General features: G+C 35.0%; 1 protein-coding gene across 2 annotated transcripts; it reads right to left on the reverse strand.

The window, feature by feature from the left end:
- Window positions 1–73,936: 73,936 nt before the first annotated feature.
- CDH18 (cadherin 18) lies at window positions 73,937–233,778 on the reverse strand. 2 transcript variants are annotated; one of them, XM_066186460.1, is made up of 11 exons: window positions 233,471–233,778; window positions 199,359–199,653; window positions 192,869–192,988; window positions 134,861–135,028; window positions 122,991–123,178; window positions 120,177–120,430; window positions 106,960–107,096; window positions 93,808–93,929; window positions 87,061–87,178; window positions 76,271–76,522; window positions 73,937–74,738 (listed from the first exon to the last, which is right to left on the reverse strand). In XM_066186460.1, the coding sequence occupies exons 1-11, from the start codon at window positions 233,696–233,698 to the stop codon at window positions 74,248–74,250; spliced, it is 2,373 nt and encodes a 790-aa protein (XP_066042557.1). In that variant the 5' UTR covers window positions 233,699–233,778; the 3' UTR covers window positions 73,937–74,247. The 2 variants fall into 2 exon arrangements, with proteins under 2 accessions (XP_066042557.1, XP_066042549.1); XM_066186452.1 differs by having other exon boundaries at window positions 73,937–74,750.
- Window positions 233,779–288,358: the final 54,580 nt, after the last annotated feature.

Below are 288,358 nucleotides of genomic sequence, written 5' to 3' on the forward strand. Positions count from 1 at the left end.
AGAGTAGGCAAGGGTATGCTCTTGAACAGAGGCAAAGCTTGCTCCTTGCCTCTGGAGACTAAAGAAGGCAGCTGTAAAATAAAAGTGTGATTGATGAAATATGTTGAGCAGCTGGCATGGACTAAAGCCTGCTCAGTGCCAAAAATATTTCTGTTATTAATAGTGCATTTCAGTGATGTGTGCGTTTACCAATGCCCTGACAAATTCTACTACCAGTGTTGACAAATGGAAAACATACTTAATATTTTCAGAAAAAAATTAAGATATTTTAAAGTTTGGAAATGTGTAGGAAATACCAAGTAAGTGTTGCTCTAATGTATTGTTTGATTTGTCTTTTTAACACTTTTTTACAGCGGACTTTGGCCTGACTACAAATACTGATAACAGTTGATTTTATGGTTGCAACTTCAGCAGCTGGAATATGAACCCTACACCATAGTGTGTGCTTTCAAAGAAAGGTTTCAGAGCTAATAAATTGACAAGCAGGTGAGAACAATCATGAGACTGTCAAAAGGTGTAATGTTCCCTATCATACCCCTAAACAATCTACCAAGCAGTAACATGTCTGACATTAAATCACCATTAATGTCAGTATTATTAGGTTTAAATCTATTCCCCTGGAAGATCTCTCTTTAAATGACTTTCATACTAATATGCATCCTGATTAAGTGGAGTCTCTCCCTCCAGAGACTGAGTCTGAATTTCTGTCTTTTTGATGATAGGATCTGGTGATCCTATCCTTATAGCAGTTTAACTGCAGCTAAGCATTAAGGTAGGACATCACATCTTATGCTCTTATTTCTCTCTCTGTTGGGAATAAAACTGACTTGTTTCACCCAAGTGTTTAACTACTTTTGTACATTTGTTTGTGTGCATAATTTGCTGCTTCATAGGCAACTTAAAATTTAAAGCAATAGTAGATAAATCCCAAGAAAACACCGCCCACTGTACAGTATATATGTTCATATGTTCTATATATATTATACTCAAATATTTGCAATAAAATCTTGATGTTTAACCATTTTCAAAAACATAATGGTAACTGTACCAAAGAGACAGAAAGAATAAAAGAACCTGCTATAATGTTACATATTATTTCCTTGAATTTTGTTGTTACCATAGCATTTAAGAGAAATGAGGTCAAATAATATCTGCAGTGGAGCACTTGCAACAGAAGGAAGAATCCTTAAGAAATTTAATTCTACATTACTTAGAGGAACTATTATCAGTTAGACTTCACAATTGCTAGAGAGATTAGGAACCCCTAATACAGATGCAACACATGATCTTACTGTCTTAAGTGGGTCTGCATCAATATATTAAATAAACCACCACTAAAAAGAAATTATGTAGTGATAAAAACATGACAGGTTGCAAGACTTTTCTGCATGCTTCCTGGATTGCATTAAGCAAGTCATCAGGCCTGCCTTTCAAAAGAAAAGTACTGTGAACTTTTGGAAACTATAACATCTCCAAAAGTTAGGAAGATTTGTATATAGACAACTGTTTAATAAAAAAAAAAAAAAGAAAAAAATTAAATTAAAAAAAAATCCTACTGCTGAATCCATGAGCCATTAGGATGTGCCATTTTAGTCCAGAAAAATATTCCTTCTCAATCTATTTGCCCAATAAACTAAGTTGGTATTCTGTTTAAATGGACTCTGAGTGTTTAACCTCTTAGTAAATGTACTTTTTTATTAATTATAAATTTACACAGACACTTTGGATTGGATTAATTACAATAACAATATTAATGATTATTATGAAGGTGATGTGATTTTCATGTTATTTGAGGTTCTCTTTTGTTTTTGTTAAAATTAATTGGTTTTGGAGAGAACCTGACATAGCTTCTATTTCTCCATTTTTAATATTCAATGGAAGATTATTTGTTCACACTTCTTAGAGATATATGGCATAGTTTAATAGTATCAGCATTCCTGATGTTTCCAGTGTGTGAATGCTACATTGATGTTTATGAAAAAACCTGCATGATACTTGCTTGACAGCATGGGTCAACCTTCCGTGACACTTTTGACAAAAAAGTCTTTCTAAGGCTTTTATTTTGGAAATATCACCAGAGTGTATCTCATGAAATTCAATATAATTGAAATAGCACACACATTGCTCCACGCATTCTCTAAGCCAATGAGAAATGTTCTGACAAAGTAAGATTGGCATTAACAAAGTTAGTCAATTCACTACATTGTCCTTGGGGAGTAGTATTGATCCAAGCATAGGCAAGTGGATTGAGAGAGAAAGTAGTTACAGCAGTAGGCAGAGACTTCCTGAGGTCTCAAGACAAGGAATATTCTTGCAGCAATGTTTGTCCAACATAAAGTTCTTCACTTCTGCTCACATTTCAATCATTATTCTTCTGACTGGTTCTTTTCCTCTGTCTGTGTGTTCTACTGGCTCAAATATTGTGTAGATAATACATTAGTGTGAATCTGGGCAAATGTCACACTTCACACAGGACTGTCCACTGTAGACCCATTACTGTAGGGAGCAGAAGCACAATTTGTATAAGAATAGAATTGGTATAGGACCAGTTCCTCACTGAGTGATCTGCCGCAGTCCCACAGTACATGAACAGAGTGGACAGAACCAGTCTGCTCATAGCAGTCAGGTTTATCCAAGAGTCTGTGTCACCAGGTGTGTCCCTCCCAATGGGGCAGCTTTGAGGTCAAGTCAGGAACCTGAGTCAGCAAGTCAAGATCAGGATGTGCAGATCTAGAGAAGCAAAACTTATTTTGTGGGTAGTGGTGAAGCATTGCTCTTCAACTTTGTTTTTCTTTGCCTCTTTTGAACATCAAGACTGTAACTCTGGACTGAAAGTAGAAGGAAGAGCCATGGGAAATAAAATGGAATAGTCTTGCATCTATATTACCTTTTGGCAGCCTTCTCTAAGGGTGCACTTGCACTGTCTTCTGCCTAGGTACAAACTCTTTATTTTCAAGACCCTGAGCAGCAATCCAAAAACCCTGCCATTGAAAAGTAGAAAAAAAATCTTGTGAATACTCATCTAGTGAGATAGTCTCCAGTCTGGCATCTTCACAGGACCTGTTTATGCTACAATCTTGTATTATTCTGCTCTTAAGCCCACAGGATGGCAGAAACACGTTTTGGCCATGCAGTGAGTGCATTAAAAACCTCTGCATCTCCTGCTGTCAGCTTACACTTGACAGAACTGAGCTCTTTGCTAGTTAGTGGGAAACCTGTCTTCAGCTTCTATTATTAGGGAAACCTGAAACCTGAACAACCTGAACCACTACTGCCTTGCCACCATGAACACATGAATGAGCAGCATACATAACATCTAGGTGGCCAGTTTGTACACATGCATATGTCTGACATAATTTTATGCTTCAGCACTCACTGCTCACAGTTCTTGCTCTGCATGACTTCCTCCTCTCTGCCTCCATGATCCTTATGACCCCTTCAATCAGAGAAACTGTCTCAACTAGCTGTGCTGGTTTTGGACAGGAAAATGTACAACTAACATATATACAAACAAGCAGAAAACACAGGCAGAACTTGTTCTCTGCTTAAAAAGCATTTCCCAGACTGTATTACCTTATTTTTGTTACTAGTATCCAAACAAACTCCATCAAATTCCAAAGAGACAATGGATGGAGCTTATGACATGTATGTACTTGAACTTTTACAGTGTAAGGGAGAGGTAGCCTGTTCTGCTTTCTATTTAGTTGGATCAAGTCTTTGTATCCCAGTGAAATCAGCTCCAACATATGGGGCCTGATAATCCCTCAAGCAAAGAGGTCTCTCAGCTCAGTATTGAGACTTTTCTTTAAGTTGGTTCCCAGTAAAAATTGCCTCTTTTTGTCTGCCTTTTGCTGTAGCATTCTGGGAGATAGCAGCATGAGTCACACAGTGTCCTGTGTGTAGTACTGAGTGTGGCATCAACAGGGTTGGGCTCAGTGATGGGCAGGTTTTACTGCAAGCAGGGAAATATGGTAAAGGCCTATTTTGGAAAAGGTGTCGTAATCTTCCAGTGCACCTCAACCTGAAAGACTCTGGAGGGTACCAAAGACTCAAACATTCAATGGGAAGGCCAAGTTCAGATTTGACTTTTAAAGCACTTTTCTCAGGCCAGAACCACTTCATTACATGCAGATTCTGTTACCAGATACACGAATTTGCAATCTGAAAGAAATGTATTCTAAGAGTGATTAGATAAATCATGCACTACTCTTGGATGTTGCGCCTTTAGCAACTCTGTGAACTGCTCAGTCTAGTTTTCAGACTTCTGATATTGAAGTAATGGAATAAATAATGCACTAGCTGTTTATCTGTGGAATACCAAATCCTTAAAAGTTCACTGACATCTGATGCATGATTTTATCCCTGATTGCAAATACATTGTAGTCTCAAAAAGAGAAGATTGAGAGAGGCTTTTAACAACATTTAGAAATATCTTAAAGCAGGTATTAAGAGGATGGGGCAAGACTCATTTCTGTGGTGCCCAGTGACAGGAAAAGGGGCAATGGGCACAAAGTGAAACACAGGAAGTTCCACCTCAGTGTGATGAAAAAACTTCTTTACTGTGAGGTGACAGAGGATTGCAACAGGCTTCTCAAAGGGGTTGGGGAGTCTTCTCTGGAGATATTTAAAACCTGCCAGGATGTGATCCTGTGCAGCCTGTTCTGGGTGAACCCCCTTCAGCAGAGACTTTGCACTAGATGATGTCCAGACATCCTTTTCAATCCCAACCATTCCGTCATTATGTGGAATCAGTGAGTATTATTGCAATCTATTTCAGAGGAACTAGGACCTAGTAATTTATAGGCTGTGATTAGTACACAAGATTCATTACTGCTGCTGAGAAGGAAAAACTGTGGTTTAAAATCCAGCAATACAAAAAACAGAGCAAATGAAAGCATTTTATCAAAAGTGCATGATTACAAGATAAACATACCTTGAGATTGAAATCATGCAGAGTAATCTAAAACTTAATTAAGTGAAAATCCAACTGGTAGAAGAAAACCCGAGTGGATAAATGATCTTTGTTTTGGACCCTGCAGTGTTAGCATACAGTTTCTTAAATATTAGCATTCAGTGTGGTTTGTGTGCTGAAGAGGTGAAAGTAGAGACAAACTTCAACAAATATGCCTTTACTTCTGCAAGTTAACTATATAAAACTTCAATAAAATCAGCTGATTTTTCTGTGTGACCACTACTTTTCTGTCATGATTTATTTCTTTAAAAAAAATAGCTACTATTCTATCTTCCCCATATGGTTTATTTAAATAATGAGAACTGTACAAAAGAGGTAAGAAAAATAATAAAACAAAGGAAAATTACTTCTGCCTTAAAGTTCTAGGGGTGCCTAGGGTTTGCATTTCAATCTCCAACATTAAGAATTGACTTCCTATTCCTAAGGGAAAAAAGAAAGTCCATTATCTTTGCTAGGAAAATGGAATAGTTTAATCTTTTTCAATTTTAGCCAAGTGGTTCATTCTGATTGTTAACCAGGACATTGTACAGCCCATAGTTCTTTCTTGAAACTTTCTATTGAGCCTACAGTTTTGATATTTTATATTCTGTCCGATTAATACTAGTGACAGAGTGTGTATTTTCTCATTTTCATGTCAAAATGTGCAAATGCTAAATAAAAGGGTAGTAGTCACAACTCTGATGATGTGTCTGGCTGGCTACTGGTTTGGACACCGCTAATTTTGAAATCCTTGTAATTATGCAGGCGTCTTCATGTACATTATGTTTCTATGACTTTATTTCTCTCTGTAGCTTTTTCTTCTGTTCCCCTTTTTCATTTAAGTATCAGCCACTGCATCATCCTGTGTTTTTATTTTACATTGAATAAAATTCTAATTTTAAAAGCCTTTTAAAAATACATACACCTGTAAGTAACCCGTGGTTGCCTTTGTTCCTTCTGTACAATTTGTGGCATTGAATCAATCACCCATGAGGTTCCTTCTAAGATGCAGACGTTCTCTTTCATGCACATACCTACAGTACCCATACAGATATCTTTCAGATCTGGTAGCTTCAAAATGAAGGAAATTGAAGAAATTTTTGAGGTGAAGAAAGAACTCCAAGAAAATATTGGTCAGCTATAACAGGTCAGGAGCAACAGCAGGAGTAACAGGCTCCATTATAAAAGGTTTCTATCCAGTGAAATTAGAAGTGGGGAAGAACATGAAATATAGGATTCTCATATTCTTATTACAGATAATTCTTTTATATTGATTTTAGGCATAAGAGGTAAATAATTTGCTGTATCTCTAATATGTCCTTGACATGGGTGTGCAAATCCACACCACTTTTCTACTTTTGTCCAGTACTTTTCTTATATCATATTAGCTAGATTTATGAGGACTAGAGGAAGAGCATATAATTATTTATGCAGCACAGATGAAATAAATATTTGCCTTAGAACTCGCTGAGAACATTCTTCATTTTCTTTTCCTAAAACTTAAAAAACCTGCTTATTTTTTTCCGTCCCTTCAGCGGCTTAACTTCCTAACAAATCTCACCCTTTTGTATAGTTTATCTTTTCTTCTTCATCTTTTTGTTCTCTGTTTTATATCTAACACCTATTGCTGACCTTCATTTAAAGTCTGTACTGTGTTGAGTCTTTCCCTCACAAATAGTGCTGAGAAGTGGATTTTAACAAAGTAAAGGATTTCCTTTGCAGTAATCCATTAACTTTACAAAGGACACAAAAAGCTGCTTACCCTAATGAATGAGATAAAAAGAAAAAGCACTTTTTTCTTCCAATTCAGAACATATGTGTAGCTTTATCATCTTGAGGCCACTAATCAAGTTTCTGTCAGAGATACAAAAAAAAGGAAATTGTTTCAAAATGAAAGTTGACAGGAAAAACACACTTTTTTAAAAGGTGATCTCTCTAAGAATTGGTAAAAGAATTATCTACATGACAATTATTTTGCTAATGAGGTGGTATGTTTTAGTATCAAAGGATTCACAGACTCATAGAACCATTTAGGTGTAGGAGATGAGCTGTACTTGAATCATCCAGACTGAGCAATATGCCAGGCCTCTAGGCCGTGGCACTGAGGCCTGTCTAGGTTGTGGCGCAGACAGAAATTAGTGCCAAGAGTGTGTCGTATTAGAAATTTTCACTTGAGGTGTTGCAAGGGTCAAAGGATTTCATAGTAGTTAGCAAGTATAGTAATTGGTGTGGACATAGTAGCTACCTTAAACAGTTTATTAAACAATGAGTGTTTGCATTCTTCCCTGTGCCTTGTACCAATGAGAATGTATCTGGAAGTGTAAACTATAGAGAGTGTATAAAACCTGCCATCTTACACAGAATAAAGGAGAAACATAGCAGTAATCATCAGTAATCATATTGGTCGGACCTACCTTTGCTCTGCCGACTCCTTTCATTATTTCAGGGTTCCCCTGCAGCTTCGTTTAGGTTAGTAAACACTTCTACAAGCACCAAGTCTACTGTTAATCCAGCACGGCTAAGTCTGCCGCTAAGCCATATCCCTAACCACTACATCTACGGTCTTGTCTTTTAAATACCTTCACAGACGGTGACTCAACCACTTCACTGGACTGTTCATTCTGAAGATTAACATTTTTGTTAAATTTTTTCCTAGTATCCAACCTAAACCTCCACTGGCACTATTAGCATCTGTTTCTTCTTGTCCTATTGCTTTTTTTTTTGGAAGAAACTGACACCTACCTCACTACAATCTTGTTTCAGGTAGTTGTAGAGTCCTATAAGATCTCTTTCAAATATGAAAAATATACATTAAATTGTGCTCTTCTTTTCTGTCCAACTTGATCTGAGGAAAATTACCAGAAGTTACACAGTCAAAATATATATAATTTCGATTCATATTTTCAATTCACTATAGTTAATAGACAGCTTACAATATAGTACGGTAAATTATATGTGGTATACATTACCAAAAGTACTACAAGCAGTATTTATTATTTTATTTTTACGTATGCAAGCAAAAAAAATATTTTTGAGGGAAAAAATAACAAAATTAAAAATGTAGTTACTTTGGAAAACAAACCCTTATTCCTACTACAGCTGAAATTTAGTCCTCTAGATCTTAATGACCTACTACTAAATGGGTATTAGTACATTAAAAAATGATAATGAGACAAAAATAAAAAACTCAATAAAGGACTTAAAGCAAACTTTTCAAGTAAATCTTATGTCCTCAGTCACTGAGAGCATTTTGTTTTAAGTTGTTCTGATGACTTCAGTTTTCAGACAAACTTGTGTTATCTTCTGGAGTCTTCACTCCTGATAAGGATGAAAACAAGGAATCATTTTTTGGCTATGAAGGACATAGAAGACAATGAAGGACATTGTGATCACATTATAGGCATGCTTTTCCATAATCAAAAATCTACATCTGTGTCAAGCAGTTCCTAAATTTCTTACCATCATATAAAAACTGAGCATATTATAGTGTATGCTGCAATTCTTTTTGATGCACTGAACTCCTAAAATTGCCCTAGGAAAGCCTGTGTTGATTCACACTCCAGGATTCTCAGCTTAATATCATCAGTGTTTAAATGTTCAAAACTACTGTCAGAGGACTCCATATGGATAACATAATGTTTTGTCGAAGGGAACAGGATCCCTAGGAAAATGGCCAAAGCACTAAGCCTGGCTTCAGGAAACGTTTGGTCAATTCTTTGAGACACATGGTGTGATTTTTGGGATATCCTGCACTAGGTCAGTAGCTGAACTCAGTGATCTTGATGGGTCCCTTCCATCTCAGCATATTTTATGATTCTATGATTCTCTGAAATATTTTTCCAATGTTTACTGGTTAAAGTAAGTGAGAAATTATTTGTGCTTAAAATATCCACCCAATAGATAAAATAGCACATAATTTGATTAGTGTTTAGCAGAGAAAGGAAGATGGAAGCTGAATCTACAATAAAAATCATTACTAGCAGAAGCATAGGACAGTGCTTTCTGACTCTCAGCTTTACAAGAAAACCACATTCAACACTTTTCAGACATGCTTTAGTTCTGGCTTTTTTCTGAAATCTTTTTGAATTGTGAACCAGACGGTGAGATGTAACTTGATCCTCATAGAAGAGACGCATCAGAGTGAATAGCAAAAACTGAATCTAGATAAAGCACCTCCTTATCTAAGGACATAATTTAAAAATGCTTTTAAAAAGCAGCAGGATCTTTGCAGGAAGGGAGGAAGGGAGGCTTTGGTTCATTCTGATGCTGGACTTGATTGGTTGTATGGCAGTTTCATCTCCTCTTCTACACACTGTTCTGTCAGGCTGTGTCTCAGTCTTTCAGTGTCCAAAACTGTCAGAAAAAGAAGAAGAAGAAGAAGCAGATGCTCTTTCAACTCTGACTGTTACTCGAGTGGTTCCCAGTGATCATCTTAACTGGATGTGAGAAAAAGATTTTGAAACTTGCAGGGCATTCCCTTCCTTCTCTACTAGATCCTTAATTTGGTTGGTAAGTACCCATAATAAACTGTATATCATAAACCAGGTGTCCATTCAGGTACTGAGTGGCAAATCAAGGTACTTTTCTGAAGGTGGTCAGAAAGAAGTGGAATGCATTTCCCTATCATTTCCTAAATGCAGGCAAAATTGCCTCTGTTTCCATAAGACATTAAAAATGCTCCAGTATGTTATTTAGGTCATCCAGAAAAGGTTTAATTTTGGTTAGGATTGAAATAAAATGCATTTGACCTCTTGAAGATATAAATAGACCTGAAATGTGGAACTAAAGAAGGATGGTTCTAAAGAACTTCCTAAAGCATCTATCCTACCATTCAGATTTAGTTCAGGTGGAATCGCTGGAACTGACAGTGGAGATGCTATTTCCCTACTCTTCTCCTCTATCCCTTTGTCTTAAAGCTCATAGAAGGTTTCCATAAGTCCCTAGAATCTATAAACTATTTCCAATCAGTGTCTGTAAAGAATGAATAGCACCTAGAAACAGAGTGAGAGAGAATAAGCAACATCTTTGTACTCCTCCCTTACAGAGAAGTAAAGACTGAAGTTCCTCCTTAGGTTCTGACTTCAAGAATTAAGAATAAAATCTCACACTTTAGAGGTCCGGGTACTTTTCTAGAAAGATTGGGGGGGAAAAAAAATAGTGTTTCATCCACAGAACCTTAACTGAACAGGTAAAGAGAGAGTGGCTTTTCACCTTCTCTTGAAGTATCAGATGGAAGTCTAGAGTTAGAGGCAGGACACTGAGGAAGGCTGAACCACTGTTCTCATGAAGTTCATTTAGTGCTATTTCTTCATGACCCAAAATTTTGTCAAATGGATACAAAGAATACTAAAGCATTGAGAACAAAACCTACCTTGTTTTCCCTTGGAAATAAAACTATTTTTGAGGGTACAAATAAAGAAAGAAATTTGCTGAAAAGTAGCTTTATATGGGGTCATGCTGTCAGAATCCCTATACAGTAAGTGCCATTGCAGCATCTTTAAAGAAGCATGAAGAAAGGTATCAAAGACACCAGGTACATGTCCATATCCTGAAACCTCCTTGGCGATGTGGATAAATGAGAGGGTTTGTGGAGACCAGATGATGTGTCCTGAAAACTGAGCCATAGTCCTGACTAAGTTTCTGTGATCAGGCATGCTGTATTCAAGATTGTAAGAAGCAATTCTATCAGCAGCTGTTTGCTGAGTTCCAATAAAACCTTAAATGTCAACAGATTCTGAAAGATTATAAAAAAATAATTTGCATCATGCTAGGCATCTCAGTCAAAATAATGAATAAGCCATCATCTGACATCAGAGGCATCAGTGTTCATATTTGTCATCTGCAAATGCAGTTCTAACACAGGGCTTCTGTATTTCAAAATCTTAGGCAGTCCAATAGAAACTAATATTTTTTCTGGTATTTTTTGTTCCTTCTGTGGTAAGAAATACTGCAACACACTCAAACAGGGATCTATACAGGTTGTTTATTTCCACAGAGAAAGAAAGAGAAAACCTCATAGATTTTAATTTTCCCCAAAATGCTTTTATTCAATTAGTTTTGGTTTGCTGTCTGTTTTCCTTGTTTATACAACAAAAGAGCATTACTGCTTCTCTTATCCAGTGATAACTTCATTCTTTGACTAAAATATGGATTTTTTTTTAAAGAAATTATTCATTAGAATTTATTTTTTTTCAAAGACAGAATATGAGACTTTTTTGTCTCTCATAATCCACTCTAGAGGTAATAAATTAATTTTGTAAGAGGAGCCCAAACTGTTCACACTCAAAAGAAATTGAATTTCATGCCCATTTACAAATATATACAAATATATATACAAAATATACAAATATACAAATATACAAATATATATATACAAATATACATATATATATGTACACACTTCTGGCATTTATTGAATGTATAAGCCGAGTTTCCCTTGCTGAACATCCACCTGTTTCCTACATTTTCTTCACCTTTTCCTTTCTAAATTATTATGTAATTTCTCAAATAAGAATACCAGAAAAAATATAATAATTATCCTATTTATATTAAATGGCAGATGTTCCAAATGGTCAGTCCTCAACTGCAGGGGTTGGATCTATGAAAATGCAATGCAACTGCAGTTAGGCAGCAAAAATGATGTAAAGAAATAAAAGTAGAAAGCAGAAATCTAGCTTCAATTTCTATATTTTTATTTTAATACAAGTGGTTTTTGCAGGACTTGTTTTATCAGTATAAACAGGTATTTCAGTTGGAACTGTTGGGTGTTAGTTATACTTGTTCTAAGATAGGATACTTTTAAAAAAATAGTTTTGTTCATTTTTCCAGGAAAACATTATTTCAGTGTTTGAGGTAAACAGTAGTGCCTACAGTTCATGAGAGGTGAGTTATTTGCTTATATTCTGTGACTCCCCACTAGCAGTGTCATGTCATTATTTCAACTCTAGTCACAAAAAGTGCAGAGGAAATCACTCTACTTCAAAAAAAGATTCTGCCAGCTTTGTCACAGAGAATTTTGCTTACCGCTTCGTACCCTCAGGGAGAGACAAGATTCCTTTAAAGGTCTGATGAATCCCACGTGGTCTTTCCCAGCAGAACAAAATTCATTTATGCTTATTTCCTGCTACTTTTGCAGTGGGAACACAGACCAATCACCAAGGGTCTCATAGACCTGCAACAATTCATCGCCATGATCCATGAGCCTAAAAGAAAATTCTCACACTTGGATTTGAAAAGATACCATATAAAGTGGCTCAACTCACTACAGGGAAAAGTACTCTGGGATAAAGCCACACAGTTGCAGCAACAGCTTTGTCTCCCAGCTCAAAAAAACCATAGATTTCAATATTAATACTTGTATCCAGGGTAAATAAACTTAGTTACCAGAACTGTACATCAATCACCATGTGTAGATTTGTAAAATATTAAGTGGATACTGGAGCTATGAGGAAAATTGGCTCAACTAGCTCAACTAGTACTGGCTCAAAATGTTTTAAGATCATTATGGCTGGTATTCATCAGGTGTTGATACTGGGACTGTTACTGTTTACCATCTCTATTAATGATCTGATGGAGAAGAAAGCCACCTCAGGAAATACGAAGGTAAATCAAAGTTGAGGGTAGTGAATGATATACTGAAAAATAGGGCTGTTGTACTGAATGCCCTTAGAAGCTGAAGGTTGAATGTACGTCACACAAACAAACCAACCTTCCAGAGCACAAGAAAATATGTCATTCACAAAGATATTTTTAGTTTCATTAATTACCAATTTGATTTTTTTAGTAAAATAAAATTCTGAAAACTATTGTTCTTTGTGTCCTAATCATAATTATCCTCATAAAGAACCCATTTTATTTGTGAGATATAGATTATGTGATCTGCTAATACTTTCCCTAATAATTTTGAAATGTTTGTCCAATTTCTACCGCAATTAACACAGAAGTAGAGAGCTCACAGCTATTAAGTTCCAACAAGTCTCGTGAAAACAGGCGCAGGAATATAAAGATTATTACCCCTACTACAAGAAAAAAAAGTTCAGTTTCAGCTCAGCAGTGTTGCCAGGCACACAGAACATAAAAGCTTTGATGGAGGAGAAAAAAAGTAAGGACAAAAGATAAGGTACTAGAAGGCAACACTGGAGACAAAGTATTAACAATTTAAGAAACAGCTAAAAAGCACATGAAATTGGACTTAATCAGTTCTGATCCTCATGAAATATCTTGGAGCTGAAAGTTTGAAAACTTGTAGCACAAAGTGAGGATCAGAAAAGACACAGACTAAGCTTACAGAAAATGTAAGTAATTGACAAAGCAGAAACAAAGTGTTCTCACCTGTCCACAAAGGGAAAAGTACAAAGACATTGTCATAAATTGGGGTATGCATCCTGATATTTCACTGAATCACGGAATATGATGCATTGGAACGGATCCTCAAGGATCATCAGTCCAACTCTTGGCCTTGCACAGAGCACCCCAAGAGTCACACCGTGTGTCTGAGAGCATTGTCCGATCACTTCTTGAACTCTGCCAAGCTTGGTAGAGTTCTCTTCTAGTGCCCAACCACCCTGGGGGCAAACTTGCCATGTGTGATGACTGAAGAATCCCAACACTTGGAAACTTATTGGAAGAAGAAAGAATTGACATTACTACAGGGGCTCAGTATGATAAAATTTTGTGAAATAAAAGTGGCAACACTTATACAGTTAAAATGTCAGTATCTTCGAGAAGTTGTTACTGGCCTTTAAATCAGCCAATATCACTTCTGCCAACCCCTTATAATGGAAATCTTCAGAACTGAAGAGCGTTTGATTTAAATACAGTATTTCTCCTCTTAAAAGAGTGAAATGATAATCTGTGAAAGGAGTAGAATGCATAACTGTTGTTTGGGATTCTATCTTTTAGGAGATGTCACCCTCAAAAAAAGAAAAAAAAGAAAAAAAGAAAGAGGCTGTTCTGAAATCTGAAATCCCTTGTTATTTTTCCAGTACACAGCAGGATAGACTTTTTGCCCTTTACACATATTGTTTTCCTTTGCTTGTTTCAGTACTTTACTCTGATGAGAGCAAACTTTCCTCTCTGTGGTCTACTGGATATGACATAGCACCCATGAAAATGTACTGCGAGTATCAGACACCTTTTCTGATTAAATGAAACTACAGCTTGATTCAAGAATATCACTGAAGTTTTATAGCTCTGCCAATTCTCCTTAGTTCCTGGTAATTTAATTATTTTTAATGAGGAGATTCATCTGGGGGTGTTTTTGTTTTTGGTTTTGGTTTTTTGTTTTTGTTTTGGTTTTTTGGTTGTTTTGTTTTGGTTTGGTTTGGTTTGGTTTGGTTTTTTTGCATTCCTGATTCAGTGGGCAATTGCAGGGTTAAAGCTGCAACTGCATCTTCATTCTGGCAAATGCCTATCCTTTTTGTGCACCCGTAATGAAGCATGCTTATTATTCCATGTTAGAAACACTGCAGCTATCAAGATGGGAGAAGCAGATGTTTTCAGAAAGGCCTGGGGACCAGTAAAATGAGCAAAATGGAATTAGAGACTTTGAAGGAGGAACCCTGAATGAAGATTCTCAATTCCTTAAGGCTTTGTTTAAAAAAAAAAAAAAAAAAAAAAAATCAAGGCTGCTTCTTAATTTAATACTACAGGTTTTGAGCCACCACCATTCTCCCAAGATATTTAGTACCATCTTAGCTGATGAGGTCACCACAGCCTGTGATAAGAAAATGTTCACAATGAAGTAACAGATGAGAATATGATCGGACATAACAGAATGCTTGATTGCCTCTCATTAAAACATTTTTAGCTTTCTCCAATCTCAAAATTTAACTTTTACTGGTTTGAATTAGTTCTCAAAACTGTTTGAGGCAGTCTATATGAAAGGGTAAGAGATGTATGTCGTTCAAATAACGTAGTGGACCACATGATTTAATTTAAAGCTTCTCTGCACTGGACTGGTTTGGATTATCAATGTCTAAAATTTCAGGGGAGGTTCCCTAATAAGTATCTGCCTTAGACACATACTTGTCATATTCTCAAGCATTCCTTAGCCAGCCTACCAGGAATGTTTTTGTGCTGAATTCAAACATCATCATCATTAGTAAGTTCATGCTGATGCAATTTACTTCTTGTTGTTCCCTAGTGAACCTACACTGATTCATTTGAAGAATGCTTACCTAAGGCTTTCAGTATTAACTCCCTCAGAACAATATCAAAGCAGATTGCTTTAAGATAGTAAAAATAAATGTTCTGCCAGCCTAAGCAGAATAAAATAACAGCTAGGGAAAAAAAATATCCTTGACAAAACCCAAACTAAACCAGATGTTCACTGAATGAGATAATTATGAGCATGCTCATAATTCTGTCTTTGTTTCCAACACACTATGGCAACCCCAGTATCCTGTAAAGGAATGTGTTGTCACTGTTCAGCAAATGCTCTGATTTTAGATGCCCTCAGTGCTCTCTTTGCAAAGTGCATATAGTCACATCGCAAAGAAAAGTCAAGGGTGAATGTGGACAGCTCCCGTGGTCTGTTCTATAGGCATTCTAGCCATGACCATGAGGCAGGTACTGTACTAAGTACAAGTCTAGAAGAGGGAGAAAAATGAACTGCCTGGACACAAACTTCTATGAATCATTCAGTGTGTGGGCTACTCATGGACTCAGATGAGTGTCTTTCCAAACACGGACATAATGTATTTCTTTCATGTATTTCAGATGTCTTTTGAGGATGAGATAGCTAACTCAATATTGCTTTTCATGAAATATGCTTGAAAACGCAGAATAGGGATTTTTTTTTTCCTGGATTTGTCTAGATGAAGAAAATATCAGCTGACATGAAAACATTGAAGAAGACACTGACTTTATGGAGATAAAGTCAGATATGTTTCTAATAGTGTTGCACATCAAGGTAATTATTGCAACATAAATAAATCAGCCATTTTTCCAATTGATATCACATACTGGGGGTTTTTATTAAAGTTGTGATTCTGAATGACTAAAGAATAGAACAGAAACTCCCTAGACAAAAAGATATCAGAAAGGGAAGCTGTGGTGGAGCAGTACAATCCAATACTTGCTTGAAATCTTACGGATGAAGCCCATTAGGCAGTGTCAGACAAGTGAGCCCTCACCTAGAGATATATGACCTCTGAGCAATTTTAGTGTCTATCCTAAATTCTAAATATTAACTTCCAAGTTTGTTGTAAAGATAATTGAATTAGTAGAACAAAACTGTAACCTCTTCACCATGTATGCCAAGTGTGAATGAGGAAAAGGTTAATTAGCGTTTACATCAATACTGACAAATGAGAAATGTTTCTAAGTTATGTGACTGACTTTCTGCCCTTCCATTAAGTGGCAAATTATAATTGTGTTAAAATATGTTATGATGCATTAACATGTTTGTATGATTTTTCAAGGTTTCTAAATAGAATGTGAGAGACTGGGTCCCAAGTAACAGTATTTCTTCTGTTCAGCCTTGCAGTGACAGAAATGGAAGGAAAGTGCAATCAGCACTGAAGGAATCATAAGGCTTTCAAAGACCTAGAGCAAACAGACTAAGGAAACAGTCCTATACCTTTTAATAGTAGTTTTGTTTTTCTTTTAATTTAGTAATAAGCAATTATTTACTAGGAAATCCCACTGCAGGCTGAAAATTTGAAAGTAGAGTTGCTAATGTTAGGCTGGTTTTTTCTACACAAAAAAGAGTAGCATTTCTTGGGCCATTAAAAAAAAAAAAACAAAAAAAAAACAAACAAACAAAAAAACCACCCTTCTCATTTTCACATGCTTCTTCCCTTTTCTCTGGACAGTCTTGTTCCTGACTTGCAGGCGTCAGTTTTCCCAAGGTCTAGTTTCTACACATAGGAATGACTTGCACTGATAGTCCCTGACAAGACAGTACAGATTCAAGATTCCTGCTTCAGTGAGTGGTAACCTAGTGTAGCTTTGGCAACAGATGGAAGAATGCTTCTTGGACAGCTGCCTACCTGCTATGCCATGCTTCTGTGCACATTACACAGATGTAGAGAATCATTTTATCAGGACTTTTCTTCAAGTGTTCTTTCATGGTGTGAAATCATGTTCATTTGATCTGGTCTCACTGAGATTTGTTTGGCTGATTGTTGTACTCATCCAAAGTCCATACCTGTGTGACACTGTTACGCAATTCCAGACCAAATACACTCTGTTGAAGCCATTGAAAGATTGTGAATGTACTTGTCAGCCTAAGATATTAGTGTGAGAAAAGAAAAAAAAATGACAAATAAACAAACCAAAAAATACCATTTTTTACAACACAGGTGTTTAAAGCATTTACTAAGGGGAGCAAAATGTGAAAAAATGAGACAGTAAAAGTCACTGATATGAACTATAATGAGGGCTCAATCAAGGCTCAGTAGTTGTAAATCATTGAAAACATCTAGTAGTTTAATTTTGATAGGTACATTAAAGCAAGTATAAATGGATTTTAAGGTATTTAATGTGATCATCCTTCTTCTGAAGTTGCAGGCAGAAAATTGTCTTGCAGGTCATTCCATATCAGGTGGTTTTACTTTTGTTTCTAAGAAATTATGTCATCCTTCCTAAAAAGTGTAGTTTGGGTCTATTTTTGATTTTTCCTATGTGGGTGGTACTCTCCAAGTAAGGGCTTCCAACAGAATGTGATCTGAAATTGCATGTTTCAGTTGTTTCATTTTTGTTTGCTCTCGGTTTGAATTTTAGTTTAATATTTGTGGGAAATAGAAAAAGCAGAAAGCTTTCATAGCAGTGTGGATGTAAGGCCTAGAGTCAAAAAGATACCAGAATGAGGACATGGAACAATCAGACTGTGTTTTTGTGCTGTGTAGAGTTAGGCCATAGCAAGTCAAGAAATATATTAAGCAAGATAATAGTAAAGTTTAATAATGAGGCTCTGTGCTTTGTTTATAGAAGAGTATAAAAAGTTCCCGAATAGCAAAAAATACAAAATAAGCACCTATTGTTAGATATAAGGTATAGGTGTAGTTTTAATGATTGGTTTATGCAGATGCCTGTAAGCATTTAACAATTTGCTATTGATTAGAAAACTTAAAAGGCCTTGTAACACAGAGAATTTTGGCTGCTGTTGGCAAAACATGAGCTGTTGCCACCTTTCAATTGTCTCAACCTGTACTGAGACTGACGTCATAGTAAAGCTCGAGGAAAGTCTCCCGGCAGTCCCACCCTGTTATTTGGAAACAAAGTTCCAACAAATATTTATATATTTTCCATTAAAAATATTTATATCCACTTGCACTTGGATTTGGGGGGAATGTTAAGAAATAGGCTTTTTCAACTATAGCAAACACTGTACAAAATATAAAATCAAATATATAAAAAAAATCCCAAAAAAGTACAAGTAAAATGAATTGTAGACCTTTTAAAGTAGGTAAGCTTGGAATTAAATTGTATACTTTTAAACATACCAACAGAAGGAATCTAGGACATACTTACCTATTTTTGAGTCATACATAAATAGTCTTGATGTACTTCTTGAAGTTCTGACAAAATGGCATGAAAAAAGACTATATATATTCCACATCACGTGAATTAAGAAAAGTTGCAAGGGCTGTTACTTTTGCTGCAGAAACACATGGCATTCAAGTTCATCACCATGGCCATTGTCATTGTAAGGAGAATGTCTTTGTCCAGCGCATAACCTTCCGAAAACCTCTGAAAGATTGTCCCATAAGCACTGATTAGTTATATCCCTTATCAGAAGTTACTGTAAAAAAAACCTCCAAACAAGCAAACAAACAAACAGAAAACAGTAGAAAAGCAAAAACCACCCTCAGATACTAGTGTATAGATATCACATTTTAGGTACCAGCACATGTTGCTCCTTATCAAAGGAGTTCTTTCCAGAGCAGCTGGTATGCATTATCCTGTCATGACAGCTATTGGCGACTATTGGTATCTGCCAATATGGATTAAAAACCTGCTGCAAATGATGCTTAGGAGTGTGGACATCCAGCAGGAAAAGGATAGCAAACCTGGGACTGAGGTGATTTGTCTCATGTTCCTATGCAAAGCACTGCATATATGACGTTACCTACTTCGCAGCAAAGAACAATGTTTTGTCCACTCTGGCTGGTAGTAGTTTAAAATGGACTCACTCGGCCAAAACAAGAGAAATGACAGGATATTTGGGAAAGAGAACCTCGGTGCTTGACCTCTGGTGCTAGAATTGCTCTTGCTTCCAGCTGGCTCTCATTTTTATCACAAAATGTGAGGCAAGAAAAATCCCACAGTGAATGGAACTGGAGTTGTGGCAAGGAAGATAAAATAACTGCCCAGGAAGCTCATCAAAAGAAAATCTTGCTGTGATTTTGAGAGCAGTGGGAGATGGATGTAGGAATGAGTACATTTATGGCTCATTTATCAAGTAATAAACCATCATACAATGTGATGAAGCTCCTTCTTCCCATCAACTCTACACAAATTGAAGAAGCTCTGTAACAGGTCTTGTTTCCCAATGCTTTTTCTACTTGTCTAAACTTTCTTTACTTTGAAACATTGCCTACTAAGCAGCACAAGCATCTCCAATGTTAAACATGATTACACTATTCATAAAATGAACCTTTCACAGACGGCTGCCATAGAAATCATATATTCAGATTTGAAATTGCTGCAATCAGACTGTACTGCAGTTTTAAATCCAACGGAAGATGGATGCATTTTCCTCCTACTCCTGAAAAACAGAATTCAGCACAGAAAGAGCTATGTCTGTGAATGGCCACAATTCTAAGTGCACAGAACAAGTAAGGTTTTGTATATAACACACTTGATTTCCCTTCAAAAAACAACTGCAAATGTTACTTTGTGTGATGGGTGGTATCTGATCTGCTCACAGTTAGTCTTTTCTATTAAAGAGCATGGCTGGGCAGAAGAACTGTTTTTCTTGTTCTGCCTTCTAACCTCTGGATCCATTAAAACCCTCTAGAGAGCAAGGGCTAGTAATACCTCTGCAGAGCATGCATGACACTGCTCAGCTTGGTGACTTTCCTATACACACAGGGTGCAAGCAGCAACAGAAAAGTAGCAGAAGAAAATCTATCACCGAAAGAAAGACTTTGGAGAACAATGGAACAAATAAATAGAGAAACGTCAGAAGTGACAAGATAAAAAAACTGTTGGAGCACTAGACAAAGGGTATGATTTTTGCTGAAACTCAGAAAATTTGACTAACTGAATATAGGACTAGTTAAAAGGACCTTCCTATAAAGAATGCACTAAGGAGACTGACTAGCTATTCTCAACTAATTTGATTGTTTTCCCACTAATTGGTCTAAGTCTCTGTGTTTAGAAAAGTGAAACCCTTTGTTGCAATAAATATTTATCTCTGGAGATGCAGAGCTGTAGTACATTCAATTTCTGGAAATTTGTATGAAAATTTTCTTCAGAATTCTGGCATAGTTGAAAACCATGAATTTCAAAAGGATATGTTTAGAAGATTAAACAACAAGAATTTAAAAATCACTTCCTCTTCAAAGAAAAGAGTTAGTTTAAATGCTAATCTTGTTTCTCTCTCATAAATGTACCAGGAATAATTAATTATGTCATGCTGCAGCAGTCTCCCTCTCTGTCAGAAAAGACAAATATCCAAGTCATTGCTCAAAATTCATTATCCAAACAAACAAGGTGTCTGACAGAAATTTATAACACGTGACTGTAGTACTGTGGTTTGGCAGCACATTCACCTTAAGAGTTTCCCTTGCTTCCTCTGCTTGTATGTGCTTACCTTTTAAGTGCCTCTCAGTTTGTTAAAATAACTGTAATCCAGAAACCTGAATTGATCTTGGTTAAAAAAAAACAAACTCTGAAGAGCCAAGGATTGAGGAGGGTTAGTGTTACTGTGGTATTCACTAAAATATTAACATTCCCTAGGTATCCATTTGGCTTCTGCCAAGAAAGAGTAAAGGGATGCAAACTACAGGGCAGAGTCAGCACTGAGAAGTGGTAAAAATTTTTTTATTTGGTGCTGCTGTTGAGTCCCTTGGCTCATGGAACTGCACATTGAGGTGAGAGTCATGAGAAATTCGTTTTGCACTTTGTGAAGTCATGATCCAGGGCAACAAGCTGGAATTCAGTATCATTCACAGTATGGTTGTGTAACACACCTCTTCATCCCATCCTGCAGTGACTGATGGCACAAACTGGAGATGGAAGGGGGATTATACACAAAACATTTTGAAAAATTTGAATTTTATGAGAGAAAAAGAATGCTTCATTTCCTTCATTCCATCTTAAACAACCCTCAGCTAAATAGCTTAATAGTTTTAAGAAGAGCTTCTTCAATCTGATCTGTGATTTCTTTTCAAACATCTGCACTAATAAACCCCCATATGTATTCAGTAAGGCTGTGCAATCATGATGAACAGTGATTTTTTTTTTTTTTTTTTTTTTTTTTTTGTGCAGAATAGAAATACCAGTAAAAAGGAGGTTTTTTTTATATCACCATATTCCTTCAGGGAAAGGAAGAATATATTGCTTGTAACACAATTCTGTTCAGCTTTCCCACAACAAATCCAACAGTCCTTTCATCTTTCTCTCAGCTAATTTTTTGTACCCTCATGGTTAGCAAAGATGTGCTTCAGAGTGGCTATCTTTACCCCCCTGTTCTTTTTAATTTAAAACAAAGTTTGGTGCAACTGGTCTTGGCTATTTGCCTTCTGTCCTTTGTCCTTTTACAGGCAAATCAGGCTCCAAGTGCTCTGCCAGCTGTTCCACAAGGGAAGGTGAAAATATTGGCATTTTACCTGCCTTGGAAGAGGTTATGAGCAGTTAATTGTTCAAGATCCCATGCACGGAAGGCACAGTACAGATATAAATTATTAGTCTAGTTGCAGCAACAGAATGATAAAAGACAACGGCAAGGAAGGAGCTGCTGCGCAGATGTCTAATTGCTTGTATGCAACAGCTGTTGTAATTGAATTTGTGACAAGACCCTGGCATTAATGCAATGATTCTAATAACTGGACACAGCAATGGAACATAAATGAGGAGTTCCCTTTGGCAGCACGAACTGAAACAAAAATTGCAGTTAAATAACACACCAAACAAAAGAGAAATACCACATGCATGGCACAAAAAAAAAAAAAGTTTGTGCTAGTGGCATCATAAAATATTTGAATTTTCTTCAGTTTCCTGAGATTTAGAGCACTGCCCCATCTTTTTGAATGAGTGTTATATCTCTTTCAAAATCCAAAAAATCATAAGTAGAACTCCTCTATGTTCTGTAACTGTTCTCAGAAGGGGACAAGTGAAGTGCTAGTTATGTGGTTTCACCAAATCTCGCCTATCTTAATGGAGAAGTAATCAATAGCTCCTTGCTAAAAATGTACATTGTAGATAACTCAGAACACTCTTCATTATCGATTTTCTTGACAGCTTTGTTATAATGATGATGCCTTGGAAGGCTGACCTGAAACAGAGACTGGACAAAGCTAGAGAATAAAGTAGGTCGGACAAGAGCCTACAGGGCAACACCCAGAGTGGACCAAGAATGGTCACAAAATGGCTGACTGGTTATGAGATCTTACATTTTTATAAGTTTTGGTCAATTTGCATATTGGGGTTTAATTGTCCAATTACAGGTTGAAGCTGTGAGGTCTCATCCTTCTTGTTTTCTCTCTTCAGTCCACTGTTGTTTATGCTTTTGGGCCTGGAAGTTGTCCTTGATCCTCAGCAATAAAAGGATTTGTTTTGTCCACTGACTCTGTGAAGAGAGCTGTTATAAATGATTAAGAGCCAATCCAAAATCAAAGAATTTATTTAGCAATTTCCAAAATCAATTTGAGAAAACTGCAATAAAATTGGACGACATCAATCGAATGTTGGTGGACAGTGGAACAGCAACAAGGGTGCCTCCCAACCTTGCCAACAAATGCTGGGTCTCAGTGTACGGTTTTTATGCAGTTTTTCTGCCCGGAGGCAATGTCCATTGAAAGTCCAAATATTCATGTATTCCTTTATTTCCAAGTGGAGTTTGAAAGGATTTCTTGATGGTATGAAAAGATGTCCCAAAAATCCTGCCTTTGGGGCGCTGATTCAATCATCTTTCAGATCCTCCACCAAGACTGATTGCAGATCTTGAGTAGCCGTGAAGTGGGGTCCACCCTTGATGAATGGACCATCTCCAGTCCAGCCTTATCGTTTCTTTTGCAAATTTTGTGGTTTTCACAGCTTGCACAATGGACCTTAGAACTTTGGAGATGCCCTCGAGTTGATTCTGAGTCCAGATTTTAGTGACAATTTATAAATTTACCACATACAATATTTTATACGTGAATTTATGCACTACATCTATTACAGAGCATACTAGCACTTAATATGAGGCTGAAAACTACATCCCTAGGCAGCACAGAATGTGGAAATATGAAAGCTAAAGCTTAGGGCATCAGTGACAGTTAAGGTTTATTTTGAAAAAAAAATTCTGGAAGTAGTAACTGAAATAAAAGAAAAATTAACTAAATACACTGTTTATAAAGATACATTGTCTGATTTTCAGATTTCGTTTCTAACTGAACACGTTTTTTTAATTTGATCATAATTAGAACTGTATTTTTTTTATATAAAAGAGGGATTCATTATAATGCAAATAAAGAGGGATTCAATGCAATGCCAACAAAAAAGTATCAGTGAAAATGAATGGGCTGGAGTGTCCCTCCAGAGATAACATCTAGGATGTACCTAATTCATAATGTTAATTATTATTAGTCATGAATTTCCTAGTAAAAAATTGTAATATTCAACTATAATTTTACTTTCATGCTTGATTTTGCTTCACTGTAAAACTTTACTTCATTTTCAACCTGTACTGATGCCAGAAGCTACATCTTATGCACTTAAAAGAAAACAGGAAATTATCTCCTTAAAAAATAAAATCTAAGAATTATACTTTAATAGTAGTTTTAATATAATATTTTTTCTAATTTTTAGGAAGTAATATCTATTATTTTATCATTTTTCTGTGCAAATGTTTTATTAGTTATTTTATAATAATGTCGTTTCCTCTAGTAGGAGAGTGCAGCCGAAGCCCAATGTTCAGTGATTTTGATGTGCTGCAATCAATTTACCATATGGCAGTACTGCTACTATACCTCGAGAGAGAGGAGCCTGAGTTTGCCCAGATTCCTTCTCCAAAATGCTGTGTCTGGCACCTATTTTCTCATGACGATACAAATCTCATTGCAGAAAATACATTTTTGATTACCTAGGCTGTTTGCCTGCCAATGAGTAATTAATGCTGTTATCACCTAATCAGCTTTTGTTTAAATGCAGAATGCAAACTATGTCCTTGGCTTTGTTCTTTTCACTCTGAACACTGATAAAAACAATAGAGTCTTCGATAAAATTTCCCATGGCACAGACTCTTGAAGTGTCAGTACACAGAGATTAGAAAGAAGGTGTATTGTGAGAATTTACTTGCTGTACCTAAAGAATTAAATACTTAAGTACTTTGGTGTATGAATTTCCAAAGCTGTTTTTTCAAGAATATTTTTATTTGCAAGAATATTTTACTTACTGTTAAAGACTCCTTATAACACAAAATTATTTCAATAGACAATTCAAGGAACGTTCAGCTCATGCCAGGAGACTGAATTTCTTCTGACGTCATGTAGTTAAATTTTAGTTTATGCTGCAGTCTTCTCACTTATTTCACAGCACTTCAAAGAGGTCCTGATGGATTAGCCATTCCTGTGCCTTTTCTAGAGTAAAACCCAGTGCTAACAAAGCTGTAGTCGTGAGGTCAGGGTTAACTGACAGCAGCAGCAGCAGCAGCAGCACTGAGGCAGCACATCCCAGACTGGGCTCTCACAACATCCTCAAAGTATTTCCTTTGCAGCCTAAAACACTGCCTGTCAGCTGTCTGCCCAGTTTGTGCCAACACTGGCCTATTTTTTCACTATGGATCATCCTCTTGTACTCCAAGAAGCTTTTTCCACAGACCTGATCAAATAATTGATAGACAACACTAAGCTGCTCTTCTTCCTTTTTTTTTTCTATTTTTTTTTTTTTTTTTTTATTTTTTAAAATTTTTTTTATTCTTCTAGAAGTAGAAAGACAATATCTGTACAACAAGGAATCCTAGTGGGCAATGTGGAAGGCCCTGAGGGAAAATCACATTTTGAAGTTGTCTCACATCTTGTCTTTTATCTATTGATCAATCAGAATTAGGTCATTCTCAATCTCTCATTCTAAAAAAAAAAAATAAAAAAGGCAAAAAAACCCCCAACAAAATAATGAAAGTAACCTCTGCCATCTGAGAAGATCTGAGGCATAACTTAGGTCTTCAGTAACCACAATGACTAACAATTCTGAAAGCCCTAAAGACAGTCTGTGTCTCTCATCTCATCAATTTATTCGGCACATTCGAATAAATGTATTCTTACATAGCTTGGATTTATTTATTAATTTATTTACTTGTTTCGTTTTTTGCTGTATGTTGGTGGGTTTTTGTTTGTTTGTTGCTTTTGGGGGTTTGGATTGGTTTGGTTTTTTTTACAGAATTCTTGATTATCTCCAACCAAGTTTTTTCCAGAGGGATACAAGCCAGGAGCCTTTTCATCATCAAGCATACAGACAGTTACTGCTGGGAGCCTCAGATCAGATCTGTCTGGATTCCTGTGCTACAGAGGTCTTTGACAGCTCTTCACAGTAAGATGCACATCACCTCCTGTTTAAAACCCTACTATGTGCTTCAGTGCAGGTGACTCAGAAGGTCAGCCACCAGCAACAGGGTGAATTTTCATTATGCCTGGCCATACGAGGTGACAGTAAGAGCTGGAAGATAAGAGTACCAAAGCTGAGATTTAACTGCTTAATTTTATGTAAATCAGATACTTAAACCAGGTTTTTACACACAGGAGTACATTTCTGTTTCACTTCATTACTTATGTTAAGAGTTTACAGAAAAAAAAGAGTTTTAATTTAGATATACAAGTTAAATATCTAAAATCAGAAATATAATCCCCATATCTCACTGCTGCTCTGCACGATGCTTTTACTTTACCCTCTTCATTTAAGTTATGAGTAAATTTCAAAATATTAAAAAAATCAGAACAATTCAACCACTGCAGACTCCCAGAGCTTAAACAAAGCTCTTAGAATGGCATTGACCAAAAGATCAGCCTGTGAATCTTTCTGGGACCCAAGCTGATATAATTTTCAGTTTTATCATCAGATTCACTATTGGAAGAGCTCTTGGTGGTTTATTATTTTGAGTTACAAAAGAAATCAAAATTTAAAAAACACTAATTTCCCTATGCATGTAAAAAAATATATATCAAGTTTCAGTTAAAACACTGGTAATGTTTCTGACATTTTGCTTTTCTTGAAGGGTTGGTAAATGTTTAGAATTATGTTTCCACCCTTACAACATTGGAAATTGAAAGTTATTCTTGATGGTTTGAGTTATATTTGGAGGTGTTAACAAGAACCAAAGGTTTTTCAGTCTTGAAATTCACCATGCTATTGGTTGTTTCACATCAGATCTAGTTTTACATAATTTACATTCTTTCTAGATACATGTTTGAAGCCGGGTATGTAACACTGGGAGTTCCTGATTTCCAAAACTGGTAAAAAAAATGAAAGCATAAAGATAGGAGTGTAAAAGCATGAACCACCTGTCTACACACACAAGATCAGCTGTAAGAAAAGTTTCCACTCTTTCAAATCCCTTCAGGAAATTCCAGCAGTACTATGTACAACTAGCACTGTTTGTAGCATAAAACAACCTTTTTTTTTTTTTCAGTCAAAAGACCAAGAGAGACAGAATTGTTTCAACAGTTCAAGATACAATCAATTAAAATAATATATGCTGCAAAAGACATCACACATTGTAATATGGAGGCCAGACTAGGCACTATTGTCTTCTCTTTCACCACGTATTTCCTGAGTGTAAATCAGGAAATTTGCTTTTATTACCATAAAATGGGTGCAGGAAATGAAGATATGGCGTTTTAGCAGAAAGGGTCACATCTTTATTGGGGTTTGAATCTGTTCTGCAAGCATACATAAATCGTGGTTTAGTAATGATAATATTTGTCCAAATTACTCTTAAATAGGATCTGGCCTAATGTCAATGGGCTCAGACAGAGTTGCATAATTTGAAGAAAGTGTCATGTCAGAGTTCAACTTCCTGACTTTTAAATTTTTCTCCAGGGAAGAAATTATGTATGCCAGACTCTTATCAGGCTTGATAGATAAGAATCCCTTGGTCAGTGTACTGGGATATTTTTGCTGGCACATTTTCCAGTGGTTATGCAAACAAGCATTTCTATGAAAAGCAGGACAAATGAAGCCTGACTTGATTTAAATTTATGGTTCACAGGATTTTCTTACACTTACAACAAGTCTGTTCTATGGAGTCTCTACTGTGTGTCACAAAATGTCCTTATGCACAAACATGACTCTTTGCTGAGTTGGGATGGATTATTTTCAGAACAGGGAGAGCTTAGTTCTAGTTAGGTTACCCTCTTGTATCCAGGCATAGAGTTTGATAAACGGATTTCTAACTCCACTTTTTCACTTGTCAAATCTGGGTAAAAATCATCATCTCAGATCTCTGATACCTGGCATGAAAGTTGTTGTGAGACGGAAATATGCACAAACATATATCTCAGCAAGGGATACAGTCTTGCTAGACTTGCTTTCTTAGCGACTGCAGCTTTAACCACCTAGCAGTGACAAAGCACCTAATAGGATGCAGAAAAATTAATTTTCTAGAATAGCTTTCAAACGTTTTCCCAACATTAAACTGAATTTTTAAAAATATATAATGCTTCATTTTTTAAAATTTTCTTTTGAGGTCTTATTCAAAGCTTTCCTGGAGCTGAACAAAGGAATAATAAATCCTCCAGATCCCAGAGTCAAAGTTTTTTTCAATGTTAAAAGGATCAAGCAAGTAACTCCTTAAGCTAAAATTAATACTAAGCCTCATATCTAACAATCTAAAATGTAATTTCCTTATTGTTATATTCAGAGAAAAAAGCAAACGTTGAGTCTCTTGTACCTGATTTCTATTATGCTGCAAAATACTGATTTTCAGTTCAATAACAATATAGAACACATAGATACAGTTGTCAGGTTTCTCTAACTAAATTACAAATTTAACTAGAAATTTTACAGTGTATACATCCTTAAGATTTCATCTGCAAGACCCCCTCAGAGAAAGAAAAAATAAGGAAATGCCAATTTTTTAACCAAATGTTCAGAGCTAGCTGTTGTTAGCTGTTTAGGATGTTCTTCGTTGTCAGTATGCCAGATCTCAGCTGTCAGTTTTTGTCCAAGCCAAACAGATATCTTTCTATGAAAAACACAGAATCTGGTACCCTATGGAGAATATTGCATTATGTCATAATTCCCATTCATTTCACCGCAAATCTTTATAATCCAGCTACTATTTGATGTAAATGAATCCACTCCAATCCTTTATCCCCAGCTTCTCATCTTGTCCAAGAAAGAAAATTTGCAAGTAAAAAAAAGTTGCATCAACCATTTTCAGAAACATGTCTGACTAGACAGCATGAATTGCTCTGACAGTTTCTGTCCCTAAATTACAAACAAAACAAAACAAAAGAAACAAAAAACCCCCCGCACAATCCCAACAGATTTTGAAACAAAAGATAAAAACTTAGAACTAGATATTCTAATTCCAATACAGAAGTATTCAAATATATTCCAATATTTCCAACATTCCTTTAACTAACTTGCTTGGAATGTTGTTATAATTCAATAGTTCTCTGCAGAAGAAGTAATCCATTTAAAGCCTTATTTCTTTAATTTGTTTTCCTTATTTTCTGTTCTTGGGTTCTGCATTTTACTTTCCTTATAAGCAGTTGTCTGCATGAATGTCAGCAATTATCCTTATTTTTTTTAAATAATACATTTTACAACAGTAGACACAATTCCACTTCTTCAGCTTGCTTTTTTTGCAAAAGCTTCTCAGGCTTTCATCAGAGGAGAGTGTGCAGACATATTTTTTGAAGTAATTGAATTTAGCATTTTATAAAAAATACTACATCCAAAAAGAAATGTTGCAAAACACAATCTTAAGTTTTATTGTGACAAATCATAATAAAAAACATTAGATTAGGGAATAAGAGGTTCACACCACTGTATGTGCTCTACAGACACAGTATAAGAAAACTGATTTTTGAAACGCTAAGCTATTTGGCCAACTAATATTTTTGGCAATACTCTTTTGCATATGCATAAAAGCTCTGCTTCCCATTTCATCCAATAAGTAGTCAAGAGCAGGAATATATAGCGCATTTAAATTTAAAATGTAGTCACTATATCTCCATGTCCCTTTACCACTTTTGCCTCATAACACAGGCTGTAAGTTCAGGAATATAAATGTATCCTGAAATGGATTAACCACACTCATGAGGAAAAATCAGTAAATTACCATGCCTTTAAGATGGAGGGTGTAGATTTGTTATGTGGGAAGAAGGTTACACAGGGGAGAAACAACGATTGGGTGGAGTTTCCTACAACTTTTATTTCCTTTTTCACATGATGCCCTAATAAAGTGGGCTAAGTGCATCAGAATTATTCTTCTAATTGGAAACATTATTATTACTACAAATACCAATGCAGAATTTTTTGAATGCTCGAATTCTTTTTCAGCCATTTTTAAGCATTTGCTTATAATATATTATGAAACTTACACTTCATTTCCCAAAAACATCTGACATAAAACTTAAGAATTATTTCATTTTTTATATATTATGTCTGTAATATGTATGTCTGTAATATGTATGTCTGTAATATATATGTAATATATAATTATGTCTGTAATATGTATGTCTATGTTTCCTCAAGAGGGCTTAGAAAGTCAAATTCAACAAGACCCTGTTATTTTATTTCAGTAATTGTAAACTGCTGAGTAAATATTACTCTCTACCATCCAGTTACCCAACTAACAGAATGCATGCTTACAAAATTCTAAAATCCTCCAGTTTCATTCCAACATAAAATTTGGGATTATTTTAGCAAAAATTTCAGATTAGTGGAAATAGTTTGTTAACTGTACCTGAAATAACTTCTCTGCTTGTTTAACCTCAATCTTTTCTATCAGTGACACTGTAAATAGAATGAAAGTGCTAAAATATAAAAGAAGAAAACAAGTATGTTTTCCCAGGGGTTTTTTGACTTTATGTTTTCTGATTATGTATTATGTAAGACAAGTTATTTGGTCTCACCGGAATAAACAGTATGTGACAGATGAAAAGGCTGCATGATGAGACTAAATGTTGCATCTTATCCAATTTTATACATGTGAGAATAAACAACTACAGATAGTTAAGGAAAAATCGTTCCCCTGCTTTATCTTTCTAATGTCTAGTTTGGGGTCTCCTAGAGCTTTGAATTTTACCTTGAGTTTTATTTGCAAAAGTCACTATTTGGGCTGTCCTCCATGTATGTGTTTAGTACTTTTCCAAATAAGTTTAGACTAAGCTGCTTAGTGTGGAAAGAATCTTACAGATTTCTTTAATATGCTCATAAAGTATTCCTTACTAGTCTTCTCTATGATGTTGCCTTTTTTAAAATTTAACAAATACTCCACATGCACCTTTTATGCTGAAGACACTTAGCCACTGCAGGCTTTTCTTAAGGAAATGTTCATAAAAATTTTATAAATTTTGTTGCTACTTCATTTTTCCATGCAGAATTGCAATGAATACATATGAGCAGGGAATTGACATGCACATCATCAGTAAGATAGAATCACAGAATCATTAGGGTTGGGAGGAACCTCTGGAGATCATCTGATCCAATCCTCCTGCCACACCAAAATCACTTAGGGTAGGCTACACCAGAATGCGTTCAGGTTGGTTTTGCATGTCTGTAGAGAGCGAGACTCCACAACCTGCCTGGGCAGCCTGTTCCAGTGCTCTGACACCCTCAAAGTAAAGAAGATTTTCCTTGTGTTGAGGTGAAACTTGTGTTTTAGTTTATGACCATTACCTCTTGTCTTGTTACTGGGCACCACAGAAAGGGATCCGGCACCATTCTCTTGGCACCTGCCTTTGACATATTTTTATGTTCTCAGTCTCCTCCAGACTAAACAGGCCCAGTTCTCTCAGTCTCTCCTTGTCAGAGAAAGTCTCAGATTCCTTTGTGGCCCTTCACCCTCTCCAGCAGCTCCTTGTCTTTCTAATATTGAGGAGATCAGAACTGGACACAGCACTGCAGGTGTGGCCTCAATAGGGCTGAGAGTGTTAGGATCACCTCCCTTGACCTGCTAGTCACACTCTTCCCAATACACCCTAGGATATTATTGGCTCTCCTGGCCACAAGGACTTCCAACTGGATTTTACTCTGCTGATCATGACCCTCTGAACTCTGTATGCTATTAGTACTTGATCCACCTCACTGTTCATTCTTGCAACCCACATTTCCTGGCCTTACCTATGAGGATGTTATGGGAGAGAGTGCCAAAAGCCTTGCTGAAGTCAAGGCAGACAGCATTCACTGCTCTCCTCTCGCTGACCCATCCTGACATGACAGCCAGCTCAGCAGGCTGGACCTGGTTCCCATGGCCGGGCCCAGTGATTTAAAACCTTGTCAAAACCCATTGTCGTTTGAACAAAGAGAAGTTAAATTAAATGGGTGCTGAAATGAACCAGAACTGAAGAGGACCTGTGGACAAACTAAGACATTATTACTGGAGCCATGTACGTGCTGGACCCGAAACGAATCAGAGCAGAAACATGGAAGCTGTGAATGAGCTGGAGGCAAAATCAAACTGAAGCTGAAATGAGCTGGAGCCATCTACAAACTGAAGCCATCCATTACCTGGACCCAAAACAAATGGGCTGAAAAAACTGACCCAAAGCTAACAACACCCTGATGCTCTAGTTAAATCCACCCTGAAGTAACTGTGATCACCATAAAGGAATACTAGAAGTCAATTGTTCGTTAAATGCTTTTTTTCTGTTCAGTGAACATCACATCAATAGAAAGGTGTACTAGTGAGCAAATGGATGAAGACAAGAAACACAGACACTTGTGTCTCACAGTCTGAGTTTCTTCTTGTGTAGTGGATGATGTGAAGGCAAGTTCAATAGTGCTTATAGAAGTAAATATTGAAACATATAATGAATTGTCTTAAAGAGGCTGTAACCTTGTGTAGCTGATGATTCTTGTGTTTGTTCTCTAGGGTCAGAATAAGCTACAGTCTCATAAGTTTTACCTTTTGTATAACATCTACTTGTGACCTTATTGATATTGCTTCAATAAATAGAAATACTTCATGAGACTGTGCATTAAGGGTTGTCTCATTTTCTCACTAGGAAGTTTCTAAGGGGTTGTTAAATGTTTGCTCAACTTTAAAGCTGACCTCGCTTTGAATGGGATTTGGAACACAAATGAAGGTAAATTGTTTTGCAACACCATGGGAGAAAATAACTGTTCTGCCAAACCTCCATTTACAAAATTGGTATTCTAGCAATTCCCAAATAAGACAGGAAGCTGTTAGTTTAGTTAAATGTTTCCCACAGCTCATCGACTGAATTAGAGTGCATACATATAGGAGACAGCATCTGCATAGCTGTATATGAGATAGAGAGGACTATCATATGTTCTCTGTTCACTAAAAGTTTTCTCTTGAAACTAGGTTGTTTCCATGGAGAAATAACCCAGAAGATATAGGGTACAGAGTCTCGGCACCAGTGGATTGGGAGACAAATCAATCTACACAAATCAAATAACTTTGGGAAAGATCTTTTGGGTCCAGCGTTAGTATAAAGGGTTCAAAGCATGATTTTCTTTCGTTTCAGTTTACAACTGTGTTTTTGGAGTATAACATTTATACTCAGCTGTCAAATAAAAGCTAAAATGCCAGACACTCTTGAAGTTGTTCAGCACATTCTAGCTGCTGCTTCAGCCTGTGACAAAACCTTTAAGGGGCATACAGGGTATCATCAGACCAACATTATGTGTAAAAACCACAATAAACTAAGACTGTCAAATACCGTATGCAGACTGATAGTGTTGCCTAGAAGGCTGACCTGAAACGGAGACTGGACAAAGCTAGAGAATAAAACAGGTATTTACTGAAAGGCCTCCAGGATCCACCTTGAACAGGACCGAAGCCCAACCAAGGCTGCACCCCGAGTCTACTACAAAACACTACACCAAAAGAACCCGCCCGATCACGAGGTCTTACATTTTTATCAGTTTTGGTCCATTTGCATATTGGGGTTTAATTGTCCAATTACAGCTTCAGGTTGTGAGGTCCCGTCCTTGTTCCTCCCTTCAGTCCACCATTGTTTATGTTTTTTGGGCCTGAGAGTTGTCCTTGGTGTTCAGCAAAAAGGAATTTGTTTTGTCTACCTACCCTGTGAAGAAAGCTTACTAACACTTAATATGAGGCTCAAAGTTACATCCCTAGGTAACATAGAATCTGCAAATACGAAAGCTAAAGCTAAAGCTTAAAGCATCAATAGTATGGCATAGTGAGAATAGCAACTATCTCAGGACAAAAGTTGCTGGAGGCTTTTTATTAGACAAAAAAAATAAGAAAAAGATTTTAAAAATCAAGAAAAACTGCCAGTACAGATTGAGAATGGAATTGCTGTTAAATGTAATATTATCAACAATGACTACATCTTTCACAGGCTACAGTAGAAATATATCAGTTCAATATACTGCAGGCAACTTGAACTCTTTTTGTTCACATTGAAAATGATGGGACACAAAACATTCAGTTTTTGAATATGATAAGACACTCATGCTAACATACCTTGCTTCTCAGCAAGATTGTCCCAGATTTAATGCCACTCTATATGGCTTTTGTAACTCACACAAAATTTGTTCAGGCATTTTTGTAATACAGCATTTGGACATGTCCTTAATGCCTTTCTTGTGAGTAGTCTTCCAAGGAAAAAAAGACCAGTCAAAGCAAGGAGATGGCTATGGCAAAATAACCAAAAGGAAAAAATGAGTAAGGAAGGTAACATTCTTGGTAAGTGGCAAGAAAATATCAGACATAAAACAGAGAAGACTGAGATTCAGTTTACAGGAGGGGAGAGAAACAATGGCACAGAGGAAAGTAGATAGGTAGACACTATAGGTAGGCAAAAGGAGGAACGCTTGCCCATTTGTTGATGGTCAAGTGTCAGTTTACAAGGTCTGTGTGAATATTTTCAATAATATTTGCAAATTTCTTTAAAAATAATATTATATATGGTGAAATCACACGTTCCTGAAAGCAATTTCTGTCAGGAGGGGAGAAACAAAGAGGATCTTCCCTTGGAATGTAAAACCTTGCTCTTATCTGTTGGTCCTGGTATAGATCTGTGTCAAGAGATGAGCAGTGCACATCTTATATGTATTCTTGCTCCTGCATAAGCCTTTTCCTCGTCCTCTCAATGTGTTAGTTGTTCAGTGTTTCTGCTGTGCACACAGTAGGCCAGATATGATCTGGGAACAAGCCTGATAGTGGTACTTTGGGACACCATGTTTCTTGAGGTGAAGGAATGAGTGCTGCAGTCAGGTGGAAAAAAAAAGCCCAAAAAGATTGGCAAAAAAATTGGAGAATGTGATATAAATGTTAGTAATAGTAGGAAAGGCCATTAAAGTCTGTTTGCCCTGCATGAAATTGATGGGTACCAAAAGCATGTCAGAACACAGCAGTTTGCTTGCTTTTGGAAATCTGTCAAAGGTCCTATCGGCCAGAGAACACCAAAGCAGAGATTTTAGAAGTTTCCAGTAAAAGAGCTCAACTAGTCATTCAGGATGCAACATGATGAGTGGAACTTAATTTGAAATTGGTGCTTTGCTACTATGCTGCAATATAAAGGTTGTAAGATTTAGAAGACATTGCAAGCTTATCTATTTTTTTTTGGTTTCTTCTTTCCAAAACATACAAAGTAGTTTAGTAAATATGAAATTTTTGAATTTTCCCTGCTTTTCTCAATTTAATATATTTGAGAGTGTTTTCTCACTCTTGTCTTCTTACTTGTTCTATGCTGTACAATATATAACATGAAGTCATTCTCCTATTCCACCACATTATTTTTATTAGATCCTGCACCTATATCCTTTCTAAAAATTTGGATTATAAGAAAATTTATAGATTTTTGAATGAAAATAACACAGAAGGATCCTAATTGCATCTTAGCTCTTCCTACAAAATTATAAATAGCTTCATTGCACCAGCCAAAATATATCATGCAGTTGGAAATTGAACTATGTGGAGTTTTATAAACTTTATGAAGAAAAATATTGAAAAAACAGGAAAGAAAGAAGATACTCAGAACATCTCTGAACTCTTGGTTCCCCAGATGGAGTGAGGAAAATTAGTTTAAATTTGCAGCTTATGAGGGAACACAGGGGTAATTGAAAACATTGCCTTCAGACAAAGGAACAAAGAGCTACTGACAAAAGAATAGGCAAACTTACATTTGTAGCGCCAATACTGCGTTGCCGGCCACACATTGATTTAAGAATAGCTAATCCATGCTTTAGAAATTTTACTCTCTACCCAATAAATAGAGAGGATCAGTGAACCCATATTTACTCTGTTGTTGCCAAATCTTTTGAAAAAAACTAGGTTTTAAATGAGACTTCCTTTTTTCTTTTCCAGTTTAAATTGCATCACAACATTAAGCCTCCATCTACTGGTTCATTATTATATAAATATAAGTGTACCATAAAAATTTAGCAAAGCCTTTAAAAATGGTGTTTCAACAGGACATTGTAGTTTAACTACTTAGTTGTAACTGCTTGGTGTAAAATTTTTCATTCTGTTATGCATCTATCTTTTCTGCATCTACTAGTGTTATACCTGTGCCTCTAAGCACTGCAAGACAAGGAAATTAATGATATTAATTACTTAATGATAGTAATGATAGTATCCTTTTTTCTTATTTTTCCCCAATCTTAACATTATGACCAAATATTCCAAATTTGTCTCTTTCTAGCTAATTTTTCTTCACTGATATTCACCTTTAAAAAGCATAATCATCACAAGAAAGAAGCATCCTTTCTGCTTTCATTAGGTACATCTGAGAGCACCTCTCTTTGAAATCCTAGGAGGAAAATCAACAGTGTTGCAAGGCAAAAAAAGCATCTGACCTTCTAGAGAAGGTTTCTTTCACCAATCGTTCTTGTTCCAGATTAATATGAAGAATAAATGAATGAGCATGCAATTTTTAAATTCTGTAAAATATAGGCTTGTATATATTTATATATATCATGAAACCCTACATATTTTTGTTAATATGTTTCATATACTGCTTAATATTTTCCCAATAAAAATTACCCAAACCCTCACTTTTTCTATGGACCGAAAAATTTTTCATTCTTAAGATCCAATATTAGGATTTTCTGCAGTTTTTGAGGATTTTATTGAGTGATGCATGACAGTAATTTGGTATTCTGTGCTAATATCATCGAACATTAAATAAAACCTTGGCCTTCCTAGTAAATTAACTGAGAAATATGATTATGTACATGTGTAATCTCTTCAATTAAAAAATTCTCAGTCTTCCCATTTTCCTCTGCAACTTCTTTCTCATGACATCCTCAGACATCCAGCCTTAGCAGTGGAAGTATACAAATAACCTCTTTTTTTGACAAAACTTAATCCTCTTGATCTTGCAATGATCACATGATTTACAAGGTTAAAAAAGAAAACAACCAAAACCAAAAAGACAAAAACCAAGACAATAGCACCACTTTATATGTACAGTACTAGTAGTATAAGGACATTCAATAATAAAGGGTCCTTTTTTATTAATATACAATATCAAAGAACAACCAGAAATTCTGCACAGTTAGTTTAAAAACCCATAAGCACAGAATTTCTGTCTGTAATTTCAGATTACATTTTAAAACACAACAGGTTTGACATAAATACATTATTTCTTTCTGCTCCAGACATGTCATCCTCAGCTACCGCGTTCACTTTTGAAGACAATAAATAGAAGAGAAAAAATATTATTTTTGGTTGTTGTTTTGTCACCGATTTCAGGTCTCAACAATTATCTTTTAAGCAATGACTAGTTGAGACAGAAGGCAGCTTTAATGTATTCCCACTAGAGCATTAAGTTCTGACTACTCTGTGATCCACCTCAGTTAAAGGAGACATCCTTACTCTCTTTCTTCTCACTCACAAATCAGCTGCCAAGACTTCATGACACATGTATGTGAAGACATCTTTTTTCAGAACTTACATAAGTATTACAAATGGATTATTTGCCTTCTTGTACCACTTTTTTAAAAATTGCCATTAGTCTCTCTCTCTTGAACTCAGAAGACTAATGATAAGATAAAAACACAAAATTGGGAGTTCTGACTAATTGCTTGTAAAAATTATTTGTAGCAGAAGGACAGCTCTTGATTGTATAGTTTCAATTTAAAAGATGAATTGTCTGACTTTCCCCTAGTGTTTTTATGGAGAAATGTTTTACAAGCAAGATCATGTAGCACAACAAAGTTAAAACAGGAATTACAGATGAAGAATAGATTTGTCATGGTCCCAGGAGGTTAATTTAGTTCTGTATTAGAACGTGAAACTAGCATAAGAAAGTACTTTCATTTTATGAAGCCTTTTTTTAATTTTAGTTTCCTGAATTATGCCCTTATTTATCCAATGAGATATGACAGACTCAAAATGCATCACCTACTCATATCAACTTTTTTGCAGTCAAGCCATTGGTTTCCAAATTCCAATGGAAATTGCAAAATAGTGAGCTGTCTTTTCTAGACAATTTGGAAAATTAAGATTTAGACTCATCAGAGAAATCTGACTGACTGATGTATATAGTCATTGACTGGCAAACAAATTCTGTTTTTCCCCTGGTTGACAGTAATTGCTGCAGCAGACAAGAATGATATGCAATCACCCATGAAAACATGCTGTATATTTTATTAGTTACAAAAATAATATGGAAAAAAATAGCTTCTCAATAATTTTACTTTCCATTAACTATCTCATGCATGGTCGCTGTTTTCTATTCCATACTCCCAGGCAGTAGACCCTTAATCACTTCAGAGACTTCAATTTGGAGTCTTTGTCACCAAAGTGAGTGTTCAGCAAGCCACTCAGTAAGGACCTGCAATACATCTGCTGATAGGCTACCTCTGCTCCTCACAGGCTGTGCAAAATGCCATTTGACAGGAACATCCTAAAAGATCAATAAAGGAAAATACAAGCAGAGCAAAGGGCTATATTTGTATTAAACTGGAGATTTTTCTTTGCAGCCTTTAAATATCTTTGCCATCTTTAAATATCTTCTGAATATATAATAAATCAACTTTCTTGGAGAAAGAGAGCTCCTTTTGTGACAGAACTACATAGCATTTTCTCAGCAGACTAAGAAATTTGCTGCATGAAGGGTAGAATTGCAGGATCTAGGGGATGAATAAAACAATGCACCATGATGCAAAAAAATGTAAAGAATAATATTTTCCCCACACACACAAAAAAAAATAAAATTTCATCAAGCTGATTTTTGTTTGATTGCTTTGAAAATACTTTCTTCTGCCTTATGCCCTTGTCAGACATTCCTTCTGACTGTATAAGTCAGCCTAGAATGATTGAGAAAAAGAGAAGAAATGTTAATGTAGGAAAAGGTAAAATGGTCACAATCAAGTTTCTTAAATTAATTTTATTTGCTTTAACCTATCTTCCCAAACACAATGCAGATGTTTCTGGAGATTTCACATTGAGCAAGCTATGCCACATAAAATAATTCTAAATCTTTTTAGATCCCAGAGGAAAGATTTCTTCATTTATGTGACTCCAAGTGGTGTGGTAGAGCTCTGAATCTTCCTCTCCATCCAGTTGTATTAAAAGGTAAGTTTTTGCTGCCTTATTGTTTGAGATACTGTATGTCCCAAGGCAGTCATATATACAGTTCTAAAAATCTAGAGTCCTCAGTTCTATTCGGCTGCCATGCACAGACTTGCCTTGTTCCTTATGCCTGGTCATGATTCCTGCATAGTGGCAAATGAAACCTGAATTGCAGTTACTCAGCCACCTGTAGGTGTTCAGGTGGAAACAAAAAAAACCTACACTACTACACAGCATAGAGTACAGTTGCCTTTGAGTAAAGAAGAATTCAATATGTGGAATTGAATAGTAAAAGGGTCAAGTTCTTGAATCAAAAATTATTAAAAAACTCAAAACAAACTCCACCATAAAAATCCATTTATTTCAATTAGAAACACTAGCAATGTTAAGAATATCTGCTAGGGTTTGGTTAGAGTTTTTTCTCTGTTCATTCACTGGTGCAGTGAACCTGCTCCCTTTATCTTTGTATTCATGTATTTTCTGTTTTCTTTCTATCAGTAGCTCATCCTACCTCATAAATAAAGGCATCAGAGAAGCATAAAAACCCAACCAATTAATATGCCTAGTGGCTAGTCTGTCTAGGACCTATGTATAAATAAGAGAAAGAGCATCATCTAGTGAATGATTTGGGACACATAACTTCATCTCCTATCTAAAATTACTCCATAGGGGAGCCTCTCTGCCTTTCAGCAGTATCTGTGCATGTCAGGCTCCAATCTCACAGTGATTAAAGCGAGCTGATACAAAACTCCCCCATGTTTTAAAGCAAGGCATGAAGGAAAAATCTTCTGCAATCTTAACTCTGCATTTCAGTTTCAAAGCTGTGTTTTCTGATTTTTGATTAGTGGCTTTCTAGGTTTCAGTATGCGACAGGGGAGTTACTTTTGGGGAATTTTGCCCAACAGCTGCTGAAGTATGACATGGTGGTTGTCTAATGCTGCTAGGCCAAGGGTAACCAAATGGCATCAGTATATTACCTCCACGTGATATGTTGTAAAAACCCACTAGAAGCATACCCAACACTTCTGCTGTCAATATCTAAAGAACCGATTTTGAAGGAGAATTGCACTTTGACCTGTTTTTGTGCAGTTCTCACTCAAGCACAGACATCTAACCTATCACTGCTGTAGTTACTTCTAAGACCCCAAATGCCTGATGAGCTTCAGATCACAGATATTTAATTATTGAAGAAATATTTTGTACATTGGCAGAGAAATGCTGCCTTTTTCCTTGATGTACTAGGGTCATACTGTGGCCTCATACAGAAAATGTGAAGGTGCATAGGAGTTTTTACACAAGCCATGAAAAATCATTATGCAGACACAGTACTGATCTTTTATTCTTTTACCCGTCTCCATTTCTTGCTGTTTCTGTCATTGTTTTATGTCTATGCTTTTGGCTCAACCTCTTGTTTCTTCTGAATAATTGTTTTTATGGTATCAAATAATTCCAATGTGTCTTCATTTCCTGCTTTTCAGTTTAGATGCTCTTATTTTTATTGTTTTTTTCAAAATACTATAAAATCTTTTGCACTTTTTTCTTTTCTTTTTTTTTTTCTTTTTCCTACTGCATTTCCTAATGTTAGTACTAACCTAACAGTATCAAAAAGTACTGCTCAGGGATGCTGGGAATAACAGGAAGGACAGGAAAAGAAAGCTGGGGAGAAAGGAGATAAATGCATTTTAATTTCCTGGGCCCTGTAAAGTTTCACTTCTGCTCACATTTAATGCTCCACAGGAAACTGTGTTTCATTCCTAGAATCTCTACAAGTCCCTCCACACACACTGAAGCTTCTGTCAAACATTCTTAGTGTCTGGCCTTTCAAACTAGTATGTAAATGACACTTTCAAAAATTAAGGTCCTTGTCAGCCTACTTGTTTCTTAAACATGTTTTGTTTGACTGCAATAAAGTATTATTCCATCTCTGCCACTGACTGTGGATATGATTTATTTTGGATGCAAGTGTTTTGCTCTTATCAAAAATAGGTAAAGAAAACCAAGACAGTGCAGTGTATTTGTGGGTTGGATCAGTTGTTTCTACATGTAGTCTTATCACATGAGAATAATTTTAACGCCTGAGTGCCTCCAACAGTGCATTAGCAATGCATAAATGTTTGTCATGTTCACCCTCTCAGCTTCAAGAGTCTGTACATAGAAATGTTGCATAATGGGGAAAATAATAGGTTTGAATTTTTTATGTGAGTGATAGGTATTGAGGATTTGTTTGTTTTCTAGTTTGCATTTTTAAGAGAAAATAAAGGATCTTAAAATTTAAGATTTACAATCTTTTAGACTGACTGGATCTGCCAGCCTAAATTTAATTTATAATTTTTTTTTTAATTTAAATTATTAATTTATATATGTTGTCTTTCTCCTTGCAAAAGTCCATGTGTTTATTCAAGCAAAACTGTTGGGCATCTGTGTCATCTAGTTTTGCTGAATAACATCAGGTCAGATCAAAAACAATCTAGCAAGAACTGCATATAAAAGTAGTTTGCAAGAAATACATTCTGAGATTGTTAATACTGTTGGTCTTTTAAGAAGGGAAATTAAAATTTTTGTGTCTTTTCACTGCTCTAAGGCAGAAAGCTCACAGAAAAATTTTAAAGTGGGATGATATCTCTCCAGGAACATGACATGCAGCTCAATTGAATCCCTTATGCTCTGCATATCTTATCATGAATAGTCCAAGAGATTAATTAGTAAACATGTCACAGGTCAACATTTGCAATTCCGGATAGGCCAAATCTGAATATTTAGGTGCTCTCAGCTACTTAGGCATTTGAAAATGACACTCAGACTCCTGTGTCAATTACATGTTGCTGTTTAATTTGCCCTAAATACTTTTAATCCTTTGCCTAGAAACAGTGAGCAACTCTTAAAAAGTATATTTTTTACCTTCTTCATTGGTATTTCAATATATTTATACAGACATGCTCAAGGAATAATGAATTTCTTTAAAATATAAACAGTTTGTTAGATTCTATGTATTCATGACATTACATAGAAGGAATATGTAGTTTAATCAATAATTGCTGATATTTTCCATATTTCATATCTGCCGCTGTACTAACATAGTTTCTTATATCATTACTTTTTGTTATGTCTGCTGACTACATGCGGACAAGCATGAATGTAATTTACTCATTAAAATTAAGAAAAAATAATATAGTAATGTAATGTCCCCTATCATTATTTCAATTTTCACATGGAGTTTTTAGGGACTCTCCTAAATGGAAGAGTTTTTTTGGTGTAATAAAAGGCACACTTTTTTTTCTTTTTTCCTGTTCAAAATATCAATTTTTCCTTCTTTGGGAAAAGCAATGGAATACACAGATATGACACATGTAGTCTTTTATATTTAATGAACGATCCCACAACATTACTATGAAACATATATAAAAACCAGATGAAAACAACAAATGGAGCTGCCAAAAACAAAAGAAGAAAATTGTAGTAGAGTTTTTCTATTTGGAAATATTTTCAAAAAGTCTATATAATGCATCAAATTTCTGAGATGGAACTGAGTTACATAATAAAAGGTACAACTGAATTCTGGGACACAGAAATGCCAGTGTTCATAGGTACAGCTCTAGAGAGATTTTTTTGAAGGTTTATGTAGTAGTTGATTTTTCAGGAGCTTCTTGCCACATCATAGTATTGGAACACTCTGTATGAATTTAGATGTAGTATGACACCTTAAAAATTTAGTTTCCCAAATCTAGTACTTTCATAAGAAGCCATATGTCTATAAAGAAAAGAAATGTTCATTTTCTGTACCTGGTAATCATGACAAAATTGAAACATAGAAGTATTTTAGGGTCAGACTATTTCATAAGCATATTTTTTTCTTTTTTCCTGTTTGATCTACCCCTATTAGTACATTAATTTGCAGGTGGTTATATCATGCAGATGTAGCAGTTAAGAATTTTGTGTTGGTTTCTATCTTTAAAACAGTGAACCTATGACTGAAATCAAGGGAAGGAGTTTTCTTTCATCTTTCTATCTTACTTAAAACTTAGGGCTTGCGAGTCTATTAGAAGTACACAGTAGGTGCATATGGATAATGATGGGAATTTCACTGCTTTCACTTCCAATATGCCCACAAACCAAAGGCTGTGCTCTGGTGGAAAGTCAGTCCAGAAGGAAAGGCAAGATAAAACTCCCACTTCCAGCCAGGAAAAAGGTGAGGCAATCCTATTAAATTATAGTGCAGGAACATTAGGCTAGAACAATATTACTGACTTAAATGATGCAGTCACCTCTGAAGTTCCCGTGCTCAAATAACAACTCAAGTGACAACTGAGTGAAAATAAATTCTGAACCGCATTTGTACCTGCCCCTTCATTTTTCAATTGTCAGACACAGCGTATGACTATGTCTCATTTTCGGTGACCTTTGTCTAGAAGCATTTGTGATTTTCTGCATATATATATGTATATACATGTATATATGTGTGTGTGTATACATGTATAATATATATCTTGTGTGTATGCAAGTGTGTAGTAGAATAATCTGAAAAAGTAAAAGTCTATTTGTAAAAGCTGGGAAGACTAATGTAAGAAGCAGCACATGGAAGAATTTTTAATAATTAGAGAAAGTAGGGGAGACTAGGGCTTGTTCAGATGAGTCCTAGTACAGTAAAGAATTGATAAAAGACAATAAAAAATAAAACAGAGAAAAGAGAAAGAAGCAAATGAGTAATCATCCTCCAGCTCTATTTACACAGACTTAGAACCAGTGCATAAACCTTGGATGAGATGACTTTTAGGACAAAAGCTAAACAGTGAAACCTTGGCCTCAAGGAAGCTATAATTCTAATAACATTATTGTTATTAAAAATCTTGAAGAGAACATTCCCAGATATTGTATGTTTCTTTATGTGGAAAAAAAATCAATTTTGCAAATATATTGGGTTGTGGGGAGTGTCGAACTTTGGATCTTTCCCTCAGCAAGATAAGAACAGTAAGATCAAAATTAGATTGTTGCACATTAGCACTGATAGGTAAAAATATGTAACGACATAATGATGTATTCATTTCTGACTTCTGAAAGTTCAGATAGTTAAGGGGGTTAAGGTCAATTCTGCCATGTAGCTTAGAGAAAACATCTCACCTCCTCGTCCTCATCCTAGTCCTCTAAGGCATTCCAGACCTTCAAAACACTAGGTGCCTCCTCCAAGCTTCCTGGATTTATTCTCAAAAGTGTGTTATGAGCAAAAACAAAGCAAATCTCATACAGAATTACAGATTTACCAGTGATACCTGTGGCATTATTATGGCTCATATTGACATATGCCAGAAGTCATTACTCTTCCAGGCAAAGTTATACCCACACAACACACCAGTAAGCAAAATTGCTCAACCAAAATAAGAGGGGAAATTAGTCACAAAGTTAAATTATTAGTAGTGTACTTTTCAGATGTCACTACTACCTGAACTTCTTCCTCACTGTTTGGTTACAAATTGTTTCATGATCCCTTAGGCAAGTGCAGGTGAATGGAATCCATAATGGTCTGTTAACTCCATGTTTGAGGTGGAAACTTCTTCAGGTCATCTTCAAACTTTTCGGGTTTTTTCCTCTTTTTTTTTATGTTGGTGTTTGTCAATATGAGTCTTTTCCATTTGGTCTGAAATTCTATACTGTAAAAATGCTTTTCTTATCAGTGTTTGCTTGGCCTTTGATAGAAATGGTACAGGAAAGTACTGTCATATATGCTATTGGTAAGCATTAGTTCAAACAATTAAGCATTAGATAAAACCTTTTAATAAAACAAGTTTGAGTTAGTGCATAGATTAATGACAGTGAGCAAGGTCTGTAGTTTAACAACAACCACCATTTTATTTTTCTAGTCAACTTTAGCCGCCCAAGTGTTTCATAGTTAGTGCAATAAATTATTAAAACAAATCAAGACAATTCCAGACATCAAGTTTACTTGAATATGTTTGGCACCTTCCCATGAGAGTATAGAGTTTCAGGGAATAGATTTCATTTGAATTCATTCAGACTTGTGTTCTACTAGTAATACATTATATTCTGTCCTAAAAATTAAAAACAAGTGGATGAAACTGTCTAAAGAAATCAAGATTTACCCATAGTTTTTTTTTTTTTTTTTGTGGGAATTACCATTATAGGGGAAGCATTAATGTTTGGAAAAGTTTCTGCAAATATTTCATTTGAGTGTGATATATTGTATCATGATCTGGACTTTAGTAATAATATAATCAAATAAACAGGTTTTTTAAAAGGCCACTTCCTTCTGGTGATTAATGCCTGTTAAAAGCATAGTTATATTTCTAGTCAAGTGAGTCTTTTCTAAATCAATATCACTTAAGAAAGCCCATCTATTATAAATAACAGCCTTTTACTTATTCAGTGTTTTCATTCCATTGAGTTTGTTGCAACTTTACTTAGCATTTTAGCAAAGCTGGTCTGACGTTCCTAACATCCTTGCTAGTGCATGCATAATTAATGGTAAGCAAACAAGTTCAGGAAAATTAATAGTGACAACCAAAGTGCCAAGACCATTTGTTCATCTCTTTTGCCTGTATATATCCAGAATTTTTTCTTAGAGACTAATGTAGACATGGTATGTGAGAATCTCATAAAAAACAGATCTCTCTCCAAGAGAAGAAAAGTTTGGAAGGACTAAATGGAAAGTTTTCCTATGCCTTGGGTTTATCTATACATATTTCAGCTCTGGAATAATTTAAGTATGAAGTCTCTAAGTATGTTCTTTCTTTGTCTTTCTGGCTCCTAGAAAGCAGCCATTGTTGGCATATACATTTCTTAATTTGTTAAATTTCTTAAATGTGAAAATATATGGAATTTCCACAGGGTTTGTTTTGTTGTTGTTGTTGTTGTTTATTTTTTCTGACTTGTTTGTTTGTTTGTCTGTTTTATTTTGATTTTTTTTTATTTGTTTAGAAATATTGACAGTTGTATCTTTGATTCAAAAAGCAGTGAACAGATGGAAGATAAAATAAGAACATGAAACATTTCCAAAAATCATAAGTTATTGCTTAACTGCTTTGTGCGTTTATTAGAGTTTTGTAAAAACAGTTAATGTGACAAAATGGGTTTTTGGAAAACAATTTTGTGAAATACAAGATGACAGACAACTAATAAGGCATGAAGCACCAGGCATCAAGGCAGATCAGTGAGCAAGTACACTGGAGGCAGAGAATTTGTGAAGGTGTGAGTAATGAAGAATCAGTAGAGTGAGAACTACAGAAGGGTTAAGTCCCTTTTCTATGACCAAACCCTTCTCATATATTTTTACACTGAAATGAGTTATTAAGGAATGGTGCCCGCAACGTCTGAAGTTCTAAATGTAGATTCTCTTTGCCCACAGGTTCAGGTCATTACTCCAGTTAATAATACCAACACTTGCATCGTCTCATAGATTAGAACACTAATCTCTAGTGAATGTGTGTAAATTGGTGGATTTATTTCTATTTTATTATGACTTCTGGGCTTTGGCAAAGTATTTAAGCTAATATATTTCACCCAGAAGTGTATTCCTAGAAAAGGACAGATGACTGGCAAATTAGGAACTTTAACCCCTGCTTTTGTGTATAAAATCACAAGTGTATAAAATTACAATGTTTTTATTCACTTTCAGTTCTTTAAGTGAAAAGAATTACATGCCAGGATAGCCTGTATACATATATATGTGCATGTATTTCACGTGTGATATTTGTACCTTTAGATAACAGTATGAAAAGCACTTTACTATCATGAAGAAGAACAAACAGCAAAACATTCACAAATATCAACTTTAAAGAGAGCTTCTTGGATTACATATTTGCTTTGAAATAGCTGTCTATTCAGCTGGCTTGTTTGTTCCTCACTTTTGAAAAAAGCAACCAATTTCAGACTTGATTTGGATAGCCAAGTAAACACTTTATGAATTTCCAGGAAAACACTGCTTTCTATAGTGCTTCACAAAGTTTTTAAAGTACCATGCATTTATTTTCTGATAAATCTTTACATAATTTTTAGCATAATGCAATGTCTACATCATCTGTAAACCAACCTTATGAGGCATTTTTTAAACTTCCATCATTAATTTGACCTTATTCCAGGGAAACATCTCTGATCAATGCTGTATATCCATCATACATACAGTTTCACTTCACCTGATATTTTAATAAATGCTCTTAGCATAATATACAAAACCTTGACATGGTGTTCATGTTGCAGAATAGCATTCATTAGAAATCAGTGCAAACTTCTAGAGCTTAGAAAAAAAGGCATGTATAATAATAAATTTTATCTGAGTAAAACTGCTCAGCTTTCATCCCTGACACAGACTCTAGGTTTGATCAGATGCCTGTCCTGCAGAAGTAAGCCAGTGGCTCCTTAGGAAGAGATTCAGTTTGCTATGTTAAGTAAGAAAAAGAAAACATGGCAGCTCTGGCAGGTAGAGTTGGTCTTAGTATAGAACCATGCTTACTATTTACCAGTAATTTTGAGAAAATAGACAACAGCAGACCAATACATGCCCAGTGACAACTGAAGCAACAGATATGTCCAGAAGATGTGTCAAACTGTTTGTGGTAGTCCAAAAATAAAAAAGGGAAACTAGATGGTAGAACACAATGCAGGGTGAGAACCAAGAGGGGAGAATTCTTTATCTAAGGGAGAAGAGATTTGCTTTATCTTTCCTGTTCAGTTCATCAGCTCCCCTTTCTTCCTACTAGAGGAGTCTTCATCACCCTTGGGTGACAGACATACTGTTGCAGATTTTATGTCTTCATATTGTTTTATCCTCTCCATTACTATCACACACTGTCCATTTAAATTAATTTAAATTAATGTCTCCATTGAATGTGTTGGAGATTTAATAATTCTTCACATTACAAAAGATGCTTATAAAAATTTTTTTTACTCCTTTTTCTTTAACTAGCTGTGCTGGAAGCTGAATAAAAGCATGGTTCAATTGATCAATTTTTAAAAATTATCTTGTCGCCTGGTTTTGAATTGCAAATCACTGCAGAAGAAATAGTACATATAGTAATGGTAGACAGTCCTAAAGCAAGTATTTTAGATAATCCAGGCAAAACTTAATCAGTAACAGTTTAGAAACTGAAGTTTACCAAAATGTGGGCATGTAATCCTATTTATCCAGATAATATACTGATCTCTTTATGATTTGATTAGGTATAAGATATAGGGAGCTTCTTTAAAGGAATATGCTACTGATTTCGTTGTACTATCTAAGAAATTAAAGCCTAATGATCATCCTCTGTTGACTCTCTGTACTAATTTGTTTCAGGTAGCCTCTGAACCCAAGCAAAAAATTCCATATAGGTGTGTTCCTGAGGGGACAGAAAACTGAGATGTAGGAGGGTTAGGTGGGGTGTTTTTTGGTTTTCTTTTGTCTTTACAGCTTGTTCAGTCATAATTATGGACAAAATTTTATACAATACTTTATTCATTCCTTTACAGATAAGGCCAAAGGAATAATTACTGTGCTACTTAATGTCTGTGTCTCTTTTTTCTAATCCTACTCTTTTAGACATAAATATAAATTAAATACGGAAACAGTGGATGCTTTATATATTACCCTTGCATCTTATATATTTAATTATTGGATAACAGATTTTGATGATGTTTATCTGCAAACTATGTTTTTTTATGAATTAATTATAATGATCTTCTGAAAAGAGATGATTGTCATCAATATTTCTACAGACTTTTAACCTAATGCCAAACTTATATCCTTTCTATTCAAATTAATTTACAGAAAGCATTTCTGTTTCATTTTGCTTTACCTTCTCTTGCAATAAGGGTATAGAGATTTGGCAGAAACTATACGTGCTCGCCTTACAGAAGGGTTGGGTGTGGCTGGGCTTAATTTCTGATTATAGCCAATTCACCACTACCAGCCTGGATGAGTTTAATAAAATTTGCACAATCACTGATTCATGAATCATGCAGTTTACCAATCCAATCCATAAGGTCTGGCCAAGTTCCATGAGAGCTTACACAATCCAGATTCATGAATAGTGCAGTTCATTGAAGCAACTGAGCAGCAAGTGTTTCTAAAAATTATGCAGCAGTCAAATTGATTTCCATTGAAAATTCTATATATTTGGTATTCTCCTTCCTTTTGTTAAAATGGTATTTCCCACCAAGTTTCAAAACAGTTAATTTGCACCTCCATGTCCAAGGCTATGTAGTGTTCTTTAAATGTCACTGTATTATCCTGGCTCTCACCCACTGATGAAGAATTTGCTTTAGGTAGATATCAAATACTTCAACCAATCTTATAAAATTTAATAAAAATATTTAAACCTAATTTTTAATAACATTCTTAAATTACTCTGGAAGGATTTTCCCCACAATGTAGGCAGTTTCTTTCTTGTGACCTGGAGCTCCAATTTCGCATTGCAGATCTGGAGGTGTGGTGGGGGAATACAGAAGCTGCGAGCTTTTGATGGAACATACATAAAGGATAAGAGTTATTTTCTACAAACCAACCAATTTTTTTTTTTTATGCAACAAACCTTTCAAGATCAGCTGGCCACTCAGGAGGTTAAATGAATTAATTGTCTAGCTGTGAGGGAAATGAGAGTTATCTATGTCTTTCCCTCACGACCTCCCACTCCATCGAAAGGTCTGTTTTAAAGAACAGCAAGCAGGGGTTTGGTTAGGTGTTTGCTCATCCACTGAGGCTTCTGTCTTATTTGTTTTTGACTGTTTTGAACAATATCACTTGCACATCTATCTTTTTTCTCTTTAGTTGATAGTCAAAATAGAAATTATCACGATAAATAGGATTTATAGAGACTGATATAGTGTCCTGCTGTTTTACCTAGATTTGGTTTAATATGAATTCCAAATATGAAGATACATTAAATCACAGAAGTTTATATCAAAGAAGAACTCTTGAATTTTGATTATTTTTTTTTTTGGTGACACAAAATGAACAGATGACTATCATTACCAGCAGAAAAAAAGGAGAAAAAAACCCTTTTGCAATTAATTTCATAAAACAAACAAACAAAAAAAGATTGTAGGATTAATGAGTTATTATAATACTGTCAATCACAAGCATTTTTTGGTTGCACTACATTTATGTAAGTTTCAAATTATTCAGGCTGTGCAACATAAACTATTTCAAGTACACTCAAAACAAGTTAGTCCAGTCCTACAAGTAATTTGCTTAGCCATGCATTATAGCTTACTAAATGTAAGACCTAAGTTTCTATAAAATATATAAATCACTTTATATATTATATTATTTATTCATCCATGCTTAACTGCAAATGGCCACAGGTTTTGCATTTACCAAAAAAGTGGCCTATTATTTTTTCAGCATGAAAGGTGAAATGAGAATTCTCACTGCCTGCAAAGATCTGCATGAAAAATTCTGTCTTCAGATAAAAATCTAATCTGCAGAAGTCTGACTGCTTTTATGGAAGAGTTCTGTTAGACACAACTTGGTACTGTGATGCTACACAGTTTGCTCTTTTGGATGCAAACAAAAGTGCCAGCTATGCAGTGGTGGTGAGACTGGATCAATCAGAAGTTTGCCTGTGTTCAATGGAGTTCATAGTTTTCTGAACTTACATTACTTTCCTCATCCTGAGAAATAAAACAGCACTAATATTTTTGATAGATATATGACGGCATAATGCTTTTACACAGATGCTTAATCTGTTATAGGAAGGTACCCTCTAATAGAATAGACACGTTCATATTTTTTTAAACAGCAAATGATAGAAATAGCTAAACAAAACCAGTCATGTATCAGAGATATACTTGGCAATCAGCAGAGGCTTTGAACATTATTCTTGACTTTATAACTCAGAGAGTTACAGAATGAATAATTCAAGATTTAAACATTTGACTTACAATATGAAAACTAATTTGTTAACTGTTTTGAGTTTATCAAGTAAATATCAGCTTTTCATTTTAATCAATTCTTGAATTCTAAAGAAGCACTATAATTTGTCTTGAAATCAACCATGGTTACGGTTTCAGTACTGATATTTTTTAGATTTTGTGTCCCATATTAAGTTTCTGAGGAAGCATGGACTTTACATCATTCTAAATGTCCTCTCTATGGAAAGACATTACAGCCTTGGAAATTCCCTCTCGTGCTGATCTGGGCCAAAACCAGTACAGGATACAAGGTTTTATCGTTAAAAAGTAAGGTTGGAAGCAGGCCATGAGCTTTGAAAAATGCAGGGAAAAAAAAAAAAAAGACATTTAAATTACAAAAAGAGTGAACAGTGCTGGAACAGATGTCTCATGCCCTTACAATGGTGTTTCTTTCCAAGACACCTTGTATTTTAATCTGAATCTTAATAAAATTAAAGAATGTATCCCCATTCCACTAAGTTAATGACAAAAAATTCAACTGAAATTCAGCTTTTTATGGTGAAATTAGAGATCATATCCTGTTGTTAGTGTGATCTAAATGTGTTATCACATTTTGTATTGGGAATTCAGGGGTAATAAAAATAATAACTTACCTAGTAATTTAATTAGTGTTTTCTTTTAAAAAGTATTCCAAATTTAAGAAAAAAAAATAAAAGTAATACTCTGACTTTCTTTCCAATGGTCTATAACAATAAACAGTAGCTCTTCAGCTGCAGAATGGGATCTAATGCCATGCTCAAGATGCTAGCTTACAAAAGTATAACATAATAGAAAATGACACATCTTAGGTTTTTGCTGGCTTGCTGGCTCAAAGAAAGAAAGAGGGGATGTTAATTAAAACCAGTGGTGGTTTAGACAGGAGAGCTGTGCGGGGAGGGAGAAGTATATAGATAGATAATGTCCAGAAGAGATTTAACATTGAAATGTTAGATTCCCTTCTGCCTCTAACGAGAAAATTTGGTCTGTGACAAGAACAGTCCATAAACTGATGTGACCTGATTGGGCTCCTTAATGCTTCTAGCTATATTATTAAGACACATGAGAGGCAGAGAAGGTATGACTGCATAGGCAAGCAGACCACACCTGTGTGCATGTGCCAGACTAATACTTTTCACACTGCGTGGCTAAAACAATGGTCAAAGTTCAAGAAAGTCCATCAAGCAAATGATGGGGTTATAGCTCAGGATGAAAAGATGGGGGAGAACAGGGAGGTATGATGAATGCTCTTTTACCAGAGGAATTATAAACAAATGTATTCTTTTTTGATAAAGTACTTAATTTTCCATCTTGTCTCAGGTCATTTAACAAATGAAAAAAAAAAAAAAAAAAAGGAAGTATGTTTCAAAATTACACTTCTTACCTAATAGTTTAAGGTATGTGTCAAAGCGATTTCCCTCAATACATGAAAAAGAATTTATTTTTTGAAATGAGTTAGAGAAATGACTGGAGAAAAATAAAATCTATATAGGAATGATAGGAAAGAAAAACAGAATTACAGCAGAGAAAAACTGTAACTATTAAAACTTTTTCATTATTGATTCCAAATTAAAATCACATTTATAGCATAATGCAAATAATACATGAATTCTTGTGAAAATCAAATGAAAAAATTGCTTTCTCCCATTTAGAGATGGAAACTTTAAACCAGAAAAACAAAAGCACAGAGAACATTGTTGTCACCTTATTCATCAAAAGCAACTGACAGGAATCAGTATTTTTCTTGTGTTGCAAGGTTTTTGTAGCTGAAGAGGTGGTAGTTAGAGCTGCTAAGGAATACATCCTTTTGCATGAAAGTCCAGAATAAAAAAGGAAAGTTTTGAAAGGTTAATCGGAATAAATACAACTACTCTAGAGGGAAAAATTATCAGAAACAACCAAGAACTTCTTAAAGAAATTGTATTAAAAGCACAGCTTCAAAGTACCCCTTTTGAAAGAAGTATGGGAATCCTAATGAGAGATATTTTTTTCATGAACTTCAGATGACTGTAAACAACATACAAAGTAGATAATCACACCTACTAGAAAAAAAAATTCTGCAGGATAGCATGCATATTAGGACCAAAAATCAAAGTAACCTCTTTGTTCACTTCATTTGCCAGAAAATTCACTAGGAAATTCGCTGACTACTTTTATGAGATAAAGCTTCTCCACAACTAATGGTTCTAAACAGTAATTTCTATTTTGAGATGAATGGAAGATAAGTAATATCTCAGAAAACTAGAAATAGTCCAACTGGAGGATGAACAAATTCACAGCAGTCCTGTTGAGAGGGACTTGGGGGTGCTGGTGGATGAAAGAATGGACAGAGTCAATAATTTCTTTTTTGCCATCCAGAAAGCCATTGGTGTCCTGGGCTGCATCCAAAGCAGCATGCCCAGCATGGCAAGGAAGGGAATTCTGCCCCTCTGCTCCTTTCTGGTGTGACCTCACCTGGAACATTGCATCCAGCTCTGGGGTCCTCAGCACAAGGGAAAACAAAGACGTGTTGTGGCAGGTCTAGAGGAAAGTGACAAAAATGATCAAGGAAACGGAAAACTTTTCCTCTGAGGAAAGGCTGGGACAGTAGGGGTTTCTCACTCTGGAGAAGGCAAGGCACCTGGGAGAGCTTATTATGCCCTTTCAGATCTGAGAGTGGGTTTTAAGAAGCACACAGACAAAATTTTAGCAGGGCTTGCTGTGACAGGATAAGAGGTTGCGGTTTTAAACTGAAATAGGGTCAATTTAAATTAGATATTGAGGGTGGTGAGACACTGGTATATGTTGTCCATAAATGTAGTACATGCCATATCCCTGGAAGTGTTCATGGGCAGGCTAGACTGGGCTCTGAGCAGCCTCATCCAGTGGAAGATGTCCCTGCCCATCGGGAGAGCACTGGAACTAGATGACTTCTAAAGGTCCCTCCCAACCCAAACCATTCTATGATTCTATGATTTTGCCTGTCTGAAACAATAAAAAAAAAAAAATACTGTGAATCAATCAGCTGATGTACAATTCACAGCAGAACTTTGAAGAAAATAGTCCTACAACTTATTTATATCAGCCAAAACTCATTTGGTGAATATACTTCTCTGTCTATCCAATATTACGCCTTCTGCAATGCATTGACTCTTATGAAAAATGAAAATGTGCCACATATGTAGACACAAGTAAAGACTGGGATGCTCTTTCATGTGATATTCATGGGCAGGTTAGGGGAACATAACCTGATGGCAGCCGCAATGAAATGTATGCAGAACCTGTCAGGAAACTGTTCTGAGAATAGCCAGCTGACCATCACAGTCAAAAGTACAAATAATGGGTTGAGTGCTTTTATATGGAAATTGGACCATAATCCTTTACTATCCACTATTTCCAAGCTCCATAATGATGGAATAGCAGATACACTTGCCAAGTATGCAAACTGCACTGAAATAGGAGGTATTGAAAGTTGTGTTGGAAAGTATCCATTTTATTCTGTTGTTTACACTGTTAAATGCTCTGCTCCCAATGCCTTCTTCAGTCAATGCCTTACGCACAGACATGCTACAGCCACCGACCTGCAGACTGTAACACTTCTTTCCCTCTGCACTTTATTCACTGAATGTTCTTTCCATAAAATTACTGTACAGAAAACCTGTCATTCTGCTTCTGTTTCCAGAAGGGAGTGATATCACATGCTGCAAATCGCTTTATGAGCTTTTACTTTAGTAATATCTTGTTTGGCTTTTTCCATCTGGTGTCTTATTAGTTTGTTTTGACATTGTTTGTTTGTTTCATTAAAAGCTTTTAATATGGATTAACCTTTAACTGAAATCCATACAGCCTCACCATTTATTTTTTCACTTGCATTCCTATATTTTAACAGTCAATAAAAATTCTAGAATAAGCACATAAGCATGTAAAATATATTAAAGTACTAGTATATACGTAAAACTTCTGTAACTATATAAAGGAAAAAGAAGCACTGAAACCTTTTAAATGAGAAGAGCTTTGGTTCTGATTTGGTTTTGGATTTAGTTGTTCAAATTGGGTAATGGCCAACAATACAGAAAGAAAAAATGTACCCTGGTGTAGTGGTTTGAAAGCTTAACAAATGAGAGGCTCGAAGTCAGAGATACAATTTAATAGGAAGAAAGGAAAGAAAGTAAAATAAAATAGATGCAATAATACAAAAGACCACTGACAGAGTCGGAATACAACCTGAGCAGAGTGATGGAAGCAGTCCAGATGAGGTGGTCTTCCTGAGGTAGTGATCCTGTAGAAAGGTCTGGTAGCTCAGGTCCTCTGGGAATCCAGTGGGTAAGGCCCCTCTGATGTTCAGAGTCTCAGCTTATATCCAGGCTGGAATGTTTGGTTGCTCCCTCTGAGTGGAGCATCTCACAATGGGATGGTGAGTCATGTGATAAGGCCTGATGGGCCCATTAGAGGAGCTAGTCCAGGAAGGGGTTATCTGTGAGCTGTGTGGCAACGGTGCTGATGGGCCCATTAACAGAAGATAAGCCAGAGTGGAGGAGGCAGGGAGCACTGCCTCACCTGGTTTCAACAGTTCATGAAGATGGTGATAGAATATACTTTAACCCAAGACACCTGGTGACCTGCTAACAAACTCCAGATCCTGAAATTAATGACAAGCAAAGGGTCAGTGTCTAATCAAGCCAACTAAAGGATTTTAAAGCTTTCAGCTACTTTACATGAGAGGCCACCAACTGCACAGAAATAGAGTTCTAACTCTATTGACATAATGAGCAAAACCACTGTGTCTCTCTTTGCTAAACACATTAGTAAAATAGCAAGGAAATAACCTATTGTTTCAGCAGAGAAAAATACTTAAGGAGCTGTAACTTTTCATGAGTGTTCTGAGTGTCTACCTGACATGTCAGTACCAAAGATAGATATAGCAGGAAAGAGGTTTTATTCAATTTGATCTGTGCAAATCTGTACAATAAATTATTTCAAAAGATACATTAGACATATTTGTACTCATTACATCAGTTAATTTATGAAAGTGGCTATATTTTCTGGAATATGAAGTTTGACTTTTCTTCGGAAAATTGTCTAAGAAATATAAAGCAAGTTTTGAACTTTTACGGCAAGTTATTTTTAATTTTTTTTAACAGGCCTACATGCATAACCAAGACAATTCTTTCTAATCTACTTTTGCTTTCAAGTTTAGTTTTATTATAGTAGTCTTTTCAACAGTGATGGACAAAGTAGAAGAAAATCCAGCTAAATTGACACAAAACTCATTACACTTTAAGAATCCAACTTAAAAATAAACTTGCTCTCCTTCAAACAGTAAGTGCCTATTTAAAGCATTTAAATACTGAGTTTTAAATCAGTATGGCACTTGAACACTAGATCAGTAAAGAATTTCAGTTGTCCCAGCTGGATACACATAGTTATCCTAATAATGCAAATGAACAGCCTTAGATACCTATGACCCAGAGACACTGTTCATGCACCAAGAATGAGCACTGAGTATGGACACCTTCCTCAAAATGCCTAACGGATGTGAACTGAATGTGTACAATACTCAGTATTTTTTTCAAGGGAACTAACAGAACTACCAGTCCTTGGAAATACCATATTCTGAACAACTACATTCCTTTGACAGCTGCAGGTATAAATGTGTTTTGACAGCATTCCACTGATCATTTTTATGAGAGCCCAAAGATTGGTAACAGTTTTCACTTCTTTATCACCGACAGTCAGCTGAGTGCACGAGGATGAAGTAGTATACAACCTGCTGAATGAACTTTAGAGTTAGAGGGAGGAAAAGTGTGTGTCTGATAAATGGATGAATCTAGATGTCACCTAACACTGTCTCAGATATAATGTTCTGAAAGTCATTTACTCTAGGGTGGTGGGTCAACCCTATGATTGATGATTTAAAGTACAGAAAGGCAGCCTGTATGTCTGAGGCTTTAATTTAGCATATGTGCATAATAAAATTAAACTGATCCTGACAGAAATCCTAAAAAATTGATTGAACTCTAACATTTTTTTAAAATGAAAATTAGAGAATTTAACTTGAAATCTGAATTTCATCACTCACGGAGCCATTTTACTATGCATCGTTGACTCTTGACAGTGTTAACATATAAAGCCTTTTCCCCTCAGTGCAATACCTGAATTTTATTCAGAGAAGATATTTTTTATTTATGAATCCTGTTCAGGGGGAAAAAATGGACTTTTAATTCAAGCTTCAAATGTGTTGCATGACTACTTTGCTAACACAACACATGGGAATAGTAATCTCCATCAAGTGAAGCAAAAATGACTGAAACTATCTGACAAGTGTTGCAAGAGCTTCTTTGAGCCTTGATCACTGCTGTGGAAAATAAGAGGTAAAGGAAGCAATATTTAAAATAGACTAAAGAAAGAATTTCTTGATGTCCTTTTCTCTGCACAAAACTACACAGAATTTTATCCAATATTCTAAGCAAATAAATTTAAAGACACAAGAAAATAGTACCTCTTTCTATACCTGAAATAAAGTTTGTATTTTCTTATGGTAAACACCAGTACAAATGGTAAGGTACAGTAACAACTTACTCAGAAATTACACCATGTGTTATGTTCCAAATACATATTATGTAATTTTTTTTTTTTCTTCCTGCACATACTGTGGCAGTACTGTACAAAGGTTGGGGAGAACTTTTTCAATATGAAAAGGTTTATCTTGTGGGTCATACTTTTTATCATGTTAAGTTATGTTTTAGAGGCTCCTCTATCTTCATTCACACCAAGAAATTGATCACACTTCTGTTTCTGCTACTTCAAATTCAGTTTGAGGTTTATAGGAGTGGCAAAATCTAATGGCAAGAAGAGAATGACTTTTCCTCTCTGCAGTTCTGTTTGGTAACTAGACTTTGCTGCCAAGCAGAAAACCATCAAATATATTCTCTGAGCTAGATGTATTAAATCACATCAGCTGCCCTCAAGCTATGAAAAGCAACAAAATAAGAATAGCTAGGTATTGGCTGCCAGACACCCACCAAAGCATCTCCATCACTCCCCTCTGTATCTGGACAGGGGAGAGAAAATACAATGAAAAATTCATAAGTTGAAATAAGGACAGAGAAAAATCACTCATCATATACTCTCACAGAAAACAACAGACTTGAATTAGAGATATTAATTGAATTTATTACTAGCAATAATCAGGATAATTAGAAGCAAAATCAGACCTTAAAACACTTTCCCCCCACCCCAGTCCCTTTCTCAGTGGCACAGGGAGATGGGGAATAGGGATTACAGTAGTTCATTGCATGTTGTCTCTTTCTCCTGCTGATGGAGAGGAGTCTTTCCTCTGCTCTGGAAGTTCTCTCAGGCCTTCCCCTGCTCTGGCCTGGGTTTCCTATATGGACTGCAGGTGAATCTCTGCATCCATGTGCTCTTCCATGGGCTGCAGAGGGACAATAGCTTTATCATGGTCTGTACCACAAACTGCAGGGGAACCTCAGCCCTGGCACCTGCAGCACCTCCTCTCTCTCCTTCTCCACTGACTTTGGTGGCTGCAGAGTTATTCATTTTACATGTTTTCATTCTGCTCTGCTCCTCCTGCAATTATTTATCTTGTTCTTTAGAAGACCACAGAGAGCTTACTACCATTTCTAATTATCCGAGCTTTGGTTGGAAGTAAGTCTGTCCTGGAACCATCTGGCATTGGCTCTGTTGGACATGGAGGAAGTTTCTAGAAGCTTCTCACTGAAGCCACTACTGTAGTCCCCCTGCTACGAAAACCTACCCATGAAACCCAGGACACTGGGCAAAGGTTGCATCATCTGAGGCTATTTTTTGTCTAACCAGTAAACAGCAGGGGGTACCCTTAAATTTATGGAATGCACGTTATAGGCACAGTTAATTCAAAGGGCAGTCCAAAGGCCAGCAACATTCTTAATGGCTTTTATAGAAATTAGCCCGGACCACATATGGATGAGATGAGACAGTCTTTTGGAAATCACTTAGGAGTCTCTGAAAAAGGAATGCCACGTATATTAAAATCATGGACGAATCTTGGCTGCGTTGTGTCCAGATGTCCAGACTTCGACAGCAAGGGTGGGCTGCAGGGGTGTTCCCTGGGTGGAGCGGCCAGGATTTAGGCCTGAGAGTGGATGCTTAGTGGTGCCTATGGACAGGAAGTGTAGGGCTGTGGGGAGATGGAAACCAGTACTGCTGCAGCATTGCTGGGACAGGGTGGCCCCAGCTGGTGGTTGTCAAGTTAAATGCACAAGAACACATTGGCATAAATCATTATAGAGCTGTCTGCCCAAACTTGATAGCAAAAATTAATCATTAAATTTTTGAAAGCTTTTGAGTTGCTAATTATTTATTTTCCATTAATTGAAGAATGTAAGAAAAACAGAGAAGTACAAGAAGAGTTTTTCTGCTCTAGATTTCTTATTTGATTGTATTTCTGACATGCCTGAGAGTCAAATCATACACTAAGTTAAAATCAATTCTACTTACAAATAAAAAAGAAAAACTAGACAGTGGAATTGTATTAGGGAAGTCTGGACCTTGTCCACCCAGTCTTGAGGCTAAAAAATGAAATCAAGACTTCTATTAGACAGAGGTCTAAGTGCCAAGCAACATAAACAAATACTTCATCTCCCAGGAGCATAGGAAAGCAGAGCTTTTTATTCCCTCATGCTTCTATTCCATGATAAGACATCAACAGCTATGACTCCTAAGTGCTGAACTGTGTGACTTCTCCATACAGAAATCTCTTTCTCAGTGTTTCGTCTCTGACAACAGTGTGGATATACTGCAGCTGGATGTGTGACTTACAGCAAAAATTCATTCAGAAAGCCTGCCCTACTGGGATGCAGTTTCACTCCATCTAACAGTATACAAAAGATAGCTCATCATGCCCCGCTGCACAAAATTTAGACTTCAGGAGAACTATTCTGATGTAGGTCAGCCTACTACTGTGCTTCTGGTGGACAGAAGGACAAAACTGATCATTACCTCTTTTAACAGCCTTGATGTATAGGCAGTTATCTACATTTTGTCTCATACAGAGTGGTTAAAATAGAAAATTTTTGAATAAAAATGTTTGGATCTCACACATCAGTCAGATTTTTACTATACGTAATATGTTTTTTTTTTGCTCTATAGGGCTCTTAGGTAATATAGAGGCATCAGTCATGACTAAAATATAGATCAGAACTGTGGCCACCTCAGTTATTTTGAAACAGAAAATTAAATGTCTCTAAGCACATACCACCCACTGCCATTTCTAACTTAGTATGACCCCAACATCTTTTAATGTGAAACAATTTTCCCCCAGGAAGGCTATCAGGATAGCATTTTTAAACAAAACAAAAACAAACAAACAAACACCCCCCCAAAACAACAACAACAACAACAACAACAAACTTGAGTCTATGTCAAATGGAAGCAGCAGAGCAAGAGAGCCACCCCAGAACTAAGTGGTCCCTTCAGTCATGAGTTTCATCCTAAAAACCAGACACATAAATAAATGCATCATACAGAAATATTTAGCTCAAATGTTATCCCAAATAAATAAGAAAGAATATCCCAGTCAGTTACAATATAAAGTCAGAAAGACTTTTTCTCCAAAAAACCCCCTTGCTTCTATGAAATAAACACAATAGTAAAAGATGATGCATTGAAACTTTTTAGTACAAGAATAAAATATGTCTAGTTTGACATGAGTGCATGAAATTTGTTGCTCTGCCATGACTCTGCTTCTCTCCTTAGGCCACTGTTTCTTTATTCAAACCATGTTTGTAATTTTGCATATATTTAACATGTTTTAAATGAAATAGTATATCGGGAATGTATGTGTGGTGTGACTCTGTGGGAGGGGGGTATCTGATTTACTGAGTAAAATTGGATCTGTAAGTAGGACTTTGTAATATAAGGCTGCTGCCTTAGAATATTCAAACTATTCTAAATTAAATAGGCAGAGTTATTTATTTATATGATCAATATTTTCACTTGCATTTTGTGCAAAGCACATTAAATGCCTTATGCCTAACTGAGTTTTATGGCTATTTTGGCCAGTATATTCGTGTGATTTTTGTATAAATAAATAACCAGTTTACCATGGGTGATAGCTGTCACATTTGCAAACAACATTTTCAGGGCTAATAAAGTGCTGTAAGCTGAATACAAGCCTGGATAGAAAGATGAATTTTAAAGACAAGAAACAAATAAATGTTTGACAGATCAAGAAGGAAGGAAGAAATAGTTCATGGCAAAACAATTAATACTCCACAGAATTTTTGTGTATTAGCAGTAAAATTTAGTAAGAAAAGAATTTGATCTTCATTCTGCAAGAGGAAGTAAGAATTGTAAGTTTTAATGTATTTACTTGATATGTTTACACACAGAAAGGCCTTCATGAACTCATTTATTGTCCCAGTCCCATACATCTATTTTGCCATAATCAATATGATTATGCTGTATTTTGTTAAATTAAATGCACTGGGTTTTTTTTTCTCAGTAAGTAACTGTTGGATTTTTCTTCTACCAAGGAGTCTATTTTTTCATAGAAAGTATAAAATTTTATCAGCGAAAATAACTAAGAGTGATTTCTTTAAAAAGTTTAGGCACTGGAAAGAAGACAAGTAACTGTAATAAAATCACTCACTAATTTGCAGGTAAGAAGTAAATGTGTTTTGGCCACACGTTTCTTTTCCTTCTGCATAATATAAATAATTTATTTGCTTATTACATGGGCAATGTAAAATTTATGACTTTGTGTGCTTCAAATATTAATTTCCTTTCTTTCAATTTGTCATATTTGAAGAAAAAAAAAAGGGATAGTTCAAAGTATTCTTCTAAATTACCACTTTCAGCAGCGGATGGATTTAGACAGTGAGTTGGGTTTACACTGAATTTCCCAAGTTTTAACATATATAATTGGAATTATTAATTTCAAAGTTGGCATTGAGGTGTCCTAATACTGAATAAAACACATAGCTGAGTTATTTTCTCAACACATATTTTTGTCAGCCATGGTGTCATGCATAAAATGAAAGAACCCTGAGTGTCACAGGTGATGTGATTAATAGTTGAGAAACATAGTGGTTCGTATTTCCATTTCTCTTTAAACCTGATTCTCTGAATATTTCATGTAATTTCTCTGTAATCTCAGCTCTCAGCAATTTAATTAAGTAATGATTCACTTCAGAGCATTTTGTACGGTCTAATACAAGCCCGTGGACAGTACAGGATGAGTAGACGTGACCAGTTCTTTGACTTCATTTCATAATTCATTGGACTTTAAATAAACTTGTGGGTTAATTTTCCTGACTCGTATTATCTATGGATGAGCCAAGTCAGCTGAAAAAGGTTCATGAACTACTTCTTTAGCTGGGTGACTGGCAGGTTTAAAAGATGCAGAGGAGCATGGAGGTAAGTATTACAGGGCTGGAAATCAGTTGATGGCTTCTTTGTGTTCCAAACTGCCTGGCATGAAACACTGGAACCAGTTTTAATGCTGTTGATATTTGGTTTCATTTTTAGTAGCTCTTCTCTTTGCCAGAAGCCAGATTTTTTTTTTCCATTGTTGCCAGGTAAAAAACCAAGACAATAGTGCAGTTGAACCACACCATAGCTAAAGAAAAAATTACAGCTGTGTGACTTTCAAAGCCACATCTGTTGTGGAAAAAAAGCTGCATCATCTCTTGACTTTTACCACTTAGCTGTATGCCATGCAAAAAAATATCCTGTATACCATGCAAAAAAAAAAAAAAAAATCACATTTTGTTTATTTCAAATCTGTTAACTAAATGCTTACAGTTCCTAGTTTTTTTTCTTTTCACTTTTCTCTTGTAAAAAATAATTACAGTAGTTTTCTATATTTTTTTCCCACGTGTCAGTTGCAATTTTGAAATTTTTGACTTATCAGATATAATTCCCATCACTCATTTCTTTTCCATATTGAAAAATCCTAACTTTTAAAAACTCCTGATATGCATACTGTTTCATAACTATTAACCATTTTCTTGATTTCTGTGTGCTTTCTCTCATTTTTTGAATGGGACCAGACTGTTTTACTGAGGAGCTGAAATGTGGAATCCCTCTGAATTTTTGAAAGCATAATGACATTTTTTATTGTTTTTTTCTCTTATGACTTAATACATTTTAATACCAGATTTGTTTGTGTTGGTTTTGGCCACTACCTAGCAGATATTTAGTTAGAAACAGCAACTCAAAATATTTTCCCTGAGTAATAAATTTATTCTGAGTTCATGGAGCAGGTGCCTTTTGGGTAGGTTTTGCTTTTGCTCATTACCTTCTATTTTTTTTTCAGTTTCAACTACAGCTTCGGTTCGTGCAGTAATGATCCACTGATTGCTTTGCAAGTAGTCACAGTTTGGTTTTCTAGATTATCTTTGGCTGTGTCAATTCCAAACCTGAAACAATGTCTAACAGTACTCTTTACACTGAGAAGCCTTACAAAGTACCCCTGTACTTATTTTCCTGTCCTTAAATCTGTCTTTAAGATCATGTAATTCCATTACAAGTTTGATGAAAGACTTTATCAAAATCTTATTAGAAAACCAAGTGACTAAATCACATTACTTTTATTCAAAGGCTTATTGAGTACTTCAAGAAAACCTAGAAGATTAGGTTTCTATATAAACCAGGTTTACTCTTAACTTGCAAATCCTAGGAATTGCTGTGTCCACTTGATTTTGCTGTTTATGGCTGTTTCTAGAAAATTTCAAAGAATAGTTTCAGAATAGAATGTGTAGGTTTTGGACTTTTCCAACACTTTGATCCCAGGTTCTTAAAGTACCTAACAAAAAGGGATTTTCAAAGCTGAACATCAAAGTTGAGATTCTAAATTACTTATGTTTAAGGTTCCAGGTTATTAGTAGAAATTATGACTTGGAAACTGCACGTTTTGTTTTAGCATCTTCTGTTTAGAATACATTTATTTATGGAGAGGATTGATTTCAAGAAAGCATAGCTGAACTGTGAGGTCTAATTAATTCTGGACTGGAAAAAACATTCAGTGCCTTGCTAATAGGCATATATTAACATATTTTCTTAAGGACAGATAGGGAATCAATGACAGAGACAGGAAAAGTATATTTGTTTATGGATGCAGCACAATCTCTTTTTCATGGAACAAAATTTTGCTTTCAGTTATGCTGAACTCAAGAAACAAGTTTTCTTCTACTGTACTTTATGCAAAATATTTGACCTTGATTCTATATCACTTCATATACAAAGAGCTTTCTTATCACTAAATGAACTGCAGTTTCATGTCCATTATTACTGGATCCCATGTGGGTATTCATCTTTCATGTGTGCATTGTGTAGTTACCCTTTATCGATTTCAAAAAGGTGTAAGAAGGACTTTTGTTCATCCGTAAATTGTCTGTTGTAAATTACCAGATATATCAAGTCAAGCAGAAGCATCCAAGTTATTCATTCCATTTCTCTCAGAAATGTTTCAATCTTATCTTTTCCTTAGTTCATCTTTCTCTTGGACTTCAATTACAAAACATCATCGATTTTATTTTTATTCATGTTTTTTCTGTCAGCATTTGGATGAGAGCATTTATTAGCCTCTTGTACATGTTAAGGTTCCTGAGGTAGCAAATCTCAGCTGGTGTTTATTCAGCAGCAAGAAGTTCAGATCCTTATCATCCATAAATTCTTTAGTTCAGCTGCAGTCTGAGAGCAACAGCAGTGATGTAGCAAGGGTGGAAGCTGAAGATGGAATGTTGAGCTGATTCCAGACATAATACTTTACCTAAAATTTGGATGTGTCTGTTACAGGATTACTCCTCAAATCCCCGTAGTCAAACAAGAGATTCAGAATACAATTAGGAGCAGATGGGCATATGGTGATCATGCTGAGTGACTATTTCTTTGGCACTGCCATCATGGGGGTTTTCTGTACCAACACTGAAGTGAGATTAGAAACAAATTTCCTGTAAAGAAGTAGTAATTTACTCAAGTTTGTATTTCATATTTCCATGTCAAATATGAACTTGTGACCTTGAACTGAAATGCTCAGAGTTTCATGCTATTTTTTTGAACCAAGTACATTTATCACCATACTCTTATTAAAAAATATGTCAAGAATAGGATGCTCCCAAGCAGTAGCAGGGACCATGCAGACTGCACCATCAACGGGAACAGTCCAAGGAGCAAAAAGACAGATTGACCATTACAACCTCTCACATTCAGGATAAATCCTTCAAGGTGTGTCATAAAATGCCTCAAAAACAAGGAAAGTCTTTTCACTTTCAGAGGCCAAAAGTTTTCTTTTGCACAGTAACACATCATAGCAGCATTTTCCTTGCTGTCAGAATTATGCAATACTTAATAAGACGCCAAGTACTCTTTCCACTCACTTGAATTATGAAGTTTCTAACATCTGACCCATTTTATCAAAAGGTGTTCTTCCTTCCTAAAATATAATTTGGGAAGAGACAGTCTGAATTCATGTGTAAACTGCTGTCCAAAGTCACTTACTTTTCAATTGACACACTGTGTCTTTGCATGCACACATTTAAACTATTATTTCATTGACCTGACAGGTGAGATTCCAGTGTGGATGTTGAATGTCCAAGATAGCTTAAAATTTTGCCCCTTTTCACTTTGTCCTTTTAAGGATAAAGCTTGGATAATACGCTAAATATAGCATAAGGTGCATTTATTTTCAGTGCTTCATGTAATATCTATATTTTTTGTGGTTTTTTTTTTTTTTTTTTTAAACAAGCTAAACAAAATGTGACCAGTGAAGTAATTTTGGACTCACCTAACCTGAAATTTGGTTGGATGTGAAAGAAATAGAACAGAGTCAGAAAAGGTTTTCTTATGTACATCGTGACCACTGCTTTCTCCAATGCTTTCTGAGCTCTGACAATATTTTCTGTGGATACAAATCTGTTGAAAAAAGTAATAGATTCCTGTAAGTAGGTACATAACTATTTTCACCTGCAGCAATTTGGGTAGCTTTTGTCATTGTTCCTGCAATCTATAATTAAAAAAAAAAAAAAAATCAAAATTCTGCTCCACAAATGAGGAAGTTGTAACAGTTTTTCATTAGAAAAGTACAGCCCAAAACTTCCTGCAAAACAAACAAAATACTTTCAAAATCCATGTCAAATTAGCAAGACAAAAACCTAGGCATACTGCTGGGAATCTGTGTGTATATGATTGATCCAGAAGGGTTATTCACAACACAACAATAGAAATTAGCATAACCTGAATTATATAAAGAAACACAATAAGAAACAGATAAGTAACTTTTAATTATGTTAATTTTCCACTGGATTTTTTTTCTGGGCTTCATAAACTGTCCCCATTATATATCACATATCACTTATGCTTTTAGTAACGTGAAGGGGACATAAAATATTGCAATTTTATTTCATAAAATTTAGAATAAGTATTGTAATGCCTCACTGAAAAATCTGTCCTATATCATTATGTACTTTATTTTGTGATGCATTTCTCATGATTTCTGTGTAATCACATCTGTCCTGTGATGTTTGTTGTCTACTCTACTAGCCTTCCATTGCTCTTCATGTTTCCTATTTCCGACTTCTCCTTCCTCCCTTATAAGTCTTTACTTTGTAACTATGAAATTGGAAATCTTGCCTTTAAAGTAATTACTGTAGGCAAATAATAAAATTTTCTCTGTGACCTCAGACACTAGGGTCTTGGACAATATAAATGCTAAAACCCAGCAAGATCTTTTAAATTATAATGAAAAGTGATTTGAATTTTGGAACACCATGCAGGGAAAAAAACAACAACAACAACAAAAAAACCAAAACAACAAAACAACAAAAAACCAACCAACCAAACAAACAAACAAAAAAACCCAATAAAGCAAGATACAAAGTAAAAAATGTGTAAGTCATGTTTTCAGGATCCCTTATCCTCACAGATCTTGACAGAAATCAAGAATGTTGTTTTACTCAAAAATAATAATTTAACGATCAGTAAAAATCATTGAAACTTCTAATGTGGGATTATGATAAAGAAATAATTGAATTGGGAGATCCCCATGTAGCATCCTGCTCTGAGGTCCATCTTGCACATCCATGATAAAGTCCTTTGACCAGTTAGTTATTGATTAAGCCTTGCAGATTTTGGGTGAGAAGTCCCATCCTGGACTTGTCAAAGAACTGTCCTTCTGACAAGGTTTCCATCAAATTCAACAGAAATAATTTCATAATGTTCTGAGGAAATCAAAAGAAGAAATTTTGTCCTAAAAATGACGTGAGACTTACTGAAAAAGTTAAAAAAAAAAAAAAAACAACCTATTGATAAATATACATTAAAAGGTTATTTGGAGAGGACACAACATCAAGTGAGCATTGGAGGACTTTTTTGTTTTTTCTTTTAATAGCACTACATGGGATAGAATATGTTTATGAGGTGGTGGTTTCTGATACACTTGAAGAGTCTCAGTTTCTGTTTCACTTACAAGATTTGAGAGCTTTACATTTAATTTCCTTCTCTCAGAAAATCGCATGCCATACTCTCAGTTATATAACTCATTTAGTCAACACTAAAGGCATACTTTGGCATCCTGCGTTAAAAAAGATGCTTAAAACAAGAAAGAAGAGTAACATAATTATTTTTATTGCTACCAACATCATATGCAAGAGACTTGTTTTTCAGAGCTGATGATTAAATTTTTATCATAAAGAAACATATCTTCAAATTTTCTCCTTTTTAATAGTTGGAGCAGATAGAGATTAAAAAGATTTTGATCTCTCAATTACTCTTTTCCATGTTACCACTTCTCAGATGAAAATTTCTGCAGCACAATGCATTGAAACTATCCGGAAAATGCAAGTTTGATTTAAAAAAAAAGTTAATATAGTTTGTAAGTAGTACAGATTATGAGCCATGTTTACTTCTTTCTGAGAAATCCAAATGTGGTTTATATGACATAACCAGGATGTGTGTACTTTCATACACTTTTTCCCTTCAAGCAGTTTTTAATCAATAGACCTACACTAGGAGGGAAAAAATAGTTTTCTTAGTAAGAGTGAGCTTTACTTTTCATACACAAGCAGTGTTTGATTTTTGCCCAGCCCAAATCCAGTAATGAAACTGGCTGTTAGATGTGTGTGCTGAAGGCTTCAAAACAGGGCTGAATTTTAATTATAGGTGCTTACTACCAGATCAGTTCTAGAAGATAAAGGGAAGAATTACTCTTAATTCTTTAAATTCAGATTTAAAGAAGCAATGCATAATCTTAAGAATAAGGTCGGGAGCAATCCAATTTGTTTCAAGACAGTTAATATGGTAGGTAAATTTTTGTGTAACAACTGCAGAATGTCTTAGAATTGTGTTGACATTGTTAGCCTGACAAATGTATTAAGACAGACCCATTCCTGCCCAGAACTCTAGCAGAAGATCTGGCAGTTCTCATATCTGAGCAGTTCACTTATTTACATGTATTTACTGTACTTAGCTTTTCATTGAGCTCACGAGGTATTTGGACATTGAACATGTGTGATGACAACATCCACTATGGTGGAAGTTCCTGATTTTATTCAGCTTTGGCTAGGAATTTATCACCTTCCAAGGTCTTTGTGTCCTATGATCCTCTAGAGTGCTAATCCCAATGTCCACTTTTTGCTTTGAGGGTATCTCTGCTGGATGAGAATATTTCTACAGATACTGACTTGCCTATCAGCTCTGTTGCATATACTTCCAGAACAAACCAGATTAAGAGACAGTTACTGTGGAAATTCTGTTGTATCTTTGGGACTTCCTTGATGGGCTTGTGAGGAGTTGCAAGAACACAAAAATGCTATGTGGAATCATGAAGCCCACAGAGAAAGTCTGCTAAACTCACAAGCAAAATGTTCCACCTTTCAAAGACACTCTGTACCTAAGTAAAAAAATTACATTTGTAACATATATAGAAGTAGTATGGACTCCAGACAAACTAAAAATAAATTTCAGGATAGTATAAGATAATGGTAAGTTTTGCTAAGCCTGTCACATTTATAGAAGTAGTATGGACTCCAAACAAACTAAAAATAAATTTCAGGATAGTATAAGGTAATGGTAAGTTTTGCTAAGCCAAAAAAAAAAAAAAAAAAAAAAAAAAAAAAAAAAAAAGAAAGAAAAAAACCCAAGATCAATCTTAAATATAAAAGAATTATTTTAAACATTTCTAAAAATACTTTTGAAAGTTTGAATACTTCAACTGAGGACTAAAACAAATACCACAAAACCTCTTTGAACTTGCATTCAGATTCAGGCTGACAATATTTATCTTGCAAATATTATCTTACCATAATAATTTTTTTTGGGTCTGTGGTGAGGCACATGGGAAAATTGCATAGCATGATGGTACACAATCTAAACTGACCCATGGACAATAAAGTAGAGTAAGTAGGGTTCAGAAAGAAAATTCTACTTTTGTTTCCTGTCCACCCTAGCTTTATGTTTGAATTTTATGACAGTCTGGGAAAGACAGTCTTGCATACAACAAGGTTGTTGTGAGCTATGGTATCATTATTAACTAAGATGTCATTAGTTGAAAAAGCCTGTTAATTCCTTTGAGTAAGAATGAGTGATTCCTGTGCACTTTCATTACAGGTACCTGACCTTGATCATTGTAAATATCCTTGTCTGCTTTTGTCTTCTGTGTCAACTTAGGACAATAACCATGGCTTTTACCACCAATCTGGATTCATGGATGTGCAATTCCCCAATTCACTCACCTGGATAATGTATTCATCCTATAACACTGTATATCAGTTTCAGGACAGTGATGGTTGGAGAGGAACAGTTGCCACAAGTAAAAGTAATGAACCATTGAACAGCTATACTGCAGTCTGTTGAAAAGTATCTTATGGTGTCTCTCTCCAACCCTATCCATCTATAGGAATAATCATGTGAGACAGTCTTTGAAACAGTGGCACAACGCAGGGCCTATACCAGGCATTACAGATCCAGTTCAAGTTCCCATGCCATTTCTGATACTGGCCTCATTAATACAACTGTGTCACACCTGAGTCATAAAGACACGGAGCACTTTTAGATGTTCTGGTTCCTTGGTGTGTATAGAATACAGGAGTGAAGACAAACTAACATGTTCTGGTTGTGATGAGGAATACAATAGCCCATCACCATAGCAAAGAGCACATTTTATTTGAAAAATACGAATAAAAGATTTTGTCCCTTTTGTTTATTAAAAGAAAATGTAACAATTTCTATTAGTAACACTTGCATAAGGAGGTATACTTTACATTACTCATTTGTTAAAAAATATATATATATATTTTTGGAGACTTTGGAAAAATAAGAATGGCCCAAAACTTGCAACACACTTCTAATGTTCCTTAGAATGCACTGTGCCATTTATATGTACTGCAAGTACAAGGTCTTAGAACTTTATAATCCACAAAGTAATGTTAGACAGCATAATTTCATATCCTTCTTTGCATTCAGAATATTCCCTTTGTTACTCTTGTGTGAGCTTATGAGTTTGGTTAATTCCAGACTGGTCCAATACTTATATTTTCTAAAGGATGATTTAAAAAATCTTAAACCACCAACATTTTGCAATTCCTTTTAAATACCACAAATAATACTTTCCCATAGACATTTTCTTTCAGTATTCACAATTTAAACAACTGCATCAATTAGAATTAAAACTCAAAAATGTTAGCAGTTATTTTAGTTTTCCAAGAAGAATGCAGAAAAATAAAGTGCCAAATAGAGTGAAGTTACTTTCAACTTTTACAGTATTCTATGTGCATGTAATGAAAGGTAACACCGATAAACAATCTGAATCTTAACCTAATACCAGCTGAATTGAAGCTCTTCCTTGTCTTTAAAGTGCATTAAACTACATTTTGACAGGTTTTAGTTTGAAAATACAGTTTAATATTTTTCAATTCTTATACTAACCATTTTTTCACCTTTTTCCACTTGTCAAGATTACAGCATACTGAGTGCCCTCACCCCTACAAGAAAGAGGGTTTATTTGAAGGAATGCAACTAATTATTTTGGTGGAAATGTACTATTAGTTGAATGGTTATTGTAGAAATCAAACTGTAAATAAAAAAGCCCTTAAGTATCACTTTGCATGTGCCATTTAACTCGGAATTTCCAGTTTAAGTCAAATTGGCAGTTTTCAGCATTTAGTTGTTAAGCAGGAACAGGAATACTATTTAGGCTAATTGGAAAATATTTGAGAATATGAGTACACAAAAGATCCATGAAAGCTTTAAGCACAGTCTATATAATCAGACTTAACCATAAACTGAGGAAAAGTTTCCCACAATATTTTCACTCAATATATACTTTGTTTAAATCATCAATGCTACAAAATGATTGTGTCATCCAGAGTTAATTTTCTTTCACTTCAATCTAGGCCAACATAGAATTTCTCAAACATAGTTTGAATTTGTTTTTAGGACACAAAGGACCAAAGGGAAAAAAAAAAAAAAAGTGAGATTGGGATAATAATGCTGTAAAGCTCTTATTTCCGCACTGTGAGGCCTTCTTCTGTGGCCCTGAAGATTTAATATTCTGTTATTTGTCATGCAAACAACACGACACTGTGATGTGTATTTGAATAAAACACGGTAAGCATAGCAAGCATGCAGACACATCATGGTAGAAAAACACATCTGGCAATCACTGTGGGAAGGACGTACCAAACAGGACACACCGCAGCATCACAGAAGCAGTGTCTCAATAACCCTGCAGAGTTTTAAGGGATTCAGGTTTCCTGGGGTACATGTGTTTCCTGGGATGCATGTGGTGTATAGCAGCAAAGAGAGCACCAGGAATGGTGAAAGGGGGATTATTATTTCTCTGAGATAATAACTTAAACTGACCATTAGTGTAAGGAGTGACTAGTTGCTTGTGTCACTGCACTTCTGTTGCCTTTAAGCCTGAACGTTCCGTGATGTAAATAGTAAAAGAAAAAAAAAAACAACAAAAAAACCCCAAACAAAACAAAACAAAACAAAACAAAACACCAGAAACAATGGCACAAACGCTGTTTAAAACACACAATACAATTGATTTTCCCTGCTTTGGTGTAGGGCCAGAGGGAACAGACATAAAGATAACTAATACCTAGTTCTCAAAACTATAATACAACAATGAATGCAATTTTCATGCAGCTGTGATACAAAGTATTATGGTAGTACTTATGCTGAAACATTTTGTTTTTAACACGCTACTCATACAGTATAAAAATTTAGATGTTGGCATAAAACAAGTGTGACATAAATAAAAAGAAAATTTCTCTTAATAAAATCGCATCCTACTAGTTGCTTTATTTGGGACAAAACTGAAACATATCCTAGTTCTACCCCCAAAAAAGACAATAAAAGACAGCCATTCTCAGCTTGTGTGTAACTCTCACTGCATCTAACTTTACACTACAGGAAGAATGCCTTCTTAAATGCTTTTCTAAAAGATTCTGTATTTCATAAAAAGTATATTAAAAATTAACACAAATCATTAAACTACTTTCAAGTCATCAGCAGAGTATCTTAGGGTTCAGGTGTTTTTCCCTATTAAATTTTCCTGTGGGTTCAGATTCTGAAAGACAGAAGAAGCATTACAAATTTTAAACAAAACAGTGTACTAAAATTCTGGAACTACAGTGCAACTGATACTTTTTAGATTTTAAAAGTTGCTTACAAAGCTACTTGCTATTTTTTTCCAGAAGGCTGTTTAAATCAAAAGCAGTCAACTATATCTCAGGGAAAAAAAAAAATCTCCTTAAAGTAAACTGATCAGAAATTTCAGTCATGTCTAGGACCTATCTAACCACAGAGTAAAGAAAAGAAGGCTTAAAGATCTAGTTTACCTATGTGGCTCACAGTAGATCAACAATAAATATAGACCCTTCTTTACTAAGCTGAGTGTAAGTGGCATCTAAAATGCAGAGGGAGGAATCTAGTGCATCATACAAATCTGTATCACTCTGCACTGGAGAGTAAGAAAAAATACACAGCTTCTACTCTGGACAATTTTCCAATCAAATGCATACTGGAAGAAGTCCATTTCCCTAAAGTGGAGCTACAATTAGAAGCAGAGGACTGTTAATAGTGATTGTGAGTATTATAGGTCATAATCTCTCATGGGATGAGTTCCTGGTCCTTCACAGTATTATTACCAGAAAGACAAAGAAAAGGTTAAAATTTCAAACAAAGGAAAGGAAAAATCAGAATCTGCTAGATGAGGTGCTAAGTAGGCTGCTATGTTAAGCAGAACTGTTTAGCAGTTCTGCTGCAAAGCTGAAAAAAGGAAAAAAAATGCTGGATTAGGTGTTAAGCAGCCTGCTATGTTAAGAAGAACTATCATTTCTGCAATGCTACAAAGTTACTAATGTAAGAAATCAATTTACTTAATCCATAGGAACCACAGTAATGGTATATTTCCTTCACTGACATAAAATGCTTCTGTTTCGATGAAGCTTGAAATAGGGAAAAACCATCTTGTTCTGCTGAGGTGGCAATTATTCTAAGAGAAATAAATATCAGTAGATTGAACTTAAAAAAGCATCATCATCTTATTCTCCTTGCTTGAATTTTCACTATACTAGTGTCTTACCAGCAGCTCTATTTTGCCTTTAGTCACACACAGAAATAGAAAAACATTACGAACTCTGGGTTTTAAACAGATTGTTGTAGCTTCTGGATTCTGATTAGCAAAAGATTTAAAAGGCTTCAGCTCTTGACATAAGTGAAGCACAGTAAGCCAAACAACTGCATAGTTTAATGGTGCTGCCATTGTTGTTATTATTGAAAAAGCCTATGCTTCTTCTGCTTCTCTGCATAAAGAGTACTTTGGGCCTATTCCATTTAGATTAATGATGTTCCTATGAAAAGACAAAAAGAAAGAGCACAACACTGTAAACAACAGTTCCTCTAGCACACAGAGCAGGTCTGGGGTTGGGGGCTAGAACTGTGTTTGAGCTACAGTAATGATGCCCTCCATCTGTTAGTTCGTTATGGATGACAAGATTATGAAGGACATAATGATATGACAACTTCTCAATGCAACCTGCTAAATCAATAAGATTAAATCATCAAAGGACCATTTATTTTAGAGGACAGGTGTGGCTTTTCGCCTCTGGAAAGGAAACAGACTGGTAGCACTTCTCACACTGATAGTAAACCTCATTGTCTACCTCACATTGGGATCACAAGGCCTAGAGCACAGCTAGAAATGCAACATCACAACCACCTGCAAGAGGTTTGATCCTCTGTTAGTTCTCATCTTAAACAGACATGACCATAAACTTACTGCAGCTTGGAGCTGTTACGAATATTGCAATAAAAATGTCATTTCTTGGCTTTACTTTAGGTATTGTTGCAGATAAGGTACCAGAGACTGTAATGAGCAATTAAAAAAAAAAGTACACAAGGGACAATAGATTCTTTTTTTCTGTATTTTCCAAAATTTGACTTTCTTCCAATTGGAGAACCCAGTTTCAGATATGAAAAGGGCACTTGTTCTACAGTAACTGCATACAACTTACTCAGTTCCAAGTACTGTATTCACTTTTTTTGTTACCACTGTTGTCATTATCTGTCCAGTTGTTTAGGAATTTCTCTGTTCTGGGAATTACAACTAAGTTGTTCTTTCTGGTTCTATTTCCCCGTAGAGTTCAGCTAACTTCTTGAACTCAGGTCCCCAGTCTCCAAGGTAATTATAATCCTGGTCAGAGTGTGTTGTTGCTGAATCCAGGGAGCTGATAGACCCAGCCTCTGATCTATGACCCTCATAGGCATATGTCTGCAGGGAGTCATAGGGGGGCACGCTGGGGTCCAGATCAGCCTCTGCCAGTCTTTGTTTAATGAACTCCTGAACATCTATACTGTCCAGGCTTGAGGAGGGATGATGCCTGGACAAAGGCTTCACTTCAGGACGAACATCCCTCCGGTATTTTAGCTCTTCAGCAGCAGATGGGTTCCGCAGTGCTGTGATGTCAAATGCTTCTGTGTCTTCCTCTCCACCGCCCTCATCATCGTATGTTACAACATTTTCCCGGACATCTTCTTCTGAAATGATCAAAGGCTCCTTCTTGCTACGTCTTAGGGTGATGAAAAGGACCACAATTGCTAAAGAGAAAACTGCAGATATTAGAGTAGGTTTAAAGTTGACATCTGAATATGTTACAGAAATAGTAGACGCTAAGTCAAAAACACAGAGGTGTAATTTTTTTCAGGCTGGTATTTTCAGTACTGGTATTTGGGATCATCTGCTACTTAGTTTTTTGGGGATCTGATAAAGGAGATAAATGAAGATAACATTCTTTCAGGTAAATGGAAAACCAGTAACTAAAGTTGTCATTTTTCAGAAGCTTAATCCAGGGTTTTCAATGTTTCATTAAAACCAAATATTTTTAGTTTATATGCTAAACATATAAATTGAATTACTATGTAAAAGGTTTATTTTTTTCTAATGAATATTCACTTTTTGGTAATCAAATACAAAATTACAAGATAAATGTAAAACTACATATTTTAAAACAGCCTTATGACAAGAAAATACTGAAGCTCTAAGGAAAGTAGGTCTTAGAAAATGTGGTCTTTGGGAAGAAATCCTCAAAATATCCTCTCAGTTACACTGCAATTACTATTATTTCTTACCATCACTATAAAAATGCAGAAAATCCCATGAGTAGCACAGAGTCATGTATGCAGCAAGTTGTGTCTCTGACAGGAAAAAAAACCCAAACCAAAAACAACCACAGTATTAACTAATGCATAACACTGGAATTGGCCTGGGAAAATAAAAAAAACCTAAAAGGAGTCAAGAGGAAACGCACTTGCAATGACATTAATCTTATGAGTCTCCTTATAATCTCCTATGTCCCTTCTCCCTGTGGATTATGTTGTGCATTGCTATCAGTTTATTACACAAAGGTAATTAAGAAATGGCTTTTGTAGAGTGCTAATGATGCTTCTTACAGCACAATGCATTTCAAAAAGCATTGCCCATCTATTTTCTATAATTTTTCACACTGTTCAAGACACGGAATTAGAGTCAGTCTCTTTTTAAAATCTTTCCAAATTACAGAAATAAAGATCTGCAGTGCTAATTACTTGATAACCTCTGGAAAAAAAAAATTCTACTGGATTCCAGATAGCCACAAATGTACTTTAAAGGCATTTTTTTTTCCCTATTAACTTTAGCTAAACCTTTCCCCTCTAATCACAATTCTGTGTTTCTTATTTCCTCCTACTACCAGGCAACCACTGGTTCACAAAACATACCACACTGAAACGTAGTGCCCTGACAGATTCCGAGAGGCATTGGAAGGATAACACCATGCAGTGTGGACCCGATATTTTCTGAGCTAGCTCTTCCCAAGGGAAACTTTTCAACAATTTTCTTTTTCCCAAAACTGCCTTGTGTAAACAATATTCCTTTCCCATAACAACAGGTGCTGTTTGCTATTTCTATTATTTAGCCCATGGGAGAGGTGTCAGTCCTATGGACCAATAACGTGTCTTCTTAGTGCAGCATGTTATAAAACGGCTGAATGAGTTGTAAATAAAGCCTTCTGATTTCTACTGCCTTCTGACTGGAGTCAAGCATCTTTATCTCGTGTCCTATTGCGACAACTCAGTATTGCAAAATGGCTTACCAAGGAGAATGACAATGCAGAGCAGGATGGCGATTAAAGCTCCTGTGCTCAAGCCAGCCGAGGAGAGGAAGGCTTCAGCGTGGCAGGTTCTCACCCGCCCGTCCCTCTCACAGGCACAGACGCGGATGGTGAGGGTGCTGCTGCTGCTGAGAGGGGGCACACCATCATCAGAAATCAGGACTGGGAGGTAATAGATATCTTGGGTGGTTCGGCTGTATCTCCTTCGTCTTGTCAGGATACTGGCTGTATTATCTACAATATCAAAACCAGTGTAACATTTCAGTGAAGTAAAAAATGAAAGAAAAAATCAAAAGTTATTTAATGCTTGTTTCCCATCAAATGGAAGCATCAGGCATTTTAAAACTCACCAGTCCTAATCTGTGAAAATGCACAATCTAGAATTAAAATTTGTCAGAAAGACTTTCTGGCCAATAAAGGAAAAAGGGGAGGAGGTGGAAAGTAACTAACATTATATAAACAAGAGTATTTAAAATTCTTGCATTTTTGTTGGAATCTAAGTGAACTTTCACAAACATTTTGGGCTCAATTTGCAAGTGTTTTCATCCCATGTTATGCCGTTGGTAGCATACAGACACTTGTCAGTTTGAATACCGGGAATTATGAGGGTATCTATTGTACAATTTTTGCACAGCACAAAATCCTCTTAATTCTCAAAAGAATATTAACATTTCTTTAGTAAAAGCAAAAATAAGGCTTTCATGTTTTAGTGTTTGCAAAAGGTTTGAAAGTTTATGTGAGATTTCAGAAAACATCTGAAAGGACAGTGACCAAAGATATATGCTTTGGAGAGCTCTGGAGGAAGAGGGGAAGCAAGGGAAGGCAAAGGAAGGGAAAAAGAGTAGATATTACATGTTCTAAACTAGTAGAGTTCGAAGATAAATAAGAAAGGGGGAGATAGCTACATAAGACTTTGTCACCCTTCTGTTACCTACAGGTTCATCTGGCATAGACATACAAGGAACATCTACTGCTTATTACACACATATTGCAAGAGCCTTTGTAGGCACTAAGGAGGATAGGAAGTTGCCACACATATCCCTTAAAGTCCAAGAAATTAAGAGGCAGAATGCAGGGGAAGAAACGCTTCAACATCACATAGCTATAGCTAATATTCATATGTGTAAAATTTATTTTCATTTTGTCACCACTATGAAATTACTAGCCTCTGAATAAATTCCAAAGTAAATCAAAAAAAAAGAAAAATTGGAGACAGTGAGAGTTTGAAACACAAGCAGTTATGGAGAGAGAGAGAGAGGGGGACTGATAAATGGAAAGAGACATTAAAAGAAAAGAGCTTTCTTCTTGTATTGCTTGTCACATGGTTTCCAAATTGTGGGGTTATGAGTTTGGAATTTTTAGCAAACAACAGAAGGGTGATAAACACAAAATACATCTGCCAGGTTTCTCTTCCTATTACAAACAAACAAACAAACAAACAAACAAACAAACAAACAAACAAACAAGAAATGTTCTTATTTTTCCATACCACTGTAACTACAGTATTAAATGGCTTTATCAATCTAAGTAAAAATGAAATCCATGTCACTCTGAAAATCTAGTGCAACAATATAGCCAGTGTGGCATATATATATTTGTCCAATGGAGAGATGCACGCACATTTGAGTGAAAAAGTTACATTTTTGTTTAAACTGGATAGAAGGCCTGTTTCAGGTGATTACTCTTCATGCTACACTTTCTATCAAACTCTGGAAATTTTTAAAACATTCATTTTAACCTGCTTTTGTCAATATTTTATTTTGCGTACCATCTTACAGTGATATTTAGAAAAACTGATAATATCATCCCACATCAGCGTAGTATCACAAGATAATATATTTGGTAACAGGTTTTACACAAGAAATAAATATTTGATCTGGGAAGTGATACCATTGCTGCTAAGCCAAAAACTAAGCACTGAAGTCCTTTAGCTCTACATCCTCACGTAAGCAACACCCACAACACCACCCTTCAGCCCTCCACACTCCCCGCATTTTGGAAATATCAAATATCCAGCATGGTGTGTTTGTTATAAATTCATTAAGTGTTGTTCTTTTCACTTGGAGTGTACACAATATAAGGTATTTATTTGTTTGTTTGTTTGCTTGCTGTAGACCTTGGAGTCCTTTTACTTGTTTACATCAAGTTTACTTCTGCAAGGTTATGTTTTGATGACCGATGACACCAGTCACTTATTATGCTGTTTATATTCATTCAAGTAACAGAACTTTAATCGAACCAGAATGAGGTGATCATATAATTCTTTAATCTGCAAAATTGTGACAGAACATCATATTGTAGAAATCATATTTTCATAAAGATTATAAAATGTCCATGATATAACTTATTTTGCGAAGTTATTTGTTACACATATATCCTGCCCTCAAAATATTATGTATTTTGTTGTTCTGGGCCAACTAGGACTCTCACATAACACCCAAGCACAGTCACTATTATTAACATACACCAGTGACCCTTCTCAGGCAGTATGGATAAGAGTGCACGAGGTTTGTTTCCTGCCTCAGTATTATTCCAACAGTCTGCAGATCCCTAAATAGCCTCATGCATGCACCATGACACACTAAGGCATGTAAATTTCTTTTGCAATATGGTAACAGTATGCTGTTGAGCTGCAATACAACTTTCACATTATTTTGTAAATCAAAAGAGAAAAACCCCTTGATAGTGAAATATGGGTCCCATTGGGTTCTACACAGAGCCAAGAGGAGGTACAAGGCTGAAGGCAGTGCTTGTTGCCTGTGACATAAATTTAAAAAAGACTGAATGATCCAGATCACAGCTCCAGTAGCAGTGATAAAAATGCTGGCTGACAACAAAAGCATCAGAGACTTAACATAATGAAGAAAAACTGCAGACTTCTGATCAGGGATCTTGCAGTAATGACAGAATCTTAGCACAGAGACTACAGGCAAAGACATAAAGGAAAGAATATTGAGATGTGAGAATGTATGCTATGAGGGTAAACGTGGACAGATTGGAGGAAAATTGTGAGGAAAAAATATTAAAGTTAAGAGAAAAAAGAAAAGAAGAAAAAAATGGGAATGTTGAAGTGAAAAAAAGTGGAAAAACTATAATTAAACCATGCTTCTCTGGGAGGAAGGCCTTGCCAAACTAAGAACTGATATTTTTATACTGTGCAGAATAAATATAAATTTTAAAAAATAAACACTTTTTTTCTTTCAATGTTGTATTTTCTCATTCAATGTTTAATTGTTATTCTTGTACGGTTAACATTTCACAACTAAATATAAGATACAATAAAATATTGGTATAAGACACAATTAAAGGAGAAAGGAGACCAGTACAACCTTTTTAATTTCAAATAGCTACCATGGCGATTTTTTGTTGTTTGTATTCTTTTGAGTAGTAAGTCGATTTCTGTTGGAACAGATGTTACATGACGTGCCCAGAAGTTTCTGTAATAACATACCCAGTGATAAGGATTCTCAAAGAAACAGTGTAAAGCTTTTCCTTCAATGAAATTTCACAAATTTTAACACAAATAAAAAGTATGATCTTTCAGACACTGGCTTGGAAATTTTCTGTTCCCAATATCATCAGAGGTATTAATTCTCATTATTACTGAGAATTATCAGAATTATCAGAATTATCACAGATTTAGATATGGTAATTTAGTGTATTGTGTAACAGTAAAATATAGTATAGGTAAAATACTGGAAAGTATCTGAACTCTCACATACTATTTTTTTTCTCATTAAATTTCTTAAAATATTTTACAAATAAGATATCTGACATTTTTTTCAAAAAAGGAAATGGTGTCTGGTTTTCCAAAGGTCAGTGAGAATCAAACAAAGCAGAAAATTTTCAGCGCCAATACACTGCCATAACAGAGAAATTATGTCTCTGATGCTCCAGTCAGAGCTCTGCTCCTGAGGACAATTATATGCAAAGGTATGCCAAAACAATAATGGATAGAAAAAAATTAGTCAAACTGCAATATTGAATGCATCCTGACAACTATTTTGGTGTTCTGCGCTTTCAAATTTTAATTGCTTCTGTTTCTTATCAAAAACCATTATAGGAACATGTTGAGAGAAGAGCTTGAAAGACAAAAACTTCTAAGAGCTTTGCACAGAACAAAACAAAAAAAGAAAAAAAAAATCTCACAATCTGTAAAAGCTATAGGAAGCCAACTATAAAGTCTGACACTGATGATCTAGAAGGGAGTTTATTGAAAAGGGGAAAAAAAAGTTATATCAACAGTAGTAGTTTGAAAGGGAGCCAGGGGTTTATGTAGTGAGAAATTTCTTTGGTATCTGAAAAAAAAGATACAGCAAATAGTCAGGGAAGGCAAGCATATAGGATAGCAGCAATAGGATGATGGGAACTACAGATCTCATTCTTCTAGGCCTGGAAGGAAAGACTTTTTTTATCTCAATAGATTTAAATGGTGAACTTCACCCCTGAGGAGTATGAAAAAATCCAGGACTCACTGGAGATTACAGGACTGACTGCTAAGGAATATTAACAACTCCGACATAGGGAAAGAATGATATTTTGTGTTGTACATTGCTCCATTTAATGATCTAAACTTTCTAATGATCTAAACTCACTCCTGCTTGGGCTGTTCTCTGCAAATATGTCAGCTAGAAGTTAAGATTCATCTTAAGTGAGTTTGAGGTTACCCATGGGAAGTGCTGCATGGCTGTAACACACCAACTCTTAACACTCTGAAGATGTCATAGTTTACTAAGCCAGGCTGTACACTGTATACAAGGCTGTCATCATTGTCTTTTTTCCATCATCTCTGCCTTTTTACATTGAGCTTCTGAGCTAAATAAAGAAAGGAGGGCATAAGAAAATCAAGGAAGCAGAGATACATTGAGAACACCATGGAAGGTGACTGCTGGAGCACACTGGAGGATGCTCATTTATTATTCACAATTTGAGAATTCCTTTGACACATTATGCATTGAAAACAGAGACAAGAGAAATGGAAGTAAAAAAAAAAAAAAAATCCTGTTTATATCTTCAGGCATGTTTCAATTTTCAGTTCTGCTTGTATCAGCAGTTCAACTACTAGAAATTCTCTGAGACGTTATAAACTAATTAACACCAAAGAAGATACATTGGAATGATTTGCATTTCTTACATTTCTAAAGTTGGAGCTGTTAATTTGTTTATGTGGACTACATGATAGGCATTTCTGTTTCATTTCTTTATTGATAACTCTTGTAAATATTTTTTTTTTTTTTTGCTGGCTTCAAAGCTATTGCCAATGGGCAAAAAGCTATTATAAGGTTCTAGTTCAGTGGGTAGCAAAAATGAAAAGTAACATAGAACATATTTTTGGCCTGAAATATAGTCATTTGCTTATGGTTGATTTGTGAATCATCAACACGTTGCAGTCCAGAAAAAAAAAATGAAAGAAAATCTACATTATGCACTTAACTAACTTTACGATCAATCTTAGAATCAATTTTTTTAAATCAAAAAAATTTCAAAGACGTTCAGAGGCATTCAGAAGGCTGAAGAAGGAAAATGTCTTCCCTCTAGGGTAGCTGGCTCTGGTTTTCTGTTATACTCATGGCAGAATTCCTTTTTAACTTCCATGTGTTGATTCTGTGATAATACCTACGCAGACATTCAATTCATCTGCACTAACAGTACTTCTGTGGACTGTACTTACAGTCATCACGGGTGATGTTTACTTTGCACTTTCTCAGATATCACTTCTCTCCAGTTACAACTTGTTTTGTTTGCAGGATGATTTTTTACAGAAGGTCAGCAGTAACTCAGAGTAGCACATAACCAGAACAAGCAGGACTCTGATGTAAATGAAAGTGGGAGCTATGTGGGTGTTTTCCCCTTGTGATGGGTTGCAAAGTGGGGGCTTCAGTCCAACCATTTTAAATGCCACTTTAGATGTTCTAGAACAGCTAAGACATGTTCTATTATCTGGCATACTCATTTGCAGCTTGAAAGCTCTGAAGTTAATTCACAGACACATTGTCCAATATGGTAGGAAATAAGAAGGGCAGAGTGATTAACAGAAAGTTCTGTAAGAAATTCACACTGGGATGGGATCAATTACTCTCCGGAGGCTGCTTTCTTTCTAAATAACAGCAATGATGAGTAAAATTGGTCTTTTTTACTAGTTTTTGATCTGTGACACAGGGAAAAAGGTTAATATATATCACAGGCATGGGTGGAAGAATACGTTAAAAATTTCATTTTATACAGATGCCATTAAACTCGTTGTGCTCTAGATTTTGCAGAAAAACACGTCTCCACTTCTGTGGGTGTTAATGGATCTTCTGACACAAAATTTTAAAAAAATAGAATTTCCAGAATTATAGTATCAGAAAAATGGCATACCTTTATTCCAATTCCAGAATATTCTCCACCGCTGGGCAATAATCAAAGGGCCAGATCTTTGAGATAAGGGGGCAGAGGGGAAAAATAAATTGCAAATACTTTTTTGATATTAAACCTTTGTCCTGAAGAAATAAAAGGAGAACAAATGCTAAGCATTCTCCAGGGAGTTGTTCTTCATTGAAAGTAAGCTAAACTTAGTCTGCTATCAGAAGTCAGCAATCTCAATTCATTGAAATAAGAGAATGCACAGCTCTTACTGGCAGTGTTGGGTGAATGTGTCCATTATCTTCATAAACCCTTCTTGTCCAGGAAATTTACAATACCACTAAGCATCTATGGTAAATTGTATATCTTGTGATAAAAATAGACCCAGCAAAACAGTGCTTTACACTGCAGAAATTTTTTAAATGTTCTAAGTGAACTGTTTTCTGAGGGTTCAATTTTTTTCATCTCTTGAAAAGTATTATGTAAGCTGTGAAAGAGAAGTGTCTACATATTAAGGCTTGGAAATATGATAATAATGACACGTTCAGATGCATTTTCCATCAAACTAAAACATTTTGACAAAGATATCCACAATTCTATAAGCATCTGGAAAAATATTATTATTTTTTGGGTAAGAAAAAAAAAAGTACAAATCTAGAATTCAATACATAGAAACAGACTGATTGGGAAGAACTTCTGTCGTCTGTATTCTGATTTCCCAACAGAAGATGGCTTTAGTCCCATCTTGTTCTGGGAAGGTTTTAATGGGATATGCAAAAGTAGATAATTCTGATTAGGCAAAAAGTGTAAGTTTATGACACTAGAAAAAGGATTACAAAATTATCTATAAAAATATCCTAAAAAGGAAAGTGAAGAGAACACAGACGATAATGAAATGAGTTATGTAGAATCTGATCTATATAAAAGCACAGCAGAAAAAAATAGTTGGCTTCTCAGGTTTTAATAAAAATTTTAACAATTTTCTAGGCAGAATAAATTGTAAACAATTCTGTTTTCATTGAAAGACCTTCATAAGTACAATTCTCAAGCAAAAAAAGAAATGTTTCTTTGGGTTTGCTCTCTAAAGCTGCAGAAAATTATTACAACTTAATGCATTTTCTTTGTATAAGAAAAAAATTCTTTTCTAGCTCTTGTTCTGTCTAGTTTACATGAGCACAGATACTGCATCATTTTGTTTTCTGTCCTCTTGCTCATACTTGTAAGCCTTTATTCTCTCTGAACAGTACTTTTAAAATATGTAATAAAGCTCAAATAGCAACAAAGAATCTCTTGTACCTTAAGAATACAGTAGAGAAAAACTATCATATTCTGTATTTTCCTTTTTTTTTCCTTCAAATGAAAATTGTAGCATAAACAGACTACAGAGGGGAATCCAAGGAATTTTGTTGGATATTATATTTGGTATAGCCCTGTGACTCTATCCTGACCTAAATTTCCCAGAGGGTTTTAAGCTCTTCATTTTCAGGGTGAATATTCCACAAATGGAGATTTAATATTGTATTTTAGAAAATGCACAACTTCAGGCCCAAGAGATAAAAGTTTAACTGGCCAAATGACCAATTATATGAAATGAGGCTTTAATACCTATCAAAGTATACCTATTGCTGAAGCCATAGAATATATTTAAGCTGAATCATACACACATTGGGATTGTATATTGCTGCAATCTATGTAGGTAGATAGGAACAAACTACAGAATCTTATGCTTGTACAAGCCTTAGATTTCAGCCAAAGTGCATAGATACAAACATAAATATTTTAAGATCCAGTGTGCTGCTGTGGAGTATACTGATAATAAAGGAATAGGGGTACATTAATGCAAAAGTATGTTTGGGGCCCAAGAACAAAACTCCGTTGTTTTGGGTTATGAAAACAAGGGGAAAAATGCCTGCTGATATTTTAATGAAAAGGAACAGTTCTACTGAAGAAATAAAAAGGAGAGGATGATTGAATTAGAAAGTGACTGCAAGAGAAATATAGTTTTGTAGAGACAGATACAGCTACTAATAACAACCATTTTCTATGTGAAATCAAGAATTTGGGTTTATTATTATTCTGCAAAACATTATAAAATTCTCTTAAGGCAATTTTTGTAGGTTTTTACTTCAAAAACATAACAAACAAACAAACAAATAAAACCCTACAGGAATGGCAGCCTTTATAGAATTTGGAAATCCAGAGTTAAAAATAACAGCTGTCTACTGTTCAGAGCATTCTGATTGTTTTTAATGCCTGATGCTCAAAAACATGGGTTTTCAGAAATGAAAACTTGTCACAGACAAAAGAAAAACCTTTTCTGCCCACTTTCTTTCTGCTATTTCCTAGAATAGAAAGCAACAAAAAATCTGTTTCTGAATAGAAGTAGATGAGAAATATGAAAATTTTAAATGCTTGATAGCTGCATATTGTGCATATACTTCATAAGTGTTTCACTAATATTTTGTGTATAGACTATGTCACAAAGAAAAGGTTCCAATAAAGGACAATGTTTAAACAACAGATTCAAAGTGTCTTGTACCAAGTAAAATCATAACTATGCATTTGCTTTTAAGATAAAATTCTTGTTATGATTTGAGTTAAGCAGTCATTTTTTAATTATATGGCTAGTTTGGAAGTTGCATTTTTGGAGCCTCTGTATGCATGAGAAGACTTATGCAAGATGCTGTAAGAAGTGCAGAATTTTGTACTTCCTTAGGTGAAATAAAAACATAATGCACAATAGGCTTTTACCTTAGAAGACACCTTTTCAGTTCCTTCCTCTATTTCCCCCCTTAAAATCCAATCTAGGGTAGTCCAAACACTGCTTTCAGCTGTTGATTACAAAGTCATTGCTCTCTGATCTTGGGAAAGTAAAAAAAAAAGCAGCAAATGGTTCCATCCAAAGTTGAACATTTCTATCCAAAACATGACATTGCCGCATTAAAGGTTTGTTAGAACTTCATTCCCTCTTGTAAATCTATGTAGTTAAATAACTTATGTAGCAATGAACACACATAATACAGATCCAGCTTTAAATTTATACAAAACCATAAAATATCAACTGTATCACAAACCACAATTTTAGCAGAACTATTCAAAAAACTTCTTGATATAAACGTATTGAAACGAACATGCATATGGTCTTTTTCATGAGATCACAGTCAATGAGCTTATTGGAAAGACAGACTAAAGTACAGAAATATGTAACGGTACCCCTCCATTTCAGGAACAGTCTGGCTTTTTCTATAATGTTCCACCACAATCTGAGTGGGATTGATATATTAATCTCAGAAAGTACTCACTTAGGGAATATTTTTAATATATGAATTAGCTCTTCAATATATATGATTATTTATTAATATTGGTATATATATATATATACCTCTTCTGGAACTTAAATGTGAAATCCATTTATGTATTCTAAATAAATAGCACGACTTTTTTTCTGCTGTAAGTATAGGTAAGCACTGGGACAGACTCTTTAGGAAGATTATACAACTTCCTTCTCTGATCGATTTTACAAACAGATAAAAAAGTCTGTAAAGAATTGTTTCAATATCACTGTATTTACCAAATATACCAATGATGGAGCTAAGGCATTGCATAGGTCTAGTGATCTGTAAGATCTTAAAATGCATTTCACATCAGGACTACAAATATATAACTGTAAAATAAAGCAAATCCCACACACTTCCACACAGGCAGGCAAAGAAAGCCCCACAATATACACATACACAAAATCTCAAGAGGAAAATTTAGACAAACATTTAAAGTTTACTCTTATTTTCATCAGGTTGCAAAAAGGAGACCACAAGGTAATAATTGATCAAGAGCAAGGCTGATTTAGGTTTGGGTTTTAGAAAGGTTAGACAGATTTTTCACTCAAGAAATGTTTAAAAACATTTGTTTGAAAGACTCTGAGGGCTGTTTTCCTTCTGGGTCTATCTGTTATAAATTTTTGGTTGTAATATTTAGGCACACTTTACTAGGAATGTCATGAAGCAATAGACTATCATCTAGGAACCAGAGAAAGACCTGTAAAAGTAAGCATGAATTAAAATTTTTATGCCCCTTAATTTTTTTTTCTTTAAGGAATAATTGGTAATAACCTTGATAGTACCCAATCATTGCTATTCACCTAAAAGTAGGTAAAAAATTACATATTTCTCATTAATCCACTTTTCAAAAACATTCCTGAAAGTATGATGTATAAATGCTAAAATAAAGTGGAATACAAATCCAAAATCCAACTTCCGATTCATAGTTTGCAATATATTGTGTACACATACCCTTGATATCCAACAGTTCAGTGATGGTATATTACTTTTCCGTTTCTGTCAGGAAATGCATGGAAATTGCTCTGTTCAATCGAGACATCCCAGACAAAACAGAAGCCCATTTCTTTGAGATTTAGGTATTTGATTTACCTTCATTGTTCCTTAGAGTAAAGTTGGGATTCAAAGAAAGCCCTTCATCAAGAGAAAAATGGAATCTTGCACCATTTGCAGAGTTATCTTTGTCAGTAGCAGCAATAGTCTGAATTACCTGAAATAAAAATTGAGTATGTTGAAATTTGAACTTGACCCATATAGTACCTGACCTCAGCAGGATGCTTAAGTTTACCTTATTTTAATTTTCTACTTGACTGCTGCTGAATACAACATATAAAATGATTCGGTCATTAACTGTATTTCTCTAGCAGGAAATATTTTAAGAACCACGCTTCAGAGCCAGGTAAAAGCATCTAAAGGATCTTTATTTTCGATGTTTTGATACGGTCAGGACCTGGTGTAGTTATTTTCACCATCTGCATTTTATCCTGCTGACTTCTTGAATTTTACTTTTAGCTAAATATCTGTTTATATGGAGCCAAAAGACAGGCAGAACCAGGATGGTCTATGTGAAGGGTCATCTGCCTGCTGTCCTAGTAATTAAATGTACTTCAGTACTGATAAGGAAAAACAATTGACTAAAATATTTCTGTTAACTATATTTCTGCTAAAAATTTCCTGTTAAGAATCAGTTTTAAATTGCCAGAGAACAGAACAGGAAGAACAGCAGCCACTCCTGGTTTTAGTTTAGTTTGCCCAAAAGCAGCACAACAGGATGTAGCCAGAACCATGTCTGAGATAGGTATTTTTGAAAGGTAGGACCTTTGCTTTCAAAAGCCCTGGTGGTTTTTAAAATTTACTTTCAACTAAAATTGATCTAAGCTGTTGGAATGTGTGACCAAACAGTATTTCTACCTCTGCCTTCATTTTCGTGCTGGGTCTTGAAACTCAAGTGCTAAAGTGGAATCCAATAAAAGTTGTTCCTGTGATATAGGCAGCGAAGCCCACACACAGACTGCTGCACAGAGCTGATAGATATCCTGAGGGAAACATAAAAGGGGGAGGGCAAGTGCTCTTTTCATAAGAGTTTTTCTGTTCAGTGTTCAGCTACAGTCTGTCTGGACTGAACCTGATACATGAACTGTACAGACTCCTGTGGCTTGGTCTGTTTTAGAACTGAAAGACACCACGTAGTTTTCTACCTCCATTCACATAAGAGAAGCAAAATAAATACATTTTTTAAACCATGTTTGGGCTAGGTTAGAGCAAATTTTCTTCACAGTAGCTGGTAGGAGGCTGTGATTTTGATTTGTGCCGTAAAACGTTTTGGTAACATAGATATTTCTGTCATTGATGAGCAGACCTTGCACAGTGTCAAGGTCTTTTCTGTTTTTTGCACCACCCCACCTGCAAGGGGCTAGAGGTGTAGGAAAAGCTGCGAGGGGACACAGCCAGGGCAATTGACCCCAACTGACCAAAAGGGTTTTCCATACCATATGATGTCACGCTTCCTTACAAAGCTGGGGAAGAAGAAGGAAGGAGGGGATATTTGAAGTCAGCGTTGCTACATGTGATTATGTTCTGCTCTTCTGGAGATGGCTGAACACCTGTCTGCCTGTGGGAAGTGGTGATTTCCTTGCTTTTCTTTGCCTGCATGTGCAGCTTTGGCCATACCTATTACACTGTTTTTGTCTCAACCCACAAGCTTTCTTATTTTCCAGATTCTCTTCCCTATCCTACTGGTGGGAGAGCGAGCAAGTGGATGTGTGGGGATGAGTTTCCAGCTGGGGTTAAAACATGACAACTTAATAGGGTATGATGCTTAACCCATTTACTATATACAGTAAAGTATATTGCATGGACTATATACATCTGAGAAAACTAACAGTACTTATGATGGTTGCCAATAATATTTTACTAGTTTATCATAATACCTTTTGGTGAAGTGAAGCAGAATAAGATCAATCTGAAAATATCTGAAATATCTATATTTTAGATTGCAAAGTCATGGCAATACTAGTTGAGAATTTTGGCAAAAGCTAATTTTTCGCTACTAAATTTTGCGAGGTGACACAACTGTTAGTGAAACTACCATGTCAAACCAGAAATATAGGATTTTCTTAGCTATATATATTTAGTTCAAAATGTTGAAATGGTATTTGGCACAGCAGGACAAAAAAAAAGGTGATAGAAGAATATGTTCAAAAGAATAAATTTCTGTTATTGTTCAAATACTAAAAATGACATTAAATACCATACACATCTGTAAAAACTCCAGTTAAGACCATAAGAAAAAGATACTATTTTATTAAATATTTTTTTGTAAATTCTCAGTGTTGTTTCTCAGGGAAATATAAGTCAATTTGCCATGCAGCTTCAGCTTTTATTTGACAGCATGGTGGATAAATTTTGTTCCTGTTGCCCTATGCTACATAAAACATTCAGCGGCATTTTACAGAATGCTGCTCCAAGAGCTTGCCATTCTGCAACAAAAATACCTTTGATCAAGGCCTCAGTTACACATGACTAGTGTAAAAAGTATTTGGCTGTAAGACTAAATTTATAACTCAAAATATACTGTCTTTATTCCCTGATTTCACACATGTCAATTCAAGTATTCCCTGAATTCATGAATGTATGTAAAAAGTACAGCACCACATGGTACAAAAATTATGCTTTTTCACATAGAAAATAAATATTGTATGCTTACTAGGATAGGTCAAAACATTAGAGGCCTGATTTGAAACAGAAAGTTCACACATTTTCAGAAAAGATTTTTAAGACATTCATTCAGCAGTGAGAAACAAAAGTATGTGTCATCTTGACACCCAAATGTACTATTAACTCTTTTCTAATTAATTGGCCAAGTACTTAATAGCCTATTAGCAGACATTAGCATGTACCTTGCCAAGCCTGATTAAAATAAAAATGTAGACACATAATCTCAACTTCGGCAAAGCCCAGCTGACACTCTGATAGGAGGAAACTGAAGGGTCATGATATTTTTTTAAAGGCAAGACATGATGAGGAAAGAGAATTTCAAGAACTGAGGAAAACTAATTGACGAGGACAGAGAGCAGGTGCTAAATTCTACTCAGAATCATTTTAGAATTGAATCAATAAACGAGCAAATATACACATGAAAAACACATAGCAGAGTCATTCCTTGCCAGCTAACATTGATTTCCTTTTTGGAAGATGGCAAAATGCCATTTTTCTATATTGGCTAAATTTCATAGTCATTCACAAAATCAGTATATGTCGAGAAGACAGTATTCTCCAAGTCTGAATGTCATCTAAGACCAAATCATGGCTACTTCATCTACTTTAATATATAATATCAACCAGGCTTCACTTGGAATCTGTTGCAGATACTTAGTCTACCTTCTCAACCATATGATTACTAAGTGACTAAAGATATCATGTCAGCATGGAAATGATTGTCTCCTCATAAGCATTTTCTTTTTGACGTGCCTTAGGTTTGGTCATTTAAAGTTAAGGCTTAAGCATTAAACACTCAAAGCTTTTTTCTTTTTTTTTTTTTTTTTTTTTTTTTTTTTTTTTTTTTTTTTTTTTTTTTTTTTTTTCCCCCTCTTTCTTTCCCTTCCCAAAAATAGAACACTGGAGGGAAAAAAAGCAGGAGACAGGCTCTGCAATTAGATGATACTGTGATTTCAGTCAAAAGAAGGGTCTCCTGATAATAAACAAGTAAACACAAGAAGTCTTTCAGTAACTATCTACTGGTTAGTTTATCCCACACATAAAAAATTCAAAATAGATGTGCTAAGGAGAAAAGGAATCTTACAGGACAGTGCAATGTGGAAGCCCAAGTCAGGAAGATGTCCCCAGCAGTACAGAATTTGTAATTTAGGCACAAATCTTATGAAACATTCTCACAGAATGTTGGATAACTCAAAGTTATACTGTCTTTTCAGTGAACCACCCAGCTGGAAACAGTTTTTAGCATATAGAACATTTGTCCTTTCCTGCAATCAGTTTTTTTTCACCTCCCTAATATTTGTTGAACACAATTAATTTTCTTCTTTCCTTAGACTAGATGGAAATATCTGAACAAAAGATGTGTACTTATGTGTTTTGTTTTGACTTTTGCTGAAAATTGTGTTATAATCTTTCTGAAATCTTGTTCTGAAATGCAAATAAAAAATGGTTCATAACACATATATAAAAAAAGCCCTATTAGTTGAAGTATACAGCATCAAGCTGGTCCATCTTTTTCTATTAAACTACAGCTTGTAGAGTCCCTCATGGTGACACTAATCACGGGTGTCAAACTGCAGTGTTGCCAAGGTCAGGAGTCATTCACACGTGCAACAGTAGCTCAGGGAGAAGTACAAGGTCGACCCAAACAGTGACCAAATGCTATTGTACCCCTAAAAGATCTTGCCCATAAATTTTCTTTTGTAAAACTACTATTAGAGAATTAAAAATTTGCTACAAAATATTAGCTACTTAACAGCAACAATGGCCCCAGCAAATAACATTTCTGACCTAGCTTCACTGCATACTTTACCTTATTATTGGTTATAAGAATTTAACATTTATTGTTAAATTATATAATTTTAAAAATATCAGAAGAAGTTGAAATCGGTTGCAACTAATGCTTAAAAGAGGCTTTTTCCCCCACATTAGTTTTTTACAAGTTCTAATTCTTCTATATTTGCCTTTATTTGAGCTTTTCAGAACATTATTTTTACTTTAATAAGAATTTAATAAGAGGTATTCAGCTCACAGACAGACCTACTTGGATTTTCTAGTGTCTCAATAAGAGCACTGAAGAACACTATACAGTCATTAGCTTAGAAGGAACATCTTTGCACACTGCTCTAAAGACAGGAAATAGGATCTCTTCTGTAAATTGCATATTACAGAAGGAGAGAAAGCCACAGTGGTTTCCTGATTATGCTAGGCCACTTGTTGATCAGTGTAATAATAAATGTCTTATAAAGAGTATGATTATCAGCTCACCAAATCTATTTATCATTTTGAGTTGTTCAAAGTAGAAAAGAGGAATGGCTGACATTAAAGACCTTCCAATACTCAGTAGCCAGGCAATACAAAGATAAGTGAAATTCATTATAAATAGACATAAAGTCTTAACTTCACGCACCTGATGATGATCTCTGATCTGACTATTGCCTTTAATGATATTGGTGTTATGGCAGGCATAGTTTTTTTACTACTGGTTTAAAAGCACAGTCATTCCTAGAAATTGCTATGGAAGTACTGAAGATCAAAGCAGAGATTATCATGTATTATGAAGCCTGAACTATTTTAAGGATTATAAACCACTGCATACCTGCATCTTGAATCTTGATTCTATCTCAAGGTGAGTAGAGAGGAATTGGAGAAAGTTTAAAGGAGGAAAAGATGAGTGATCAAGAGTCTGTAAGGGCTTTATCATTGATCACCCCTGTTAAATAGGACTGACTCAGTCTGGACAAAAGACAGCTAAGGGACAATATGCTAAAGATTTATGCATGTCACAGTGATAGTAAATAGAGATCAACTGCACTCCCTGTCTCCCAAAAGAACAGGTAAATATTGATTGAAGACCACATGGAAAGATTATATATATATCTATATCTATATATATCTATATATATCTATATCTATATATCTATATCTATATCTATATCTATATCCATATCTATATCTATATCTATATCTATATCTATATCTATATCTATATCTATATCTATATCTATATCTATATATATCTATATCTATATCTATATCTCTTACTGAAGCATGCAATTAAACTACAAAATTTCCTGGTGCAGGAGATAGCAGATATCAAAAATTTATGCTTGTTGTAGGAAAAGTTAGACAGGTTCATATGAGATGGTTGTTAAAGGATTATTTAAAAATACGCAAACCACATTTAGATCCGGAAATTACACGCAAATGTTATTATACCAGGGAAGTATTTGTGGTGAGTATCATACACAATTGACGTGTTCTTACACTGTGCTTTAGGTGCCAGTTTTTGGCTACTGATGGAGTGAAGATAACTTTGATCCAGCTACAGTAAGAGGACACATGGCATTTTTATAGTCTCAGGTTTAAAAACAGAAATATGTCACTATACATTTGTGTACACTCTTTTTAAGGATTTGATGAAAATAATGTTATTGCTAGTAATATATTCCTCAGGAAAGATATGAGCTCATAGTACAACCAGTACAATAAGGCAAAACAAGAACAGTGTTGTGAGTAAAACTCAATCTATGCAGAAAAGCAAAAGAAGTTTGCAAAATTGTCAAACCCTGGGCTGCAATGACATGCATTATTCAGAGGAGCAGTGGCTGGAATATGATTCAGCTATTCAGTCACAGTTCTGGCCCTCCCCATGCTCACAGTTCTGAAAAACCCATTCAAGATCTTTTGTGTAATGACACTTTATAGACAAGGGCAACCAATAAGCAAAGAGTGAGGATGTGAGCCATGTTCACCAGCCATTTCAGTGAGTTGCACTTGAAACACGGCTATGTGGCACTCAGATGAGAGATGTTAAATCTGCTTCATTCACTTTGTTCAGGTTAGTGGCTAGTCAAATTCTTTCGCTTATCTGACAGGATTAAAGCCTTACCTGTCTTTACAGAAGATAGATTGAGTATTTTTTTTTTGCAGCAACAAGAAAGAGATATTGAAAAAATGCCAAAATTTTCTCCCTTTTGCCTAATACAATTAAATTTTCAATCAAATGCAAAATGCTAAAATGAAATCAGAAAGAGTTATGATATATTCCAAACTTCTAATTTACGTGACATTAACAAAGTAATTGTTTTTTATCACTGGAAGAAATATAGCTAAGAGAGTTACCTGACCAGGCTTTGTATTTTCACAGACGACTACATCATAATCTCTGGCAAGCTCAGGAGGATTGTCATTGACATCCAGGATTCTAACACCAACTGGAACATGGCTCACTTGCCCAGGATTGTCTGAAAAACACACAGGATGGTATTAAGCCGTTTGAAATACTCAATATTGCATGTCATCTGCAATTTAAAAGTGGTTTATTAACACAATGACTAGATGAAAACTGGATGCAGCTTGAGAAATTTAGGTAACAACATACTAAATAGAGTTTTGTTGTGCTTCATTAACTGTTTTGAAAAAAATAGCAATTAATATGAGTGAGAAGTATGTGAGTCTTAAGTCATTTAAATCAAATACAAGCTATTCTGGAAATGAAGTTGGAGGAAGCTGCTGGACTTATACTGCCACACTGTATGATAAGAAATGATCAATTTCTTGGTAATGAATTTTAAACTCTCATCACAGTATTGAATTAAATCTAATACCAAAAAATATTAAAGCATTTTTCTTTTTCACAGTTCCTTAAAGAGTTTAGAAAATAAAATGCAAATATAATAATAAAATGCATAGGTTTATATAAACTTTTCCCAAGCTTGAGTTCTGGTTTCTCACAAGTTACTACATCATTTCACACAATAGTTATTGAGTGTGGCTTTAGCAGAAGAAAAGAAAGAAAGTTTAGCAGAAGTGAGTCTGGTTTTTGCACAAAGAAAACAATGTTTAAGTACCGATGCCTTAGGCTGTGATCTGCACATTCATGAGAGCTCACCCTCAGAATGATTACACCCTCAAAATGAACAATAAATAGAATCCTTTCAATAAGAATACAGTTTCCATGATAAAATGGAAAAAAAAACCCCAACACAGTTCCTTTCAGTCTGTTACACCCGTGTTCTTACTTCTAGGATGAATGAATGTAATTTCATTTCGTTGAAAGAATTATGTATTTAAACGTTTTATAATTATCTGATAGATTCTTACTGGAGTCTGTACAAGTATCAGTTAGATGACAAACTTCATCTTACATTCACCAACTGAATGAGATTATCAGAAGACAGTAAAGTCAATCTTTCAAATGGAATAAAATGGAAGAATGGAGTATTATAGACTGACATTTCAAAAGGCATGTCTCCATGTGTGTTCATGAGAACAAAAAAAAACCAAAAAAAGCAACAAAAAACCCCCAAAAGAACCCCTCCAAAACCCCCCCCAAAACACCAAAAAACCAAACACCAAAAACAACAAAACAAAAAAACCCAAAAAATTAGTATTCCAAGCTTCATTCATGGTGAAACTTCATTCCCCATGGTTATTTTGATCATAAATAATCCCTACCATGTTTCTGTTAAAAAGGGTAATTTGTAAAATGTCTTATATTTGTCACACCTTTAATCACCTCTGCTCAGAATTCTGGGAAGAATTCACTAGACACATACTTGGCTTTAAAACCACCAGTGACGTAGGCTCACAATGAAAGAATATTTGAGAATGTTGAAGTTTATTTGACAAATGGAGAGATCTCTCCATTTCTGTTTTCTCATGGGATATTAGCAAAAGCACCTAGGTCTTAGAAGTTCCTTCAGATTTTTCACATTCTAACTAACATATGTATGTTCACATGATGATTTTAATTCACTTTTGAAACTTAGTCAATCATCCCCATAAAATATTAATAAAAAGGAGTTTAAAAAGTCAACAGGTGACTTAACTAAGAGAGGAATGCTATTCTCAATTACCATTAGCATTAGAAGTTATAAGAACATGCTCAGAAGACATTTATAGTCTTGAAAATTCCATTATCTTGCTAAAATTTTCCTTGATTTTTTTTTTCATCTTTACCCCAAATCTATGAATATCTTTGTAAGATGTGAACTAAAAGATTAAACTGGACAAGAATGAGGCTTTCTATTGCCATCTAAAAACACTGTTAGTAGAAGACTTTGAGGAAAGTTAAAGTGCTAGGGATATATAAGTGAGGGAAGAATGACACTTGGCTGTCCACTAAGTATTTGGGAGAAGGGAGCCATTTGTGTATCTTTGCTGTTTTTTCTGAAGGAAGCAATCTTCTCTCCAGGAGAAAATTTGCAGTATGAGTATTAGTAGAAAAAGATGTTTGTTCCTTTCCTTAAAGTAGGTCAAAAGATTGTGCAGAACACCACAGTCGGTATAGATTTAACTTTTCTTACTGCTCACTCAAATGTAACTTACAACTCATTTAAGTAACATCCTCTGTCAGTGTAATCAGAAAATGAAAAAAAAAAAATCCTGTAATTATAATTACAGAATATGATATCTATGGGTCAAAGCAACTTTGGTTTTGAGGCTTTATTGGGGAGGTTCGTGAACATAATTTATGAGTTTGTGAACTAGAAAGTGGTATAAATGAAAGGAAGGACAATGCACATAAAGAGAGAGTACATAAAGCATAATAATGAGCTAGAAAACAGGGATTACTGTAAAGGGTTAAAAATTAATAAATTAATTTTTGAGGAGATTCATAAATTACAACAAAGAATTTGAACATCTTAATACCACAGAAAACCTGGAAGAGCTTTAGCAAGAAAGCAACAGAAGTTGTGATTATCAGATAATCATAGGATCACTGAAAAATCTTAGTTGGAAGGACTTCTAGAGGTCATTGGTCCAGTTTCCAGCTCAAAGCAGGGCCATCTTCAAAGGTCTAAGGGGCCATAATACATCTAAGAGGAAGGGAGCGAAAAAGCAGAGAGAGCACAGGGAAGTGGGTACCACAGATAAAGGACTGCTCTGTAGGCCTGGCATGACCAAAAGAGTTAAATACTTTTGCTTCAGTACAGTGCTGCAGACCTCTTTGCCCCACCTTGAATGTGTCCTCTTGTATGCCTGTCACTACTGCCCTGAGCAATCTTACTCAGTCTGTTAGATTTGCAGTAGTTTTACAGAGAGATTTTATGGAGATCCAGAAAGTTTAGTTTTATTTCCTTTGCAGCTGTTGTGCAGTACAAAGAATGTATAAACACCTCATCAGTTTGAAAGAGCTCTTTATGCACGAGGTAATATTAGTAACTCTCTGGAAGTCAGTACCTCATGGGATCACTGACATTTGCAGGCAAATTTCCATACTTACAGGCACTCACTATAAAATGCTAATGCTACAGTATTAACACTGCTTACCAAAACAGTCTTGAGCAGTGTGCACACAACATAAATTTGCATGCAAGGCGACAGAACAGTTTATAATGGGGGAAGAGTATGAGAAGGAATTGAAGGAAATACAAGATTTTTTTTCTTTTTTTTTTTTTTTTTTTTTTTTTTTTTTTTTTAGTTTTGATTTTCATAATCAACGTATACTCCAATCTTTTTCAAGAATAAAATTCACCTGCAATCCAAACCAATCTAACAACTGGCACATTTGATAGCACATTTTTCTTAATTAGACAAATTTCTTGCAGCAGTTTGGCAGATTTCCAGTTTTAAGATAATTGATGCTGACATACATTTCAGGCCTGTGCATTACAGAATATTCTGTGTCCTATTAGCATTATGCCTCAATAATGTATTTTCCAAAGTGAATGCTCTCTGTTTTAAGAGGCAACTGAAGCAGAAATATTGCTCTGATTCACCTATGCTAGGGGCTTACTTCCTTATACTTGAGACTTTTCATAGAATAAATATTTTTTATTCCAGAGTATTACATATCTATAAAGTAAATCAATTTCATTATCAGATCTTCCATTGGCAAGTCCACTCTGAATATACAGAAGTCCCAATTTAAAGCCAATGTGAACCCATGAATCTTCTATTAGTTTCTGTGGGCAAAAGAAAGAGTTTAGAGTTTCCTATTTAAGAAGAAAGAGTTTTAATACTGTTTAATACTGTTTAATACTACTACTGATGTCTGAGAGACTTTCTTTTCACACTAAAAATTCCCACAGAGTTTATGAAAAAATTCTATCTGAATGACTTTCATAATAGAAGTGTTGACATCAACAATCTTTTGTGGGTTTGTTTATTTGCTTTTTCCTTGTTTTTGTTTTTGGATTTTTTTTTTTTTTAAGTTAGCTAACTGTAGACTGGTTCATACCTGTTCACTATATGAGCCCATTTTGACATCTTTTAAAGACTTCGCAATTCAAACCAATACTTAGGAAATTCAACTAGCTCTCTATACCATTACTTTTTAAAGGAAAGTAAAAAGGACTCATCACATTTCTCAAATAAAGATTTGTTTTAACTCATTAGAAGAAAAAACATAGATCCCAGAAGGATAAAATACACTACTGAAACAAAGCTAAAGTGATGAAAGAATGTCCAACATGCAAATGAGAGTAGCACTATTAATAAAATACTGTGTTTAATTCAGGATGGTAAAAATGTGATAAACTAAATTTTCTGGCAAGGAGAAGATTATGCAGAATCAAAGAATAAATGTAATGTTCCAGTCTTCTTTTTTTAAGGAAGTGAGTACTTCTAAATAATGTTACCTGAAGATGGCTAGCAAATGTTTTTAATTTTCTCTTGCAGCAAAATTTAACTTTTTACTGATGAACAAAGCTGAAGGCACTGCTCACTTTTCTTGTATCACAGTAATAGTGATAGCAGCAACAACTACAGAAGCAATAGTAATAACCATAACACTACAGTAGACTGAAAACATTTAGACTTTTCAAGCTGGAAATCATCTCTTGCCTTAATGCAAGCAAAATTCCCACAGATGATGTTGGTGTTGACTGCCTGATTAGAACAGGGCACCACAAAACATACTGGTTCTGTGTCTGGAAATGCCCATTTTGAGATTTCTGTCACAAAGCTTCAAATGAGGAAATAAATGCCATATGATTCCAAATTCTATCCCTTCTCTGGGGCCCCACCTTGGTAGGTAAGAAGAGCCATACCCTACCCCATTTTCATATGAAAAAATAGGAATATTTTCATCACAACTCTTCCCAAAAAAAACCAACAGAAGAAAATCCAGCTTGCCTAGAATCCAATGACTAAACCAATATAAACAGGGAATAAGCATTGAAATTGGAATTTGAAGCATCATTTCTTGAACACAATGGAGAACTAACTGCCTCTCAACAATTGTTGGAATTTTTAAATAGTTTTTTTTTCTGTAGGTTTTTCCATATTGCATTGATAAGCACATTTAAAATTACAGCAGATGCTACTACATCCGTGTGATTTTTGAACACTTCCAGGAATTTTTATTCCACCACTTCTCTGGACAGCTTGTTCCAATGCCTGACCACCCTGCCAATGAAGAAATTTTTCCTAATATCAAGATGAAATCTCCCCTGGTACAACTTTAAACCATTTTCTCTTGTCGTTTCACGTGTTACTTGATAGAAGATGCTAAGTCCCACCTTGCTGCAATCTCCTCTCAGGTGGTGGTAGAGAGCAGTAACATCTTCCCTGAGCTTCCTTTTCTCCTGGCTAAATGGTTGGATTCAATGATCCTAGAAGTCTTTCCCAACCTTGATGATTATATGATGCTATAAATTCATATTGCTGTGATGCATTAGTAGGCAGCTTGCCAAAGCTGAAAGTAAACTTTGTATCCTTGGTAAGTCTGGACAGGGTACTAGTACTGTGTCCTGCTTTCACCAGTAAAAAGATAGCAGATATCCAGGTCCTCGTCACTACACCATCACCAACACAGTCTCAAAACTCAGACCCTGTAGTTTTGTTTTTACAATCTCCTTCAATCTCTGTCAGAATTAGGGAAATTCTTTTGTGGCAGGTTCTGTTTCTTGGAAAAATAAAGTAAATGTCACCTATACCAAAAGTCTTTTTGAAACTGAGCTAGCAGGCAGATTGCAAGTGAGGTCAAATATAAAGAATGAATGAGATTTTTTTTTTTTTTTCCCCTGGTGAAGGCAGGGTTTCTGGTAACAGTTTTATTTCTGTTTTTGCAATCTATCTATAGAGGTAATCATAAATATAGAAAACAATACAAAAGACAATATTTCCCTCTAATGATATTAAAATTTAAAAAGTAGTGGATTTCATTGTTTAATTCTATTCTCTATTGCTACAAAAAATGATTAGTTTTGAAAAAACCCAGAGACCAAAAATCACTGTGAGTACATTTTATATTTATTTTAAGAAAGAAATAATTTCAAAGAAATACTGAGGCACAAATCCGGCAACAAACTTACTGGTATTAAACAATTTTCCTGCTGTCCACCAGATGGAAATGATTAAGAGTTTATAAAACTGCAACAGCATTTTGTTCTGATTTAGATTCCTAAAAATATTGTAAAGAAAATATTGTCTAAAAACTAATTATTTGAAAAAAGCTATTAGAGTTATTCTTGGTTGTGTGGAAAATTTTAAAATAAGAAAATAAATTGACACAAATTCTTGTTCTTTTCTTTTAGTGTTGTATGCCAAGAAGTTATTCCTCCAAAGACTTATTTTCTTCAGCCAATGCATATGTTTCCTTCATGTATTTCACAATAAACATAAATTAATTGTGTCTTTTTGTCTTTTGATTTCACTTTTTGTAAAATAAATCAGCTTGTCTCTTAATAGCATTAACAGAAATACTATGTATACTTTATATCCCCCTCTAGCTTCAGTTATCCTTCTCCATATGACAGCCTCGTGTAGTGCTGTCAGGAGTAATATATTTTAATAACCTACCCAAATCTTAGTAATTTCTTTCCTGCAAACATAAAATGTGAAAAAAGAACTGTCAAATTCTTCTCATAACTTGCTGTTTAATGAAGGTAATACGGGGAGCAATATCCTTGTGAGTCTAAAGAACAGATACAACCACACCTCACTATAACAATACACTTTATCTGTTTATTTGAGGTAACTATAGGGCTTTCATTATTCAGCATCTCATGAGGTTTTATATTTCACTGCTACATATTATTAGTTGTCTCTGTGAATCCTTTTTTTTCTCTGAATTATGTAACTGTATCTTTCTGTTATTGTTTTTTACCAAGACTTATTAAAAACTACTTATAACTAGAAAAGGCTTTTAACTCTAAGTCTCTTAAAATAAGTGTTCCAAACTTTTATTCTTGTGAGTTATCCTGACTTTTCACATATTTAAATTCTGAGCAGGGTTTGTTGGCACTCTATTAAAATGTGCCTGAAAGTTATTTCTTTGAGTAATTTTTTGCAATGACTTTTTCCTGGTATCCTTTCCTTACCATACAGTACCCTGGGGCATAGGGTACTATAGTTGCATAGGTTGTCAATGAAGTACTGTTCTAACTCAACACTGTGGTATTTCTTACCCTGAAGTTCATATAAGGAATACATATGGCAAAGTAAATACAGAAGATGTATAAACAAATATATTTGTTTTGTTGGGTCTTTTCCCCAATATCTGATTTTTTTAATGGCTTGGAGATTTCTGGGGTTTTTTATTGGGTTTGGTTTTTTTTTTTTTTTTTTTTTTTTTTTTTTTTTTTTTTCAGTAAAATCAACTGCATAATGATGTCTCTTCAGTATTTTGATTTCTAATCCATTATGACTTCAAAGTTCTGTATATACAGTATCCTTTCATGTGGTCATTTTTTGCTGTCTCTTGATAGGATTTCATTAAGTCTAGGGGAACTGACAGAAGCTGACATGAAACACTATTATATCAGTTCTCCTGTTCTATACAGTCTCTCCACATCTTTACAAATTAGGAACACTTTATTCACCCTTCAAGCACAAGTTTTTTCACCTATTGTATTCAAGTTGGTCTTTTTAGAAAATTGTGGAAAATGGCCTGATCTTGCATTTGCAGCCACTGCAGAGCATTTTGGAGACACTCAGGAGTGCCACAACTCAATCCCCAAACTGCTGATGATCTAATAAATCCAAAAATCCATTCTACACACTGATATGATAACCAGCTGCAGAAGAGAAATATGTGAAAACTTCCCAGTAGATGGTATCTTTAAAATATAAGCACTTATCTTGCTTCTAAAAATCACATTTCTTATTAGAAGCACAGTTATTATCCATCTAAATGTCCAGTATGTTTTGAAGTCCAATAATCTTATAACATTAACGTCACCTGAAAAATGTATCAAGATGCTGTTTTGCTCTGTTTTCTTCTTTTATTTTCTCTTCCACAATAAAAAAAAGAAAAAAACCCAACAGTTCCCAGTATCAAAAAAATCACAGAATCATTGATTTTGAAGGTGCCTCCATAGATCTGCAAGTCCAAGTCATCTGCTCAAAGCTGGATCTACAGTGTACATTGCTCTGGGCCATGTCCAGTTTGGCTCTGAATGTCTCCAAGACAGAGAATCCACAACCTCTTAATGTGACCTGTTCCAATTTTTGATCAATCTCACAGTAAAACCATTTTTATTATTTGGTTTAAATGGAATTTTCTGTACTTCAGTTTGCGCACATTGCCCCCTGTCATTTTACTGGATACTATGCAGAAAAGTCTTTCCTCATGCTGATCATCTTTAATCATCTCTTAGGCTCCCCCTAACAGTTACTTAAACACACTGATAAGCTCCTTCTGAGCCTTCACATCTCCAGGCTGACCAATCCCAGCTTTTTCAGCCTCTCCTCATATGAGAGATACTCCAGTCTTAATGATTTCATGCCCCTTCATTGCACTTAGTCCAGTATGTCCATGTCTCTTTTGTACTCAGGAGCCCAGATCTGGGACCATTCTCTGTGTGGCCTGACCAGGGCTGTAAAGAGGGGAAGGATCACCTCCCTCAGCCCGCTGACAACAGGTTTTCTCACCCAGTGCAGAATGGCATTGACCACCTTTGCCACAATGGCACATCACTGGCTCATGTCCAGCTTTCATCCAGCAGGATCTCTACCACACCCTTCTTTCAAAAACTGCTCACCTGCCTGTTGTCCCTGCATGTGAACTGGTGCACAGGATTATTCCACTGCAAGTGCTGGACTTTGTATTTCCTGGTATTAAATCTTTATTCACCATTTAATTTTCCTGTTATTAAATCTCTTTTCATTTCTTGTTCACCCATTTCTCTGGCCTGTTTAGATCCTTCTGGTTGTTAATATGACAGTCTGATGTATCAGCCATTACTCCAGATTTGTGTCATTTGCAAACAGAGTGAGAGTGGCTGAGACAGCACTCTGTTCCATGTACCACATCATTAATTAAGCGATGAGAGTATTGTATCCTGCATAAGCCACCAGGAGTACTTCCTAGTGACTGGACTCCAGCTACAATTTGGGCTGCTGGTTACAGCCCTTTGAACCTGCCATTCCAGACAATTTGCAATTCACTTCACCCTTCATTTATCTAGCTCATTCTTCTACGTGTCTTGTTTTTACATGAATCTCTCTCAATCTTCCTTAATTCTTACCTACTAGGAAGGTAATTTTGGAATTTAAATCACTTCCTATCATTGAGTCCTATCATTATAATGAATTCTAATTGGAAGATTCTATGCTATTCCTTAAAATAGTTCAGCCTTAAGTTTTTCCACTTCCAAAGGGACAGACTGTATTCTCAGTATTATTATGACTGCATTTCTTTTCTCTAAATTAGTCTTTCATCCGTTCTAAAACATTGTGCATTTGCTCTGTACTTTCCTATTCTCATTACTCCTGTCAAGGCTTGTACAAAAAACCTTCACTAGAGTTAAGCAAATGTGTATTCTCCCTCTTTCAAACAGACGTTTTAATTTTTTTTCAAAAAATTCTGAGAAGTTAATCAAATGGTGATAATTCCACGTGAATCTGTATTTTAAAGTATTACTACTACTAAAGTACTACTACTTCTTCCCTCTGCCCCAGATTTACTCTCTAGATCCTTCAATACAAACTATAGTACTACTTATCATCTTATTCCCTAATATCACAAAGATATTTCAGGAAGAAACAGCACTGAAACAATCAAAGTAGACGCTTATAGACATGAAAATTCCACTCTTCCTCCCTGTATGCTGCTGTTTAAGAACAATGTATGTTAAAGAAAGATTTCCTATCCACTCTTATAATAATGGTGTGCTTTAAGAAGTAAGAGCACAAACAGAAAAAAAAAACCAAAAAACCCTGTTGATTATTACATCAGCATTACTCCCACAGAGCAAAGTGGTAGAACTTCCTCAAATTTCAGAGAGGACATTTGACCAGTGCAGACAGTATATACCACACAGACAGATGAAAAGTGAAAGTAAATGTCTTATGAAAGGTTCAGAAAGAGTAAGGCTGAAGCATGAAGATATCATACATTTGGGGGTAGAAATATAATGTCAATTCTAAATTTTATTTATGTAAAATAGTGGCCAGTTACAAATAGTAGCCAAAAGGATTATGGGTAGAAACTGAATTCTATCAGTGAAATGTAGCATAAAGTCAAGAGAGGAAAACCCTTCAAGAAACTAACTATAATCAACACTTCATGCCCCCAGAGCATCTCTTGTTGAAGGAATTCGATCTTTATGAGCCTTACACGTTCTGCGGGTTTCTTGGTCAAGCAAATGGTGCCAGAAACTGCAAATGTCTTCTACTATGTGGTAAATTTGAGGAATAACCACCCCCACAGCTAAATAACACTTTGGTCATAGCCTTTGACTGATATTTCAGCTTTAATCTGAGTTCTGCTATACCTTGTGCTAGAACTTGAAAGCAAAAGCCATATAACTAGATATGGGATAGATAGCACTAAAAGGAAGAGCTTTGGCAATATACAACATATGCTTCTTGCTCTACCATAAATTCAATTATTAAGTTCACAATGGATTTGGAAGAGAACAACAGTGTTGTAATTTCCAAATTACTGCAGATAAGAAAATGGTTGAGAAAGTAGACTCAAGGAAAGGCTGTCTGTCATTTAGGCCTGTCATTCTGTCTATCATCCATCTCTTCTTCACTACTGTCTCTTCCTTTTTTCATAAATGAATTGTTTTTCCAATTGACACTACAGATTTACTTTTTTTTCCAACCCCAGCTTTAATAGTAATAAAGGCAGTGTATGGGACAAAAAAAATCAGATCTCTGTTTTCCTGTAACAAATTAGACCTGAAAAGGATAATTCTAAGCAGAGTATCTAAAAAAAAAAAACCAAACCAAACACTAAGAAAAAAAAAGAATAATTCTTATATCTGTTATATTATTATATATATGAATGTATTTTATTAAATCTGTTTTAAAACTAAAACAGATTTCCATTCTGTTTTAGTTATAAAGATAATCCTCCATCTTCACACTATTCTCAGCATGATAAATGTTCTAGTACTCTTTTGATTATGTGAAACAAATAATGTGGAGAAAGCTACGTTTAAGTTTTATGCTATTGGGGTTTCTTTCTGTAAAATAATTATATTTCAGTGGTTTCCAAAAAAGGACTCATTACTACTCCTTTTTTCAGCGTCCCAATGTAGCTTTTAAATCTTTTATTTTTTTGAATTACAATATTCACTTGTTTATGATTAGGATTACTTATATTTTATTTCATGCTGAATTGAAATAGCACACTTTATATATGACAACACTATCACGCACACAGGATTGTTAATATTTACTTTTTCAAAGAGCTAATCATAAAATTCTAGATCTTATTTTTTACTATAGAAAAGTACTTAGCCCAAAATGTCAATTTAGTTGTGAATGTAGGTACAATAATAAGAAACAATTTGTTGTTTTTATGAAATACATTCATGTTGAAGTGCACCTCCACACCTGAGTAGGTGTTTCCATATTAGGAAAAGAGTTTAAGTTACCCCCCTGGAACTTCTAAGGAAGAAGAACCAGAACCTTCCATGCTCTTCTCACGGTAATCGGCTCAGTGCCAGGACAAAGACGTCAGTTGGATCCTTGAGTTCTTCCTCAAGGAATGTAGCTGTTTTCTCTTGGGCAGCAGGCAAAAAAAAACCCCTAAATTGTTGAGTACTTAAAGAGAGAATACGGAGATTCTTGGGGCTTTTTTGGCGTGTCTTAACAGGTGCAAGGAACATCTCTGCACCTTGCACTGCTTTTACTCTTTTGTTCTGTGTGGTTTGTTATTTTTTTCTTTAATGAAAACCTTTTTGCTTTTTCAAAACACCTCTGATCAAGCCGTCTTGCTAATTATTGTTAAGCCATTTCTGGGAAGTTTCTGGTCCACCCTCAGAGCTTGATACACCTTTGTGGGGCTAAAAACATACTGGCCTCATGCAGCCTGTATCACATTCATGCTGTTTATATTGTATCATGTGCTAGTGCTGTAGTGGCAGAAAAGATTAAGTTTCAACCTAGAGATGAAACTGATGGAAGCAGACCAGGCTCAACAATGTCAGTGGAACCTGTTAGAGGTAAAACCTGTGCTTTATCATAAAAAAAAAAAAAAAAAAAAAAAAAAAAAAAAAAAAAAAAAAGGAAAATGAATATACATAAAAGCATTTCACAGTTTTGATCAAAATCACTGCCACTGAAAAATGGTATCATGAAAATGCTTAGTAGGACTGAATCTAACAATCCAAGATAGGACTTTTTCTTTCTTCATTTGCCTTGTTGAGTTTTTAAAGTTAAAAGCTTTTACTGTGGAAAAAATAAAGACCCTGTAGTAAAAAGGTTGACCGAAAAGTTCTTTAAATTCTCCTTCCTCAAGTAGAAATATTTGTCTCAGACGACTCAGCCAGATGGTTTTTGGTCTTTGCAGGGCTTATCTGAGGCAACAGAAACTCATCAAAGTTAGAGGACTTAAAAATGCACAGGTAAGTATTTATTGTATCTTTACTTGGCAATTTACCTATTAAACGGCCAGAGAGATAATCAGAAACTACAAAGCATCTGTGAAGTATAAATTAACATGGGAATACACTAAAATAGTTGATAGTAGATACACGAAGGAAAGATTAATTTCTCAGACAGCACTAAATAGTCTTAACTTCTAAGGCATATGAATTGTGAAACACAAGTGGGACAAGATGTTGATTTTAGGACATTGCATGCTTAGAAATGTTGCTGGGTAAGTTGGCAGCCTTCTGTCCCATGCAGAGAAATGTGGCAAATTTATACAGGTAGAATCACATAGGCATGTGGCATTTTGTTTAATTGTTACATGGAGTTAGAGTATTCACACACAGAGAGAAAACTCTCCTTTATCCAGACTAGCTAAAAACCCACTGGTGTTGAAAGGAACATACCACATTAAGGTCATCTTTCTTAAAATCTGAGAGTGATTATTTTCCTTTCTAATTTTTATTTTTCATACTATGTGCCAAATAAATTATTTACCTATCTCAGAAGCAGCCACTGTGATGTTGTACCAAGGTGTCTCCTCTCTGTCAAAGATCTTGGCAGTCTTAATGGTCCCAGTACTAGCATCAATGGTGAAATACCTATCTTCTTCTGTGTTATGATCAATGAAATATCTATGGAGAAATATAACAATAAATATATATTCATTGTAGTATATGTAATCCAAAGTAACAGAAAGTTATATAATAATATTATTTTCAAGCTTTTAAAATCATAGACATTTAAAAAACAAAATCTGTAATTTGTAGAAACCCAAAGTAACACCATATTTCATTACTTTCATAATGTTTTATTTCTTTTGATACATAACAATATTTCCACTGTGAGTCACAAAGATATAAATTGCTAACAGGTAGCATTTTGCACAGCAGTATACAACCCTGTCAAAGGTAAGATACACATGTATTTTGACTAAAAATCAGGAAATGGAAAAGCAGAAAAGAAAGCAGATACTAAGATATTATTCAGCTTCTTTGCCTGTCACTGCAAACCAATGTGATTAGCCTCAGTTCCTGCATTGAAGCATGCCTCTCTGACATGTGGTCGATGACGAGATGACACATAAGTCATTTGGAACACAACCATTACAAAGTACAGAACCAGAAGCATCTGGTTCCCAGAGCAGCCACTGACAGTACCCTAGAAGCAAAACTAAACTTCCCTGCTTTACTCCCTTGGCTTCCAGGCACTTTGCCTAGCAAGAAAAGTAAAAGCCTTGAAGTGGGTAATAGAAGCAGAGGGAAAGAACACAAAAGAAGTGATTGACAAGACTTTTTTTTTTTTTTTTTTTTTTTTTTTTTTTTTTTTTTCAGAAAGCTGGAATAATCTACAATGGCTTTAAAAAAATGAAGCAATTACAGAACCCTTCCAAGCCTTCTTAACTAACACCAGAAAATACAAGAAAAAAAGAAAAACAAGTATTTTATATACCATAATGAATTTCCCTGATAATTTGTCATCCCTGCTTGCTTTCTTTCTGTGAAATTCCATATACATTTAATATATGGAAGGCATATAAAAGTCAAAAATTATTTATTTGTCCCATCAAATTGCTCTTATTTTTACATCACCAGAAGTGTAATTCCTAGCTAGTGAAAAGAGTGGCACACATAAAAATTGCCAAGCGCAAAACATTTAAAAATAAGTTTTATTTATCTCACCATGAACTTATTTATACCAGCTGTGTAAGCAAAAAGCAAACAAACAACATTTAATTGGATAATATATTAAAGGCACAGATGATATAAAAAGGTAGAAGAAAGCAAGCAGAAGTAGAAGGGAAAGCAGAAATCTGAGTGAGTCACCTTAACTGGTGAAAGGATTGTACACTCAGTGGAAAAGCCAGATAGGATTTGGTTACTTAGAGTAGATCTTCCTTACCGAACCCACCTCTCCCACCTGAAGAAGTATTTACATCTGCTTTACATGTACTATCTTGTCTTGTGGAACTCCAGATTTTCTTACTGTGCCTCAAGTCTTTTCAGCAGCTAAAGAACCATAGTTCAGTCACTGAAAATCAAAGCAGTCAAAGCTAGGATAGAATATCTTTCTTTTTGCCTGTTGTCCATCTTACCTTTCAACATCATGAAGAGTGAAAGCCCTGCTCTATGACTGTGGGAGTAGTTGGAGAGACTGCAGACCTTAGTTCCTACTCATTTTATGTTTCTATGGCACAAGGATTGTCCTAGCTGTTCCCCACAAGCTAATTCAGAACCTATTGTGCAGTTAATTATTACCAACACCTGAGAATACTTCATTTCAAAATACACCAGAAGTACTCAATAATGACATTTCGGATGTGCAAGATGGCAGCTCAAGTTGCTTCAAACAAGTGAACTAACAAGATCTTGATTATGTAGGTGATGGGGCAATTTTTAAGAGTTTAAATCAGGAATTTTTTTTTCAGAGGACATTGTGCAGTGTATTGCTAACTGAATGAAAATAAAAAAAAACCACCAAAACAAAACAGTGATGTTGACAGAAAAAGAACAAAAAAGTAAGTGAATCTGTGCACAGAAGTCATTGCAGACACACTTCTGAAAGTTGGTAGAGTTCTCCATGCTTGGTAAACTCAGGAGAGGAATGAAAAGAAAACTGATGAACTTTCATCAGTCATTGACCATGAAATGCTGGATAGTGCAGACATCCAAAGAAATTTAATTTGTTTTGAGGAATATTGGAATCCTCTAAGGACACATCACAAAAAAAAAAAAAAAAAAAAAAAAAAAAAAAAAAAAAAAAAAAAAAAGAACAAAAATGGACCACACAATTATTTTCTTGGCATTATTTTATGTGGCCCCACTTGTACAAGCTGTATGCACTTCCTTGAGACTGTGCTAGTCTCAGTTGGAGAAGTTGTATCTCCCACATCCATGACCTGTAACTATTTACAAAAACTTGGAGACAGAGTGGTATCAACCTCTAAAAATCCATAAAGCTGCCATATTTGCTACAGAGTCATGTTGACATCTGAACTTTGTCCAGAAGATACTTGCTTCAGGTGTAGAAAAGCCCCCATGCTTTATACCTTATGCTTGGAAGCCAAGGAAAACTGAGCTAGGAAAAAAAGTTGGAATGTTTTGATCATACTAGTATTAACACAGAAATAATGAACGTTTGGTTGTGTTGGGCAAGATACAGCTAAGATGCCCAAACATCTTTTACATGATGAACTAGGAAGTTAAGAGAGAAATTATGGGAAGCATAATTGTCCTTCAGCTTTCTTGGAGACCTTTTACTGGTAGAGCTTACAATCAGTTACATGATGATAAAACTTAACTACTTCTCTCCTAGTATAGCTTTGTTTTCCTTGACTCTAGGAGTCTCCTGAAAACAAGAATTATTTTCTGAAAAAAAGAAATCAAATATTCTTTCCTGACCTGTTCTTATGGAATATGTACTGCAAACCCAAATCGGTTTATAGTACAAGTCTCGTCCCTGCAAACATTCATTACTCTGGACACTGTTTGCATATTATCAACATCAGGCACAGTGACTGTTCTGTTAGTCACTATTGTGCTGACCACAGAGCCATAAAAATAGGGCTATGTATTATTTGTAGACAGTAGCTTAAAAATACACAGAATTTCATATTGGGTTTCAATGAGGAAAAAAACCTTAAAGCAATATGAATACCTAGCTGCTTTTGTGTGTATGAGACTTATAACAAAACCTTTGCGCTTCCTCTGAGCAAAGTACTGAACAAAAAGAAAAATATCTGTCCCAAAAATGAAGCTTGTATATAAAAACTGATGTTTGGTTTTCTGATGAATTGTGATAATTTAATGATTCATTTTCATAAACATATTGTAAAAGATGGCATTTTTTCTTTTTTAATATGATCACTTTTTTTCTAAGTCAGTTTTTTAAGTGTGTTCCACAGAAGCTCAAATATCTGTCTAAAGAACTTTGGATTGGGTGAATAACTTCCATTGTATTTTCTGTGTCATTAATGAAAACCAAAATAATCCTGTGGTAACTTGTTGTACTAACACTTTTGCTTCCAATGATGCTAGAATAATGATTATCCACATTAGCACTTCCCTTTCATATGCTAACTTTTGCATACAGTTTGAAATATTCCCAGATTGACAATTCTTTTCTTCATCAATTAATAAATAATAGGGTGGTACTTTCTTAGGTTTTCCCATTATTAAAATGTTCAGTTCTCCTCCATTACTCTAGATTCTTCCTTAAAATTGTTTTGTGCATCATATCAAAAGCAGCCATTTGCACTTCTCTGTTCCCCAACCTTCATGAATGTGTCAGTAAAACAAGTTACCAGTTACAGTCCTTCCCACATGGTAGAAACCCTAGTAATGGTAGTTCTGCTTCCAACTGCTTTAAAGATAATTTGTACAAGAGCTCTCTTGGTAAGGCAGCTCATTTTCGTCATATAAGAGGACATTTAGAACAAGTTTCATTGCTTTTACAAAATGCTGAAAAATTTAGACCCTCATAAATTCTAGTCACTCATTTATTGACATGCTGAGAATAGAGACCAGATATGTTCATAAGTAGAGCACATTCTAGAGCAAATGATGCTTTACTTACGCTTCTGAATTCATCTAATCTGATTTTAAAAAATTGCTTTCATCTGGATAATAGTGGCAACAGGCACAGTCATTCCCTTCTGCTCCTACCCTTCCCTCCACACGTACTGGATCTGCTTTTTGATGCTTTTTCTAGACCACAAAAAGATATAGTGCAAGTTTTGAATTTCAAAAAATGATTTCAAAAGACATTTTTCACCTTAACTCATTTGATGGTTTCTGCTCACTTAGAATGCATTAATTCAAAAATTAATTTAAAACATCCATTTGAGATATTTATTTATAGACATTTACTCATGACAATGCCATGTGACTTAGCATGCTCATAACCACTGCACATTAAATCAGCACATCAGAGCTGCATGGCACATGCTGATAAAAAGACTTAATAACAAGTCATGCCTAGATAAACAGCTCTCCAAAAACTGTTTACATGCAAACTAGCAACAGAAACCAATCTGAAAGAAACTTCATTAAAAAGTATCATGAATATAAAAAACTTAATAGTCATAGTATCTGAAGATAATCTGAAGGAAGTTAAATACCAAAACTGAATCCTGCTACCACTGAGAAATGCAACACATGCCACCTTTTTATTAGGCAGTGTCAGTGAATGCAAGTGCATTCCCAGCTTCATCCATACCCTTCTGACCAAAGCAAGCCACTGACTCCTCTGGCTTCATCTCTTACTTTCTGCCTTTTAGTGAAGCAATGGGTCAGTGATGACAGATATTCCCCCCATTTTTGCCAAAAACTAAAAGCATTTGAGTCAATTAGGAAATAAAGAGAAATATATATGAATGATGGCCCTTGGGCAGAAGGTCACTATGGAAGATATAAATCTGCTTTTAGTATCAAACCTGAAAGACTCTACTAATGCAAAGACTACTTAAAATGGAGAAAAAATTCAAAGGTGCTAAAGTAGTTTATAAATCCAAACCTTTTAAGAGGGGTTCTGAAGCTAAAAGGCATAAACATCTTCAGAATCTCTCTACCTACTTTATTGTCTGAATATTAACACCAGTTTATCACAGGATAGACAACTGGTTTAGTCTGTTACTGTTCTGGTATGGCTCCCTTTAGTTACTGTGTTTTAAGGATGAACCTTGAGTTTGAACTTTTAAAATAGTTTCAAGATTTTAAGTTGTCTCTTTCTGCTTTTAATCAAATCTTTTACTTATCTTTTCATGATGCTATTTTTCATTTATTACCATATTTATCAACGGCAAAAATGAACTCTGTTACATATTTCTACCCTGGCTACAAATCTCATACTGATAGTGAATTTCTAAAGACACATTTCAGCCAGATATGAATTCAAAGATCACAGTGCTTCCTTGGACTTTTGTTTTGAGACATTAGCAAATAGTCAGTTCTCACATAAAAAGTTAATCAGGTTACAAAGAATTACTGAAAGAAAGTCCATAGGAAGGTAGCAGAATCTTGTCCAACTATATCTTTAAAGACTTATCAGTTAAAAGTCAAATGCCATTATAAGAAAACCTGTTCAGCTAAAAATTTAAGCAAGAACCTTTCTCAGAAAGAGAGAGATTTAAAGTAGAGAAATTTTTATTTCGTTTCATAAAATATTTTAGAAAAGGAAGAATAAGCACCTGCATAGAGTGAGAGAAGGAGGCATACAATGACAAAGAGTAAAAGAACCAACCAGCTACAATGCTCTGCATTTGACCAGCTGGAGAATAACAAGAAATGGCCCATGCTGGGACATAACTTGAGTGTGTGCCTTTTATCTTCTCTCTGCCTGCTGACAGCAGCACTCATGAGCCTGGGAAGCAGCAGCAAACCCTTGAAGCCAAATGAGGTGATGGGGAGACATTCTGTTGCCATGACTGTCTTGCACTACACTACTTCCATTCCAGGGACAATTTATTTCCCCATAGTTCAAAGAAATTCAGCCAGGAGAGAAAAGCAATTGTGAAGTATGAGTCAGAAGTCATTCCAATCAGCAGGTAACCAATTTTCTCCCTGCATCATGTCTGGTACATTAAGGAGACATTTGATGTTCCAGAGCTCCTTGGCAGAAGACTGGTGCTGAGAACTACAGCCTTCAACTGTGCTTTCTAGGTGTGAAAATTAAATACATTTTAAGATAGCTTGGAGAAGGTAATACCTCTGCTTACTGTTCCTTTGCTTTCTTTTCAAACAGACATATCAAAACTTTGAGAAAGATACTGTTTCTCTCACAGCTTTTAAAGAAAGTTCATTTGATATGCTGCTCTCGCTGTTATCTCTGGTGCTGACTGCCAGCTGACATCCATCAGCTGATCAGTAGTACCTTGTTGTTTCCATACAGGACTCTTGGTTTACCTCTCATACTGAAATCTCAGCTCAGTCAGAGTGGCAGTGTTCCATGTCCTACTCCTAGAGATGTGAGTTGCTGGATCCCAGGGGACACGGGTGAGCTGACAGCAGTGAACCACTGTCTCCCAGAAAAGCCCCTGAGATGCAGCCATTACTGGTTTGAATTTTATGCAGAAGTCAGCTTCCTGCTCCAGTTCTCATTCCCATCCTCTAGCACACTGCATACCTTGGACACAGGAAATTTGGAACACTTATTTGAAGAACATTTATTTGAAGAAATAAGCCCTTTCTGGACACTCATAATTTCTAACCGGCAGTTTCTGTCTGTATGTGTTAATCAGTGATCTTTTTTCCAGCTAATTCACCAGTCAGTGTAGGCTAAGAACAGGTCACACCCTTCAAGGCATAATTCAGAATTCAAAGCAAGATAAAGGTTTGTCTTCTTTTCATGACTTTATGAATTTCTTCAGGGGATTATGACTGTTCAAAAGCATTTCAGGGCGATGTGTTGATGGCAGAACTGTATCATGTTATATCCAAGTTGCTTGTTATTCAAAGAGATTAACAGTCAGATGTTGATAAGAAATAAGGTGCAGTCAATGTTACATGAGAAACATTTTTATTTTCCCCTACAGGCTATCTACAGCTACAGTTACTTCTCTACAGCTACACCTACTTTTCTACCTACCAGCTAAAGAATGGTATTCTATTTACATGCTATTTTTTTCTCTACGTATTACGCACTAAACCAAAATGAATAGATTTATGCCTATTTATTGGAGTTGCCTTACCCTATCAAATGACTGCACTCTAGAGATGTTCAGATATGTAAGCTGATTCTAAAACCATAAAAGAATATTAATACTCAAGGCATTCTGAAGTCAGTAGAAATTATAGAAACATAAAGATGATGTTCTGGCATGCAAAATCAGTCTTTCATGGTCAAAATGTTGATCTGGCAGTGTTTTCTCTCTCAGCTCTCAGGGAGGGATGGAGGTGGCTCTGGGTTGACGTGGGATTCTGACCACTATCCTGAGCTGGATTCTTCCTGGTCAAAAGAGCTGTCAGAACATCTTACCAGTTCTTGCTCAAGGACATTGACATATTTGTTACTGGGAGACCTAGGACACCTAATTTGACAAGAATCAAAACGAATTTGAGGCCTCAGGGAACAAAACAGCAACAGATCTCTCACTTCAACACTATAAAGCAAGATTTTAAAATGTTTTCTTACTGTGAAGTCAGATGGAGAATTAGTGAAGAAACTGAAGAAAAATTCCCCTCTCTCCAGCCATTTAAAATAGGGTGCTCTTTTTCTGTTTTAGCTTACTGACAATCTTAGAGAGACTACTGGAGGATTATGATAATGTTGTGCTTTCAAATCTCCTTTGAGGAGAGCAGATTTCTGCCTTTTTCTCCACCAGCACAGGCCTGGCAGGATCTCGAAAATCTCACATGTTCTCCTACGGGCATGTGAGGGAGGGATGGTCACTCTACATGATGCCCTACATATAGCCAACAAAATATAATTTTTATTTTCAGCCCCTCCCTTTAATCTATTCATGCAGTTGCCTTGCACTTCTCTTCAACTTGAATCACAAGTTGAGGTTTTATTCTACCTCTAGCAAATTTAAACTTTACATTAGAAAAGAAGTCTAAAGCTTGAATTTTTCAAAGTCTTTAAGATTTTGAGAAATAATAATAGGAATGCTTAAAACTTACGGGGTGTGTTTTTTTCATCTACATATGAGCATGCTTCTTAAAATACCATTTACTGAAAATTCAGGTTACTTTCTAAAGGCTGATGACAGAAAGTATTCACCTTCAGATGAATCTAAAAGATGACTCTCTTTTACAATCCATGCAGCAAAAGTTAAAATAAGTTTATCTACCTAATGCAGGAATTGAAGAAAAAATTCCTATGCTACATTAATTGTTATAATCATATGCATCTGTAATTCAGTAATTCTTCAGTATTCTTTCTGAAAGAAGGATAGAGAAGGTTGTCAATTTAAATCAAAGTAGGACAAGGGAACTATGTATATATTAGAGCCTCTACATACCAGGTATGGTGTTGGAAAGAAACTTTTTGTATTCATAAGTGTATACATATATTATAATCATTATGATATATCATCCATTTTAAGGCAACAACATAAGACCATTAGAAAAGTGGGAAGCCAGGATCATGGCAGACATTGTACTTTTATTCTTCACCAACTTAGCACAAAATTAAAAGTCAATTTTTAGGACAAAATAAATTTTAAACAAATAAAATTAATTTTTAGCACAAAATTTAAAAAATAAAGAAAAAAAAAACCCCAAAACAACAGTTCTTGTCTGACTTCTATTTCCTATAGCTGATCAATCCTTGTGAATAAAATACATTATAGTAAGATATATTACAGCCTGATTAGGGTCCAACAGAAAATTTACTAGAATTTCAAAATATTGATATAAAAAATCAATCTTCCAAGCGCCAAAAAAATACAAAGTTGTTTTTAATCAGGTAATTGTAGACCTTCTGAAAAGGGAAGGTTCTTATCTTTCTTATTGTTTGACACTATTGTCACAGGCAGAGTCCTGATCAAGACCTGTACCCCATTCTCCAGAAGTTTTCTGTTAGATAACAGGCAAAGAAAAATTCTTACTAGATTTGTAAACAACCTAAATTAAACAGAATAAGTGGGTGTAAAAAAATGACTAGAGGGGGCAGAGTCCTATCATTAATGCTCAAAACAGTAATTTATCTCCTGTATCACTGCATGACAAAGTAGCACTCAAAGGAGTGATCTGATGTTACAGTATTTCTATAATGGGATGTCTTATATCTCAAACTCTACTCTTAAGTGTTAAAGGGTAATAAAGGCTTTCAATTATTCATAGCACATTATCAAACCATGAAGTTATTCTGGGGAATTGGTCTATGTCATGGAACTACTTTCATTATTATATCAGAGCTGCAGAAAGTGTCATGATGTTAAATCTACGTCTTAGCTCTTTTCTGAATCATGGCTTTGGAAGTGGCTTAGGGAACAGCTTCAGCATTCTGTTTCTGAAAACCATTCCACTGACAACAGACCAGAGGCAGTTGGAAAGCTCCAAGGATCATCTGAAGTGTGTGCTGTGGCTGGGCAGACTCACCTCCCAAGGACCACCACCACCACCTACAGGAAAAGTCAGGGTTTCAAGAGGTGCTGCCCTGCCCTGAGGCAGTACTGACAGCTGAGGGCTGCTCTCAACAAACCTAAGTGCCTTGGCAATTAAAAGCTGTTTTCACTCCTAATCTCCATGCAAGTCTTCTGTGTATGATTTCAGGAAGAAAAAAGATAATTTCTAAGTAGATATAGAGAGATATAAAATGAATAACGGACTAAGAAAAAACTGTAATTGGAGCATTTAATAGTCATGCTCTCTTCCATATTGTGTGGGAAGAGATCTTTCAAGACCCACTTGTACATCAGACATTATTATAAGACGTGACTTAACCCTGACCTTTTCAAGCAACAAAAGATATGAGTATGGAAGCAGAATCCTTGACATAAAGCAATGAAAGGGGATTCGTTTCTCTTAAATGTTCCAGGAGGCAGTAATATCTGTGAATGAATTACAAATAAGTATGTTTTCTGTTGATTTAGAAAACAAGTTTTAGTAAATTTTTAAGTGATTTTCAAACTACTCAAAATTCCTTTACATTTAAAACTAATACATGATGAGGTTTTAATATATTTATTTCTAATGCTTTCTATTGTATTTTGATTTTCATATTTCAGTACAATAATAATCTTATTCTAAAACAGAGCATTTAAAAAAGTTTCCCTGAAAACGCACTTCTATCTTCTCAAAGAAAAAAAATCAAACAACTTTAAAAGAAAAATCTTTTAGAACAGTTCAAATTGCCAATCAGATAAGTACTGAATAAAAAGACCCCATCATCATTAGCTACATTTGTTATTACAGAGGTTGTTCTGCCAGGGTTTAAAGACTAAACAGTAGTACAAGCACTGGCAAAAAGTCAGTGCCCACTGAAGACTGCTCAGCTCAGGAACAAGATGAAATTACTGAGATGAAATTGCAGTGAGGAAATAAGGGCAAAACCTACTTTGTCTCCTTCTACTGATAGCAATAGATGTTGCTATTTATTTGTGGTCAGTTCAAATAACTTAAAAAGATTTCAGCACTGTTAATTATCTTAACTACACTTCCAGCCATTATTCTGTATACAAGAATTGTTCTTGCTATCAAAATAAACGGCTACTTAATTGGGCAGTGAACAAATCACAGGACTGTATCTCTTTTAGCAGTTGAACAGCAAAGTGGTATTGTTTCAACTGTGTGTGCCTAAATGCTTCATCAATCTCATACAAAGCAGCAATGTCCTCATGAAGTGGAAAGGATGCACAAGAAGATTAGGAAAGACTGATAAGCAAATTGCTGTTCTGTATCTTGTCCTGTCCTGTACCTTCACAGTGTTTGGAGATGTGTCTGAGCCATTTGGATAAGAAGTGCTATTCTGCACTGGTGATCTCTACACAAAGATCAGCAGGGCAAGTCCTACCTGTACCTATCTTCCCTGGAAATTGTGATCTCTGCTTTCTAAGAAAGTTACACTGAATCTTCCTGGTTACATTTTTGTAATCACTATTTTCATTTTCAATTTACTAGGAATTGTGGGGAAACAAAGAAGAGACTTGACCTTGTTATTTCTGACTATATTTCAGACTCACCAGGGTTTCAGACCAACAGTGGAGACATTTCCTGCAAAGCAGCACAAAAGGCCATAAGTGCAGTGCATGGAACCTTCTGGAAATACAGCCACCTCTGAGCAGCTCCTTTGCCGATTGTTCTGAGTGGAGCATGGGGCAGGACCCTGCCTCCAAGGGGAGCAGCAGATAAGCCTGTGCAGTCTTCCCCACTTCTCAGGTAACACCTCTTCCAACCCCTAGCTTCCCAACCTGTAGCCAGATCTTGGAACAGTATGAAGCCCTTCTGAGCTCCATCAGCGTTTCTGTGTGAAGTTGAGGTAAGGGAAGGGGGTTTGGAACTATCCATTCTCAGACTAGCATTTTTGCTCCTGCAGCAGGAAGTTCAAGGGAAACTTGAAGGCACACAAACCCAGCCTGGTGTCTGTTTAGAGTACCACGCGGCAACATGTCAGCTAAAACCTTAGAGAATCAGCGTCTCCATAAAAATGACAAATGACATTCACTCTCACAAATTACATCCACTGCCAGTTCTACCTGGATGGATAAAGCCTGGCTAGAGCATGGACCTGGCCACAACATAATGGCAAGGATATCTGAGCTGCCACTGCCCTTGCCAAACCCCACCAACATGTAAATGAGTGAGAACTGGCTCCCTTCAGATCTTCGTAGTTTTGTATGTTATATTTGCACTATATATTTTTTCCATTGAGACAGAGATATGGAAGGGACAACTCAAAAATATATGTCAATTGAGGGAAAAACATGATGGACAAAGATAAGAACATTTTTTCCTCTTAATTATATGAATAATATAGGTATTTGATATTCTGCCTTCAATCACTGGTTACAAATTCAGGTTTGGAAAAGAAAATAAAAAATAGACAAATACAAAAAACTCAATATATGGGAATATTTTTCTTTCTGATCCCTCTATCTCCAAATTACTGGCTGTTTCACCCAGAAAATCTACTTCTGTCCTTCCCAGCCTTTGTGCAAACTGCTGCTGCCTCCCTTTTGTCAAAGTTATCTCTTTCTAGACAAAACTGTTGTGGGCAACACACAGTTGAATTACAGACCAACTAGTCAAATCTGCACTTGCCCTTCCTACTCCAAACTTCCATGACAGTAGTTGGTCTGACTGTGTTAATAGCTTCAGAATCATAGTATTAGAGCTACAGGCATTTGGCAACTATTTTTAACAAAATTTTATTATGTGTGTTATGATTTAGCAAAAATAACATAGTGGAAATTTTTCAAAGGCACTTGCCACTAAGAAATTGCATATATTGATTCTCTGACACAAAACATTTTGAATCTTAGATTATTATCACAAAAGAACCATAAAAAACTGATGTTTTCATTGTTCTGAAAATATTGTTTCACCTTACCAAGACTATTATACATACCCAGCAGATTTCAACTCAGTCAGGAGACTAAATATGCCTAATTATCTTGAGAAAAACTGCTTTCCAAGGATATAATCATACGATTCCTATGAAGGCTATACCGTTATGTCATGGAAAGGAAAAGCATCAAAAATGTTTTTGTCGATTTTTTTTGGAAACTTTTAAAATCTTCTACCACCTTTGACACATAAAGTTCATGTATTGTTCCACAAAATTCATTATTACACATATTTGATTCTTTGGATACTCCACTGAAGCTGAAGCATATTACAAAATATGGGGTTCATCCTCAACGAAAGTTTCGCAAAAATGATCCTGCTTGTCTCTAAAAGGAAGATGTAACTAAACCTGTTGCAGTCTTGCACAAGCACCTGGGACAACTGCAGTGCGACCAGTGTGCAGAGGCCCAGCACAAATCTGACAGACAGTGCTATGATATTTAACAGATTTACAGCAGAATACCACTGGAAAATCAGACCTTTGCTCAGACCAATGGTGGGAATTATAGTGCAAATCAAATAAAGGCTGAAGGTTATGTTACTAAATCTAATCCTTACAAACTGATCATGACACTGTTCCGACCTATGTTTCCCTTTATGTACTAAAATTAACAGTCTTCATACATTCAAGATCTCATTAACAATTAAGCTTGTGAAATTCAATGTCACGATCAAATAATTAATCCATATAATTTGGATTTACCATACCTCACTAAACTGTTTGCAGCATCAGGATCATGTGCCGTTACTGTACCAACAGGTGTCCCAATCTTTGCATTTTCATAAACTTCCATGACATAGGAAGGCATAGTGAAGAGAGGGGGTTCATCCACATCACCAACAATGACCTTCAACATCGTTACATCTTTGAATGGTCCCAAGTGCGAAAAGCGAAAATCAAGGTGAGTATTAGCTCCCTCTATATTAAGTGTATATGATTTCTTTTTTTCATAGTTGAGTGGCTGTTGGCAGAAAAAAAAAAATTCTCAGAGACATTCTGTTCTTCAGTTTAGCCTGTTAGCAACTTAAAAACATCTTTTCTGTTCAACTTAAACATTTTTTTCATGAAACTGGAAAGGGATGATGTTATTTGATATTCTGGCAACTACTCTCAAACCTTGTATGTAGTAGAATATAAGCAAAGCAGGATGGTTTCAATTTTTCTCTAGAATAGAATATTGGAAATGTTACTAGTTTTGGAAATAACCCAGGGCTTAAAATGAGCCTCAGATTCTCCTTTCACAATAACATAGTGTCTAGATTTTGTCACCTTTTGGTTTTAATCAGTAAATCCTGAATTCTGAAAAAGGTTGAGACTGATGCATCCTGAATTAAAATAAGTTAACATGTTTAATAAAAAAGTTTCATAGACAGCAATAGGGACATTAAAATTCCTTTGGGCATCTCTTTTATCCTCAACTGAATAAAAGTTACTTCTTACAGGAAAACACTTACTGCAAGAGACAGGAACTTTTATGGCCAGGTGATCCTTCTAGCAAATAAGAGAAAGGCTGGAGATGTAGTCTGTCTACTTCCAACAGTCTCAAAACACAGTCATTAAAAGAAGCTGCATATGCATGGGATTTTTTTTTATTATATATATATATATATATATATATATATATATATGACCAGAAATTTTATTTATTATGGCATGGCAGAATTCCACTGATACCAGTATTCTATGTGGACATGACAGTCTGTCTAACAAAAACTCTTTATCCAAGTTTAAAGTGGTATTACCTGTCACCCCAAGGAGTGGCAAAGTAGTACATTAGGCAAGACACATATGGAGCTCAATATGTGGCTTGTCACAGTCAGTATGTGTTTTGTAGATGAAATCTACAATAAATTTGACTGATAGTGTATAAGAAAAACTGGTCAAGATTTATATACACTTTATATATTTCTTCGATTTCTCTTCTGTGTACTTAAGGACAATCAATTAATTCTCTGAGCTCTAAAACTATAAGGCTTTTGTGACCCTCACAATTTCTGTTTCCCTTTCCTGAATGTAAAAATAACAAGTTTTAAAGGCATGGGAATTTACCATAGCCTGGTAAATCTATTACTATGCACGAAAGAGCAGCTAAGTATGCTACACAAGTCAATTCATAGAGAAATATAGGTTTAATAAATTCTAACTCTGATGTTCATTAATTTTGGGGTTTTTCTTGTTATGAGCAGTGAAATATTGAATAGTGATTTTCATTACTCTGCAGCATGTATATTCTAAGAGCAAACAGGTTTGAAATAAGACTGCAACTTGTATCTTGGATGGTTTTTTGAAAAAAACTAGTTTATACTGACAATTACTGAATTAACTTGTACAGGAAGAATAATTTCTCTCAGGAAACACATGAGGAATGACACAAAGTCTTGTAGTAACAGAAACACTTTTTTCTTTGATCAGACAATAAGTTTTGTTTTTTTAAGGGAATAAGATATTCAGATAATCAGAAAAAGCTGACATTTCAAATACAGCCAGTTGATTTTTGCTTTCAATTGCTTTTTTTCCTTCTTGTAACATCTCAGTCATTACCTGTCGCTATAAGGTGAGAGACAGACTTGTCTTGTGTATTTAGATATGCAAATCATATCTGTATTTACTTAAAATTATCATAACACTGAAGGTCATTTAGTCTTACCCAGAAAGAAAGCAAAACATTTACATTTTAAACATGAATTAAACAGAATTTTTGTTCACGGTTCTTATTTTCCCAATGAATAATTTCGTTCCATGACAATAACCCACATAACTTCAGTATGTATTCACTGGCTATTATGATTTTCATGCCAAACTGGAAATGCCAAATGTAGCTCAAGTGGCCAGTTACAAGGCTCACTGGAAAATGCTGCTGTGCATTATACTGTGCTTTGAATTTCTAATATGAGACCCCCAAAAGGAATGTCATATTAGGGTAACTGTAGCTCCCAAAAGGAGTTACAGAATTTTATGAGAAATAACTATCTGTTTCTTGAACATTGTAAATCTCATTATGCAAAATGGAAGAGACATGGCCTGTTAGACACTTTTTCTGGGAAGCCTGAATGATATTTGCTGACTTGAGGTGAGGAAAATTCTAGTATATGTTTTCGGAAAATCATGACAAAGAGGGAGCATGATGACCATTCGTTTTTTGAAGGCTACAGAGGATAATGACTTTTTACTGAGCTATTTTGTTTGGGTTTCCTCCAGTTTCTTACTCAAACTCAAATGCATGAGGTTAAGTGGAAATACTTTGTGAGTTTGTAATCAACCTTTTGTGCAACGATCTTTGAGACTGAAGATATATATACATATAAATGATAACCCTATGATAGCTTTACTAGTAACATTTTAAATCTTTAGCACAATACTGGATCATTTAGAAAGAAGATGGAAAGCAAATCAAAGAATAACATGCTATGAAAACTGAATTACACATTCATTATCACAGATAAACTTTCTATGCCAAGATTCAAGTAGGCTGGGGGCAAAGATAGAATTTTCACCCAAATTTTACATCTTCTATGGCTTACCTTCTTCAGAGAGAGAATTCCTTCCCTTGTTTCTTTGTCCGTAGATATGGAAAATACCCCAGAGCCATCTCCATTTATAATTGTGTACTTCATGTCTGCATTTGAACCAGTGTCTGCATCATTTGCTTTGATTTTGCCAACTGCTGATCCAACTTGAGCCGACTCAGGAACATACAGTTGATAATGTTCTGAGGGAAAAAAAAAATAGCTTGGACATTTTCTATTCAAACTAAATTAGAGAACCATTATCTGCTTGATAGATGTCTGAGTCAATGGAAGAGTATTTAGGCATTTTGTAAAGTGACAAATAAACCTATGAATTTATTTAGATCCCTGAAAGAATTGAAAACCGAATTGTATTTTACTTGGGATGCCCTCATTCCCTATTCAAAATCAAAATTACCTCATGTAGGACTTTATTTTTCACAGCTATTGCTGTACATCACATAATACAGAAATTACTTCATACAAGTACTTTTTAAAGTTTATATTCTCAATAACCAAAATATATATATAAATCACCAACTTACAATTAAATGCATGGTCAAGTGAGTACTTTTGAAAAATCTCTTGCATTTTTCCCCAAAATCCGATCATTTTTGCAACATTGCACCAACATTTTCAACACGTAATTTTTACAAAAGAAAAATGTAATAAATCTTAATATTTTACCCTCTGCATAAAAATTTTAACTTCCATCCACAGTAAATGAAAATTAACATAATGGGTACAAAGAAGTATTACACATTTCTGCCCAGAAAAATTTTCCTTTACAACTATGACTTCCTTTCAGTTTTTTTGCAACCTGTTAGGTTAATAATAAGTAAGCTAAATATTTTTTGAAATATCATTTTTAACTGTCTCTATGCTTTTGTAAATTTTCTAAAAGGTACAAAGTTTTCTGGTGGACAAGAAGCAACAAGGAAATAAAAATGGCAAAGAGACATATTGTCATTATGTAAACCTCCATCTCCATCTGCAACTAGGCCAGAAAAACAGCTTAAAGAAAATATCTCCAATAATGCTACTCTTATAATACAGCAGGGGTGATGAAATCTACCAGAACGTTAAAGAATAATTCACATACCAGCAACATCCTCACTCCCCAGCTAAAAAACTTCAATCCAAATGCCCCCCTAACAGTCTTCAGAGTTTACATCACAGTCCGACCACCAACACAGTAAAAAAAGCAAAATAACTTCTGTCATTACATATCTTCTGAAACTCTGCCAGGTTCCTTTTATGTTCCTTGAAGGCATTCTGTGGCAGTGAGTGCAAGAGTGCAACACTGAGTGGCAGGATGGTGGATCAGCAGATTTTTAAGTGGACATAAAAAAGCTCATATGTTGTTATGGTTTGTTGGGTTTAAACCAGGTAGCATGACTGCAGAGGTACCCTTGGTAAGCATGTAGAAAAAGAAAGGCAAAATTTAAATTGAATTCAGAGATTAAACCTGAGGTGTGGCAGAAACCCACCACTGGTTGGATGGATTGAAAAAATTATCAACCGACAGAAGCTGCAATTGAAAAGGGAATAGATATCATCACTAAAATATAGCTGCCTTTACAGACATCTGCTAGAAATCAAAAAAATTAATTATAGATTTACCCAATTCCTTGGACAACAGTTCCTAAACCTATTTTCTGTTATGAATTATTTTTTTGATACTAGCCCATAGTACTGGTAAACAACTAGTGGTGTGATAAGGATGGACAAGCACACTAATCTTTGTTAGTCTAAAGGAAAAGAGAGGCTTCATGGGAAAACAAAAAATAAGTTATTATTCATTTTGGAAGTCTTAAGGGAAATAGGAAATTTCCAGCAGAGCAAGAGAAAAAGTACAACTTAAAGTGTAAAAAATAAAATACCAATACCAACAGTACAATTACTTAATTCAATTAAAACTCATAATTAATACTTTGATGCAGTTCTTCTACATGAATTTAAAAGCCACCTATACAAATTTCCAAATAAATGCCCTGCAATGTTTTGAGCTTACAGGTGATGTCAACTAACACTTTTTTATTGCTGGTTTCTTTATTTCATATATCAAATTGCAGTAATGGGATGAAATTCATTTCAAAATTTACTTGGCTTTAAAATAAATGCAAAATATGTTTTTGTGACACTTTTGCTCTTCCAAAAAGGAAGAGGTTAAGGCCATTGAGAATATGTTATATAATCAAGCCACTTCAGCAACTGGATGTGCTATAACTCATATGATAGGGTGATCTAATTGGAGATTTTGAAATAGTTGAGGTTGTTCAAATATATCTATCTACATGACACTACACTCTGCTTTATAATCACATCCCAAGTGTTAGCCATCTGTTTCAGAAAATTGTTTTACTGATACCTGCTTCAAAGAATCTGAAATAATAAAACTTCAAGCAAAACAAATATTTGAAATGACTCATGAATTATGTCAGTTTTTGTAGAAATGAAATGTTAAAAACATGTAGATAGAAGTAAAAGAAAGCTGTTGAAAAAATAAAAACTCCTAGATTATAAGGTCAGAAATGTCTCCCAACAAGTATTTGACCACTGATTCATAGAGACAGGCTGACAATATCTCATACAGACATGAGACAAATAGAAAAATACAAAAAATACTATCTAAAAAAACAAACATGGAAGAAGATAAAGTTCAGTTATCTTGAAGGTTGAGCTATATTAAAGACATTTTTTAGACTAGTGGTGAAACTGGAAATGTTAAACACTAAAACTTTGTAAACTTAATTGCTTATAAGAGGAACTGATGAAAGGCTCAATTGAGCACTGCAACAGACTTCCCAAAGAGGTCACAGCACCAAGATTGTCTGAATCCAAGATGGACTTGGACAATGCTCTCAGCTACATGCTTTGACTCCTTGGGTGTTCTCCATTGGGACTTATTGACTCAGATGGGTCCCTTTAAACTCAGCATAATCTGTGTTCTGCTTCTATGAATGTTTCTTTGGGCATTGGATAAAGAAAGTTTGATAGGACACTGTAAAATATGGGATGTGTTTACTGTGAATTTACAGTTCTTTATTGCAAACTATGAGCGTGTCTCAATCTTCTGAAACAATTGACTGGGAAGATAGGAGCCCTGAGGATCTAGTATGATCAATCTATAGCAAAACATTTCCAGCAAATTTGACCATGTTGAACAGATTATTCTTATGTTTCCAGCATTACAGACTTCCAGGAGCTGTTGTGAAGCAGAAATCTTTTGGGGATGGTCTAATTTTTTCTAGAGGACCTGGCCTGTTTCTTACAGATCAACAATCTTAGCTGATTCAATTCTCAGCTTTTATCACATTCAGTCACATACATTCCCTTTGCTCATGATATGAGGAAATTAATACTCTTTTCCAGGTAATGTACTGTATAGGATATCACTTTGCAGGACTTTAAACTATGCTAATTGAAACATTTTCCAAATTCAAGTATATGATCTTCATCTTTCAATTAACTTTATGGCTTACCTTTCATTATAGTACAGAAATGATTTATTTATCTTAAGAACAATATACTTTCATTTCAATTAGCCTACAGGCAACCTCCAATGCTGTGTCTTACTCTCAGAAAAGTAATTTCTCTCTCTGAACCTCTCAAAAAAGAAGTGCAACAGTATTTAATGAAAATCAATTAGCATATTATTGAAATTATTGTATTTATTAATCTATTCTATTCGGTTGATAATTTTGACTTATTTTTATAGGTTACAATGTCTTCTTGAACTGTAGACATTACCATATTTAACAATGGGAGGGAGAAGAGACAATACTGAACACCAACTTGGGAAAAAGTGTTGGAAAACCAACAGGGCTGCTGCTGCTCAAAGGGACCTGAACATGCTGGAGAAATGTGCTGAAACAAACCTCAGGACATTCAGTGATGGCACCAGGGGAGGAAGAATGCCATTCATCAGTACATGCTGGGGCCAGCCAGATGTAAAGAAGTTTTGCAGACAGGGACCTGAAAATGACATTTCAAGGATTCACTAGACAAGACTCTTAGTAACTTGATATAACTGAACCTGCTTTATGCTGGGCTTTGGGTAAGATTACTTTTTCAAGTCTCATGTGAATCTATGATCCTGTAGTTTACAAAAGTATGTCTCATGTTTTACTGCCTGCCATCTTTGATAAAACTAAAGTGGAGCTTCAACTGTGGGCTGTGTTTCATCTTTTTTGGTGACTTTCTTTGAGAAAGCTATTCTTCATTCACAGAGCTGCTTGTTTCCATTACATGTAATAGATTATTCTGGATTTCTCTTTTGAGACTGCAGTATTTTAGAAGCCCATTTGTCATAGTAGGTCTTGGACATTTGTCACATGTTCCTTTACTATGCTTATTTTTAATATAATAAATCCAATTTTAATCCATCATCATTATGAGTACAGAAACTTTTATGATTGCAGAAGTTCAGTCAATTTTATATCTACTAATTTTGATCTGAATATTTCTTTTTGATGCCAACATCTCTTTCATAAAACTAAATTAAGAAATTTTTAAGAGGTATATTTGGCTTACTCTTCTTCCCTGCCAAAAACCCCAATGCTATTGCACTTTCTAAATGTATTTGAATTATAAATGAAGTTACTCCTTATTTGCAAATACAAAAATCAAAAAACCACAAAACTCAAACCTTTCAAACATTTGCTTGCCTCAAAAGTTTGAAGTACATAGAAACCTTGGATCAATTTAGAAAAAAAACCAAAAAAACAACAACATTCTTCTTTGATGCAAGAGACTCCTTTGGCTGTAACAAGGCTTGTACATCCCAATGCCCCTGCTTTTTACATCTCAGTGTAAAACAAGAGTTATGATTGTGATTAAGATTTTGATCAGTGATGAGTTTATGTTCCACAACACACTGCCTTTAGAGATAATACTAAAAGTTCTTGAAAACTTTCTGACCTCAGAATACTAAACTTTTGATCTTGGAAAATAAAAATATTGTGGCTTCTTGTAAAAACTGTGATGTTTATACCACTCATAGGTAAAAACAGAAACAGAAAGAAAGCTGGGTTTCTCCTGGATTTACAGATTCACTACTTTCCTGTAGGTATTGAATCCCCAAATACATATTTTCTATGCAAATGGCATGGGAAAAGCAACATATGCACTCCATAATAATGACTAATGACAAACTTAATTCTTGAGTGTAATCTGTAGCAGTCTCTAGAGGCTGTGCTCTGTTCAGCATATTTTATGTCATTTAAAGGGGGACCACGGCTGCATCAGGCAGCTTGGGTAAAGCAGAGGGTAATAGCAACACATCTAAAAGGGTTAAACCTCTTTTTGGACAGTGTTTGTTTTGTTGTTTATATGCTTGCTTTTCCCTGGCACTAGTACAGGTACGATTGTGATCACACTGGGGTTTAGCTTCATAAAGAACATGAAAATTAAGGCTTTCCAAAGAACGCTTCTCAAAATGGAGTGGCCCTGCTCTCAGTTCTCCACTCTGAAAGAAAAAAAACACCATTCCCTCATCCCCAGAACCATTACAGTCTTATTCAGAAACCCATAGAAAAACAAACAAGCCAACAAAGACCTGCACATTTCTTTTCTGTCTAGTGTGTTTTGAAGTTATTTTGATAAGTATGATATATGTAATTCATAATGGATCTGGTACCCAAAAATCCTTATGAACACTACTCAATTAAATGAAATAAGACTACATGGCACTGTTATGAGTAAAACTGATGCACCTAAGTGGTGCTAAAGCTCAGTATGTAGACCACATATTGATTAGAAATATTTATTCTGACTTTGACATAAATATATTTTCCCCCAATCAAATTTCCTGTTATATTTGAATACCATAAACCATTCTGACACCAAATTTTATTGTCATGAATTCTCATTAAAGGAGAGTTTTACAATAAGATATTTAATACTCTTGAATAGTTTTATAATTAGTTAACTTTTACAGTAAAAACTGATTACAGAAATCACACTTATTCTGCTCAGGAAACAGAACATCATGAGATTCCCTATGTGATCAAATGCCAGTAAACAACTCATGTCTGATTTCAATGATATATGAAACAATTTGGTAGCTTTAAATTCAAATATTGTGCAAATATCAGAATATACCATTTTTCTCACCAAAAAAAAAAATCCAAAAAAACAAAAAGGAAGAAGACAATTTAAAAAATCACTTTAAATAGTATTTTTCAGTCTATGGAAGCATACACTCAAAGGTACATACACTTTTCTTTCACATGTCTTAACTCCCTTTTGAACTTAATGAACACATCTCAAGTAACGTGTTTCTCGTATGTCCAAGGCATCCCATAGATGAATGGTTGATTTTACTTCATTACAAAGATACAGTATGAGAGAAATTTCTGAAAATCACTCAGACCAGCAAGGCTTGTCTCTTTTACCTCTCCCTAAAACAGCTTGTTGTCCTTGTGCAGCAGCCTTGCTAAGAAGGTTGTTCTAAATTCTTCTAGAGAATCAAGCCCCAACATACATCTCTGCTTAAAACTAACATCTTCACCAGGTAACATGGGTGCACAACAGCAGCTTTCCCTTGTTAGCTTTGCTCCCAGCTGTCACAGTTTGGAGGAAGTTTCTGAAAACTGACAGAAAATAGTTTTGCCCCTCATACTGTTTCTCATGTAACACTTAAGTCATTTTCAAAAAGGAAAAAAAAAAAAAAAAAGGACAGTGATAATTCTCTGTAAAGGCAGAAAATCAGTATACTGAACACCAACTGTACTCACAAAGGAAGTGTTACTCACTAGGCATCCACTCTGAAACATGAGCACTGACTTTGAAACCTGAGCATGCACTTTAAAACCTCAATCAATTTAACATGCATCTACCTTTAAGAATATGTGAGAAGAAAAATATTTTTCAGCACCACAATTACGTTGTGTAACTATTACATCAAAATGTAATAGTCACACAGACAGGAAGTGATGAACATGAAATAAGGAAAAGATATTAGTCTAATTATAATGTAAAAAATCCTAATAAATAAGAAACCTTTAAAAGTAAAATAATTTCTGGACTGAAATTCTTCCTATTACTCCCTGGATACTGGATCATTGCTGGACTCACCAACATGTAGAATCATAGACTCAATACAATGGCTTGGTTTGAAAGGCACATTAAAGACAGTCTGGTTTTAACTCCTCTACCATGGGCAGGGATGCTTACCACTACACCAGGGTGCTCAGAGCCCCATCCAGGCTGGCCTTGAACACTTCCAGGGATGGGACATCCAAAGCTTCAATGGACATCCTGTGCCAGTGCCTCCTAATACCTAGTCTAAACTTACTCTCTTTCTGTTTAAAAATGTCCCCCTTTCTGATATCATTATCTTCCCTTGTAAAAAGTCGTTCTTCATATTTTTAACAAGTCCTTTTTAAGTACTGAAAGGCTGCAATGAGGTCTCTCTAGAGCCCTCTCTTTTCCAGGTTGACAACCTGAGCTCTTAATCAGTGAGGTATTCCAGAACTCTGATCACCTTCATGGTCCTCCTCTGGACCCACTCTAGCAGGTCCACATCTTTCTTGTACCGAAGACTCTAGACCTGAACACAGCACTCCAAGTGGGGCCTCCCAAGGGCAGAGTGGAGGGGGACAATCCTTTCCCTTGACCTGGGGGTGCAACTCTTTTCATGTAGCCCAGGATGCAGTTGGCTTTATGGGTTGCAAGTGCACACTGACTGTTCATGTTCAACTTTTCACCCACCAGAACCTCCATGTCCTCCTCAGGGGTGCCCTCACTGAGCTCTTCTTCTAGTCAGTTTTCATGCCTTGGATTGCCCTGACCCAGGTGCAGACCTTGCACTTGGACTTCTTGAGCTACATTAGGTTCATATGGTCCCACTTCTCAAGCCCATAAAGCACCCTTCTCAAGCACAATGAACAGGATCTAGATTATATTAGATATGAAAAAATCTAATTTTAAAAGGTACAGTTGATCAGATGTCAGCCATCTTAAGAGAAACCAGTTATCATGTCCTTATCTTGTTTTATTTAAAATCTGAGTCTCCTGAGGACACAAAACTTTTGCAATCCTTTTAATTCAATAGTCTCCAGTCATTTTTATCCCTTGACCAATATAAGCAAATCTAAAAGAAGGACAGAGACCTAAAACACATTATGATTCTTGAAGCTTCTTAGCAATTACTGGATGAAAAAAGGAGAAGGACCTGCTAAAAAACAATAAGAGAAAAATTTGCTTTCGTCATTACATTTGGCAGGAGCCAAGTGGTAAAAGAGAAGGCAGATAGCCCTGGATTAGTCCCCAGGTAGGACAGGATGGGCTGCAGAACATGGCAGTGGGGAGTGAGAGGGTGCTGACATTCATGACAGTCCTCATGACAGGAAATCACGAGAGCTGGTTGTACTACATGGAACTGGGTATTCAGAAAGGACCACACTGGAGTATGAATTTCAAAAGAAAATGAGTAGCAGATACTTTTCCACTTAGTTAGCTAATGAGTTATATTAACAAGGCCAGATAGTGGATACCTTACTAGCACTGAACAGAGTTAATGTCTGCTTCTGGGATGTGAGTTTGCTTTTTCAGAACTAACAGGAGCATCTTCATATCACATACCTATTTAAACATGGCTGTGCACTTTTCATAAAATGATATTGTAAAAAGAGAGGCTAAACTAATTATGCATACGCATAATTTCACATTATGTTTACTATTGCACTGAAACTATCAAGCCTCAAAAATCAAGCTGTATAAAAAGTGTTTTAAGTTATGAGTTGTATTTAAATTCTTCTTTATCCTAAGGAACTGAGCTAGATGTATCAAAAACCAAAGCCACAAATCAGAGTCTAGACACAAAAACTACACTCTTCTTCTACACTCTGGCCACAATGTAATCATTATCACTTGATGTACCAAGAATACCAATAGAAGCCTCTGCTTAGTGTGATGATCTCGATGCTATCAGAATCTCTTCATACTAAACAAAGCAAAACAGAGAATTTATTCATCTTAAGCAACACCAGAGAGAATTATTGAAAGAAAAGTACACAGAATATTCTGATGTAGCTCAAGGCTGCTAATAGTGCCATTAGAAGATAGCATATCTTCTATCAAATTTTGAAATAAATTTATGACTATGAAATAGGGCCCTCAGTCATCAAACCACATGGATCCATCAGTGGTAAAACTAATAAGAACTGAGAGATGCAAAAATCTTCCCATGCAGAGCACTGTCTGTCAGCTTACATTAAATAGATAGTTCATTTACTACTTGTCTCTTGGAAGAAAGGAAATTTATGATGATGAGAAAAAAGAAATCAGTATTATACAAGACACACAGGAAGTAATTGATAAGCAAAAAATATGTGAGGTTTCAGGCTATTCTCCCACTGAATTCATAACCCCTTTCCTACTTTTGAGACATACTACTGTTTTGCAAGCAGAAGTTTTCAGCTATGTTTCCTATACCAGAATTTAAACTGATAAAATTATGCAGTCCTGTTTCATATTATTCCTCCTAGATTTTTTTATATTTTGGAAAACTGTTGCTCTTCTGTTAGGACTTCCTTTGAAAGAAAGTCAGCTCTATTTAGAACAAATACAGAGAAAAACACAATAAACCCTTTCAAGCAGATATATTTACAACCTTTATTTCTAAGTTTTAAGTAGGGGTTTGATGCGTTTATTTAAGGGAAAAAATCCTGCATATCTTTCTGCACTTTGCATGTCTAATGAACACTGATCTACTAAAGCCAGAAAAGTACCATCTTTGAAATATATTCAACAAAGTGTTTTTTTTAAATAAAACAAATAATAACAGCATCAATTAGATGTACTTCCCAGCACGTTCTCAAGTAAGGCACTCATCCAGTTAGATTCAAAATTCACAAGTATGGTAACGGAGAAAAAGAAACTAACCAAAAGAAAGTCTGTGGTTTAGCTGAGGCTCAGTCTGTCCCAAGGGTTATACACTCGATATAGGCAGTTTTGATTAGCACTTCCCTTGAATTCAATTCTGAATGTGACAAGCCTCAGTAAGTCTCATTTAGCATTCCGTCTCATAAGGAAATTGAAGAGAAATTTGACTGAAAATCATGGCACACAAAGGAAACAGAGGAAAAATGAACAAAAGTTATTTCTTATAGTGTAAGACTCGTATATATAGTTCATGATGGTAAAACAACCTTTTTTAGATCAACCATATTTTCATTCTCTATTACTAACATGTAACTATTGCTCTTTTGCAAGGGGTTTAAAATATAGTTCTTGAAAAGGAATAAAGAAATATTGTCACTCAACTGTGTATAGGAATCTTCTGTAAGGAAAGAAAGCAAATGTTTGTATTCCAGAAGACTTGTTCTAGAAATAACATTTTATGTTAAAAAGAACAAATATTAAAATAAAATTTTATTCTGCCTTAATAATTTTTCATTAAATATGAAATTTTCTGTCATTTTCAATGATATTAGAATCTTTTAAATGTATAAATTATAATAGAAACATTTTATATTTCTTTGATTTCTGAAAAAAAATATGAATACAGATAAATGCATATGTCAATGTACATTTCTGCCTGCCAATTTAAATCTGTTTGCTATATAAACCCTTCCGTTCAAAATAAAAGAGGCCAGTTCTTGAAACCTGACAGGTAGGGATCCATTCCTGCATCCGTTGAATTTGCAGGAAGCTTAGGACATTCTTTATTTTTAATTCATCTCTTGTTCAAAGATAAGCCCTACCTTTTGCCTTTCCAATATTTATGAAGTATTAAATTGAATGATGGATGCAATGAAAAATTTGTGGAACATAAACCCAAAAATATTTAATTAAGGGTGTGTTTCAAAAGCTTTATGTTTTCAAGTCTCTGTGAGGGACAGAGAAGATACTCATTTCTACAACACTCTTAATAAGCCTATTTACTGTTTGGGCAGATTTTATATAATGTATATTGCCAGGGAGCTTTGTTTTTCCTTGGAGCCTTGTGATTTCTACTGTTGTTTATAAATCTTTTAATCCAAACAGCTTAAGGCATTTCCTGGTGGATGTACCTATAAGTACCAGCCTATTATGTTCTACAACAGCTCACACAATATTTGAGACCAAATTACAATATTCTTGTTGGCCTTGAGCCAATATGTAGAGAAAATGCATTCATGTTCCGGAAGATTTTTAAATAAATTGTTGACTGAATTCAGAATTCCTGCAAGATCCCAGCTACTGTGTCAGATCAATGTGTACCCAATAAGCTGGATAGAAATTAACTTCTTATCAATGGTCATATTAAGATATTACATTCTGTTATTTACTCTTGATGTATTCATGTGATAATATTGTTTAAAATCAACAATTCATTTAACTACGATAAAGTCTGACTCCACCATTGCTCAACAATAGTAAGAAGTATCTTAGATTTTGACCATCTGAAATTTAATAATTTATTTTAAAAGCTTAGTTGGTACAGAGAAAGCAGAAAAAAAATGATGGATGCATATAGAAGCAGCCAAAGTCATGTTGGATTAAATATTTTAATTAAAAGCCTTTTGTTGTTATCTACCATAGGAACATCAGAATTTCCTTGTGGGATCAAAATCACACAGTTATTGAAATGTGCATTTAAGAAGGGCCGGAGAATAACCTACATATGAGAACAGTGTACTTTTGTAGCCCATCTCAATATTATTCAATTGTTAGACTGAAAGAAATTTTTACTGGTTTCAGTATTTTAGTTATGCCATCTCTGTGCTTTATCTGGAAACACTGAAAAATTAAAAAAAATATTGGTGAATCCAAGTGCTTTCCAAGCTGCTTTTCCCCCATGAATCTGCCTACCAAATAAATTTCACTAATAGCTTCTTACTTCACTGAAAATCAACATGATTTTCAAATCAGTTATATGTTGAAATTGTACATACTCTGAGGAAACCTGGGTGGATTGTCGTTGACATCTGTGAGTGTGATATTTACAGTTGTTGACCCTGACAGCCCTCCGACCTGCCCAGCCATATCTTTGGCTTGAATGACAACGGAATAATGCTCTCTGGCTTCCCTGTCCATGTTGTGCAAGGCAGTCCTGATGACTCCTGTGAGGGAAAGAAAACAAACAAACAGAAGATCAGGATTAGCTTGTTCAAGCAAGAGCAAAGGCTGGCCATAACCTTTCTTTAAAGGAGAGGTGGAGCTAAGTTGTTTTCAGTTGTTTCAGTCATATATATACATATATAAAATACAATTCCAGATGCCGCTAGACAATAAACCTGCTGGTTAATATGAATAAATTGAAAAAATATTCATGAAATCAATTATTATATTATTAAATAATTAATCTAACTTATAAATTTTCTGACCCAAAGTAACATTGCCAAAATAACAGTGTTTTCTCATGTGACTTTAAATAGCTACTTAATAGGAAAACTAATGAATTGGAACTCTTACCCCAAAGAATAAGACACAAGGTGTTTTCTAACAAAAGGTAATTTCTTAATTAATATATCATATATCTCTTAAAATGACCCAAAAGCTAGATTTTCCTATTTGAAAAATGTCAAGAAAAAGATTTTTTTTGTTTTTGATACATGTCAATCATATAGATTTTTGTTTATGTTTGACCTAATTAATAATTGTAAAGCAAAAGATAAGATTTTTATTGTTGGTACTGTGTTAGAGAGAGAAACCAAAACTGAATGATCCTAAAGTTCTATTATTTTTATCTATCATCATTAGAATTTTTTCCACATTTAGTTACTTATACGTGTAGAAGCAAAGATCAAAATAAAAGTAGGGACAGAAAACTCTGTGGGCACAACTTCAACTAGGAGACATTTTTCACCTATGATAATACCCATAAATTAAATCCTGCTAATTTCTTTGATCACAGAGTGATGGAAAAATCATGAAATTTAGTAAAGAGAAGTTTCAAGTGCAGTGGTAGGGAACCAGTACATGCTGTGGACCAACTGGCTAGGAAGGAGCTTTTCAGAAAAGAAACTGGTGTGGTCCTCAAGTTGAACACGAGCTAGCAATGTGTCCTTGCAGCAAACAAGGCCAACATCTTCCCAGGCTGCATCAGGAAATGCATTGCCAGAAGGTCGAGGGAGGGGATCCCTTCCCTCTGTTCATCTAATGTGGAGTGCTGGGTCCAGTTATGAGCACACCAGTGCATAAAAGACTTTAATAGATTGGAGTGAGTTTCATAAAAATAAATAAAGATATATGTAAAATGCCTGGAGTGAGTTTCATATAAATAAATAAAGATATATGTAAAATGCCCAATTTTTTAACATTATATTTTTAAAGAGCTAAAATTTTTGCTTAACTTCTGTTGGACTCAGAAAGTGAGCTCTTGCTACAACCAGTAAGTAAATATACCATAGCACCATCAGATGTTGCTTTTGGGTAAATTTTGATCATATAATAATTACTAATGCAAAGAATCTTAAGAAGTAGAGCCTTACTCTTCAAGAGAATTTTATGCAAGACACAATTCTCAAGCTATTTTGATTCCCACAGTTTCAGATGGTGTAAAAAGTGTATTCCAGAGCATTATTTTTCTTGTATTTTAAAATTACTTTTTTTAATTTATTCAATAAAACCATTTAGCCATTACTACATATGAAATGGTATACAAAGCTTATACCATTTTTTTCTATTTTGTTCTGAAAGCAAATCAAACAAAAATAAGGAGATCTATGCACAAAGAGTATTTTTTTTAAGTATCCATGAAGTTTTAGAATTATTTTAACACAGTTTTGCACTGTAAGCTACTTTTCATCAGAAGTGTAGATTTGGACAAATTGGCTAAAAATAGTGTACCAGTCTGGTTTAGTTTATCAGTGCTTTTTTCCTTAAAATGATATCGTTTGAAACAGATCCTTTTTTCAGAAATTGAAACACGATATATTGAAAATAACTACAACTTGTAAACACTATAAATTTAGAAAAGAAAATTTACAGAGTCATTTAGATAAAAGGAACTCCTATAATTTAAATACACATTTTCATCAAAATAAATATGGACCACAAAACCTGGTACTACTGTTCTGCAAATTCATTTTACTTATAAATAGGAACATGAGAATGTACTAGAATTGAGTACTGCTTTGTCAACTGCTTTGACTTTTTGAATGAATTGTTTTAGTTTTTAACATTGAAACCAAATGTCTCATGCTTATGCATATGCACATAAGAAGTATGGGATATTTCAAAAGAACCTTCCAACTTGTAACTGACCAAATGTAACATAGAACATGTCTTCTACACTATCCTCCCTAGTATTAGCTATTTGCATTTTTAAATTAATTTAAACTAACAGAATTTCCCCTGTTTTATGCTTATTTTCCATTTTGTTTGCTTCAAGGGGTATGATACTGAATCAAGGCTTGCAGACAGTTAATAAGGATTTGTGGATGACTAATCATGACTAATCATTTCATCTCTCTCACTTGCAGCAGATTCCTCTTCTCTGAAAATGGAGACAACGAAATTAGGCAGGTTCTTAATTTCAAAACCTTGTATGCAAAGTTTAGAATAAGAAACTAGTTTTAAAGTTTTGATAGGCTAAATGCAGAAGGTGAGAGAAGATTTAGTTTCCTCTTCTTCCTGGGTTTCATATACATTTATATATCCTCAAATCATATCATCAGTCTGAGATGTATGATTACTGTGAGGACCCTAATGCTTTGTCCTTGTCACTAGCAGCTCCACCAACTGTCCTGGCAGTGGAGCACTAAAATCATGCATAATCTCAAGTTTCACTAGTGATCCCAAATGTGCAAGGAGAACTTAGTCGTCTTTTTCACTAAGATAATATAAAATGCTCCAGCAGTTTGCTTTAAAGTAGGGATTGCCCTTGATATCTTCTGTATGCTTGGCAGGGGTTCCTGTACATCCCACAGGAAGACAGGAAGTTAATCTTAAGAAAGATGTTTTCCTGACTGAAACAGTTACCAAAAAGACCTGAAAAAGAAACCTGTCACAGGTTCTTTAAATTTAAATACAGTCCTAATTTTGTCTCATATTTTTTTAGGCAGCACTGTGACCCTGTTAACCAAGTACTTCAGCTACGCCTTCAGTATTTATCCATCTTTAGTAGGAAAGGAAAAGGGGAAAACGAAAAACTCTAGATGTAGATGTCATTACAGGTACACCCCATACTGTTTCTGGTATTAAGTAAAGAATTTTTACAGAAGTTTGACTGCTATGTCAAAAATAAAATACAACATATGGAAGGGTAAATCTATTTGAATGGAGCTGAGAAGAACACACAGCTTTGGACCTCTGCCCTCACAAACAGTCATACCTATTTCCATTTAAAAATCATGAGAAGTGGGGGTTTTTCCCCACATGGAAGGCTTTCCCAAAACACATATTTTCTTCTAACTTCTTTTCTAAGTTTATTCACCTCTAAAGCATACCAGTTTTGCTAGGTTTTTTAATTTTTTTTTTTTGTGTGTATGTGTGACAATTTTGAAAGATTTGGAAAGTACATTTTCCAATTTGAATTTATCTTTCCTGACCATGTATGATGACAAACCTACTTACCTTACAATTAAGATTTTAATACCACCTTTTTAATTGCAATATTTTTATTTTTATGTGGAATACATTACATTTGTGATTGATCTTTAATTGACTAATAAGGTCAATTATCAGTCAATCACAGCATTTTTCTCCAGTGACATTTCCAAATTAATGAGACCAGAATTACTGTAGAATCATTGAATCTCTTAATGTGAATTGGACCAAAAAGGATCAAGTGTTACCCCCTGCTACCAACAGGACTAACTAAAACTAAACAATATGTCTTACAAGTATTTTTACTATATAATGCTATTAAATTTGATTATGCTTTGCTTGCTCCTGCCCATAACCACATAAGCTTCTTTCTCTGTACTGACAGTTCTTCAAAACCTTTTGCAATTAAGAAATTTCTTCATGATGGTCCTTCATTTATCCTCGAAGTATCATCAGATAAAACTGAGAAAAACAACCACTGAGATGAAAGATTGATATATCTACTATTATGGATAACTCCTTTTCTTTCCTTTTCCCCAACACCTCTGGACTTGAGAAAGCCCTGAAAATAACTACTTTTCGCAAGTTTTACTTCCCTCTCAGGCTCTCTGAATTCATTCCTGTTACAGAATTTGTTACAGAATTGCAGTCAATCCCTTATTTTTTAACCAAATTTTCTTAAAGATACTTCAATGTTCTGCAGCATCTGACAATGTGTTATGTTGTTTTTTTTAGCATTCTATGAAGAACCATTTAACTTACATAAAAGAAAAGCTACAACAGAAGGATCTACTGTAACTGAGAATGTAAAAATCAAGACTTTTTAGTTCAAGTGGAGACAAATAATAAGAAAGTATCTGCCACAGGTGCATAGCTATGCATTTACTGAAGTATTTTACTGTGTACTTACCCATTAGTCTGGTACACTTCAAAAATTTTTCTTCTTACTTACACAAAATAAGAACTCATTTAGATTCAGTAACTACTGCAGAATTTTAGTCATCTTTATTTTACAGCCTACTCTTGAATAATGTCTGAAATGCCCAGGATAAAAAGGCTCTATTTTAATATTTTGAGCTCAGGGGTTTCCTATCGAGTGGGGAAAACAAAAAGAAAACAGTCACGCAAGTCCACTTTAATGGCAAACTATTTTGTCATGGGGAAGTAAGGGGTTTCTGGTTTTTTGATTGGAAAATTTTGATTCTGTTGTTGGAACATGAGCCTGGTCACTAGAGATTTGATAAAGGGTCAGTAGGTCACATTTGATCCCCCATATTCTAGTTTCTAATATATCTGTCTTGCCATGATCATAGACAATTATGACTCAAATGTAATTTTAAATATCTATTTAGTAGCTAACTAAATGTGGGAGTTTACAATTTTCTGAGGGATTTGAAATGTTGCAGATGGTAATTTTATTAATAATATTCTTTCTTTTGGAATAAAAGCACTATTTTTATCACTGATTTTTCTAGGGTATGAATTTAGCCTATTTTATTGTAGCTTAATATTCTGAACATATTGTATATATTAAAACACATTTAAAATTCTAATATTATCCTACCTTGAAAGGGAAACACATTTTTTTCAATTTTAAAACAGATATTGAAAAAGTCAGCCCATGCCTTTTTTTTCCACAAAATTTCAAAATAAAGTTAAAATTCAGAACACTCAATAGATGTTGGCTTGAACTTGTGATTTAGTTCAAAATACAACCGTAAACAGAAATCTGCAATATAAAGCAGATATCTAAAGGTTTTACTCCACATTCTGAATTCTTCTATAACAAACTTGGTTTTTAATCTAGCCCTTTGACTCATATCTGCTTTATATAACTAACATTTTGTTCCTTTACAGGGACATACCTACACACTTCAGCGATGAAAGTCACAGCACTACAGAAATGACTTTTAGTGGTCAATCTTCTTCTCTGTTCATGACTATACTACTGAAAGACAGTAGACAGTATATCCTCCCTTCAAAGAAGTTAGCATTGATATGAAATACATGAATTTAACATTTAAGGACAACTGCTAAAAAAAAAAAGTACTGAAAAAAGAGAATATTTTTAAAGGTAAATAGTAAACATTTTAAAGAAATAAGCTACAATAGCATTCATTTGGTATTAAAATAAGGGGTGGATTGACTGGACTGATTGTACTACAGTGAATGCCCCAAGATAAAAAAAAAAAATCTTTTAAAAATAACTATTAGTAAAAATAGCGTTTTCCAAAATCTCTATGAGTAACAGACAGAAATTACAAAATAAAAAAAGCAATTTTGTTGATGCCTCCTAAATAAAGGAATCAGAAGAAATCTTCACTAACTGAGTGGAAAATACACCAATTTATGTGTCAATTCCATGGATAATAAATATAATCACAGCACCTCCCAGTTGTCATAATGGGACAATCAAATTAATTAAATTAAACATTTGCTGCCATGACTCCTCCTGAAAGAAGACAATAAACTATAATGTGCAATATGCAAGAGCTGTAATCGAAGGGATATCTATTATAGAATAGTCATTAAAAATTTTGCCAATGGCTGTCTTTTGTTTACTTTGAATCCACAAAGAAAGAAGTTGAATAGAACTGGTCCTACACTGATACCTGTAGAACCCTGGAGGAATCTCTCCCTTTCATGATAATTCTGCCTTGATTATAACTTTTTTCCTACTTCCCAGGCAGCCAGATCATAGCCATTTAATATGTCGTTTGTTGCTACTACTAATTGCTATTTATTTAACTAGAACTGCATGTGGCATGGCAATTATGTTTTTCGATATAACCTGCCATTTCATAAAACAAAGAAATCAGATTTTTTTAGCATGACCTGTTTTTCAGAAAAAACACATGGAAAGGCATTATTGCTATTCCCATTGCTTAATTCACTAAATTCTTTCTAGCTTCTCCATTTTTCTTGTTTTACTCTTTGCCTAAATTTGCCAGCCTCATACTGAAAATAGTTTTTTCTTGACCTTTCAGAAAACTTTCAGCACACATTTAAATGCTGCAAACTTGCTTATCTATTTTACTCAGGGAGAATCTACTACCTTTTCTTGATTTGTGACTGGACAGTAATTACAGTTCCCCCATTAATCTAATTCTCTTCCTGAAAGAGTCAATAATTCAGGGCTCAGAAAAGTGGAAATTCTGCGTTTTTATTTTCATGTGCAGATTCCGAAAGGACTTCAAAAAAGCATTAATTCCTCAGAAACTATTTATCAATATGTTAAGTCCTGAAAATGTGCAAGTAGTTTCTTTTGAAGTACAAATTTCACATAAGTTCCTATGATTTTTCGACATAAAAATATAGTTAAGCATTCTTTCAAGCAAATATCCTACCTGAGTGGTTTTGACCAAGCAAATCTCCTACCTGAGTGGTTTTGACCTCATCTAAAATTGTTTTTCTATTTTTGAACCCATCTTTCCACACAAAATTGTTGGAGATGTGGTATAAAGAAGTAGAAGAAAGCCTTAAAGACAGACTTAGAATAAAAACATTCTTGTATCTTGGCAACCTGCCAATATATATTTATTTTTTTTTTTTTCATAATTGTGCAAGATTAAATAATTCAATTTTGACAGAAGACATCTTGGTACTTTTGCACCAATTCATGAGTTCTTTGGAACTGGAACCTGAATTATTGGCATTTCTATAGTTCTGAAGAAACATGTGGCTAGGAACCAAAAGGGATAAATGGACAGATCCTCCACTTTGATCAATATGGTGCTCAGTCTCTGATGTGTTCCTGTTAATGCAGCAGGCATGTGTCTCAGATAAAGCCTGCAGAAGTATGATGCTACTGCTCTGTTGAAAATGTTTTTTACAAGAATTCAATTAAAAATGTGCTTAAAAGCAAAGAAGAATCTGTACCCCAAGGGAGGGGAAAAGAATAATTGTTTGCTCAAAGATGGTAATGAGTGATGGCTGGTTGTATAATGGAATGAAATGTTAGGCCAAGATAGCTGTGGAACCTACCTAGATACAGATATACATGACTAACATATATCTTAATGCCATTTAGATATTGAGGCATTCTCCACAACAGTTTGCTTGTCAGATATGCAAGCACAAGAACCAAACAAACGAGATCACTGTGGAGGCAAGGGCAAAGAATGCTGGAAGAGATTAAATTACTCATTAAGTGCAATTTCTTCAGATATAAACTTCTCTATATTAAAGGTGTATTAAATCCTTTGTCAGGGGGAAAAACCTAATGACACGTGACGAACAAAACAATTAAGTAAAAAGGGGATGCATTCGGTAACCTCTGAACAGAGCAGATGGGAATTAAGTACATGAGTCCTCTCAAAGGAAATCACATTTGACAAGAAAGAGTGTAAAACAACATGAAAATGAATGACTTATATTCACAAGCTTGGTAATCCTGCTTTCTTAAAATAGAATTGGCTGCTAGTTTTGAACATTTCTTCTTGTAATGTCACATAGATTCTGGCCTACACAAACATATATTTAATCAATAGCTTAATGAAAATGACAAAGGAAGATGCAGATGAAGGTTAAAGCTGATAATATTCCAGTAATAATCCAAAGCTCCTTATTGCTTTCTTCACAACGAAAGAAAATAAAGATGGAGCCACAGACTTTATTTCATAGTTGCCATCTACTATTAGTAAATTAATTTGCTTTTATTCAAATTTTTTTTTTGTCTTTAATAAGTCATAATAATATAACTAAATAATTGGAGATAATTAACATAGTTGCCCATTATTTTGAATAATAGTTTGGCTTCTTTTCAAAGTAGATCACCTTGATAAGAGGCCAAGAAGAGAGACAATGACTACAGGCATAAATCCTCCTTTTCTCCATAGGTTCAAAGTGGTGTCCAGCTAATAAAAAACCACCTGAATTTAACATAGTCTTGAAAATATTCCACATCTGGACCAAATTTCATCTGTTGAATAATTTAATTACAACTTCCTGACAAGGTCAAGACATATAATCCAGATTATCTGTTAGTAAGAAAAAATCCAGCTTAGCCAACACACCAAGCATTTACACATTGGTTGTGCTCTTTTCTCCCTGTGATACTCACCCCTTACACAGCCACGAGCATTCCACTAAACTGCAGTGCTTTGTTGACCCTTGCATAACGTGTTAAGGATGTTAGAGAAGTATGGTATAACATAACATTTTTATAAGCCACTTAGGGGGCAACCTTACTGAACACTTCAATATGCTTATCTGCAAAGTGTGAATTAAATACATTGAGACTAGTGTCAATATGCAAATGTGAATCATTTTTTTCCATCTATCTCAGGTACCTGGATTACCAGGAAAACAATTTTGTTAATGTCCTATGACAGTGACCATGCAAGATAATATCTTTTTAAAGAAAAACTAATAAATTCAATAACCTGCAGAATACCATCAATGAAAACAAACAAACCAACCAAAAACAAAACAAAACAAACAAACAAAACAAAACAAAAAACCAAAACAACAACAACAACAATTCTTAGTTATGGGAAGTGCTTTAGTTCTAGATTTAGTGCATCAGAGTGTAAATATATATATATATGTATCTATGGTACAACAACTACCTTAAAATATGAGTAATTGGTTTCCTTAGAAGTCCTAGAAAGAAAAATTCTAGAAAAAAATATTGGCATAATGTTCTCTTGAAAAGTAAAATTAACGATCAAAAAATTTATAAATTCTTTGAAACTTCTGTACTTTTATAAAAATCCAAATTTATTCATACAATAAAAAATATTAGTTCAAACTTTGCATAAAAGAAAAATATCTAAGAACTGTACTCTGGATAAACAGAAGGCTTACTAAGGAATCATGGCAGATAACAAATAGATATTTTTGAATGCTGATAAGGTGTCTGTGGTAGCTTTAGGTAAACCACGATTTTCAGAATTTTCTTATGGATGCAAAAATGATGGTGATGCATAAATAAAATTTAAAGGAATCTTATCATGAAGAACCTGAAGCATGTTCACAAATGTTATTTTCTTTCTTAGATCCAACATCCACAAAATCTTTGCCGTTTAGGTGACATAATAGGTAGCTATTGGCTTCTGTTGAAATTCAATCAGGAATTATTGACCTGAAAGTCAGATGGACCTAGTTAGAGAAAAGATAAATCTCTACCTGGAAGTATAATAAATCTTACACTTGGCTGAAAACAGCAGTCTTGTTGTTCATTTGTTACAGTACATTGCTATCAAGAAAATGATTACTGTATTACTGAATTACTGGTGTAAGTTGTTGAAAAGACACACTCTTACACTACAATAAATTAAAAAGTTGACATTAAGGTCACACAAACCAAAAACTGACACGACAATTTTATACAGCTGTTTCTCTTTCTAATTTGAGTGAATACATTTTTCAACAAAGTGCTCAACTTCTGCTGTACATACTAACATTGAACACATCTTGACTTGAAACAAGCATCGTCTGCATTTGAAATTTTTCTGAATTTAGAGAAATTAAAAATTTTAAAATTCTAGCTCTGACTCTGAAAAACTCTAACTGGAGCAAGACTTACTTAGGAATAACTGCATACATTTTCTTACTTGTCCTGGAAAAGTAATGTCTTTGTCACCCAAAGTGAAGGAAGTTATGCAACTTCATAAATCAAATCACAAGTACCATAATTTCAAGCACCATATATTACAAACTTCTATGCTGAGTTCTGTTAAAAAAAAAAAAAAAGGAAAGGGGGAAAAAATTTCTTCTTTCCTTTTCTTTTTCCTACTTACCATTCTCTTTTAAAATTACTCAAAACTGCAGCAGTCTTTGTTTTGTACCTTCAGGTTTTTAATTTTCCCTATGAGAAAAGAACAAAACCTACCAACTTAAGACTCAACTTACTTTCTCAGTCATCAATAAGCTTAATAAACAGAGTGTAAGAAAACAGATCAATAGCAGTGTCAGAGAGGTTTTTTTTCCTTTGCTGGGGTTCTATCTTGTGCAAATTCTTGCCTTCTGAGGACCTGGAATGACTTAAAAGAGTGGGCCTCAATATCCTCAGTGTGTCCTTTCTAAAGAACATAAAATTTTCTAAAATTATTTTCAATTTATTCATTTAATAAAAAAAATTCCTGATAGGACAACATAGATAATAGGCCTACCTTGATATACAGTTTGGTACAAAAGTTCAATGATTCCTCTAAGTGCATGTTCTAAATAGTGACATGAAGATTCATTGAAACTTTTTCAGATGTCCTTGTAAACCAATCATTAGGAAATAAACTTTCAATAACAAACAGCAAAGCTGTCTTTCTTAACATGGCTGACCTTAAATTATACTTTTACTGCAATTTTTAAATATAAATGAAAAATTAGAAAAAAATTTGATTCCTTACTCTACTAACACATAGGAGGAGCAAGATTGTTTTTTAAAGTTCATAAGGAGGAAGGCTGATTATTTAAGATCCAACCTTTCACTTTGTTTAATTACCTATTGTCAGGCTAAATTATTATTCTTGGCCTAATTGTTCTTGAACACCACACCACAGGCTGTATAAAAATACCCCATTTCTAATTAAAATGACAAAATAAGGACAAGGGATTCAGAGCAGTATACAAGTTTTCATTCTGAATTCTTTTCAGCATTCTTCTTTAATTGAATGAAGTGCAGAAACTTTTTTACCTAGTGTTTTCTTTATATATGTCTGTATAAGAAGTCCATACTCTAAATTTAATCTACTGTAACAAGCATTTCCCTGAATGTGTTGCTTCATTTTCTGAACCTCTAGAACGACCTGAAGTAATATGAAACAGCATACCTAAAGTAATTTACATGTATCTACATATCTGATATGTAATTAGAAGAAATTATCTCATGTACTACGAAAAAACATAAAAATCCATGGTATCAGGATGAATGGAGAGTCCCAAAATAGAGTGGACAGGAGTTTTTCTTGTGCAGATATTGAAACTATTATGACCTGCCATGTTTGGAACTGTCAAATACTTTTCTTGTCCGTCCTCCTTACGACCTTCTTAAGGTACATACCAGATGAGGGTGAGCAGGGCTTCATATGGTCAATCTTGATGCAGTATAAATCCAGATACTTCATATCAGCCTAATGAAGTTATGCTGATTGACACCAGTAAAGAATCTTATCTGTTATTTTTAGGCAAAAAAGCTTCTTAGTACGATTAGGACTAAGTTGTCAATCCAGTAATCTAGTTGATGAGTTTTTCGTTCTACAGGTGTTAATGGTGATGGAAGCTTATAGGAGCAATGTTGCTGTTATAGCTCCTGAGAATCTGGAAAATAATTACGTTTTGTTTATACCACAATGTTAATAAAATCATAGGTGAAGAACAAAATATATATTTGAATCAATGTTTTGAGGTCAAGAACAGGATACAATGACAGCACAGCTATTTGGGCCATTTGCTTCCTCATAGGAACAGACAGTTAAATTAAAATCTTTCTACCAGTACTTCCCATCTTAAATTTTAGACTCTCCAGAGTCTTTTACCATTTTGTCTTACTGGAGAAAGTTCAGCATGCAAGTGAAGCCCATCATCTGGTATAGGGTCACAGTGATGCTCCAACATACAGCATGTAATAATTACAGAAAGAAACTTTGTGAGTTGTATACTTCTACCAATGAAACTCTCATGGAGAAATTTAGAACTGCATCTTATAAGACAAGATTTAAATAAACAGAGTGAGTGTGAAATAAAATTCTGACTTTCTAAAACTCAGTTTTTGTAAATTTAATCAAATATTGAAAATTAAATAGATCTAATTCAAGAGACAGCTACAAAGAACTATGTATTTCCTGGATCTAGGACAGTCATTTGAAAAAATTAGTTGTAGTAACTCTCAGGAAACTGAAAATTAAAAAGAAGCATGAGTATTTTATCTCAGGTTTGCACTAATGCTATGGATATTTTCCTGCTGTATTTAGGTAGCTCTGCGTTTTCTGTAAGAAAACTTCTAATATCTAATTTTCCATGAAGTGAAAATGGTGCACAGTAGCCACTTTAGCATGAGTAGATGTTGCCCATTTGTGTCATCAATAATTTCTTAATTTTGATTAGAAAATCTTACACTTGTAAATTTTTATTCAGTGACAAACATTCTCCTGTGTATGGGAAAACCTACAATTTGACCTGAGACAATATACTGTCCTAGTAAAATCTTTTAAATACTTCCAAAGATGTAACAAGAAAGTTGCATTCTGATTTTCAGGAGACAAAAAAAGTCCTTAAAACCTTAAAATTAAATTTTAACATGCACCAAACTTTTACATGGTGATCCATAGCAGTAATACAGTATCACTCAGGGGTTTTGTGAAATGTGTTACAGAAGTCACTTACAGAAAGAATGAAGCACAGACTTTTAGTACCCTTTTTTAAAGAATTCATTTGTCAAAGGAAAATGACACATTTATCCTCAGGATTTTTAGATAATTTACTGTCCTATACATGCATAGTTTAGAAAAGACATTACTATATTGCTCTGCTTGTAACAAAATCTGTTTTTTAAGAACAAGATATTTGGGGTTTCTAAAAGCTGTCTCAGAACATTAAATCTTCTATTTTTGTTCTAATTTTGAAAACAAGTTAAAGCCCGAGCAAGATAATTTTCTTTACACAATAGCAAGATAAATAGGTGCAATTTTCAACTGTAAATGCCTTAAAATGGTCATTCAAAAACATGGCCTGCAATTAAGTGTGCCCACTTGTCTCTGAGAAATCAGCCCTAAGCCTGGACAAAAAAAAATCAATTCATTTTCTTCACTCTTAGTTTCTTGTATCAATTAAACTGATTTGCAGAAGAATAAAAAGGATTCAGTCTTTCTGTGTAAAGCAGGGGACAGTGATTAGATTAGGGAGAAAGAGGGGTTTGATCATTTATTATCTCCTGGATAATACTTCTGCTTACTAACTACTGAAAATTTATGACTGCCTAAGTGATATTGACTAAATGGCAGAACATTTAAGACAAAAGTTCCAACAGTCCAATGTTGGTCTATTATTTGTCAGTCAGTTCATCTTCCCTATCAGTGCCAGGTGAGAATCAAAACCAGGAGTTCCCATGTCCCAGGAAATGAATGCATGTCCACAACAAACCCAGTGCTTCACAGAGCAGTAAATGAACTGACTATTTGGGCAACACACTTCTTACCCAGAGCTCCTTCCAAGTTTTATGTGCAATACATATCATGATGCATAGCAAATATTTAGGGATGATTAGAAAGCAGCACAGCCCAGCTGGCTCCACAGCAGCCCCTTTGACCCATAGCAATAGTCCCATCGTATTTTCGAGTTTTAGCAAGGTGCTGCACAGTGTATGAATTATGACTGCTGCATAATGTATGAATATAATTCAAACATAGATTACCATTCCATTTTGATTTCAGGAAAAATGCTGTACTTTAGTGTCCACAGACAAACAATGTCTTCTCTTGCACTGTCTATGGTTGCAGCTCCGTACATTTTACAAGTTCTCACTATTTATTTGAACTTTACAAATCCAGCACATAGAGAACCTTTTTTGAAGTCATCCCAATTCCACATAAGTGTTTTTAGATACATTTTTGAAAGCTATTTCTAGCAAAAGACTGAAGACATGTCTGTGTATGACAGTCCTGCATAAACACCATGAATCTGTCAAAATGGATTTTTTAAATTTTTCTTTTTAAGACTATTGTTATTATAAAGGCATATAAAAACACTGACTTGTCACACCAGGGATTTATGAATTAAATTCATATTCCATAATGGCACAAACAACATCTTGATAGTTATATGTCTGTTTACTGAATTTAGTGAACACAATATTCAAAGGGACATATTGGGCCAAGAATGAGAAAATATATGAAGAACTTAACCTTTTCTTATACTTCAGAAAGTGATTAGGGTTGTTGTGTTTTTTTTATTTTTTTTGTTTTGTTTTGTTTTGTTTTGTTTTTTTTTTTAATGCCAGCCTTGCAATTATGAAGTCTGAAAGCTAAAAAATGCTGTTTTGTATTTGTGCCTCATTATTAAGGCTACACTTTCTTTAGAGGAAATATGGTCTCTTTTTAGTGGTGCAAAATGGAAAACAAATATATCAATATATTATACAGATATTTTAACAATCAATAAAAACAAAATGATAATGTCTGAAGTGTATAAAAGTGCTTATAAAAATGCCTATGAATTTCTACCAACATACAGTGTCCTTCAGCTTTACACTGAACAATTCTTGAGTGTCACTTGAAATGAGCTTGTTCAGAAACACACCACATTTCAAGAAATTCTCTGAAATATTCTAAACACTTTAGTATAGATTTTTTTCACATAAAAACTTATATTAAGGTTATTTAAACACTGCACTACATCATCAACTGTGAGTATTGTTAAAAGGAAAACTTTTTCTTCTTGTTTGTTTTTTTTCTGTAGCTACCTTTCTTAGTTTGCAGCATGGTGATGTTCCCACTTCTCTGTTTATGGACAATAAAATGAGTTTAACACAACAAGCTTTTATGATCAAAAAGAATATTGGCTATAGCATAGAAATGCAAGAGTTATTAATAACTTATCCAACAAGGACTCAAATAAAAAAGGAAGAGGGAAAGAAAATAAAAGAAGGATATTTTATGCTTTCATGCTGTATATGCACGTGTGTACCTATGTAATGTTCAGTTATTTTCTCCATCCTTTTGAACTGGGGAAACAAAGGTTATGAAAATGATACATTGATCATTTGACAATCTAGCCTCTAATGTTCAAATTTACATAAATTAGAATCTTACACTGTAAACAATGGTGTAAAACTATACTAAATCTTAGATTAAAAAAAAAAAAAAAGGAGAACCAATTTCTAAACAGTGTTTCTATTCATCCTGTTTTTTTTTCAAGGAACATTCTGTATAATCTGTTCAAAACTTTGTTCCGACAGGCTTTAAGAATTCTGTGCATTTTCCCCATACAAGCAAACAGAGCTAGCTGATGCTCCCAGTGAAATATATCCCAGATTAGATTTGCTATTGAGGTACTAAACAGATGCTAAGTAGCTACACAGTCAGTGTCATGCATCCAGGGAGTAAAGAGATCTTCCACTGTAAATTGAGTCTTTAGATTCTCCATGGTTTGACGCATCCTAAAAGCAAGGAACTTACTGACAATGCTCAGAGCAGCTGCAGTTTGTACATGTAGGTGTCTAACACAAATGAATATATCCTTCTGAGAGTACCAGACAGAAAAAGAAGACTCCTTCCTCCACTGAGTGAGATCTGTGTTTAATGTCTCCTAGTATATCTGTGCTTTGTTCTTTAAGTACTTTTCCCAGAAATTCATTCAGCCTATTCATTCAGTGATAGCTCAGGAACAAGTATTTTCTTTCCAGGCTAGGCTAATTCTTGCATTTTGAGAGAATGCTCATTAGCCTTCTCAATAGCTCTAGGTTGATTTTTGTCTGATTTAGTATAGACTTAAAAAAAAAAAAATAGAAAAGCTTGAATTTCACGTTTTTAATGAAACAGTTACATTTTCCCCGAAAAGAAACCTCAAAAAACATTAGTTTCACTTTTCCTCTGGGATGAGAAATAAGCATTACACTGTGAAAATCACACTGGAAGCAATGAAATTATTAGTCTCTAACATCCCCTCTCCAACATACTTACCAGCCTGAATTATTCTTTAATTTCTACATGAATACAATCTACAAGGATATCAGTTTAAAGCACTAAATCTTCTGTAAATGCATCTGCCTGAGTATAAAGTAAAAGAATCACAGAGAAACAGGACTTCCACTCCTAAGGATGAATCAACTGTGTTTGAATCATTATTGACACATATTGATCTAACATGTTTTAAAGACATCTTTTATAAAAATTGGCATTTCTTAACAGGCAATGCATGTTTTAAAAATCTCATTATAATTTTTCCTAATGACTAGCCTTAACCTGTCTAGTTACAGTAAAAGTTCATTGTTTCTTATTGTATTTTCCTTGAAACTGAAATTCAGTGAGATACAGAAGGTTTAAAATACACATCAATGACTATAAATATATTTTGTGGGGATGTTTGTTTACTTATTTATTTTAATTTATTTCAATGAAAATAAATATTTCATTATTTAAAAAGAGATTCAGAAAGACCATTATAAGCAAAGCCTAAGTTTAAGATAAATAACTTGCTAAAAAAATATCTATATAAGCATACTATCATTGGCTAGTATTACCCTCTTTTTAAAAAGTTATTTAATGACAGGAAAAGCTACTTCTAGATCTTATTTTACAGTGCACTATCTATAACTATATTTCACCCCATTCATGGCTGCGTTAACTGACAAGAGTTTACTGCACCATACACTACAGTGTTACGTACAGCTTTTGAGTAACACTGAAATAATTTTCCAGACCATTAGGTGCATTCCCCACTTAAAAGACTGAAATGCTTACAGTAATGCAGAAATAATTCAAACAAATACACACAGCTGCAAACCCATCAAATGGCAAAACACTGGAAGGAAAATGGGTTTTCAGTCATCACTTATAATCCTCTACTTCAATGCAAAGTTTGTGTTTAGTATATGCATTTCCTGATCAGCTGGCATGGTATTTCCTGACAACAATAGAGTATTTGCAAAGCCTAAAGAATAGAATTTTGAAGGGAAGTGGAGTCATCACATTTTTCAAGTCTAAATGTTTTCTCTGGTTTGTGGTAAATTGTCTGAATTGCTTTGGATTTGCTTTAAGTCAGTGAAGAACTGATGAGGCTTCTCGAGAAAAACATGAGCTGGGCCCTTCAGTGACCTCACACTAGGCTCGGACCAGGACTAATGTTGGAAGGATGTCTGGGGATGAAGAGGAGGCCTCAAAGCCTCTCAGTGGGGCACAGAAAAGCACCCACGTCTGTACCAGCCGTCAGCCTCGCTCCCCTTCACTGAGAACAGGACTTGTAAATCTGGTCCTTCAAGGGGGTAGCAAAGCTCACAAAGACTGGAGAAAATCAGGCAGCCTTTACTGATGCCTCAGCAGGGAGAGGAGAACCAGTGTGTTTGTTTTACCTGTGTATGAACTATAAATTCTGACTGAACGTAAATAAGCAAGTAACCAAGACCCTTATTAAGCCCTATTTATGTATTAATTTCCACACCCCTAAGAATGCAAATGAAGAGAAAAGAGAACATTTCTTACATGTATAAGTCACAGTCACCAAAACCCCACCTATAGCATGTGATTGTTCCATCCATTTGGGAAGTGCCAAAAATGATAATATAAAAGAAGGAGTTTGGGGTAAAAAGAGAGAGAAGGGGAAAACTAGTATCTCTGCTGCCTCAGTATGAATTTATGGACTCCATCTCTCTCCCTCTCCTAAAGGGTCAGCTTTAGGTGAACTTTGTCCCTCCAACTGCATTGGAACACACACAGGAATACTTGTTACATATATACATATGTTACATATATACATATGTACACACACACACACACACAAACACACACACGTGTGTGTGTGTGTGCATGTGTGTATACACGCACGTGTATAGTGCTAATAGATCTGTTACTATATTTTGTCTCAAAACATATAACACTGTAGTCAGTGCATTTATCACCAGCAATCCTCAACCTGCCATTCTGTTACTTCAATAAACTGCAGGATTTGTGAGCCTGGATTCTCTAAGTTCTTATTGAACTTGGACAGACCTATGGCATCAGATTGGCAAACTGCACTTTTTGTTAATCAGTGATTGCACAAGTTTTTATTGTATGCAACCACAACTATAGTGACAAAACTATGGTATTTATGAATGTGTGGTTGTGAAAATTCTGACTGAACTCCAGGAGACTTACTAGATTGCTAGATTGGCCATAATCAGAAACTAAGCCCAGCTTCATACAGCACCTCTGATTACCGAGAGCCAGCTGAAATTCTATTTTCTGATACATTTCTATACCCTTAATGAAAGAGGTATAAACCATATGGCTATTTTATGTGAATAAATGAGTAAGACAGTCAGCTGGAACTGACAATCATTTGTTTCATGCACAATTACGGCTTTGTGCCATTATCTCCATTAATCTCTGCTGTGATTTAAAACACGAAAAGGAAGTGAAACATCTTGACATATACACTTATGAAGAAACAAAGCAGCAGCACTAAACTTCGTGTATGTCCAAAATGATGAGTAGTAAGAAATCCCCAAAGGCATAACTTCTCTGAAATTTTCTCAGAAAGAACACCTGCTAAAGCTGTTTTACACTAGGGGATTTACAGATTTCTCCAAATTTCTGAAGACTTAATAGTTCATGTGCAAAACATCCTAATTATTATTTTGCAAGAGATATCACAGCAGTTGAACCACTGAAAATGTTAGGCAGAAACCTTAATTTAGGACTTCCAAAACAATTCCTTAAAAGTTAAAGAAGAAGAAAAAAAAGAGGTTTTAATGACTGTAGCCTTTACTCCCTTGTTTCATACTATGGTTTCTGCTGCCTGGGGGAAAAGGATCTGAGGGTACTGGTTGACAACAGCTGAACATGAGCCAGAGAGTACCCAGATGTCCAAGAAAGCCAAGGGCATCCTGGCCTGTGTCAGCAATAGTGTGGCCAGGAGGACCAGGACAGTGATTGTGCCCCTGTACTTGGCACTGGTGAGTCCACACATCAAATCCTGTCTTCATCCTGTGCCCCTCACAGCAAGAAGGACACTGAGGTGTTGGAGTGTGTCCAGAGAAGGGCAGCGGAGCTGGTGAAGGGTCTGGAGAGTGAGTCATATGAGTAGCAGTTGAGGCATCTGGGGTTGTTCATCATGGAGAAAAGGAGTCCCAGGGAAGACTTTATCTCTTATGTACAACAATCTGAAAACAGGTTCTTCCTTAAACCATAATTGCAAAATACAAATGGACGTACCTTCTATTCAATTTAATTATTTTCTGCTTAGTAGGGGAAAAAAATTTGCTTCCAGATTTGGAGGACTTTCAGTCTTCCTCCCTTGTAAAACCTTTATATTAGTTCTCAGCTATGCAAGTCTGTTTGCATTAAGTCATTAGCTAGATATGTCAGAAGTTGTGAAAACATCAGTTATCCATACTTCAGTTACTGACAACTAATCCTTTGTGGACATTGAAGGAACATAGGAAAAAAATATCTGCCTAAAACTCTTGATGTCCTGTCTGACATGTATTAGGTATATTTTAAAAATGCTTTTCAATACCTGTCAAAGTTTGAAACGGAAAAATTTTTCCCCATTCACAGTCAGGATGAAAATAAAACAGCTTGATGATTCTTTATGAAAAGAAATAAAAGACTAAAAATGACTAATATTGAAGATGTTAATTTAAGTCCTTTTTATTTTTTTTAATTGGATTCCTATTTATGAACATAAAAATAAAATATTACAAAGGCCTTAAAAAAACCCCAAATAAAAACAGCTTCTTCACAGAAATAGTGATTGGACATTGGAGCAGGCTGCCCAGGGGGGTGATGGAGTCCCTGGAGGTGTTTAAGAAAAGACTAGACATGGCACTTAGTGTTATGGTCAAGGAAGTGTTGGGTCATTGGTTGGACTCAATATTCTCAAAGGTTTTTTCAAACCTTGTTGATTCTGTGATTCTGTAACTGTATGAAATGTTTTGATTTCAGTCATCCAGGCTTTTCAAAAACAATACATATCTTCTAACATAAGCATTGTCAACTGTGATGGAAAATTTTATATGATCAAATGCTTGAAAGGGACTTTTTTCTTTCACAAAATTCTTAATTTATGTCTTGATGAATTTGTGGGGAAAAGAAATGTGTGTATAACTAAAATGCTTGACTACCGCAATATCCTGCCAGAGGTGACTGTTGGAAGCTGTACAGTGTTTTATATCTAGTACAGAACTTAGCATGCTGCCTTGAAAAACTATTCAATCATCATGCCTGTCTTTCAGGCTGACTGCCTAGAATGTGGTAGAATAACTTTATATTGTTCAAGTTATTTTTTGTTAAAAGCCTTTGATAGCATAGCCCCTAGCAATCTGTCATACTTCCTTCTTGAGTTGTGTCCTGAGAAGGAACTATGCTTATGTAAACTTGCTCAGTACAGATCGCAGCTAAATCTCCAACTGTATAACAACAGGTGATTTTATCTGTGATGACACTTTTACTTAGATTTGTCACAACTATCAGTTCTGCTTACCCTTCCCCATCCTATAATAATTTTTGTTATCAACCACAGTATTTTTTAATAAGCCATCCCTGACACTGAAGTGTCCTGATTGCCAGTTCTGCTTAGCTTTTAAATGGTTTGTTAAAACAGTAGAATCATCGAAACATTTGGATTGGAAGGGACATTTAAAAATCATGTAGTCCAACTTCTCTGGAGTGAGCAGGGGATTTCAACATTGATCACTCTGTTCAGAGCCCTGTCCAAACTGGCCATGAATGTTTCCAGAGGCAGAGCATTCACCACCTCTCTAGGCTACAATTTCCAGCGTTCCCCCACCCTAATCGTGCAAAATTTCTTCCTTATATTCAGCCCATATCTACCCTCTTTCAGTTTAAAATCATTTCCACTTGTTATATTTCAAAAGTCTCTGAGAAGAAGTTTCTCTCCCACTTTCTTATCAGCCTTGTTTATGTGCTGTAAGGTTGCCTTAGAGTCTTCTCTTTTCCAGGATAAACAGTCCTATCTCAGCCTTTCCTCATAGAAGAGTTTCTCCAGACCTCTGATCATCTTGATGATCCTTCTTAGGAGTCATCCCAACAGTCCCACATCCTTCCTGTGTTGGGGATGCCAGAGCTGGATGCAGTACAGCAGCTGAAGTCTCACCAGAGCAGAGCAGAGGAGCACACTGTCACCTCCTCTCACCTGCTGGACAGGGATGGTTGACTTTTTGGGCTGCAAGGGCACGCTGCCAGCTCATGTCCAGATTTTCATCTACTAGCAGCCCTGGTTAGGGATAGGTTGTCAGTACAAAATATTTTTCTTACTAGAGGTGAGACATAATACAAGCTGCACTGGAAGATGCAGTATTGGAGAAATAGAGATTTATAACCAGAACTTAGCTTTGCTGCTAGATCCTGTTACTGTCTCTGATAACAAATGCACTTCAAAGCCAGAAGTCCAAGACACAGTTAAAACCAAGCTGGCACAATACCCTCCAAAGTGACTTTATCAGGAATAAATTCAGCATAAGTGCACAGATGTACAGCTATATAAGTCTGGAAAAAATGAAACAAAATGAAAATTCAATGTCTGCATAAGCTTACTGATTACTGCAGAACTGGACATGAAGTGCTTTACAAATGCAAAAGAAAAGACTCTCTGATCAACCAAAACACAGTCTGTGGAAATTAAACCAGGTACAGGTTTCAAGTGGGAGGGAAAAGTCTTTCAAAGCCATGTTATCTTGTTTATTCCACTATATAAGTCTAATTTCAGCAACATTTGGCTTTATTTTAACTTTCTTTGGTAATATATGTAGTCAAAACCATCAAGATTTTTTTTTCTTTTTTCTGTTATTAGCAATGCTGCCATGTCATTTATTAGAATCTGGAGGAATGCTAGCAAGGAAATGAATGTGTTGTTCTCCACCCCTGTCCTTCCCCCCTTTCCCATCTATGAGAACTGCATCTACAGAATGTGTTTTCTTTTACATTCATTATAAGAGCAGGGATGAAGAAACTATAGATATTGGGTAACTGTCGAAGCACACAGCAAGAGAAGAGGATCTTTTAAACCAGGAGCATCAGGTCACAGAACTCTGTTCTGTGCAGTGTAGCTATCATATGTTTGTCAGAGAAAAGGAGAAGTGAAAAGGGATTGATGAGGGACTGATGAATTTACTCATTCTCCACCAGACCACAAGGTGCTGGAACTGAGTTTTTGAAGGAGAAAAATTTGGTGTTTGTTCACAGAATACTTAGCATCTTAAGCAGGTATTGGATCTTATATGAGCATCATTTGGATAACATGCCATATCAGCTACTGGTTGCTAAACAATGCTGACAGCAACTTTGCTTAGAAAAGAGATGACTTTCATTTTCTAACACTTTAGTGACAGTTTCCAATTAACCCTTAGCACCGAAGAACATTTTTATTTACTCTTTTTCCTTCTTTCTCATCTATCCTCTGCTTTTCCTCCTAAGCCACTAATGCTTTTACTCTAATTCCAGTAAGTTAACCAAAGGCAGACACTGGCAAATACATTCATCATACTAATTATGTGTTGCATACTATGTTTCTCCCATCAAGTGCCTCCACGTATTTGACAAAAACCTTTCAAATCAAAAAGAAGAAAAATGAAAACAAGTCTCAAAGCCAAGCTGTGTGATTGAGAAAATCACTTAACCTAGTGTCACTGAATTACAAAATCAATTAATGTCTTCTATCATCTTCAGAAAGTGCTATCTAACAGGCAGTCTGAAACAAATTATACTATATTTCAATGGAAGTAATTTCTTCCATTTAGGATTAGAATGTAGGTAAATTGACCCTTTCTCTACATGTCCACAGCATAAGGAAACAGGCCAGTTTTCTTCTGCAAGCCTTTCAAAAAGGTTTTGAATGGCATGCTAGGACAAACCAAGGTGTAATTGAAATTCTGGTTCAGGAACCCACAAAGGAATATTTAACCAAGGTGTAATTTCTATGTAAAGTAAGTTTCCCTAGGTGCATTATTGTTACATATAATTTAACCAGTAAAATTGACCTTGCATCTAAATGAATTTAAAGAAAAATCAACCCACACAGTGTCTTTTCAAGTAAACAGCTATGTGATTACCATACTCGGTATCTCTGTTTTTTTTTTCTGCTTTGGCTTTGCAGATGTGAGCAATCATATTAGTATCAAGTAGATGTCTGATTCCTTTTTCACACCACTTTGCCAAAATTTGCCTGACAGGGCATCTATGCTTCACAGTGCAAACCACATTTTATGGATTATCCCTTGTTCCTTTCCTCTGTTAGTTCAGAAATATAGTTGTTTTTAGAGTAAGCAGAAGCAGATTGGTATTATGCTTTGAAGAAAACTGTCCAAAAGCTAGGAAAAGAACTTTACTGGGCTGTCAGTGGAGGTTTGTGTTAGATGCTTAGCTCCAAATTTTGAACGTGATTGTACTTCTATTAAACTTTCAATGTTGTTGGCAGGTTTTTTGTTTCTCGCTTGTTTCTGAAGGAAACTGAAGCTGATAATTTTAACTGTAACTCCTCACAACAAAGGTACAGACCATCTAAAAAAATACATGCTTTTATTTACAATTTTAGTTTGCTGGATTATCTAAGATAGCATTTGTTAACTTGAATGAAGTTAAAAACTGGTAATTTTCAGTAGATCTTGACTGAAAGCTACATGAACCAAATGTGTTCTTGCTGATGCATATAAAATGCTGCAAAGCCATTTGACACATACTTTCCTTAGGTGTTAACTTATCTAACACACTGATTGCTAATTTACACTGTGATGGCAAATATTCTGATGTGCAAAAGAGAAAATATTGGAGCACTGACTTTGCACTCCTTTCTTCCAAACAGGGCCTACACCTTTACTTCTTGCCAGAATCCATTTTCTTGTAGTCACTTCTATACAACTACACTTATGAGATTGCTATTGACAGGTTTCATGAATTATATTCTTCAGTCTTCACTAGCTCTTAAATAAAGAGAAAAAAGTATACTACTGCTCCATAACTTATCTTTGTAGGCAGGGCAAGGAATAGAATATGGATTCATTTCTTCTCCTGGGTCCCTAAGTGCCACACTTGGGGATGGCTTTAATATATGATCCACTCACATCGTATATGTTTAAATTCATTGTTAAATAAGGAAGTAAACCAGTCCACCTTTGATTAGTTTTGAAGGGAAAGCTATCTCACTTGGATTATCTAAAATTTTAACAGTAAAATTATTTCTAGTATAATAAATATGCTGAATATCCTGATATAGCTCAAAAATAAATCCAAATAGGTACAAGATTAGCAGCCAGAAAAACACAGAAAAGGCAGCAGATTTCAGAAACCTTTGCATAATAATTTTGAATATGTTATTTGTGCATTTGGTGTAGTTTCCCCTTGTGAAGACAGTACATTACTATTCCAGGAATGGAATATCAGCAGAGCCAAAACAACTTAAAAATTCTGACCACATTAGATAGTCTTGAAAATGTCACAGGGGAGAAGAAAGACGACCATATTCAAAGGAAATGTAAAAGTGCAATTTTTGGCTTACTTCAAAAATAAGCAACGGTTTATGGAGCTCTGTAATTCCTCCTTTATTCTTCTTTTTTCTATCCCAGAGGCCCCATATTACTGTGACCACCGTCCAAGATAAAAGAGTTTTGACACAACTTCAGGTGTCTGCCAGAAAAGGATGGTTCTGAATGACACAGAGTATTCCCAAACTCCAAGGATAGATTTGATTTTTCTGCAGTAGTGAATATTTATATGTTCAAAGGGGATTTGCTGCAGTGGAACAAGGAGGGAACTACTGCCATTAATTTTTTGGGGTAAGGTTTTTTTATATTCTGTCAAAAATGATGCTCACTAATCTGAATGAATAGAAAAACAAGTAATGCCTTTCAATTTATACACAAACTCTGTTCATTCACTTTAATCCCAAGTCACTCCTGCATGAAAATCCTGTAATTTTATTCCATCCTATTTCAAGCCATTGCATCTATTCTTTACATACATATATATTTAGACACAAGTCTCAATGTACTTCTTTTCCTTCCTTTTTATACTTTTAAGTACCCTCTATAAACCTTTACATAAGTATGGAAGTGTGAAATGGTAACTGTGAAAAACTATATTAGGATTAAAACACTTAAATCTTTGTATTTTCTATGTGAACATCTGCAGGTATGCGAAAATAACGGGTATGAAAAGTCTGTGATTGATTGCTTAACTGTGATTGCTTAACTATGAAGGGGATGCCACCCACATCAACAGTTGCCACTAAATTTATTCTTAGTACACATAGCTTGCAAGTCACATTCATGTTGGGCTGTTTCCTGTGTAGACAAACACTGTGCTGTGCTGCTCTTGTTTACTGAGACCTAATGCCCCAAAATTTGTTTGTTGTTCATTGTTTGATTTTTGTTATTGTTGTTTCCATTAATTTATTTCTTTTCCTTTAATTTTCTAAGCTATGATAAGATATTAAGTTACACAGTGGGAATCTTTATCTCAAGAAAACACTTTTCCTAGACAGATGAGGCTCCATCTTTCTGAGAACTGGCTACTTGCCTCATTCATGGCCAGGAATGAATTCTTTACACACAGGGATGTACACTAGAAAAATCAGACAATAAATCTAAATGCTCTCTCTGGATGTAAAGGAGAAATAACCCAGTATTAAAACACTGGGGGTTTTACTTTTGTGTTGTTATTACTGGTAAATGCATACATCTTGGATTGATTAGCTAAAGAGAACAGTGCAGCTTACTGGTCCTATTCTTTTTGCCAGTGATGGTCTGGACTCTAGTAAATAATCAACAGTTTGACAATCTCATGGTGTAAAACTACTTGATGGATCTTTCATTTTTTCATCATGCTGATGGAAAAAGTATTTTTTTACTGTGAACACAAAGCATCACTGAGAAAACAGAAACAAACATAGATTTGTAAACTATACTTAAAATGCCTATTGATGGAATACATTAGTTTTTCTTAGAAACTATCTATTCATCTATAGCTATCTGTTCATATGGTGACCATACCATAGAACTGAAATAGAAAAATGCTTAATAGAAACATAAAATATCTTCAATTTCTCTTCCTATCCTGACTTTATTGGTATACGGCAAGGTGTGTAACACTGTAGGCTGGTGGGCTTCAGAGTCTGTTCAGTAGCAGAACTGGGCTTCTGCAAGAAAACCCTCAGTATAAAAAAATCACCCATAATGTGAACAGTTTAAATACTTATTCCAAGTAATTTTTTCCTGTATTCTTTATTACAGCTCAGATAAGCCTGGAGGAACTACAGGCACTACATATATGAGTAGCCTGTTTCTCATTTATAATGCTGCCATTTCATGTGTTGCCTCATCATTGCAGAAAGCACCTGTACTATCAAGCTATGTAAGCAGCATAAAACAAATAATGCACTTTTTGAACTAATTTAATTTACTAATCTACTTTCTATCCTGTTTTCTGTAATTTTTTTAGAATTTTACTATGTTATTCTCAAATTTGTTCAGGAATGTTTTTCTTAGTCTGTTTTCCTATAAATGCTGACATTACTGTCATATTTATTGATAAATTTAAAAAGTATATATATAAGGTTCTTCATGGTCTCCCCATTGCAACTATGGGGGTTTTTTTTAATATTTGTAGCAGATTGCCACTTAGCTACTCCTTTATTCTGCAAGTACTAAAATCATAGAATCATTTTGGCTGGAAAAGACTTAAAAGAATATCATGTACAACCATAAAGCCAACACTGCCAAGTCCACCACTAAACCATGTCCCTAAGTATCATATCTACATGTTTTTAAAACACAACCAGAGATGATGACTTACTGCTTGGTGTCCCTTTCAGTGAGGAGATTTTTGTTAATATCCAATCTTAACCTCCCCTCATCCAACTTGAGACCATTTCCTTTTGTTCTATTCTTTTGTTACTTGGAAGAAGTTCCCCCACTAGAATCACTTTGGGCTTGTGTGCTGGTTTTCTCTGGGTTCAAACCCTTTTGAATACCATGGATAACTTGGATTCTGTTTGGCTGAGAGGATTTTCTCTTCCCTGTAAAATCCAAGTTGTTGCAGGGTTTGTTTTAGGATTTTTGCTTATTTGATTTTTTTTCTCTTGTATGTGTGTTGTTTGTTTGTTTGTTTGTTCATTCATGGGTTTTACCTCCTTTAAATTCATAGAGCCATAGAACAGCTTGGGTTGGAAGTGACCTTTTAGAAGCCATCTAGTCTGAACCCCATACAATGAGCAGAGGCATCTTCATCCAGATACTTTCATAATGTCCAACCTGACCTTGAGTGTTTCCAGGGATGGGCATCCAGCACCTGTCTGTACAACCTGTGTCAGTGTTCTACCAATGTCATTGAAAAAAACCCAAACCAAACCAAACCAAACCAAACAAAAAACCCTTCATTATAGCTAATCTAAACAAAGGATGAAATTTTCCGAAATCTGGCAATCCACATTAATTAACACTTTCATATGCAACAGACACAGAAAGCAATTTTCCTTTTAACTACAGTACTTTTTTGGATATTGGAGTACTCCTATGATTTATTTTCCCAGCCACTTCCTTCTGAGCAAACAAAGACAAGGCTCTCAATATGTCTTTTCTGGAAATGTTCCCTGAAATCTTTATCATACTTGTTAGCTTTCCTGGGCCCTTATAGCCTCCATCATTTTTTGAGTACCAAGAACCTGGTATACGACTCATGCTGAGGATACACCAAAGTCAAACAAAGTAGAAAGATTATTATAATGTGTCTTCTAGTCATTTAATGAAAGATTTTGGTGGGGGAGTATTACTATGTAACACTTGCAACAGTGCTCTATACACTCTTTGAATCACCATTGCATTGTAAGTTCCTACTAAATGAATATTTTGTAACCTCTGTGTTATACACAGTACTGATTACATTTTTTTTGTTTGTTTCAAACAGTAAATTTCAACTTAGAACTTTACTACTAAAATGTAGCATCTTGGAAGATATTTATACAGATATGATAAGAGGTAACTTCTATATTCTCATCCTGATATGCAATCATGCTATCTTCTAACCAATGAAATATCTTTTCAACTGATGAAGAGAAGTATCCCATGCCTCTGGGATGCTGTAGACTTTCCAATGGGAGAAAAAAGTGACTGAAGTACCCATTTCCCTCAATGAACTATAAAGGTAGTAAAGACGGAGTAGCAAAGACAGACAGATATTTTAAACTAGATGAACATATATAAATAACGGTTCCAGGAGGAAAAAAAAATATATAGAGAGAGGAGAAGAAAGGGATTCAGAGTAAAAATTGTAAGTTAGGCTGAAAGACTTCTGTTTTTGAGGATTTTAATGTTCCATGAATTCACCAACTTTGGCGTGAAAGAGAACAATTATAAGCTTTTAAACATTTTTTTTTCCTTTGGCGTCTCTAATGGGAATTTTCTAAAGCCTTTCGAAAGTGTACATTCTTTTAAGTATAACAAGTAAATATGGAAGAGGCAAGCAGCTCTTCTAGTTAAATTATTATATTAAATTATTTAATCTTGTTTTCATTTAGGTTGTATTAAAGTGTCTAAAAGCTGAGCTGTAAAGTCCTAGAAAAGCCACAGAAAAAGAGAAACTGAGCTTAGTTTGTTAAAAAAGAGTAGGCTAGAGATCAGTGTTACTCATTCATTCCTTGAGATCCAGTAAAATGTAATCTATAAGGAAGTAATTTTATATATATATATATATATATATATATATATATATATATATATATATAAAACTCATTAAAGACTGTTAAAGGATAAAGATTGTGGGCTGCTGGATATCTCCAAGGTATTTTTTATAAATAAGTTTGAATTTGTTCAGCAAATTTTGAAGTGAAAAATATTGTATTTCAGTCATTCCAGTGAAAATACTCCTGTTACCCAAACTAGGTATGGACCAGTGAATGCTAAATGCTATTGTAATTCTCCTCTCCATTTTAACTGGGAATTTGTGAACTTATCTGATTTAACTTTAAATACCTTCAATAACTAAGCTTGAGGCGGTTTGTTTAGATTTTCTATCAAACTAAGAGAACTAGATACTTCTAGGATTCTTTAGATATTTCAATGAAATGAGAACTTACAGAAATTCTCATTTCCCCAAAAGCTAAAGGATTTGAGGCTGACCAGCTCAGACAAAGGTGTACCTGAAGAGTATTTACATTCAATGATATTTTAGCCTACGGCAATTTCTCAAGGGCTCCAATCACTCTGGCAGGGTCCATTTTCTCTGCCATTTCCCACACTGTTATTATTAAGAAACATTCAGTGATGATGACACAATTTCTTCAATCCACTGATAAGTTTTTGCTAATATACTGTAGAAGGATCATATCAAGACCCAACACCCTAACCATAGTTACTCAACAACATCTGTTGCTCTTGTACCTCCCTGGAACAGCTAAGAAGTTCTGAAAGGTCAATAGCTGAGGTTTGCAACAATATGGTAGAACAATTTCTCTTCTACAGCAGCAGAGGACCAAAGTTCCTACCACAGAGTTTCAGCACCTGAGGGTACCCAACTGAGAAAAAGAGATCGAGACAGTGGTCAAGACCTTCCCTGACACTGAAATTTATTTTTCTTTTCTTTCCTGCAGGATGTTCCCTCCATAGAGACCCATATCAGAGAAATAAAAACAGGCCCATAATGGCAGTGGAAAGATTTAACTATTATAAACATAGGTAATTATTTTTGTGACATCAGAGAGGTCACAAGTTAACTTGTCTGCTAGATGTAAATGTTACACTGGTCTCCTAATATGTCAAGAGAGCTAGGAGGTGTAAGGGAGGACCCTGTAGGCATACTTCATGTTGCTGTCAGGGATGTAGAAAAGTGCAAGAGGGATGCTCTGGTGCTCATGGCTTCACAGCAAGAAAATTCAAGTCCATGGAAAACTGCCAGGCTGTTATAAAAAACCTGAGATGCAGGTAGGGATTTATGGTCTCGCTATGTGGATAATAGTGTAGAGGAAGAATTTTGCAAACTGGAACTAGGAAACCTTTAGAGACAAGAGAAACCTAAACAAAACCACCAGTCTATATTTTAATAATAATGGAGCCAAGGTGCTGGCACTGGAAAGTAAAAAGGTCACAGAACCTGCAAGAAGTTCTATAAAAATCTGGGCAGAAAGGTGAAAGATGAGGTTTAGTGTAGAGAAAGGTACGCTACAGAAAATTGCACTACAGAAATACATTACTCTGTAATGGATAATGTAATACACTACAGAAAAATTACCTAACATCTGCCTATGCATACTTGTGGTTAAAACTAAGGAAGCCAAAGGTTTTAATTAATGTTGGTGGTTTTAGATGACAGGAATACTGGCAGCTGAAAAAGAGAATGAAATTTTCAACACATTTAGATATGTATTATGAATAAAAGAAAGGATGACATTGTGCCACTCATTAAATCTTAATGTGCCCATATTTCAAGTACTGAGGAAGTTCAGCCCTTCAAGTGTAAAAACACACATCTTACAGTCCAAGCAGAGTTAAGTCAGGAACAGAAATGAACCAGTAGATTGATTGTTCAGTGTAAGTACTTTACAAGGAGGAACTAGAGCAGCTCACATTCCTTGATCTATTGACTGTGAACTGCAGGAAGATACACTCGAGGTTTATGAATGAGGAAGCTAATGCATTTTGCTGCAAAAATCTAGTATTGTTACTTTTTTTTTTTGTATTATTATTCAGTATTTCTATCAAAGACAAAGGAGTGTTAAGTGAAATCTCAAAGTCAGAAGATAACATTAAGTTCTACTGGGTAATAAAATGTAAGATAAAATTAACACTAAACTGTTGTTCAGAAAATTTAACAACATTATAATTGAAGACAACAAATGAAACTCGTAAGAGAGGGTGGTTTGAAAGAGGTAGAAAATTCTTTAAAATGCAGGTAGTGAACTTTTGGAACTTGTAACCACAGAAGAGTAGTAGCAAGTTCAGAAATGGCCAAAGTTACAGACAATAGATTCATAAAAAAGATATTGTAAAGACTAGGGCAATGAGACAAACACTTACAACCCTAATGTTACAGTTGTGGATGCTGGGAAAGTATTATAGGAGCAAAAGGTGCCCAAGTTACCTTACTGGCACTGTCATCCCTACTGACACTCATCTCTACTGTCAGAGGCAGGATACTGTGCTAGATGGACCACTAATCCAGATAGCTTTTCTAAAATCTTGATTACTTCAGATTGCTTTGCTTAATAGGTTTTCCTATTTTACATCTTCTCAGTCAAGACTGAATTATTCATGCATTCATGGTTTAAGTAAAATAAAATCAAATATATCTAATAAAATACAGGCTTAGGTCTGAGAGGTAAGTTCAGCTCTAAGAGATTATGGCAACTTTTGCCAAAGGCAAGTCCTAGATAGTTTTTCAATTCCACTCATTCAGGAATCAAAAGCTCTGTGATGTTTTATAGTATTGCAAAAAATACTAACAAGCTAAAAGATAAAGAAATACACACATACACATGGATACAATAACTGAAGGCTTATATGTCACAGGTGGGCAAATGAAGAACACTACAAGACTAGAATACTAGAAACAGAGGACAATCTGAGAAGATTCGATCTGTTTCCCTTAGGTAGCTACTACTTGTGAAATGGTAACCCAGGAACTTTGTCTTCCAGAAGCAGCAGAAGCTAGTATAGAAGAAGTTGAGAATAAAAAGGCAGCACAAAATTACAATAAGCATAGCAGAGTCATTATATAGGACTTAAGCACAGCAAACAGTTATTAACTTTGTTGAATAGATTTGCTTATTTAGTTCACATGTATTTAGGTCTTCACTGCCAATAACCAATGCAAAAAGACACCACCAGTTTAATCAGAAAGAAATTAATTTGGCTGGAGGTGAAAATCAGAGTGTGAAAGGATATTGAATTCAAAATATAAATAAATTGTACTCTCTCCTTCTATCCACATTTTTCTAGTTACATGAATTAGTGCTGTACAATCTTATTATTTGGAACTGAAAATTCAAAATCGTGTTTTCCTTAAAGTGTTTTGATTCTAGGGATCACTAAATTTATAACTTGAAGCAGCACATGAAGCAAAATCTTGGGATTTCTCACATTCTGCAGTTCAGAAAATGGATTAATGACAAAAGCTAAGAAATACTGCAAATTTATTATATCAGTTTTTGACTGCATTATAAAAACTAGTTTATGACGATTTATTTACAAGTAAATTATTAATTTATGATGGTTGTAATTTTTTTATGGAGTACTGCATCCAGCTGTGGAGGTCTCAGTACAAGACGGAACTTTTGGAGTGAGTCTCCATCAGAGGGGTGAAGCACCTGTCCTCTGCAGGCAGGCTGAGAGTGTTGAGATTGTTCAGCCTGGAGTAGGCGCCAGGGAGACTTTACTGTGGCCTTTCCTTATGGAGGCGTATAAGAAGAGTGGGGACAGACATTTTAGCAAAGCCTGTAGCAGTAGGGCTTATATAGACAGGGGAGTTTAACATTTTCACAAATACAGAAGAATAGAGAATGGAAGAGAATAGAATAGGCTATTTCAGTTGGAAGGGACTTACAATGATCATCCAGTTCAGGGTCAACTAAATTAAAACATGTCATTAAGGTCATCATCTAAATGGGTCTTCAGTACTGACAGGTTTGGGGCATTGACCACCTCTCCCAGGCTAAACCTTTTCTCTGCAAACTAGACAAAATCAAACTCCTCAGTTTCTCCTCACAGGATATTCCTTCCAGCTCTATCACCAACAGTGTTGCCTACCTCTGGGCACATTGAAAGACCTTCACATCCTTCTTAAATGGTGGGGCCAAGAAGTTCATGCAGTACTCAAGGTGAGGCCACACCAACACTGAATGAAGTGGGATAATCACCTCTTTGGCTGGCTGGGGATGCCCCTTCTGATGCACCCCAGGATGCAGGATCAGTCACCTCTGGATTGCCAGGGCACACACTGCTGACTCATACTGAGCTGCCGCTGACCAGTACCCACAGGTCTCTTCCTACAGGACTGTTTTCCAGAAAATCCGCTCCCAGTTTATATCTGTGGCCAACATTACTCCATCCTAGATGAAGAAACTAACATTTGGATTTGTCAAATTTCATCCCATTAACCACAGCCAAAGGCACCAATTTATCTAGATGACACTGTAAAGCCTCCTGTCCCTCAAGAGGGTCAACAGCACCTCTCACTTTGGCATCATCAGCTAACTAGCTAAAGGTGCACTCATTATAGATCATTGATAAACAGATCAAACAGGATTGACCCTAGAATTGCACCTGAGGAGCACCATTGGTGACCATCAATGAATCACCAGCCAGATGTAACCGCATTTACCAAACCCCTCTGTAACCCCATTTACAAAAACCCTCTGAGCTCTGCCTTTCAGCCTCCCAGTGCACTGCAAATTCACTCATCCCACAGTTGGGAAACTCCTCTAGAAGGATGCTGTGAAGGACAGTACAAAAAGGCTTACTCTGGACACACAGACGTGTCAATATTCATTTGATGTAGCTGATCCCTTACAATTTCAGTATCCACAAAGGAACAGTCACTGTTCCCACACTTGTCTGCAGCCCTCTCTTCTTCCTTTGACTGCCCAGTCTATTTTTCCTTCAGTATCTTTCATGACCCCACTTCCACAAACACTTGAGAAGTGATACTTTTCAGAAGAAATGTTTTCTTTAGAGATGTATTTTTAAGGAATTGCACTTTGAAATGTTAAAGGTGTTACTCATTGGAAAACAGTTCTATCAAGGATACAAAGCAAATGCAGTTACCAAATAAAGACCAGATCTTTTTCTGAGGAAAGGCTTTAAAATGATAAATTTGCAGTTCCTTGTCACAATACTTTTTTTTTTTAAATTGCATTAAAATAAAAGGTTTTCCAATTTGTTTTCTGATTATGGTTGTGTCAAGTAAATTATTAGTAACTCACCACTCATCTCAGTGTTGTTTCAGTAATTGAAAACATTTTCTTCAAACAGTTAATTTTAAATGCAAATATTATCAATTTAATTAATATTAGAATGTTTGGTAACTCTTTCTGAATATAGAAAATATGGTACATATCCATTGTAATAATAACAAAAGGTTCTAGAATCAGCACAGCTGCCTAAAAATGCCAAAAATGACCTTTTCAGAGAAAAGCTTGTTAATGGAGAAAAAACAACCTCATCTTTATCCTTTGATATAAAATATTTCATGAATAGAAAGTGGAAAGGGAATCTGAGTTGGGAATTCCATCTCGTAGGTATATTTCAGTCACCAATTACATAACATTGTTTGCTCTTAAAACTGTTCTAGTCTGTATGGGAAACTGATAAAACATTTTAAATAGCAAATAAACTTCAGTAAACAAACTTTTAGATAAACTAATTTCAAAATGGTGTTAAAAATTTTCTTTCTAAAGGTATCAAAAAATACTATTGCACTGTAGAATACTTTCCTTAATTTCTAGCAAAAAACAATCATTGTCACTCCCATTTTTTAACCTGAAAGTGCAACTAAACAATGAAAGCATAGGTTCAAACACCCTAAGCACAGGAAAATGTGAAACTACATGTCCTACCTAATTGCCTATTAGATAAAATAGACAATGAAATCATCATCTTTCTATTGGCAGCTTTGTAATTCCAGTCCTCAATTTCTCAGCTTTACCATGAATGCACCAAAACTAGTTGTATATTTGAACAAATGACTGTATATCTGAACAAATGACAGGAAAAAAAAACCTGATGGTTTATCTCCACTGAAGGAAATAATTTTTCCACTGGTGGAAAAAAAATCAGTTTGACATTAATTTCTTCCATCCTTTTCCCAATTAATTCTGCAATCAAACAAAATAAACAAATAATTCCTTTAATGCTAAGTTACCAACATTGTCAGTACCAATCTTTTTTCAGGCTCAACTGCAATGTCCTGCGGTTTCATTGGCGGTTACGCTCACAGCTGATATAATTGGGAGGAGCTAAACAGAGACACATGATCTATGCAGATGTAGAAAGTATTTAATATTTTCTTTTAGAATTAATTGCACAAGATATTTTTCAAAATTAAGCAAAAGCGTAGCTAAATGAAAGAGAGAACAAATAATACTTTATTGCTATTTACAAAGCAGTCAAGACAACAACTATCACAGCACAAAATCATGACTTCACAGCCGAGAAAAAAGGTTTGATTCAGCTCCAGCTTGCACTGCTGTGATACTTACCATGTAAAACATGAGCTAGAGTTTTGTCAGTATGACATCCCACTCCCACCACCTGGGATGCACATCCCAAAAAAAAGAGATTTCTTCATCAACATGCAGTGATAGCAGCCGAAATCACTGCTCCATAGCAGAGCAGAAGATTTTCATTATGTTAGGCGTATCAATTCCAAATGTGTTCTCTATTAGATAATTTGGCAAAAGTGGAAACACAACAATATTTATTATCTCTGCATCAGTGAAATAAGAATCAACAAAATGGCAACCTAAAGGTATACGTATCTTCACATTGAACTACAAAAACCCCTGAATTATAGAATCATGGAAGGTTAAGGCATTGGAAAGGACCTTAAAGATCATCTAGTGCTAACCCCCTGACCTGGGCAGGGACACCTCCCACTAGACCAGGTTGCTCAAGGCCTTATCTAAACTGGCTTTTAACACTGCCAGGGAAGGGGCAGCCAAAACCTTCCTGGCCAGCCTGTTCAAGTGGTTTACAACCTTTACAGTAACAAATTTCCTTCCTAATATCTAAGCTAAATTTCCCCTCTTTCAGTCTGTACCCATTACCCCTTGTCTTATCACTACAGCTCCTGACAAAGAAATCCAAGCTATTGTTTTTCAATGGTCTCATTCACCTGTCTGATTAAGAATAGTCAAAAGATAAAATCACCTACTATTAACATAAAATATAAATTATAAAGATGATGGTTGACATGAGGTTTACTGGAGCATAGGTATTACGAATAATTAAGAGCAAATATTATAAAATCAGAATAGTCAGGAGCATATGTATTACGAATAATTAAGAGCAAATATTATAAAATCAGAATAGTCAGATCACGCTTGGGATATAATAGCATGACTCTATTGGCTTTATTAGTATTGTAAGCTTTTTTCTTATTTTTCCATGTGAAAATGGAAATCAGTCAACTCTTTTTAATGCAAAAATAATTAGAGCATTTTGTACTTGACACAAAAAAAAGACCCACAGTAAGTGGGTGAGAATGATGATGTTCTAACACATTTTCCAAGAAATCAATAATCAGTGTGTTCTTAAAATGTCAGGCAATATCACTTCCTGGGTATAATTGATGTAATCTACTGTATGTTCCAACCATACTGAAACTTTTTCTGACCTTCTAAGATGCAAAAAAGTATGCAGTTGTTCATTACTGCAGAGAAAAATGTCATGTCCAACTAAGACCATTTCTGAAGATATAACATTTGAATTATTAATAACAGAAAAAGGGGGGAATTTATATAACTTGTTTAACAAAACATGTACTGGGATTGTCAACAGTAGCCCATAAGGTAAGTGTCTGCAATAAAATAATGGATGCTTACCTGTGCCTACTCATGTTACACAGCCAACATAACAGTGTCCTCTCACACAGTAAGAATGAAAATGGGGTATCTGGATTTTGGCTATGTGTTAAGTATACTTCCTGTCATCAGAGAATAAAACTATGTCAGGAAATAAGATACCAGAACATTTAGTATAATTCACAGTCCACTTTATGTCCCTGAGTGAAGAAACCCAAAACAGGAACAAGAACATTTGGTACCAGTAAGATATTTCTTTTGTAACAGTTCTGATAAGAAAGAATTTTGTGAGGGCTCATGGTTTCAAAAACTGAGAATATTAATTTGAAAGAAAGGTATTGTTTATATAAATACAGTCCTAAGGTCCTCACAGATGTAAAAACCATAGACATTATAATGAAATACTTCAATTCTACTTCAGCTAAGATCTTCATTCATTATTTCATTTTGTCTTGACTAGAAAAATGCAGTAATTTCTTTCATGGTTTCTACAAATTCCCATCTTTTAATGCAAACTCCTGAAAGACACACAAAGACACACATATCTATCCCCAAGATGATTCTTATTTTTCTTCAGTGTCTTAATAAATATGGTTTTAGGTCTTGAAATTTTGAAAATAATAGCTTCCTAACTTTCTCAAAAAGTTTTAGATGGTTTTTCCTAACTTCCTATTTGCCAAACACCATTTTATTCTTAAATGTGGTCATCTTGTCACTGGCAATATCTAATATTCCACTCTTTTGAAGGTGCTTTTGCATGCTTTTGAACCTCATGGTTTATTTTATAAAATCCATGCATAGTGTTCTATCTCCTCTTAGTAGCTAAGAAGAAAGACATTTCTAGATCTAACTAAAAAAAAAAAACAACAAAAAAAACCACCTTCCGCTAGAAACATATCAAGGCTACATGAAGTGTAGGAGTTCACATGTGTAAGACTACAGATTGAAACAGTTAAAAAAATATATTTACATTATCTTAATCCATTTCATATACATTAGGGCATTAGCCAATGCAAACACAGGCAAGTATTAAAGCTAGGCATGCATACAACTGTTTACAAGATCAGAGCTTTATCTTGGAGTTGCAGAAATTAATACACACAACGAATAACAGAACAAAAAACCTACAGTTACCAGTTCAAATAGGTCTGGATTATGAAAGTCATGAACTGCGATTGTGTACCACTAATAATCAGAGATATTGTTTAATATATTTGTTGATTTATTCTATCATGCTGAGTATAAATGTAAACACACAATCTCATTTGAGAGAGCAGCTCTAGATAGAGATTTCATAGTAGGTCTTATAATCACATTATATTGTACTGCACAGTCTCTAGTAAGACCCTCTGATTAAAATTTGTTATTGGCTGTTCAAGCCAGCAGTACCAAAATAGTAGAGTAGTCTGGGGGAAATCAAAAGAGAGCTCCAGGCTCTGAGATTACTGGTTGAAGAACCAGGAGAACATATCCTTTAACAAGGAATAATATTGATAGGAATAGGCAAATCCATCAGGTCAATGTGTGGCCCTGAGGCTGGTGTAGGCACAAAAATTTGGGGGTTTTTGACCATGGGATGATCTGTTCAACACCAGTCTACTGACAGCATGTGACTTTCTCAGAGGAGGAAAAGAGTTCTAGCACAAGAGTAGCAGAGCTCATTATTTCCAGAGCTTGAAGGGAGGAAGAGGAAAATAACAGGCTAGCCAGTGATGAACAACAGGATGAGGTGCCAAATCTTGAGTGAATGAGCACTAATGGGATATCTCAATCTGCTGCCCAAAGTGTTGTCTACAAAGCACCACAGCTGAAATGTTTCTACACTAATACACACAGCATGAAGAACAAACAAGATGATCCCAAAGCTTTGGCCCAGTCCCAGAGATTTGATATCACTGACACAAGAGAAACCTGTGGGGGTGACTTTGGTGACTGGAGTGCCTTGTTGCATGTTTACAGGCTCTTTAGGAGAGATGGTCACGGTGGAAGAGGTGAAGGGGTGGCACTGTATGTAATAGGAGGGTTAGAGTACATGGCGCTCACAGTTGGCATTGGCACAGTTGAGAGCCTCTAGGTAAGAATCAAGGGACAAACAACCAGTAATTTGGATGTCTTTGTGCAACTCTGCTAGAGAATTCCTAGCCAGAACAAAGACACTGACAAATTAACCTTCGAGGAACTAAGAGACACTTCTAAGTCAACCACCCTTGTCCTTCTGCTGGAGTTGAAATCAGCTGGGATCATCACATGGCTGGTGCAAGCCAGATCAGACAATTCTTAAAAAACACAGATGACAACTTCTATGGAACTTTTATGGAAGGGAGCCAATTTGGAAAGGCGCCCTTCTTGACTTACTGATTGTCAAAAGGGAGGCTGTCATGACTGAAATGGTGGTTGGCAGACATCTTGGCTACAATGACCACAAAGTGAATGAGTTTAAAATCTTTATTGACAGGAGGAAAAGTACCAGCAAAAGTTCAACTCTGGACATGAGGAGAACTGACTTCAGGCTGATCAGAGAACTAGTGAGTAAAGTCCCTGGCAAAATGTTTTTGGAGGTGCTGGGGTTCATTAACACTGGTTATGTTTTAAACATCACCTCCTAAGGGCACAGGATCAGGCTATTCCCAAAATGTTGGATGTCAAGCAGGCAAGGCAGAAGGCTGGCTTGGCTGAACAGGAAACTTCTCTTGGAAATTAGATGGAAAAGGAAGGTGTATGTCCAGTGAAAGCAAGGTCAAGTGTGGGAAGAATACAGAGTTACTGTTTGTCACTGTAGGGAGAAAATTAATGCAGCCAAAACTCAAATGGGACATTAATCAGGCCACAAATGTGGGGGACAATAAGAAGAAATTTTCAAATATATTAATGGTGAAAGGCATGTAGAAATAACAGGATGAGGATGAGCACCTCACAAATAGGGACATAGACAAGGCAGAGGTGCCTAATGCAGTCTTTGCCTCTGTCTTCAACACAGATGACAAGCACCTCAGTGCATCTCAGTGCCTTCTGCTGGAGATGGTTGTGAGAATGATCAGCCAGCTGAACATGAGGCACCATGTGCCCAGGTAGCCAACAAGGCCAATGGAATCCTGGCTTGTATCAGCAATGGGGTGGCCAGCAGGACCCGGGAAGCAATTTTCCCTCTGTACTTGGCACTTTGAATCTTGTGTTCAGTTCTGGTCCCCTCACAACAAGAAAGACACTGAGGTGCTGGAGTGCGTCCAGAGGGCAATAAAGGTGTGGAAGAGACTGGAGGTATTATGAGGAGCAGTTGAGGGAACTGGGGTTGTTTAGCTTGGAGAAAAGTTGGCTGAGGGGAGACCATATTGCCCCCTACAACTACCTGAAAAAAGGTTGTAACCAGGTGGGCTTCGGTCTATTCTCCCAGGCAACCAGTGACAAATGAGAAAATGGTCTCAAGTTGCATCATGGAGAGTTTAGGTTGGATATTAGGAAATTTCTTTATGGAAAGGGTTTTCAATCTTGAGAACAGGCTGCTAAGGGAAGTGGTTGAGTCATCAGAATAAGTGTAGATCTGTCACTTAGGGATGTGGTTTAGTGGTGGACTTCACAGTGCTATGTTAATGGCTGGACTAGATGTTCTTATAGATCTTTTTCAACCTAAAGACATGTATGATTCTAAATGATTCTAAATAATTCTATAATCATTTGCTAGTGTCTTTCCCATTTGGATTTTGGTGTTGTTTTTTCTTTTTCTTTTAACAGTGACAAAGAGTTACTTTGAACATCTTGCAACTTGAGCAAGTTTGTACTGGGTAGAGTTTGGCAATTTTTCAGATTCATCTCTGATTTCTAGAGCTGACTTACTGCAGTTTCTCAGACATGTTATCCAGAAAGGCCTCCAAGAACAGACTTTTGTAGGTCTTCTCAATAGTAAGCCTATAGAGCTTTTGCTGAAGCTGAAATAACAGAATCACCAGACATAACAGTTATATAACAGACCATTTCAGCTCAAATAAGAAAATGTATCAAAGACTATATATGCCTCATAGTGGAACTGGTACTTAACCTCAAGTATTGCTATTAGCTCTTTTCAGAATACAGTATAAATCCCACAAACATCTGAAAGCTGTTCTTTTTTTCCAGTGAGCAGAATTTGTGCCTTACATAATTAATTCAGAGTTAAGAGCAGTCTAACCTACCACCTGCTACTAGCAATTTCTAACTTTAAACATGTTGCTTCTTATGTTATGTTCTCAGTATTACACCCACATTTCCAACAAGCAGAATAGCAAAATTAGATCCTTACGTATTACTTCATCAACAGTTACTGAATCATGGAACACAAACTAAAAATATATAGGAGAATGGACTGTCTAAACTGACAAGTAACATAAGAAATATATTCAAAAGCAACCAATGAGTTTGAAGGTTTTTGGTAGAAACTATTTTTCAAAGATAAATGGACTTTCTGATACACAAGAGTGCTTTTGTGCTTTTTGTTGGGCAGGGGAGCAGGTGGTTGAGTGGAAAAATTCTTTCTTCTCACTTTTCTGCTAGACAGGAATCCCTTCCATTTACGCTAAACTATCCAAAAAAACATTGTGACGGCCAGTCTCAGAAATTCATGCAAATCAGAGCTTTGATGCTGGATCAGACAAACTTCATTTAATTATTTCATAAGTGAAAATTTATACCTACAAAACACACCACTAACAATTCCATTTTGATTCAGAAAAAAAAAATCCACCATTTCTTTTAAGATAATTATTCAGATTATCCTCAGCAGAAAACAGTTATTTTCAGCTACAATTATAAGGATAAAAAAATTTGTAAACACATCTTAAAATATGTTATCATGTGATATTTACAAAGAGATTGAAAAAAAAATGAAGGCTTTTAAAAATATCTTTCATCTTCAAATAGACTTGACTTTTCTTTTCTATCCGTTCGTATTTCTAATGGCAGAAAGGAGACACTAACAAAACCAAACCACACATAAATATGATAAAGTACAGTTAGATCTTGAATTTTTGTCTTAATAATTTCTGATTCAGTACCGAAAGGTTAGGCTTCAGAAGCTTAATACAAATTTCGCTGAAAAGCAAAAATAAATATCTCTGAAATGAGCAGAGTTTAACCAAATTTTCTACCACTGACTTCTGTTACAGCTAAGTCACTGAAGTAGGCCATCAATGGGCAATGAAAAGGGAGCAATGCCATCATATTATATTTTGGATTACATTATGGTCTACATAGTAGACATAGTAGAACAGTATCATTATCTATCTATCTATCTATCTATCTATCTATCTATCTATCTATCTTGCTGTGAAATTAGATCTATATGAAACTGATTTAGACTGGAAATCAGAAGTGCTTCCTATGGAACCAGGTGACACTACAGTGTTGCACAGACACTATGATGATTACCAACAGAGAGGAGACCCTTTTAACCATGGATATGAGGACCAGTGATCCTCAGACAAACTCCCATACCATGTGATGTATGGATGTTTCAGTGTCCATGTTATAAGAAACTGGCCAGCACAAACAAATGCTAACATGGAATGCTAGAATCATGTACGTTAGGAGACCTTTCAGATTGATGATCTGAACATGACCTGTCTCTTTCCACTTCGACTAGTCAAAAAGAAAAATGCCATCAAAGCCTTTTCTGCTCTTCTGTTCACTATGTACCAGGCAGAATCTGCAAGCAGAGAATGTCCACAAAAGCCCACAGTTGCAGGGAACACCATTTCAAAGGTTGGTTGATCCCTTCACAAGTCTCTGCCCTCAGATCCTTCTTGCTCCTGAGGACAGGAATTGATTTGGTCAGGGGACACTGACACGTTAGAATATGCTGGATTGTCCTCATGTACATGTAACTTGAGTTAGCCCTGGAGAAAGCCCTAGACATAAAGAGAATTGAGATAACTATGGCACTCTTAGAGTCAGGTACTCTATGGGCCTGAGAGAATTTCAGCCTGCTTAGCATCTGCTAACACTTTCCCAAGGAAAAGTTTGTCAGGAAAGCTTTTTCTCAAAAGAATCTTTAAACAACTATCCTTTCTCAAAACAATCTTTGTCCAGCTGGTGTTTTCTGTTTTTCTAGTTTAACCAACGGCATCAGAGAAGTGTAATTCTTATTCACCAATCATGTTAAGTCTGTATCAGAACACCTTATAAAAGGTAGTAAGAATTAGTCAATAAAGAGTCTTTTTTTTTCTACACTTTTGCCTTCTGAATTATTTGGAGTCTTTCATGTCCAACAGCGACAGTATTCTGATATTCTTTTGAGCCAATGACAGCTTGCAGCATGGTCAACATCATTGGCTGGGTTTTAAAAGTACAACAAAAGTTTCAAGTACTGAAAAAAGGCATGTGTTTGGATATACTTCTAAGTCCTACATCCTGTAATAAAAAAATATTTTCCTCTCTATATTTCCACCAATGAGTATTTCAACTCATGCTCTACAAGGAGACATTATTTGTCATAAAATGAATGGTGCAAAATTCCTAGCAATCAATAAAAAGATAGATAGTAATGCAAAGAAAACGTAAGGTAGATTAAAAAATCATATACCTGACATGAATTTAAAACCATTGCTATTTTTTAACCTATTGCTTTTTATGTTCTTACCATGTAGTACAGCCCTATTAAAAATGAAATTTTCACTAATAATTTAGGATCTTTTTAGTAAAATGGCTGACTTAGGAGAAAATGTAGAGGACATTTGGTTTTGATTTGTTATTCTGCCTCTGCCTAGGAATACGTGTCAGCAGCTACATGAATCATTTTTAATTTTGAGGCCTTGAAATTCACCCTGAGGATTACCATCATAAAAAAAATGATCTTCAGAATTGAAAGAAGAAAATTTAAAAATACCACAACGTTGCTGCTGTCATTTGGCAACAGCTGTTAGATGTATTATTAATTGAAAATGAATCAAGAAGAAAAAAATCTTATTAGATTTTGACAGGCAACCTAATGCAGTATTTGGTGAATACAGTAGATAACCCCCAATGAAGGTTTGTGGAGGTTAGGGTGTTCCTAAAATCTCACCAGGTGGACAAAATTCCTGTGAAGACAGATTAATCCACTTTCAAATGAAATATATCTGTGGGTCTTTCACCTCTTGTATGGCCAGCTGATCAAGAAAAATAGCCAGTTCCATGTTTCTCAGTGTTTGCCTTGGTGGTAATGTGTATCTGATATATTATAAACAAGTAATAAATTTCTACACCTGGAGGCCATTCCTATGAGAAGCTAGACATTTATAACTTCATACTTTTAAAGAACAACACATCCTAAGAGAAAAACATGGACGGTAAATATGTATCATCCTCTCTTCACGCCATACCAAAAAGTCACAGACTAAGCAACTACAATTAAATGTTCTTTTTTTTAATGTCATTTTACATCTCCTCTTCTCTGAAAAAAAGCAACTCCAGAAATGGATGTTTCAATTTTTTTTTAAAATTAATACATATTGATTCTAGGTATATTTGCTAAATTTTTTCAGCAGTCCAGATTAATAAAAATCCACTTGCAAGATCTTTATCATGGAAAATTTATGGACAAAAAGAAGACTTTACCTCAAGAAAAGCAGAAATAAAGAATTTACAAGAATGATGAATATTCAAAACCTATGTAAAGAAACAGTATTTTTAAACTGTTTCACAAGCTGAATTCATTTCTACAAGCGTGGCATATTGCATTGTACTTTCTCTTAATATCCTGAATTAATGGAATATTAGTTCAACAAGAAGATGGTGTCTCAAAATAAATAAATCAGCATGTTGAATTCAAAATGGAGGGGTTTTGTACTTTAATGTATATTAAAATTTTTAACAATAGCATTGTGTAACAGTAATCTATCATGATTAGAAAAAAAGGTTTTTTCCAATAATTATTTTACCCTCTTTCATGATAGTTCACAAATTATGTTTTAACATCAGCAATTTAAAGCTTTATAGTTAATAATTTGCCATGGCAGCAATAACAAAAAATAATTTTAAGATACGTGTTACTGCATTTTTTTAATGTATTGTATTGTTTCTAATAGCTCCGCATACATTGCAGCTGCTTTTTACCAGAGTGTTTTGAAACTCTTGGAGAATGTACTGCACTACACAAATCTGAGGTTAGAAGAAAAAAATTTGAGTACTTAAAAAAAAATAGTGTTTTACAACAGTTTCTTTCAGAATCAGAAAATGCAATACTTAATATATATTATCAGAATTATTGAGAATCTCTTGGAGATAACATCACACCTGAAACAAATCTAATCTACTTAACAAAACAGAGGAAAAATCTAGAACCATGATTATATAGGACTGTAAAGTTCTGTTAAATAACAGGATAAGCTTTGTTTGATTTCTCTAATTTAAAACACTATTTTTTTTTATTCTTTTCAAAAGGCGAAAGTAAACCAGATATTTACCATAAAGACGTCCACTTGGAAAATGGAGAATACCTTTTCAAAGCACAGAAGAATAAGCAAATGCAAAGGATTGCACAAGTAAACACACTTGTATGTTTTTTCACTGATGCCGTTACATTTACAGATGCTTAATCCAATTCACTATGAATGTAACTTTTAATCAGAGCTGATTACAATTGGATTAAAGCCTAGACTTGGGAAATCCATTCATGAAAGGATCTACACTGTGTTACCAGCCATTGCCATTTCATGTTGAAGACAAAGAAAATAAAGAAAACCTCATCATAGGAGAGATTTCTGAGAAAGAAGCAGCTTTAACTTCTGAAGTCTCCCATTGTATTTCAGTCTTCAAGTAAAGTAAAGTGAAGTCTAACTGACATGGTGGTTAGATATATAGGAAATTGTTTATTTTTCTCTTTGAACACTTTTAGATGCAATCTATTGATCTAAATTGTATTTCTTGAAAGAACAGTTTGGGAGAGAATAAAATCTCTTTTAATCTACCCGCTTCTCTTAGGATTTTCCCATGATAGCTGTATCTGCTTCTGGGACTGCAAGTGCTTTGATAAATTCCAGGCAGGTTTCTACTCTTGCACCTTTCGTAGTGTTACAGATGGAATTGAACCTTTCCTTGCAAATATCATAGGCAAGATATGAAAATACTATGTAACAGCAATACTGAGAAATAGCTAAGGAAATAGGAAGGAAATAAGGGCCAGCTAAGGAAACAGAAAGAAGATCAGCGGGTTGAGAATACTTTAATATTGAATCATCATCATAAATATAATAAAACATTTCATGCATTAATCCTGAGGAGTGTACCAAGAGAAAAACAAGACAAAATTATGTCAAAAAACAAAGAAAACAAACAAACAAAACCCCAAACAAACAAACAAACTAAAACTCCCAAAACCCCCAAACCAAACAAAGAAAATACAAAAAACCCCACCACTCCTGTAGGGACCTAAATTATAGACTGCAGACAGAACTTCACTCCTCTTCAATGGGTAGTGAACACAGATCTGCTTCTGCCTCTTCTAGCATGAGAATTTTCAGAGGCTTTATCTAATGCTTAAAATATTGTATAAGGAATGTACTGACTGCAAATTTGAAAAGTTCTGAGTTTCTTTGACTGAGGAATGGGTTTTGCAAATGGTTTTTAAAATGCGAAGAAAAATATCCACCTTAGAGAACTTTGTTGACAAAAGCAGTTGTGACACTGTCAGGGCATGAGAGAGTCTGGCAGCTTTAGGGATTAGGTGCCAGAGTGTCCTAGTATGGCAGGGCTGGCAGTGACAGCCTGGCAGTGACAGCCACATCCAGCAAGGGGCCGGGGTGCTGTCCCAGTCCCAGGCCTTGGCACCTCCTTGGGGGCAAGGACCTGGAGACAGAGACAGACCACCTCAGCCAGGCTGACACATGCTGACTAATCTAGCTCTTGGAAAAAAGCAAACCAAACAACTGACTCTTACTATCATTCACAAACCAAGTCACAGAATGTAGGTGTAAGCAAAGATAAGTAAAAAACAACAACAACAACACAAAAAACCCCAACAACAACAACAACTACAAAAGAATTTAACAGAATACTCCACTGGAAATACAGAGTCTCAGAAAGTCTGATTATAGTCTCTCCTAAATTTTAAATTTAGAAATATGTTGGTAACTCATAAAGGCAGTAACAAAGATATGAAGTACTTTTGCTGGTTACTGTGTTTGATCAGAGCCTATCTCCAGTTTTAGAGACCAGGGAAAGCCTACTTGTACTGCTTCTGCTGCTGCTCCTGGGCTTTACATCGACGGCAAGGGAATGAAAACACACTCTGGAGCACTTTCAGAAAATATGGACACCACATTAGGGAAATGGGCTAACTTTATTGCAAGGCTTTTATGTTCCCCACTCGCACAGATGTGATGGTGTGAAGGTGGCAAAACTGAATATTCAAGAGAAGACAAATGCTGTCACACAGCTGGCAAATATTGAATTTCTTGGATAGATCACAAGTTTCTTGGTATTTTCTGAAAGTAATTTCTTTTTTTCCCTTTCTCATCTGATATGAACTGGATTATAAGAGTCTCCAAATGTCATCTTGGTTATTATCACTGTAAAACTGATATAAAATTGGTGTATATATATGTTGTGTTTCATGTAGATGGCAAGATATGGAAGTTGTGTTAATTTTATAAAGTTTTTGTTCAGTTTTTCTTGGGAGGCATGTTAACGGCAGATGGACTATTTTTGCTGGTTAAGATTTCTTGAGGAGCGTTTTCTTTATACATAATCTTTGGCAAATAATTGTCATCATACTAGCTTTTTGTTCTGCATGGTTTATTACAAGGCAAGATGTTATCAGACATTTATTCAAATTGTAACTGAGAATTTATGCATTGTTGTAAGAGATGAGACTGATGGGAAACCAGTTGCATGCATATTTATTGATCTAATGTAGATTATTCATGAATTCTGAGAGTAGCAAAGTTTTTAAATCACATGATTTGTGAGCATTAAAAAAATTAAATATATATATTAATAAAAATTACGTAAACGAAAACACTAAACTCAACCTGTTCTATATTTATAATTCCCTTTTCACACGTCTACCTCTACTTGTCTTGTCCACTCCAATGTAAATTAGCAAAAAATATCAAAATATGAACAGCAAAAATGTGACCTTACTGAAGCTTATTATTAAAGCAATAATATTATTAAAACAATATATCTGAAAACAAACAAACAAAAACAAACAAACAAAAACCCAAAACAAAACAAAAACTCACAACAAATAAACCAAAAGAACTAAAACAGCATCAACCAGAACTGCAAGATATTAGGCCCTTTAAAAATATATATAACCAGTGTATCACCAACCATAAGCAGGCATTTTAACATTACCAAACAGCTAGATAACAGCCCCAGGAATAGAACCTCAATGACACTTTTTCTCTTTTACACTGCCACTGCAAAGTTTCACTGTCACCTTTAACTGCATTTCTGAAATAATTATCCTCGACTATAGCAATATCCATAACAGTTTGTGAAAGGGAAAATTAGGCTGGAAAAGGGAATTGTGGGTCAAGAAGGAGAGATAAGTATGAATTAGGACATTCTTGTGAAGTTCAAACTAATGCCTGGTTCTATATCTTCAGTTCCCTAGCCAAGGCTTTAAAGGTGTGTGTGGGGAGAATGTTTTCTCAATGCCTTGGTGATTGTTTCTTCTAGAACTAGAAGTGTAAATAATAACTCCTTGTCTAGAAAAAGCACACTCATTAGCTGAATTAAAGACAATAAAGTCACCACCTTATTTCTCAACTATAAAGACTGATCTGTAAAAGTATTGTCAACATGTGGACTGGTCCCTTGGGGCAGAGCCCTTAAACAGTCTAGTGCATTAATCATCTGAGTCAGTGTCCTGGTTCTCATCCCAGTTGAGTTAAAAATTACAGTAAGGTGTTACTTGCTTTAGGATGAAATTTTATTCATTCCCTTTCCCTAAAGTTAAACGTGTTTTATCACACACATAATTTTCATTTTTTTTTTGAATGAATGAGCCTTCCTTGTTTAAAAACATGGAAATTAAATTATTGGTTCATATCTCCCTTGTGTAAAGTTCAAAGACACAGAGATAAACACATGCTTATAAAAATAGTTCTACTCTAGAAAAACAGACATTTTACAGGCACTTGCAATGTAATGCTTTTCTCATATCAAGATATTTAATGTTTCTAATAGATCCAGCATGGATTTCAGACCTTTAAAACAGAGAAAAGTCCTTACAGCCCTCAGTACCTCTGAAAAGACGTGAATGTCCAGAAGTATGAAAAGCCAAGCCTAATAAACATTAAGATTAGCAACCTTTTCCAATGTCTAATAGAAAGGAAAAGAAAAGACATTAAATGGTGAACAGAGAGCAATTTTATATCTAAGAGAAAGACCATAAAGGATGTGGCAACAGAATCTATCCTGCATGATCATGTATGTTTCACTGCTCCCAGTTCAGGACTTCCAGTCTGGTAACACAAAAACAGTGCTTCTCCTGTGTGCTGGTCTTGATCGGGATAGATCCTTTTCTCCACAGCAGCCAATATGGTGTTGTTCTGGATTTGACACAAACAGTGCTGATGACACTGGGGATGTTTTAGCCTTGTCAAGCAGTGCTTACAGCAGCATGGTCTTTTCTGCTTTTCACACCCCTCCACTATTGAGAAGGCTGGGGGTGCACAAGGAGCTTGTAAGGGACATGGCTGGAAGAACTGATCCAAGGGACATTCCACATCACATGAAATCACAATCAGCAGTATAAGTGGGGAGAAGAAGGAGAAAGAAAGGTCACTCAGAGTTGTGACATTTGTTGTCCCTGGTCACTGTAATGTGTGGTGGAGCTCTGCTTTCCTGGGGAAACCTGAACAACTGCCTGCCCATGGGAAGTGGTGAATTAATTCATTGCTTTCCTTTGCTTGTGCACATGACTTTCCCTACCCAAAATGTCTTTATCTCACTTGTATCACTCCTGTTCTCTCCCCCATTGCATTTTGTGGGGAGCAAGTAAGAGGCTGTGTATGGCTGAGCTGTCTACTGGATTTAGCCCAGATTAAGATATCATTATGTTTTAAGTGGAAAAATATGTTTGTGTAGTTACAGATGAAAGGTTAAAAATATATACATATATAAATAAAAGCATATCTACCAACAAAAGGAACACAGTCCTGGTTAGGAAGCCAAGACGATACTATAATCTGGGAACTTGCCAATTGCCAATTAATCACTACAGAAACACATGGATTCAGTGGTTTTTTGGTGTGTGTTTGGTTGGTTGATTGGTTGGGGGTTTTTTGGTTGGTTTTTTTTTGTTTGTTTGTTTGTTTATTTTTTGTTTGTTTGTGGTTTTTTTTTTCCCTGAGATGGGGGTTTGTCAATTTATTTATATATATATTTTTTTAAAAAAAAATTGAGAACAACTTGTGGCTGAAGAGCAGCAAAGGTTTTCCACAACAGTTGTTCACACCATCAGATGTGGAAAGAGTAACAAACTGAAACAAATAAGAGAAGAAAAACCAAGGAATAGTTTCTTTCCTTTTTCTGAACTCAATCTCTAAGACAAATGGTTCATCTCATAGGAGAAGAAAAACAGGGTTAGAACATCAGGCAATCTCTTTTCCCCAGCTTGTCTGCCTCCTATGCCTGTCCTTTTTAACTGTATGATGGATGCTGGGAGAGAAAGTGTTGGTAGGTATCAAGCAAAGAAAATACAGTGCCAGAACACTGTTACTGATGAGTGACCAATCCATTTTTACCCTGCAAAACCTGCTCCAGCAAGTACACCACAAAGTTTCCTGGAGGTGGATGCCAAAAATTGCATAAGGATACATTAGAGGGATGATATACCAGAAAATATCAGCCACCCTAAGAGAAACAGAGCTAGGTTGAAAAGAATACTTTACTCCTCCTCTTTGTACACTTTTGATTAGCAAAGGACTCTCTGCATTGTTTCCATGATAATGGAAAACAAGGTCTAAGCAACATAGTTGTTTAGTTGTATTAATGCCCTCGTAAAGTCTCTAACTGTACCATAATAAAGTCCCTAGAAATTGAGAAGAAACAGTATATTGTTCTGCCTGTCTGATGGCCTGAGTTATTCTTCAAATGACTCCTGGGAAAACTGTAAGAGTATATCACTATTTTGAACATAAAAGAAAACTCTAAGAATTAAGTCCATTGTTCAGATAATTTTTTTTAAGTGTCAAAACTGTAGGTGTAGAAAATCCAATATTTACTTAAAATTGAAAGCAATAGACATTACAATATTTACTCTTAGCTGAGAGCTGACAGATGACACTCTCAAACAAGTGTTCATGACAATATTTTTAGATGAAGCATGTATTTCTGCTCCTTCAGGAATGGAGAAGTGCACTGTACAGTACCTGGTGGAATTAGAAAAACAATGTAAGACTCTTTCAAATTTTGATTTTGAATACCTAGCGATTCTCTTGTCAGTGAAGTGTAGACCTTGGAAAAGGCCTACACTAGAGATGTAATTTCTGTTATAACATTTCAGAAATTCCTTAAGGGAAATCAAACATGAAAACCTGAATATGAAATACAGTTCTTAAAACTTCAAGATAAAATTTCAGTACCCATGCACATAATCAAGTTATTTTAGTCCTATACACTTTCAGGAAAATGTAACGTAATCCTATACACTTTTAGAAAAACGCATTAAAATACCTAAACTTTCAAACTGATTCTTCACTGTGACCTCCCCTTCATAATGAGTAGAAACCAATCATATATAATTAGGTTGGAGTTTTCACCAACAGCTATGCACATGTAAAATTCTGAAGTTTCCTCAGAGATATTTGCTTATCTCTCTTGAGCAGAATGTGTCATTAGCAAAATTTTATGCTTGACAACCCTTTGGGTGATTTTTTTTTTCCTCTTCCTAAAATCTAACCTAAACCTTGCCTGGCCACTTTGTGGCCATTTTCTCTTGCCCTATGACTTGTTACTTATGAGAAGGGACAGACCTCCACCTATCTATATTCTACCTCCTCTCAGGCAGTCGTAGAGAGCAATAAGGTTTCTTCTCAGCTCCTTTTCTCCAGACAGGACATCACCTCCCTCAGCCGCTCCTCATAAGACTTGTGCTTCTTCACCCGCTTCATTGTCCTTAACACGCAAGGTGTTAAATTACAGTTTAAAAATCCATGTGCAAAGACTGTGACAGATTAAGTTAAGTTCACTTTAAGACCACTACAGGAATCTGGGAAGTGGCTGCAGTGTCTTAATTGTGGATCCTGGGGGTTGTCATAAGGTATTCCTTCAGAGCAGAAGCAGTCAATTTATATAAGGTACTGCTATAGCACTGTAAGGTCATTTAAATAATATTGGAGCCTCTGAGCAGAAAGCAGTGAGATAGCTAAACACATTTCATTTTCATATTCACTTAGCAGTCCAATATGAACTAACCTGAATTTCAGCAGGGAATCACTAACAACAGTAAACTTGCTCATTTTAAACTGATGTCACTAAGAAAGATATTTCAACTAGAAGAAGAACTCTTAATAGGAAAAATAAGGATGCTTGTTCAAGAAATTAGCAGAAATTTATTTCTGAAATTATCTTCTTAACTAATATGATTTTCTTATGTACTCAGGGACATAAGGTCATGGAATATCTTACCATTATTTCAATTAGGACAGTAGATTCTTATCTGGAATAACATGACAGGCTGTTCTATTAAAGCATGAAAAGAGTGCTCTTCTTTTTGAACTGTAAAGTTTATTTAATTTGTCTTTATATCAACGTAAATTATCTTGTCTGTTATAAGGAGATGCAGTAGGCTTTAATTCATTAAACTAATAATTTATATCTCACCACTAAAATAATTTTATTTTAATAGATTAATTACTTAATTATATTTTAAAGTATTCATGCTTATTTAGCAGTATTAAACTTGCTAATAACTTGATAAACGATATATTTTTCTTGTTTTGCAGAGGAGTACACATGCAACCTTAAAATTACACTCTACTTGTTAAAATGCCACAGAATCTGTCATTGCCGTATGAACTATGGCCAAGAACTTTTAAAAATGCATAAGAATAGTTACAGATGTGGACAAAAGTCTGGAATTTTCAGGGTGGGTAATTGGTGTTTATTAGGCTCATCTCTATGTTTGGAAGCATCTATTCAGCCATTGACTGTGTTTATTTACCATTTGTATTGTGCTCTCAGTCAGGAACTAAACTAGATAATTAGTGAGTTTCTTGTAGGGATCCTTGAAGCTATTGTTCATATCTTGTGAAGACAGAAAGCAGGAGGAGACTGACAGTCACCTCACACTTCATGATTAGCCTGGACTAATTTGCAATGACATTCTTTGATAAATAGAAATACATGCTTCTTTACTATTTAATATTTTAAAGTAAAACAAAAAAATGCCAAACAACCAATCAATCTTATACATTACTAAGATCTTTGAAATATTGTTGCTGCAACAGCAGAACATTATAAATGCAAATACAAATATCTGAGGTTTTTCCACATTTAATTCAATGACAAACGAGTTTCCTGTCCTGCAAGTGTTCACACTTAAATTCAAAACTGCAATGAATGAAGGTTTTATCTCTTATTTAATAACAGTTGCAACAATACTGCTGATTTGAAAAGACATATGTCCTACAGATTACTTCACTCTGTATATTTGGTTCAGAAAGAGAGATGTACCTGGGAATAGTTGTGTGGAACTAACATACTCCAGATAGGATTTACCTAAGCAGTGGAACTGGACTACAGGTTTCACTTTCATTCCCAAAACATGTAGTAATAGAAAGTGGGCTGCTACAGCTGCAACAAAAAGCACATAGTCTAATTTGAGGTTTCCTCAGAAAACAAAAGAGCTCCTGGGGTTGGGTTACCAGTCAAATGTCAGCAGTTGCTGTTTGATGAGCCACACTCGGCATAAGCGAAGAACAAGCAAGGATCAATCCTAGATCAAGTTTATGGATCAAAAGACCTCATGGTTTGGGAAAGGTGGAATATTGAATTTGCAGTTCAAACTCCCAGGAAAAGACTTCATGTGTATTTGGGTATTTCAAAAGATGCTCCAAGTTAGAAGACAGGTAGTTGGAGGGATGTATATGTGAAAATATGGGAGTAGGAGAAGGCAGAACCATATTAAAAAGGAAGTATCTGAAAAAAATATTGGCTCTACTGTTCACTAATAACTTCACTTTTTATTTTCTCTGTACAGAGAAGTTAATGATACTCTAAAAATATAAGCATTTCATGATTTTTGAGGTTCCCTGTGTATTTTGATTTAAGAAAACTTACAATCCTATATGCATAATCTTTGCAAATATACATAGGATCTAGACATTGGCTCCTTCCCTCTCTTTTGCTAGCCTTATTAGTGCATTCTTATTTACAAAATTTCAGCAGAGTGTTTTGCTGCAGCTGGGGAGGAAAACAAGTAGTAATCAGTAGAGGCTATTGCAGGTAATTATTAATTACATAACTAGTTAATATTACACTCCACAGATAATTACCAAAAGAAATTAATAAACAAACATGCAGAGTAATTCATAGAAAGCTGTTCAATATCAAAGGATTTAGAAAGTCTTAAAACTTTAGGTTATGACATTAACAGCCAAAATTACATAGTTGCAGCAAATTTCTATGCAGAGGATTCACAATTTTTCCCCAGGGGAAAACAAAACGAAGCACAGGTCATAGAGTAAATCAACTGATAAACCAGATTGTTGGTAGCCTGCTGGAGATGAGGCTGCTGCACCTTCCTATTTTTAATCCATGATTTAGAAGCAATGTGAGGTCAAGCGGTGTTTCCACAAGGCACATACACAGATGCAAGATGCAACAGGTGACACGCAAATAGGACAGCTCAGCACTCAAACACAAACAGCACAAACAGCCTCATTCTTCTCCAGCTGAACAGAATGAAGGATGATTTAAGATTGGCAACATACTCACAAACTCAGCATGGATAGCTCCTGTAACTTGATATACTTAGTCCATCAAGTAGCCAACACCTGGACTTGGCACTTGGTGCCATCTGGGCATTCAACTCTGGGGCCTGCAGTGCCCTCCAGCTCCAAGTACAGACCTCTTTTTTATCCTGGACATAGTCACACATCTCCACTCAGCCCAGCACAATTACTGAACCCCCACAGCCTTACAAACTGAGTACATCCCGTAACAGTATGTGCACCCCTTGGTCCCTCAGTTCCCAATGCCATCCAGTTGGCTTCTGGCTCCCTGGTCTCCCCTTGCCTCATGCACAGAGATACACAGCTACAAACAGGGCTCTCAAACCACATACCATACAGTAGCTCTGTACTGGTCTTGGCTCCTCCAACAGCTGACTCCTGAGTCCTGGTCTGGACTTTTGGCCAAATGGATATCCATCACCAAACCACTCATTCAGTTTGCTAGCTGTTCTAGCCTGAAGCTCTGTAGTACCACCATACTGGCATAGACACCCATGTTACACACAGAGTCTGCATTTCGCAGTTTGCTGGCACCAGACACACAGACCCCTTTGACTCATTGTCCTGCTCCAGCTGCTAGCACTTAAATCTCCACACACATGCATACGAGAGAGAAACCTTTTACTCAGGAAATGGAGTTACAAATGGAGCATAATAAAATGCAGAACAGACTGCTGATCCAGGATAAGGCATGGCCAGATAAAAGTGGCCAAGCAAAGCCTGTTTGCAAATGGCTAACCCTTTTTATCCTCTTGCCTCTCCATTTTCTCTTGCTTTTCTCTCCACACTCCATCTCAATTGTCCATTTCCCTGCCTATGGTCCTCCCTCTAGATATCTAAGAAAAAGTCTACACGATCCCATTCTTATCTGCATCCCATAATTATGTCCCATAAGGCCCTGTAGGCAGTAGCTTTCTCAGTCTGAAGGGTGATCAGGGCAGTGTTTCCTTTTGATTCCTCATGACGGGTTTCAGCCCTGGCTCATAGGGCTGAGGCTGTCTGGGGTCAGCCCCAGGAGGAGCTCAGGCTCCAGTCTATTGAGGACAGGGGGTTTTACTCTCCCTGCACAGCACCTCTACCCCACTTTGAGTGTGTGGAGAAGAGCCACAGATAAGCTGACAAAGCTGTTCTTCTGCCAAGAACACACTTTTCTCCTGCTTCAGAGTTTGTAATTTGGTGCTGTTCCCTTACTATACTTTAAAAGTATGAATTCTATAGCCTTATTCTATAATTTTATTTAAATTATTCTAACCTAAGCTTCTAAAAATGCAAAACTTTAAAGTCTTCAGATATTGTTTAAAACCAGGTATAGGAAGAAGTAAACTAGAAGTAGTGGACTTTAAGATGAGTATTCACACTAGAGCTTGGTATCTGTTTCTGATAGCTTCAAGAAAATTTACTGATCATGGCATGAGGTCCTTAGGCTTCATAAACAGCATTCAGTCATTAATGTTGGGACCTTTCTCTTTCTCCCTCTTTTGGACCTCCTTTGTTGTAAAGGAAGGTTTTGAATGTAAGTGTGAATTCAGAAGACTTCCAAATAAAGCATAGTTGAGCTGGAATTGAACAATTGAGGTAATAGGAAAAGTAGGTCACAGAAATGCTTGCAAATTCAGAAGAATGATGTTTTAAAAAATGAGTTTTTAACTTCAAAAATTCAAAGTGAAATTTCATAGTGAAAAACTATATTCTTTAAGACTTTCCCATCTTTTCCAATATCCTTCTTCTTCTTCCCATTTTGTCATGCCAAATTAAATTAACTTCTATTCTACAGTTATAAAAAGGGAACTTATAAAAGCAAAAAGCTTTCTCCTGTTTTTTCACTGTTGCACTATTTACCTCATTTTCACATTTTCATAGACTACGGTATCAGAATAATTTTCATATTCTAGACAAATACCAAAAAGAGTTTAAGTTCATAAAGTGTTATTAAATCCTTGTCAAAGCCTAAGGCTTGAGGAGTGAAAATGCACTACCATCTGTTGTTTCATTATAACAATACTATTTCTTGTGTGACACAGACTTGATGCAGAGAATATCCATTATGATTCTTCACTAACTGAATAGCAGCTCCAGACTACAGGTTCTACACCATTATGAAAATAAAAATGCACGCCATTGCCTCAGAGTTCCTAAACAATTTTAGAAATATGAACTAGGGTTATATTTCTAAGTATCATAAGGACACAGGGAGCATGAGGACTGTGCCACTGATTTGCCATTCTAGGCTTTTCTAACATGTGCTCAAAAATTCATAGAACATTTTAGGTTGAGACAGACCTTCCTCCGAGGGTCACGGAGTTTGGTCTCCTAATCAAAGCAGCACTAACCTCAAAGCTCTCTGAGATGGCACAGACACACTTCTCTTATAATGAAACCAGGCTACACCTCCAAGTACCACAGAGATCAGTATACACAAGCCAAGAAACTTAAATGCAAAACACAATAAAATGAAAACTTTTTAAACTATTTACACTATACTTATTTCACTTCAGCACATTTAAAAAGTCATTATTATTCCCTACAGTTTACTAGGGAAAGATACACTGTTCAGTGTGTTTCATTTTTCCCCCTCAGTATTAAAACTTTGATTTAGAGAGGAAAAAGCAGCTAAATATATATATAAATACATTTTCTTAAATTATATTTTCCAATAATTGAGGACTTCAAGTACACACTAGAATTGTATAATCATGTTAATATCATTATCATAATAATGCTCTTCAAAATATCACAAACTAGTAACAATTCCCATCCCCAAAAGAGATTTCTCCTCTCTTTAAATAAAACAGCTTGAATACTTTATACATAACCTATACTTTGTGGAAAAGGAAAAAAAAAAGGTGACGCATAGAGTTAGGGCAAAAATATTTCAGTTCATTCTGCTTCTCAGATCATAGAATGATTTTTCAGTTAAATGGAAATATTTTGGTTTTATAAAAACACAAATTATAACAATTTATTTAGGTATATGTGTTGAAGCACACATCCAATAATCCTCCCAAGCCTATCCTTCAGGCAAAACAAAGCATTGAAAATCATAATGTGTTAGGCACACTTGAGTCACTTCCTAAACAGAGGCTGAAAAAGATGAAAGAGTGCTTTTCCAGTTTGGCTGAATGGTTCACATCATGACATGATGCAGAATTAATTCTGTACACAGCAGGCTCATTTTAGTACTCAGCAAAACATAGCAACTTATAAATTTCATAGTGCTAAAGCAAGAAAAAAAGAAGAAAAAAGTCATATCTGCATTGTCTACATTGCATTTCACCTACCAGACTTAATTAACTGCAACATATTAGCTAAATCATATCAACAGAAATATAAAACACCCACCTGTTTTGGGGTCAACAGAAAAATATGGCTGTCCCTGAAGAATACTGTACACTACTCTGGCACTGTTTCCATATGTGGGGTCATCTGCATCTGTGGCTGTCACCTGTAGAACAGATGTACCTGTATATACAGGAGAATAAACGTGAACTTGCAATAAATAAAATTTTCTGACAAATATTTCCAAATACATTTAAAAAAAACCTCTAAGGTCCTCACATTCTAAAATTGACAGATTAATAACATTTTCTCTATCTATTATCATTATATCATTTGTCAAGGAAAAATAGTTACATGAATTTGAAAAAAAAAGTGTGTATATTTATGTGTAAATTGATTATATACATACAAACAAACTACAGAGATGTAAACATAAATAATAACTACATGGCTTGCATATTTACATATGTTCACACACGTAGATCCCAAACTTGGATACAGACTTCTAAACAACACAGATCTATGGACTTCAGGGTTATCTTCATCCACAATACAAATTAATGTTGAAGTATTGAAAATCACTTATATAAATGCCTCCAAAATAATTAAAGCTGCTAAATTAATTTAAAAAATAAATTTAGCTAATGGAAGATATCAAAGATCTGAAAATGAAATAACTACTAGAACTATATTCGGGATGCAAATAAGAAAGATCAGTTCAAAAGACAATTTTTTTTATGCTAGTAATAAAAACCACTAGAATAAAATCACAGTTTCTAGCACCTCACTAGGTGGGATAAGTTATGAGCAGCCCTTTTGAGAAAATAAAATGCATAAGTACTGCACAGATAGAATAGAGAGAAGTGACTTTTTTCCTTTTAGTGTATTTTTCAAGGCATGTAATGATCAATCTTTGCTATCACTGTCAAACACTTCCCATAAGAAATCAGTAAGTGTAAGATTGAGAGTTAATAAAGGCTCAGACTTCATTCTATTTGTTTATCTTTATGCAGACACAGCTTTCTACGGGCTCTTCGGTCCAGCATTAAAATACCATAATAATAACAGAACAGGCTGCTCTCACATGACTCTGCATCTGAAAGCAGATTCTCATCTAAATTAACCGCTGAGGTATCACGTCCACTCTGGGGTATTCAATTTCACATTTAGTGGAGAGGAGAAGTATGTTTTTGAATTGAAACCCTTGATGTTCTTCACTTGTTGCACTTTGATTTCCCTTATAGAGCCATTTCAGAGCATACTAACTAGATTTCTTCCAATGCAACTAAACCAGGAGATATGCTTTAGCAGCACATCTGATTTATTCTGACTGCTAATGGGCACACAGTCTCAAAGACCAGGCAAGAGCTAATCTAAAACAAGATTTCACAAATACGTATGACATGGGCATCAATTTACTCAGTTCCAGTTATTCAGCCTTATAGATCAATTTCTATTTCACAGAAACATTTGTTAATGTGCACACCCTCCGTATGCGCTTGAATTAGCAGTATGTAAAGTCATGGAGTCCCCCTTCAGATCCAGCAACTTGAGCATACAAACCTTCACTCATTTGGTTCCTAACCTCTTTGAGAAACTCTTCATTCATTTGTAACACAAGCTTGGACACCAAGAGCTGATGCTTTTTGTATCTCTGGAGACTTAGTAAAACCGTATGCAGATATGTCTACATGCCTAAATACTGTGCCTTCTGGTTTCTGAAACACAGTCGCACAGATAAACATATTAACAAACTAAGTTTAAGCATACCTGGATTACTTTGAAGTTGAATATTGTAAAAAAAAAACAAGCTGGAGCTAGCTGTGTGTTCATTATTATTCAGATGTTAATGTTAAAAGTAACTAAGCTACTGTATTTGTGTTCATGTAGACAGGAAAACAAATGTGAATTAAAGTTTGCGTATTTTTTCTTAAAATGTTCTAGGAATCAGTTCAGCTCTATTTATTTGCTATCAAAACATAGAATAAGAGGTCACTTTCAGGAACAGACACTTCCCCCTGCTAGTCTATGACATTGAAATGCTGTAGTGATACATTTCTGAAGCCCAGTTTGCAAATAATTTTTGGCTTGAGAGGAACTTGTATAGTTCAACCTAGTGGAATCAGTGAAGATTAATAGGTTATAGACGCACAATGATTTGATTTTATTTTGTAGTTGTGTAAAACAAAAACATATTCATTCAATTGGTATAATCAGTCACCTACCAGAGTTTACTACCCAGAATGCTGAGCAACCTGTGTACCTTTTTGTCTTTAATTTTTCCTTTTTCCAGGAAAAGTTACCAAGAGTGTGAGTTTCCATTAGCACTTTTGCCCAGAATTCTAGGAAATCAAGATATGTCTTGAACTCAGTAAACATATTTTAGCTATTTCAGAAGAAAAAAGGAGAAATATTGTGATTTCATATTTTTCTACTTCTTTGAAGACTTTCTTCTCTCTCCTTCTTTTAAAGGAATCTCAGTGCCTGTATAACTTGTTGATGCGAGTGAAAAAAAACAGAACCAGCAAAAGGTAGTATCCCACATAAGCAGCTGAAAGGTCATTTTAGCACGAATGGAATGCCATTGTATCAAAAAAAATTGTCACTGTGATTTTCTAATACAACTGTATCTCTCTCCCAAGAAACACTTGATAATAATAGCAAGTTAGTATTGAATAGTGGCAAAAGTGTTCTCTTTCTACTTAAAAGAACCCTTAGAATCACAAATTTAACTCAACCTCCCACCCTACCTCTCAAACTCTCATTCAATGGAATGAGAGTTTAGCTTCATCTGGAGTTAAGCTTCAGAAGCTTAACTTCTTTGCTATCTTATACAAGCTCAACATTTTACAAGATATCCCCATACCAGCCTTTTGCTCAACTCTTGCCTGATTTGCTGAGCACCGAGGAGAGGCAGCTTATGCAAGCTGAAGGTTAAAATGCAAAAAAAAAAAAAAAAAAAAAAAAAAAAAAAAAAAAAAAAAAAAGGCAAAGAGGGTACTTTTACATTCCAACAGCTCCTTTCAAAGTTAGCATCATTCAGGCACGACAGGCAAATCATCATTCTGGACACATTTCTATCATTTAGATGGAGCATCATTTTTTGTTGTTGTGATAGGTGTAATGAAGGATTTAGATGGAGAATTACACAGTACTGCTCTCTTGCTATTTTAAATGTTAAGAAGCCAACAAAAAAAAGAAAATCAGATACAAAAGATAAGGGTCTAATTCCTCTGAACACCACAGGAGAGATATGAACATCAGGCCCGTACCTTCTGTTCTTTCTTTACTAGCTTACTGTAAAAGTTCCTGTCAAGAAAAACTCAGTTTTGCTATGAAAGAATTTTGTCACTCCAGTTAGGCAATAAAAACAGCTTTTTTTCCGCAGCTGGAGTCTCTGCATATCCAGAGTAGCATTTCATATGCTTTCCCACTACATTTCAGATTATATTTTGGACATCCTGTTTTCTTAGTTAATGCTTTATAAAGAGACGTAAAACATGTCTGTATGCTCTGAACATCACTTTTTAAGCTTTGTCTTTTTTCTGGTATTAAAAAAAAAAAAATTAATTGGGAAACTAAATTGTAATTATTTTTCAAAATATCTCAGTTTGTTTTTTCTTTTTTTCAAATAGTTTACAGGAAAATTTTTGTGAAGTTATATCTCAAAGAAAAGCTGAAAGGAAATACTGCAATTTGTCTCTCTGAAGACAAATTTTTGATGTTTAATGAGGCAGTTCCATAAAATATGTCTTTTGAGAATGCAAATTTCTATGCATAACTTTGCATAATTGTCTGTACTATTAAATCTCAAATGGATCAATATTGAACAAAAAAAGTTAAAGCAAATGATAAAAATGTGAAGTTTATTAAACACAGGGATTCTCTGCCTAATAAAAATAATTCTTAGTACTGCATGAAAACACTAACAAGTCAACAAAATGTGATTTAGTTTCACAACATAGGAATTTAAATAGGCACTTCTAATAAAACTCATTTTTATGAACAACGTTGTCTTCCAGATTATCTGAAATTATGACTACCTCACATTGGAATACTCTCAAAAGAAGTTCAGAAACATCTACTGTACCTATTATTTTCTTAAGTAGAATTGAGAATATTATTGGGAATACTCTTCTTATCAGAGAATCACAGCGTGGTTAGGATTGGAAGGGACATCAAGAGGCCATCTACTCTCACCTCTAAATGACCTCAGCACTAAAAATTTAACATGGAGTGCTTCACTCATTTTGCAGCTACAATTAACACATATGGAAGTCTTTTACTGATTGAAAAATATCCTTATTTTCTTTTAATTTACATGAAAATGACTTTCATAAACCTTAAAACAGACCACAGAGTCAGTGTAACTGAGTTTTTCATACTGCAGAAGAAATAATTTCAGATATAAATCTCGTGTCTTGAGCCAAATTTTAGGAAAAGTTCCATTGAAGATATTGAATAGGCATTTTCTTTCTCCCAGAATATGCATAGCTAGAATATGTACATAAAGTACATAAATAACATAGTACAGTTATTTTGTGTCACAGTGAAAACTGTGATCTAATATTTGTCAACAAAACAAAACAAAAAAACCCTTTCCTGCACTTGTCAGTGACTTGGAAAAGGAAAAGCCATGAAAGTCCTGCAGCTTTTACAGGAAGATTAAGTTCAAGCTGAGGGGAAAATACCACCTGGGATCTTGAGGAAACAAACAAGAACTTTCTGTTGAAACTAAGCAAAATAATGGAGATCAAATTTAACGCTACTTTGCATGAGAACTGTTGCAGAGAGACAGCAACTTTGAAAGACCTTTAAATGATAATGTAAAAATCAGGAGAAATATTGAGTGTGGCCTCCTCAGAAATTGACAGAATAACATCAATGAGTTCAGTTATGTATAGACTCCACTGCTAAATGTCAAAAAACTGTGCTAATTATAGAACTAATAAAAGTGAAAGAGCTATCTCCATCATTTGACACAAAGAATGTATCCTGTGTAAGTAGTAATAGAATCAGTCTTCCTGAAATTGAAGATAATAAAAATGCTTTCAGAATGCAACAATACAAACAAATCAATAGGAGAAAAAAGAAAATAGACATAATAAATTTGCAATGAAAATATAATGTACACCTAAAACAGAATGCCTGTATGAGAATATATGACTATTCAGGTTTATTCACACAACACAAAAGCTTTGTGGAATAGATATTTTAATGATTTTCCTCAAGTACAACCAATAAAGTTTGATTTATAAAACATAAGCATCAGTTCTCTATTTTACCAGTAAAACTTAATTGGTTTACCATAATCCACTCTGTTTTACAGCACAAAATACCATCCCAGATTATTCAAATCATTCTTTGGAAAACAGTATGATGTAGTTGAATAGATTCTGATTACTGCAGAAATATGATTAAAATTTATGTGAGAATGCTCAATATAGAGAAGATGAAAAAAGAAAACTTTCATAAATTTAATACAAATTAAAATTATTGTATTAGCTACTTTTGATTTTGAAGATAATATTGATCACTCTTCCACTATCTTTCCTCATATGCAAAAAAGTAAAATGCCTCTAAAGGTGAAAGAAAGTAATCAATTTCAATGGTTTACATTAAAGACAAAGAAAACCAAAGAAAGAGAAAGATGGAGTTTTGCATTTTTGGAAACAGTTGCTAAAGGAAATGAATTACCCATTAAGACAACCTGTGGTATAATGGGACAAAACTGAGACGAAAACTTAGATCATGCTGAAATGAACTGCAGTTTTAACAGCAAAGCTTTTTGCCACAGTGAATTATCAAAGACAGTTGAGGAAGTTTTTTAAAGAGCCACAATATTCTTACTGGAAGCTCTATGCATTCACTGTAGTAATTCACACAATCAGGTATTGTTTTCATTGTCCTGGATTTATGATATTATTCACAGAAATACTGCACTTTCATCTTTGTTAAAAATTCTGTTGTCAATTTTTCTATTGGAGGAAAGTTATAAACTAATTTCAACACCAGAGAACTATTAAAGATAACTGATTGCATAATGTAGTACCTCAAAGAATAAGCGATTTACCTAACAGGGAAACCCAAAGATTGGTACCTTTTTGAACTTCAGTTCACTCTACAATAAGCTTGATAAATAAACATATGTGTCAAATAATCTAGGAGATTACTGCTCCTTTGTGTATAATTCTGTGCATTGCATAGACTGCTCATGTAGACATAAGAGAATGCCACTAAGTGTGCAGTTGAATGAGGATATATGAATACATCTTGTTTCTAGAATGGAAACTACAATTTACCAAAGAATGTAATGTTAAAGCATTCAAGATTAAGAGTGACTCTTGCCTTACAACCAGCGTGTGTATGTGTACACTGTTGTCTTACTATGAATGTCACAATTAACATACGGGTTGTATTTCATGTCATCTTCTTGTCTCTTCCTAACTCAAATATATTTAACATACACTCAATGATGTGATGATAACTTTCAGAAAGAGTATGTGGCATTTGCACTTGTTAAAAGATTGTTGAATCACACTGTTTTCCTTACCCATTTCAGACATCTCTGGCACAGTAACGATGTATGGTCCATCTGTAAATTTTGGTGCATTGTCATTGATATCCTGCACTTTGATAATGAACTCAGATTCGGGCTCGAGTGGCTTGTTTGTCCGTCTGTCAATAGCTTGAGCATGAAGTACATAGTGTGTCTTCTGCTCTCGATCTAGGCTTTTGGTTGAATGGATGTCTCCAGTTGTGTCATCAATAATAAATATAGTCCCCGCCCCTTCTCCAGTAAGGATGTATTTGACTGATCCATCACCTTTGTCGGAATTGGAATGCAGCTGTAGAATAGAAACACATAAAATCATATAAAATTAATAAAAAAAAATTCATTAAAGGTTATTGCACATTAGGTATAAAAACTATAATATTACTGTTAGCACCCTTCTGGTTTGTCTTCAACCTTTCCACATCTTGCCACAATTTCTTGTATGCTCTTTCTGGCAACCCAGTCATTTTGTTTAGGGTAATTTTCCACCCACCATAATTAATTTCTTAAAATAGTATTTCTTGAGATATGCATCCATTCTAGAAAACTTCCCTAAATCAAGAATATTCTAGTAACTGTCATGTTGTTTGTTCTATTTGGTTTTGGTTTTAGTCCTTCTAGTAGTTATTTTACAGCACTCATTGCTTGAAACCCTCTCCTAACCACTAAACTGGATGCATTCCTACTGCGGACTGTCCACTGCAATGATGGTAATTCAATCCCACCTATATTTTCCTTTGTGGCCCTGAGGACAGCATCATTCACTGTGAAAGGAAACTGCACATTTTGCCAGTGGCAGATCTCTGTCCAGGATTACTCTATCCCACAACAAAACATAGGCATTTTCTTTGGATTTTGTTTGTTTACTTTTAGCTAGAAAGTTATCTAACTTACCTGTATTTAAATTATTTATAGTTAAATGAAGAAGTTTGACAGAGACTTTCAGCATTTTCATTGTTCATAACACCTTGTGCTAAGAAATATACATTAAATATATTATAATCTTCCTTTAGTACAGTAAAGTTTACTAAATTTAATTTACCGGGGGACTGGGGAGGGGGAAGGAAAACCCAGGAAGTAGATTGATGTGTTAAAAGATAACATGAAATGGCTTCCCACTGCCTCACTGTTCCTAACTTGACTTTAAAGATTTGCCTGTTTAGAATAAAAATGAATGTGTTCTTTGATAAGAAAAAGTAATTTGTATAGAAAGTGAAAAGTTTTGTGGATTTGCTCTTTTTTTTTTTTTTTTTTTTTTTTTTTTTTTTTTTTTTCCCTTTGAAGCAACTTTGAGAACATAACACATTTATTGAGGAACACAATCAGAACAAAGTGATAATGCAGAAATGAACAGCCTCAGGTACAGTGCAGTTATACTGGGATGTGAAATCAGAAGGGAAACTTCTTTATTTTAAGAAGACATTCATTTTTATCCTTATCCTACTGCCCTGAATATTTTTCAATATCTGCAGTGTGTCATTACTAAATTTTGATGCAGAATCTGAGCAAAGCAGAAAGAGAATGATGAATATCATTTTTAATTCATAGGATGCAAGGTGTTACTTTCCTGTTTTCATTCTGAGTTCAAAAACCATAGGGAGTTGGATAGAGAGAAAATAAGACTTGTATGGTAGAAAACAACTTTTTTAAACTTAAAACACAAGATACAGAGGTGATGATATTTTCTCACACACTAAGTGTTTCTTTTCTTTCTGTGTTTTTGTCTTGCCCTTAAAACTATCTTCTTTGCTATTTGTAAAAGGAATAAGCATACGGTGCTTGAAGAGATTTTTCATCTTTTATACTAAATTAATAAAATTATGGTGTTGCACATAATTTATGTCTTGTACAGTAAAGGGCTTGGAAGGGGGAAATGTAATAAATTGAAAATTTTCAACTCATAAATTTCAGCATAACTTCAGTCAATGTACTATATACTTATCTGAGTCACATGAAGATTTGACCAAATAGCCAAAACAAAACTGGGTCACCACTGTGGACCCCTTGTTTGTTTGGTTTTTTTTTTAAGAAATGAAGAAGTAGCAAAAAGGTCTGTATGTTTGGCTTGTTTATATGCATGTTTATAGGGCAGTAGAACAGTCTTACTAATTTCATTTAAAGTTGTCACTGGCAAAATTAATCACTTCTTATCCTTGGAATAACACTGCACTCTATTAGCAAAGGAATAATTCACCCCAGGTAAAACATCAAGAATCCAAACTTCCTACAAAGTCAAAACATTAATTGAAGTGATTTATTCCTAAAAACAAGAGTAGTGGGTATTCTGGTATTCTAGCATAGAGTTACTAATTCTTCAGTTTTTCAAAAACAATTAGAATTCTAGGTCCTTTTGGGATAAAATGAGCCCTCAATGTTAGTGTTTACAAACGCTGACAGCAAAATGACAAATTTTATTAGTGTACGATGCTATAAAGAATTCAAAACTATGGGGGTTTTCCATTGTACTTCTCTCCTTTTACCTCTATCAATGTATATGTAAAAGCATATTTAGGTATACCAGAAATCTCAGCAAAAATTACTGTGTTTATAACTAGAATTATGAACATATGAATCAATTAAAAAAATTGCTAGGTAAGAAATACACAGAATATAGAACTGCTGTAGAATATAAAAAGTAAGGTTCTTCAAATATCAACATAGACATGCTACTTCAATACCATACTGCAGAAAGGCACATTCACAAATTCATTGTGATGGCATGAAATGCATGGACCATTTGGAAAATTAGAAATACTTTTTTTTTTTTTTTATTGTGAAGAAATCACTCTTTGTACGCTTTCACATCAGTGAAGAAAACACAGATGTATTTTAAGTCAGCGGGTTTTTACATCTAAAAGTAAGAAAAGTTAAGAAACATAAATAATACTCAGCTGATTTCATGGTCAACAAATTACATGTTATTCCTGCTAGACATTGTGTTACCTAATAAGCTTGAACTGAAAAATACAGGCAAGGATATAATCAGAAGAAAACTATATGCATATTAATAATCACTGAAACCCTTCTATTTAAAACTGGGTCTTTTAAACTGCATTTGTAAGGCAATAACTGAAAAGAAGTAAAAGCTAAAAGAGGTTCCTGCTTCCTTACTTCCAGATATATCCTATATTGTTTGAAATATAACACTTTGATTTATGCCTTTTAATTTCTAATGCTGAATTTTAAACACACAGAGGAGGATTTTGCATAACAAAATGGCATTTTCTTTGTCAGTTGTTTATATTTCAGTTTTCCTGCAAAGTAAAGATTAAAGAATTGTTTGTCTTCTTTAATTCTTCCATCTTAGTACAAATTGGTCCAAGTAGAAAAATATCAAGACTACTCTCAAATGCTTATTTGCAATATGTGTTGTGCTGAGAGAGCCCCCGGGAATCCCTGCTTAAGACAATGTTTACTAGATTAATGAGAGATTTATGTCCCTGAGCATGGTGCACTTCTCTCTTTTCTCTCTGTACTATGAAATCATCTCCACAACAAGAGGTTTACTCCACAAAAGCATTTCCAATTAGAATAAATGTGATTCAACTCTTAGGTTACAAATACATAGCTTGGGAGAGTGTATTTCTGCAGTGCTGCCTATAATAATTTCTAAAAGATATTGAGGGAGAAAAATCTCGCTGGACAATAGTGGCCTTTCTTCTCTCTGTTTAGGACTGCTCTAGCTATTTCTCCTTCAGATTAATTTGACACAGAGGAGAATGTCACTAAGCAATGCAAATTCAAGCCAACTCATGTTTTGTTCAGACCCAACTCGTGTGACCCGGGGAAGTCATCTCAAACCAGCTCCGTAGAAAGGGTGTGGCACACTCATGACTCACTTGGGGGAGTCTCCAGTGTCCCAGTCCCTGGGAGGTTCCTCACTCTGCTTATCCCTGACGGCAATGTCTCCAATTCTCCAAACTGGAGACAGTGCAGGATTCTGAATTCCCTGTGGAAATGTGGACTCTATTCTAAGTGATGGGCTGTCTTCCGCAAACATTACTGCTGGTTTGGTTATGCTTCCAACAAGAATATATCTGTTTAATATTCTGAAACTGTCCACAACCAGAAGCTGCCAGAAAGCATTAAATTTTCATCCCCCTTAGTCATTATTCCTGTCTTTATTTCTGTGATTTTTTTTAGGGAAAGAAGAAGCTGAAAATAACAGTGAATAGGCATATCTGGAATATCCCCTTTGTCAAGCCAGTGGCCTACACATCTTGATATATTTAATAACAAGTTGCATCCAGGAAGATTTATGATGTTTTCTCAATCTTTAACTAGCCTATATCAGCAGTATATGACTTATTTTGCAGAATAGTAACCAAGGTGCCTCTGTTTTGCTCAGACTTCAACATTTTTCTTCCATCAGTCCATTTAAAATCTCATTTTCTTTTAGAATTCCTGCAGAAACTGTAGAAGGGCGACATTAGTCAAAGGCATGATTTGCAGATACTTGCAAATATTTCAGGTAATGAGTTTTCTTCGTATTCTTACATGAATTCTGATAGTATGAATCTTTAAATACTTTTTTTGATGCACTAGCACATTAACTGCAGTAAAATGAATTCACAGATTGAAGGTTAATTGCCCGCCTAGTAGAGTGTTGTCACTGTTTGTAACTGAAAAATGATCAAGTGGCTAAAACCTAATCATAACCACAAATATCAGGTGGCTGCTGCTTACTTACTGGCCTTATTCACTACCAGTCAGCTTCTGTACATCTGCTCCGTTTTGGCTGATGTTTAGCCATTTCATGCATCCAAATATTTAAACATACCTACTTGTCAAACAACTGACCAAAAATAGGCAGAAACTACTGGACAGTAGGAAAGAGGCCCAATGGGAAAAAAACCCCACACCAATAGGTTCTACAAAACCAAACAAAAACTGAGAAGAAAGCAAACATTCTACTTCTACTGGGAATGAGGAATATTAACAACTCAAAGTGGTCACCACGCTCCCCTGCACTTGCCTCAGGAAATTAAGCTGCAAACAGGAAACCATGCACGACCAGAAGAGAAAAAAGCCTGGATAAGAGGGGCAATTGTGAAGTATAAGAGCTGCCTGTTAGTGATTCAACTGCATGACTGCTCCCTCCTGTTTGCTTTAGTTTAAAAATCTGCATTCTTGGAGTGTTGTGTGGGTGGAATTTTAAGTGGACTGCTTATGATTTTTACAGTATTTTTAATTGGACTACCAATAAATTCTTGATATATGATCTGGATATATCTTGTTCTGGAGACAAAAAAATTATGAAGAGATTGCCTTATATGAACTAAATTCAAATCCAAAGCTAATTAAAAAAAAAACCAAACAACAACAACAAAAAAACCCCACCAAGAACAAACGTAATGAATTTAATCAGAGCTGAAGTGGTTACATACATAAACACTTATAGTTTTGAAATAACTGCAGATAATTAAAAATTATTGTTGAAAAATAATAAAAAAATAAAAATAATTTTCACAGGATTCTAAAAGCAAAACCTGAGTTATGGTAGTGACACTACCATTATGACCTGAATAAATATTGTGTTCTGTTCAGAGGGCACCATATTCTTTCAAGGAAAGCAGCAGAATCTCCCCTTCTTAATTTTATTTTCACTGTCAATCAGTTTAATTTGACAAGAGGGACCCAGCACAACACTACTGCAGTAAAGTCTACCAGTGGGTGCCCAGCCCAGAGGAATGACAATTATACCCAAACAACATGAGCTATGACCTTTAGCAAAACATAGAAGAATGTATTAAGTTACTTGCTTTTGCTACACAGAATGGTTTATTGCTTGACTAAAAACATCAAAATGTAGAGATATATAAAGAATTAATGGTAGAGCACTAAAACACTGAGTAAAAATATTTTATTCTTCCCTCTAATAAGAACTGCAATCACACTGACATCCTTTGATGTTTATGTAGACAAAACATTTTAATTTAAAAGAAATGTTACAGTAACTTATTAGCAGTAAAAACTACATTTAAAATTTTTCTTGATGGTGCACACTGCAAAAGCAGAGTCAGGCTGATACTACTGAAATGTTCATTGTGTCTATGCAGTAAAAATATTGTCAGATTTGCTGCTGACTTCCTTCCCTTGGTCTGAGCTATAATAGATATTTTAATGGAAGACAGTGCTCTGGGCAATGTCACACATTTTGATGGAATTTTCAGAGGGAATCATTAGCCCAGGAGATAACTGTACTATCCATAGCAGTGTCCACAAATTGACAAGAAGTTATTCCACACCCTTGTCGAACAGAGGAAGAAAATAGAAAACCGCAATTTCCCCCATCTGCTGAATGAGTTTTCTGAGATAGAAGAAAAATAATTGGATTGCAATCATCCAGGAAAAACACAACTGAAACACTATTGACTTCACAATATAACACTATAGCACACAAACATCTGTTCTTGCAAGATGTTTCCACTTGCAAGCGGCTCCTCTGAAGTCTGCTCCTTTGGTGCAGCCATTAGGAAGACTGCAATGGCAGAAGTATCCAGGTGCATAAGCAATCACATCTGAAACAACATCAGGCATACTAAAGCAAACCACTAGCTAATGGTCAGCATTAGCTTCTATTTTCTCTGTATACAAGAGGACTCTAGGGAATGAAAAAGGAGAGAAAAAAAAACCATAAAAGTAATTCTAAAACAACACAATAGTTTTTATTGTAAATTGTCATTTTGTTTTCAAAAAACAGTACATATTTTTAAGAATAATATAATCTCAAATTGGTCTTTCAGTGTACTATGTGTCTATATTATGCGTCTTCTGTATGGAAGTAAAATAATTGCGTTCTGGTGAAGTTTTCATCTGAACTCTCTTCACAGCAGTAAGATTTCATTTCAGACATCTTTTACTTCAGCAAATGTTGTGATGGGCATAGAAACTATTCTTTTTTTTCCCCGAGCAAATAGGATTAACATAGTCTATGGGTTTTTGAGATTTTTAAGAGTTTCACAGACTTGAACAAAAGCAAATTACTAAGGAATAAGAAAAAAAAAATCATATTTAGTCTTCAGTTTTCACCACCTCTGCACAATTACTGTCACTAAATCTCACTTTACAACCAATAAATCTGTAGTCACGGTGAAAGCTTAGATTCCATTCAGTAGGACCAGAAATTTGACCGTTTGAATCCAAGTGTCTTGATGATACATTGCTACTCAAATAAGCCCTGACCACACGTCATCACCATTGGAAGAAGAATGTTTTACTTCTGATTGTGTTACTAAATCATAAGGTGGTGATATGCCAGCATAAAACACTTCTAAAAATCTCACCATTCCTATAAATGGGCACAATCAGTAATGGGAAATAAAAGCTTTTCAGTTCATGGAACTACTTTTGGGCACAGGTTCTTCAAACTTCTCACTTACTTGGACCACTGAAGCTCTGCTTTGTCTGTAAATGTGGTAGGATTCAGCTACACAATCACAGGTGTGTTACACCTCAAAGATGCCAAAAGCAGTCCTAGGTACCGATATCATGCATTACCTGCATTACCTGCTCAAGTAAGCCTGCTTTCATATGAACAGATGTTTGCTTAAGACACTGAAAAGGTCAAGGTCAGAAAAACTGTAAGTGCATATATTCTCCGAAAAAACCCAAGAGATGCAAGAATTCAGGGCTTGAAAACTCACTGATGCAGTGAAAAGCTATTCTTCACTGAAAAACATTGCACATTTGTGACAATGACGGAGCAAAAACATGTGTTAAAACAGTGTGTTTCCACACACTGTTTCTGCAGACTTTCTACAGGTACTTTTGACCTTCATTTCTGGTGCTTGTTTGGTCAAGTTACGCTCACTGCATTCTCTTTTTTTTTTTTTTTTTTTTTTTTTTTTTTTTTTTTTTTTTTTTTTTTTTTTTTTTTAATGTGTACCAAGAAAAAATCAAATTCTTCTTTTTCTTTCCATTTCCAATACAGAGGCAAAAAGGGAAAACACTCCTTCTGATAGGGTCTTCCGAAAAGAAAAGACATATATGTTTTACTGAACAGGAATGCCAACCTGAGGATTATTTAGGATTTTTAAATACGTGAAAAAGCTATTAGTTCTCTAAAACTCTGATCAATGAATTTTGTACTATGTGTGATCTCCATCCATAGAGCTTCTTCTGATATTGAGAGTGACAGAAAAAGCTCACTACAGCATATAGCTGCAAGTGTAATAGTACTCAAACCCTTTTTGAAAGTACCATTTTTTTGTTTGCTTGTTTGTTTGACAGTGCTACAGCTAATACTGTTTACTCTATGAAAGATCCTAAGACAGCACATTAATTTTTAAGCTCTGGGAAAACAACTCTGCTGTGTACTCATGTGATATTCTAAATTATTTCTTTTTACTTTGCTCTTCCTAAGAAATACTGTGAAGAGAAAAAAAAATAAACGTGTGACTTTCTGGTGTAGTATTTGCGAGCTGTGTAAAATCAGCTAGAGGAAATTTTTTGCCAGGGACCTGATTACTTACTCTAATACACAGTTTGATTAGGAAAAAAATATTATGTGGAAAAGATCAAGGAGAGATAATTAATTTTCCAGCTTCCTTTTATCCCATCCTTCCAAAAAACTTTCACACATTTTTTAGTTTGATGTCTTTGAAGCTAATTTGCTGAGAAATTTTTAAGACTCTGTAAAGAAAACAGGTTAGCTACTGTCCAATGGCTTCTATTTCAGGTGAAAAAGTTGTTTCATTCTGAAGAAACTGAAAAGAATGCACTACCATGTGTCATCAAAGACTGCATACACCATTGTTTAAAAAGGATTTAATCTCCATATTTTTGTGAACTACTCATCAAAGCATATTAATGCATTTTTCAGGTAAAAAAATACATGCTTTCATTATTGAGATTTTTTTTTCTTTTGGTCACTTTATTTGTTAAGACTTCTTTGTTATATACTTTTGAAATATTAGGAAGCAGTATCATAATGTTGAATATCAGAATATTAATTCATTGGGGTATTGATTCTCTGCTTACGCAGTATTAAACCCTTAAAACCATGTTCTGGCTTTGCATCTGGAAAGTGATTTCATCTCCTTCATATGGTCTACAGCTTTTCTTCTTGTTGGGTGAAATTTATATTTGTAAAAAATCCGTATAGAGTTTCCATTACAACTCTCACAACACATCACCCTTCTTCTGAATTTCTTTTAGAAGAGAGTATGATTTTTTTTCTGCAAATAGACACTTTCCTTCTTTCTCTAATGTAGAACTCTTCTGTTTGCTAGAAACAAAAAGTGCTACATGACACAGTAAAAAAAAAAAAAAAAAAAAAAATCCACAATATCATGTTGAGGGAATGTTTCCACAAATTTGAAAGATCACCTGTGCCTCAAACTCCGTTGAGAATGAAAGCTGCCAGCTCTGCAACTTTGAACATCTTTGTTGTGTAAGTCAGAAGGTTCATGTTGAGAACAGAAGCTTATCACCAGCCCTCTCCACAGATATGTCATGTAATGACTGCAATAAAAAAGTGACAAAGTGATCCTGACTGTTACAAAGAAGACTATACTTTCACGAGTGGGAATAAAAAAATAGAAACATATCAATTCCAGTGAATGGGAATGTAAACAACTTTCCTTAACTTCATCATGCTTTCTACTGGCTGTTACAAAAACTTTCTGGATCCCATATGAATGTGAACAGGGGAAATGCAACAATCTTTTCTGTGTATTTCCCTACTTTACATAAGCATTCCCAAGAAGAAATATAATTTCTGAGCTCAAGGTTTTTAGATCAGGTAATTCTTACCTATTAGCAAAGTTTTTTCAAAGTGGTCCTGTGCTACTGCTGCTTTTGTCTTTCTAGATTTACCATGACCCACTGCATTGTATAAAAGCCTGAACTGCCACTAATGCAAGCTTTTGATTTTAAGGCATAACAAACCCCTCGTTTTTCACATTTACTTCAATACAACTTCCAGACAAGTAAAACACAAGTTCTGAAAATGTTTATGACACAATTTCATATTACAATTAATGACTGACTGGTGTTTTGAAGCAGTTCTCACACAGAGGGCTGGTGTAATGTGTAAAGTTTTGCCGCATTTTGCACCTGACAATATACTTGCAGGTGTTGCATGATTTTTTTTTCAGCACAGTACAGACAATTTCCATCTTTTCATGGCCAACTGCTATTCCTCATTGTGACTGACAACACAGTCTAGCAATGACAATAAGAAAATACGCTAGACTTTTGAAATAGCAACCAAAGAGATCAAGCCATCCAAGTTTCCAGAGACTCACAGTTAAATTTGAAATATACTTAATTTTTCCTGTGTTCAATCCATGAAATATCTGTTTTTAAAAACAGCTGTAGTATATTTTTCTATAACGGGATATACAAGAAGTATCTGCAGATGACATAATGATGTAAAATTGTCTGGCATTTGGTATTCTAGTATTGCTCTAGTAAAAGCAATAACATTTACATTAAAATTCTCTCTATGTTAAAAAACATAGAAAATATGCAGAAGAATTTATTTTACATAGCTTTAGGTAGGTGTATGTTTTATAATTAAATAATACCTTCTTCTCAAAGTTCTACTTTTCTCACTGAAAAACATTTATGTTCTTTGCTGTCCATTGCAAAGTCACATATGTTTCATGCTCGAACTTTTCCTTTTTCGGTAGGACAGATATGTCTGGACCATGGAATTACCTTGAATTTAACACAAGAAAAATCTAGTTAAGAACTAATTCCTTCCAGTTACCCTTTGACAGTGTTTAACAGAAAGCATTTCAACAAAGCAAGTCAGGGGCTTATTGATTTACTAAAATGGACAGTTATATAATCTGCATGTTACTTTAAACACAAAATCTATGTTTTTGATTAATGAAGAACTATGCTATGTTCACTGTCGTCTAATTCCAATAAGTAGCACCAATGTTCTATTTTTGTACATGTAAGGAATCCCAGACATGATGTTTCCTTTGATGCTATCACTTACTAAAGTTAGGGATGAAAAGAAATCTGTTAAAATTTGATCTTTCTCCAGGACCAGTATTCAAACTATATTAAAAGTCAGAAGCATACTATTCACACTTCAAGGCAATATATTCCACTCCTTAGTGTTTCATATGGGCATGCTGATATATCAATATAGATGTAATTTATCGTGAACATTTTGATGATTTTTCTTTTCAGAAATGCTCTGACACCTTCTCCCTTCTCAAAAAATTTTCAAGCAGAATAGGATTACAATCCTTAAAGGTACTGGCTGCAAGAAACAGTTAGACACAAATGATTCTTTAAAACAATATGTGTCAAATGACAGGGAAAGCAATATAAAAATAGCTCATTCTGGGAGACCATTAAAATGACCAATAATAGATATTTTACTACACTTCTTGCTAGCAGTACAAGACAGTGTCAGTACAGAGCACATGCAGTCTTCTTTGGAAGTTCTTGCATAGTTTATTCATTAACACATTTTCCAAAAAAGACTGTTTTCTTTACATTTAAGCATTCAAGGAGAAAGTGCCCACATGTCCCAGCAGAAGATCCATGGATATAATTCTGATCTCCCAGGGTCCTATTTTCCTAACCTAATACTGTGAAGTCCAAAAATATTTATTCTTTTTCAGGAAAAAAGAAACAAAACAAAACATATTGCTTGATATTTCAAACACCCACTGAATACAAGTTTTCACTTAGTCATCCTAAAGTGAGTAAATATTACTCATATTGAGAAAATCCTACTTATTCCATGTAAGGAATAATCTAGCAGGTTGCTATGTTCAGTGGTGTTATATAGTCTTAGCACAAGAATTCAGGGCAACAAAAATGATTACTGATTAGGCAGCAGAAATAAAAATCATATTTTGACAAGAGGTCAACTATTTTTTTTCCCCTCAAAAGATAATTTTAAGATCGTGTAATCAACTGGAAATACGTTCCTTCTGGCCCAAACAATGTAGCACTCTTAGAACTAAAGAAAACCCAGACAAATGTTTGTGATGTAGTAAATATCACATTCTCTAAAGGCATGCCCAAGAAAACTCTGGTAAAACCAAGAATGCCTCCTGCTTCCCACCTCTTCTGTTAATATAAATAATTTTTTTGTTCAGACAACCCAGATCTTGAAGAATTTTGTGTGTGTGCAAGAGGAGCAAACAAAATAAATACCCAACATCACAACAATGTTGATGGTAGGATTAAAACAAGAAAGACTGTATCAAAACAGTTCCTCTGTAAATGCCAATGAGGTATATTTTGTCTTTGCTAAGAAGGATAAATTCCTGACTTGACCTAACTAGTAGAGAAAAAAAAAAAATCTACATTCTGAAGAACAGATACTTTCCATTAGAGATTAGTAACACTAGCACAGAAGTAGTTTTACTTTAGAGCAATTTTTCATCTATCTATCTGGTTCACAACTAACTCCAAAAGAAGTCACACTAAAAATATTGCATGTGTCTTCTATGACTTTTCATAATAGATAGTAGATTAGTTTCAAAATTACATTTTCTTTCATTATTTAATGCCTGACTTTTTCTACAATGCAGAAAATCAGAAAAAAGTGGAAAATGACTGTATTCTAAGTATGTTTATTTTTATAAAATGGTCAAATGGTTGCACTTAAATAAATATCATACTAAGACCTTATCCATACAAATATCCTAAGGCTGAATTTAAAAGTACTTTGGGCTTATATACAGGAGAAGAGTTGTTTCCTCATTAGGCCCAGGTTTAGATAAAAATTACATGAAAATAAACAAAAGGAGATAATGTATCCTTTTCTGAAGATGAGGCCTATTGAGTTAACCAATGATGCTCCTTCAGCTTCCAACATCATTTGCAGACATCACATAGTTAAAATACTTCTTAGGTAATACATAGTGCAAGTCTCCAAAGTTTTAATTCACACCAGCTCATGAATGGGGATGCTCATGAATGGCAGGGTAAGATGGTTCTGAAAACATTAAACCGTTATTATTTTATTAATTGCTGACTTTATTAATTGCTGACTCAGGCTCAGCTGTCTGTGTAAGTAAGGTCAGGGCAGGAGCTGTGAGCTCTCAGGCAAGCTGCAGAGTACTCAGTGGTACAGGACATCAAAGGGAGAAGCTTTCTGAAGACTTCAGATCTTTCAGGGAGGATTTATTTATTTATTAAATTTCATAAACTGGAGGTGGATTGTTGTATTGAACCTTTACTCCAAAGAGGGAAATTCCACTCTTCAGGCCAGGATATCACATCCTTATCTGATCAAACTCTTCTCCTTGGGCTATGTTACACCCCTCTATCTTTCAAAAAGTTCCATCATGACTCTTCACATTCCGTCTTGGAGCTCAGTTCTTGTAGGCATCCTAGCTTGTAACATTCCTGTTCCCATGCCCCACGTGCACTGCAGTTCCTACAACCCCACCTCCAGCAGCATTCACCCTGAATGCGCTAATAAACTGTGATGGCAAGGACATTATAAAAATTTAAACATAAGGTTTCAGCGTGTAAATTTTTTGCTGAAGGATATGGAGAATTTTGGAAGTATGACTGGGTGCAAAACTCTGAAGTGAACAGAGTTATAAAAACATATGTATATTTTCTAATATGAATAAGTCCAAAACTAAAGCTGTTTGTTTTAAAATTAGGGAAGCCAATGTGGAATTTTCATTAAAGTAAGCAATTCAAAGTTAAGGAGCTCTCTATCTCAGGACCATCTGTGTTTCAGCCTTTCCTAAACAAATCCAAAGGCTCTATGGGCAGGCAAAAAATACATTTTCAGCTTAAAACACAACCTGTCCCTACTCACCAAAATATCCACATTTAGTTCTGTGAAGACAGGTGTGCACATATTTATATATAGAGCACACATACAATCCCAGTGAAGCTGAGAAAGATAGCTTTGAAATACAAATATTTTAGAATATTTCCGTCACTTCTTGCATTTTCTTTGGAATGGGGAATTGAGAAATTTTCCAAAATTCTACATAAATCTCTAATGTAAGAAGAAAGCTTACAGCAGTTGTCTTAAGGCACATGATGTGACTGTGATTACAGCTTTGCAGAAAGACACCAAGGACACATTCAGTAAAGCATGAGTTTGCCTGCCATTTATTTCCTGACTGGAAGTGGTGCTTTCAGTATCATGCTGTTATTAAAATTAGCATGTGAGGGAAATAGTTGCTTCCAAAATTCTGGAAATGCTCAAAGACAAGTGAAGCCTTATGAAGCTGAGAAGTGAAAGCAAAATTTAATTAATGATAAAATTCCAGAAAGTGGTTTCACGGCCCACAGTTGGGATTAGTACACCTAGTTACTGATTAATTCCATTTATATCTTACAGAAGTAATGTTGTTGCTTTACCTCTGTCTATGTAGTTTTACTTCTTACACTACACACACCTTGTGCTTTGTTTTGTGTTTTGTAATTTTTTTTCCTTCTTGTGTAAATAATTATTTTTCAAGTTCCATTTGATCTTAAAACTTGTTCCAGGGAAAACTGAAGGCCTGTGAAATAGAAACAAAATATTACCTGATATTAAATCAGCAAATATTTTTCTAGTGAATATGAACTTTTCCCACTTACTCCTGATCAGCAGTGAGGACAGCTTACTGTATATGAATGCATCTAACAAAAGATTTTTCAGCTGGCCTTCAATGTCAGTTCCAGTATGCATTTAGTAAGCAAAATAAAATTTTTTTTCAGACTAGTCTGGTCATGAAAAATACCAATTCTGGACAATCCCCTCCAATAATAATAACAATATTTACAATTAAAGTATTATTCTTTATGGTAGAGGAACAAATTTTTTCACAGCTCTGCTCCCCTGACTCATGCAAAAGGAGAAGAAAGGTGATATTTCAAAACCTCAGCTGGTGACGTATCTAGACTAGATTATCAAAAATACTCCCTACTAACCAAGTATTTAAAATAACTTTTTTTTTTCTGACACTCTTGTATAGCAGTTCTCCAAGGAGCCTCTGCATGGAAGAGGTACCACTCTGTGCAAAAGATGCATTGGCTCAGGGGCTCCAGACAAAAATCAAGTGGGCCAGAATGTCCAGCATAAATGATGGCACACCAGGGAATCTTGGGACATTTTCTGATGTCCTAATAATGACAATATACTTAAAAATCATGCTATGATAGATAAAATTTTCTATCTGTTTAGTTCTGGATATGATTTCATTTTAGTTTGTGATGATTCTACTTATTCCCCTCAAACATCCCCAACTTGATAATGTAGTTTCAGTAGTTAATATACAAGTAACTCTGGCTTATGAACAATTGGCTTAGACAAAACAAACAAAAAACCAAACCAAAAAATAAATCACAAAAAAAACCCCCACCCCCAAAAAAGCAAAAAACCCCTACCAAACAGTAATGAAAACAGAACAAAAAGCAGAAAAACCCAAGCAGAACCCCACACCTCAAAAAAAATCCTCACAAACACACACATAAAAATTAAAACATGAGAGGAAATGAATGAAAAAATGAATAAAGAAATGAACAAGGTGATGCAAAAGAGTACTGATTAAATGAGACAGAGTAGACAGAACTCTGTGAGAAAGGGTTTAGTCTTAGCTGGTTCCATAGCAGGCTACCATTATGAAATGAATGATCTTTCGATGTTTCTTCCTGACCTAGAATTCCGTGGCTTTCCAATTTTTAGAAAGCATTTTAGTTATTTCATGTATAAATCATCTCCTTTCAACCTGCTACACTTCCTTGATTAGGGAAAGATAAAAGTTCAATTCTATGAATAAATTATCCTCTAACTTTTAAAGGTAGCATTTATAAAGGGTAGAAGAAGGGTCTATTTTTTTCAAGGAATCATTATTTCATTACATATCAGTAACACTTAATTTATCTTGCATACAGGCTTGCTGAAATACTACCACTACACGTTTTCTTGAATCAAACAAAATCTGCAAAAAAAAACCCCAAGCATAGAAACAAGGCAGGTTGTTTCTAGTTCAAGTTTCTAAAGAGGTGAAAGACTCGAAAAATAACAGATGTATTCATTTTCTCACACTTTTTAAAATAGCTATTTACGTTAAGGGTTAGTCCCATGTGAATAAGTGCTTAAATATAAAATAATGTGTGATCATACCACTAATATTAGTGTTAGAGAATTTAGCACATGTTGATTATTTGTTTTTCTTAATCTCAATATATATGTATACATATAACAGAGCAATATTCTGCTGTACTCTGCAAACACACAATACAAGGTCATCAGAAGAAATTAATCACTTCTGAAAAAGACAACACACGTTTTTACTGAGGTTACAGTTATGGAGGAACTTCTAAATAAAATAGAATATTTTGAACTCATGGAGTTACATATTTATTTTTTATATATGTAATTTTATCTCCTGCCTATCATTTCAACAAAGTGGTAAGGCTTCCCTAATTGCTGGGCAATCCTCCCATTTAGAGGAGTTTAATATTTTCTCAGTTTTAAGCAAATCTTGACAAAAGCTTCTTTCCCCTTTACAGATACAAAGCAAAACAGAAATGAAAAAAATCTAAAGCTCTTGGATATTTGTACACTGCTGAATACTCTAAACCTGGCATTTTATATTTTTTTAACTTTTTGTAAAAGGGCAACGTTAAAACTGTGAAAGATAATGTCATTCAGTGAGACTACTCAACTAATAGACACTATTAAAAAGGTAACAGTAGTGACTCTTTAATTATAAATCCTTTCCATTGTTCTGGCAATCCAAAGATCCTAGAGAGGTGACAGTTTAATTTAAATTAGGATCATTCATTATGGTTCATAATTGCAGTGGGTAACTTAATGGTAAATAAATGGTGAAGCTAAAACTGATTTGAAGCCTTACTCTCTTTTCACAGTCCTCATGCTTCTGGTTCTGGCTGTTATTTCCCTCTTGCCAAATTCTTTTGCACATAATTGTTCCTTGTTCTTTCTACCTGTCTTGTGTAATGACTCACTATTGATCAATGTGGTGTTGTTCTGGCTGCCCTGAGCTATGAGAGAATGCGCTTCTGCACCGTTCCTCTTGGCAGTCTGAGACCTCAGCGTCTGCTGAGGGACTTAGCAGTACCCTTTTGCAGTGTTCTCTGTTGTTCCACCTCCTGACTCCGGTTGCTGCCTCCCTACCCTGCTACTCTGTACTCAGAATATCATATAAACCCTCAAGGCAGAGGAAAAGGGAAAAAATACTAATAAACAGATTGACTTAGTTCAACCTGATGACCATTTGTGAAAATAAAAGAGGAAATAATAATAGTAAGTATCCAAGATTTAAAGACAGGAATGCACAAAATGAAGTAGCTTTACAAAAGATAATATTCAGATCCCTCATAAAAATGAAATGTCAGAATGTGACTCATAAAAATATTCTTGACACCTTTGACAGAAGGAGAAAAAAAAGGAACAGTGACATCTATACAGAGTGTGAAACTGGCCTTCTTGTTGCACATTTCTATCTAGTTTAAGCAGGAAAAGAAAAACTCTTCTCCCAAAATACTCATTTAATTTTCTAGTCATATAGTTAAATTCAGAGTTGAACTGGGGCTTATTTCTCCTCCCTGATGTAGAGGTTCATAAATATGTACGAACAAATGTCTTTAGTTCTCAATTCCCCTCCTTGTCAGGAAAGTAAGTTCACTATAAAAGGCAAGACACTTGCAACTCTCCTAATCAACAAACATGGGAGTTAATTAATTATTTGAGTTCTATTTGTTGTATGCCTCACATGCACAATAAATCCAGCCACATAGCTTCTCAGTGTGTCTTCTGCTGGGGATCCCACCTCTGCTGAATGGGTGAGAATTGCTTCTTTACACTCTTTGAAACTCCCAGTGTATGAATAACACAGATTCTATTATCCATTACCTCATCCAGATCCTGCTACTGCACAGAACAAAGACCTATCAAACAAAAGTCAATTCCAAATTTAGTTTCTGACTATCAGCTGAATGTTAACAAAAACCATAAAGCATTGCTTCAATGCTTAGGAAATTTTCTGGAGTTGGTCAGAGTTCTGTGAAATTCTCAGAAAGTAGAATAATACTGATTATGATGAAGCCCAAAACTTTAATATTTAATTTCATTTTTCAGATTTCTAACATCTCAGATTTGCAATTATTTTGTTTTAACTTGAAAAGGAACAAGAAAAAAAAATCTTAGCTATCGGCAGATATGGGAACTTCAAATGATATACAAAAATTATTCTCCATAGTCATTAAATTCAAGCCACCCATTTTATTCTTGTAGGTAAGCATTTTAATCTGTTTCAAAACTCAGAAATTTCGTATAACTAATATAAGGCCTAAAGACACCTATGTTTCTGCAAAAGGGACAGAACTTAAAACATTGTCTCAAAGCAGAAGGCTTTCAAAAAAGTGATGGAATATCTTAATCAAACAAATTCACTGTAATTTCATGCCTGAAATCTGACTGATCTGAGATTACTCTCTACAGAGTAATCTTGGGTGTTTCTACACTTGCACTTTGTCTTGCTCCTGTAAGATCTGTTCTGTATTTCCCAGGCACTTCTGCTCCACACCTGATATTATTCAATGACTAAAAGAGGAGAAAGCAAATTCCATGTCACCTTATAACCACATATGCTTCCTTAAAATCTCTTAGCATACCAAACTAAGTCATGTTTTCCCCTCTGGGAGAGCTTCACATACTAAATTCATAACTGGTTTCTGTAAAAAAAGTCTTCAGAGGGTACATGAAACAAACACCAACTAGGACTCAGATTTCAACATACAATTACATTGTATATAATTCCCTACAAATGTGTCAAAATGGTCAGATACAATTTAGAGAAAATTCCAACGATTTGCCATTTACACCAGCTGAGAAGCTAGTCTGTGAAATTCAGATTATTGTCACATTATTGTGGTTTGCTAGAGTTTTCTCAGAAACTCAGTGTAACTACATAAACTTCCATATGTTAATGGACATTAGATGTTATTAATTATCATAGGAGATGCAACACCTACTCTCTAGAAAGCTGCAGATCTCCAACACTTTAGTGCTTATGTTCTCTTAACAAGGCAACAGAGGTACAGATTTCTCTCTGCACAAAATCTGCACAAAGAAGAAGAAAACAAGGAAATGAGAGGTGCAGAGCTCCCTTTTATACTGCATGACTACCTGTTAATTATAAGCTTCAGTGGAGTGATGAACACTTCAGGGTAAAACTATGCTCGTTAAAGTCCCTTGTTTTGTGTTCTTGGTTAATGCCTTCAGACATATTTGAATAGACACTGGTAGCAAGTCTGCATCTGTCTGATGTAAAATGCATTTATCTGTTGTGGTGCCAAAATCCAGGAAAACTGACAGCCAATCCATGTGCACGCATTTTTTTAATTAACATATGCTAGAATGGGGAGAAGGGGTTTCTTGATTTATGGTGAACTAATCTTAAAATTAAGATTCAGAAAAATGTTGTGAAGGTGAATTAATTGACACCTCCCAAGAACTTTTGGATGTAAACCAAAATCATTCACATTTTTCCTATCTTGTTCCCCAATAGCACTACTTGTAGCTGTAATATATTAATGTAATATATAGTCTTGAAACATACATTATCTTCCTAGTTAGTATTATTCAGAATGAAAAAGATTTGAAGAAAGGTCCATTGAATAGCTTTCATTCAGCCTCAAATGACCACAGACATAATGCTCATATATTTATATAACCTTTCATAAAGTGGCAGGGGGGCTGAGGTAATGTGAAAATTGAATTCTCTTAGCCTCCAAAGGATCCACAATGAGTTAGAGCAAGGTGATCTTTTAGTTACAGGTGAAAAAAGACAAAGAAAAATAAGAAGAAGGAAACAGCCAGAGATCACTGGAAAGTGGAAACTGCAATGTGAGAAATTTCACTAGATGAATGGAATCCAGCTGAATAATGAAGACTGAGGAGAAAGCACTTCTGCAGATTATGAACAGATTTTTAAAAGTTTGCCTCCACTTCCTTAATAGTACTGATGATGGGGGAGTACACAGGTGTTAGAAAATACAGTAACTGGCAACAATTCAACAGAGGGGAATACCTTGAAAAATTAGGAACATTTCAAAAGAAGTTTATTCAAGGTAAATCAGAAGGGCTGACAAACTGGAACACCCTCCCACACAGAGAAGATTCCTTTTCTGCACTTGGTATTCAAGAGACTGAAACATTATAGATAATTTTTTTGGATTAAGAGTCTTATTACAGTTTTAAGTTCTCAGGTTGTTGTTGGGTTTTTTGTTTGTTTGGTGTTTTTTGTTTGGATTTTTTGTTTGTTTGGTTTTTGTTTGTTTTTGGGGGGGAGGAGGGAATGGGAAGGATACTTATTATTGATATCAGAAATGGGTCTTTCAATTTTCAAGAAGCTTTTAAGTTATCTTACTACTCAGTATCTACAGGACCAGAAGGGAAACTTCCACATTCTCTCAGGGATGCCTATGTGGCTTGATACTTGTATCACATTTTTACCTAGAGCTTTTTAAATCATGGTTTGCTACAAAGGGCTGACAATGAAACAAACAAACAAACAAACAAACAAACAAACAAACCCCTAACTTTCTATTTAACAATATGTATTTTTTTGTGAAACAATCAGAAGCATTACTCTAACCATCTTATTTCCACTCACGTACATTTGTATATGCTGGCTAATTAGGTCGTATGCATTCATTCTGCACCTGGAATGGGAAAATCCTGGATGTTCAGAAAGACTAGGGAATGAGATGCTGGAAAGCAGTGCTGTAGAAAGGGATTTGGGGGTCTTGAAGATGAGTCAGCAGTGCCCTGGCAGCCAGGAGGGCCAACTCTGTCCGGGGGGGCATCAGGCACAGCATGGCCAGCCAGACAAGGGAAGGCATTGTCCTGCTCTGCTCTGCTCTGCACTAGGGCGGCCTCACCTTGTATGCTGGGGGCAGGTTTGGGTGCCACAATGTAAGAAAGATATTAAACTATTAGTGAGTATCCAAAGAAGATTACAAAGGTGTTGAAGGGCCTTGAGGGGAAGCCCTATGAGGAGCAGCTGAGGTCACTTGGTCTGTTCAGCCTGGAAAAGAGGAGACTGAGTGGAGATCTCATGTGCAGTTGCAACTTCCTCGAGGGGAAGAGGAGTGGAACGCAGTGATTCTCTTTTCTGTGGTGACCAGTATCAGGACCTGAGGAAATGGCCTGAAATTGTGTCAAGGGAAGTGTAGGCTAGATATTAGAAAGGGATTTTTCACTCAGAGGGTGTTTGGGCACTGGAACAGGTTGCCCAGGAAAGTGGTCACAGCACCAAACCTGACAGAGATCAATAAGTGTTTGGACATTGCTCTCAGCACATGGTGTAACTCATAGGATAGAGTTCCTGTGCAGGGCCAGGAGTTGGACTTAGATGATCATAGTGGGTCCCTTCCAACTCACCATATTCTGTCTATTTTATTAACCACTGTAACAATTATCAATATCCCTCCTGAAATTAGGGAAGTATAGTTGAGGGATGTACAGGTGTCACTAATAAAAACTATCACTTTCTGCAGTTGATTCACCAAGAGAAAAGTAATACATAAAAGATGTAAGACAGTACAGTCCAAGGTAAAAGTTAATAGCTCTATAAGTAAGAAAGTGGCAACAACTAAGAGCAACTAGAGAATTTTCACCTAAGAGTGCTTTTATTTTGAACAGGCATATAGAAGGAAGCGAACTCTGGGTGTCACTTGTTTAGGGTTCATACACAGACGCTTCTCAGTGGGATGTGATTTTCTATGTATATCTATACCCTAAAGTCAAAGACAGAAAGAAACAAATTGAACAAGAAACCAATATGATTTAATTCCTAAACAGTGCATTGAACTGGGTCTACTGAGTATCAGCAGCCATTTATGAGACAGAAGAGCTTTTTGGTTTGGGTTGAATTCTTTTTCCTAACAAACTGTAGTCAATATTTAAAGAAATACTACCATATACTGCACATATTTTAGCTTTTACCTGTAACCTCCATTCAAATTTTACATGATACTTATTATTAATGATTCAAATAAACTTTGAATGAATCACTGTAGATTGTCAGTTTTCTTTAAGTATGAAAACTATTTCTTGTTCTTGGAAAGAATAATATCACTATTGTTGTAGCAGCCCTCTTGTTAGAGGATAGAAATGAGCCAAGACACAGACTTCTTGTTTATCACAGCATGAAAAGGGTCTTGGTTTATTCCTCTTTAAAGCTTAGCCATCCTGACTCCAACTAATCGCTGACTCTGGCAAGCTCCTCCTGTAGGTTTCCCTTGTAGCCTCTGACTGTTGGTTATTTCCTGCACATGTGCAGCCTATGACTGCACATATCAGTTTGCAGACTCTGACTGCAGGCTTTTACCTAGGTAGAATATGACTGCAGGTTCCAACAACAGGCGCTAACTGCAGACCCAGACTGACCTCACAGCAGTGATTCTCTCTCCACAGGCTCCTTCTCCTTCATGATCCTCCCCTCAGCAGCTAACCCACTCCCTTTTATCACATTTATCTTTATTGATTATAGCTGTTACTTATCAGGGGTGAGGTCACCTGTACTCCCTTCTACACACTATGTTTTCATGCAATATAGATAGAAAATTGAGAAACTATTTCTTCCAAATAAAATGTAAACCAAGACTTGCTAGTGCTCTTTTAGACATGTAGAGGAAAAGTTTTCTAAGAAGGGAGTATGGACTGGAAATTCTGGATTCATCACTGATATTCTCTGACACAGTCAAGCTTGAAATAATGTTAAGTGTCACAACAAACCCTTGTGATATAGATGTGTGGCAGGCAAAAGTGATTTTTGTTAACATTTATCTGAGCTATCTGTATTTGTGGACATACAGCTCTGATTTATTGAATGCATGGCCTTTCTGTGAATGTGCCATAGTTTTTACCTGCTGAATTACCTCAATTCATTACTGAGAGACTAATTAGGAGAACTGATATGGCATTAAATATCAAATAATGATATACTAAGCAGTTTCACCAATTTCATACATGACCAACTGGATTATTTATTTTTAGGCTGTCAACCTTTTTTTTTAGCTGGTAAATGTCTTGGGGGTTGGGGTTTCATGGTTTTGGCAGCATTCTTATATGACTCCTACTGCCTGTAGGAAGGAAGGAAGGGAAAGAAAGTGAAGGATTTTTTTCCCTTCCCAACGATTTCTAATATTCAGTTTGTTCATTGGATTGTTTGCAAGCACTTAGCTGATGGAGTTTTATCTTAGAGATCATAGAACCTCTCAGTCCTTTTAATGCGTGGTAACTGTCAACACAGTTAAAACTACTCAACTCAGTTGCTTCTCGTGTGCCTCATTCTATCTTTATCTGTATTGAATTTCAGTCAAATAAAATTCTTGTAAGGTCTTTCTGCTGGACTTCATTATGGTTGGTCTTTCCCTTTTTCTTCTCAGCTTGATATAATTAATAAAATTTGTCACCTAGCTATTCACTCTGCTTCCCACAAATAGTTTAAAATACTAAGTGGCATTGCTTTTCCCCACATGCAAGTTTTGGGGATTTTTTGGGATTGCTTTCTGTTTGTTTATTGTGTTGCTATAACTGCACACTTTCGTCCTCAGATACCAAAGTAGTTTTATATATCTATATACCAAAGTTATTTGATTAGGTATTTCTTCCTGGGTTATTGCAGCAGGTCTGTGTGATAACTACTGTTCATTTGTTGATTTGCTTCATATCTCTCCCACAGTGCTCAGTTTGAGACTTCACCTTTGATGCATTTCTCATAAAATAACTGTTCATGGTCTCACTCAGTAAAGAGATTAAAAAGCATTCTTTTGGCTTTCCAGCAACAGTCTTGTTTTATTCTCTTTAGACGTTTTATGTCCCAGAAGTGTCTTTAGTTACAGCAGCCTCTGATAGGCTTCCACATCCTCGTGTTTCTAAAGAAGAATTTTTTATTGACAGTTTTTCCTCAAACTCACTTTAATGGGTTATTTTGCTTTACAATTAACATGTAAGATTTCTCAATCCTTTCTATTTCTCTCATTTGGAAACAGACTTTTTTGAAGGCTCTGCCTTTATTTGCCCTCACTACTGTATGATTTGGTTATTCCAACCTCCTTTAGTCCTTCATATCTTTCTGTCGGGTATTTCGCATGTGCTTCGTGTATTACCTAAATTTAGATTTAGTTCCTCTGTTTTAGATTGATGACTAGATAACTTATGAGGCAGCCATTTTTTATGCTTAGAGCCTTTTGATATCAGGGTTCAAGCTCAGTGTGAAATTCAACCTTTGTTCCAGGGAGTAAGTGAAGTCTCCCATCATTGCTGTAATTTTCCTGGCTTAGAATCTATCTGAACATCAGCTACTTTGTTATTTCAGTCAGAATGACGATGTTCTCATAATTTTAATATTACATCTGAAACATCCATACAGATGTTAGATGCTCTTTGATTTGTTGAAAGTTATGTTGCCATGATTTCACCCAAAGTATTCAGATGGAAAGTATTCATATATCTAGAGTGTGCAGACATTGCTTCTACAATACCTTCAAATCCAAAATTATATTTCTTTATTGACTTTCACAGTTAAGATTTATAATTAATATTAAGTAGTAATATATATATAACAATAAACACTTTTAAAAAAGCTTACTAATTAAAAAAAAGTAAAAATGGACCATGCATTCAAAGTGGATTATATTTATATTAGCTTTAAACCTTTCTATTTGCTTTGCAAACATATACAGAAACACTTTCCTGAAAAGGCTTTCTTATTGTAAAGGAGGGGGTTTGTTGGATAGCAACTCTTTTAACAGTATCACAAGCATATCTCAAGTGGAACCGTTAAATATTATTAAAATATGTCTTTAGTAGAACTGCAATTATTAGTATGTCTTTCATATGAAACTTTGAAAGGCTGTCTTTTTTATACTGATAGCTTAAGTATGAATTATTATAATTCACAGGGAGAAAATAAACACATTTTGGCAACAGTTAAGGTTACACGTATCTGATAACAAAACAGACAAGGACATGCAATGATCTCATGCCACACATATTAATTATACACTAAGCCTGACTTAAATCCAAAGTGTAAGTTTATGAATACAAACTATTAACTCTGTTGATTGAAATTTTTGTTTGTTTGTAATCTGCTGAAAAAATTTAAAATATTCTAAGAGGAAAAATTAAGACCTGAAACAAATGCTCAAATACAGGACAGCTACACCACTATTCTTCAGTAGTAGGACAAGCTCTTCTGGTGAGTTTATTCCCCAAGCCCTTTAATAACAACTTTTTTGCAGAAAAACATTTCTATAACAGTTTTATCTTCTCACTTGAATAGCTCCATACAGGCAACTCATCTTTTAGAAAACATAAAAAAAAATCTGGAGAGAACAGACTTTTTAGCAAATGGACCCAAGATCACAGGAATACAAAGATGACTTTAAAATTATTCTGCTCTAATCTCAGATGTAAAGATTAATCACTGCTCAGGTTCTTGACTGTATACCATTAGGCATAATCTGAATGCAGACACCACCTCCGCACTTTCTTTGGAAACAAAGATGTTTGTGTTCTTCTTATTGTTATTTAATGTATGTTTAAATTGCAGATTATAAATTTGAGGGAATAACTATTTAAATAAGAACTAACTGCTTCCCAAGAACCAACCAGAGCTAATCCAGCTAGGCAGAAAAAGTAAGAAAAAAATATTTTGAAATAGTGCTTTCATGTTTTTACAGGCTGGAATTTTCCACTATAATAAGGAAAAAACCCTAGTATATTTCAGAAATTAAACATCTACAATGGCATTTCCTTTCAACATTCATCACTGTGATTTTAGTTTCATAGACTGTGTGTTATATGGTTAGAAATTACAGAGAGTTTTTAGATTTAAACCTCAGTTGTCTTGCTTTACTTCTTATTGTCTCACACATTTTTATTGCCATTAAAAATATGCATGTGTTCTAGAACACACAGAAAAAAAATAAATTGGGCATTAGATATAAATTTTTTATGAGACTTGAAAGATAACATCTAGCCAATGTAAATCCTAAGGCAAAGAAGCAATTGCTGAGAAGGCACCACATTCAAAGTCTACAGCTCTGAATAATTATCTTTACAGACGTTCAAAATATGGTATACAAATCACCCTTGACTAGATCAATTGAGCCTAGGAATATTGCAGTCTCATATTCACCTTCTCAGACATTTTGAGAGTAATTAATAAACTACTAGACCTGAAATTCCTATTCTGTTATAACATCTTGACCTTAGAAAAGCGGGCCAGAAAAGCATGTTCTGGATGGTTTCATTTGTCACATCGGTGTAGATGAAAATAGATCTAATTTTGATGTTGAATTTATGTCACTGTTTCAAATTTTTGTAGCTTATTATACAGTAAATAAAATTATTTAGAATATAGTTTGAATCATTCAACAGAAGTGTTCCTGTCAGTGTTTAAATAAGCCACTTGTAGACAACATTTCCTTTTACAAATACATCCTGAATGAGTTGATAAACTATATTTAATAACAAAATGATGTACCAGAGTCTTTTAAAAGACAAGGCATGTGGGTGTTGAAAGTTACACAGACAATGAACATGAATGAGCACCTCTCTTAAAATAAGGTCAAGAAGATACTTGAGAATTAACTGATGTGGTAATTAACACTTGAGTTTATCCACATACCTTCAGCTTCATTACCTATTGATTTACAATTAGAGAGTAAATATCCTTTAAAAAAATGTTACTAAGCTCATGATTAATATAAAAATAGGCAGAATTATCTTTGTTTCCTCATTGCTACATCTGACGTGTGTAATTGGTGTAACATCTCTTTTTTATGTTTTTGTTTATCTGTGTTCTTTTCTGTTTTTGTTTTTGGGTGGTTTTTTTTGGTTGTTGTTGTTTTTAAACAGACACCAATTATGTGGTTATTTTACATAGTTTTGATACAAAGACTGTCAAAGGCTAAGAGGCTATGCATTCAGAGTACGGCATAAGTTAAAGAAGCAATTGCAGAGCAGGCATGTTGTAACCATCAGCTTCGTGGTGGGTCAGTCTTGGCTGGCTCCTAAACACCAGCCCAGCTGCTCTCTCAGTCTTCTTTCTTGACATCACAGGGAGAAAATGAGATGAAGCAAAGTTCATAGGTTGGAAAAAAACAGAGAGGTCACTGACTAGTCACTATTGCACATTTAACATGAGGAAATTGAATTTAATTTCCTGGCAATTAAAATAGAGTTGGATGTTGAGGGAAAAAAAATGCAAAAAATTAGAAACAAAAAATTAGAAACAACTTCGCCCCACACCAGACTTTTTTCCCAAGTTCACTTTCAGTCCTGACTGATCTCTCTCTTCTCCCCTAGGAGCACATGCAGATGGGGAATGGAGGGCTGTGGTCAGCCCACAGTATATCCTCTTTGCCCATCCTTTCTCCACACGCTTCCTGCTCCAGCCTGGGGCCTTCCCAGTAGCCGCAGGAAAGCGCTGCCCCGCCGGGGTCTCTCCCAGGCCGCAGGGCCATTCCTGCCGGGTCTCTGCTGCCCCCGTCCCTGCTCCCGCTGTCCCCTCGGGGCTGGCAGGGCTGTTTGTGGCTGGGTTCCCCTGGCTCAGTCCTGGCTGCCGGCAGTGTTTTGCCCCTCCCTTGCCCAGGCTTTCCCCGGGGCTGTCGCCCGCCCGCCCGTGGCTGAGGGGCTCAGCCGGGCCCTGCGCTGGGGCTGGCCCAGGCAGCCCCGGCACTGCCCCAGAGCCAGCGCTTCGATATGTTAAACGGAATCATGACCAAAACTATACATATATACACACACACACACACACACACACACACATATATATATATAAAGGAGGGAACAAGGCTAGGTGGGAACATGGCTGGATCTCCCCTCAAAAAATTACTGCTAAACCATTTAACTGAGAAATGACAGTTCCACATAAAAGATCTTGGTTTCATCAATGTCGTCGTTCAGTATAAAGAAGATGTGAAAGTCACAGAACTCGGCTACTGATGTGGCAAATTCATGAAATGATAAGAAGTAAAAAATATATTAAAATATCAAGTTTTGTTCAGAGCTCTTCAGTCTATAATAACTTCAGAGAAGATTAGATCATCTTGACAAAATTATTTTGAACCATTAATTTAAATAACAGTCTCCACATAGAGAGCTGATGTTTTGCAATATAGAACTGACAGACTCTATAAAGCTTCCTTACAAAAACAGTTATTATTTTGACATATTAGATTTAATGTAGCTGTTTTGACATAAAAGAGCCAGTTTCTTTTTGGTGCAATTTCATGTTGACTTAAATGACGTTAAACAAGGTAAACACTTTATCCTGTGTCTTTGGACTAGGACTAAACTTCAATATGTTCATGCTTTTCTGTTTCTTTGGTTGTTGGTCTGTCAAGTCAAAATGCCCCTGTCAGTGCTATGCTTCAGGAAACCTCAGATATAGCTGGACACACTGGAAGAAAGTCAGACTGATCAAGCTGATGAAAGCCCTTTCTTCTCTTGAATCTGATTTTCCCCCAAATAACCTTTGAATACTTAGAGATTCCACAAAAAAAAAAAAAAAAAAAAAAAAAAAAAAACCACAAAAACAAAAAACAACCACCACACACACAAAAAAACCCAAAAACCAAAAAAAACCCCAAACCCTCAAAAAAACCCCAAACAAAACCATAAAAATGTAAAGGTCCGCAGAATTTTATGACTTGTAGAATTCAAATTGTGTGCCCTCAACTTTTTAGTGTGAAACTAAATAACATTTGTCAAATGGAGGTAGGAGGCAGCAAAGTTGTCTGTGAAAACAGAACTCAGGGCAAAACAAGTACACATGCATGCATTTTTATTTGGGAAAGTTTTGGCATTGGAAAATTGAATTGAGTTAGCTTTTTGTAAAAATTACAGAAGAAAAAGAGATGGCTAATATGAAATATATAATATATAATGTTGTGCTATACTGATGTCAGGTTTATTCTTTATGTTCTTCTTGCTACTACATTTTCCCCAGGTATAGAGGAAAATTATTTTATATAAATATATTATTTGTGAAACTACCAATCTAAAACGTAGAAAGTGAGATGCATGTTATTTGAGAAGTTGCTTTTGTTGCTGATACCACTTTTCTACCTTCTTACAGAGGCAGGAAAATGGCTAACAAATCATGTGCAAAATATTTAGATTTATGCTATCTATAGTCTCCTTTTAATTTTATCTACTATAAAATAAAACTCCTTTTATCAAAAAAAATTTTGGAACTATTTGCTTATGCTAAAAATGCTGAAACATCTGATACAATTTACCTTTTGTAAACCTCTAAAATTGAATAAAAATGTTTTAATTGTTAAATTTAAAAATCTAGTTTTGTTTCTTCTGGAACTTATGCCAAAACATATATAATGTCTCCGAACTGTCATTAAATCAGAGATGCAAAATTCTCTTGATATGGTCAGGGAAGATTAGATTCACTGTCTTGTATTAGAACTAACTTATTGCAATGATGTGTCACATATTACTTTGCAAAAAAATAATTTCGAATGACAGGTTTGTTATGCTGAATTTATGTTTTCAAGAATAAAATGATAAATGAAAAGAATTACTATCTTGTAAATCCAATATCACACCTGGGATTACTTTCCTAATCTAACTTTCAGTACAAAAATTTCAAGACACATTAATTGTTACCTTCTCCTCACCTTTCCTGTACTTACACTCATTTCCAGCTGTTCCATACTTCCTTATCTCCTACATCAACACAAATCAGAAACTGTTTTTGCATTACAGGAAAAGATGTAAGAACTAAGGTGCCATTCCCCAAATTAGGAAAGAAAAAAGCAGTTGAAAACCAATGCAGATCTGAATACCTGAACAGTCATTCCCATTTACCCTTTAGAGGACATCTGAAGTGGATTAAGAGGTGTAGGTTTGGTATTTCAGAGATCCCAACAGTTCACAGATAAATTGTCAGTCTTGTGACAGTCATATTCCTCTGCTATTCAGTCTTAATAGCATGACTCAACTCAGCCACAAATCTGCAGTGATCTTTGTTTTATCGCTGCTTATTTACTTCCCTCTCCAGAGTAAAAAGCACAGCAAATGTGTAGATATGACTTGCTTCCAATGCAACTGATTTTAAGAAATATCCTTTTAAGAAGGAGCAGACCCTCTGGAGACAGAGGTGTGAAGGTTCAAAATTAAGAATGTTATGGACTGAAACACGTAGTCTGCTTTGCTTCTTTCCTAAAATTTTTTGTTTGATGTTTTTTCCAAATGTTGAGACATGAGTTGTCTAACCTAGAAACATGCAGAAAATGCAAGAGAAACGTAAACTATATCAGCCTTGACAACTTAGAAATCTATAAGTTTGCAGTACTACAACTCAAGTTTTCCAGACATCTGCAGGAAAATCTTCATCCCTCTGAGCTGGTGCAGTAGGTAACTGATTCATCATCAGGTCACAGTGTATTTGCTAACCCTGCTCCTTTCTGTGCTCATGGCTATTATTTCATTAGAATAATTTACATCAGAGACACACAAAAGACAAGAAGTCTCATATAACTGAAAGTTCAGTCTGTGCATTCAAGCTACTTATCTGAGACAAGAATATTTAATCTTCCTTACTCAAATTTTCACAGATTCTGCATTGCAAACACACCCACACAGACACATACACACACATACTTGCACCTGCAGGTGAATAGTCTCTCTGAACTAACATTTCCAGATAGCACTTATCATTCAGAAGTTTTCCAGAAACTGTATACAAATAGTTAATAATTTTGGTAAAAGAAATAATTGTGGTTTAAAACACTCTAAAGATACCTTTTTAAATATAAAACTTTTTTGGGGGGGGCGGTTCTTTCATTGGTGAAACATACTCTGAAAGACTGAAGACTTACCCCAAGTGCAACAGCAGGGAACCAGCTCAATAATCTGAGAACCACAGACAATAGCTACAAAAGGTTCATTTTTCATTTCTACAATAAGCTCATTTTTCCAGGACCTGTGCCTCACCATGTTCCTAGAAAAACCTTGTGAGTATGGCTAGTAGGGATTAGCTCTATACAGACTTCAATTCTCCAAATGATATTTTCATAGGGGAAAGGAATAATGACTGAGGAATGGGGGGTATGCTTGATATTAAAATGTAATGATAACTTGTTGCCCTAACACTGTTTTTATGATGATGGAAGTAAATTAATCCATCCTCCTGACAGTCATTTCACAGTAAGAATGAGAAAACTTACCCGTTTATATTGCAGGCCTACCCTATTCTTGTCCTCACTGCACATTTCCATGACAATGACTCTGAGCATTATAACACCATCCTACATAATGACTCTGCTTTCTGTGATGTTACTCCCAAATTGGGTGTGAAATATGTGAAAGGACAGATCTCAAATGGCAAAACTCTCACCAGTGAAGCAGAGTAGTCTACAGAATTAATAATTGACAGAATTGACAGCATGCTGTAACCCAACAGAAGCCTGGAATAAAAGGGCACTGACTTCTTTTATAACTGAGGGGCTTTAGTGAAAATTACTAGTCCAATTAAAGGCACGCAAAATGAGACCTTAAATGAGACCTTGATGAGGTGTGTACAATTAAATGCAACATTGGTAAAAAAATCTATTTTTCTAAAATGTCTGCTTTTAATGTTAAATGATCACTAACTACTGAAATTTTGCTAATTACTAATATTATAAAAGTCTCAGCCAGGCTTTTTTTTTTTTTTTTTTTTTTTTTTTTTTTAAAGTATATGCCTGAACTAATATAATTGATCTCTTCTTCAAATCGGATCATCAGAATCATCACACCAAATGGAAAATAGAGTACAGTTGCTTTTAAGTTCCACAAAGCTTTTTAAAATATAAGCTTAGTAATGTTGTGAAGTACTCTCAGTAGAAAATTATGAGACCCAGAGGGAATTGTTTGAGGAAAATGGAGAAAAAATTGTAAGTACAGAGGGAGAAATGTCCTCCAACAAGGCATGCAGTCACATTTTGACCACAAAGGATTGAAAGAAATTCTATTCATTGATCTCTGTAAATGTGGCATTAATAGAGTGGTCAGAGGATGAAAGGAAATTTATAATAGTAACATAAGAACATAAAATTGAAAGGGACCATGCTTTAGCTCACTGAATCCAGGCTTCTATTCTGACATGCAATCATGTTTATAAATGCTTTCATAAAGACAAATATACTGTACTTTGAAACCCCTTCAAATTTTGTTTTCTTTCTTCCCGTTAGGAGCCTCTTTCAGAATCTGACTTATTCTTATTTTCATTCTAAATTAACTAAATATTAATTCTAAATTAACTCATGGCCACCAAAACCTTATTTTTTAAAGTAAAATTGCAATCGACTTAAATATCTTTTATTTTTCGTTGTGGTTTATTCTGAGGTATATTTATAGAATAATATATGCTCTCCTCTCTTATTTGTGGAAGTAAGTAAACAAGCATATTTTATTCTCCATTAGTATCCCAGCTATAAAGTTCAATTCTTCCTGTACAGCTTCACATAGAAATCCATTTTTCTTGGCCAAAAGTAACCAGAGTAGCAAATAGGTTAACATTATTTTCCACAATGGCTTCAGTGCTCTTTATCCCTGTTTTTTATATATCAGCTTTTGCAGCTTAGTATCACATTCACCTTCTTTAAGGCATGACATTAGATCTGATAACCAGATCTTTTTCTTCCTCTGTCAATTAAAATACATCATTAGTGTACAACAGAAATTCATTACACTGCTCCGAATTCCTGAATTTTACTCTTTATTTCTATATCCAAATCATATTCATAATATCTACTCTTTCCAGACAATGTTTTGATTCTCCTGCAAAGCTTTGCATCAACAATATTTTTGCAAAAATTTTTCTATTCCAAAATAATTTATGAAAATGTTACTCGGTATAAAGTGAGCTGAAGGCATATCTCCTCATCCCCTAATCCATTTTAAAAGCTTCTCTTTCAATGCAAACCACTGCCTCCATTTAGAAAGGTCTTTTCTCAGTTAAAATTTCCATCACATTTCCCAATATTTTTTTGTATTCTTAAATACTTTGTATTTTACAAAATTTAGCATAACATAATATTTTTTCAGCGTCTGTGTTAACAGACTCTTAAATACAGTTGTTCCACTTCCTATTTTTAGTTCATATGATACTGTTCAAATTTGGAAGCCCTCACTACCAGACATCTGTGATTTCAGAAGCTGCTGGTTTCCTTGCATATCTTTCTACAGTATAATTTCCAGAATTCCCAATTTCAAGGAAAACGAAAATGAAATAATTATTTTTCCATACCTTCTTCCCCATTAATCATCTTCCTTTACCCCTCATATTCTATGCATTTCTCTGATTTCATTAAGGAAATTGGGACTCATGTAGATTATCTAATAAAAATATTCTATCATAATGCAACAAGTCAGTTTTCAGGGAGAGCAAAACTTCCTCTGTCATATATCATCAGTTTAAGCATATAGAGAATTTTGTGTTATTTAATGCAAAGTTAAAACCCAAACTCTATAGACAACATTGCACATGATGAATCAGATTTTAGCTGGCCAAGCTTCAGTTCAATTACAATAGTCTGAACTTCATGTCTGAATCTCACTCTGTATGTCAGAACATAAATGCAGGGCCTGTTCTCACAGTCTGCTGAGGAACTCTAACAAGTAACAGACCTTGTGTCTCCTTGCATGAAAAAAACCACAGAGGATTTCTTTATGGAGGAAACCTTTTCCACCCTACACTCAGAGTAGAATGAATACCCTATGGGTCTTAGATTGCATTTGTAATATTCTCTGAAGCAGAACTGAATATAATTCTGAAATAGTCTGGAAAAGCAATTTGCAATGACCCCGTGCATTTAGGGTTTTGGAAACTGATGTAACAGGATCAACTGCACTCACTTTGAATTTAGCTGAGTTCAGAATAAAAACTATTCTATTCAGTTTTAGAATCTTCATCCTATATACCTTCATATATCTTTTTGATAATAAACACAGTATACACAGGCAACTGGCAAGTTCACGGTAAATATATGTAGCAATTCAAGAGTAATCTTCCTTTAAAACAGGAGGTGCCATCTAAGGAGATAAATGATTTGTCTCTTATCAGTGCCACATATCAGGGAATGGAAAAAAATAAACCAAAGCCAAAAGAAAACAACTACCTTACCTTTCCTACATACTGAGGATCTGGTCCCATGTGTTCTTCTAAAACAAAGAACTGATTCCACACCCATCCACGCTTTGGACGATGATGCACTTCTGTTTCGCCTTCTATGTGTTTGGTTTGATTTCTGGTCACCTTGATGGAGCCATGGTGAGCAGCTCCATAACACCTCTGCACAAAACAGAGACAAACTAGGACTGGGCAGATACAAGATGTACTTGTAATTCTCATTGTAGGATAAGATTCCTGTTCAAGGTTTTCTTTCTCTTGTCCTTTTCAGCTGTAATCCTTCAATAAGTTCCCGAGAGAGAAGGTGAAGTCTGCTTCAGAAATACAGTCCCAACTGGGTTTTTCTCCTTGTTCATGGTTTAGCTGCCCATTTGGGAAAGCTCAAATTATATTTACATTATGAAAAGCTGACTGGAAAAATTGGTATTTCTTCTGCGGTCTTCACAATAGAGTTCCACAGCCGGCCATTTTCTATCTAATATGAAAAGGAAAGAAAGACATTTACTCATCACTAAAACCAGCAATTTTCAAGTTTCTGACCTTCGATTACACTCAAAGTTGTACTATGCAGTCAGTCAAAAACTGTCATTGGAACTAAAAATTTATTTTCAATCCTTCATGTAAAAGTATTTCCTCATTGTTCATGTTAAAATACCGTAAGACTTAGCATGGCTCCCACAAGCTACAAAAGCACTCACATCACTAAAACCTGGATGATTCAAAACAGTTCCTTTGGCTTTTACCTACAAATCATTGACCTAGTCTGGCAGTAGAACAAAATCACTGCTACAGTGTCATTAAACAATGATCGCTAAATCATGAGGTTTTGATGTTCTATACACTGCACAGACATCCAGTTTGATGAAAAATACCTAGTCTATAATGGGTTTTGAAAGAATGCCACCAAAATGGGCTTTGGAAATTTGAGTCAATACTAGAGCATAGGGACAGGAAGCTTCAGTCAAAATGTGCATTTTTACACCTTGTGCTTTATATAAATTCCAAATAATATAATCTAGGACATCATAAAATTACATCATACTGACAGGAAGTTCAGGTTGTTTTGATATCAGTATTTTCAGTATATTGACAATATTTTCTCAACCTCAAAAAGGAAAATGTAACCTTTTATACTATAATAATAAAATGTGGAAGTTGATGGAGAGCTTAAAGCCAAGTATCTTGAAAGTAAAATATTTCTTCAACCTTAGAGAAACAGTCACATTAGGGTAACTATTTGTTCAGTTATCTGATCAAATTTGTTCAGTTATCTGACTGTATTTATTTATTGTGCAGTCAAAATTATTTGACTGAACTGGTCAAAGATTATCTTCATATCAGTCAGTTCATCAGGAGTCTGAAAATATGCAACCGAGGCTACAAAAATTGGAATCTTCCAATATTGGTTTTCTTTGAGCATCATAAAGCTAAATAAATAGAAGCATAAGCTATATAAACAGAAACAAAATTAAACAAATTTTGTTTATTGGTTTCACAGGAACCCAACAGAATAAATTCAAAATCCCTAAAAGAGAACCAAACAAGAATTTGGAAATCAGACAGAAAAATACTGCAGTGGAAGAAAATTTATTAGATGTCTTTTGGCTGAAATTTTTTTGAACTTATGTTTCTCTCAAGTCCGTAATGGAAGCCCAAACCTCTTAGGTGAGAACAATTCCCCATCAGAACAATGGAAGAATACTTCAAGACTACTGCACATTAGAAATAGACAGAGAGGATGTATTTTCCATTGCTAGTACTCAGTTCAAGACAGTGGGTTTTGGTGAAGGAAAGAAAAAAATTTACTCTCATGTGGTTGTGCAGGAGCTCAAAAAGAAACTCTGTATGGCATATTCAACTGAAGAAATAAATTTTTAGACATTTAGCATTACACAGTTCTTGTTTCCATAGCACTGTAGTCTCCCCTCAATCCCTGTGAAGTCCAAGACACCATTCCCTTAAAATCCTGGCATTTCATCTCAGAAAAGATGTATACAACATGAAAAATAATTATCTCTTATAAGTTCAAATGTGATTTAACAGAATTTTTTCTTTACAGTTAAATGTTGTGTGATGTCTAAGTTAGATCAGGGACACAAACCAGACTTTCTGGGTCTCACATTTTTTTCTGAGTATATCATGCTTCTTCCTTAGTTTCCTTGCCTTTCTGCATTCTTTGCTGATTCTTGTTTGAAACAATTTTTTACCTTGAAGCATGCAGTTTCCTTGTATAGGTTTCTATATATACAGATGAACTATTTAAATAGATTAGTCATTGTTATATTTTAGATATACATTAAAATTAGGAAGTATCTCACAAAATATTAATATTTTATTTTTATCCATTCAAGCATTATTTTTCTTCCCTTTGTTTTCATCCTGATAAATTCCTGGGAGCCATTCATAAGACCACAAGCAGCAGATAATAACTTAAAAATGGTATGTAAAGTGCATTGAGGTTTCTCAGAATAGCACATTTAAAATGTATTTTAGATTATTACTACTAAACTTCCTTCTATAAAAACTGTGGGGATAGTTGTGATGAAAAATTCTTGCCTCATAAAAATGTGTATATGAGTGCAGAAGCTACCAATAAATCAAGATTTATTAAACAGCATTTTGTTTCTCTTCCCTCTCAGAAGTCATCCATAGGGAAAAAAACAAAACAAAACAATAAAACCAAACCAAAACAACCAAGATGGAGCCTGCAAACTGTTATGCCACAGTCACATATGAGCCAGAACAAATTTTAATATTATATGTACAGATATAGATATGTGTGTATAGGTGTATAATATATATTATAACTAATACACATTTACATTATAATATTAAATAAAATATTTAAATATATTGAAACAAATGAAATTAAAAAGTGCAGCAAAATATGAAGGATACTTTTATCTTAAAAAAGATCTGTTCATCTTAGCATTAACATTAACTAGGAGGCAATACATTTTTATTTAGTAAAATCACTATTTTATTAAATTCAAGTAAGAGATTGAATTTTAGACACTTGAACCCAAAATTAAAGTTTTGAAATTCTTTATTCTTAACAAATATACTTAGTAGAAGTAATAATAATTATAATAATTATAATAATTATAATAATAACAACAACAACAGCAGCCGCAGGAAAAGAAAACAAAAATATTACAATGATATTTACTTCCTGTTATAATAATACTTAGAAGTTCATGCCTTCAACAGTTCCTGAATTGTACATGAAGCCTAAAGAATCATTTCCACTAAGACAAATTCAGAAGTAAAAGAGGAGGGGTTTAAAGTGAAGATTCTTTGAAGTTTTACACCTCTGGTAAACATCTTTAAAGTCAAAGCATGATTAATGCTTGGTACCAAGGTCCTTATTCAGCCGTCTGCTACTGAAGGTCTAGAAAAAGCATTTTATAAAATCCTGACGCCCACCCCAAAAGAAACCTCAAATCTACCTTGAAGAGTGTGTCTACAGGGGAAAGCTCAGATGGAAACACTTCACACAGTTAACACAGAAGAGACAGTAAAACTAAGACTAGACAAGCAAACTGTGAACAGAGGGCAAAAAAAAAAAAAAAAAGAAAAAAAGAAATTAACTTTCTGAAATCCCTTGCATTGAAGATAACACACTGAGGTGCTGCCTGCTCATTGCTCTTGTCTGCAGCTTCAGAGTAAGTGTCCTGATTTATGGCTTTTGTTATAAAGATGCATGCTACTGCAGAGTAGACTTGTGTTAAAGACATCTCCTGAGAGCCCTCAGGAAAATGAGTTGTGTTGCTCAAGAGACTGTCAGAGTGAGTTAAAATTAAAATAAAGAATTAAATACGATGAGGTGGGAAAGTTCCACCAGCATTGCTGGAAATCATTGCAGCACAGTAGTTACTGTTTAGTGTAAGGCACTACAATGAACATCCAGGAAACTAATAGGAGCACAGTGATGCAAAATGTGTATTGTTTCACCACCACGAGGAGATGCATCCTTTGTAATGGGTACATGCCCTGAATCTCAGTGTCCCCTATCTTCCATCAAATTGACCCACATTTGAATTCTTCTGAATGATCAAGTTTTGCAAATGCGCATTCAGCACAGTTCAACTTATCTTTTATAACTCCCTTTTCAGTTCCATGGTGACAGAGTGACAATTAGCAATGGAACTTGTCATAAATTACATTGCTCATACGCTTTCTGACTTCTCTCTCTGTCCTCTGCCATGTAAATCTCCTATCAGAAAAAAAAAATTGATTATCAAAATTTGAAGTTTCAAATCACTGTCAATGTTTATATGTAAATAAACACCTAGAAAAATCTTACTTCCTGCATTGTCTGTGTTTACTGTTTATCGCCAATATTATATCCTTCAGCACTGCAGAAAAAATGGTGTATTAATCTGGAGACCAAAGGCAGAATAATGCACAGAAAGGAAAATTCAATGTGATTTTTTGTTATATCCTCTGAATAAGAGTTTGATAGATTGCCAAGAGAATATACAGTATTCCTGAAAACCTCAGGTTACTGGCAGAAAAAAAAAAAAAGGTGATATTTCTAGGCAGATGAAGGAAAGTTGTTCATCTATCGTTGATCACCATTCTCTATTCCCTAGGCTGTTAGGGCTGAGCTAGGGGAAGTTACACAATAAACTGAAGCACCAAATTCTTCTCAGCCTAGGTAATAGAGACACAGTATATAGTTGTCTGTCTTCTGCACATGTTAGTCAATCTGACAGAAGTACTGACAAAACTGTTTTGAAATGCATTTAAAACTCTATTACATGTTGTTGCCTTGGAAAGTTCAAGGGGAAGCATCTGAAGCTGTTAGAAATGTAAAAAATCCTGCAGTACAATGTCTATGAAATGTAAGAAATATATTTAATACAGTTCAAGAGAAAGACAGCTGAAAAAAGAAAATATGAATTGGGAACAAAAATCATGAAACAAAATTCCACAATGAAATATAGATTTCTGGAAATTGGTATGCTGAAATTGGCAAGAGAAGTACAAAGCTGGTTTATTTTCTCTATAATTTTTACATTCCATTACCCAAAAAGCTCTTCTAACTTCCACATTTTCACATACAATTCACAGATGAAGCCAATTGACACATATCAAGCTAACACATTTGATATAAATATATATATATATACTTTATAGAGAAATAAAACATTATAAGGACAACTGTAGAAGCTTAATGTTTACAGGTTGCTATGCAGTAGGTGAAAAAAGCTAGAATATTCTTAGAGTCAATTTACCATCAGAGAAACACATTATACAAAATTAATTACTTAAATGAGTATATCACTCTTGCTGACATTGCCCAAATGAAAATCAAGAAAAAGAAAAAAAATGCCTTTTTTTTTTCCCCCTCTCCCTTTATCTCCTAACTACTCACAAGGAAAGGAACAGTTATACCAAAAACTCAGGAAGAAACAAAAAGTAGCAGCCATATCTCAGAATACTATTAAAGAAATTGAAATCACGTACTTTTGGGAATTCTAAAACAGCCAAAACAAAACAACAGAGAAATATTTCACATGGGTAAGCAAGCTAGCTGGTCCTCTGAAAAGGAGCTTACATAACAGAAAGACAATTTGGCATTACAGATGTGAGTTTTCCATGTCTCTGTGTTGTAATTAAAAACCAAAGAATAGTCACTGCAAAGGTAAAAAGAAGTTCCTCTGCCCACTAGATTTTTCAAAGGTAACAGTAATATTTAGATGCAGAGTTAGCATTAAGTCATTTTAAATTATTTCAGATAGAAAAGTATGATGGATTTTTCAACACCATCCTGATTGACATACATACATCAAATAATCCATACTTATGTGACTCCATTCCTCCTACTGGCTTGGAGCTCCACAGAGACAATGTCAGAAAACTGCATTAATTCTACAGGTTGTAGCACCTAGCATTTCTTCCAAAAGTGTTCACAATCCAAGCTATTTTTTAAAGTCTAAAACTTTCTCTTTTTCTCTTTCCAATTTTTCTTCCATTAGAGGCAGATATTATTTCCAAATATTCCTTTTACCTTCAGTTACATATTTCATAAATTTGATTGATATATTTTCCTAAATTAGTATTTCTTGTTTAAGTGACTCAGCTCCATTAGTTTTGAAGTAACAGAAACTGATCTTTTACTATTCTGTAAAGATGACAGAAAATAAAGCTTAAGCATCTTTTTGGATTAACAACTGCTGAATAAGTAATTAGCTTCTGATTATTTCAGTAGTTTTCAGAGGCCTAATTGAAAGTTAGTGGGTTTGTTCATAGTTGCATTATATGTTTGGTTTTAGACAGTTTGTACCTAAACCTTTAATCCAGCACAAGTATGGACTCTTCTTTATTTCTACCACACAAGGTTAGTCAGATCCATTCCTTTGTAAAAATATTATATTATATTAACAATATCTTGAGACTGAAAAATGAAGAAGATAAGACTAGGGATGATTTCATCAGCATTAACACCCTGAGTTTTCTAGGTTTGTTTTTGGTTTCGGGGTTTTTTTTTTTTTTTTTTTTTTTTTTTTTTTTTTTTTTTTTTTTTTTTTTTGTTGTTTTTTTGTTGCTGTTGTTGTTGTTGTTTTTTAATTTATACTTTGTCAAGATGAAGTAGAAAATTTCAAAATTTTCATTTAATATCCTAGTTCCAGCCCTAGTAATCAACCAGCATCATTGGTTTGATTCAGGTCCTAGATAGAAGTTAATTTTCTTTTTTTTCACTTTTATCTTCAGTATAAGAAATAATTATACTATTCAGAGTCAAGACTGCCTGGTAACTTAGTAAGCATTAAAAAATTTCTTAGTTGGCTGGAACAGGTTGAATCAGTTAAAGCTGGGGTCACAAAAGAAAATGGACATCTCATATGGAAAAGAGCTTTTGTGACCTCATTGCTGTCTACCATTTCCTCATAAGGGGAAGCAGAGGGGCAGACACTGATCTCTTTTCTCTGCTGACCAGTGACCTGAGAAAATGACATGTACTTGTGACAAGGGAGGTTTAGGTTGGATGTTAGGAAGAGGATCTTCACCTAAGTGGTGGTTGGGAACTGAAACAGCCTCCCCAGAGAAGTGGTCACATCATCAAGTCTGTCAGAGTCCCAAAAATATTTGGAAAATACTCTCAGGCACATAGTGTGACATCTGGGGATGTCCTGTGCTGGGCCAGGAGTTGATGGCCCTTGTGGGTCCCTTCAAATTCAAGATACTCTGTTATTCTACAATTATTAATAGAAGAGGTGTCACATTCCTTACAGAAGGAGGCATGAACTCCAGTTCCAATTTTGTTATGAAGAGAGTTGTAAAGACAGCCTAGCAGCACCTGCAATTAAAAGAGCACAGAAATGCTGAACCAGTGCAAGCAGGTCTGGCCAAACACCTTCCTGCCTGGATTAAAGGAGATTAGTCATGTGTTTCATCTAAATGGGCTTCACTGGGGAAAAAAAAAAAAAAAACAACACTGGAATCCTACCTAATGTACCATGATGATGAATGAAGTGTGAAAAGCCAAATGAGGTATAGAAGATAAATAGTCATTAAAAAAACAAACAAACAAACAAACAAACAAAAAAACCCAAAAAAACCCCTTGAAGTTTTAATGTTGCTTATGGCAAAAGAAACTCCTGAATATTTACTGGGCTAGCATCTGATTTATGATTCTTTTTTTTTTTTGAAAAATAAAATAGACTGTCAAGACTGCTGTGTACAAGGTCTTAAAATAGCAGATTTATTAGGAGTTCAAGGAATTTGTAAAAATCAATGTGAACTCATGATCAGGGTACTTTCTTCTGGTATTGTGCATAGCTTATCACTAAACAGAAGCTTTAATAGATTTCTTAATGGACAGCATCAACTAAAGGACTACTCACAAAAAATGAAAACCAGCCACATTACACTAGGTGACTAATCCACCACCCTATATGGGCAAGGAGATTCTAAATGGTCCAAATAAAGGATTCTAGGCACGCTGACTCCTAATATGATACAAAAAAAAGAAAAAGAAAAAGAAAAAGAAAAAGAAAAAGAAAAAGAAAAAGAAAAAGAAAAAGAAAAACAAAAAGAAAAAGAAAAAGAAAAAGAAAAAGAAAAAGAAAAAGAAAAAGAAAAAGAAAAAGAAAAAGAAAAAGAAAAAGAAAAAGAAAACCCAACCACACAAAATCCTCTAACTATTTTAAAAAATAGATTATTATTCAAAGAAGAATGGTTTTGTTTTAATCATCAACCACAACAACACTTAAAAAAAGAGGGAGGGGTAGTCTTTTTTATATACAAAAATATTCAATTTTTATATAAAAACCATCAGTACTCCATAACAAAACTCTATCAGCCTTTGAAATTTTCATTAGAAGAGGGATTATCATTGCCAGACTACAAACAGATGGGTCACATAAGATCCTCACCTGCTGAAAATATATCAGAACCACTATGCAGTCAAAGTTTTATTGTCATAGCAGGATTTTTAGAAGTTCATCCAATTGATGCTTTTGTTCGATGATGTGCAAGACGAGCTGTGTTCTGCTATGCTGTCTTTTACACTAAATGTGAGTGGTTAAATTTAGAGATTATTTAAGGCTCCTTGATTTTTGAAAAAGCATTGAAGATGGTTATTAGAAGGCATTCCTATATTCATAACTAGGCACAAGAAATTATTAAACACTACAAACCAATGGATTTGATACCCTGTTGACCAAAGAAATTTTATGAAAGGGAGTTAAATGAGCTATAAAAAAGATCCTTCTTGAATAAAAAGGAATCTGAAAAGTTTGCAAAGAAGACTGAAAAAGTTCTTAACCTGCAAACAGCACTGCAGATACACAGGCAATTAATGCTACAATGAACAGGTAATCTAAACATGACATTAAAACAAGATTAGGGATCCAGTGCCATCCTCAGTTAGCATACAAAACTATTTTTCCTACAATAAGCAGGCATATGGAAACTACAGGATAAGAACAAATAAATGACATAACCAACAACAACTGAAGAAATACTTTTGCAACTATACCCATATGATTTGCACAGAGAGTGACTGTGAGAAGCACAACACAGTAACAACACAATTAGTCAGATAAAATCCAGCCACTGTTTCTGTAAATATAATTGCACAAACAGTTATGCTAGCCATTACCTGCTGTGAAAGAAAAAACTGTGAAACAGAGAGAGATGATTCATTAATCTGACTCATGTCTCTCTCTTTTCCTCAACCAGAGAGCAATTCATCTACATTTATATCTGGGGCCCATGCATCTAGTCACGGGTAATACAGGTATGCAAGGCAGTGCAAAGGTCCTTTTATATTCCCAAAGCAGCAGAGGCTTTTCTTCTGTGCTATTTCTCTTCCCAAGGAACTTGCTAGCAGAATAAAGATCTCCCTGATTTCTTGAGTCATTCCTCCCGTATATTAAGGTCAGGTCACCCAATCAGGGAACAAAGCAAATACATGAGACACTGATGAGCAATTACTTAGTTTAAATAGAAAGAACTTGCAATAGCCCACTTGTTTATAATCCATATGTACTGTTTGTCCTAACAAATGATTTCTCAAAAATGAATAGCAAGGTCTCCTCTGAGCATTATGGTAGCATCCTATTGACTAGCATAAAATAAAGAAATGGAAGAGAGATCTACTGCAGATGTTTGAGGCTTCAGAAGCAAGACATTTACCTCTTGTTCTTTGCTAGCAGTTCAGCACTGCACTTTAAATTCCTTAAAATCATGTACACTATTAATAATATTGTTACAGAAATCTTAATAATACATAATACACAGTATTTACATATTTTTGGGGTTTCTAGGCTGCGCTCAAATGTTTAACTGCAGAGAAATTTGTTGCCTGGGTAAAGCTAAACAAATACATGTTCAAAAAACACCAAATATGGCAGAACAACAGGAAACAGAGAAGTTAGAGACAACTATAAGGATTGGCTCAATTTCACAGAGACCTGAGAGGGAAGCAGCTGAATTCGACAGATCATTCCAGAAGCATATGGGGGCTTTTTTGGAGAGTCAAGTCTTGCAAAGTCCACACCGCCCAGATGACTATCTGAGTGCTACTCTTTAAAGCTGAGACTACCTAGGTAATGTTACCAGAGATATTGAGCTTGGGTGCACTTGTAGAAAAACGAAGACAAATAAGGAAGAGGTAATTGTGGGCAGTGATAATCCCATCACACTTTAACTCAGATGTCCTTAAGTCTGTGATTTTTCCTGTGACATTTCTTTGGCTGAACATACTAGAATCACTGTTAACCATACAATCTCGCTACTCTGATGTCTCCACGTAGATATGCATATTGTATGTGTGTACTTATGTGAACAAAATTTCTACAAGCTCCCATCTTTCATTAGTTGCACTGGTCTGTTTAAATTTCTAACTAAATATTCCCCAATTAATTAATTTTTGTCCAGTTTTCCATTTCCAGTACTCAAAGTTATGGACAAAAAAAACCCCAACAAACCAACCAAAAAAAACCCCACACCCAAAAAACAAACAAACAAAAAAACCCAACCAAACAAAAAACAAAACAAAATCAAAACACAAACCCAAAAAAACCAACAACAACAACAAAAAAACCCACCTCCTCAAGCAAAAAACTCCAATCATTAAAAACTCTTTATAGGCATTATCAATACATTCCAGTTCAACAACTGAATTCAAACTTCTTTAATCTTAATAATCTGCATATGAAGAAGAACTTCTTTACTATGAGGGTGACTGAGCACTGGAATGGATTGCTTGTGGACTCTGTGTACTCTCCCTCCCTGGAGATGTTCAAGAACCATCTGAACACAATCCTGTGCAGTGTGCTCTCGGATGACCTTGCCTGAGCTGGGAAGCTGGACCAGGTAACTGTTGTGCCTTCCAGCCTGACCCAGTCTGTGGTTCTCTAATCTTGCATTTTTTCTATCAGAAAGTGAAAATTAACTTGTATGCATGCTGATTTGCATTGTATATGTACATGCATGTTTATTCTTCATTTAAGGAGTAGGAAATCCGTAAACAGGATGAGTGGAATGTTTTTTCTGTCTTAAGAAATGGTGCATTACACAACACGATATTTGTAATACAGGTAAAAATAACTATAAAAATAACAGTGTAGTTGTTAAATAACAATGTTCAGTTATCAGTGGAAGTCAATATTGACATGAGGAAAATGGTGACATTTTCTTTTATTTGTCTATTTGATATCTTGTTTTTTCTAACATCTATGCATATTATCACCACTTTTATTCTCAGGATGAAAAAAGGACACCATAACAACAACAAGAAAAAAATTCAGCTGTTTCAATTTTGATTCATGTAACAGCATCTTTGAATACATAATATTTCATTATATAAATTAATGAATGTTGGTATATTAAAGTATTTTTTTAAAAATTAGTTTTGTGCTAATACTAAAACACACAAAGTCATGTTCATTCCCACTCATGTTTCAGAACAGAAAGACTTATTACAAGATTGTTCTTTATTGTTTTTCTTAAGTTTCTTTTCTGAGGCAGAGAGCCTGTTCTTCATTCCAGCCAAAGTAGGTTTTTATAACTTTTATTTTACTCCTTTTTTTTTTTTTTTTTTTTTTTTGTTGTTGTTGTTGTTGTTGTTGTTGTTGTTGTTGTTGTTGTTGTTGTTGTTGTTGTTGTTGAGATATAAGTCATCTCAGGTCTTCCTTGAAAAGTTCTCTGTTATTCTAGAATAGGGATTTTTATTTTAAACCAAAGTCAGACCTTACTAATGATCTTAAGATTAATTTGAGTTTCATACAGTGGACAATTTTCACAATCAAGTTTAAGATTTAAATAGCAAACTGTATTAGATATACTAATCCCACTGATTTGCCACAGATTTTGTATATGCAACTTTATTTCATGCTTGTGAAAATTTTAGTGTTCATTCTTGTCCTGACAACTTCACAGGAACATATAAACGGGTAGAGAAACAGAGGTTTAATGTTCAAGTCATAACATCAGCAAGTCCTCAGAAACAGAAGGGGAAGGAGAATCTAGGTTAATCAGTAGGATCATGTCTTAGGTTCTGATTGAGCAAACAAAAAAAAGACTTACTTATCTTTAGGCCTATTAAAGAAAAGCTCATTCACATTAATTGGCTTGTCTGACTAAAACTTGGCTTAAAACGGAACATTTTAAATATCATGGAATAGATGCTTTAATGGTGTTAGAAGAACATCTTCTATATACAGACAATATTATACGTATAAATTCACCAGAAAAACTTAAGAATGCAGAATTCAAGTTTCAAAATATGTTTGTCTTCCATTACCACAATGATAATCTAATGACAAGTAAAACCTTGTAAGATCATTTTGAGATTGTTCAAGAATAAAAAACATGGCATGTTACACAAGACTTTCTACTGCAAGTTGAAGATTTTCAAGATATCTTTTACTGTGTGCTTATTAGAAAGAAAGAAAGAAAGAAAGAAAAAAAAAGGATTCTTTGCATCCAGAGAGAACCTCAAACTGTAACTTACATATTTTCTGGAGTTAGCTTTTTTCCTGCAAGTGAGCAGGATGAGGGTTTAGTGATGTTGAGCATCAATAAAAGAGGATCAGAAAAATAACTGAAGGACTAGCAAAATTGCACTCTCACTTTAAGATGGAAAGTATTTCACAGCAAGGATCCATATCTGAGCAAGGAACCGTATCTCATTCTCATTTTGAGCCTTGACAGTTTTTACAGTCTTCAGAGTACTCTATTCAAGTCATGAAAATATTAGACTAAGATATCTAAATAAACATGAAAACTATCTTTGAACAAGTTGCAATGTTAAATCATACTTATGAAAGTACTCATTCAACAGAGCTACTAGAGAGAATAATTTAAGGAGTGAGAGAACAATGAAAAAGAAATTTTAAAGTGCAACAGCTTTCAGGTTTTGATTTTGTTTTTTGAATTTTTTTTTAATGAGGCTTGGCATATATACTATGAAAACAATCAAGACAAATAATTACTATAATTGTGTACCTATAATTTCATCTGTAACCTACTACTTTTGATTAAAGCAAATAAGTATTTCACTGTTAAGAGTACATGAATTTCCACATATTCTAACATAGAGCTACTGTTACTATGTATGGATTGGGCTGTTTGTGAGACTACTAGGAAAACCTCATCAGCCCTTGAGAATAACAACAAGCAACAATATTCAGCAGAAAACAGATCATTATAAAAACAAACAAAAAAAAACCAAAAGAAAGAAACAAAAAGCCCAACCAAAAACTACGCACAATGATTAGAAAAGCTTAAAAAGCTAATAAAAATTCATAATCCTGATCTGATGCAGATTTAATAGCATTAAGGAACCCTTAGACCTCTTTCTTCTTCACAGAGAAATTGTTTGCATAGGAGGCTAAGGCAACTTAGCACATAGAAGACTAAGGGGCCTGTCTTTAGCCCCAGCTGATCTTTAACCCCAGGTGATGGCTGATGGAATAAGATCTTTTATGTTCCATCCCAAACCCCACCCTATACTGGAGAAACAGCAGTGAAATATTTTGTTTGTTTTCCGAGGTGACATCACTTTCGAAGGATAAGAACAAAGCTGCATTTTTTTTTCATGGTTATGAAATCACGTCCTACACACCATCATTACCATCATCATGATGCAGCTTGCTGTAACTTTAAAACTTGGATATAAGTTTTGTTTCTAAAACTCTGAATTGTGAGCTGCTGACATTATTTGGTTTATACGTATCTTGAGACTGAACAGTCCGTAAAAGATATCTGTGTCAAATTTGAGCAACCCTGACAGGTGTTAAACACTTGTGCCTCCCCTTGCATGAAAATGAAGAGCTCCAATATGATTATTGCAATAATTCAGATTTACGCATGAGAAGGAAAAGAGACCCATGATAAGACACACAGAACAAAATATCCAGTAAGGAATGTCACATTCAGTGTTTAATCCAAAAGTAATGAAAATAAATAATACTGAAGAATTAACACAATTCTGAATTGACACTGATGACTTATTAGAGTAATGATATTTTTTAGTATTTTCCCCAAATAACAGAAAGCTAAAAAAAAGACAGTCATCTGTTTTACTATTCCAAAGAGTTAAATACTCTGTTTTTGTAATCTAGAGAAACTATTTGTATAAGGTATAAAATCTATAAAATAGCAAGTTCTAAGTTTTATAGATTGCAATAGCTTTTGTTACAATCTACCTAACACTTTCTACCACATTTCATGAAAACAGATATCCTTGACCTCAGTTAATTATATAATTAGAGAGAAAATAGTAAAAAAGGAGTTCAATATTATACTGCACTACAAATATTACTCTTGGACAACACTGGGAAAAGGACTGAAATTCAATAAACTGCTTTCTTATCTTCTACAAATATTTTCAAAATCAATTATGTTGATCAGTTTTGACTCCAAATTTTAAATTAATAAAAAGTGTGTTGTGTAGTTGTTTATTTTTTATATTTCAAGATCTGAATTTATATTTTCTTTAGAGACATACAAAGCCCAGTTTAATTACATAATGTATAAAAAAGGAAAAGGGCAAAAAATGAAAGAAGAAAAATGAAATCAGGATCTCAACATAACTTCTTGATGCTTATATTTCCAGATATTCTGTCTGCAAATGGGAAGTACATATCAGAGCAATTATTTTTGTGAACAGCATCTCTCCAGCTCTGACAGCAAAGGACTGAGCTTGGGCTCTACAACATCATCAGGCATTTGAGTTAAAGGCCAGTGCTGCTTGCACTGTGCTCAGACACCACATGTGCACTGATACATGTGTAAGCCAATTTTCTAAGAACTCATCCCAATGTATTTGCACTAAATCAGGGATACTGCTCATCAGGGACATCTCCCTCTGTAAAACAAGGTCAAGAACAAACCAACATGTTATCAAGAGGCAGAGTTCAACCCTGTTCATTTCAGCATGTATTCAAATGTGTGAAATATGGCCTGCTATGAGGAAACAAGAGCTTTAATGCACAAACAAGGGCATTTGGTATGTAGTTTTCCCATTTAAAAGAGGTTCTTAAATGATAAGTCTATGCTATGTATACACTGTAAGATGCCCTTTGTAGCCCTGGTGTCATACCTGAGATGTTTTGGTTTTCTGAAATTCTTTTCCCAGAGAATTTTCTGTAAACAGGAGAAGTGTTTTTGTAAACTGTACCTATGTTTTCATTCCTTTTCCTAGGAGAGACTTCTTATTCATGTCCCTCTGGTCTGATCAATGTGATTGAAGAGGTTTGTCTTTGTTTCACCAATCAAATTGGTCTGTATAGAACAGTATAAAAGGGAGACACATCCCAAAAATAGAAGAGTTGTTGGAGTCTGTGTGCTTGTGGTGTAAAACAGCATCAGCCCTTAACACACCTTGGATAGAAAACCATTCAAATATGAATGGTTTGAATGATATAATCTTCATTGCATCTCCAAAAGCAACAATAACTTATTTTATCTAATAGATAAAAACAAATGCAAAGCACAGATATGTGTCAATAATATTTGGTCCTAAACACTACCTAGCTATAATTTCTTCTAGTTAATATCCTATTAATTTTTACCATACCTTTCAAGTCTTTTGCCTTATAAACATGAAAAGAAGTCAATTCTCTACTGTGAGTAAATAAATTTTGCCAAAACCCCAATTATATAGCTAAACATAACAATTTTGTGGATTGTAGTGGGGTTTTATTTCCTGCTTTCCTCTCCTGCCCCTCACCATTTTTATTATGTGGGCTGTAACAAATCAAAGTAATTTTTTTTGATCCAATCTGATTATATACATACACTATCTTATTCTAAACACAAGCATTCTAAATACAGGAAAAAATCTTTCTGTTTTTCTAAAATTCACTTTCTGCTGCACATCTACCTTCTCTTGATAGCAAAGAGTAAAAAAACCCAAAGACACCACTTCTTCATAAAGAAGTTATAGACAGGTGGAGTTCCATCTCATCTACTGCAGTTACTTTTAGCAATAGTGTTATGAAAGTAATGCACTAGAGACCACACTTTTTTCAAATTCATTTTTTACTGCATTTTAACCAGGGAGAAAGGAAATAGGACTCCAGGGAAGCTGAATACATGTGCTAGCGGTAAGACACAGCCTAAAAGACATGAATCATTCAATATGTACAAAAATAAATGACTGAAAGCAAACAATTTATGAGACAGTTGTACTTCCTTCTATTTCAACACTCGACCATGAAAACCAGTGCATCAAAAATTTACGTGTCAAAATAGCATGAACCACCAGAATAACATCAACACACAAAAAAACCAGCTCATATTAGTTTATCAGTATTCCTTAAATAAACACAGTAACAGCTATGTACTACTGAAGTCAATATACTCCCACACTGCACAATTACAGACCATCAAAAAAACTGTTCACCACTGACTGAACACTCTCAGTAATCATGAACCTTCTCATATGCACAGACAAGGTGCCCAACAGCTAATGTCAAAGTAATCAGTCTTTATCCCTGACACAAACTCACTCATATGTGTTGCAGTTGTGTCCTGAATAGCATTTAGGGAAATACAGTTGAAAATATTCTACAGGCCCATAACACAAGCATTTTTTCTCAACTTTTCAATTAAATTCTTTAATAAGCGCATAATTAGTGCCAAGTGCATAGAAAAACCCTTAGGAAGCAACACCTTTGATCCTGCTAGTCCAGGTAAGATTTTTACAAGTAACCTAGGATCAGAATCTTGTTTCTGAAAATAAGGTCATCAGATATTTACTGCTCACAAATTTCAGGTAAAGGGATTATAAATCTTGCAATCTTCATCATTCTCTCCAACATCTTACTCAGATCTTTTGGTTTCACTTCTAGGATACTTGCAATTCAGTGACTGCTGTCTACCACACAGCCTTGACATTGATTACTAATATAGTATTGCAGCTACATCCCCATGGCAACTTGTTTTCAGATAATTTTTCAAGCCGCATTTCTACCAGCCACAGGAGATGTCTTATAATATCACAGTCATTCCTATAATATGTAATATTTATTAAAAAACAAGGCAAAACAAACGACCTATTGTTCCATTAAAATCCCACAACCCTTCTAGTGTGGGTAATTTGTCATTTTTCTCACTTTTTCAGCTCTGCTGTTCCTCTCTAGGAAACCAGTATTCATTACTCAGGAGCTGAAGTTAGCTTCCATCCAAAACCCAAGGAGACAGCAGAGGAAGGTGTGCCATCCCTCAGAGGCAGAAGTATTGAAAGTAAATTTTGTGGATGGAAGAAGTTTGTGGCTAGGCAAGACAGATGATTTCCTTCAACACTCCTAAGCTATTGAAATTTGTGGCCCACTTCCTCTGGTTTTCCTCTCATTCCCTGCCATCTAACTTCAATCTAGCTCTCATAATGGACAAAAAACCCTTTATCTTTTTGGCTGAATCAGTCTTTCTTTGGCTATTGCACTGCATCTGACTTCCCAAGGAAATAAATGAGCATCAGACATGGTACAAAAATGAGATGTAAAACATTGCTGAGAGCCATACATCTACTAGCAGTGAACATAAAGATTGCTTTGACTGGGTCTATTCTGCATCCTCGGTACACCCCTACAAAAAAAAATACTTGACGCTCCTTCCAGCTAGTCCTATTCCCCTGAAACATGACACTGTTCTTTTACTTTCCTACAGTGCTGTTTGCTGCTGTAAAAGGATCAATATTCTGTGTATTCATAAAGAAGGAGAGAGCAGCTTGTTCCACTCTCAGGGTGGTCTTATGGCATTCTCCTTCCCTGTATTTGTGTATAAACAAGACACTAGACGATATTAAAGCCAAGTTCATATTTCCTAAGATAACAAAAGTACAAAAGTATTGTGAACTGCCTCACCTGCTGTAATATTTTCAATTGCAAGATGTGTAAAAATTTTATTTTAAACTATTTTTTTGAAGTAATCAAAATTTTAATGTATTATATATTAGGTGCAGAGTTTAAATATTTTTCTTGTGCGACTGTCCTCAAACAACAGCTCAAGTGCATAATATGCTCACAAATATGTCTAAACACCTCTAAGGCCAAGCTACATACATTAGTGTTCCAGCTCAGCTTCTCACATAGAAATCTATCCTGTAATATTCATTATTATATAGTGCTTTTTGCTACAGAGATATTTTCTGCTGTGGAGAAATTGAAAGCAGTTAACACCTGCATTTTGAAATAAAAATTATAATTTGACGTAAATCAAAAAAGCATTAGAATTAACAGGCAAGCATGCTGCAAACAAAGCTGACAGTCATTTTTAGTATAAAACAGAGCAGCATTTTTAATAGCATGCAAATACTGTTGACAGGCATGTCTTTATTCAATTAGTTCCTACTTTCCAAGGGCAGAGTTGTGTGCACATATCCAAACTGTGTTTTCTAATTTTAGAGACTTTGTATATTGAATATTTAAAACTACTTAGTATCCAAATCAATTTAACGGAATGTCACTTAAGGTACTTTTCAGTGTTGGCTTCCAATAATTTATATTGTATACCTCAACACTGTTCATGACCTGATCCATAATTACATCCAAGCAGACCTCTTGGCCTTCTTTTTGAAGTATTTCAGAGTAGTTATACTTCTATGTGTGAACATTTTTGTATGCCCCTCAGTATTATAAAAGTTTAATGCTAATCCATCTGCATATCCTATTTACTTCTGTGGCTAAAATAGCAGGTACAACTGGCACTTACTGTTCAGTGGTTATAGGGCACTTCTCCACTCCTCCTTTTACCAAATGACTTGCCAAATCAAACCTACTGCCTCTTTAGCTGCTGGGAAACAAAAACAAAAAAAACCCCACACACCTGTCAGAATTCAAGGAACTGAGGGAGAGGGCATTCTACTAAAAAAATCTCTTTCAGGGAAAGTAAAGAGCAGTGTAACTGCGATATTAAAACTTCATCTTTTTGTCATAACAGCTAACAAGAATTTCTGAACAAGAAATCCCTTCTCAGGAGTGCTGTGATGGGACGCAGAGTTAACATCTTTGAGACAACAAGAACAACAAACAAACAAAAAAACCCCAGAAAAATTATATTAAAAATATAAAAATAAATATAAAACCATCTCAATTATTTGTCTTTTTACTAAACTGTGAACCATCAATAGTTCAACAATGAATTATATTTTCTAATGCATTCCCCCTGGACAAGTGTATTAAAGGATTAGCCAAGGTTTGTCTACCAACATATTAGTATTAATTTTTACTTTATTTGCAAATACAAATGTTTACTCCTTGATACTGAATTATGCTTCTTAGAAAACTCTTTTGCTTTATTTATTTACTTTTTAAAATATAAAACCTGTAAATTTCCACTGGAAAAAATGAAATTTTAAAAAAGCAACTGTAAGAAACATTTTCTGAAGCACCTGAAAGCTGCTGATTGCTTAGCATTTCCCAAAGGTGTCAGTAAGCAATGAAGTGCTAACATTGGCTATACAACAGAGTTATTAATAGCTGTGATTCTAGCACAAATAAAATGTGCTGGAATTATTCCTCTAACACTAGTGTGATGAAGCACCTACAATTTACAGTAAGCCTCATTTACAGGACACCAAGATAACATCTTAAAAAATTCAAGTTTAAATAGTCCTTTCAAACCTAATATATATTAGACATGCCACTGTGTTGAGCACAATTCTGTTTCACAGGGTATGTAAAATTCATCATGACTGAAACATGGAATAGGGAGAGTTTGCTTTCTGAAAGTCAGCATCATTCTCACACCTCTCATCAAGACCAGACACAGCTTTTAAAGGACAACCACCAGCTACAAAATGTTTTTCTACTCACAGTAGCTGGTGGTAATACTGAGAGACAACATGAGGACCCCTGTTGCACTACACAGCCACTCCTTGAACACTGCAAGGAGACAGCCCTTGTACTGCATAGGTGGAAATGTATTTTTGAAGAGAAACCTTTCCTTTAATGAAAATGGCCATTGCTTCCATGTTACAAACAGAAAAATGAGGCGTGTCAAATTTCATGGGGTAAAATCTACTTGCAAGCAGCACTCAGATAAAATGAGATCTGAACATCTGCCCTCTCTACTTGAGTAACTTTGCACAGGACAGAAACACATATGAGCTGTGTTTAACCAACTTCATATACTTGCAAGACTACAATTAAATTCTTATTATGAAAGTAATTATTTAAATTTATTTTTCATTGGCAGTAATATTTTTTCAATGTTCTGTTATTCACATTTGTATTCTTGCACTGCAGGAAACCTGAATTTAGAGATGAGAGATCCTGTTTAAAAAAAAAAAAAGAAAAAAAAAGTGCCTCTATTCTGAAGATAGAGTACTTAATCAAGTGCATAATTAATTTGCCTTCCTCAACTATTTCAATATAATGTCATCATTCTCATCTCCAGAATGACACCTGCCAGTACAGCTGTTTTATTTGGCATTTCTGTGTGTGCTCAAGTCCTGCAAAATGAAAACAGAGTTAGAGTCAGGACACAACAAAAGGACACAAACCAGGACATTATTGGGGTTGGACCATGCTATGATTCCCAAGGTTAGTCTAGGGGAAAAAAAAAATGCTACAATATTGCAAAAGAGACCTGGGAAAAAAATGCCAAGGAATAGAAAGGGCAAAAGGCAAAGGAGATTGCAAATCACCAAGAGAAAAGCAGAAGAGGCAAAGTAGGGCCATGGGGCTACCAACCAGATTTGCCATTAGATCACAGTGGAAAGCACAAGTGAGATGTGCTGCAAGACTCCTGTCTTTTACTGGACGTAACATAGGGTGATTATAAGAAAGGTGGTGACAAGTCTTTAACAAGGGCCTGTTGATACACGACAAGGGATCATGATCTTAAACTGAAAGAAGGTAGATTTAGACTGGATGCAAGGCAGAAGCTTTTTACAACGATGTGGTTAAACACTAGAACAGGTTGCTTAGGGAGGTGTTGATGCCCTACCTCGGAAATATTCAAGGTCAGGTTGGATGGGACTCTGAGCAACCTGATTTAGTTGAAGATGTTCCTGCTCATTGCATGGAAGTTGGACTAGATGACCTTTAAAGATCCTTTCTAACCCAAACCATTCTAGGATTTTATGATTCTGTGATCTCTGTGGAAGCAACTCTTTACCCTTAAGGAAATACGTAGCTAAAGAACTGGTTCAGGAAATGAAAAAAAATAAAAAAAACAAACCAAACAAAACCCAACAAAACAAAAAACACCACAAAACAGTTATCAGAGAGTTATCAAGGACATCAGAAGCACATGAAACAATTAGAGCAGTTCAATAGATTTAGAAGTCCAAGACAAATTGTTTGAATGACAACCTGTAAAAGAACAATCTGAAAAGGTTCTCTTCAGCATTTTGGTATTTTCTTCTCGTTTTATATCACAAAATGATGAAAACAGAGTGGGCTAAGCAATCTGCCCAACAGAATAAAGCTCTTAACACTCAAACTCCAGTGGCTGGACCACAGCCACCTACATGTCTGCCACCTCCTGTATTCCAAATAGTGTTGTGTATCTTTTGCAGTAAGAGAGTCTGAATGAACATTAGGAAACAATTTTTAAACTGCATAACCTGCAGTTTAAAACTTTCAGCTTTTCAGTACAAAATAGTATAAGGTTTATTTAGCTTTTTTTTTAAACTGTCTAATATTGAAAAAAAGTAATAATTTAAAGAAATTACGTATTTATGTTCTTGAGCTCTATGAAAATAAAGCATGCATCATTCTATCAGTTACTGTAACTACGCTTATTTCAATCAAATAGAGAATCATTCATCTTCTCACAGTGACGGGAAGAGATATGAGTTTATAACTCTGTTTACAAACATTAGGGTAATTCCTGCAGGTTTTTGGGTTGAGGTCAGTGATTTATCTGTTCTTTCTAAAATGAGAATGGCCTCCAAAATCTTTACTAGACATTATTGCACCATCAAGCATTGTCTACTTACAAGAACAACCCATTAACTTTGCTTCTTTCTGTCTGTTCTCAAGCTTGCCTTCCTCATCCTGCATCCTTTCTTTGTTGTGTAAAAGTTTACTGATATTTTAATCAAGACTAGAAACTTACACTCCAGAAATGGCTTAGCTTTACCAGTTCAAATTTTATTATTGGGCAGAAAGAAAAAAATAAACCAACAAAACAAAACAAAACAAAAACAAAAAACCAACCAAAAACAAACAAACAAACAAAAAACCCAGAAAAAAAACAAACAAAAAAACCCCAAACCAAATAAAAAACAACTCACTTATTAAGTGATTTCAGATACCAATTACTTTATTTGAAAACATCCATGGATGATGTCTCTTAGAAGATGCTGAATGCTCTGTATTCCTACAGATGTCCTTCATAATCCTGCAATTTGTGTAATTCTTAATGAAAAATAAAGTTAGTAAGAACTATCCATCTGCTTTGCATCATTATTAATATTTTCTCAATTGTTCTGTTGAAAATTACGGTGTAGCATCACAAATCCAGTTACAATACACCTAATTATAATCTCTGCTAACAGAATGATCGTAAATGATCCTCTGGAAGTCTAAAATATTTACAAAATGTGGGCACAGATGAAAAGAAAACAGTTTAACTAACAGATGTATTTTCAGTGCTTGCTAAGGAAAGGCTGCTTATATATTCATCAGTCCTGCCAGTGACTGACAGAGGAAACTTTTAGGAAACAACTTCTGGGAATCAAATTAAAGTGCTGAAATGCTTTTTCTGAAAGGGTTATTTAAATTATTTCTTAATTCACCCCTCCTACTATTCAGAAGTATTGCATGTGTTTATTCCTTTCTTTTATGATTAAAGAAAAAAAAAAAAGCAAGTGTCTGAAACAATTTAGTACATCCTATGACCAAGCGCTAGACAAAATAGGGTGCAGTCAAAGCCTTGACTTAAGCTGTGAGAGGCTTCATTCCTTGAGTGGCTCCAGTAATTGCAGTGGGCTTACCAGAGAAACAGGCTAAAGCCCATTGTACAGAGCAGAACACACAGCACTAAATTTTGTGGTCTGCAACACATCCCTGAGCAGAGCAAGGAGTTATGTTTTAACTCGTATTCCAACTGTACCAACAAAAAAGCTCTTGGCAGATTAGGAAGTAAAGTTCAACACTACCTTCTGTGTCTTGAAGAAAATACATGATACAGATAACAATTTAAAATAATAAGACATATATTATCAATTACGTTTGAAGTGAGCAAGACCTTTTTTTAAATTATTTTTCTCTAATTCTTGCCTGAGATACAGCAGAGTAAGATCACTAAGATAATTTTCCTTCAGCAAAGCTTAAGGTTGGGAGCTTTCAGGTCTCTGTTAGGTACATACATTCCCCAGTGTAATATTCTTTTTTCTATACTTAGCTGGAATCCCACTGAGAAAATGGATTGCATGTGCAAGAGCAGAACAAAATCAGACTTTTACTGTGAGAATTTTTCTCCCTACACTGGCTGGGAGAAAAGAAAGAAGATTTGAAATATAAAATAATAAATATAAACCATTTCAGGGAATCTATTTACCAGGCAAATACACAGCAGGTTTTAGAAAGCCGTTATCTAAGGTTTACACATAATCAACATTAACTAAACCTACACAACGTGAAAGCATTAAATATCAAGAAATACAGGAAATAAATAAGTCACAAGCTAAGTAAGTCACTTACAAGCTAAGTAAGTCACTTAACTCTCTTTTCAGCTTAGTAGTAATCTTAGTGGAAGCAGTTTAGTCACTGTGAAAACAGAACAAAGAAAATTAGCTACCATCTGACATTAGTATTTCTAAATTCTCAGAGCAAAGGAAAAAAACAAAGTACATTGATGAAAAGTGCACTGTAACCTCCCAAACCTACAGGCTGTCTTTGCATTCCATGTACAGAGGCACAGGAATCTTTAAAGCTAGTGGCACCTTTGGAGCCTTATGCTATGACACTGAGACATGAACACATGGTGTAGGTAGACTTCTAACTCCGTGGATATAACATCCATGGCCTGGAAAAACTGTGATTTACAACACTCTTATAGAAATTCAGGCAATGGTCTACAAAAACTTTCTATGAAATGAGTCAAACCAAACATATTTCTGATTAAGGGTTTTGCCTTGAGGTACTCAATGACTTCTGTGCCTCAGCCTTTTTTGGAAAACCAGTCTTTAGGAATCACAAGCCTCTTTGTCCAATGGCAAAGTCTGTAGTAAGAAAGACGTTGGTGAAGGAGAATCATATTCAGGAAATTCTAAATAATCTGAACATGCATAAGCCCATGGAGCCTGACAGAAAGCATCCACAAGTACTGTGGGAACTAACTGATGTAATTTTGTGGCAATCAGAAGAGGTTCTTGAAGACTGGAAGAAAGCAAATATCACTCCTATATTCAAAACAGACAAGAGGAAAGACCCAAGAATATACGGGTTGATCAACCTCACTTCTACCACTGGGATGGTGATGGAGCATCTAATACTAGAAAATATTTGAAGAAACATGTAAGACAAGAAAATTATCAGGAGCAGTCAGCATGGATTTATGAAGTGGAAATTGTGGTTAACCAACCTAATTCCCTTCAATAATGAGGAGACTAGCTTGGTGGCTGAGGGAGGAGCAGGGGGTGTTGGTTATCTCATCCTCATCAGGGAGGCTTTTGACATTCCTGTAACATCCCCACAGACAAACTGATGAAGTATGGGTTATGTAAGTGCAGTGAGGTGGATTGAAAACTGGCTGATGGGGCAGGCAGAGAGGGTTGTGGTAAACAGTACGAAGTCCAGCTGGAAGCCAGTGCTGTACCCCAGGTGCCGGTAGTGGGGCCAGTAATATTTACATCTTCATAAATGACCTGAAAAATGGGAAACAGTCCACAGTCCACTCTTCTGGGGATTGCAGATGATATAAAACCAGGGGTGGGTGGGGGGAGTAAGAGATGAACCAGATGGTCGTACTTCCACTCAGTAGCATGTCAAGAGGCAGGAGAAATGGGTAGAGAGTAATGACAGGAAATTCAGCAAGAAAAAATGCCAAGTCCTGCAACTGGGGAGGAATATGTTCACAAAATGACAGATCATTCAGAGAAAAAAAATATTTAATGCCCAATTCCCCGAGCTAGGTGCATAGAAGCATGACGTATGCTAGAAGTATGCTAGATAGTCTCCCGTACAGTCAACTGTTACCATGCTTGAACTCAAACACAGGCAAGTAATCTTGGTTTCTGCCGTTCTATGAGATTTTTGCCATGTATTGAAAGTTTTCAAGTGACCAAAATCCCTCTGGCAATGAATGCTACTGAACATAATGATTCATGTAATGGCATGACTTAGCTTTGCCTTCCAAGAGCCAGTGCTGCTCAGTCTACAGACCAAGCATATGCATTCTCTTGATACAGAAATTGTAAACTAAATGCACACCCTAGCAGGGAATTCCAGGGACATGTCCACAGGTAAAGTCTTCTATATAGCTCTGATGATGCAAATGCTTAGTGAAAAATAGACTATATGTGTGAACTGAATGATTTCCCTATATCACAGATTTTAGACCTTCATAAAAATTTTGCACCAAGAAAGGGTTAGGTGATCAGTTTCAAAATTAACAACGCAGTTAGAGAGTAAGACAATCCAAATTCTCCAATTTCTCTGTGTAAGTTCTTCAGAACTAAACATCCTAACATGGTTCAGGCTGGCTATCTTAGCAGTAATGTCAATAAATAAGCACAAACTGGTAATTTCTTTATCAGCTTTTTTACACATTTTCATGTATCATGAACACTTGCAGCTTTTTCCTGTGCTCCTGTTAGGAGCATTATGTCTAGGGAGGAGTGACCTCAACATGTAATGCATCTGGTGCTACTGAAATGTTATCATTCAGTTATTCTACAAAGATCTTTGTAGCACACAATTTAAAAGCACAGATTGTTATGCAGTGTTAACTCATATGCAATGAAATGCAAGAAGCCACCAAGTGTGCTTTGTAAATTACCTTATAAAACCTTTAGAGCAAGTGTAATTTGAAGTTTAAGACAAGCAGAAACAGTGTAAGCCTGATTGTCATTTTGACAGAATAGATATAATTCAGCTCAAGGAGCGAGCAACAAATGATTTGATGCAAGGCTTGTGCAGCAAGGATAACTGCAACACCTCTCACTTTAGCCTAAAAATGTTTTAAACTGTGTGGTCTAGACTGTTTTGAATGCTATAGACAGATGCAAGCACTTGAATTTAGCTTAACTTTGCTTCAGTTGAGTTTGATTAGCAGCAACTGGATAACAAACTAGCCCTTACCTAAGTGTGTTTAAAATCTACAAACTGGATCCTGGAACAGCTTAACAAGAACCCTCAGACACAGACTTCTTTCTGCTTCTCTGGGGCTGTAGTGAGGATGGATATAGAAAGTTGATACTACAGGGCCAATGGAAGCAGGAGCATCTCATGGAGACTGCTGTTGACCTTGAGGAATCTCTGGGACACACTATAAGATTTTCAGGTACACACTTAAGCCTCTAGCTTTATAGATGTATAACTGTGATGGATTTTGTATTGAGGTTTGACATCTAGATGTTTTAGAGCAAATAACAGAATTATAAATGGCAGTAAAGGTTTAAATCAGCTGCAAATATAAGTCTTTTGTCCTAATCTTTCCTTAAAAAAAGATTTACTTCAAAGAAAAAGGTAAGAAAAGACCTATTAATGGACATAGTCAAAGCTGGCTTTCTAAACTTCTTTAAATCTCAAATGCACAGTTGTTCTGTTGAGAGAAGCATTTCTACAAAAAATATCAATCTGATACACAAAAATTAAATATGATGATTTCTGTGTATATAACAGAAAAAAAATCTTTTTGTAAAATGTTCTTCAGCAGTATAAAGTTTTCAAAGACCTTTCTGTAAATCCAGAAACTGTATGCTTACAGTCTCAAAGTTCTTACATTCTACTTTCACAAAGGCTGCAATGCAGAAAGAAAGGACTATTCATATCAATTCAGGCTTGAAAACTTAGGGAACAAGCTCAAAAATAATTCAAGATTATTTTAATAAAGATAACTTAGATAATAACTAAATAACATTATATATGGTAAAGCTTAAAAAATGCTTTCCTGTTTCTAGAAAAGACCATCTGCAAGGATAGTTAACTCACAAGGGTAGTTAACTGGGATAGTTAAGTAAACACAATTAGTCATTAAAACTAATGTCATTAAAACTAACTCTTCGTTATTAGTCATTAGTCATTAAAACTAACTTAGTCCTGCTTTATTTTTTTTTCCTTGTTACTTTATACTGTTGCACATTTTTTCCATCAAACTGTAATTTTCATTAATTTTCCAGTGTTTTCCATGCAGTCCTAAAATCACATGAAAAATAAAGAACTGCAAGGGAGATTCTTCATTGACTTGACAGAGTGTTCTGCAATGGCTGTCACCATTCTAATTTTGTTGATGTGAAAATGTAAAAGCTCTTCTTTTTGTGTTAGGAAACTGCCATTTCAAATAATGGATGAGATTCCTTATCTATTCACTGTATTGCTTCCCTTTTCCTTGCTAGGGACATGACACGTCCTGTTCCTATTTAAACAGTGTGCAAGTCAGATGGAGGAACCTTGTTATGAGTTTTCTTTTTAGCTGAACACAGAGTTACAATTGGATGCAAACGAGATCTCTGTTTGAATCCACACTTTGGAAGTTAACCTATTCTCCCTCACAGTGTCAATTCTAACAGAGACAGCCCTCATAAAAAGCATATGCTTTTGCTCAAGCAGTTTCCCAAATAAGAATCTTAAGACACTACATCCATAATTTATGATCAAAAAGAACAGACAAAATTTTGACCAAAGACTTGAATAGCCAGTAACTGTGTTGGGAAGAAAAAAACAAAACAAAACAAAAACAAAAACAAAACCAAAAAACCCCAAAACAAAACAAAACAAAAAAAAAACACACAAAAAAAAAGAAGAAGAAAATGTTTACTTTTTCTGACACAACTTCTGTGGTGTTTAGAAAAGAGATAACTACATAGGTACCACTAATAATTAAAGTACACATTAAAAAAAAAACCCAAAAAACAAAACAAGACAAAAAAAAAACCAAACCCAAAAAAACTCCAAAACTAAAAAAAACACCAACAAAACAAACATCTGAAAACCTGAAACAAAATTTAAAAAAAACAACCCTACTCAGAAAAATTTATCCATTTACCTCTATATTATTTATCAAGTCACAATTCTTCAGTTGATTTTTAAGCTATCAGGCAGGGACTGTTATTCCTCTCTTGAGTATTTTAACTCCATCAACAGTTTACCTCCAGGTCTGAAAAAAATAAAACATTCAAAGTTTGCTCCAACTTCTCTTGCAGACTGGATGGGTCTCTCCATAATGTGATTCTCCATCAGCGAAAATCATCATATATTCTACGTCAAGTCGCAGGGTTTAGCCTTATAGCTCAACAGAATAAACAAAACTTCAATCCTAATTTCCTTCATAGGGCAGATTCTAACATTCCCTGTTTCTACCTGAAATGTAATTCTCTCTGATCCAGAAAACCATTCCTTTTCCTCAGCTTAAATCCCCCTCAGAGCTGGACATACCCATCTCTCAGTATAACTCAAAGATAAATACCCTGGAATTATACAGCCAGAATTTTTGCATCTGTGACTGAAATTGCTCAGGAAAAGGACTTGACATTCTTTTTGCAAAAGCCAGAGAGGCTGCTGGTTCACACAGCAGCTCGGGCTTAATGAGAAAAACATCTGCCAATTTCAAAATCTACCCAACCATTGAGTAACTCCTCCTCTCCACCCCACCCTCAACGATTACTGCAAAGTAGTGGAGTCAATCAATCAAGTTTAGTATTTGTGAAACCACCATTTTGTAAGAAGTTATTAGAGGATTCTCAGGTACACCACACCCTGACTATCATATCTGAAAGTCATTAGTCTGCAATGCTTAAACAAAACAGTGCAAACTGAAAATTTCAGAATACATAAAAATAAAACCTTAAAAAAAAGTTATGACATTCTGTTTAATGTTAGACTAGTCCCTTCAATACGTATAATTATAAGACTATTTTTGTTTCATCTATGTTTAAATTATATTCATCCCATGGAGGGCATGTTCTAAGAAAATTTCCATTCACTCATAGAACTTAGTTTCATTGGCTTCCAAGTATTTATTTCCTCTCAACTATATCATTACTTTCATGTAACTGTCAACTGAATATGCTCAAATATGTAATTTTAGGCTGTACTATAAAGAAATCTGTGAATAGCACATCTTCCCAGCAGATTTGTTAACTGACAGCTAATGGGAAGTAAAATTATAGCTACAGTCTGATCCTCTGTCCTCCACAAAGTCTTACAATAAATCTCACAGAAGGGTCACCTCCCTCAGTCCGTCTCTAGGTAGAAAACAACACCACCACAGCTATTAACGTGTTCCTGGCTAGAATTTTGACAATTTTGACAGTCAAGCCTCTAAAGTTTATCAAGATGCTGTTGAAGTTGCAGTTGACAAGATATAAAAATTAATGTCTCCACTACTTCAGTATCAAGAATTATCAAGAAATTTCTATAAATACTTATTTCTTTTAAGCCTAAATGATGCTTATACTCCTTTATTGACATAATGTAAGTACATATACACCTGCTCATGTACTTACAATGTACTTCAGGCACATTAAAAGAAATGAAGTTTTATTTACAAAGCTGTGAAAGGCTGGGGACTAAGTACAGTACAATCACTACAGTTAAACAGAAACAATCACGTTTTGTTCTTCATAGAGAAATAAACCTCTGGGTTTTATTTATGTATTTCCTTAGAGCTCAGAATCCTTGGCAAATAAACAGCATTGGAATATTTTGTCCAGATAAGAGTACATTAGTCAGTTCAATGGATTAAAAAAACCCCAAAAACACAACAAACCAAGCCAACCAAAAAACCTCAATGCCTCCATTAAAATCCATGTCAGCTTTAATTACCACTGGGATTATTTATTTATTTACATCTCAGATATTCAGATATTTTTACGAGAAGCAGAATACACTTCTACTGCGAGAAATATTAGTGACTAAGAATGCTCACTGTAAATTCACTTTCAGGTTAACCAGGAACATTTTTTGTTATTTCTTTCTGTTTAAATAGTGCAGTGAAATGACAAAGTAATATTAAAGTCTCGGCTCTACTTCCAGTGAAGTCATATATTATTTTAATAAGAATGCAGGAAATGGTTTTCACTTAATGATGTTCTGACGTAACAAAAATATTTGTCATGCAAAAAGCTCTATTGATCTTTTAGCAACTGTGAAAAATCAAAATATGGTCAAAAAGCCAGCACTGTATGATTGGTTTTTGTTCCATTTATTTGTGGACCCATAATAAATAATTAACAAATGTTCAATTTTTTTGACAGTAGAATTCAAGTCAGATAAAGTCAGAAGCATATTCAGTGATTATCCTGATACTTCTGCATACAGTGCTTTTCTGAAAATAAGAAGGTAAAACTCACGAGTTCCTAACAGGAGCTCTTCCATGCCACTTTTGTTATTTGTGCCAAAATAAACTGACAATGCTGCATTTCCATTTCTATCTGGTTTCTCAGAAATACAGCAAAATTTTATATTCAAACAACAAAGGAAACTTTAAGATTAAAAGTTAGGTACCTAAAATATTTCTTTTATACTCTTGACATTTTGTTCTGTTTTTTTTAATGATCTATCTTATTTCAGGCAGTGATTATAGAGCAGTAGAATTACATAGTCTCACAGGACCTCTTTTCAATGTAAGGACAAGGAGATCAGGTTATTCAGGTACTTGTCAAGTTTAGCATATCTTTAATGTGGAGATTGGACATCACACTGGGAATCCTACTCCACTGTTTGATTGCTCCTGTTGTATTTATGTTTTCCTGACCAAAATTACCCAAGCATCAGATGTATCCATTGTTTTTTGCTATACTGTCATTCACCATTAAGAATCCATCTTCATCTTCTCTGTGTGCCGTCATTTAGCAGTGAAGAGAACAGTAAGACCCTCCTTGCAGCTTATCTTCTTAGGACTATACAAACCCAGCTCTCTTAACCTCTCCTCATTCATCATGTACTCCAATCCTCCCCATCATCTCATAGCTTCTTGTTGAGTTTGCTCCAAAATGTCAATATATTTTACGCAAATGGGATGCTCAAACTGCACACAATACTCCAGATGCAGTCCCACAAGTGCTTAATAGAGGAGGAGGTTTACTCCCCTCAGCCTAAAGGCTTTTTTTTTTTTAACTAAAATTCAGTAGAATGCAGTTGGCTTTCTTTTCTTGGCTTTCTTTACCAAGACCTGCTCATGACCTTCTCTGCAAAGATGTTTTCTGCCCTGCTGGCACCAAGCCCATACTGCTGTATGGCAAATTATTCCAACCTAGACACAAAACTCAGCATTCACCTTTGTTGAAATTCATGAAGTTTCTGTCAGCTTGACCTTTTTCAAGTCCTTTGTCATTAAATCCTCTGCCCCACTGAGCAATGGGCCCAGTTTCCCTAGGCTGCCATTGCTGCCAATGTACTCACAAAAGCCAGCCTTATTTCTGTTATAGTTCTTAAACCAACTGAACTAGTGCTTTCCTAACCTCACCTCTACAGGCTAGGGCAATGCCTCTGTCAGAAATAACCAGGAAGATCATCCCAAATTCTACCTTCTCTACATTCTCATTTTGCTTGCCTTCAGTCAAGATCCTGTGGTTCACTCTTGTGGGTCTTCTGCAATACCTGTGTGGCTTCTTTCTGCTTACTGGCATAGCGCACTCTAACTGATGACATCCTCCTTGAAGGTCAATCACTTCCCCATGGCACTTCTGTTCTCCAGTTTAGGCTTTTAAGGAGTCCTGCCAAGAAGATTCCGTACAAGCCAAAGTTGTTTCTCCCCAAGTCCTTGTGAGTCTATTTGCCTTTGTCATTTTGTTTTTTTCAGAATTTTAAACTTTACAGTCTTCTGGTCACTGCAATTAAGGAACCTTCCTACCTTTTCGTTTTGATGCCTCAAATTTTTTGTAACTCTTACAGAAGCTAAACTAACCCAGAGCACTAAATTATCAGAGGTCAGCTTTGGGAGAAAAAAAAAAGAAAAAGACTACTTTTAATTTGGTTTCTGAGCCTGGAGTATGAAATAATGCTTTAGATCTTTCTTGCTTTCTAAAGGAAAAATTCTCCTGATTTTCTTCTTATATTTAAACTGGAATTCTAAAATAAATTTTTTGGTGTCAGAAACTGGAACTTAAGGAAGTATAAATAAGAGGGAAGAAAGCATTGATGGAATGGTTTGTTTTGTTTGTTTTTTTTTTCCCCACACACTTTCAGGAGGAGCCAACTAACCTAGAGGCCAAATGATTCTTCCAAAAAACATCTTTTTAAATAAAGACAAGAGGAGCAGCATGACAGAATGGAAAAAGGCCACGAAAGAAAAAAAAAAAAAAAGGTTTCTACAAAGTGTATAAACACATCAGTTCCTCCTTTCTTCTCATGACTGCCTCATATTTAATTTGTTATTCATTCATCTGTGCAGGATGGAACACATAGTCTCAGTCTTTGCTGTTTGCTTATATTTTGTCTTGGATGACCAAGACCCCCTGCATCTGGATCTGGCAGTTTGCTGCCATACAAATGTTTGGTCTATGGACTGGACTTTGAAACTGGACTAAAGATAGTTGCAGCTTTAACTGCACCCAAAATGCATGTTTACAACAGACAAGTATGCTGTGAATTCTAAATACAGAACAGGTGAACTCCATTAAGATCCTCCCCAGGGTTCTCCAGCACCTTCAGAGGCATTGTTAGTGGATAAGAAGCATGAAGATCACATCTGAGGAAGCTGGATTGATTCAGCTCAAAAATGTTAACTAGGGACAGAAGGATCACTACAAGTTAGCTCAAATAAAGCTGGAACTGTAACCAAGAGTAAAATAAAAATTATTTTGCATGTTATTCAGTGCACTTTTTTACTGTATCTGCTCAAGACATCGGCATAAGCAAATCACCTCAGTCACTTTATTGAGTTCACAGATCATCCTGTCTAATGAACATAACTTGTATGATTTCAAGTGTCCAGTAGAAAGCAATATGCAATAGTAAGCTCACAGAAGGATATAAAATTGTCTCACATGTACATTACTTGATGAAATACATTGACTTTTTCAAATAATAAGGAAGCTCCTCAAATGTGATATGCAAAGTGTAGCAACCATGCAGAGAGGTCAAATTATGTAGGCTTAGCTCTCTGTGTGTTTGCTTCTTTGGACTCATTGCAAATTATAGAAATAAAATTAACAATTTATTGTACCTATACAGGAATACAAGTTCTCATTCACTAAGCTAGCATGCACTTCTTGTGGTTTGCTTTATTTTGAAAAGGCTTCTAAAATATTTACAAAGGTATCAAAAAAAAATCAGTTTTATTTTTAGGTCTTTGGTATACTCACTTGAACACACCAAAATTAATAAAGGGCAATGTGAATCATGTTTTCCCTACTCAGAAAAGATCCACGGTGACTTGGGCATAATCACAGCTGTATCAGTAAGAAAATTTTCTCTTGATCTTACGGCTCACTATTAAGGGAAACTTTAGGAACAATAGTGTTCAAAACTTCTTAAAAAAAAAATTTCACAATCTGCTTCTGTCATAATTCCAGAAACAAGGTATCTGTGAAACAAGGTATATGTAAAACAAGGAAATTCCTTCAAGAGGTAAATAATCAATTTTTTTGATTTAACTTTCTTTTTTTCCCAGATTGTACCCTGTAACAGAAATAAATATTTATTTTGTCATCATGGTATCTCTTTAGCATCTAACTCTACATAAAAGCAAAATAAATAATCATGCTTCAAGACAACACCCAAAAATACAACGGCACAAAAGATTCTGTTCATGTATTAAATCTAGCACACAAAACTGAGTTCAAGACAAAAAAATCCTCCATCAGATAACCCAGCCCCTCTCTGCAGTTTTCTTATGTGTATTCATCATATATGACTTTGTGTGACAGCTCCTGTGAAATGAGGTTATTAGAGAAATATTCTTGAAAGTGATGCTACTTACTGAGAAAAAAAAAAAACAGTGAGTGTTTTTAGCTTATTTGAACAAAGCAAAGAATTTTGTGTGTGTAATACTAATTCACCAAGGTTATAAAACATAAATAACTATTTATTTGGATTAATGTTGATTCCTTGAATGGGCTGAAAGAGTTGTTCAGATTTGGCTGTACAGAACAAAAAACATTGAATCAAATTAAAATTGGAATCTCTCTATATACAACTGCACCTGTCTCCCTGTTGTATAGACATGTAATAGTGGAAAACATGGAACTGGAAAAAGGTCACAAGAGAAGGAAAAAGTGCACATTTTTTAATAAGCCACTTATTTATATCTGAACATGCACAGGTTTCTATCCATCTATGTGTATTGATGATATATGCTACATCAATTTTATTCAGATTTTGCCTTCAGACTGTACTTATATTCCTGCATATAAATAGCTTTTCTGTGCCTTAGAGAACTATTCTTATTGGTCTCTCTCCCATTTCTTCCATTCAAATAGAGCAGAAAATATAGGGGCACTGCATTTGAATTGGAGGGCTCAGTTACATGAATAGGTAATTGAATTAAAGATACACTTTTTCCAGTTAATTGTGATAAAGTGGTTCAGCTGGGACTGCGGCAGTGTGTTTCATCTACAGTGAACCCTGCTGCACTTTTCACAACAGAAGATTCAGGACAGGGTTCCTCCTGCTTCTTCAGGGGGTTGGGTCTTAAAATCAGAACCTTGGATCAAAAGTGATTCCTTCCACTGGGATCCACCTCATGTCATTAAAACCTGTCCTTTGTTAGTCATTTCAGGAAGCTGAATGAGCAACACAGGTCTTTAACCAGCTTCAGCAGTGACCCTTTCCATGAGGGTGTGGGAGTCATTACTGCAAAGGCAGCATGGTGTGAACAGACTGAGGAACAGACCTCATACTTTAGTGCAGGGAAGACTTTTCTGATGTTCTTTTCTCTCCTTTAACACAAAACAAAGCCAGCTGTTTCCACACTGGTTTAAAAACTGAATGGCCTTTGAAATATTATTTTTTATTACTACAACTTCACCTTTTTTTTTTTTTTTTTTTTTTTTCCATCAGTGATTTAATATTTTAAGAGAATTAAAAACTTAGGATCCCTTTTTATACAAGTAGAAAAAGGTCTTTCTTCTCCTAAGGTCAAACAAATCCTTCATGTGTGAAATGTAAATGGAATCAGCAAATTTGAGCATAGGATCAGTCAGTATCTGACACTGTCCTTATGACAAAAGGATCAATATAAATCACATCCTATAAAAACATCTTTGATGAATTTGTGCGCTGAAAGGTTTGGGGGTTTTGATTTTTGCTTCTTCAAACACCAAATCTAAAATACAATCAGATAATCACATAGGCAGCAATTAATCCTTCAGCTTTCCCTGTTTACAAATATGCACTGCAGTTTGTCTATAGTCATCTAAAAAGTAGCAGGGAGAAGAATGGAAAAAATAGTAATAAAAAAGGGTCTGTGAGACTCAGGTTCCTACACAACATCAATAAGCCTCTTTATGCCTCAGTATCAGAGAATCACAGAATGGGTCAGGTTGGAAAGGACCACAGGGGGTCATCTGGTCCAACCTTACTGCTCAAGCAAGGCTATCCCAGAGCACATGGTACAGGATTGTGTTCAGACAGTTCTTGAATATCTTCAGAATTTCTATAGTTTCTTGGAGGGAGTTGTGGAACTCCAAACTCTGGACAATCAATTAAGTCAAAACAGAGTAAATAGGATTCCAGTGATGGTTCTGCCAAAAGAGACAAGCATCTCTTTAATGAAGGGAAAGAGCAAGCACAGACACACTGAGGTGAAAGCTGGGGTTTTGATGCCTAGAGTACAGGGCAAAAAAGTCTTTTGGGGACAGTTAGTTTACAGGGTATTTGTATGCCTGATCACTGTGATCGGTATGATTTAGGAAACATCTTCTTTTATCTTTTTTCTATATACCCTGTAGCTCCAAAAAACTAGAGAATTTTTTTTAAGAATATTATATTAAAAATGTTTTAAAAAGAGAAAAAATGAATTAATTTGAATTTTATGAGTTGGTGGAGAAAATCAGGAGTAAATGCTTGTCACATTGTAATCAGTTTGATTGGTATGATTGACTTCAATGGCATTAACTTAACATCCCTGTTTCCTGCAAGTTTTGTTATTTTCTTCTTCCCTCAAACAAGTTCTGAAGAAACAGCTCACAGCTATTTAATAAATGGAGCAGAAAACACACATCAGAACAAAATATGTGACTTGGTTTGTAAAATCCTTGATTCCTTGGAGAAAAAAAAGGCATGCAGATGAGGAGGACCCCTAACTTTGTGCCAGTGACTGTGAAAGAAATTTTGTGCGTGAAACTCAGAAAATATAGTACAAGTGCAAATAGTCAGTGAAGACCTACACATTTCATGGATATATAAGGAACAATTTGTGAGATTTTGCACAGGTGAAATACCGGCTTTGTCCTTCAGTCATGCTCACATTTCCAGGTGGACTGAGGAGCGGGTAGGAATGGGAGGGAGGTTTTTTATCTGCAAAAACCCCCATGTGTTACATGATACCTCAAGGTTCTAGGTTAAAGGAACTTTAATTCCTGTGATGCCAGGAATCATGGCTGAATGTCCATTGGTCCCAGGAATTATTGAAATTACTCTTGGTTGACAGATTAAAAAGAGCAAAACTCAAACCCCACTATGACCAAATGTTCTCTTCGTATTAACTAAGAAGGCAACCTGCCTTCTTAGATGTGTTCTTCTATAACAGGTCCTGCAACTGCTTTATCACACTGTGATTTCAAAGAAAAAGAGGAAATATTCACCGAAGCCTGTTCTAATGAGCTCAGAGTATTTGTATAAAACTGAGCTGAGCAGATGGAATTTCAGCTCTTGGCTGAAAACGAAGTTTCAATTCAATGGTCCTGTGTTCTTCAAATGTTAGTCTATAATATTTACTCTTGTGGCTCCCTTAATTGCAAAGAAGGTAGCTTAAAATATAACTCTGCTGTATGCATAGAATTTTTGCACACACACATTAACACACACATTATATAACAACAATTAAATACTTTTTAATTGTATTGTATCTTCTCTTTTACTCTTATCTGCCTCAAAATATTTCTGATTCAATCTGAATCATAAGGACAAAATTCAGAAGAGAAGCTCAAAACATTACTACATAAAACCTGTCTTCCAAGAAAAAAAACCTGTTTAATTTAAAACTTCTATTCACTCTTTCAACTGCCTTATTCCTCAGTAAGACATCAACAGTATTCTAAGATTAAAGATTATGGTTTTTTCAAAAAAAATGGAAAAAAAAAAAGGAAAAGAAAAAGGTGAGGAACGTACATGTTTATGTCTTTCACAGTTTTATCATTCCATTTTGTTGATCCCTGTCATAATCTCTAATAATAAAAAAAAAAATTTAGTATTAAGTGAAGGCTGAAAAAAAATTTTGCTTCCATACCTGTGAAAATCTGTAAAATTAAGGGATTTTAGTTTCCTCTTCATTTCACCAGGACACTCAATTTTTTCACCTTATTTTTTTTTCTTTTGTAATTACTAAGAATTCTCATGAAATAGCATCAGCCTTAATGGTTGTCAAATAAGCTAGTAATTTTTAAGGTGGCTGTACTAGTAATGAAATAAATGTTGTTCCATTCTTTTATTTAGGATATTGAGGAGCAACAGCTTAAAAATCCATGAAGGGTCATGGCCAAAGTAAATTCATGAGCAGGACCCTATGTATTTTGCCAAGGATAAAACCTCACCATAAGTAAAAGAAAATTACTACAGAGAATGGGTCCCAGGTCACAAAACTCTTCCTGTTTTCCATTCACATGGCCACCAGCTGAATCAGGTCAAAATGTTTTTGCTGTAGAATGGCTCAGTTCTGTAAAAAATTGCTGTTGTATACCTCTACATTAGAATGTTACCTTCTTATTTTCATTTTTTTTCCAAAATATTTGAAAATATATTTTAGTAGTCATATTTTAAGAAAAAAAATCAACTATTTGATGATTTCAATGACTTGAAGCTACTTTTTCCAGAAGTTTTAATTTTGTTCTAAACCAGTATTTTCCCATTTTGACCATCAAAAGCAGAAAAAAAGATTAAAAAATCAAAAGGTTTTAGTACCACACATGAAAATTCAGAGTATAGATTTGAAAAATTATTAAAAAAAAGATCAGAAATATCAAATAACAACAAAAAATATCAATTTCTTTATAATATTTCAAATCTCTTATGCCTGGAAAGCTCTTCCTCATTGAAGTCTTATGAACCAAGTTGTTCTTTTGTCACAGACTAGCAGCAAGGTTATATTTATTTATTCAGTAATGCACAAGAAAGTGCATTATTTTTCAAAATAAATAGTTGCATTCGCTTAGACCATTGAAAGTCAGAGGAAAAAGGCTATATAATAATACAAGATGAGAAATATACTCCATTGTGAAAAAACTTATTGCTGCAAAACAACAACTTTTTTATGTTGCCTTTATGTTCATAACGAGATACATATATTGTTTAAAATTAAAAGAAGGGGGTGATGAATAATCAAAGACAAAATACTATCTGACTACTCTGTTGTTTGTATTTGAAGCAAATATTTTACAGACATATATATAAACTTGAAAAAAGAAACTATGTTCAAGTATTTTTTCTATTCAGAAATGGGATATTACACTAATCATATTGCTGTTCTGATAAGAGAGAAAATTGGCTTCCATATGAAAATGATGCAGCTGTAGTTTTCTTTTCAGTTACAAGAAAATACCTGCTTTTTACATGAGTGACTCTAACATTGATGTTAGGTCCCTCTACTACAGTTTGGGATTTTGTTGGTGATCAGAGCACCCTACCAGAACCCACTCTGCTCCATGCTCCAGAATAAGTGGCCCAGCTGGATGAGTGCCCAGAGCTTAAGGTATCTGCTTTCTATATTCATGATTAGTGACAAGGCATACATTGAATACTTAAAGGAGTGCAAATGTTCTCAGACTGATTCTTAGTATGCAAAAATCATCCTACTAAATTATCTTTTTGGCTGACATTGTGAAATGTGTGATCTGGCAGAAGGTACAGCTCTGGCTTTGCTTTAAATGAATGCATCAACTTTCACAGTGCTGTAGGAATGGAATTACAATAATCTGTGATGGCTCTGAAGATAAAGTGTTTCAGTGTTACTGTAAGTTATTTCATGCATAGGGTGCAGAAAAGAACAAGGCTTTTGTACAAAATAATCAGTTAATTGCAGAAAAAAATCCCAGTCTGCAAAACAGAACAGATTAGTTTATTTATTGAGGAGGCAGATCAATTTTGCTGCTTAGATATATTTCACATTTTCTCAAATAATAATTTTATAAAGGCATTATGCCTATTCCCACTCCCCCATTTTGCTTTGGAAGGAAACATGCCTATACAGAACCACTCACTTCCTATGATATACTAACAGTCATAGTAAATAATCAACTCAGCTATGGATAAAATTGAGTTGCACAATGAAGCATTCACTTACAGTACTAACTGCGTAGCCCAAACTATAACTTTGTTTAAATTTGAGAAAAGATTCAGAGCTAGAATAACTCCTTACAAATAAACATATACATTAAAAACCAAACTAAACAAAAACAACAACAACCAAAACAAAACAACTGAAGTGGGTAAACCTCTGGGAATTTTGGAGAGCATGAAATGTTGGCTATTCTCTGCAGATGTTGTGGGTGAGAAGTCTTTATAAAAGCCTGAGAGACTGTGGTAAAAGTGATAACTACAAGTTATCCCCTCATATTTACGAAAAGATGTGATATATAACATTAAAAAAATCCACAAAGAAAATTATCCCCTGGTTAATACCTATCCTTATCTTGAAAGTTTCCATTGTCACTACAAGATACACCATGCAGATTACATTTTTGGCTTAATATTAGCTTGGCTACCCTGTCATTCAGTAGAACAATGGTAAATTGATGTCAGGAGCTTTTCAAAATTTGGTTTAAGAGTTACAAGTGAAGGCAGAGTAGCTGATGATCTCAAAAATGTAGCTGAAACACTCCTTGTACTTAATTCTCCTCGCTTTTCTATGTTTGGTACAACATTTCATGAAATACTACCATGAACTCTCTTGAATCTTCTTTTCTTTCAGCTCCAGTATCAAGAACAGTAACTCACAGAAGTAGGAATAATTTTCTCTCTACAGACCTAGTAGTACTACAAGAAGTACTCAGGAAATTAATCTGTTTTGGAACACAAAAAAACTCCCAATTTTTTATATGTCTGCACTTTATAGAAAACCATGTTAATACCAAGTATTTAGAATATGAGGATTTCTCTTCTTTCTTTCACTAAATGGAAAATACTGAGTTTGACCTTTCAAGTTAAACTCATGAGTTGCAATTACCTATGACATGCTGCAGGTAAACGTTTGTTTTTATTGGTTGCTATGAAAATTAAGTATCAGGGTCAATACATAGTTCTTTCTGCTTGTTTGGTTGGTTTCTGTTTTCTTCTTAATAAGAAAACTGGTCATAAATCACAATCGTCCTGCAACCTTTTTTTTTTTTTTGGGGGGGGGGGGGGGGGGTTTGGTTTTTGTTAGTTTGTTTTGTTTTTTGGGGGGTTTTGTTTGTTTGTTTTTTGGTTTTTGGTTGTTTGTTTTTTTTTTTTTGTTTCCATGGTGACAACTTCTGGCTGACCGATAGAACTTGCCTATTTCCTTGTTTCAATATGTCCATTTAGTTATGCCAGACAAAAAACCCAGCATACCCAGGACTGTTCTTAAACTTATTTGTCATAATACTAATTTTTGTCATGTCCTAGAAGGAAATATCAAACAAGACTAATACTAACGCATATCCTCCTATTACACACACTTGCTAAATCAGATGTTTCTATTTATTTCCATTTTCTTACCCATTAAGACTTCAAAGTAGCTCTCACTAATCTATCTTTAACATAGTGTGCAACTACAAATCCAACATCCATTTCTCACTTCCTGGAAAGGAATCAATACCACTACTCAATCTGGTCAAGTGAAACTGTAAGTTCTTTAATAGTGACAAAGAGAGGAAGCTGGGGGCCTTATAGTACTTTCAAAGGATGAGGAAAAAGAAACAGCCCAAGATTTACAAAAATTACCTTGTTTTCTGAAGAATAAGTAAGTCTCATAAGACCTACGATGACTACAGATACACAAACAATTTTTTGAGCAAGGGAAACATTCGCTTAAAACTCCTTTCTTGTAGTACCTTGCAGTCCATTGCAAATTTGCAAGCTAATCATGTCAATATCCTCAATAACAGGAGCTTAAACTTTGTGAGGCATTAAGTTCAGCACTGTGGGATTCAGGAAACATTTCACAAGTAGATCTAAGTGCAAATATATTTTGATTAATAATAGCTGGATATCATTCTGAAATATTGGGAAATCATACATACACAATAATCCCTAACAGCCATAATGCTGTTTTGTTTATAAATATATACCTAAATAAATATGAAGAGCACAGTCACAACAAATTGTTTCAGGGGCCCCAACAAAGCAAACTGGAAATATAATTTACAGAAGCCCATATTCTTTCCTGAGACAGAGAATATGAGGATTGAAAGCATGGCAAGTCTACTACACCTAAACAATTTTCAAGAGCCTTAAATGCATCTGTTAAACACATCAGCAGAGTGATAATGAGCACTCTGGTAAAGGCACTCGAAGTCAGTCAAGGCCTACTGAGACAGATTGGAGCTTTCAGGTGAAATGTACCTACTACCAGGAACTCTGTTTACCTTATATTCTCCGAACACTTCTATCATGTTAGTCAAAGCTATTTAATGTAAATCAACTCTTCAGGAGCCAAAAGCACAACCAGAAAATATCTATAACTATACAGGCAGCAATAGAGTTACACAGCCACTACCTCATTATTTGTAAATCAAAGTTGTAATGAAAGACTTAAAAATTAAATTGAAGATATTGCTGTTGCTACATCTGTAGCAAGAAGAAAAATATGGAGCAATACAAAGGTTTGCTGAACAAATAAACTCATGGAAAGCCAAGTTCCTAAGGTAAGCCTGATAGAAAATATATTCTGTCCAATGCTTTGTACATTAAACTGTTCTCTCTATAGCAGATAATCCCAATTGTAGAAGCTATTCCATCTTGTACAGTGCAGTAAGCTCTCAGTGCATAAGTAGTAGTACTAATGGGCAATAGCAAAAAAAAAAAAAAGACCTACAGTTTCCTTATTCAACTATTTATCTCACAGGAAAAGCTCAGGGGCTTTTTTTTTTTTTTTTTTTCCCACTGTTTATATTCTGGGGAAAAAAACAACCAAAGAAACAAACAAAAACAAACAAACAAAAAACCAAAACCCAAAGATACTCTGAAAGAACAGTATTTGTACAAGGGGTATGGTAAGACTGACTTGAGTCAACAATGTCACTGATGGCCAAAAACGTCACCCCTGTCCTGGGGAGCATCAAGCATGATAGAGCCAACCAGCTGAAAGAAGGTATTGTCGTGATTTACTCTGTGCTGGCATGACCTCACCTTAGCACTGTGCGCAGTTCAGGACTCCACAACATCAAAAGGATAAAAAAATCAGAATTTTTTCCAAGGAGGGCAACAAAGGTGGTGAAAGGCCTAGAAGGCACAACATAGGAGACAAGGTGTACTCTCCTTAGAGAAGACTGAGGGATGCCTCATCTGCCTGCTTTGAGGGGGATCAGAGAAAGACTTGGTGATCTCTTCTCTCTGTTGTCTGGTGACCCAGTGTGAGGAAATAGCTTAAAGCTGCATCATGGAATGTTCATATTGGATATCAGGAACAGTTCTGCGATGGTGGTCAAGCACTGGAACAAAGTCCCCAGGGGAAGCAGCCATGGCCCCAGGCCAGTAAGTATTTAAGAAAGGGTTGGATAAACCCTGTAGGTATGTGGTTTAAGTTTTAGGCTGCCAGGAATATTTTCTATTTAGAGTCAGGAGCTGGACTTGATAGTCTCTTCCAAGTCACGATATTTCCTGATTCTGTGAAATATAATTATTTTAAAACCTTATACTTCCTTTTCTAAAATGCCTCATGTAGTTGATACAATTTTGTGCTCTTAAGACATTAGAGGTTTTTTGTTTGGTTGGTTTTGGTTTTTTTTTTCCAGATACAGTTTTTACTGAATACTTTTGAAAAGGATGCTATTCCACATGAGTAGAAAGCAAGATATTTTTTTGTGGTAAAATATCTTAATTATTTATGTAAACCTCCTAAATAACCAGTGTTGATATGTTTGATTAGAACAGATGGTTCAACAATTGCTGTTACAGCAATATTCTCAGATGCTAAAATGTTTTACCAGTTTTTGTTTGTTTGTTTGTTTGTTTACCAAAACATACAGTTTAGGAATAGAAAAGAAAGTAGGCAGGTGTTCCATTTCTATTCAGACTGAAGTGATATCATTATGCAAAGGTCTAGTTGGAGAATCTAATGAAAACATTCTAACATTCTACTGAAAAGCAATTCCCAAAACAGAGAAGTAAACTATATGATGACAAGGACATTTTTTATTCAAGGTTTCTGCTCCTTCAAAAACAGACCACTTATGAATAAAGAAAGAAGCAGTTGTTGTCAAGTATAGTGAAAATCAAAATGGAAAAGTTTCCAGGTATTTACATACAAAATAAGCATCATGATCACCTTCTGGCTTAGAGAAAGTGCAGGCTTATTGAAACTGGTTACAACAGAATCAACAACAACTGACCATTCTTTGAAAAAAATTAAATTTTGGTGGTATAATTTAGGTACAAAATCATGAATAACCGTGACAGTTTACATTAAACAGGAAACTTTCAAACTCCTACCCTAGTTAGGAAGATTAAATAAATAAATAAATAGTAGTGTTAATATTGGTAAAATCACATATGGGAAGGTAGTGGTGGAAGATTTTTAAGAATGTCAAACTTAACTAAGTCCTTAAGTCATGTTTTCAAAAAAAAGTAGCTTAATTACTCTAAATTATAATTTCAAAGCTTCAAATTTTTTCAAGGTCTGATAGTCTTTACTACAAGCACAAATTCAGATTAGTGCTTTGCAAATATTTATACACTGAAATAATCCTAAATCAATGTCTTTTATAGGACAAAATTCCAGCTCTTGGAGTCTGATTTTCTACTATTTTAATCAATATTTGTGCTCGGGCATTAATATCCACTCCCTACATAACCTCATGCAAAATCTATTAATTTTTCATTCTCTATCCAAAACAAGACTGTTTCAGAACTTCATTCTGGTATCTGAGTCTTTCTTTACTTGTCAGCTAGTCTGTGAACCATAGTGTGGAGATTCCCCCATCTTCTGCTTCAGCATAATCACTGAAGTGTTGAACAAACTACTACTTAAACTGAGCTATCTGTAACTTCTGGGCTACACACATTCGGTCTTTAGGAAGTGACTAACAGATAAAGTTTTCCAATACTGTGTTTCAGTGATAGTGCTGTGTTATGCATGCAACCAAGACACTGTTAACTAACTCTTCCCTATATTAAGAAAGAACATATATGATTCATTGTACTGAACAGCACAAGACCTTTTGTTTGTATCTAAGAAAAAGAGATGAATTATTTTTTAATCAATGACTCTGTAAATAATATGTTTTAAATAGGTATTTGACTGCAAAATGGTGTTTCACATGATTTAATGTTTTCCTAACATTTTCCATAAGGTATTAAAATTCTAATTTTAACAGTCCACAAATTCTCATAATTCTGCCAGATTCCTTCTCCTATGTCCATATTCACTCCCTTCACCTGGTAGTCAAAGATTAAAGCCTTTCTACTTTTGCTAAATTTTGAGATTCATTTTCTGTATTTAAAGCACATTTTCTTACTGTGTCCTCATGTTAGAAGAATCTAAACAGTTTACATATCTAGAATTTGATTTCAGTTATCAGCATTGCATTCATAATTATATTTTTACTTCAGCTTCTGGATTATATTTTCTAATTCATTTAAATTGCAATTGTAAAAGTTGCTACATAGCTATTCAGCTACTTCTAATGTATAAAAATACTGTAAGAGAAGAAGAAAATAATCACAATTATACTCCAGAAGTTTCAGCAAACTCCAATAAAGGAAATAACACAATCTCCTTCCATATGTACTAGCATAATTGAGGAATAACTTTACCATTTTGTCAAAGCACTCTGGTATAACACTTAATGGCTTCTAGTCCAGGAATGAGTAAGAACAAAAACTCCTTGCACAATTTTTCAGTGGTATATTAACAAATAAAAAAAAAACCCTAAACATACAAGACATTTATAAAATCTTATTTTTACAGCAGGAATAGCAAAAAAATGCATCATTTGAAGTCCTTTTTAATTGCCAACCATCTTAACTTTGAAGACTGTCCCTTTGTGATGCAATTAGCACCTTGTTTCACAGCAGCCCCAGAAAGATCAGAACTACATAGCTATATCATAATATATAACTAAATCAAAAGAACTCGAGTATTTTCCCGATTGTGGGATATTTAGTAGAAGGTGATATCACACAGCAGTCTTTTCTCCTAGAAGCAGTATTTATTTTTGTAAAATTGATAGGATATTTTACATCTTTGAGCTTTCTAGCCATCTGTTAAACTTGGCAAGGACTGGCCAATGGTTTAAAAAGTTGTTATCAATGGAGGAGGGCAGGATAACAAATAGACATAACGACAGTATGTATTATTAGATTAGGTGTTAGACCATTTCTGAATTAGACCATGTGTGTTAGCAATGGTTTTATTTCTTGAGACTTTTCCATATCTGTTAGGAATCATCTCCATATGCCAATAAAAAGTAATTTTAACTAAATACAGATTACATTTCTTGCATCTGAGTGTCACTGTGTATGTGGTTCCCCTCCTTACAGAAGAAGTTCAGAATAAATGCCATAAAAGGAATCTAATCATATTAAATTATCTCAACTCAGGTATCAACCAAGCATATGGAGCATGCAGTCATATCTGAACCAAAATTAAGGTTAGGTCTTTTGGATGCATTCCCTTTACTGATAAAACACCCTCCTGGGCACAACTAACTACTGTCTGATCATTACAAGTGCAAAATAACCAGACTATTGCAGTACTCAATGAACACCAAGGATGTCTGGTACCTGAAGCAGTTGGTAACCTATCCAGTAAAGGATCTAATTATGATCTTTATTATGCACAAGCTGCTTCTAATAAGGGACATTTGGAAGTGGGATTACCTAGGAAATATATATTCAGGTCCTTGCCAAGAAACATGTTCTGGTGGTAGAAGAAACATCTGAAATCATGTTTTAATACTGCAAAATAGTCAAACAACTGATCATACTATCTACCCCATGTTGTTCATTAGCCAGTACAAACCTCATAAATTTTACACAGTTATTTGAGCAATCAGCACACATTATCTCAAGTTATAATTATCCAATAGATATTAGAAGTTTCTCTGTTCCAGACAATTTAATTGGTTGAATAATATTGGCTGTCTTGCATAGTGAGGATTCACAAAATTTCATTAAAATACACTAAGACAAACTCTGTTCTTTAATTTCCAGGACAAAATGTAAGAACATGTTATAAGGGGATTGCCATTTTTCTGTTTCTTGGGAGTAACATATACATGGCACCATACTACTGACAGCACTTTTTTTTTTTAATTAAGAAAGAAATCATAAAATTATAAATGAAATAATTTAAAAGTTATTAAGGAATAGGGAGGGTTAAGTATGTAAGGTGCTCCTCATAATTGCAGTCTATATAAAGATGCACAACTGAGTGACTTGGTATGCCTAACAGAAGTCAACATCGACGGAGTAAGAAAAAGAGGAAGAGAGACAATTCATGCTGTATAGTTAATCCAACAGTTCAGGTGCAGAACCCCAATACAGATTTACACATACAACTTTAGTCTAATAAAATTTTTATGAGCTATGGAAAAGGAAAAGCAGTGTTATAAAAGAAAACGGTTTTTTTAAAGGGTGTCAGGATATGCCTAGCCTTCAATATTCCTCAGTACAAAGATATGTTGAATCCCAGGATTCTGTAGGGGTCAGGAACACTGACTTCACCTAGTATTTGGAAAAGGCATTAAACCTCCCTCTCAAATTCCATTTCAACAATATTTTCTATCTACTCTCAGTGAGAAAATATTCTTTGAAATAAACACTATACAGGGTCATTTATAAAAAAATCGCAGAAATAGAAACTACAGCACAGATCAGTTAAAAAATTGGATGTTCCTCACACTGTAAATGATTTTAAGTTTACACTTTTATTTTCCACCTCTGAAACCTGACATAATTTGCAAACTTCATCTGCCAGAGAGCCTGTGGTGCAACTTTCTTCATATAGCAGCATTTGTCACAATCACGAGCTTTTCAGGCAAAAAAAAACCCAACCCCCCAACAAAAACAAACTCCAGTCTGTGTGACAAATAACAGGATATTTCATGGGAAAAATGTTTTTCAAATCACTTCCTTCCTAGATCTGATGACTCACAGGACACAACACAAAACCCTTTTCCCAAGTATAAGAGACAAGGCAAATGGAGAAGAGCAACTTTGAAAAGGTGCAATTTAAGTGTTTTCATTAAGATCTGCTCATCAGAAGTACCACAGTACTAAATAGTAGCATAGATTCTGCATATCATTCAATACATGCTCAGCGTAATTTCATAATTCACCAGCCTCTTTTCAAAGGTAACCAACGATAGGACAAGAGAAAATAAGATCATGTTCCACCAGGGGTGGGTTTAGATTGGATAGTAGCAAAAAGTTCTTCACTGAAAGGGTCATCAGACATTGTAACAGACTGCCCAGGGAAGTGGTGGAATCATCATCCCTGGAGGTATTGAACAGTCCCATAGTTGTGAAATTCAGGGAGATGGTTTGATGGTGGGCTTGGCAGTGTTAGGGTAATGGTTGGACTCAATTATCTTGAAGGTCTTTTCCAACATAAACGACACTTTGACCTTTCAAGCCTTTCTCTCAGAAGTTACACATGTACCCTCTGTGATGTCAGAGGCAACACAATGAAGAAATATTTTCTGTTAAATTAAAAAAAAAAAAAAAAGAAGGAAACAATTTTGCACTATCATCTCAGCTAATTCTCCCATTTGTATTACAAAATTCGGTAATGTCTGTCTGAAGTTGCCAACCCTTCCAGAGATGCTTCTATCCCTAGATAAGTAAGAGGTAGCCTGTTCCTTTCCTTTCACCTAAATTTTCATTTTACTGTCATACTAAGAATGGTACCCTAAGGCATCATGCTGACAAATACGTTTTATTTTCTGTTACTCCTGATTCCATTGGCAAACATTTGTTTTCCACTCCAACCACTGGCAAACATTTGTTTTCCACACCAACTATGCAGGTGATTTGGTCTCACTCATAAATTTTCTTTCAATCTCAGAAGCATTAGAATTTTGACTCATTTCATCTCAGTGCTGTAATTATGACAATAATATCAAGGCCAAATGAAAGCTTTAACAAGAGGAAATGAATGGAATAAAAAGTTTTCAATTGCATTTTATCTTCCTAGCAAAAGAAAAACTAGCAAATGATGCAATATGGCACACTGAAATTAAATTATCAAAAAGCCAATATTTGGCTTTCCATAAGTCATTTTACAAAGATATGTTGGAAACTTTCAGAGTTCTTATTAGCAGTAATGTGGCTGTTTATGAATATTGACATTATAAGCCATTCATTAGTCTCAGTACTAGGAGGGTGGGAGATCAAATTACTTATAAACTTACTTAGACTGCAAAATTTTGCTAAGAATTTTGCATGAATTAATTCTAAGTGGTGTCTTTCACAGTTTTATAAAAGAAATTATCTTCTTTCTTAGCTCCATTAAAAGATATTTACTGAGTTATGGACTCCACAGCATGAAAAATTGAACTGATTGAGTGAGTTCAAATTACTAACTATTGATTTCTCTTGACTTTAAAAACATGGTGCCATCTGTGGGCAGACATTTCCATCTTGATAATATTTAAAGTGGCCCTGGAAAAGGAAATCACATTCCTGCTACAAGCAATGTCATTGTGTTGCCAGTAATGTTGAAGGAGGTGATCCTTTCTCTCTACAGAACACTGGAGTGACCACACCTGGACTCCTGTGTCCAATTCTGGGCTCCCAAGAGAGACATGGATGTATTGGAGTGAGTTCAACAAATGATGAAGAAGATTGTGAAGGGACTGAAGATATCTCTTACAAGGAAAACATGAGAGAACTGGAACTGTTCAGCTTAGAGAAGAAAATGCTCAGATTGGATTTTACCAAGCCGCATAAATATCTGAAGGAAAAGAATGAATAAGAGGGAAACAGACTATTCTGAGTGCTACCCAGTGACAGGGCAAGAGGCAACAGGCACAAACTGAAAAATAGGAAATTCCAAATGAGCACAAGAAAACACATCTTCAGTGCAGTAAGGCAGGCTGTCCAGTGAGGCCATAAAGTATTCTTCTGTGGAAATATTCACCATCCAACTGGACATGTTCCTGGGCAAGATCCTGTAGCTCTGCAGCTGATCATGCTTGAGCTGGTGGAGCAGATGATCTCAAGAGGTCCTTTTCAATCCACATGATTCTTTGACTCCCTAAATTTAAAAGGTCTCCTATCAAAGGTATTAACAGGCAACCATAAACACAACACCACACTAGGAATTATATTTACATAATAAATGCTTTAAAGAACTATGAGACACAACAATTCCAACAAAGGCTTTTTAATTTTAATTCCATCAATACATTACCCCTCTCCATGCATTATACTAACAAAGGCCTGTAGTATAGTAAAATAAAATAGTCTTAAAATTTCTTCAGTATAATCAGAATCCAGGTGAGATTTCTCTAAGCTTTGTTGGCACACGTCAGAAGTCTTTCAAGACACACAGACAAGGTTTAGAAATATAATTGTGCACAATATTTAAGTGTACCACAGATAAAGAAAACATCAAAAACAGCTCCTTACTGTGAGCTCCAGGCAATTAATTATCTTGTGCATTTGGTATAATTAGTCTGTTGGACATTACAGAGCAGTTACACTAAGACTGATGTACACTATCCCAGCCTAACAGAAAAGGGATAACCATTCTGATAATCTTGACTTTTCAGACAAAAAACACTCCTGAGGTAAAATAAAGCCTACAGCCCCAAGGAATCTGGACATTTGAGAGTTTGATGTAAAATTCTCTGTATAATCTCTTAGATTTCAGGCTCACACTAGCAGCTCTACTCCTACTTCTCTAGAGGAAGACCTAGATTTCATTTTGATCGAGTGACGATTAAATCTGATCTATAATTTGGGTAGTAAGAGTAAATGATACAACAGAAGAGAACAACGTTTAAAATAAAGTGGGTGAACAGTGAAGATGGTGAGAATTGTGGCTGGATATGTCTGAGATCTTTTGTGACTAAACAAACTTTTTTTAGTATAAATATTTCTCTGTACATTGACATTTCCATATATGAAATTCCACACAGTCGTTGACATAATTTAACACTCTTTTTGTGGTAACAATCAAAACAGACAAGAGGTTCAGAAACTGACTCAAGATTCTATACAAATATTTTACTCTTGAACTGGATAAATCTAATCATCTCAAACATTTCTGATCATCAGCATACCCATTGTTTTTCAATTACAGTTTTACTAGACAGGAGGGATAAAAAGAATCCACATAATTGCCATAACTACCCTTTCAATCACGTGAATCTATAATTAAAGCTGTATGTTTATGCAGTTTTTTTAATAAAGCCACTTCAAACATAAGCAGGTTTTCCTCTTTGGTGGGGAAAAAGAATTAATCAAGTAAAACAGACAACTTAGGTTACTGTTTCTACCCACACTTGCACAAAGGTCACTTGTTGAATTATCAGAGTAGTGCAAGTTATGTGCTTATTTTCTTTCTTTTAATGTGTACACAGACACTGCATTTCAGACACCATTTTGTCACAAAAACTGATAAAGGATGACATGAAGTGTCAACACCTTTCCATATGGTATTTACCAAAAAAAAAAAGAAATGCAATACATATACGGAAAATACATCAGATACACGCAGACTCGATTATTCTTCAACTCCAGCAATCAATGGGGCTGAGAAAATCTATGTGCTTAACATGTGCATGCCATCCTAATCAGTAGCAAGTAAAAGACCTTGCTGACAGCATATAAGATAATTGGGCAATAAGAAAAATGCAAATTGTATTAAAAAATAAAAGTTTTAAGGCACAATAAAATGGGCTTCAAAAGCCAAAACATGTAAACAAAAGTAGAGTGATTAACAGAGAAGACTTTGAACATTGGGTATAGACTGCATCATTTTGCACAAACTGACCTCAAAGCACAAAGTTCTTTTACACTTTTGAGAAGACCTAGTCAATTGTGAAACTGGTAATGGGTTCTACAAGCTAGGTAAGAATGTACTAACAAACCACATAAGCAGTTAAAAGGAAACAGTTTGAATTTAGATAGAAAACCTTTCCAAATGTCAACTAGTAAATCAACTCAAGATATAATATGTTTTTCACTCAGAAAATGAAAGCAAGGTGCACTTTTCAAATGTCTGTCTTTGGCTGTAGAGTGCATAATTCAAAAGAATGGTATTTATGACCTGCACTTAAGCAGAGAGGTAGAAAACATCATAACCCATCACAATTCACAGTAGTGCATATCAAATATCTGATGAACTTAATTATATAAATTCTGTCTGCTTTTCTTTCAATATTCTGTTCATTTACACAATGGAGTAAATCCATACAATGAGTAAACACCACATAAGATTATGGAAGTGTTGATATATTCTACTGAATTGCATCACAGCTGCATGACACCAACACCTGAGAGTACTAAGCTAGGTGCTTGCCTCCTGTGTCTCAGGCTCATCTGAAATATATATATATATATCCTTCAGATTTACCCTTTCTTTCATACAATGGAAAAAACTATATGAAATAAAAAATCTGTAAGAATTTCCACAGCCAACATAATTCATAATCAGTCTTTATTAACCCATAAGTCAGATCTGCTGACAATCTATCTGCGACATAAAATTTTGATTAGCAAATCAAAATTTTGCATTCTATATTAAAAGGTGAAATCCATTATTTAGATGTATCTAACATATTCAGTATTAAATTAGCCTTCTTTATTATCCTTATGAGAAATTTTCTAAATTTTTAAAACAGTGGTGGGTGCCGGTTACTCAAATATATAATTTGAAGGCTTTTGAAAAAAATAATCAAACAGTTGGGCTAAATCTCCCAGATCTAGATTCTTTCTAACACATTTCAAACAGTGCAATGGTATGACTAACCAGCAAATAAAAGAGGAGATATTTATATGAAGATTTATCCTTGTAATAGTGAAATGTGGAATCAGATGATTTATCTTTTTTTTTTTTTTTAAGCATTAAGAGTTATTTGGGGGATATTTCTGTGGTTTTGCTTTTGTTAAACACATGAAGTGTTTCATGGAGTTATGAGAAAATAAATCATATATTGCTATTTCCCCTGGAAGTGCCATGCAGAGCAAGTCCTAAAACCTATTCCAAGACGGTAAGTAAAATCCTACATTGTCATACCAAAATTTTATTCCCTCTGAAATAGAGTATTTTGATAAAACAAAAATAAATCAGAAATATACTGCAGCCAAACCCTGAAATAATTACTGATTTAAAAATACTACGAAAAGAATTGTTCCATGAATTAAATTGCTTTTATGCAGCAGTGTGAGAATACAATGAGGTTCATTTTTCTCCCTTTCTTTTTTCGATTACTTTGCTGCTCTTACTGACACAGTATAGTATATACTATATTAATGATCTAACCAAGAAAAATTTTCTAGATTATTAGTTACTTTCAGATTTTGAGACATACTTCTTTTTTTTTTGCTCCTTACACAGCACTAAGTTTCAAGAATTTGGGGAGTTTGAATTTCCTTCAGTGCTAACCTTAATCAAGACATTTGTTTTTCTTCAAAATATCCTGTATCACAAGACAAGTGATGTGTAGCCAGGAAAACTTATGTCCTAATGTAGTGAACCACATTCCTTTCTCTTGCCCACTTTGACCAAAATTTAAGACAATGGAGGTGGATATTTGTTTAAACATTCAAAGTTTCTACAGAAATGTAAAAACCTTTTCCTATGTCCTGAGTACTCACACAAGTTGTTGCATGTTTTACACACACTTTGGTAGCCTCTTAACAATCACTGCAAGACTTTTTTCTCCTGTTAATATTTCCATACAGGTTCTGAAAGCAGTCTATGTGAAGTCTTTTACCTTTGAAAACTCTAGACAGACCCCTTCTTGTGGTAATCTGCAGTCCTGAGCCAGGGCAACACACTGGACAAAACCAATTTCTTCTTTTTTTGGTTTTACTTTTTCAAATGAAACCAAAACACACACAAAAAAAAAAAAAAAAGACCCCAACAAACTAGTACAATAAGACTAATTATAAACATTATATTTGTAAAAGAAACATTAACCTCTTTATGATAAGGCCAAATCTGAACTACAGCTGACTTGCTTTAGGCTCCTCTTACATCTCTGGTTGTATTTCTCAGACAAAACCCTATCACTGTACAAGCACTGCTAGTTTTCACAGCCAAACTGTATTTTGGGCTTAGGTCCAACAGGTCTAATTTCTTTCCCTTTCAATATGCACTCTTGAAGATTGCTTCTAACCTATCCAGAAGACATGCTTGACATCTTGACATCCTTCACTCTTTGGCATTCCTTTAAGCATTGTTTCACCTCTTCAGATGTGACTTTGTTAGACAAGGTTATCCTACAAAAATAATCAGCGACTTCAGGATCTGTGATAATAGAAAGGGAAAAGAAAAGCCTTTCTTCTAAAAGATATAACAACAAAAAGATCTCCCATGGAGGAAAAAAAAAAGCAAGATTAAAAAAAATATTTTTTTTTCAACAAGATTTAGTTGCTAAGCCACCTATAGTCAAGGAACCATCCATTTGAGAAGAAAATATGACCTTCCACTCTGTGCCTTTTATCTTGGTCGTGCTTTGTGGGTATTTTTATAGATCTAACAACTGAACCTTTCCATTTCATGTCAACTGTGCCACATATATTGTAAGGAAAGAAGCTACAACATCAAGTCTTAGATGCTCTTTTAGCCTTTGTCACCTACTCGCCAGCAGGTCACCCAATTCTGATTCTTTACAGGTTTATCTGGATGCCCAGCATTACAGACTGACTTATTCCACCACTGGAACAGAATTAGACACACTACATAAAGTTAAGAATCCGTGAAAGTAGAGATCAATGCCTAGATCTTTCTCTCTTTATGATTTTCAGTAAGTCTGTAACACTAAATAAGTATGATCAGTAATCACTTTTACAAAGGAAATCTCTCAGATCTCTGGATGGAAATCAAACTTGATCTGTATAGTAAACTTTCTGTGATTACACTGTTTATTAAATATTTGTGTTCTGGAAAACTAACCTGAGAGCAAACATAAACATTGCTGTAGCTAACTAGGGCATAAAATAGATCTGAGCCAGGAAAGAAATCTATGATTTTATCAGCTTCAACCAGTTACCTGTATCTACTGTTAAAATAAATGAAAGTGTAACAGTCTCTCAAAAGTGCACTTTTTAAAGGTATAACTTCTTTTTTTTTTCCTTTAAAAACTAGACTGGTACATCTAGCTACAAATTTTTTTTTCTTTATTTAATGAGTCAACTCTAGACCCATTAGAACACGGGAACTATGCATACAAATCTAATGAATGTAATTTAAAGGATTTTTATAATTATTAAAAATAACAATAATATGGTGAGATAAGGACATTACAGCACCTGTGTCTATCCACATATTTTTTTATGAGAGTTTATCAGA

The sequence above is a fragment of the Chamaea fasciata genome, unplaced genomic scaffold (assembly GCF_029207755.1).
Source record: "Chamaea fasciata isolate MVZ Bird 193981 ecotype frontalis unplaced genomic scaffold, bChaFas1.0.hap1 SCAF_1, whole genome shotgun sequence".
Classification (NCBI taxonomy): Eukaryota; Metazoa; Chordata; class Aves; order Passeriformes; family Sylviidae; genus Chamaea; species Chamaea fasciata.

What these genes read in the sequence shown, in the direction of transcription:
- CDH18 (XM_066186452.1), bottom strand. Translation starts at nt 233,698, where the DNA reads ATGAGAATTACAAGTACATCTTGTATCTGCCCAGTCCTAGTTTGTCTC. An exon ending in GAATTCTCTCTCTGAAGAAG is followed by an intron (nt 120,431 to 122,990) that starts GTAAGCCATAGA and finishes TTCTGCCAACAG; the next exon opens with CCACTCAACTATGAAAAAAA. An exon ending in AAAATACAAAGCCTGGTCAG is followed by an intron (nt 87,179 to 93,807) that starts GTAACTCTCTTA and finishes TTTTTATTTCAG; the next exon opens with GTAATTCAGACTATTGCTGC.